At 37.5% G+C, this 288,358-nt stretch overlaps 5 protein-coding genes across 10 annotated transcripts; 4 read left to right on the top strand and 1 right to left on the bottom strand.

The window, feature by feature from the left end:
* Positions 1 to 37,624: 37,624 nt before the first annotated feature.
* On the top strand, positions 37,625 to 69,328 carry pcdh7a (protocadherin 7a). The gene is made up of 4 exons (XM_084097927.1): positions 37,625 to 40,326; positions 41,023 to 41,739; positions 66,995 to 67,193; positions 68,352 to 69,328. Exons 1-4 carry the CDS (start codon positions 37,765 to 37,767, stop codon positions 68,852 to 68,854), a joined length of 3,981 nt encoding a protein of 1,326 aa, XP_083954053.1. The 5' UTR covers positions 37,625 to 37,764; the 3' UTR covers positions 68,855 to 69,328.
* A 20,574-nt stretch (positions 69,329 to 89,902) lies between these two features.
* Positions 89,903 to 93,110, top strand: itln1 (intelectin 1). The gene is made up of 8 exons (XM_084107030.1): positions 89,903 to 89,959; positions 90,195 to 90,276; positions 90,524 to 90,613; positions 90,687 to 90,934; positions 91,031 to 91,189; positions 91,331 to 91,451; positions 92,372 to 92,475; positions 92,633 to 93,110. The coding sequence occupies exons 2-8, from the start codon at positions 90,216 to 90,218 to the stop codon at positions 92,771 to 92,773; spliced, it is 924 nt and encodes a 307-aa protein (XP_083963156.1). The 5' UTR covers positions 89,903 to 89,959; positions 90,195 to 90,215; the 3' UTR covers positions 92,774 to 93,110.
* A 605-nt stretch (positions 93,111 to 93,715) lies between these two features.
* hgsnat (heparan-alpha-glucosaminide N-acetyltransferase) lies at positions 93,716 to 109,995 on the top strand. Of its 2 annotated transcripts, none has more exons than XM_084107028.1 (18): positions 93,716 to 94,026; positions 94,884 to 94,999; positions 96,768 to 96,904; positions 97,054 to 97,172; positions 97,585 to 97,654; positions 97,768 to 97,837; positions 98,110 to 98,207; positions 98,934 to 99,010; positions 99,209 to 99,239; positions 102,357 to 102,517; positions 103,297 to 103,412; positions 104,503 to 104,624; positions 105,096 to 105,222; positions 106,094 to 106,180; positions 106,544 to 106,621; positions 107,485 to 107,555; positions 107,737 to 107,849; positions 108,519 to 109,995. In XM_084107028.1, exons 1-18 carry the CDS (start codon positions 93,861 to 93,863, stop codon positions 108,698 to 108,700), a joined length of 1,941 nt encoding a protein of 646 aa, XP_083963154.1. In that variant the 5' UTR covers positions 93,716 to 93,860; the 3' UTR covers positions 108,701 to 109,995. The 2 variants fall into 2 exon arrangements, with proteins under 2 accessions (XP_083963154.1, XP_083963155.1); XM_084107029.1 differs by having other exon boundaries at positions 93,827 to 94,653.
* A 985-nt stretch (positions 109,996 to 110,980) lies between these two features.
* pi4k2b (phosphatidylinositol 4-kinase type 2 beta) lies at positions 110,981 to 127,095 on the top strand. The gene is made up of 10 exons (XM_084099356.1): positions 110,981 to 111,496; positions 119,155 to 119,306; positions 121,352 to 121,552; positions 121,650 to 121,781; positions 122,166 to 122,319; positions 122,702 to 122,766; positions 124,379 to 124,478; positions 124,905 to 125,038; positions 125,481 to 125,540; positions 126,238 to 127,095. Exons 1-10 carry the CDS (start codon positions 111,163 to 111,165, stop codon positions 126,409 to 126,411), a joined length of 1,506 nt encoding a protein of 501 aa, XP_083955482.1. The 5' UTR covers positions 110,981 to 111,162; the 3' UTR covers positions 126,412 to 127,095.
* Positions 127,096 to 132,502: 5,407 nt separating this feature from the next.
* On the bottom strand, positions 132,503 to 250,069 carry dlc1 (DLC1 Rho GTPase activating protein). Of its 5 annotated transcripts, XM_084104180.1 has the most exons (19): positions 249,419 to 250,069; positions 249,090 to 249,325; positions 245,763 to 247,239; positions 226,060 to 226,209; positions 225,729 to 225,869; positions 213,490 to 213,523; positions 149,459 to 149,530; positions 148,203 to 148,284; positions 147,278 to 147,341; positions 143,965 to 145,538; positions 143,264 to 143,443; positions 142,260 to 142,419; positions 141,223 to 141,430; positions 138,238 to 138,451; positions 137,789 to 137,903; positions 135,855 to 136,067; positions 135,027 to 135,244; positions 134,749 to 134,922; positions 132,503 to 134,100 (listed from the first exon to the last, which is right to left on the bottom strand). In XM_084104180.1, the coding sequence occupies exons 3-19, from the start codon at positions 247,161 to 247,163 to the stop codon at positions 134,004 to 134,006; spliced, it is 5,097 nt and encodes a 1,698-aa protein (XP_083960306.1). In that variant the 5' UTR covers positions 247,164 to 247,239; positions 249,090 to 249,325; positions 249,419 to 250,069; the 3' UTR covers positions 132,503 to 134,003. The 5 variants fall into 5 exon arrangements, with proteins under 5 accessions (XP_083960306.1, XP_083960307.1, XP_083960308.1 ...); XM_084104181.1 differs by having other exon boundaries at positions 249,090 to 249,859; XM_084104182.1 differs by lacking the exons at positions 249,090 to 249,325; positions 249,419 to 250,069 and adding an exon at positions 248,420 to 248,518.
* Between the last annotated feature and the right edge of the window lie 38,289 nt (positions 250,070 to 288,358).

The raw sequence follows: 288,358 nt of genomic DNA, 5'->3' as shown, positions 1-288,358 counted from the left end.
ATTACATACAGAAAGAGGCACACAATAGTTCTTTGAGAAGAGTTTGTGTGTGTGTGTGTGTGTGTGTGTGTGTTGTGACTGTGCTCCATGATAATTGGCCCCAATAGATTTGCTGGTTCCAGCAGCCAGAGGGCGTTAGCCAGGTGGGGCTAAAATCAGCCTGAAACCTCTGATTCAACTACTGTCAAAATAGTAGAAAGAGCATTCAGCTTTGTCATAGTAGACTTACGCATAATGACATGACAGACATGAGCATTTTAAAATATCTCAGTGAGTCCTCTCAGTGTCAGTTCAGGGTTCGTCATGAGTACCACTGTATGGTGTCGTCATGAGAAAAAGCATTGAATGTCAGCCTATATAACTATGGTGTCATATTGCTAACGTTCACACTTAAACACTGGAGGTTGACAAGTTGCTGTCGACTCATCCCAAAAATCAGTATAGTGGCTATATGAATGGTCCTGTCTTTTGAGTAAAAGAGGCAAATGCCAGTTCGATAGAGGTATAAAAAATAAATAAAAAATTCCTGCCTTTTAATTTTGTAGGAAATTGGTATGATCAGCTGCTTCCGTTTAGTGGCTGATCATTTTGAGTATTCCTAGAAGCTACCTATTTTATTTTATTTATTTGTTTATTTATCGCATCTATATTTGACTTCAAAGAACTGTTTGGAACCACTGGCCTAGAGGGTGCTAAGTGTAAGTTGACTAATTTTGTGGAATGGAATGTAAAGTATAAAAACCATCTTGTGATCCAGACAACCCTTTTTGCGAACAAAATACATGTTATTCTAATGCATTTCTTGATAACATGTTTTCTGCTATGACAAACGAAAAATCCATTCATTCATTCAACTTGTCGGAATTTTCATGTCATGTAGTTTATTCATCCTTCAAAATTAGTCAGTTTACACTTGACATCCCACCGGTTGATAGTAGGCGTTTATAATACACTGAATTGAGGCGAATACAAGTGCTTATTGGTTATCTCACATCGTGCTGCTACGCATTTGCATAAAGTCTATCAATGCCTCTGGTCGTTTTGTTGTTCAATGTGAATGTGTTATAAGGTCTCAATGTGTATTTATTTATAGTCTTATGGTCTTCACCACAATGTCATAGAGCACTTGAGATTGTTTTGTATTACAGTAATTTAATCTTCTGCTTTTGTTACACATACAATACTTTTTACAAAAAGTTATTTTCTGTTTATGTAAAAAAAAAAGAGAAAAAAGTCAATGGAAACAGACCGCAAATGAATCACAATGTTGTGCAGCGGTAACAGTCAACATTACAGCTCTGTAATGACAGTAAAAGCCTGGATTTTCCCATAACCTTATAAATAAGTGAAGAGGTATGCATATTACCAGAGCACAGGGGCATTGAGTTGCATTCCATTTCCTGCTGCCGTTGTTGACCCTCTCTTGACTTTCAATGTCATAACTGTAAGTGAAATCATCATCGAGATCTCTGCTGTCTATAGCAGATTAAGAAAATGATGGAGCTTTAGCTTTTTGAAAGGTGTCCGTTTCTGCAAGCATGTGCATCTTCTCTCTCTCGCTTTCTCTCCCCACCTCTCTTTCTTTGAATTCTTTGTCTTCCTCTCTAAGAGATTTAAGAGTAACAAAGATAATACGCTGTTCCCAGAGCACTGAAAGAGGGCGAAATATAGAGAAGAATGTAAAAATAGAAGACGTTAGCTGTCATGATTGATTTTAAAGCGAGATTTGAGATTTCCCTGAGATAATTAAAAAGGAGCTCTCCTGACAGCAGTTTCCAGTACAGTACAGTACAGTACAATGCTACAGATAACAGACCGTACCACTGTAAGAAGCTCACGAGCAATACGAGCGTATTTTAAGTGTGAGATTGTATTTACAGACTTATTAAGCCTTAATGTCTTTTAACATGCAGCAACGGGAGTCTCCCAGGAGACCAATTATCTGACTTTGTGTACAAAAATGAACTACGGCACAAGAAATCTTCATGCTTTTTGCACCACTATGCAGTATGTGTTGGTTTGAATCAAATTATTTCATCTTCGCAGCCACCAAATGAGACATGAGGCAGAGCGATGCCGCACATCCTCTGCAGTTCTCACGTGAATGCAGTCCGAGAGCTGTTGGCATCGCTTCATAATCAATTTTGGAAAGAAGCCCAGTGCTGGCGAGTTCCACGTAGTGTTGAGATATTTATAGTTGTTTTTTCATTATCTTTGTACATGTTTTGAGGTACTAGAAATTGCGAAATTTATAAAAGTCCTATGTCTGTTAGGTATTGTTTTGTTATACCGATTTATTTGGCTGTAACAAAACATGTGATGTGCATCGAAACCACTGGACTCAGCATATGAAGGACATACTGAGCTGAGGTTGAAGATTAGCTCACCTTTAACACTGCGGTTAAATCGTCAATAAACCTAGAGCCCCTCTGTCCCCTGAGATCTGCAGTCATGAAGAATTTCTCTGAATCGCATGTGGGCAATGCAGCTGAGCAGCGTGCACAGTTATGTTGACGATGTTGTTTGCACTCTCTGCAGACTCATGGAGCATTTAAAGAGTTTATTTCCATCTCTCTTTCCTGGGTGAGGGGGTAAATGTGACCCTGGACCACAAAACATGGGTCACATGGGTCAATTTTTTTAAATTTAGATTTATACATTATCTGAAAGCTGAATAAATGAGCTTTCCATTGATGTATGTTTTTTTTTAGGATATAACAATATTTGGCCGAGATACAACTATTTGAATATCTGAAATCTGAGGGTGCAAAAAAATCACAACATTGAGAAAATCGCCTTTAAAGTTGTCCATTTATATTCGCGATTGTGCTGCATTCACTCACAAAAATAAATGTTTTATATATTTACGGTAGAAAATGTACAAAATATCTTCATGGAACATGATCTTTACTTAATATCCGATTTTTGGCATAAAAGAAAAATCGATAATTTTGACCCATACAATTTATTGTTGGCTATTGCCACAAATATAACCGTGCGATCCAGGGTCACAAATGGTTGTAATTCGCTTATTTTTAATCTTTGTTTTTATCTGGGGTGTAAAGTACTTTAGTAATTGTACTGAAGTCTTATTTAGATGAATTTGTACTTTACTCAAGTACTGCTGAAACCGAATACTTAAAAAAATTGTAACTCAAATTTCGGCTTCACTTTATTTTGATGGTCCCTTTAACACATTCTGTTGACTATAAGTAACGTTGCACCTACATGTCTACTCACTCTCATTAGAGTGATAGTAGAGTATTAGTAGACTGGTAGGGTTAGGGTTAGAATAAGTTGACCTGAGGCTGTGCAAAGTTACTTATAGTCAGAATATCTGTTGGGGAGCATCACAATAAAGAATTAGCAGATATAAAGCAGCTACATGAGAGTTAGTTGACATGTAGTTGCAAAGTTACTTATATTCAACAGAATGTTCAAAAGGGACAATCAAAATGAAGTATTTCGGAAAAAAACTTTTTGCAAATGCAGACCTCCAAAAGGTCACAGTGACTTAGATTTTTCCTCTTATAAAAACAACAACATCCAATTAAATTATAAAACATTGTTTAACTTTAATTTAAAATTCCTGAAAACATTTCTGTGTAAAATCTAATTGGCAACAACTAGTCATTCGTCCTTGCGAGGAGACCTCTCTTTAGTCTCCACACTACAGAGGTACACCCAAAACAAATGCTTTAATTAATGCATTAATTAATGTAGTTTTAATATTCAACATTGATGATGGTTGAACTTTACTTGAACTACATTTATAATGCCTTGAGCATTACAAAGTCATTGACCTGAGAACATTGTGGTTAAACAAGTTGCTTTACAAAGTTTGGTCATCAGTTTCTTTAATGGGAAAATCACCTTCGCTGCTTGAGGTCATGTTTTAGTTACTGAAGCTCAGAACATATTTACCTTTAATATCTTATCATTTTTACTTGTTAAAACTTAATCAATTATAGAAACTTTCACCCAAATACTGTGCCGATACAGTACTTTGGCTTTTAATGAGGTAAATTTTAACACGGTAACCATAATTTGAGTTTAAATTTGCTGTACTTTTTACACCTCTTAAATCTTTCTAGTTATCACACGTGTACACTAACAGATATTTCCCAGAATAAGGAATTCACCATTTAACAGCTTATTAGTGTAAGTATGTAAAAAGTACAATTAGCCTGAGATTAAACAGCAAAAAAAGTACAAAAACAAAATAATTGTTTTGGCAAATAGAAATAAAAAATATATATATAAAATTAAACAGTAACACTTTATATTCTGTTAACTATAAATAATAATTGCAACTACATGCCAATTAACTCTTAAATGTTAATTTCAACATTTACTAATACATATTTAAAATCAAAAGTTAACATTAGTAAACAAATTTATTTTTATTAACTAACATTAACCAATGTTAATAAATACAATGAAAATATATTGCTAATGCAATAACTGCATAACAAATTAAACCGGTAACACTTTACAATAAGGTTTCATTAGTTAATGTATTAACTAACATGAATTACCAATGAAAAAAACATTTGTTACAGTATTTATTAATCTTAGTTAATAAAAATACAGTCTTTCATTGTTTGTTCATGTTAGTTCACAGTGCATTAACTAATGTTAACAAAAACAACTTTGGATTTTAATAATGTATTAGTAAATGTTGAAATGAATATTAATTTAGAATAATAAATACTTTAGAAGACTTGTTAATTCTTAATTCATGTTAACAAATATGTTGTTACCAAAATATTTGTGTCCTAAGAGCACAGTTAAATCTTTTCTTATATAGTTGGCACATGCCTGAATGTATCTTAGTGTGGTTTTATTGCAAAAATATGATGATTCATTTAGGGTAGTTTGGACGGAATTCACTTTACTATTCTATTTTAAGAGGTTTTGATCTTTAAAAGGTGCTTGACTCGTGTGACAGCTAGTCCCGGTCTCCCTATTTATTATTTTTGTTGAAAAAGAAATGTGTCAAGAATGTCCATCCCGCCTGTGTGTGAAAGTTTGTGTACTGCGTGTGCCCTCTCGTGCAATTTGTCGTGCCCTTGCTTGTTTTTATATGCGGCTATATTTGTTAAACTCTAAATGTATGCATGAGCTTGTCAATTCTGAGTTGTTGGAGAGCGTGATGGTCTGGTGCACTCCGGGTATGCGCCTGTGCATATGTGAACATGTGCATGTGTGTAAGTGCATCTGGCCTTGAATGAATAGTTCGATTCTCTACCTCTTACTTTTTCAGATGCTATTTTAACACACTTCCATTCAACGGAGGCTCTGTTAGCATGACCAAATCATGTTACCATGGCTCCCCTCTGGGACGATAACCCACCCCAACCCCTCGCAGTCTTCATCAACCCGGTTTCCGAGAAAAGTACTGGAGTTCTTTCGCTACCAACTTCCTTAGAAAGAGCAGGCACATTCCTATTACAGTGCAGCATATGTAAGAGGCTTAAAGGGAATAGCTGTAACCTTGGAGACACTCCGCGGCTCAGAGCTTCACTTTCAACCAGCCAGATGTCGTGTAATAAATAGCGAGGGAGTTAATTCACTCTGAAGTACAGCTGGGCTCAGGAAAAGAACCAGAGGACCCACTGTGTCCCAGATGCAGCTCCGTGCAGCTACAGTTAATTCACAGTAAGGCCTATTGTTCCTAGCTGGGCCAGTGTAGGCCAATGGAAAAATCACATCTAGCCCTTCTGTGGCATGGGAGTGGTAATGCATTATAACATATGTGTAACACTCCATTTCAATGGGAGCAAAGAATCTGCAACCACGACTCAAATGTTGGTTATGTATGTAAAGGCTGTGACACACCAAGCCAACAGTCGGTTTTCAGCCAAAGTCAGGCCATCGTTGAGCGTCTGTCAGCTCAGTTTTTGAAGTGTTCCGCACCATTGGTACTAGTTGGGCCCCGTCTGTGCCTTTTTTGCCGAGTGAGCATGTTGAATCGACGATAGGCGGTCGGTGAGACAGATCACTCTGATTGGCTATTCAGCTTTGCAAAGTAGTGCACGAGAAGAATAGCGAAAGTGATAAAAGCGAGCAAAGAGCACACAGAGAAGGCATTCCGACACTGAATGAAGAAAGTGAAGACCAATGTGATTCATGTTCAAAATGGTAAGCAAGCGTTGATTTGTCTACGGTTTGTATATCTGCAGTCCTAGTTTCGGTTTCTCTTTTTGAATGACGAATATAGACTACTGCCACCTGCTGGTATAGCCAGTTATTTCCTCTCACTTAGGCGCAGAACGTGCTAGTTAGCTGTTAGCTCTAATCTTTGCAGTGTTTAAGTGCAACTTAAACAGGTGATGCGATGCGAAAACAGAAAACTTTGATTTCGGTTTGGTGTGCCTTTACTCAATGGGCAACTTGATTTGTTGAATATTTTTTTCTCTTTCTCAAAGAAACTTTCTCAAAACATTTCTCCTAAAAGTCTTTGAAATAAAATTCAATAAATAAATAAAATATAGTAATAAAGATCATTGTTGATATTCAACAAGAAGTACACTATTCAATTAATAATTTATGAAAAAATTGTTAGAATTTGGATTGCAAACTTTTGTGTCTCGATAAATTTGAGCATAGTTTGTGAATTCGTTGAGATCTCATGAAAGTCTAAAGGAGACACTTGGAAACGCAGCGATTACTTTTTCTAAATACAAAGAAGAAAGGGATTGTTAACCCCAAAATGAAAATTCGGTCATCATTTATCATGTCATTCCAAACCTGTAACCTTCTTTTTTTCTATGGAACATAAAAGAAAATAGTTTGAGTTTTTTTTTTTTTTTTTGTCTATATGGAAGTCAATGGTAACCAAACCAAAACAGTAAACAATCCTTATAAGCAAACGTCTAATTTTGCGCTCTGTTTATTCTCATGACGTCTATGACAAACAATTGATATTTCTCTTGCTATATTTCTTTCAGGCTTCACCAAAAAAAAGGAAATAGTCCTTGGAAATATTTGCTCTGTAGCACAGAAGGACCATGGGTTCCAGTATCACTGGCCTTCCTGTGACCAATGCCCTTGTGTCCCTCAGCAAGCCACTTACTGCTGCGCCGCTCCAGGGGAAGCCCAGCGTGCCACCACTATCACCCTGCAATCTGTCAAACCATGACAACCTTTTAAAAGAGCTTTGGCTCCACAGACGCGCAAGTAAACACACGCAGGCTGTTGAACAATGTCACAACGGGGAACAGTTCAACAGTCACAGTATTAATATGGCTTCACCTTCCTCATCCACATTAAAGTACCATTTAAATTAGCTTAAATTGGGCGATTGGAAGTCGATGCTATTTTAGAGTTCATTTAAGTTCAAGTCATACGAATTTAGGAAGATTTTCAGTGACCAGGCATTTCAGATATAAAATAGTTTCACCTCAAGTAAGTTGTATATATATATATATATATATATATATATATATATATATATATATATATATATATAATTTATTTTGTTGCTTCTTGCACGTTCCACGACACATCCACAGTGATTTTTCCAGTGAGTTGCACTAAAAGCATGTTCATTATTCTTTAAAACAGATGAACATGAATGTGACAACACTTTATTACATTTGTTGTTGTACATAGAGTGGCAGTTCATAAAAAGTAAATACCCGGTGAGTGGCACTAAAGCGAGTTTGAACATACCATCTACACTAAACCCTCCCTACCCTAAACCTAATCAACAGTGTTAACAAAAGCAAGTGTGAGATAAAAAAAAATATTAATAATAATTTTCTGAAGCAACCATGCTTGCTTCTACAAGTAATTGAGCTCTTGTATTGTAACACGTGTTTCTCGGGACTCATAACCAGTGCTTCACATTGAAAGTGCAGTGTTGTACCAGGTGAGCTACCGAGCAAGTTTACTAGCAAAGCCATCCATATGGAGCTTCTAATGTGATGCAAACATGAAAATGTATTAGTTTACAAATCATGCACTATGGTAAAGGTGTTTTTGTAGTCATAACATTATACTGTGCAAGGATCCATGCAAAAATATGTTTTTATTAATCGATAATTATTGGTGTTTTACTGCCACTAGTGTTCATTTCAGATGGAAACTGCAGTGAATTTGATGTATTTATTTTGCAAAAACAAATACAATGATTTTTGCAAAAAAGAGTTTTGCAAAAATTCAGGTAGGGGCACATTTTTCAAATGACCCTTAGGGACGTTTACACGACACAGTTTTCAACTAAAAGCGTTAATAAATGTATGCGCTGTGGCCGTTCATTTACACGGCAACAGTGTTTTGGGTGCCTGAAAATGCAAACTTTTGAAAACGGGTTTCAAAGTGCAAGTTTTTAAAAACGATCTCCGTATAAACAACAAAAACGTGAATCTCTGAAAACGATGACATCATGCACATGCGCATTACGTGTTCTATCTATAGTGTTTCATAATGGCCTGGCAGCAGAATACAGCGTTTTCGCAGATCCATGTGAATCGTTTTGACAATGGTGTCGTCTGTACGTGGAAAACTCAAAGGAAAAAAAACGTCTCCGTTTTAAGCATATCGTTGTCGTGTAAACGTACCCTAAGTTGAATCTTGGTGTCCCCCACAAACTATGATTCAGGAAGCCTTCAATAACTAATGAAATCACACACAACAGACAGTTTTTTTTTTGTCTCCCTCTTAATTTTTGTTTTGTTTTCCACTCATCTTAGATTTCTGTCATTAGGGTTAGAGAAGGGTTTGGGTTAGGGTGGGCTTAGTAATATCCAATGGGCTACAGCAAGTCTACAGCGAGTTAAGGCTGGAGATATCAATTTTAAACCATCCAGTCAACATTTGGCTGTGACATAAATGAGACAGAAGGAAGCGTTTCCAGGATGGCGCTCTGTTCTGAAACTTTCCTTCACATCACAGGAAAGCCATTGGACTGGTAGAGAATCCTACGGCGTATTTACACTGTCGCTCTCTCATGTCAATTAGCATCTACCAGCATGAATTCCTGTGTAAATACATGTAGGCCGTCTCTGTGTGGGATTAAAAGGTCTGCGTAAATACACAATATGTTTGCTGCTTTGGGACTGCGTACAGTTGTTCTAGATGTAAATTGAACCATAATATAATTGGCTCATAATGCTGGAAGGGGGTCTCTTGCTCTGTAGGGGCCAGTGGTTTCAAAAGAAATATGGTGGCTGTGTAAGTTGACAGAGACAAAATGAAATATTGTTTTGACTGACAGGAACAGAACGAACTAGTCCATTCTCAGAACTCGTTTTCTTTCATGCAGACAGTCACCTGCTCCCAGAGCACACTAAAAAGTCTCCATTACAGCCCTTGCATACAGATGTAAGTCCAAAGGAGTGTTTCAGCATAGCTTGTCCTGCATGAGAAATAAGTGTACACAGACCTGTGTGTTTAATATCCTGCAAATCATTGCCCTGATTCCGTATTTTGAAAGGTATATTATTTACCTTCTCTTATTCTCCCTTGCAATCATAAACACACGCTTGCATGCAAACACAGACTAATTTAAAGAGGCAAAGAGTTTGGTTAGCAAAGATGTTGGCTGTCACAGGTTATTATAGGTATCTGTTGCCAGCAGTTACCATGTGGCCAGTGGCCATAGCAACGTTGTTTCCATGGAATTTGGCAACGTTTTTTTTTTTTGTCATCACTGGTAAAAGTATGTATTATCTATATTAAGGTTAAAATGGGTAATGAGTGAAATATGTAAGTGGCTTTTATTTAGTAAGAATATTAATTCAACATTCATACAAAGACATTAACCACATAGGAACTAATAATATAATAATCAACCACTGCAAACCCCACATTGAAACACATCAAAAGCTGTGTACACAGATATAGGCACAAGCCCAAAAATGCATCTGAATTTTAATGTGTTTGTCTATGTACAGTCAGTTGCATGCGTGTGCACATATTTCATCAGCATTGGCAAAGAAGAATGCTGCTTAATGTATGATGGGCAACAAAACAGGCCCCTTTTGAGTATAATTAATGAAGCTGCATAAACGCAATCATGTCCAAGGGGCATAATTAGCCTCTTATTTAATGATTCCAGGCACACACGTCTTTATGATCATTCAAACATGCTATATCAGGCTTCACTATCTCACACACATTTATATGTGCACTTGCACACGAGGCGAATGTTCATTTGCATGTAATCTTTAAAATGTTTTGTCCTCTCACTTCAAAGGGCACATTCACACTTTCTGCTTTACTGTAAAGTGGTTCTGTGCCATCTCCTCCCACATTGTATATGGGATGAAACAGCACTAGGTAGGTCTTTGCAATATATTGACAGAAAACCAAAATATGGATGCTTTACATTTAAATAGTTTTTGGGACTAACTAATGTTAGAGATTACATTGATTTATAAATTGGTTTTGACCCTTTGTCCCTATTGGACAAGCTACATTTGGAATAAATTGAAATAACTTCATATTTTTGTGGAAACTGTGATACATTACAATTCAAAAGTGTGGGCAGAGGAAGATTTAAAATAATACTATTTTGGTTGCACTTTATTTAACACACTGTGTACTTCCATGTGCTTACAGTGTACTTACCTAAAAAATATTGGGTAATATAAGGTAACTACAGGGGTTAATGTTAGGTTTAGATGTAGGTTCAGGGTTAGTACCTAGTTATTACCCAGTTTTTGTAATTACTATAGTACATAGTATGTACATGGGGAACAAGACTGTAAAATAAAGTGCTACCAATACTTTTAATCACAAAGGACGCATTAAATTGATCAAAAGTGACAGTTGTTAGATTTATAATGTTACAAAGGATTTCTATTTCAAATAAAGGCTGTTCTTTTGAACTCTGCTTTTTACTGTATTTCAGATTAAATAAATACAGCCTTGGTGAGCATATAAATATACCACTTTCAAAATCATTAAAAAAGTATTATTGATAATCTTAATGAACCAGAATAGCCTATATAAGTGTGTGTCTGTGTGTCCATCCATCCATCCATCTCTGTGAAGCACCCATATTATATGTATAGATAGTTGGTCTATAATAGACCAACTATTAACCTACATGTTTACATGTCAGGGAAGTAAACCTTCTCGGAAGAAAATACTTTTTTCAATTAGCTTAATAATAGTGTTTTAATAAAAAGAAAATCTGTTATTTTTATGTTTAGTGGCAGTTTTATAAGGCATTCGAGGCCGTGCTGTATTGTGAAAAATAGACACAGCTGAAGGGGTTGCGTGCACAGGTGCTTAAAACTGCCCTTTAGCCATCATTATATTCACAATATAGCAGCGCCTTAAGTGTGTAATTGCTTAATTAATGCAGCAGGTCTGCTATATCACCTACAGTTACACTTATGAACTCTTTGCACACTGGAAGCGCAAACTCGCACTCGCAGGCTCTCTAAAGGGCCGGTAAATATCCACTGACTCGGTTATGATGTCAGTGAAGAAGATGTCACTAAGCTGGCATGACTCCAGCACAGTCCTCCCTCGTGTGTTCTGTGTCTACTGCACCTCCTTTTGTCTCTCTCGCTCACACATGCTGTGAGATGGTGCACACCTCTCCATCACTGCAGAATGACTCATCTCCCTCTAGCTTACTTTTACTCCCTGTCCTCTTCATTCTCACACTTCGTCCTTTTTTGCAGTTATTTGCGTCTAATCAGGGTGACCAGACATTCCTGTTTACACAGGACAGTCCCAGTTTCACAAGGTGTACCCCAGTGTCCTGACAATTCACTTACAAATTGTAAATTTGTCCTGGTTTCAGCTGTTGAACTGACTTACTCTCTATAGAATGCCATCACAGAGAAGGAAAAAACTTGTTCTTTTCCACGCTATAAAAAAATCACACAGTAACAATAATACACTGCAGTCAATTTCTAAAGATATCTAGCTAGTTAAATCAATTTCTTTGAGCAACACGAAAAAAAGTGAGATTTATCATTTTTCATCGTCCACAGTGATAAACCTGAAATAACACCTGACATAATTTAAACAGCTAAGACACACTGCACTTTTCTATATAGTTGAAGCACTTAAGTGTTATATATGGATGTGAAAGTATATTTTATAGTTTGAGGTTCTAATATTGTTGTCGAGTCGCAAGTCGAAAATTATTTAAACAGTTTAAATGTTAAAACCAATCAAGTAATATACATAATTAATTATCTATAAGTTTGGGGTCAGTACAATGTTTTTAAATAAATGAATACTTTTATTCAAAAATGACTTCTCAAATAAATGTTATTCTTTTGAACTTTTTATTAATCAAATAATCTGGGGTGTCGTTTAAGGACAATCAGATGTTCTACAAATCACAATAAATTTACTTTTGTGCCTGAAGCAATTCGTTTATGTAATAAATTTAGTTGATTAACTTTTTCTTTTATTTATTTTATCCCTTTTATATCCTTTTTTATTTTATTTGTATGTACTACTTGCCCCATGGGGATTAATAAAGCTAAATAAATAAATATTCATGGGGAAAAAAACTGTATCACAGTTTCCACAAAAATATTAGGCAGCACAACTGTTTTCAACATTGATAATAAGAAATGTTTCTTGCACCACATCATCATATTAGAATGATTTCTGAAGGATCGTGTGACACTGAAGACTGGAGTAATGATGCTGAAAATTCAGCTTTGCCATCACAGGAATAAATTACATTTTAAAATATATATACATATTTTCTTTAAATAATATTTTGATCAAATAAATATAGCCTTAGTGAGCATAAATATTTTATATTATTTACAATCAACATTTATTTTGCCTCATCCACCATCTTGGATTTATTTTTTTCACTAAGCTAATTGCCGTGCATTATTAGTTTGCCTCATCTGTGACAGATACACAAAGTGCTGGCTTAGAATTTGGCCAAAATGAGGTATCTTAGGAGGCAGCATAATTAAGTTGTTTATGTTTTGGAAGCACACACTAGGTTTTGGAACAGAGCGAATATGTTTTGTTATTTGCATTTTATTCTCTTCGAAATTCAGGCCAACTGAATTAAAGTGAGATACCCATGAAGATGTGCGAAACACACTAAGATTAACCTAAAGGAATAATGCTAACAGGAAATGCACTGAATAAGTAAGGCATTTTCTGTCATTTAAATCAAATACACTACTGTTATTCCCATCATTATTTTAAACAACGATGTACGGGCACCTCCACAACCTGCCAATGTTTCCCAGACTGAGACTTGAAACAAAAAACTGCCCATATCTAATTTGTTATAGAGTCTCTCCGACTATCTCCTCCCCCTTATCTACTTCATATTTTATCCTTCATTAAAAAGAGAGTGTGGTGTCCATATGAAGTTGAGAATAAATGTGATAGTGTGTTAAAGCTGGATTGGAGGGAGGGGGAAAGAGACAGAGTGGTTGGCAGGCTAGTGCAGTGGGGAGTGGGGCTAAACGAAAACAGATCTGAGACGGAAAGGGTGAGAATGAGCTGGCACAGCAAACAACAGAGACTGGCAGGAGTCTGTGTGTGTGTGTGTGTGTGTGTGTGTATGTGACAGAGAGAGGGAGTTGTGTCTCTGTTTCTGAAAGATACTGTGTACATGTGTGTATGTGTGCATGTGCGCTTTGTGTGTGCAGCCATGTGTGTTTTTGTGGACATTAACTCTGTTTCACCCTCAGTAATGCATTGTGATTGGCTGGATAGGGGCTGGCTTTGGCACAGTCTCATTTCCGCAGAAGGCCGTACAACAGGAGGGACTCGACCACATGCCGCATCTGCCTCCTCTTTTGCTGCCAACACACACACGCACACACACAAACACACATAGGTGCTCATATACAGGTGCTCATATCATAGACCTTGTAACATCATTTTAGAGACTTGGGTAACATGTCCCAGAATATATATATGTGTGTGTGTATATGTGTATATATATATATATATATATATATATATATATATATATATATATATATAGAGGCTATATTAGTGCTGTCAACATTAATATATTTAACGCACATTACATTATCCATACATACATTTATTTACGTTTTATACACACAGAAACGTATAATACTGACTTATTTACAGCACTAAAACGTATAAAATGTACGTATTGACAGCACACGTATTCCTATTTAACTTATGCATATTCAAATCGTGGCATTGATGTTTTGACTCTATTGCATTCAATTGTCTTATCAATTAAATGTTCAGTCGCATTTATTAATACAGTTTAACGTTACTCATATAATAACGTTAACGTTACGCTGCTCATAAATAATAACATTTCGCTCTGTTCTTCTGTTCGTGCCTTCTGCTGCAAACTCGTTTCAGAGGATTAGCCTACATGGTGTTAAACAAGAATACACTTTAAAACCTTAAAATACCTTCTTTAATCGTTTAACCATTTTGTAATATTTGGTTTATTTACCGGGAGACACAAAAGGTGTTTTCTCCTATAGACCCATAATATACTAAAACACAACATAAATTCACAAAAGACATCAATTTTATTAGCTTGATGTAATCCAAATCTTTAGAATCCATACGTTGTTTGCAAGAAACAGATCCAAATTCAGCACTTTATCCAGTGATCTTCATCTCCATTCTCAGCAGAGACCGTAAACGTCAAATCCCGCGCTCATATGCTGAGTCCCAATTCGCATACTATCCGTCCTAAATAGTATGCGAAACTAGAATTAGTGCGTCCCAAATCGTAGTATGTTGAAATGAGTATTCCCAAGATACCCGGATGGTCTACTATTTCCGGTTAGAATTCGAAGTGCAGATCAATGCACACTCTAACGGCTAATATTGCCCACAACCCATTGCGTGCGGGAGGGAGGAGCTTTGTGGTGATGGTGGTGATGATGTAAACATGACAGTTGGACGCAGCAGCGGAGATGCGCCCTCAGTTTTTAAGTGTAAGAATTCAAATGTTTAACCCTAATTAAAGCTATATTTAACCACACTGACTTATTTGTTGTAATACTGTGGCTGTACAAATGTTAACTTTATCAGTCCAACTAAAAGACACATGGTTACTACACTTTTACTATAGTAAAAGCATGGTTCGTTTTCATCGGGGTATTTTTGAGTATTATACATAATGATGAAATTAAGTTTAAAATATGTTAAACAATAGTTATACTATAAACTTTAAATATTTTAACTCAGAAAATAAGTACACACATTGCACACGATTGCACATGAACGTCAGAACCAGCCGCCTCACACACGACCTGCGTTTGGTTAATCTACGACGACGCCCTGCTTCACTCCTCAATTTGGTAGAACACATTGTAAATGTATTGTGGAAAAAACGATGAGGAAAAAAAGATAAAAAGATGGGAATAGTAAATAAAATTATATTGGATATGAATGAATGAAATGTAAAATGTTTTGTTAACAGTCGCGGTGTGCGTAACTAGGCAACCACGTTCAAGTTCACGTTGCATGACGTCATCGAAGTATGTCCCAGAACGTGCATACTCTTTTGCTACACACTCAAAAGTATGTACTTTTTCCTCACAAAAAAAGTGCATTCTTTTAGGTCGTAGTATAAGTAGGCGAATTGGGACTCAGCAATAGTGATTTCAAATTCAAAAATTGCGCCCGAAGCGTTACGACATGTTTTACGGCAGTGATATCAAACGCTCATTTGGCTCTCGCATGCTTCGTCACAGATTGCGACATGCTGTGTTTAAGTTGGTGTGCTACATTTGAAATAGAGAAGCGCGCGCGCCTTCACAGAGCGAACCATGGAGTGAACAGCGAACCGAAACCGGATTCACATTTTCATGGATTAATAACTTAAATTCTGCTCTGTAACGTTACCTCATACAAAACTATTATATACTGCCAGAGAGGACTGCGACACGTCATGTGAACGACTTTTGTTACCGGTTTTGACATGTTCTCAATAAATAAATTATACGTGTCTGTCTGTTGTTTTTCTTTATAATTATAAGTTAGCCTACGTAGTTTTAAGAAATGGTTAGGTTTAGGGGTAGGAGTCGGATTAGTGGCTCAAACTATTTTTGAATGCTATATTGTTAATAAAACTGCCATTTCCCTACACATATCTGACCATTACGTTTTATCCTTTTAATATTGTCAATAAAATGGGTATGTTTGGGAGTAGGGTTAAGGGATCTTACATTTATAATCTATAAAATGGTAAAAAGGAAATTATACCGATATCTTTATGATATGAAATATTCGTAAATAGTTTACGTTTTTTTAGCTGTAAAAACGTAATAATGTTACGTTTAAACGTTGCAAATACGTCCATATTATACGTTTCAGCATATATCCAAACGTACAAAAAAGTACGTTTTCTATCTTTGAAAATTACGTATTAATACCTACATATTAACAATGAGACCAGGCTGCATTATCACGCTCTTATTCATGCAAATGCTTTTAAATCATTCAAGCGCGACAAGACAAGAGAATGCAGCATGCCAGAAACACAGCGCACCAGAATCGAGTCCTCTTTCGTGCTTTAACGAACAATAACACACACAATTGTTGAGTACCCTCGTAAGAGCAGTCTTAAATGAGTTAATTAAAGTCTTAAATTAACATAAAGAGTTGTGAGGTCCGCGTCATGTGCAAGTCTTAAAGTGACAGCAGCCACTAAAACCGTCATTCATTTTAATCAAAGAACAAAGGTAACAGAAAATGACTCTGCTATTATTGACTAAATAACTTTTGTAGCTTTAATAAGGATCAATCTATAGGCTATTTAATTTATAATTTATGCAGTGCAGACTGTTTGATAACTTTATTCAATTTCTCAATATGTCCTACCTGTTAGACAGGTACACAGGTAAATATGACATTTATTATGGGTTTATGTGAGGATTGTTTTAAGTTCACTTAAATGAAAAGTTGTTACATTTTTTGAAGCCTAATAAATGTTTAAAAAATTGATAGCTTTCAATACACTGTAATGTTGAATGGCTATGGGGGGATGAAATAATTTTCATTCATAAAAATATGCCATTAAACTAGTATAGTATTTTTTAAAAAAACTAGTAAAGTATTTAAAATATACTGTCTTTATGTTGTTTCTACATTAATATGGTGATTAACTGTGAAATTATTACATTATATAAATATATTAAAAACGTATGTGTTTTTAATCGTGATATATTGACATATTTTATATATATATATATATATATATATATATATATATATATATATATGTATGTATGTATATATAACATTACATTAAATTAAAAACTAAAACAATTAAGTAACTTTTTTACATCTGTGCCTGATCAACATTATCAGATATTAATGTGTATTATTGTAAAAAAAAAAAAAAAAAAAAAAAGATCATGCAATATCTAAGTCAGTCCTCTTCCTGAAGGTCATATTCGTTCCATAGTTCAGCTGATATGAATTTAACAGGGCCAAATAGGATCTGGCAAGTTTCTGATGTAAATGAGATTGTGCTTATATTTTTCAGATAAACCAATTGGTAAAAATATTGGATGGTATTTTTAGATAATCTCCCTCATTTTTAATTGTTCTCATAAGCAGCACTAATTATTCATTTATTTTTGACAATTACATTATTTTTTATCTTTCAGTTTTGACAGTAGATGAAACAAATTTAAGAGTTTTAAATAAATATTCTAGGATTATAGAAAGATTCATTCAAATGAGTTTTATTGATTGCTCCAAGACAGCCTGTGTTTTTGATATTAAGAATAGTGTTTAGTGTTTTTTGTGCCGTTATTGGACTGGACAGTAGGAGAGACAGGAAACAATGGGAGTCAAGAGGGAAACAGGACGAGAAGCTGGAACTCAAAGGGATAGTTTACCCAAATATTATCCCATGATTTACTCTCCCTCAAGCCATCCTAGGTGGCTATCTTCTTTCAGACGAACACAATCGGAGTTATATAAAAAAAAAATAGCAATGCTCCTCCAAGCTTTATAATGGTAATGAATGGCGGCCCTGATTTTGAACTCCAAAAAAGTGCATCGATCATAAAAGTAATCCATACAACTCCAGGGGGTTAATAAAGGCCTTCTGAAGTAAGCTTTGACGCCTCTTGCGTTTCAAACAAATACGGCTGGGCAACAAACTCAAGCTCCTCTTCTCATATCAAAATCCTCAGACATTTCTCTTTAAAAATGATCGTTTTAGACTTCTAATTCGTGACCGGTGTTTTGTTTTGCTCTATCCTCTGCACTTCCGTGTTGTTCAATATGTCATGCGTCAGGTCAAGGGTTACTCTTTCGCCGTAAATCGATGCGTACGGACCTCTTTCGGAAGCTATAGTTATTTTAGTTTATAAAGTTTTAAATATGGATATTTTTCTTTAAAAAAAAATTAGTAGTAAACTACTTTTATGCCACTTTAGTGCTGTTTTTGACACTTGAAAGCTTTCATACTCATTCAATTGCCTAGAAAAAGAATTTAGTGAACCGTCTTTTTACTCAAAAATTAAAATTCTCTCATCATTTACTCACCTTCATTTGAAGTAATTAGATTTTATGGTGCATAAAAGCTGCATGCAATGATAATTAGAGTGATTAAAATGCACAAATTAGATCCAAAGAAAGAGCACTATCAGCCAAAATGGTTTTTATGTATTTTTACTGACTCCGAATTGGTGTTTGTAGGATTAACTATAATCTGTTAACACTAGCATAGATAAATTCAGAGAACATATATAATAGTCCACATTATAGATCTATGATATTAGCTATTTTATGCAAAGTCGAGCACTGGGCTGTTCTGAAAATAGAGCAATTAGCTTGAACAAGTGTGAGGAAGGACTAGGATAAAAGGTGTGAGCTTGAGCTTCAAGTGTTCATTAAGATACAGAAGAGTGTGCTTTTGCCCTGCAGCTACAGGACAGGATCATGCACCTCCTCAGCATACTTTGGGCGGGTGTGTGTGTGTGTAGTAGCGGGGTGTTGGGGGTCCAACAGAGACCATTGATAATTGCATTTGTGCATATTCTTATGTGTGGGTGTTTGGGTGTGTGTATCTTTTATGAGTGTGAGGAAGTAGTTATAGGCTTTTCACAAGAAGTGTCTTTGTGTGAAAGAATAAAACAAGATAACACGAATACAGGGATGAACCGTGATGTCCGCAGGTTTAACATGATCTAATATCAAACAAGAGCTCACATTCCTGCTGAAAACACCCGATTAGACCAGCATGAATGCTGGTCCGGGCTGGTTTTGATGTGTATCCTTGAACATCAAGATTTTATATTTAAATTTCATACAAATAATCAAAGGAATGTGTATCTTTTGGTTTTCTATCTGGGTGCCAAATGTAATAATTTTTTTTCTCTCTTTATTTTAATCAAATTTCTTTACTTCAATTATAGTGAAAGTAGTCCTACTATTTCACAAATTAATTTTTAGTACAAATATTCCACTCATGCAAAATGTTTATTTAAAAAATGAGAAAATTTCAGTTTAAAATACTTTTTGACCATGGCATGCTGAAGGACACGTCCACCTCCGAAAAGTATTTTATGTCAGGAAGTTATTCTGGTTAGTGCTTATTTGGTGCTCGCTCAGGAAAACTTGTCTTTCTGGTGAAATTGATTTAGCTTAATGTCAAAATGATCTGGTCTAAAAAGAAAAAAAATAGTTAACAAGCTTCTCATTTTCACATGGGCCATTTTTGACATATTGTATGCATTTTGTCGGGGTACATATGCATTTAGGGTTAAGCTAGTCAAGAAGCCTGAAAGCATCCAAACACAATAGATTAGCTTGTCTTTTCAACAATTCAATCAGTTCTCCACTGCAAAAGTCCTATTTTTAATCCATGTTTTATTTAATTTTTTTGTGAAAAAAAGAAATCTATGAAACAAGATAAATGTGCATGTGAAGCAAAATCACATATTAATATTTTTTAGTGAAAAAAAGAAATCTATGACACAAGATAAATGTGCATGTGAAGCAAAATCACATATTAATGTTTGTTTTCAGAGAATATATCTTAAGTGTTTCTTGTCTTGTGCCGCTGGCAGATGTTTTTTTTTTTTTTTTTTCTCGCCTATGTTTTTTTTACATTTAGTGAGGTTTATTACACCAATCTGCCATTGGAAGAAGATGAAATACACTTATATTTAAGATGCATTCTCTGAAAATAAATCTTAAAATCTTATGTTTTACTGGTAAATCCCCAAAGCTAATCAGATTGTTTCTGCTCACATAGCGCATATAATGCATTTTGGACCCAATGAAGTGGATATGGCCACATTAGCCAACACGATGACCTTTTAAAAGAGCTGAAGCTGGTGTCCACCACTTTTATTTGCTTCCTTTACATAGTTTATATGGCAGATTTAAAGCACACACACAAATCATCTTTACAATCTGCAATAAGAAATAAGAAAGAAAGAAAGAAAGAAAGAAAGAAAGAAAGAAAGAAAGAAAGAAAGAAAGAAAGAAAGAAAGAAAGAAAGAAAGAAAGAAAGAAAGAAAGAAAGAAAGAAAGAAAAAAACAAAAGTGGGGTGCGTGGGTCTAAAGATCCTGGGAGAGAGATAGCTGCAGGGAAAGAGAGAGAGAGGGCGCAGACTAAAGGAAATGGAGAGGGAGCGAGGGAGACTTTGATGCAGCTGTGAAGGCATAATTTGATCTCCTATGCCACCAAAACTGAGACATGAGGCATGAAATATTTATTTGACCCAACAATCAGCAAAACCGGAGACGAACAAGAAATACAGGCAGACACTCGGGCTCTGAGAGGATGCCGCTGACTGTCAAAGAAATCTCTGCACTTTTTTTGCACCCATTTGTTTTTATTATTATGACTCATGAAATATGTTTTTTCTGAAACAATATGTATTTTTGTATTTTGTATATTTTATTGAGGGCTTGTCCAATCTTGTTAGAGTGATTGGAGTTCGCCTTAATTGGATGCAGTGATATTGAATAATTGAAGAGATATTTACCTTGTGTGGATGTGCTTGTGTGTGCATGTGTGTGTGTTCATGCAGCTACTCTGATGTGCGTGTATGTGTGTGTGTATGCACTTAATCATTAATGATAGAATGTGTGTTTACACCCACTAAAGCCTTCCCGTGCCCTTAAAGATCTGAAGGTAATAACACCATCCATCACCTGTATGTGTGTGTGTGTGTGTGTGTGTGTGTGTGTGTGTGTGTGTGTGTGTGTGTGTGTGTGTGTGTGTGTGTGTGTGTGTGCGTGCGTGTGTGTGTTTGTGAAAGAGAGAAAGAAACGGAAAAGGAAAGTAGACTGGCGATTCAGCATACACCCTCTCCAGGCATTCTGTATGTGTTAAAAAAGGAATATCACCATGTTGGGCATAAAATAAAATATTAAAATCTGTTGAGACTCCTAAAAATAAATGATTTTATCTATGGCACTTTAATAAACCAATAAAATTAGCAGTTTATCAAAATGATACAACCTAAAAATCAACATTATACATCCACTTTGCGCTTAAGAGTGAGATTTTTACTACTTTTGTACTACCCTTCTTTGTTTCTTTTTTCTTTTTGTAACAGAGGATGATGGGACACATTTTATAAAGTTGAAAGCTGTTAATTTAGGGATTGCTCTACTGAGTGAGCATCACTGAATGTGAGAGATGTATCTAAATTATTCATGAGAAGGTGTGGCATAATTCTTTAACTTCTACTTTTTTTCTGTGATTTGCAAGCATTGGTTTTGAATGCATGGAAGTGTGTTTCCGCCACAGAAAAAAAGGGGTAATTGTGAGTTTTAATCTCACAATTCTGAGAAGAAAAAAATGTATGTGATTTGTCAACTCGGAATTGAGAGAAATAAGGTCACAATTTGGAGATATAAACTTGCAATTCTGTCTTTTTTTTTCTCACAATTTTGAAATATAAACTTGTGAGATGAAAAAAAGTTGCAATTTCTTTTCTTTTTTTTTATTCACAAGCTTTCATATGAATGTGTGTTTGCATGGTACAAAGTTTGAAGGAGTCTTCGCTCATATATTGACAGCGCTGTCCATCAAGCATATGTTTAAAATATTTGTGTTCAACATACATTTGTTTTTCAAAAGAGCTTTGAGAATTATGGAGTCGTGGACTGGGATTTATTTGAAACAAGTCTACTGTTACTATAGACTCAGCATCAAAAATGCCCTCCATCCTCACTGTGCGTGTTCACAAGTCCACCCACTTACATTTGTGAATAAAAAAATAACAGCCTAAAAATGTATGCCAAATACAAAAAGTGCATCCATGACTTTTTTGTTTTTGTTGTTGTTGTTGCTTTGCAAAGGACAAATTTAAAGAGCTAGACCCACATTAAATTGAAGAAACAAAATGACCCAGCTGAATTGTAACCTCAAAACAGTATATGGGTCAGTGATGGTGATGGTGACTTACCGACTAAATCCAAATCCAAAAAAATGGGGTCCATTAACAGTTTGATTCTTCAAAATATCTTGTGTTCTTGAAAAAGGAAATTCATACAGGTTTGAAAAAACTTGAGGGTGAGTAAATGATGACAGAATTTTCATTTTTGGGTGAACTATTGCTTTATTCTTAGTTAATGTTAATCTCAATGTTTGCTTATAAATTTTTAAGGTCAAAAGTTGTTGACGTCTGTTAACATTAGTTCTATCATGAGAACTCTCAGAAGAGTTTTAGCACAGAAATGTATACCCAGCTAACAGGGAACGTTCCCATAAATTTCACTAATGATATGTAAAAGTTATGTAAATGTTAGTAAAAAAAACTCTCCTGAAATAATGTTTCTGGAACGTTCTCATAATGTTTATAGAGTTAAAATACATTCTCGTAACGTTGAGAGAAAAACGTTCTTAGAACAAAGTTTTTAGAACGTTCTTGTGATGTTATTTGTTCCTGACTGATGTTCTCATAATGCTGAGTGAAAACGTTCTTAGAACAACGTTCATTGAACGTCCTTGTGATGTTCTCATAATGTTGAGTGAAAACGTTGTTAGAACAAAGTTTTTAGAACATCCTTGTGATGTTATTTGTTCTTGACTGATGTTCTGATAATTTTGAGTAAAAACGTTCTTAGAACACCGTTCATGGAACGTCCTTGTGATGTTATTTGTACTTGACTGATGTTCTCATAATGTTGAGTGAAAACGTTCTTAGAACAATGTTCTTGGAACGTTCTTGTGATGTTCTCATAATGTTGAGTGAAAACATTCTTCCAACAACGTTCATGAAACGTCCTTGTGATGTTCTCATAATGTTGGGTGAAAACGTTCTTAGAACAAAGTTTTTAGAACGTTCTTGTGATGTTATTTGTTCTTGACTGATGTTCTGATAATGTTGAGTAAAAACGTTCTTATAACACCGTTCATGGAACGTCCTTGTGATGTTATTTGTACTTGACTGATGTTCTCATAACATTGAGAGAAAACATTCTTAGAACAACTTTCCCAGATAACAAAAATATGTTCTTAGAATGTTTTTTCTAGCATTCCCATTAAGTTATGAAAACGTTATTTCTGAATGTTTTCTCAAAGTTCAAAACATCTGTTTTTTTAAAGTATTAAGAATGTTAGTTAAACGTTATTTCTGAATGTTTTCTTAACGTTCCAAACATCCGTTTTTTAAAGTATTAAGAAAGTTTTTTTCTTTGTTTATGTGAACGTTAGAAGAACATTCCATTCTATCATTTTGGAAATGTTAGGAAAATGTTATTTCTGAATGTTTTCTTAACGTTCCAAACATCCGTTTTTTTTTAAGTATTAAAGGGGTCATATAATGCCATTTTTGTACAAGCTAATATGATTCTTTAGGGTCTAAATTAAAAGTTTGTAATATACTTTAATTAAAAATTCTCATTAGTATTGTAAGAAAACACTCATTTTACCTGGTCAAAAACAGCTCTGTTTTCAGCACGCCGTTCAAGTGCATGTGTCTTTAAATGATAATGAGCTTTGCTCACCCCGCCCCTCTGTTCTGTGCATACACTCTTTGCAACACAATAACACAATAACCATAACGCTTTGTTCATTATAAACGTGGGATTATGAATTATATTGAGATAGTCGTACATAGAAAACATGCCGTAATGTACCCTGAGTGTAAACAGCCGCATTCATCGTGAAGCGTGCAGCAAGCGATTTGCAAAGATTAATATAAATATTAATATAAAGGTTAATAAAACATTACACTCACTTCTTCTTCTGGAGGTGCAGCAGGAACACGAATAGTTGGTACCGATCCTTTTTTCAGGAGCAGCTTCTTCGCGCAAACATGAAAGCATTGACGTTGATCGTGGGGAATATTCCCTTCGAAAACAAACTCAGCCACTGCGTCTTCAGCAGTTCGGATTTAGGAACATCAAAATGACTGCTGTGTTCGTTATTACACCCAAGAACAGAACACCACAATCGCTTAGATGCCATTCTGTTCATAGACAGTGCTCCAGCGTATCAACTATGACCGCGCTGGTCCGCGCGGACTATGATCGGGTCTTTGTTGAAACGCTGCTGTCAATCAACAATTGTGGGAGGGGCGTCTATTTTGTGGCGTCACAAAATCGAACGGCTTGTTTTGAGATGGGGGAAAACATGGAAACCACTGGATGGAATTTTATCATTTTATGATGGTTGTGTACAGGCACTGCCAACACACATTTCAGTACAATCAACTTGTAAAAGTGCATGTACCATTATATATGACCCCTTTAAGAACGTTTTATCATTTTGGAAATGTTATGAAAACATTAATTTTTTTTATGTTTTCTGAACGTTCAAAACATCCAGTTTTTTTTTTTTTTTTTTTTTTATGTTTTAAGAATGTTTTGTCCTAACATTTATACATAGTGAACGTTATGGGAACGCTCTCTTTAGGTTATAAAAAAATGCAGGGAACGTTATGGAAAGCTCTCTTTAAAATATACTGTAAAATAAAACCTAAAATAACCTGTAGGAAAAGTTCTTGAAAGTTATCTTTAGGTTATAAAAAAAAGAACCTACAGAGAATGTTCCTAGAACATTCTTATTTGGTTCCCAAAACAATAACCAAATGGGAACCATATTGGAACGTTAGGGGGAAAGTTCTGTGTGTGTTGGGTTCTTTGTTAGAACCTAATGCATTACACTAATCAATCAAGCCTTTGAATTTTTGTTTCCCTTGTGGTGGGGTTGTGTTTTTGGTTTAGAAAGTGTAATGTTTGCTCTTTATGATTCCATTGTTTGGACTGTGTACTTCCCAGAGACTCTTACAATATTTTGTGTACTACTACAGTAAATTGTGAATCTTAAAGTAAAGTCTTATCTGTTATTTTTGTAATTCAAATATTTAATGCACTTAGAAACTTATACTCCGGAAAAATATAAACACTCTGGACAAATGTGTCAACAGTTTTTGGTACTTAAAAATCCTGTTACTTTGAAATCCAGACCTGTAGCTGTAAGAAATTAATTGCTTACATTCTATGAATTCAAATAAAAATACAGTGCTATGCATAAGTTTAGACACCCATGCTAAAGTTGACTAAAAAGAGGAATAAAAAATCATCTTTTGGAAATTGAACTTAATGCCTTAATTAAAAAAAATTAGGAAAAATCCAACCTTTAAGGACACAAATTTTCTTTGTGAATGAATAATGTATCGTAAATAAATAAATGTTCTTCCTTAAAATACAGGGTGCATAAGTCTGGACACCCCTATGTTAAATTCCCATAGAGGCAGGCAGATTTTTATTTTTAAAGGCCAGTTACTTCATGGATCCAGGATACTATGCATCCTGATAAAGTTCCCTTGGCCTTTGGAATTAAAATAGCCCCACATCATCACATAGCCTTCACCATACCTAGAGATTGGCATGGTTTTATTTTACTTAGCCTAATAGCTGGTTTGATTTGCATTGAGAGATGATCTTATGGAAAGTACTCCATGCCAATCTCTAGGTATGGTGAAGGCTATGTGATGATGTGGGGCTATTTTAATTCCAAAGGCCAAGGGATCAGTGGGTATAGCACTATCACCTCGCAGCAAGAAGGTCCCAGTTCGAGTCCTGGCTGAGCCAGGAGTTAGCAGGTTCTCTGTGATTTCCTTTAGGTACAACAGTTTCCACCACAGTTCAAACACATGCAGCATAGGTTAATTAGCGATACTCGAGTGTCTGTGTGTAAGCCCGGTGATGGACGGGCCATCTGTGCACGTCCAGAAAACATTCAAAAATAACGTTTTCATAACATTTCCAAAATGATAGAATGGAATGTTCCTGTAACGTTCACATAAACCAAGAAAAAAACTTTCTTAATTAATCTACAGCAGCAGCGTATAGCAGGACTATTCCACCAAGACCAAATGCATTAACATTGTCATACCCAGCTAACAAAAATAAGTTGTCAGAACGTTTTGCTAACATTCCCAATAGGTTAGGAAAACGTTATTTCTGAATGTTTTTTAAACATTGAAAACGTCCAGTTTTTTAGCAGCACAGCCAGCAGCAGCACCTCGCAGTTAAATATTAGCAGCAGTGAAGAAGTGAGCCAGACAGCTATGCAGCAACATGCCACCAGTGATGATGAGGGACAGAAAGATGAGCTGGTTCCACAGGCAGATCCAGGGCAAGTAAGTATGGAACATGAGAGGAGAAAGAGAGTTACTTGCTAGGGATGATGTTAGGAAGTGATATTCAGGTTGCTACGTTTTTAATGATTACAGTAGTTAAAACAGCTAAACTTCAACATTTTAGCTGTAAAATGCCACATGCAGTAGCTAATATTAAGAAATATGTTGTGCTTTTACTTTTAAAAATGTTGGTAAAAATGTTGGTAACGTTACAGTTAATGCTTACAAACTTTGGTTACATTTGTAATGGTGTATTTTCATTTAGATGTGGTATTATTATTTGTGCAATAAGATTAATTACTGCATAAATTAATTAAGATAATTAAGTAATAAATTCATTTTAAGACAGCATGGAATAGATTGTATAGGCTATATAATATAATAAAATAGATATAATATTCCATCCATGCTATCTTTGAATAAAACCTGTTTGTTTTTTTAAAATCCATTCCATCATTTGTTTATTCAGGTTGAGCTTAGACCAAGTCCATTTATATGTGAGTATTCAAGTTAATCTAGAATAATATGCTTTTAACACAACATCTAGTCAACATCAGTGCTATTGCTATAATTTGGATGGTATAGCCTAGTATCATGAGCCACAATTAAAGTCTTGTGACACTCATGCCAGGCGTTATTGTTGTTGTTGTCGAGTTTCCGCGCGCCGATTGCTTTGGGCCGGGCCTAGTCAAAGTCCAGGGCCGTTTTTTAGTCCCAGTCCGTCCCTGGTGAAATGCAATACACCGTGACTGCTCAAACAGGGGGTAACGTTAGTAGAGTCATAGTGGAGTCATAGCTCTGAATGCCCGTCTATTTCGCTTCAAACGCTTGCTTTATACGCGCGTCCTATTCGCCTTGGACGTGCGAATGGATTAAAAATGTTCAAGCGTCGAACTAGACGCGAATTTGACGCTCTATTTGCGTTTGGTGTGAACGCTGCATAATAACAGGCTGCGATGTCAAGATTGCAATGCTGGAATGTGTCTGTGTGTGTGTGTGTGTGTCAGAGATAGAGAGAGGCACGGGCGCGATTGAACAGTGGAAACATAAACATACTCCGTCATTTATACTCCTCCAACAAACACATATTTTCCGCTGGGGTAAACTGCACTGAGCGGTTGAATGCGCTTACTCGATCCGCCATGTTTTTTGTTTTGAAAAGTGTCTTATTTTACCCAGAATGCATTGCAGTGTAGTCCTACTTAAGATAGTCAGATGGTGCGTTCAAGTCATCTCGTATAGATCGTATTTACGAGTTGAACACACTTGAACGCCACCACAATGTCGTAAATACCAGTGGGGAGCTCGGGATTTTCTCTAAGCTCCGATCTTTACGAGTTGGGGGCGTGTCAGTGATTAACATGGCGGAATACACAATACGTAAAGGTATTTAGCTGTGATATTGTCAGGCTTTTCTATTAACAGCTCAGTTAGCTAATCGCCAACACAGAATATGATAGTAGCCTATTATAATATAACAATGCAACATGTAACGATGTGTTGGCATTGGCTTCATAAATTAATTAAAAACATAAAAATACAAAGTACACCTGATGCACATTTCTTTGTTTTTTATTTTCTAGAACAAGAGTTTAAGAACCTTACTGTATTTTTGTGTAATTAATTAAGAGAAAGTACTCCGCCATTTTGCTCCGACGAAAGTGACTTGAACGCACATGCCGTTATAAGCACGACTTCCCACCTCGTACGTACGAACTTCCCAGGAGGACTTGAACGCACCAAGAGTCTTAAGTGCTTTGTGCAACGGTCTGATTTAGATGTCCATCTGAAGTCTGACTATCTACTATATCTAAGCCATAGTCAAAGTCTATCTTTGTGAAACCGGCCCCTTATTGTAAAGTGTTACCATTTTTTTTCTTTTTCTGTTTTTCACATATCATATATTTTGGCCTTTTTATTAAAAAAAATTTTTTTCAACAGGTCAGATGGTGTTAAATTAAACTTCTTAATATTTATGACTCAAACATTCAAAATAATCATCATGCCAAAGTTGGGTATGCTTACATGTATTCAAGGTGCAAGAAAAGCATTTTACTATTTGATGGTTGCACCTGTTGACATTCTCTTTAGAAAATGGTAAAACTTAAACAAAAGAAAGAAGAAGACATGAAACCAAACTATCATGAATATACATAAAAAAAATACACTTGTAAGAACATGAAGCATGTCTTAAACTATTTTTTAAAAAGATTTATTATTTTGTATTATCATAGGCATTCTTATTTGTCACTGATGCATATATACATCATTTGTGATATTCAACTATGAATTGTAGTATGCATTCGTGAGAAGTTTTTATACTGTTTTGATTCAATTATTGATAAAAAAATAATAAAATAAAATAAAATGAATTCATTGAGTACTTGAGAACTTGTGTGCTATGAATATCCCATAGTTTACAACATTTGTGCCACATAAATAAATAACATATTTGGTGAGTGTTATGGAATCGTGTCTTATTTAATGTAACAGTTGAATTTTACTGTGCATCTTGGTAGATCAAAGTATTCCACTGCACTGATTTTAAGTCAGAACACGACTGGCAGGCTCTTTTAACTTCCGTAGAAACGGATTTCCTGAACTGCATCTACAGCTTGTCTTTGCAGATTTACATGCTCCATCTGTACAAGCTTTACAAGCATCCATACTCATGCTCTTCTTTTATACAGATCATCTGAGAACTCCTTGTTTTCTTCATTAAGCTTGTAAAAATAATATATTTTCACTGTTGTAGACCACCGCACCCATGTTGATGCCTTGTTTAGCACCTTGGGTGATAAAATGTTGTTGACACTTTTCTTTAAAGTTGGAATACAGCAGAGAGCCTTAATGCTGAATGCTTTGTATACATTTACAGCTGCCTTTCACTGTATTAATATAGATGTGCTAGTTGTGTTGTTTACATAACAGTCCTTTTGTATTTGCATCTTAAAAATAGCCTTGTACAATGTTGTAGAATTGAAAATAATCTTGACTGTTTTTCTACCCCCTCTTCCTACCACAATGACCATTTGGAGTTCCAAAAGGCACAGAGGTTTCTGATAGTGATCTGGGCCTGTAGGCCAAAATGTTTGTACTTTGGGGGTCAATGATTTGTCACACCTTTAGTACAGTGGGGGAAGTGTAATTATCTGATTGGTCAGTTTGAATGTCTAACATTTGGGTTTTAGTCACATGGTCTAGGAAAGGATAAAAGGATATTGAAACTGTTGCTCCGTTTTTTTTTTTGGTTTTTTTTTGGTTTTCTTTTTATGCTCTGGCTCTCTTCTTCTCTGGGTCCCTTTCTTGGGGCTCTCTTCTTATTCTTGGGGCTCTCTCCTTTTGCCTCCTCTTTTTTCTCTCTCTCTCTCTCTCTCTCTGGTAACATTTTACATGCTGGGTAAGATTAATAATATAAGTTATCATCATCTCATACATCTATTTTGTAACTATTTTAAGTGTAATCATAACCATATTTGGTCATTAAACCTTTTCAATTACCACTAATGTGCTAACTAGTTTTGAATTGGTATTGACTTTGAAGTGCTACATATTGCAGTACAATATCGTCACTCTCTATAGCAACGCTCTCCCACAAATATTAAGCTATTGTAACTGCGCTTATTTCGGTCGTTGGTATAAGTGGCAGTGGGTGGAATAGACAAGAAATGTGCAGTTTTCTACCATCTTGCTAATAACGTTTATTTAGTCATTCGGCATTTCTTGCAGACTGAAGCACTGCAGGAATCCACCCTTACAATGTGTAATTGTAACAAGACAAATTTTAAATGGATAAAGTCTGATGTGGAGCAGTTTTATGCTACCTAGTTTTAAGTTCTCCTGGGAAAAATTTGAAATCACAATTATGATATAATGTGCATTCACGTGTTTTTTTTGTTAAGGGAACATTTTCGACATTTTCTTTTTTTAAGCGCTGATGGAGCAAAATGAAGGGCAAAAGACTTGGATTTGTTGTGTAATGATGTTTATTTAAGGGATAGTTCACCCAAAAATGAAAAATCATTTACTCACCCTCAAGTGGTTCCAAACCTGTATGAATTTCTTTCTTCTGCTGAACACAAAAGAAGATATTTTAACAATGTCGGTAACCAAAAAGTTGATGGACCCCATTGACTTTCATGGACTTTCGAGATGACAGTTAAAATCAAACAGATGTTTTTGTTTTTGGCAGAGTATCCCAGGCAGGAGCTGTAAAGGCTCCGCCCTCTTCTGGAAAGCAGGGTAGGAAGCAGCAGCTCATTTGCATTTAAAGATACATGCACGAAAACAGCATGTTTTTCCTCCTACTCTAAAATGGGCATTTACAACATGGGTATAATAAATGATCTATGGGGTATTTTAAGCTGAAACTTCACAGACACATTCTGGGGACACCTGAGACTTTTATTACATATTGTAAAAAGGGGCATAATAGATCCCCTGTAATGTATTTTTTTCCTTCTTGTGCTGTACTGAGAATAATGTGAAATGTGTTCATATGAAGGTGGTACATGTCTTTAAGGAATTTTCTGGGTTATTTTCATCTTGAAGGGACTGTTCATCCAAAACTGACAATTCTATCATCATTTATTCACCCTCACGTTGTTCCAAATCCGTATGAGTTTCTTTCTTCTGCACAACACAAAAGGAGATGTGAATGTAGAGAATGACAGCCTCAGTCACCATTTATTTTCATTGTATGGAAAACAGACACAATCAAAGTGAATGGTGACTGAGGCTGTCAGTCCTCAACATTATGCCAGACACCTCCTTTTGCGTTCCACGTTAAAAGGAAAGTATGTCATGCAGTTTTGGAACGATATCAGAGTGAGTACAGTAAATGATGACAGTACTTTCATTTTTGGGTGAACTATCTCTTTAATGTCTTTCTTTTCAAGCCTGTTGCCTCATACGCTGGTCGCATTTTCTTGCACGCTTCATCAACAAACTAAATTGTAGCAAATCAATATTCACAATTACACCTTAATAATGACCATTAACAATCAGCTTTCATCTTAAACCTTCAGTTGAACCCCCAATCTGCAAATTCAAGGATCAATACAAATTCTTCCTGTTAATTGTGACATTGCTTGCACCTAGTAAACACTCATACCAATATGAAGGCAAAATTTCTAGCATATTTCAAATAACCCAACCACTGGCTCCTGGAGAGGTCATATTGCAGGGAAGAGTTGCTGAGTGTGGCTCTTATCTGTCTGAAGCCTTCTTAAAGGCGTTCCCACTAAGCACAGATTGGTTTTGAAGTCTTTAAAAAGACATCACCTGTTACAATACGTTCTGTCTACATTTACTTGTTAGCTTAGAAGGCTGTCTAAGTAAAAACCACAGTGCTGAAAAGGCCCGCTTATTATTTGCAAAGGCTTTCCATTATGGCTAAATGAAGCTTTTTCATAGACTGAGGAACCACTAATGCATTTTATCTCTCATAAACACACAAATAGATGCAGACACACACAAAGGTGTAATTACAGTATCTTGCATATATTCTCTTTTTTTTTCTTTTCTTTTTTTTTCTTAACCTTTGTTATGTTGTGGGTCAAGTTGTTGGAAATACTGGTCAACCTATGATTTTTTTCTTTTCTCATTTAGAATCATGAAAATGCATGCAAAGTTTCAACATTCTGATGTGTTGTAGAATGTGCATATACATTTTTTTGGTTCACGGATCAAAAACGGATAAATTACTTCAAAATCCGTTTTGCATCCAGCCAACAAAATAATAGTCCTATGGCTCTGCGTACCGCTTTCTTCTGTGCAACTTAACGTGTTTCACAGAAATATTTATATCAGACATATTAAATATTAATCTGCACCCAGCCGGACTTCTGGCTTCATTGCTTCTTCATTGTTTGCTGTAAGCTAGTCCTGGAGAGTTCCTGAAAACCTCCACCTCCCCAGCTCCACCTGCCTAGATCTGCTGTGGTATCTATGGATGTGTATTTATGCAGCAAAAGCATATATTGCTTGCTTACAACAGTGTGTCTGTGCAATAACATGCTTAAACTATTCTGAGAGTTGTCATGATTTAAATATATTTAGTATAAAATAATTGTTTGTTTTTTTATTTATTTGCTTTACAGTGAACTTAAACTTCTATAACTTTTTTTCCACTTTCATTGTTTGAAGGACTTCACTTCTGCAGTGTCTTCTTTAAAGCTGCGGGGACACCCTTAACGACTAGCTGAGCTGAACACACTTACAGACTGTTTCCAACGACACAGCAGATTTTAAACACCAACTGAACACCGACTGAACGCACCTCGGCACGTTTGGATGATCAGTCATAAGTATCAAATTACATTAATAATCGGCCTTACAGTCGTTAAGTGTGACCATAAAAAGAGACCAATTCTAAAGCATTTATGAATTATATCCATTTAAGTTTAGATATATGCTCGAAAAAGCGGGATGACAGTTAACTGGTTAACTGGAATTCTATTTCTTTTAATACTGACTTTAGTATTCAAATACCCATCCCAAGTTGGCATCCTAGAAACACCATTGTCGTAAAGAGAAATATATTAGTTACTGGAATGAGTTGATTGTGATGGGACTGAAGTCCTGAAGTTGTTCATTACAGTTAAGAGCACTACAGGACTTAAGTACGGATGTATTTCTCCTCTAACTTCATGTAATTGCACTTTTCTGTATTTTCATAAGTCCCCTGCTTCGTTCTGCGCTCTGAGAACCCAGGGTCAATTTTCTCCGGTTTCTTTTTGTTAAAAGTGGTTATAAAGCATTTCAATTTTTTTTATTATTATTATGTATTAGACTTCCACACAAGAGTTAGCCTCCTTCTCCATCAGGGATTTTGATATAATGTCCATAAATTGTTTTGCTTAATATGTTCTGTCTTTCTTCTCCATCAGTTTCTCTATTCAGTCTGCATTAACATTGTATATAATTGAGTAAACTTTCTGTTCTGATACTTTAATTTTGAAATGTAACTATGGAAACCTTGTAACTGAAAGTGAGAGCTAAAACTGTGTTCAGAGTAGAATGACTGCAGGTTTTGATTCTAGATGTTTCTTATTTGACTCTTGTATTATTTTATATTTGACGGTGTATTTTGGGTTTATGTGACTTGCATTAGACAAGAGGCATTACATCCTTGGATACCTTGGTAAAATAAGGACTAAAAGACAGAATCAGCCACAGATAGATATGCTCACTGACAGATTGCATGTTTAAGAGACTGTAAATAAACTAGCAACTGACAGTGCAGAGGAAGAGGTGAAAATGCCTCATAAACCAGCCTGGTCTAATTGTCAAAACCTAGGTATTAATACGTAACATTTACAGGTACAAAACGTAAATTTTTGTACGTTTGGATAGATGATGAAACATACAATATATACTGACAACATTTAAACATAAACATTATTATGTATTGTGTTGGGCAACGATTAATCACATCCAAAATAAATGTTTGTGTTTACATAACCTATATGTGTGTACTGAGTATAATTATTTTGTATATAATACACACATATGCATGTATACTGTATATCTAAGAAATATTTGCATGTATATATATATATATATATATATATATATATATATATATATATATATATATATATATATACACAATTTATATATAAATATTTTATATAAAAAAGGTGTGTGTATTTATATATACAAAATAATTATACACAGTACACTCACATATATTATGTAAATATAAACTTTTATTTTGGATGTGATTAATCGCGATTAATCGTTGCCCAGTAAAAAAATAAAAAATAAATAAAAAAATTACTAATCGTTTAAAGATATTTGTATAATTGCACTTTTACCATTTTATAGATACATTTTAGATAATTCAACCCTATACCCTAAAACCCAAAGATGACCATTATATATAGATGATATAAATAGAATATATAAAGTGTAGAGTCAAAAATGTGTTGGAAAATTTAAATTTTAGCAACAATGATAAAATTCTAAATCATTTCATATAAGGTAGATGAGTAGCCTAAACTGTGTTTAATAAATGTGACTGAAAACATAATGTCATTGATGTGACAATTGAATACAACAGAATCAAGATATTAATGCCAGGATTGTATTATTCATTAATAAGGATAAGGAAAACTCCTGTGAACAGGGGGAGAAAAGCTGAAGAATATAATGCAATTCCATGCAAAATTGCAAACGTTCTTTTTTACAATGCTGAAAACAAACATATCATCATAAAAACAAAGTACAAAAGCACAGTGAACTAATTGGTGCTCCCTAATACATAGGCAATTCCCCCAGCTCATTTTACATGTTTAAAATTCATGTCCTCACTCCATGCATCAGTTAGAAAATGCAAGATTGCAACAGTGGTGGGGCCAACCTTTCATTCCAAAAATCAATCTATCTATCTATCTATCTATCTATCTATCTATCTATCTATCTATCTATCTATCTATCTATCTATCTATCTATCTATCTTTGCCTACCTACTTACTGTACCTTTCTTCCTTTTAGGGTGATGCTTTTGACTGCTTCTTAGATGATGAGGATAAAGAATGTGCTTTTTATTTGTACCCACCGCTTTTTCTTGGAGACTTGTTTTGTGCTTTCTTTTCTCATATGCTTTAAATTGAGGATATAGCTACATATGCAGTCTCATAGCCAGGGGTGTTTGCTATTCGAGTGTGTTCTGCAGATGGTAAAGTTTCACCGGTGGATTATATGCTAACTAGACCTACGCGTTGACGTGATGGGATAAAGATGGAGGGTGCTCGCGGGACAGGAACGCTGAATCCACTCTCCCACCCACTTCGACTGGGCGATTGATTGCAGAAGCGAAATCAAAACGCGCGCGGTGGAACAACAGAGGGCGTGAGACGCAGAGTATACGCTCGTGTGTTGACGCCGGTGGAATGTTAACCAGCCCCGGTGCAGCAGCAGCAGGAGAGTCGCGCCGAGATCTGATGCTGCTCCTCTGCTATGACCAAACGAACATGAGATTGACCAGGGAAACCCTCCTATGTGAATCTCAAATCATCCCAATCCTCGAATTAAACGCATGTTTGAGACTGAGGACACGGGATGGAGAGTATAGATGGAAAAGGGCTGCTCCTTTTGTTGTGTGTGACTGTAGTATAACGTTCATTCAGTGCTGCATTGCGCTCGCGCATCCGCGTGGCTACGGGGCAGTCCGTGCTGGGACCGGATAGAGTGAGTGGCGATACATGCTTATTGTTCACAGGATGAGCGAAAAGCACTGCCGCATTCAGACAACGAGAACACTTCTTCTTGATTAAGAGATATATAAAAAAAAAATATATAAAAAAAAAAAACAATAAGATAATAACAATATGGATTTTAAATAACGGAATGACATTAGCTATTCAACCCAATAGTCCCTTATGATAAAAAGAAAACCGTCTAGATCTATCTATCTATCTGCACTTTGAAGTTTTTATTTCACAGGCCGGATAACTGTATAGTACCAAAGAAATATTTGGTGGCCAAATACCTTTACCACTAACCTTACAACCATTAGCCTATCATCATTGTATTCAACTTAGCAGTAACAAAAGAAGGACCACACTTGCCTTAAACAACCAAATATCCAAGACATTTCTTCGTATGTTTTTGTGTAGGCCATACACCAATATGGCTTAGAAATGCCAGGTCCATTGTAAAAGACCCTATGACCCCAGCCATTATGTCTGTTTCCTTCTAAACAGCTTCTAACCACAGAAAGACTACCAAACATAACATAGCTACTGTCTCTCTGCATGAAACAGCTCCCACTTGTATAAAAACAAGCTTTAAGTGGTTGTTACGGCTGCTTTATTTATTTTTGTTTGTATGTACATGCATAGGCTACACCTCTTTAATATGTTTTAATGCTATGCATTTTTATAGCTTTGAATTTAATACTGTTACTTTTCTCTTTTACTTATTGTTACTACATTTCCTTCATATTAATTCTTTTAAATTTAAAATATATATTTAAAATGTTTTTTTTTGTTTTTTTTGTAGAAAAATACATTCAGTGTCAACAAGTACTGATTTTGCTGTGTTGATGCACATTTAACAAATTAAACGAACACAGATGCTTAATTTTAAATGTCCGTTCACATTTAGGACAGTGCTGTGAAAACTATTTCATTTAATTAGTTGTTATGTTTTGAGGAAATTAAGTGCTTCACTGGACTTGTCTAGTTATATCAGTGTATTTTTCGCTTCTGAGGTATTTTGTTTTGTGGTCGTATGCAAACACACCCCCTGTATTTGCGCGTTTAGACTGGTTAAAAGGAAAGCGCGAGCTCCTTCGAGACACTCTCGGTCTCCCGTTTCATCTGAACGGTCGAGTTACGTAGCGAGGGAAGTGTTGCAGTGAACGGAGGGAAGAGAGAGGGAGAGGTTGAGAGAGAGTGAGGGAGAGACTGCAGCATCATTTGAGGGACGTTCACATGCAGTGCAGTAGAACGTGCAGGTGAGGGGAGGAGGAGAATGCGGGACTTTTTCCTCAAACACTTCACACACATCCACCACGGACTCCGGAGGAATTACTAAAGGCTTTTGTTGCTACTTCTCTATCCTGCTCTCCATCTTTCCATAAGTGGCTAATTTACGTGCTCTGAGAAGTCGAACTGAAAAGCTTTTCTCTTTGTCAAGTTCACCGTAAAGGAATCTATAAGAGCTTGGCACGCGCGCGTAAGACTGCGGGAAAAGATTTCCAATTTTCCTCCCGCTGTATTTTAAGGTAAGAGAATATATAATTTCAGGGAAAGACTTTAAAAGGCACTTTGGCTTCTTCCCAGCCAGTAGCGAAAGCTCTGGGATGCGAATGTGAGGGCTGAATTCACAGACAGATCTCTTTTGTGTTCTACTGCATTGCAGTTTAAAACAGTGAAAGCGCGAGAGGAACCCGCGCTCCGCAGCATCTCAATGAGCCGGACAAAGTCATTTAAACTGCTCAAATTTGACTCTCGCTTACTCCTAAAAGACACAAAGGAACATTCTTGTCCGTAAAAGAGCTGTAAAGACTTATCGCCAATGCCGATGTCTTCACAAAGTGGATGTGTTATTGTATCGTGTTGAAAACGTGACTGGGGAACTAAAAGACTGTCGGAGAAAATAAGATTTTGCCAAAGGAAGCGTTTATAGAATTTATTCGGTGGCGAGTCTGCCTTGGACCGGAGGAAACTGCAGATAGAGAGTGAAAGAGAGAGAGAGAAAGAGAGAGCGAGAGTCATGGGGAGCAGGAGCGTTGGCGCAGTGCACTCCGCGCGCTGCTACCTCGTGCTTATCCTGCAGCTGCTGACTCAGCTCCCAAGCGCCAATTCAGTGCTGCGCTACCGCGTGGCGGAAGAGGGGCCGGCCGATGTGCACATTGGGAACGTGGCTTCAGACCTGGGGCTGTCCACCTCTGGGATTGGGACTGGTGATGTCACTTTTGCTTTGGAATCTGGCTCTGAATACTTTAAAATTGACAACGTCACCGGAGAGCTTACTACAGGCACCAGGAGGATTGACAGAGAGAAGCTGCCGCAGTGTCAGATGATATTTGACGAGAATGAGTGCTTTTTGAACTTTGAGGTGTCAGTCATAGGTCCCCTGCAGAGTTGGGTGGATCTGTTTGATGGCCGTATTGTAGTCACAGACATCAATGACAACACCCCCTCTTTCCCTTCACCAGTACTCACACTATCTGTTGAGGAGAATCGCCCAATCGGCACTCTCTATCTCCTTCCTACAGCCACAGATCGTGATTTTGGTCGCAACGGCATTGATCGCTATGAACTTATCCAGGACAGTAGAGATGGGGGGTCATCTTTGCGCCGACCTGCGAATGGCCCAACAAATGGGAACGGTGGTGACCGTAGGAGAGGGTCAGAAACAGGGTCGGGGCCTGCCAGCAGGAGCAGCGTGTTTGAACTGCAAGTTGCCGACACACCTGAAGGACAGAAACAGCCTCAGCTGATTGTGAAAGGGCCTCTGGACCGTGAAGCGCGGGATTCTTATGAACTTGTGCTACGTGTTCGTGATGGCGGCAACCCGTCCCGCTCCTCTCAAGCTCTGTTACGTGTGTCCATCACAGACGTCAACGACAACAGTCCACGCTTTGAGAGAGCAGTGTATGAAGCGGAAATGGCAGAAAACGCCCCGCCTGGCACACCTGTCCTGCAGGTGCGTGCCACAGATCGTGACGTCGGCGTGAATGGGCAAGTTGAGTATGTGTTTGGAGCAGCGACGGAATCAGTGCGGCGCCTCCTGAGGTTGGATGAGGCATCAGGTTGGCTGAGTGTTCTACATCGAATAGACCGTGAGGAAGTTTCACAGCTACGTTTCACCATCACAGCCCGTGACCGTGGCCAACCACCCCGCACTGACCGCACTACAGTCGTTCTCAATGTAAGGGATGAAAATGACAATGTACCCATAGTCGAAATTAGAAAAATCGGACGAATTCTCGTTCGGGATGGCGCTGCAATGGTTCCAGAGAACGTGTTGGTGGACACACCAGTGGCATTAGTGCAGGTGTCGGACCGTGACCAGGGAGAGAATGGTGCGGTTACCTGCACTGTGGTTGGGGATGTTCCATTCACATTGAAACCGGCTGGTGAGGCAGCTCTAGCACCTCCACCAGCCATGGATGATGCCTTTGAACGAAACAAAAAGAAATATTTTCTCCACACGTCAGCACTTTTGGATTATGAAGCTACTCGTGAGTATAGTGTAACTATCGTGGCGGTGGACTCCGGTAGCCCAAGCCTCTCTAGTAATAGTTCCCTTCTGGTGCGAGTGGTGGACATAAATGACCACGCTCCCACTTTTGCCCAAAGCTTAGTGGAAGTGCATTTTGCAGAGAATAATGCCCCAGGAGAAAGAGTGGTCACTGTTGTGGCGGCTGATGCAGACAGTGGCAAGAATGCAGAAATTGCCTACTCACTGGATCCATCTGTTAATGGAGCTTTTTACATTGATGCTGATAACGGTGATATTCGTGCCACTGGGACACTAGATAGAGAGCAGAGGGAACGCTATGAGTTTCGTGTGATAGCTCGAGATAAGGGCACCCCATCTCTGCAGGGTTCTGCTACCGTCGTAGTCCAAGTCACAGACAGAAACGACAATGCCCCCAAATTTGTCCAGGAAGTCTTCACATTCTATGTCAAAGAGAACCTGCTCACCAATAGCCCCGTCGGCATGGTGACTGTTACCGATGCAGATGAAGGCGAGAATGCAGAGTTGAGTCTTTTTGTTGAGCACGATGAAGAGGAGGGTGGAGAGGAGGGGAAGCAAGAAGTTTTCTCCATTGAAAATAACACTGGAACCATTTTCTCCTCTGCATCCTTTGACCGCGAACGACGTAGCGCATACTCATTCCGCGTGCGTGCTGTTGATGGCGGAGAACCGCCACGGTCTGCCACCGCCACGGTCTCCCTGTTTGTCACTGATGAAAATGACAACGCGCCATCCATCACATCACCCGCTAATGATTCATACACCCTCCTGCCACCCTCTAGCGTGGCCCGGACTGTAGTCCGCACAGTCACAGCCTCTGATGATGATACAGGGTCTAATGCCGATGTCCGCTATGCTCTGGTAGGCGGAAACCCTTTTCGTCTGTTTGAGATTGGCTCTAGTAGTGGGGTCATAACCTTGGCAGAGCCCCTGGAGAGAAGACACAGGGGTCTGCACCGCTTGGTGGTCCGGGTCAATGACAGTGGCATGCCTTCCCTTTGTGCCACAGCACTGGTGCATGTCTTCATCAATGAGAGCTTGGCTAATGCTACGCTGGTGGATGCACAGGTGAGACACATCAGTGCAGCATGCTGTTCAAATAAACTCAAACAAAGTGTAATTCAATATAGAGAAACAATAACTGTTTGTGCTGTTGAACAAAGAGCCAGAGTAGAACAGAACCAAATTAGAAGTTAAAGTTTTAGATTTAAATTTAAGAGATGCGGGGGTTCAGATTTAAATTGAAATGAATAATTTTATTTCACATGAGAGGATGGAGTAGAGAAGTGAACTGCAGTCAGAAACTTACTGATAACTTTGCACAACTAGGAAATCCTAGTACGAAATAGCACATTAAAAAAATATATATATATATTGCTGTTTATAAATATTCATGCATCAAATTGCTGTTGACCCACATTGGATATTGGATAGAAGGAAACACACACAAATACAAAGATGAAAGTTACACAAACACACTCACACACACATACACACACACACACACACACACACACACACACACAGTCACACTTGCCTGCGCAGAATAACTATGATTGAATATCCAAGCCTTGACATGATAATTGAGAAGTCTGGGCCTTGCAGTGGGGATGAATGTGTATGTGTGCGTGTATGGTTCAGCAGACATAGATGTAAAATGAGGATGTTATCAGTTATCAAAGGGCAGACACACCATTTATGACTTTCCATTTTTGCTCTCTCTCTCTCTCCCTCCCTCTGTATGTCTGTCTCTCTTTCACTCAGGTGGCCCGCAGCCTTGCAATCCCCCTCTATATGGATATTGCAGGTGACCCAGACAGCGAGAGAGCTCTGGGTAAACAAGGCCAACACCTTGTTATTGGTGTCCTGACTGGTTTTGCCACCGTTGTTCTGGTGATCCTTCTGGTTGTGACAGCACGACAGTGTGGGGTGCAGGGTAAGAACGGCTATGAGGCTGGCAAGAAAGAGCCAGAAGAGGACTTTTTCAGTCCACAGCCTCCCCCTCTACAAGCCCAGGCCTCCCAAAATGAACGTGGGCGCAAACCACGCAGAGACAAGCGTAATAATGGTACTGCCAAATCTGAGCGTTCTTTATACAGTGGAATTATGACGGTGAATGGCTGCAGACGTGGGGGAGGTGATGAAGAAGAGGATGATGAAGAAGCAAGCAGTGCCAGTGAGAGGATTGCGGCCCGTTATTGTGCAGCTGCTAATGGAGACCCCAGCAGTCCAAGGCTAAGCGCGAGACGTCACCAGTCAAGCCCAGATCTGGCCCGCCACTACAAGTCCAGCTCACCTTTGCCTGCAGTGCATCTTCAACCCAACTCACCACCCGTGGAAGGCAAGAAGCACCAGGCTGTGCAGGAACTGCCCCCCACCAACACCTTCACTGGCAACGGCACCAGTAATGCAGACGCCATGTCACTCAGCTCAGACCAGTGCTCCGATTATGGCTGCCAAACTGTCAAGTACAACAAACAGGTAAGAATATAAAGATATATGACTCAGTTTCACCACTGCACCTTTAACAAGTACAACAAATGTTACAAGGCTTGTCAGGACAAAAGCCTCAAGCTTGAACTAGATTTGGATCCCAAAACTAACCTGAATTCAGCGAGTCCTGTGGGATATTCCCATATTATTTTCTTTGAGTAAATTGATATGAGATTTTCCAAGAAATAAGCTGGTGTATATGACAGCCATTTTCCACCTCAATAAAAGATAAAATAAAATTGTGAGATAATGTTTAAAAAAATTAAGTCAAGCTGTGATATATAGTCACACTGTGAGATAAAAATTGCAACTGTGAGCAATAAAGCCACACTGTTAGATATAAAGTTGCAGTTGTTACATATAACACCACTTTGTGAGATATAAAGTCACATTTGAGATCTAAAGTCACAATTGGGACATTGAAATTATGAGAAATAAAATATCATAATTTTGTGATGTATTGTCACAATTACATTTTACAGGCGGGAACAGGCTTCCCTGGATGGATAACACAAGATTCTATCTGTTTAGCTACAATATTTTGCCCATATCTAGTCAATGGCCCTGGGGTTCATTTGTATTTCTGAGGCAAATTCAATCTGATCTGCTTTTAACGAAATCGTATCCCATCAAATACAAAAGAAAAAGAAAAACTATGACAAGCACAAATGTAACAACTTCTGCAATCATCCTGTACTGTTGTTGCGTTACTGCGCGTGGAGTGGTTAAGGTTATACGGTGCTAACTGCCTGCTCTCCTTTCCAGGAGTAGCTACTGAAAATAGACTGTCGAAGAGAGGATAAATGTAACCCATTTTCTCTCACACCACCATAGATCTCTTTCCACTTGCTCAGTCTCTCTCTTTCTCTCCTTCTGTCTTGCTTTCTATCCTTCTCTCCATCATACTCTCTTTATTTTGTCTTTGACATTCTTTCCACTCCTTTACATGGTCTTTAATTTTTCTGACACTTTTGGAAGTGTTAAATATAGAGTGAAATATACAGTGTGTCTACCTGCTTTGAGCGGAAACTGGCCAGTGTGTTTGACAGGATGAGCGTGAAATGCTTGAGGGAGAAACCATGCAGGCTTTGCAGAGTTGTCTTTTTTTTTTACTTAATCTGTCATCTTTACAGTTTTATCCAGGTCATATATTTAATGCAGCATGTCCAAACTGCTAGCTTAGCACTTAACGGAAAGCATTAAAAAAAGATTACCTGTACACCCTTTGACAGGTGCTTTGGACAAGCCCGAACCAAAGGGTGGCCTCGTACTATAGAGAGACATGGTTAAATTGAACACTGGGATCGCATTACATTTTCTGACAGGTGTTGGGAGCTTAAACCAAATCCGCGGAGGTCTACATGCAAGATATTGAGTCCTAAATGACATGTCATTTTTGGTCTTTTTAGCATGACTGACAGTCGGATTGTAAATCTCTTTACCCAGAGCCTAAAAAACAGCTGATGCAGTCGTTAGGGAAATGTGCGCCTCACAAGACCTAATCAATCTATCCATGCTGGTGTGATCCTGACCGCAGTGGGTGGGTTAATCCAATACCGAGTCAATCCTCTTAATCTGCTGACTTCTATTTCCTCTGAAAATGCTTAATAGAGAATTCGGTTGTGTATTTATGTGCTTCTGCATGTGCATTCATACTCGGCCAAGAGTTTGGTGTGTGTAAGAGAGCATTAATGCTTACTGGTGAGTTTGTTGGACTCTTTCTGACGGTTTAATCAATTATTGATCACACTGTAATTAACTCCTCTACCGTGGAGCTTTGTGACCTAGCCTAACTTGAGTCCGGTGCAGACGGTGAGTGTATGCGTGCACTTGGCTGTTGCTTCCATGATGGGACGGTATAGCGTGATAGGAAGCCAATACCCTAACGCTGTCTGAATTTGCAAATAGGCCTGTGTGCGGACACATGCATAAACGGCACTCTCGGAAATTGAACGCCAATGAAAATGGTAATCTTGTTGACCTATATCTGTCTCACTCTCTCTATTGCACGTCTCTCCCATCTTCTATAAATGCACAACTCAGCATTTTCCTAAGTGAAACTCCGAACTCCCTCTTTGCTGATGGGCACTTTTTCTATAGCCCCTCCCCTTTATGCCCACTCACGCCAACACCTATCGACCGGCTGCATCCTGTCCCTAGGTCGGCCAACATTCCTATCGTTTCAATAGACAGAGTGGCAATCAATATACTAGGCTTGTTAATGTTGCTAGCACCGACGCACACCCGAAGACGTGTCACTCGGGTGTGCAGGGTTAACGGTCAGACAGGTGGGCAGTAGGTGAGTCTGTGTAACTCAACACACACACTTAGGATCAGGCAACAGGTCAGATGGATAGCCGATACACTTGACACTCACACTTGCATGCTCACGAGGGGCCATGCATATGCTAGTGAGGGCCGACTCCAGAGATAGATATTATAAATTAATGGAGGAGACCAGTGATGGAGGGTCCAGGAGACAGTGGGAGACACATGGGGAGAGAGAAAGCGAGAGAGAGAGAGAGAGAAATGAAGGGAGATTGCTAATGCTAACCTCACTTTTGCAGGGCTGTATTGATTTTCATTGGGAAAGCATTATGAAAGCTTTTACATGGACGTGCACTGCAATGGTTATAAAAGATTGAGAATGATGGTGGAAGTATGTGTGTGTGTTCGACCTAGCAATGTTATTGGGAGAAAATTGATGAGAAATGTCAAGAAGTCTTCTAAATCTGAAGAGGGAAAAAAATCTAATTTTTGGGAGATCCTTAAACGGAAAAATGGTTAATTAAGTCACTAAATTATGTTTTGATTCACCTCTAAAAATGGCAGTTTCTTTTAGGGACAGATTTGGGTTTAGAATGGAGTGATTAGAATTAATAATATTAATTGCAGACCAATATAAGGCAATTAGAAGTCCCTATTTAGATTCATGAACATTTTCAATTCTCTCTGTTTCTGCTTTGTTTTCTGATTGTCTCTCTGATCACATTTAATGTCAATTGCTCGATTAAAAGTCATTTAGTGTAAATGCAAGTACACTTGCAGTAAATAACCTCAGTACTGTGTACTTCCCATAAAATTGTGCTGGACATCTGTGAAACTCAAGGCTATAAAAATGACAGAGGATGCTTTTTAGTGGCCAAGTGTAACGTACTGAAAAATGAGAGGTTAATAATTTATAGATGACACATTAGGTTAGTAACACTGATGGCCATGACCAGATGGGAGGTGTTCTCATGTGACCACCACATATCTTTACAACAACAACCATTAGTGCAAGGTTAACTCATTGTGCATCCATATATTCCTTCAGTGAAACTGAATGATAATTGAGAATAGAGAAGATGTGTAAATAGTGTTTACATGTATACCTGACATTTAATCTCATATGTTATATTTCCAAGGGGTCCAAATATGGAGAAGCTTTCTGATTTATTGAAAAGTTATTCATGCAGAGACCTTAATGTCAGCATGAATTGCTGTTTGCTCACAAACCCATTTTATTTCCATAATGTGACATATTTCCAATTGAAACAAGATTTTCAGCTTGTAGAAGAGAATCAATTGGGTGTTAAAAAGGGAGTTTTTTTTAGGGAGTCAGACTGAATTCAAATTTGCTACAACAATGCACAAATAGCTACTTGACTATTGATTAACATTAGCCTAGCCTAAATTAATTTCAGTCATTTTTTTCTTTTGAATAACATGCAATGAAGAATCATTCAATATAAGCAACCACAAATGTGCATTTGGAAAGTACTTGGGGTCAATTGAGACTTAATGTTGATTTTTGGCAATTTTTAATACTAAATAAAGCCTTATGGACACTTACCATCAGCTTACCTCCTGCATTCATGCTGTTTTTCTTTTCAGACTTAAATAATTCTAAAGAGTGAAAGAAAATAGTAAATTTCATTCAAGTAGGTCATATGGATATAAATGCTGGGAAAACACAATTTTATTAAAACATCTTTTTTCATATCTCCGACACAAAGGCTTTGTTTGCCACATCGTAAAAAAATCTGAAATGAGCCAGAGTGTCAAGGCTGTCAGAACTTTGTCATGCACAGTCCTTTTCGCCCGACTGTTTCAACCTCAAAATGAGACACGACAGGAATTCAGGGTATTCCTTACCCATATACTCTCAGACAAGCAGCAACAGAACGAAGAAAACACACACACACACACATTAAGCTGAGATGCAAAGGTATGCATGGAGATGAAAAGTTCCCATCCTCTTGCATCAGTTTCTAGCACAAGATCTAGGCCATGACTCTTTGCTGTTTCTTCTTCTGTGTCCAGACTGGGAACAGAATTTAGTTTGTGTTTTAGTTAGTTTTTTTCTTTGACAAAACTGCAGTCACTTCATTGTCTTTGCAAAAGTAAGTTGTAATATTATGTTTATGTTGTGGATTTAGCTGACTAATCTCATATACTGTACATATAGGATGCATTTGAGTAAACAAAGTGGTTCAGTTAACCGGTATTCCCTTCTTCCAGCTCAAGTAGGTCAATCCCCAATGTACTATGATTGGATTATTAAAATCAATTCTTTCTATATTTGCCTTCTTACAAAAACATTGCTAGTGCATTGTTATTATCCTGCAGTGTTTCTTTTTTCTCCGATCATATTTCATCAACAGTTTTAAATAAAATAATTTAATCACCTCGCCCTTGTTAATGAAAAAAAAAAAAAACTTTGTCAACAAGCATTTTTGTCAGTAATTTTGTTGACTAGATGAATACTGAATGGGAATCCTTTGTAAAAAGATGCTAATGGAATGTTGGAATCAAAATTATTCTTCATCATCTTTCAATGATGCACCATACTTTAGTTCTGCAGCCAAAATATCATCTGGCCAAATGTTTAATGGCTATTATTAGAGATATTCCTGTGCTGGCAGCCCTCTAAAAGCATCAATTCCACACAAAATCACACACACACACACACACACACAGTTAAACAATTAAATACACACACCCTGAGCAGGCTATTAAACAAACAACCCCACACAATAACACACCTCTTTGTTAGCCCTGTGTATTGTGTCTTTAGCACACTGCTGGCATTGAGTGGGAAAGCTCAAGCATTTAGAGTCCCAGTGTCATTTCCTATTCAGCTCTTACTGAATTGCATTCATATTTGAGCCGGCATTAACTCGGCTCTCCGATTCCCTTGTTCCCAGTACTGAAGGTTGTTGTGGGGTGATCCTTTTGTTGTGGTCTGACTGTAGCTCTCTGGTTCTACGGTTACAGTTCAGGGTTACCCCAGTGTCATGAACCAGCCTGAGTATTCATCTTTTATTCAAACACCCCAGGCTGCTTCTGTCACTGCCTGTCAGAGAAAGAGAGATGCATAGTTAAACCCCTGAGTAATTGAAAGAAAAAAAAGAGTTAATAAATATATAATAGGTAATAAATAAATAAAAATAGAAAGATCAGCTATTTTTGACAGATTGAGAGATTATAAGAAGTATTACGGTGTATACAAATACATACAATATAATAAATAGCCTATTAGAGCTGCATGATTCCAGATAAATACTTTTTTTATGCTTATAATAGAGATCAGGATTCTCTCAAGATTCTGAAGAAAAAGTCAGTGATTTACAAAACTTGAACATTAGGCTACTAAATAAAATAACATATATTTCGAGGTTCTGACAAAATGTTCTTTACTCTGTCCATTTAAAAAATGCAATAAATAGTAGAAAGCATGTGAATCAAAATATATCTAAATTAATGGAAGTATGTATCCAATTAACAGTTTACATGGCGTATATAGCTTACACACTTTTAGCTGTCCCTACTTAAAAGGAAACACAGGCAAAGATGAATGAAACATTACAGATGTGTCGGTTTTAAGTTTTTACCCACAAGTATTTATTAATGTATTATTTTGAACAAATTCATTTTTAAACGAATTGGTTGAATGTCGGCTCAAGTCACTAATAAAGGCAGTTACTTTTTCATTGCTTAATCAATTAGTGGCTTTGAATGAATCAGTCGGAAAAAAATCGTTGTCCAAATTTGCCTATATACTATGCCCTAAAAGTATGAGTGTATTTTTTGAGTGTGTAGCAGAAGAGTAGGCAAGCTTTGGGACTTAGGCTACTATTCATCACAGTAATTGCATCTTTAAGGGACCAATCTGTCACTTAGTTTCGTGCATCCTGTCACAGTTTAAAGGCCCACTGAAGTGCCTTGAAACACGCAGCATTATGTGTTGCCGTAATTTCCACTGAATCAGGAAGACAGGGCGGGATATATCGAGCAGCTCCTCCCCTTTTTTTAATAGCCAATAGTGTTTTATTTATATCACAGCAGGGCCAGAGCAGTTGAGCTCGGTAAAGCCGCAGTTTCCTCCTAATCTCCTCCATATCGCTTTAAAAGATTGCATTCTGTGTAGAATTCAAATGGGTCCGATATGTTTTCTGGTATGCGCCGATTCGCGCATATGATCCGCTCTGTGCTATCGTGTCTCTGGACCGGAGCTGCGGCAGTTCGCATGACACTAACATGAAACCAGACTTCCTTTGCCCCAATGGAAAGCATGTATGTACACTGTCTGAATCATTCCCTATCCCCATAGTGCACAATGTGCCATTCACCATGTAGAAAACAGCAAATGTGTGAACACATGACCAATTTTAGCCGCAGCTTCAGCGTCTATATATAATGCAGGGGGTGGGGCACTTCAAATTCTAGAGAGCATTTGATTGGACAGAAAATCTGATAAGAAGCTGAAGTTGGGTTTGCCAGCTGCCATTCAAAGAAAAAGAAGAAGCTTAAATGTGTGTGCAGGAGAACTGTTATAGTGTGACACACATACATGCAAGCTTCTGTGTTTAGCATATTTGATGTGCACTTTTGTAATGAATCACTCAAAATCATTTATTTATTATTTTTATTATCTGCCGTCAGATTATCTAAGATGTCGTTGCCAAAATGCGTTGCTATGGGTTGCTTCTTGTTTCAGACTTAACTGATATTCTGACACCTCGAGTGCTAATGCTTTCTAACTTTATCTGTGCTTTCTAATTCACTATTTATTTTCTTTTTGTTGTCATTTTTAATATATAAAAATATATGTATATAAATACCGCGGTAATTGTTATATTGGAATTACTCCAGAGTGATCGTATCTTTATAAAAGTTCAATGTTGTTGGAGATGAAGTATAATGTAGATAACATTGAATACATTTTTTTTTTTTTCATCAGGTTAGATACTGATTCTTAATCACTCAAACCCCTTACTGTCAGTCTCACATCATGTTTGTAGTTTTTAACACTTTTTATTTGCTCATTCAAAGCGCAATGAGTTGTGGGCAATATTAGCTGTTAGATTGTGCATGGATCTGCACTTCGGTAGACCATCCGGGTATCTTTAGAATACTCTTTTTATATTATATTTTAAATTTGAATACTCAAATTTTTAATACTATTCAGCATGGATATTATGCAAATTGTGACTCAGCAAATCATTAGTTTTTATTCCTGAATGTATCACCGTATTTGAACGAATCAGTTGAATGAATGATTCAATGACTCACTAAATAAAACTAAAGTCATTTGCCGTTTTGGTGGTGCTTAAAAAGTATTTATTCTTTTGAAAAGTCTTCATTTCATACAGCTATTAGCTTTGTCAAATTAAGTTTATACATTACATAACTTTATTAAATAAATATATATGTTAAAACTTACAAATTAATTTCATTTATTATAAGAAGCCTACATATATTTATAATTTTCATAAAGATTTGCAGGCCTTTGTCTCTGAAATTGTCTTTAGTGAAGCTGTCCTTACTTTGACTAAATTATTTGTGTGCTAGAACCGCACATTACATTCAAACACTAATGAGATCACGTTGAAATTCCATATGCACAATGTATCAGTTTGGATAACAAAGAATAAAGGGCACAGTCTTTAATTAGCGTTTTAGTCTGTTTGGACTTGCACACTTAATTATAAGTCTGTAATTAGGGATTTTACCTTGGCTCAACTTTTTCTTGCTGAAAGAAAGCTCAGGAAGGAAAGTAGATAAAAACGGAGAGATGAGGTTTTCTGTCCTCCTTTCATCACATTGTTAGGCCTGCGAACCTGATCATTATATTGGCTCACTAATTCCTGACTTTCCATATATCAATGAACATGACCACCCAAGGGTTTGTTCATGTATGTATAGGTGTATGTCAATCAAATCAAATAAGCTTGTGTTTTTAATTGCTCACTTTTACCGCATTGTACACAATCCATGTGTGAACAGCATGATGATGGGTGAAAGAATAGTGGCTGAATACAGCATTACCGGGAGTCATTGGGTTTGTGAACTACAGTCTTAGAAAGGTTCAGATATACTACTGTGACATTATTCTGCTTCAAACCACAGGCTTTACTCTTTATTTATTTGTTTGTTTTGCGATTTGTATATTTTACTGTTTAAGGCACACTATAGGAGCACTATAGATATAATCTTTTGCTCCTTTTGCTCCTGTTGCAAAAGCGCTTTTCATGTAGAAGAAAAACTACTTGTCGTTCTCCTTGGATACACCACTATACAGTCGTCCGCCCCCCTCCGTCTCACAATGAGTGTGTGGGCAAGTTAGGGCCTGTGGGCCTGTTCCTCTGTGTGTGTGCGTGTGTGTGTGTTAGTGTTTGTGTGTGTGTGATCCCTTACACCTGCCTGTACACGTCGACTGGAAGCCCTCAGAGATAAGGCCTGATGCTTTCCCTACACTGCCCAAGTGTAACAGTGTTCAGAACAACACCCACCACGCTTCAAAGAATGCTAAAAATGTTTGAAAGTAAAGCAACCGAGGCAACACACTTTCTAACCCTGGATCTAAATCCGACACCCTCCCCAATCTGGATCGCACTCACACACAGACACACTCTTTCGGTCTGCTTTTTGATGCGCACACATACAGCAACACCCATAAACACCCATGCACACAACCCGCACACACTCACACGTGGCACCGGCCCCGGGGGAAACAACAGCCGCCTGGGCGAAAATAAAACTCTTCACTCGGTTAGAATTAAATCAAAGCGATGCAAATCAAATGGCCAATTAAAGCCACAAACACGTTTCCTGGGAGATGAAATGCTGACGCCTAATTGGTCGGATAAAAGGGGCAATACATCTAAGAAGACAGACCTGAGAAGGACGTTTTGGAAACGCAGCAATGAGAAGAGAGGGAGACGTGTGTGTGTGTGTGTGTGTGTGTGTGTGTGTGTGTGTGTGTGTGTGTGTGTGTGTGTGTGTGTGTGTGTGTTTGTGTGTGTGTGCGTGTGCGTTTGTGTTGGGAGATTCGCTGAACATAAGTTAGACTGTCAACTCTGTGGGCCGTAAGTGCCTCGTTCTCTTTGTAATTTAGAGCGAGCACTTTGCTAAGCGAAAAGCATAGCGTGAGGTGGAAAGTCTTTTTTTGAAGTTCAACAACACAGTAGTTCTTCAGGCTTCTCACAACAGAGGAGGGATTTTAAAGGCGTCTGTGCTGGAAAAACAGCTAGGAAGAAAGAAAGTGTCTGATGTCTATGCACACACATAAACACGTTCAAGCTGGGGATGGGTCTTCAGTCGCACGACACGGTCAGACAACTCCCGCTGAGATGTCACAGTTGCAGTGTGTGTTTGTGTGGGTGATGACGAGTGAAACAGCTTGTGAGGAGAGGCAAATTCACAGTATTTCACAGAAAGTGGAAATGTCTGATGAATTGATGTGATCAAATAACCAAACAAGGAAATGTCAAAGTAAATTTTGAAATTTACAATTGTTTTGGTTCAGAATTTCAACTGATGGTTGTCAACTTCAACTTCAACTTTCAAACCTCAGCTGTTTTACTTGGTCAACCTTGTGAAACAGAAGTTTACTTTTTATATTGAATATGCACTTGTTGTGTACTTCAAATCTTAAAAGTATATTTTTCAAAAACGACTTGCAGTTTATATTAATGAAGAAAAAAAAACTTAAAGAGAGTACACTTTCATGTATCTTAACACACTTTTAAAGTGCACTTTGCAATAATGTCTTCAAATTAAACGTTTTACTTTAACCCTTTATGTTAAAATACTCAACAGATGTTTACTTCATCCCAATTACAAGCAATATAAACAGCATATATGGTTAATATTTCCTCTTTAGCTTTGTTAGATCACATTTAAAAATTGCAACCTTGTGAGGGAACGGCAGGGGTAGAAACAAAACTCACTTTTTGACTCACACTCTCTCACACTTACACACAATCTCTCTCTCACATACACACACACACACACACACGCACGCACGCACGCACACACACACACACACACACACACACACACACACACTCACTCACTTGTGGTTTATGGGGATTTGTGGTTTACGGGGACTCTCCAAAGGCGTAATGGTTTTACTAATGTACAAACTGTATAATCTATCTCCCTACACTAACCCTACCCCTAAACCTACCAATCAAAGAAAACTTTTGGCCTTTTTTGAATTTCAAAAAACACCATTTAGTATGTTTTTTAAGCCGTTTGGTTTATGAGGACACAGATGTCCTCATAAACCATGTTTACGTTGTAATACCCATGTCATTATACATTTGTGTCCTCATAAACCATAAACAAGAACACACACACACACATACACACACACACACACACAATAACAGCAAGCCCTGACAGGAGGAGGACAGAGTAAAGGTAATCAGGACCTAAAATTTCCACACTTTTATTAGCCCCGGGTCCAGTGGACCCGAACATCCTGTGTGTAATATAAATGTGTAGGGGGGGGTGTACAGTGTGTGGTCATTGAAAATGTGTTCAGATATGTTCTTCACAGAAAATGAGCCAAGGCCAATGAGTCCGAGGTTGAAAAAATAATTAATCGTATCATTTTTCTCTTGATAAAAAATGAAAACGGGTCCTACAGACCCGAAAACCCCAAAATGCAGCGGGTCCACCAGACCCACGAACACTGGCTATGAACACGGGTTTTACAAGGGTTAAAGTATGAACACCTCACAAGGGTTAAAGAACATTTCAAATCATTATGTTTTATAATCTTTTGTCATGCTTTAAAGAAGTACACTTATTCTGAAGTGTTGACTAACGTATTAAAGCACATGTAAAGTACTTAATTGATTATAATTGTGACTGTAGTTTGTTATTCAATACTACTTTTATGTACTAAATTGTAACTTCATCTTTACAAATGAGTAATTAAAAATGTATTTATATATAAATGTATTATTATCTTAGTCCTGTGGGTCAAAAAGCATTCTAACATTCAGTTAATTGCTTTTAATTTGAATTTAAATTATAATGCATTTTCATTTAATGGCAATTAACATGCAATTAAGTATCTAAAAATCACTTTTAGTTTCCTAATCCCTATTTTGTTCTCTCCTTTTTTTTCTTTTTTTTTAAATGTTGGGTTTTCATGTTTTATGGGGACTTTCCATAGACATAATGATTTTTATACTGTACAAACTGTATATTCTATCCCCCTACACTAACCCTACTCCTAAACCTACTCATCACAGAAAAGCATCTGCCTTTTTACATTAAAAAATGCTGTTTCCATCATGGGGACCAAAAAATGGCCCCACAAGTACAAGGATTTCAGATATTGCCATCTTTGTGAGTGCATTTTGTCCCCATTATGTGGGCTACAATTGTTTATTGCTTCTAAATGGATTGATTTTTTTTTTCCCTTTCCTGTGTTGGGTATTTCCAGAGGCAGTACTAAAAACTGTCTTTTCTATTCTAAGCTTCTTAGGTTAGTGATACTAACCTTTTTAGCCTTATGTAGCATCAGATTCAGTCTCCATCAGGCCACTATCGCTGACCTGATCCTTGTTTATATATCACCATTCCTTAAAATACAGTGGTTGTGGCAGCTTTGGTGTTTCATAAGAAAACATGGCAGCTTTCTCCCTTAGGAGCGCTGTGAGCCATCAGTTATATTCGGATCTGATAAAGCGCACAGTATGATATTCCACATAACATTTGTTTGAGCTGCAGACTAGTGGTTTGACACGTTGAGCTGTGGTTTTCGTGTGAGAAATGTGGGTTCGAATCTGATGTGTATTGATTCTATCCTCATCATTTTAAGTTATCTGTCTACTTTCTCTCCCAGTAACATGGTGAAAAATATACAATATACAGACAACTGTATATTTACAATATATAACAGATACTTGAGACATAATAATCAAGTTCCAAACGGATGTTCAGGAGGAGCATGTTCATCTAATTCTGCTAATCATGCCACGAAGGATATATACACAGCTGCTTATCTCACTCCTCTGATAATTCTTCTGGCATCTCTCCACCACCCAGACTCCACCTTCATTTTTATAATTAAATACGTCCGGGACGTGGGGGTGGACTCAAGCCCCTTTATTGTGGACAGCAAATCCTTCATCACACTCAAGGATATGATGAACATTTGAACTCATGAAATTGATGTTTACAACAACCTGGTCTTTAAAGAGAGGTGCCTATATTGTCAGGTGTCTTTATGATGGTTTATGCTGATCGTTATAACTCTGGATTGGGTTTTATTAAAGTGCAGAGTGATTTAATGTTTGCGTTTAAAGGTCTGAATATTTTATTGCCTAAAACGACAGATGGAGAGAGAAAAAAAACAGTAGCAGAGGGAAAGGAGAGCTGAGCACTGCTTTGAAACTGTAGCTTGTCAAGTTATACTTTTGGAAAAGTAGTTAGCTACTCTATAATACCTTTTTTGAAATATGTATTTTTTTTATTTATTTTTTTAAACGATGAACTTCAGCATTTGACAGATTTATTTACACTAAATTACATGAATAAAGCTAGAAAACAACATAATTTATATTAAAAACATAGTGACCAACAGTGACATTTAGCAAAATATTACTACAAATATTAAAAGGTAATTTTATATATGGCTAGAAAATGAAAAATTGTCACTCAGACATCTGCGCATGGACACACACACAAAAAAAAAATATATATCAAAGGCATTTAACAAAATATTGTTTGAGAAATTATTGCTATAAATATTATCATTTAATATTGTGTATGACAAACGAAAATACTGCATTGACACAAATGTGAATCGTTTTATTGAACTGGTGCATATAAATAAATTGTTCAGTTTATAAAATAAATGCACACAAACCCAAATTCTCCGTTTGAGATACAGAGAAAGAAGATATTTATCCAACGCCTCAATTTGTTGAGTGTTTTGTACATTAAACCACTACTTGTTGGAAAAAGTCACTTGTATCTGCAAGCAGTTTTGAAAACAGCAGAAATACTGTCAGTCTGAAAAAAAATGGATCTTAACTTTGCAGTGTTGCTACTTTTAGTTAGCTACTTCCTGACACTAGATGTTAATTATGCCTCGGTCACAGAAAGGGCCTATTCTCACAGTGGACGTCATGAGATGAACCTAGATGATGAAGGCTTCACAGAGATGAGCGATTGCGTCTGAGAGGAACTGAGAATGGGGGGCGGACTGAATGAGTGTAGTGTGTACTGTTAATAACACCCCTCTGTGTCACACGCATACACACACTGATGTTATTGTCACAGCAACCACAGCATGTCGTGAGACATTCGGTGTAAATTTATGTGTGTCACAGGGGTGTGTTCACTGTCTGGGCCACTGAGTAGGTGTGTGCGAATTTATAGTTTCGTGTTCAGAGACTGTCCAAATCGCATGATTTCGGATTTATCATCTCGTCATGTGACAGGTTTCTGACAGGAAATTGTGTGTGCATTTGTTAAATGGCAAAACTGCATGTAGCATAACTGATTAAAAATGTTGTATATAGCATGAGCTCATCTTCTCGTGAAAATAACTCACCCGGCACGGGACATACTTATACAGCTCATTATACACACATTGTAAGACATCCTTATTCACTTCATTGTGTATTTTTCTGTGTCTGTAACAGAACTGCATTGTTTGGTTGCTGGTCAGTATAAAATGGACAATGGGGGACGGTGTGTTTGTGTGCATGTGTGTGTGGGTGTATCTTTTCGTCACAAGTGGGTATTCATTAAAATTCAGTGTCTCACCATATATACCCAGACACACATGTGAAATTCACAACACACACACACATATTTAGCTGAAGCATCCTGTTTACTACGTAAAGCACAATGGAGACTTTTATGTGGAAGTCTGAGACGATGATGAGGGGAAAGCCATAAATATCACCTCCACATTCATACAGTGCTTGCTAACATTGGGACACCCTCATTAAGTAAGCCTTGTTTTCAGAGAAACAAACCAGAGAGACACAGAGACGTCTGTCAGACATGCACCTAATCATTATATTTTATTCAGTCAAAGCCCAATCACGTATGGATTAGTTTGCCCTCCCCTCAGGAGCTTAATCCGTCCCAAACGCTGTGTGGTTGGTTAAACAGCTTTGCTTCAGACGATGCTCTTTGGTTCCTCTAGGAATTATGTGCTTACACTTGTTTGACTTTGACTCAACTGTGGCTCTGACTGGAGTCAGGTGTCTGACTTCATTAAACTAATTATAATAATGAAAACTCACTGCAAGGTCAAGGAATATGATTATTATTATTTATCACTAATTAAAGCACTTGAAAGAAGTCTGCATTTATTTGATTAAATATAGTAAAAACAGTCATATTGTGAAATATTTAAAATAGCTGTTTTGCATCATATTTAAAATGTAATTTATTCATGTGATGTCAAAGCTGAAATTTCAGCATTATAACTCCAGTCTTCAGTGTTTGAAATGATTCCAATATGCAGATTTGGTCCTCAATATGTTTAATATTTTGTAGAAACCATGATTTGTTTTCAGGATTCTTTATTGAATAGAAAGTTCAAAAGAAATAAAAAAAAAAAAAAATCACCTTTGATCAATTTAATGCTTTCTTGCTGAATAAAAGTATTACTTTCTATTAAAAAAAAAATCTTACTGACCCAAACTTTTGTACTAGTGAAAAAAAACCTATACCAAAATTGTAAATACATTTATTTCATTAAGTATACTACAAAGCATTAACATATTTCCTGACATATCGCTTGATACTTACTGATAGAAATATTATAATATAGTATAAACTTTATGTGGATGACTTCTTTATTGCACAATTCATTTTTCTTAATATTAAGACGAAAATGTGTTAGTTCTAATAGTTCTATTTTAGCACAATCAAATATATATATCTTTATTTGGACCTCAGCTCTATTTATGGATAACTAAAGTGCATTAAGAACAAAACTAGTTGTTCCAATTTAGTATACCAAAAGTACAATTGCAGGGTATTTATATTAAGTACAAACATATGTAAAATTTAAGTTTTAGTATATATATTTTTCACTAGGGCTGTTTTATCCTTTATAATAATAATTTAATTTTCAAATAAACAACAACATTAAACATATATTATTATTATTATTATTTAGATATTGGTCAACTTTTAAATGATTACAAATAATTTGTAAATCGCTGTCAGTGTGAATGCCCCTTAAGAAAGACTAAGTGAGTATGCCAATATTATGCTGACATCATGGCAGATTTTGAATTTTGAAACTCTTTAATTAATAGTCAGCCAAAAGGATCCAAGATTTTGAATTGTGCTCATGTAATTTCTCAGTCCCTATCCTCTATTCTCCTCATCATTTCTTGTCCACTCTGTCAGTAAAAATGTCAAAAATAAGATTTTAAAAGGTATAAAACTTATACGAATCAAAATATATAGCAGACCTATGTATATGTATATGTATATGTATATGTATATGTATATGTATATGGGCTATAATTACCCACAATTAAAGAACATATAGGAAAAAACTGATGTCATTCCATTCACAGCATGCTTGAGAAATTGACAGTGCTTAACTTCAGCCACTGAGCGGCACTAGTGCCCGTCTTCCTCTTTGACTTTGTGTTGCAGTCAGTCGATGACCCCTCTGCAACAGTTAATGTGCGCTAATCCACGCTTGTATATCTCTGTGTTTGTGTGAGTGTATACTAGCGCAACCACTTCTTACCTCTGTTTGCTCTCTGCTCTTCTCACGACACTCTCCACCTCTCTCTTTCTCTCTCTCTCTCTCTCTCCCTCCTTGTCTCTCTCTCTCTCTCTCTCTCTCTCTGCAGTGCCTCTTTCACTGCATGGTGATTATTATTCCTCACACAGACTCACACTGCTGATACTCAGATACTGCTGAGCAGCCCTGTAAATCACCTGGAGCCGAAAGAGAGGAAGAAAGAGAAAGAGAGAGAGGATGAGAGATATACAGAGAGAGATGAGAGAATTCAAGGTGGGCTGAATGAACCAAAGAGGTTCAAACAGCAAGGGAATTGCGGGATGAAAAAGGGATGAGAGTTATGGATGAAGAGGAGAAACAAGGGAAAAGGAAGAGAGCAGAAAGAATGAGTGAGTGAGAGGGGGAGCGTGAGTGTAAAATGCTGCAGTTAGAGCGAGCCGTGGTGCAGGATGATCATCGGGAGTATCTGTCACGCTATTGCAGAACACATACGCATCTCTGTGACCTTTATTCCGCCGCAGAAACGGGAGTCCTGCACACACTCGCTTATCCTTCTCATGTCATTGAGCAGGAGACGTACAGGAAATTGTAAATGATGTGTGTGTCTGTCCGTCTATCGCCGTCCTACACAAACTTACTCTTGTCAGTTTGCCACCTGCTTGTATTAATAACTGTCAGTGTTTGCTGCTGTTACACACACACACGGGTGAAATTGTTTTCCACAGGACAAGCATATGAGTGGATACTAAACTAAAGCAAACACACAACGACAAAGTGTCTCTCAGTGTGTGTGCAATTTTACATCCTACTTTAACGCCTTTAAGTCCCACATTTGTAAATGCTTGGTGTATTGCTGGCTTTTGGGCAGACACTGCTATTTCATAAAAATTTAATGCTCAGAGGTTGCTCTTTCATAGATCAGGACAAAATAAAATTCTGTAAAAAACAATTTCTCAATATCTTGTTGTTCTAAAGCCATATGACTTTCTTCATAAAATTAGGAAATGTTTTTGTTGCTTGCACAATACTATGTTATGACCTCCAAACACATTTATCATGGTTCAAGGTTTTGTAAACTAATATATTTCCACATTGCCTCACATAACCATCTCCATATCTATGGCTTTTCTGATGTGGTAAACTTGCTTGATAGCGCACCTGATACAGCACTGCACACTCAGGTCCGAGTTCTTGAAACAAGAGTCACAAAAAAAAGAGCCCAATGACTTGTAGAGGCAAAAATGGCATGGTTGCTTCAGCGGATGCATTTCTTATTATTTCATGTTTGCTTTTGTGCACTGTCAGATAAGTTCAGGGAAGGGTTTAGTGTAGATGGTATGTTATCTTCAAACACAATTAACATTTTAGGGCCAATCGCTGGACATATTTCCAATAATATGCTCCTAACCCACACTTGAATGCCATTGGCTCATTCAGTAGTCAGTCTTTGATGGGAGGTGAAGCGGCCATGTGATTCATAAAGAAGAGTCTTCTTTGAATAAAGTGAGTCAGAATGATTCATTCACTGAATAAAATTCTTTCAAAAACACCACTGAACAAAACACAAAGAGTAAGCATGCATCATATCATTGTTTCTCTTTGAGTATTACAGAGATTTATTTTTTGGTTGAACTATCCCTTGGAGGCCTCAATCTTTTAAGAGTTTGATTAGAAATGTTTGAGTTTGCATTGAAATCCTTGGTTTTTGATTAGAGACTTTGAACTGGGCAACATTCTGAGATATTGTTGAGAACTTTTGCTCTCTAGGATAGAGATTGTAGAGAGAATACATTTGTGACTTTTCTACAAATTGGGAACAGAATAGACTTGAGCAGAATATTAATAATAGAGAAAAATTATAATTCTGACCAAAATGCTAATTAATCATTTACGGAATAAGGGCAGTTTGTACACACTAATCGTGAATAAAACTGATTCCGCGGTTAATGGCGGAGGATTGAGGGGCTCTTATGTGCTGTTTGAGTGATGTCACTAATTGAATGTACTTATAGTTGGAACACACTATAGATCCATATCCAAATCAACTCGCCTGAATTATTCATTGTATGCGGCATGCCCTTTCAATATGCAGAGTCATGGAACGCAGAGGAGAGGCTAAGCACTAATTAATCAGGCCTCATTAATTTCCTTTGAGCCGTCAGGTAAGAGTGTTTCTCTCTAATTATGTTGATGACTGCGGAAAGCAGACACACATACACACACACTCGGGTCTGATATCTCACAAACAAGATTGTTAGATGTGCATGCACACCGGTGTAGATGTGGACACACACACACACATGCACACAAAGGCAGGCAGGCGGTGATGCACACCTGGTTTAACAGACAGTCACATCATTAAACATACACAGACTCAGTTGGATGTCATGCTGGAAAGGGAAAGGAAATGGCCTGTGTCAGATTAAAGGGTTGGTTTTTAATGTTTGCCGTCAAAGTCCATTAATATTCTATCAGCTCTGTTTCTGCTGCTGGTGCACTGACTGGACCCCAGCCAAGACCCAAACACACACACACAAACATCCAAAAGCCCAACCTTTGTGACTTTAGCCAGACTCTGCTTTTCACACACATCCACACAGCCAAACCTCTGTGTCTTTAGCCAAACTTCTCTCACAAACACAAACAACCACAAAGCCAAAAGCTCAACCTCTGTGACTGATGCGCTCTCAGTTTCTGTCTCCCACGCAAATGTTATGCCATCATATTGCGACAATATGGCATAGCATGTGTGATACAAATGTAGAAACTCATATTATTGTTCTGTAAAACCTCCTATTTTTCATGGGTAGCAGTTTGACATGATATACAGGTGCAGCTTCTGAATATGCATTACATATGCATATTAAAGATCCCCAGAGGAACATTTTATTACTTGAATGCTTCTCATTTGTGGCTCAGAAGAGAGTGGATTTCCACATTATTCTTCATTCGTGTATAAGTTTTGTTTCAGATGTACACTACCATTTAAAAGTTTGGGGTCAGTACGATTTTGTAATGCTTTTGAAAGAGGTTTATTATACGCTCACCAAGGCTGCATTTACTTGATAAAAAATACAGAAACATAAAAACAGTAATAAATATTATTACAATTTATTTTAAAATGTAATGTAATGGCAAAGCTGAATTTTCAATGTCCCTTAGAATATGCTGATTTGGTGCTAAAGAAACATTTCTAATTATTGATATAGTATTGTTTTTTTTGTTTTGTTTTTTCAGGATTATTCATTGAATAGATAGATCAGAATTTATGTGAAATAGATCTCTAACCTTATAAATGTCTTTAGTGTCACTTTTGACAATTTAATGCATCCTTGCTAAATATAAAAATATAAAAGCATTCATTTCTTTTTAAATCTCACTCACCTCAAACTTTTGAACAGTAGTTTTTTCATCATAAAGAGACATTAAACATAATTGAGAAAATTGTTGACAGTAATGTAAAATTAATATTGCATAATATTAAATGGCACCGCTCAGATTTGGTCTTTGAAGAATTTAATAATATATGTTCTTATTGAAATATATTGAATGCCCTTTTCTGACACTTGAGATTACAGTAGTCCTTTTCTCAGAAGAAAAATCAGAGAAGCAGGAGATTTAAGTAACAGCTCCATTTATTCACCATTTAAACTCACTTAAAAGAAACAACAATGTTAAAAAGATCTAATTCTTTGTTGTATCCTTCCTATAAGAGACCTTCACCCACAGGTTAGCAAGGTTTTAATTGAAAGCATTTAAAATAGATAATACATAACGACAGTGAGAATCACTCTAAAACTATAAGCGTAAAGATGACAGTTTAGAACAATGGCTCGTCATTTGTCAAGGAAACCGCGTCAAACCTTAAAACAAATGTTTTATCACTTTCTCACACTCATAATAGGGCTGATTACGCTGTTTCTCAGCCAAATAGGCAACTAAAGTTGAATCTGTGGAGCTTTTAGAACAACCTATTGCATTACTCGTGAAACCTCAAAAATGAGAAGGTGATTCTCAATTCAGTGGGTAATTTGTAGCAACCCTTCAGGGCCTGAAGTTCAGGCAATTGTGTGGATATAATGATGCTCTACAATGAAATGTTCTTTATGAGCTATGTTCTTTAGTTACTGGTTTAAGTGCAGATATTGTTCTTAAATATGAACTTATTTAATCTTCATCAAACAAATCAAATGCAGCCATTAGTGTAAATGTGGGCTTGGGTAATCAGTATACAGTGGCACATAAGCCAGCAGTGCTTGGCAATTCAACATAAAATCCGCCGTAATCTGATTGGTTCCACTGTGTCGATAAGACAATGCAGCAAACAGGCTTATATTCCCACCCATGTTATTGAGCCTCTAGACCCACCCTCGTACAGTTAAATGAGTCAACCGTGTACAGTTTTCATAGAAAGCAACTGGTTTCACTGAATTAACATGGATGTGGGCCAACAGTGTACTAGTAGAGTTTGACTGGAAGTGTGGCCTTGACATGCATTCCTGGTCTCAAACAGCACAGCATAGTGCAAGCAATGGTACGGTTGGTTGCTATGATTTCTGTAATGTCAAAAACACAGACGGTGTCACTGAATACAGTCATAAAGATGGAAAGATCGAATGGACTAGTGTGCATGAATATGAAACCACAAAAAAAATGAAGTCTGCATTTTCTGCATGTCTCTGTGTGAATGAATGGCACAGTTTCATCTACAACACATACCGAAGCATGCAGGACATGGACATTATGGAGATAGGGTCTCAGAAACTCAAATATATTTGCTACAACCCTCCGAAATAAAAGTTTGGTTAAACTTAAAAAAGATTATGATAGAAATATTACCATTATACGTTATTATTTTGTCTAGTCCAAAATAAACAAGAATCGGCACACTGCCACTTCTGCTCCCAAGGATTTATTAAAATGAACAACGTTTCGACCCAAAAGTTCTTCGTCAGGCAAGAAACAATCATAGAAAGGTACAATTTATTTCAGTGTGAGCCATCTCACCTGACCTCATTAGTGAACTAATTACCCAATCATACAATGCAATAACGACCTAATCAAACACAAATGTAACCACTAAAGCATAAAAAACCCAGAAAAACAAACCACAGAAAAATACAGAAAAATATCCAACATGATATATAAAAAAAAAATAATAATAATAATTTTAAAATAAAAAGTTATACACAAAGAATGTTCACAAGAAAAGTTTCAAATCAAACGCCATATTCAAACCTTTTGGAGAAAGAGTATTAAGTGAATGTATATAAAAGGCTTCCCTCTGTAGTAAGATCTTAGTAATGTCACCACCCCTTCTCTTACTAGTTCTATACCGAAGTAGCGAAGAGTTGACAAACTGTGTTTAAAAACATTGAAATGAACAGCAATGGGGTTCTTTTGGTCATTCAAACGTATATTACTTCTATGTTCTGCAATGCGCGTTTTCAAACAACGCTGCGTTTTACCTATATATGTATGCTAAACCACATGGGCATTTGATCATATACATTACGTTTTTGGTGTTACGCGAAATTATTCCCTTAAATTTTAACTGTCTTTTTTTTTTTAACATCCCCCGAATGAGGATGGCTAAAAGTGTGACATTTATTTGTGAAATTACATTGTCTAGTGCAATGTACTTCTCAAAAGAATAATAACAATAAAACAAAACACTTTATTAAAAAGTTTTTTATTGAATATCACACATCAATTTTTTGTATGTTGTAATTTAACTTGTAAACATCTTTTTTTCTTTCTTTTTTTTGCCAGTAAATGAAAGGAGTTGTTCAAACAACAACAAAAAAGCAAAAATCATAAGGCACTATTATTGTTAAAAAAATAACAAATTATTAGCTGAATCAATGTAATTTGAATGCAATGAAAGTCACATTGGATAAAAGCGTCTGCCATATGCATAGAAAATGTTGACGTCATCAGTGAAAGTTCACAATGCTGTTTATTATGCTGTATATGACTGTATATGATTCAGTGGTCAGTTACATTTTATGATTTCCATGCAGCATTGTTTTCCCCTGCTGTTTATTTTCAGAAAAGACCTACAACCCATTTCTGGGTCGCTATGCACCAATTGAGAAACCACTTATATAATGCATCTGTAACTGCACAATGTTTCTCTCTCTAGCGTACAGGAGAGCTGTGCTCAATGTCTGAGTTAGACCCTAGGAGATCCCTTTCTTAATTGAAAGGCAGACATTCCGAGAAAAGTGAGGAGTGGAGTTAGTAAACGAGGGTGGAGATTATGGGTCAATAAAACAGCGTTCCACTGAGACTTCCAGCAAGGGTCAAGGGCACTGCATTGATTGGCTCAGCATAAAGCTGAGTAAAGTGTGTGTGTGCACTCTCTTTATGTGCCTCCAGAGATACACACAGAGAAAAGAGTACAACGAAGAAAAGTACAAAGACAATATTAAAGATTCAAGGATCTTCTAGGAATGACTGTATGCGTAACCATCAAATTATTATTATGCTCCCGACCCGATACAACACAGAATCATTTTATAATGCAACATGCAGAATACTTTACATAATAAAAAGCAGACAGTATGTGTGGTCCCTCAAAACCTCTCAAGTGTCAGGACCATGTCAGACATCAGCTCGCAGACAAAACAGATGATTTGTTCTATTAATGTTCATTTGTCGCTTGCTACATTTGACACCTGACACCCATAAAGACTGATTCATCACCCTCTCCCTTCTCCGTTACGATTCCACTTCCCCCCAGTGAAAAATGAAACCATCAGTTAATTACGGTGTTCATTTAGCGCACTCTCTCGCTCCCGTTCTCTCTCTCTCTCTCTTTTCATATAGCCTTGATTAAGGCAGACACCGGTGCATATAAAAATGCTTCTTATAAGGCAGGTCTCCTAACAGCTGTCAGTCATCGCTCCAGTAGACACCGAAGGGACAATGTGGGACTCGTTTGCTTGGCTAGACTTTCTTCCTTCGGTTTCAAACAGCCTGAACTGGACTTTATGATTTTGTTGGAGACTTTGAATGTGCTGATTTGCTGGTGTGAGATTAGGTTGGGGAGATGGAGTCATACCCATATAGATGAGGCCATAAAACACATGCTATAAAGTATTCCACAGGGTGTAATAAAATGTGTTTTTTTCTTATTATATGTGCAACAAAAGTTTTACATTTTCTTCAGAACATGTGAGTGGTGCTTGCTCATGTCAAACTTGCCGCCATTATGCTAGGATTGTTGCAGGGTTATCATTATCTAAAGCTAAAACTAAAACTATTACAAACAGTTTGTTAACTGCAATAAAGCTGAAATAAAATCAAGTCAAGTCACGTCATGTTTATTTTTATAGCACTTAATAAAGCAGGGTGAGAGTGATTTCACCAAGTACCACATGTTCCTGGATCAAGTCAAGTCAAGTCAAGTATATTTGTATAGCGCTTTTCACAATACAGATTGTATCAAAGCAGCTTCACAGTATTAAATAAAAATAATACAACAAGGTTTGTTTCTAGTGGAATTTATTGATTGATAAAATTAAATTAAATATCCCCAAAATATCCCCAACTGAGCAAGCCAAAGGCAACAGTGGCAAGGAACCGAAAAACTCCATCAAGTGACCTAATGGTGACCTGAAACTCCATCAGGTGACCTAATGGAGAAAAAAAAAAAACCTTGGGAGAACCCATGGCTCAGTCGGGGGCCAGTTCTCCTCTGGCATTTATGACCTAGAGGCCGGATTGTAGTTTGAACTGTAAGATTAAAAGTATTATATGAATGCCTGGCTGAAGAGATGCGTCTTTAATCTAGTTTTAAACTGGGAGAGCGAGTCTGAGCAACGAACAGTATCAGGAAGGCTATTCCAGAGTTTTGGAGCTAAATGTGAAAATGCTCTCCCTCCTTTGGTGGATCTGGATATCCTAGGTACTGTATGACCAAAAGCCTCGAATTTAGTGATCTTAAAGAGCGCGATGGATTATAGGGTGATAGAAGATCCGTTAAATAGACTGGAGCTAAGCCGTTTAGGGCTTTATAAGTCAGTAGCAATACCTTGTAATTAATACGGAACTTTATAGGTAGCCAATGTAGTGATGATAAAATCGGTGTTATATGATCAAATTTTCTTGATCTAGTAAGAACTCTAGCGGCTGCATTTTGGACTAACTGTAGCTTGTTTATTGAGGATGCAGGACAACCAGCTAATAAAGCATTACAGTAATCTAGTCTCAAGGTCATGAATGCATGAACTAACTTTTCTGCATCAGAAACTGATAGCATATTACGTCTTTGTTGATCCTGGGACATCTTTCCAATCAACCAATCAGATTTGAGGGACAAGTTTACAGTTTATGTCAAGTGTAGGCTTAGAACCAGGGTGAGGTGCTTCAACATCAGTGTTATTCACCTATCATTTCCCTCTGATTTTAGGGAAAAGTTATGGGTAGGGTTTGGTTTAGGGGTAGGGATAGGGTGAGGACTAAATTTTGGGACAGGAATGTTATTCCAAGATCAACAAAATATGTTGATCCAGGAACATGTCTTACTTGGCAAAATCACGGTGACCCATAAAGCAGCTCTCCGGTATGTTCTGACCTCATAGACTGAACGGAAGAAATGAACCAAAGATTTCCATGTCAAAAAAGATGGAGCCTCAGAACAAACCTACCTATTATGTATTCACTATGGACCAATGATAGTTCAAAGGTGTTATCCAGCCTGAGCAAACTCCCGAAGCGAACTCCAAAGGAACTACACTTTGGCCTGATTTTGTTCTGAATGACGTCACACCAGTTTATCCTTCAGTTTCGCTTGAAGTATATCAGGACCTTAACTGAAATAACTGAAGTTGAAGCAATACAATTACTAACTGGAAATAAATAAAAACTAAAACTGAAATAAATGAAACCAAAATAGTAATAATTAAAAACTAATAAAAAGGATAACTACAAGTTTGACTAAAATGAAAACTGAAAATAAAAATAAATAAAAGCAAATTAAAAATATTGATAACAACTATAATAGTCAATAAATAACAAAAAAGAGCCCTCCAGTCTTTGTGATAATCAGGTGCCATTGCTTAGTATAATGATACTGTATACATGTTTATTTATTGAGTCTCAATGAGAGATCATTGTGAAATCAGATCAATCAAATGTCTTATACAGATAATCCTTATTGACGTAATACCTACCATCACCTATCATGTTTTAATCTCATGTCTCTCTGTGTCTCTCCAGCCTCTCAGAAGAGTGACATTTTCTGTGGTGAGTCAAGCTCCGGATCAAGGCTGCTATGATAGTGGGGTGGAGGACTCTGAGACCCCGAGCAGCAAGAGCTCCTCTGGACCCAGACTGGGATCTTTACCACTGCCTGAGGACGGATATGAAAGGACGACACCAGAAGGGAGCGTAGGCGAGGAGGAGCATGTGGAAAATGGTAAAAAGTCATCTGTGGGAAAGGTCTGAGACCACAAAGTGAAAAATGACGTGCTTTTCAGAATTTCAAAGTAGGCTATGTCGGGTTTTTCGTTTTTTTTTTTTTTTTTCGTTTATGTCTTTCGCTTTAAAGGGATTGTTAGCCCAAAAATGAAAATTCAAAAGAATATATTTTGACTGTTGGTAACCAAACAGTCACCATTGACCTTTAATTGCATGGACAAAACACACTGAGACATTTCTCAAAATATCTTCTTTTATGCTTCACAGAAGAATCTAAGTCGTACAGGTTTGGAATGACATGAAGCTGTTATTAATGAAAGAAATTCCATTTTTGGGTGAAATATATTATATTATTAATAATTATGAAAAATAAGTATTATGTTTTTTTCACTGTTTCGTTGCACATACATATACAAAAATCCATCATGATAACACGCGTGACAAAAAAAAAATGCTATAAATATGAAACAACCTAAGATGTAACAGAAAACCCAAATGTACTAATCTGATAACAAAAACTAACAAGAAACATTACTATTTAAATAAAATGCCATCAAATGTAAAGTCTCAAAGCAGGGGATTGTGGGAATATAATTTTCACTGTAAATTATAAGATCATTCTTACTTCCAAAGTTTAACAGTATTTTACTGTAAAATTACTTCAAATGTCCTATAGATCTATTTCCACCATATACAGTAAAAGGGAACTTGCCATTAACCAATTAACAGGTTTTAACATCCAATTTTTGCAGTATTTTACCATTGAAATTACATTTTTTACAGTGAGGTTCAAAATACCATTTTTTCTTCTAATTCAATACCACATTGTTACCATTACAAATTATGTTCTTAGCAACTGAAGAATTAACATTTTTAACATTTTCTTAGTATTTGGTTTGTTCTCATTTTGGTTCGGTTTGTCCTCCTTTGCATTTTTTAAAGCAGTAAATTACAGCAGTACTCAACCTGACACGAACATGGTCCCAGACCTTAGGACGCCACTGTAGATAGACATTCATTCATTCTCCAGGGACATCACGAGTGTCTAAAACTTGACAGTCTGAACAAAAAATGTTGAACTATGACCTGCGCATATTTCAGTTGAGACAGTTCCCTGACAGGATATCCTAAAACAGCCTCTGTCTCTGTTCCTCAGACCCCAGGCAGCTCCCTGACGTGGCTCTGACAGGAAAGTGCACGCGAGAGTGTGATGAGTTTGGTCACTCTGACACCTGCTGGATGCCCGTGCAACCGTCACCACGAAGACGCATGGAAACACCCCAACTCTCCACCTTCGCCTCGCCCGGCGATAACAACAACAACACGGAGGACGACAGCGACCGAGAGGAAGACGGAGACGGGGGTACGGATAAAAGCAGCGGAGGAAGCGAGGAGGTCCGGGATTCGCTTGCAAACGGAGATCCACTCGGAACTCTCAGCCGCCGGGACCGGAACAGGAACATGGGCGACCACAACCGTAATCTCCTGAATCGTAAAATGACCTCGGCGTCCTATGACACGTTCAGCAGCGCCGGCTTTGGCCGTCGTCTAGAAGAAGAAGACTCACACACCCCAGAGGTCATACCCCTTACGAGGACGGGGGGCGACTATAAGACCAGCTCGTGCCTCACTCTGTCTCGCAGGGAAGTGTACCTGTGAGCTCCAGCCAACCCCTCACGCCACGGAACCGGCCTGAGCAACTTCACGACATCGGAGCAGGAGGATCATTAAGAGACTAGTGCATACCTGTTCAAAACAGGCATCTTCTCCTTGCCAAAAAAATCATCATTAATTCATATCTCTAGATGCAAAATATCAAAGTTGAGGAGAAAAAAAAGTGAATCGTTTATTCTTTCATAAACTTGGTCGGACTTTGTGAATGGCAAACACTTGCATGTTAGGGCTCCCGTAGATAGGGGGCGATGTGGGGATTGATGGACAAAATCCGGTTACCGACCACAGAAATGGATGCGATTGCGGCACATTATGGAAATAAAACCATGTAGCATCAGGAAAAAGGAAATCCTAACCAATCATATTTTAATCTAAGTAGTTTCCTGTTGCTGAGCCGGTACAGTTATTTAATTACAGTCAGACTAGTCATGTAAATGCTTTCATCTCAGACTTTTAGAGAAAAATAAGAACAAAAAAAATCTGGTCATCCATTTTTATAATTTGTAAAGCTACTTGTTTTCCTGATTTTTTTTTTTTTTTACAGATATGGGAATATACTACAGCTCTCATTAGTGCTTCAGAATTTTCGGATATTTTCACAATGACTGTTACATTACCATCCCATCAGACCTCAGAGTTTAAATCAGCCAATTAAATCATGCGACACATGTGCACAGCACAAAAACATGCACACACGGAGATACATGTCTATATCCATTTAGTGCAGATGTGTGTACAAGTGTGTATGTACTGTATAAACAGACATGTTTGGCATACCTGAGGCTTTTTTAAGAAACGGTTTTTTGAAAGTAGATGTAGCATTTTTGCCTGCTTGATCTTCAACTAGTATATAAGACACTGAAGTGTATTTGAATAACTTAATCATTTGTGTAAAGTGCATACACAGGGGCATTAAACAATGTTTAGATACATCTATACTATACTATAAACAACAAATATACTGTATCTCATCCCTTTTAAGTAGAGCTCATATGTAAACCAAATTTCTTTAAAGGCAACACTGCATGACGATAAGCTAATGCTTATTTTGTTAAATAAGAAAGAATCCGATTTTGTTGTTTTTCTGAGGACATGACCTCGTTAGGAGGAGCGTGTTTGAGTGTGTGTGAATGCAAAGCGAGGTCGGTGCGCAAAAGTCGCAGAGGAGAGCTAGATCTTTAATTTAGCCTGAAATGACACACACAGTGTAGTTGTTCAAATACCTGTATTACAGTTCAAACGAATCAAATGAGTCTTTGTTAATCAGCCTCGTCCAGGTCTTCGCCACATTTGGCATCTCATCAAGCCTCTGGAATTTTCAAAATTGAGTTTAGGAATGACATTTTTAGCTCTTGTTATGCGTTGTAAGTACAATCTGATTGATAAGAACAAATTGACATGTATTTCACCAACTCTCAGGAAACTTGAGATTCAGTGTGTGTCCTCGGCTTTAGTCTGCGCTCCGATTTGTCCTCACAAGGCCATACATTTGGGGAGCCTGTTTTCTCGCCCTTTCCCTTTTTCAGACACAACGCACCTGGCGACGGTTCCCGAAGTGTGTGCGTGTTTCCTGGCTTCCCATGGCGAGAATCGCAGACTCATCCCTTTCACTTCACGGAACAGCCTTGGGTCTGGAGCGGGACTGGTGGACTCCAGTCCATCTATGCCAAAATCTGTCCAGTTTTTCTGGCTTTACTGGAAGCACTGGTGCACAAACTTACCTAAAAAAAAAAAAAAAGACTAGCCCAGAACCTGTGGTTCAGTGCCTGGATGAGAGGAAAGTGTTGAACTGGCCTACACAGGGTTTGTGAAACCGGAGGACTTGAGACGAGGGAATCTGTCTCTAAAGATGGCATGTTTCCTTTGCCAGGTTTATAGGCTAAATATGCTGTTATACAGCAGTCTGTAAGTAGTGTACAGTATGGGGTGCATAACGGACTATGTATATGAAACCATGTCTTTACTTCTTTTTTTACTGCACGTTTACCTAACAGTTCAGCTCACTTACTGCAAAACGGGGAGGGATGGGAAGGGCAAAATAACATTGTGTCTAAAGCGTAACATTCACTTGAACTTTTTTATGAGATAAACACTGAACTCATGTACTTGCAGAACATCCGCCATTTTACTGTTACCCTCTAGAGAAATGACCACTGAACTTTAACCTGAAAGGCATGTTGACGGTCTTTAATCCTGCACCTGTGAGGAATTTTTTTAAATATTATTTCTGTTTTTATGCTATGTGAAAGATGAGTTTTTGAAGCTCTCTCTCTCTCTCTCTTTCCTGGAATTAATGCATTCATTGCGTTTGTTATTACAAATAACAAATCAAATGGGGTTGGAATGTTGGAATGAAAGTTTGGTATGTGACATGTAAAAGTTTGATTTTGACATTAAAACACCTTTAAACTGTGTTATGCTTCCTTTTTCACTCTTGAACTTGCTGTTTGATATATGTTTTTTTGCACATATTGATACTGAACACACAGTGATAATGTATCTTTTGCAATCCTGCACCCTGCTGGTAAAAGATAAAATTACATTCCTTATACACTTAAGTCATATACGCAGTGTCCTCTCACGCATCTTTTGATCTCTCTTTTTACATTTCCACAGCTTGGTTTTACATAACTTTTTATCACCAGTAAATTATCCTGCGTATTGATTTTTTTGTAAACCCATGGTTAAATGTGTTGCAAGTAACAGCACTAATTAGCTAAATAAAAAGGGTTCTGAGAAAAGTTTATGATTTCTCATCTGCCAACAACGGCTTACAAAGCCAAATGTCCTAAAAAATAAGAGACAGAAAAAGGAGCAAGATAAGAGTGAACATATTGGCTTCTCACCACAGGAGGGAGCTGAGAATCGCGATTGATGGTTGCTGAGCTTGCTTTTTCTTGTTCTTGACAGGTAAACTCATTGTTACGATCAATCGGCGCAGTTGTAGAAAACGTTGTATAATTTTAATGAATTAATTCTGATGATGATGTATTTTTGTAGCATCAGCACCGGAAGTTAGCATCACCATGTTTCCCTCGACCCATTAGGATTTTTCCATTGGCTTGAGTGAACAACAAACGTTTGATTCTTACACACTTTGTTCATCATGATAATCTTGACAAGTGAACATATATTTTATAAATTTTGGAGCCTACAATCGCCAGAAAAAGCTAAACAGTATGCAATAAACAGGATACGCGGCCACATGGCCATTAAGCTTTCCACAACTCCTTCTGTCTTTATTTAAAAAAACATTTTCCCTGAAAGTTTGAATTAGAATAGGATGCACGCGTGTGATTATAAACACAACGAGACTATGAAAGTGAACTTGTGTGTAGATGAGTTTACCGGTTCTTCTGATAACATTTAATAACTCTGACAACCCCATTTAGCCACGTTTAAGCAACCGCCTTTTTCAGGTAAAAGCTCACAAAAAGGGGTATTACTGATGTATTTTATATCATAGAATAAATCAAGTAAATATGTTGAATGTGCATTATTCACAGACCTTAGGCATTTAACCAAAAACCCATTTTAAAAACCCATTGAGGACGATGGAACCGTAAGTGCTACTAATTTCCGGGTTTTGGCCTACAAAAATGCGCCATTCCCTGCAGCACTGTATTCTATCTGATTTTGTGAATTTTTCACTGCAAAATCTATATCAATAGGAATCCAGGCATTTGGAAATTTTGTATAAGGGCGAACAATTTCCCAACACAGATTTCACAGGTTCAGTTTGGTTACATGCATTTGCTGACCAACAGAAAGCTGTTTGATTTGAAACTGCATGTGAAAGTTCCGACTGTATGAAGCGCAACAATACTATTTAATGTGGGCAACCGAAAACAACATTTTCAGCTTAGTTTATGATTAGTTATCTTATGCAAGACAACTAGGCCTAGTTGTTACGTCTGGGCACTACATTGTTTCACATTGTATCCTTTGGCATTGCGTTTTGTATTTTGCACTGTAAAAGCAAATTTCTCTGTTTTTCTCTTAAAACTATGATTTGGTTATTATTTTATTACTGTTAATATACATTTTGTAGAGTCTTTATTTTAAAATTTTCCACAGACCCATTAGCATCCCCCAGGACACAATATTGGAATCCCGTGGTCTTTACTAAAGTTGTACCAGAGTACTGGCTGATGTAATAGAATATCTAAAATTTTGTGGAACTCGCCTGAATTAAAATCGAGGAACTCGCCCCTGAAGGCATTTTCAATGAGCCAGAGTTCTTTGAAGAACGGAGCTGCTTAGGGAGGATGATGTTTTCACGGATTCCTCTGTCCCAGTGGAATATAGAAATGCTGCTCTAGTTATGGAAACAGCTCACTTTCAAAAATTTTGTATTTCTCTGCCATTTTCAGGGTCTCCTTTATTGCCAGTAGCTTTAGAACATCAGGGATGTCCAATCATTTCTCTAGTCCAGCATGTTAACATTTTGTTTGCTCTGTGAATAGTCTAGCAATCTGGAAACATACCTAATGCTCAATGTAGAATGAATATCAGACCAATCATTCAAGTTTCCCAAATGAAGTCAAATGAATACATATACTTGGTATTTCTTTCCTGGCTCCAAAAGAGTGCACTTATTTACTGCTTGCATGTACATTTCTGCATGCTTAATTTGGATTCACATTGGGGCCCATCGTGGGCTCATGATGTGCAGCCACTTTGAAGTGCTGGACTCATATATTAAATCTAGCGCATTTTACAAGACAAATGCTTGTCACCCTGTAAACATAAAGACTTTTTTTTTTTTTTTTTTTTGTTATTGATTTTGGTGCACATAATCATGCATCAATTACTAGATCTGCTGTCAACTGTAGTTATCTGTATAGATATTTTGCATTCCGTTGCTGTCGCTTTTAAGGCGGTTGTTCTCAAAACACAGGTGGACTCAATTGACCTCAGTAAACAAAATAATTATATTTCACAAAAAGATGTCATGTTAAATATATTTTTTAATCGTTATTTATTGACCTATACTCCTTTGTCAGTTAACATGAAAATCAATGCCTAGTTGCCCACTGTGTTGATAGATTTGGCTGACCATTGTACATTGCATAGGCCAAATTATTTTCTAGAGAGTTTTTTTTGTGCAAGGACTAAATACATTGGTCATACAGGTCATACAGGTGTGTCATAACAATGAATTGGGCGGCTAACCATGACGGTTACCACATCAGGAAATTGGCCAATATTTTATCAGTATACCCAGCTGTCCAACTACATGATGTGAAATGCTGTCTTGCTGACCTTTTTAAAAGTTCATGAATCGGTCATTCCTGTTACGCAGTATATTTCTCTAAAAATGCTAGATAAAATACTAAACACAATTTTTAAAGATGAAGATCATTAGTTACCTTTTCATTATAACAATATCCAAATTAAGTAAGTGAACATGGCAGTGGATTTTAAATAATTTCTTTGATTTGAGTGGATGTCCCCAAGTGGTGAACACTTTTAACATGAAAACCTGGTAATTTGATAAGAAATGTTTATTATTTTTTTCCCTCTCTAATCAAAACATGTTGGGAATATTGTTTGAATTGTCTTCCCAGTGTCCTCAATAACACAATATCACTGTATAAACTTTATGGGCACTAAAATGTGACAGCAATGCAAAATGCTTGACACAGATAATAAATACTAGAAGTACTTTGATGAACCAGGGGAATACTCAGGAGAAACACACAACACAATATAGACATTAACTAATACAATAACCGACAGAGAACTGAACAACATGGTATACGTGTATATACACAGTGAAGTAAACTAGAGACAGGTGGGACTAATCAGTAAGCAAGACAACTAACAGAGAGGAATCAGTAACTAAGGAGACGGGAAATAAACAGAAAGGAAACACAGGCAAACAAAACAAAACGAGACGAAACACTTTCATTTTTACAACACTATAAGGGTACGTTTACATTACAATGCTTAAAACTGAGATGTTTTCTTTGAGTTTTCCGCGTACAGATGACACCATTGTCAAAATAATCCCCATTCACACTGTTACAGCCCTACCCCCTTTTTTTAAAGGGATACTTCACCTCTGGAAAGATGAATGTGTATTTAAAATGGGTCATTTATGTAGAAGAAATGTGAAATCATTTTTGAATTTGGAGCCTTCTAGACTGAGAAAAGCCAGAAAATGTATTTTTGGCTTATGTGGATGAAAGACAACAACTCCCAGAATGCACTTGCTTCGCTGCCCTAGGAGGCCACTCCCAAGCCACGCCTACCGGTAAGAGAGCGCAGTTAGGCTAGGCTACTAGTGAGGCCCTGTCCCAAATGGCGCACTTCATGTGGACTTTCGGTCTCGTGGACTTAAATTGCGCGTGCTCGCCGAGTCTATGAGTCTGTAGGCCGTCCCATTCAGCATTTTAACGCTCTGAAGTGTGCTCAGCAGTGTACCCTTGAAGCGGTCTTCCGCGAAGCACGCATAGATGCAGGCTCCACACACTTTAACTACCCAGGAGTCCTTGCGAAAGGCCAATCAGACAACAGATGGGAGGAGATTTTGCTCACGGACAATTGTTGACATGGCTGAGAAGAAAATATTACGTTTTTTATGACCTAGATGTACATTTTACCAGTTGTTGCCTACAGTAAATACAAACATCATGGTCATCGACCAGTGGTTGATGTCTCAAATAATAATAGTGCGTTGAATAATACGATCACATTATGATTCATTAAATAAATAGAACCGAATGTCAGGGCTTTACTGAGTCATATGTAAACATAGTATGAATATTGAAACCTGTAAATTCATCTGAAACTTATGCACATTTTCATTATGTGTTAAAATTGTAATCTTAGTTCAAATGGAACATTATGTATTATTATGTACAACTGTATACATCATTTAAATAAGCATGATGTATCTATTGTCTAATGCCCAGGTGGCATGCATAATATCAAAATAGAGAACTGTAAAATTAGGCTGTGTAGTTGACATGGAGATAAGACGTCGGAGCGCAAAAATGTGATTTCTCCTGTCCAACAACAACCAGACCATTATTTCCGGCTTGACGATCGAGTCTGTCCCAAAAATACCTCTCAATGCGCCCTCGTGGACTCGCGCCAAGGGCCCTTTGGGTCTGCACTACATGACGTCACCAAAGTGTGGACTCTGAGGAAGTCCACAAGTCCGGAGTGTGCCGTTTGGGACAGGGCCTGAGTCTCCGTGACCGTGACGAGTCTGCCCGGGATTTCGAGATCGCCCAAAATGTCCGGGATTCGGCTTTTGCGTTCTACAGTCGCCATTCATTATGTTTACTGTGGCGAGCAGGACGAGACTGAGGGCCGTGGGAGAACGGCGCGAGGGTGGTGGCGTGATTACTGATGAGCGCACCGGTCTTGTATCTCTCGCAGAGGAGTGGGAATTTTCTTAGAATGTTAAAACGCACATCAACTGATCGCTTGTTTAGCGTTCATGTAAACACTACATTCAGATTCACCAATCGGAATGAATTCAGTTAGATTGAAACAAAAGGTGTGCATGTAAACAATGAATGGCGACTGCAGAAAGCAAAAGCCGAATCCCGGACATTTTGGACGATCTCGACGGCCGGACATGTCCGAGAAAAAGAGGATGGTAACCCCTACTACTCAGCTTTCTCCTACTACTCAGCTTTCTCCACAGAACAAGAGCCTGCTAGCTTAGCTTCCAAAGAAAGACGGCTGACACTATGTGTACATTCTTTGAGTGAGATCCCACCCTCTGTGGGCGGGTTGAAAACATGCGGGACAGCCCCTACTACTGGCTGTAGTCTTTAGCCTCTGGCCAAAAAATCCTCTGATGACGCAAAATGACGATTTTTGCGTCATCTGAGGATTTTTTCCAGACAAAAAATACATAAATCTCTCACCTCAGGGGGATATGAGGGTGGAAAGCATGGTACTTCGAAAATACTACAGGTTTTATACTAATACAAAGCTTAATGCTAAATCCTGAAGTATCCCTTTAACTTCAATTTCTTTTGTGAGAATTCTAGGACAGAGACTCCTCCTTGGTGTATGAAGGACTAAAAATGACAGAACTAAAAATAAAAAATTTATTTCTACATTTATTTATTCCTACATTTATTTATTTCTGTATTTCCACATTTCTACATTTATTTATTTCTGTATTTCCACATTTCTACATTTATTTATTTCTGTATTTCCACATTTCTACATTTATTTATTTCTGTATTTCCACATTTCTACATTTATTTTTCCCTGCACATGTATGCTAATTGACCTATGGCTAAGCCACGCCCCCTCCACTCACTCGGACTCAAACAGTCAACATTCGGTAACAGGCGCTATGGCAGCTGTCACAGAAGGAGAAATTTCACAGGAGGCAATTGATGATTTTTTGGAGACAGAAAGATTATATATCATCTCGATGTCACCAAAAGGGCCTTAAATATGCATTGGAGGGTTATATTAATAATTTTATTGTTGATAAGGTCGATAAGCTGCAGCTCCAGACAAAGATTTACAGTTCACAGTGTAAACGTAGTTCCCTTTCAAGGCGGTCACTTCAACATTACGTCAAAGACGTATATGGGAACTCCCTTCCTCCTCATTTTCACTGAAATCTTATAGGCTAACGCCAACTGGAGACAGCTGGACAATTGACGCGAAACATGCAAATGCTGACCGGTCCGCGGGCAGTATAAATAGCATGGGCGCGACAATTACGTCAGAATCTCTTTCTTCACGCTAGAAGTCTTATCTGAAGTCATCGTGGAAGTTGCAATAGAGGTTACTCACCATGTTTCCTCCCCGCATCCGATGGCTGCTAACTTACATGCCAGATATGTGCGGGTCCTATCGACTCGCTCTACCCTAACAAGTTCAACCGAGGCCGCACTCACGGGCATGTGCCGGACAGTGCGCGCCCTCAGGGGAATAAACCCGGGCATCCGCGGGGATGAGGCCCACTGCCGCCAGCAGGCCGCTGGTGGGCCCTCTCCCGCCCTAGGACGAGTACGCTGCCCGTCGCCACTCCGGTCCTCTTCGCGGGCTCGCTAGAAGGACTCGACGCGATAGCCCCTGTTGATAGGAATACTTCAGCCCGGTATCTCAGCCAGGCTACTTCAAGAAGACTCCGTCTTCCACGGCGTCCTTTGGTAGTCGTGCGCAAGACGCGCGTCTAGAGAGACGAGGCAAAGGCCATGGCTCCGTGTCTAAAAGGGAAAAAAAGTACGGATGCTATAGATCTCTAGCAGAGAGGTCTCTAGCCGCCTCGCTCTGACAATGGAAGTGCACAGCCGCAATCCGGTGAGTGTTGTTGCGCAGTCGTTACCGCTTATGCTGTTGACGCTGGGCCTACGTAACATTACATTTTGATGTGCTTACAGCTGATGTTGCCCTGTATCCTTCAGTGCAACTGGCCATGCTGATTTAACTACATATTCACAGTCGTTGTCGCTACGCCACTGACGCTGTGTTTATGTTCACACTGCTCACTGTTATGTGCTATGATTTGTGCCGTTATATTGCCCTGTATCCTTCAGTGCAACTGGCCATTCAACTACGTATTCACAGTTGTTGTCGCTACGCCACTGACGCTGTGTTTATGTACTCACTGCACACTATATGTGCTATGATTTGTGCCGTTATATTTTGCCCTGTATCCTTCAGTGCAAATGGCTATTCTGATTACAACATTCACAGTTGTTGTGCTGCCACTGACTATGTGTGTGTTATGCTTATGCCGCGATATTGCCCTGTATCCTTCAGTGCAATTGGCTATTCTGATTACTACGAAGACACAGTTGTTGTGTGATGCAACTGACTCTGTGTTACGTACACGCGTCACACTGTTGTGTTAGGATTTATGCCACTATATATTGCCCTGTATTTTTCAGCGCAAATGGCTATTCTGATTGCTACACAGCACGTAATACCACGTATTCAGTTGTTGCGCGATGCATCTGACGCTGTGTTTAAGTACACACTACACACTGATATGTGTTATGAATTTGCCGTATATTGCCCTGTATCCATCAGTGCAATGGCGATTCTGACCACTACGTATTCACAGTTGTTGCGCGATGCAACTGACGCTGTGTTTATGTGTACACTACACACTATATGTGCTATGAATTTTGCCGTTGTATATTGCCCTGTATCCTTCAGTGCAATGGCTATTCTGATTACTACACAGTACTTATTCACAGTTGTGGCGCGATACAACTGACGCTGTATTTACGTACACATTACACACTGATATGTGTTATGAATTTGCCGTATATTGCCCTGTATCCTTCAGTGCAATGGCTATTCTGATTACTACACAGTACGTATTCACAGTTGTTGCGTGATGCAACTGACGCTGTGTTATGTACACACCGCACTCTGTTACGTGTAATGATTTATGCCATTATATATTGCCCTGTATCATTCAGTGCAATGGCTATTCTGATTACTACTCGTATTCACAGTTGTTGCGCGATGCAACTACGCTGTGTTTACGTACACACTACACACTGATATGTGTTATGAATTTTGCCGTTGTATATTGCCCTGTATCCTTCAGTGCAAATGGCTATTCTGACTACTACGTATTCACAGTTGTTGCGCGATGCAACTGACGCTGTGTTGTACACACCGCACTCTGTGTAATGATTTATGCCATTAGCCTATATATTGCCCTGTATCATTCAGTGCAATGGCTATTCTGATTATTACACAGTGCGTATTCAGTTGTTGCGCGATGCGACTGACGCGGTGTTTACGTACACACTACACACTCATATGTGTTATGATTTTTGCCGTGATATATTGCCCTGTATCCTAAAGTGCATATGGCTATTCTGATTACTACGTATTCACAGTTGCTGTGCGACGCAACTGACGCTGTGTACACACTACGCACTGATACGTGTTACAATTACGCCGTTATATATTGCCCTGTTCCTTCAGTGCAACTGGCTACTCTGATTACTGTGTATTCACAGTTGTTGTGGGCTGCCACTGACGCTGTGTTATGTACATTGATATGTGTCTATGATTTATGCCGTTATATATTGCCCTGTATCCTCAGTGCAATCGGCTATTCTGATTAACGACGTCGATGTCGCTATGCCTCTGACGCTGTGCTTGTACAGCATCAATGTAACTATGCTATCACGTTGCCCTGTATCCTTCAGTGCAACTAGCTATCCTATCTAACTGTGCATAGTCACAGTCGTCGCCACGGCGACTTGCGCTGCATCTGTGTACACACTGAAGCGTTATGCTGTTATGTTGCCCTCAACGTAACTGACCATTGTGTTTGAACTGCGCTTGTTCATGCAGTTCGGTCGCTTCGATGACTAGCGCTGCATTATACACACAGATGTTTTAAATGTGCACACTGATGTGTTATGCTGTTATGTTGCCCTCTATCCTTCAGTGCAACAACCAGCTGTCCTATCTAACTATGCATATTCACAGTTCTGTCGCTACGGCGACTACACTGCACTCATGTACGTACAAGGACGTGTTTTTGCTATTTTGTTGCCCTGTTCCTTCAGTGCAAAACTAGCTATCTTAATCTAACCGTGCATATTCACAGTTTCTGGATATATGTACGTGCACGGATGTGTTAGGCTGTAATGCTGCCCTGTTTCCTTCAGTGCAGCTAGCCATCCTGATCTAACTGTGCATCTCAGCTATGGTGACTTACGCTGCGTTATGTACATACATGGATGCACTATTCTTACGCACTTGTGTTATGCTGTCATGTTGCCCTGTATCTAGTGCAACTAGCTATCCCAGTCGAACTGTGCATATTCACAGTCTCTGTCGATACGGCGACCTGCGCTGCATTATTGCACATGGATGTGTTCATGCTGCGGTGTTGCCCCGTATCCTTCAGTGCCTATACTGAGCTACTGCGTATAGTTGACGCTACAGCGACCGATGCTGTTACGTACATGTGCTACGCTGTTATGTTGCCCCGTTTCCTTCACTGCAACTGGCTATTCTGTACTAACTCGTATACTCACAGTTCTAGCTACGGCTACGACTGTGTTTGTGTACTTCTGAGATGCTATGCTATTATGGGGCTATTATCTAACTGCGTATATTCACAGTTGTTGTCGCTACGGCCACTGGCACTGTGTTTATGTACATTCAGTTATGTGTTAAATTGCAATTCTGTACATCGGCTATAGAACATCGGACTATGTTCTACAAGGGAGTGTCAGTTTCCTCGTGACCCCCTTGCTGGCCTATCATCCCCGGTTCACGGACTTGAGAGAGTTATGGGGCCCCCCCCATGACAATCCCCCTCAGTAAGGTCCTGCTTCTACAGGCGATCGGCACGATTGGCACCCCAGCCCCAAGCTGTGGAACCTTCTTGTGTGTCCGCTGTTGGGTCCTTCGTTTGAGCAAGACACTTCACACTAATAGGTGCTGAGAGATCTCATTCTATTGAATGATGTTACATTGTCTCGGACCTAGTGACTGCAGCGTCACTCCGTCCGATACCAAACTGCGTTCCGAAGACGCTTACACCGTTCAGAGCACAGATTTATCCTTGCCCGCCTTCTGCTGAAGCTGTCAGCCTCACATGATGCTGATGCTCAGAGTGCTGTTAGCCTTGTAAGGGCTTTGCGGATGTACGTGGACCACCAGGCAGCAGTCTGACTAGCTGTTTGTGTGCTTGGTGGATGGTACTAGGGACTGAGACTTTCTCACTGAATTTGACGCTTTTCATGTGATTTAATGCCTACGGGATATAGGTATGCTGGCTGTCTTCTCAGAACACGTTCGCCAGGGGTTCAAGTTTTATGCACTGCCTATAGCGTCGTGGGTTCGGTGAGTTTTATTAATGTACTCATGAACTGTTTCCACCAGCTGTGCAGTAGTCTGCATTATGCAGAGTTACCATTGCTGCTAACTCTGTGTTATGACTATAATGTTACATAGCTGTGTAGGATTGAGTGCGAAACAAACACAAATGAATCTTCCAGGTGAATTGTTCAAACATAATTTCTCACAGAACTGAACATTCCAGACACCAAATCACCAACCCCAGAGCCATAAAAGAAGGCTCCAGCCAGCCAGTCTCCGTTGACCAACGAAAACCCCCAGCTAAGAACTTTATGGCCATGCAAGCTTCAAAGAAGATGAGCCCAACTAAAGAAAGAACTGGTCAATGTAAGATAGCTTGGAAAAGAATGATTGGCTCAGAGATGGCACAATTCAGCCCGATCAAGATAACAGCAGAAGCTGCTCGAGCCCACAACATTCCAGACTCCCCCCTCCGTAAGGACCTCTGATAGACCTCAGGGTGTAAAATCGTTTCAAACCACAGAGCTGAGATTTTACCTATAACATAAATAAAATCATTCAAGAACAATTTTCAATGGACTTATAGATCAAGCATCATGCAACGACATGATTCTATATTGTTCCTACAATAGATGGGTGTATCTGATATGCTTAGATGCCATACAATTCATGTAATTGTTATAATTGTTAGATTTTTGAATGAAAATGTGTTGTGTTTCATATCGATATGATCGTATGTTCTTAATTCAAAGGATGGCTTGATTGAAATCTGTGGAAAATGTTTCGGATTCTTATAATAGTAATAATGTCTTAGCTGTGGCCTCTGTACTCTTTGCTAGAGCTTAGAGAGTAAGGAGAGCACAGATAAGCTTGATTTATGATAAGAAGTGAAGAAAACGCCACCTCCTAAACAAAGACAGTGTCTAATTGGTTAGAACTGATCCAGGAGGCTGGGCGGACATTTGAGTTTAAAATCTTAACACCAGAACAAAGTTTAGAGTTTCAGTGCAGAACCAAAAATGCAGCGGGAGATGAAGATCTAAGACAGACAAGTAACCATGTAAAACGCGCAGACGAAATAACCCAAATCAAGATCTGAAGAACATGGGTTAAACAGCTTCATTCAAGCCATCATCTACTCTTCTCTATTTCCTTTCTTTTCTTAGTTTCCTTTCTTTTCCGTTGTGAGTCTCGGTTCTAAGTTAAGTTTTGCGACAAGATTTCGAGCCACGTTTCTTCTGCAAAGCCAGCTTCAAACAAAGACTATAGGTGTGTTCGACATCGGCTGCGGCTGGATGCAACCGATCGGCGAGAGTAGCCGCGTGCAGGCGGGGAGGAGCTGCAAACGGAGACGTGAAGTCGGACACTTTCTGGTTCCCGTAGTGACCGCTCACGTGGTGTTTGCATACTTTACCACAGCTGCAGTGAAATAAATGCAATATTTGCCAAATAATACACAGATGTTTCAGAGACATTTTCATTCAATACTTTATGCACAGCTTTATACAGCGTCTGTTTGAACAAGAATAAAGTTCAACATAAGCTACTATCAATGAAGTGGAGTCTACGTTTTTTAAGCAGTTTTAATTTGATAAACATGACACAATATAACATGACAACGACATGAAAAGAGTGTTCACTGTTATAATAAACTGATTTGAGAGCTTTAGAGGAACTAAATGTGTTCGAAATAAACACGAAACACACGTGATCGTTGTCATGCGGTGAATCCGGCCAATCGTGGAACAGCTGTGTCGTCATCAGCCCAGTGCAGCCGCTCTTGAGAAGCTGCGCTGGCTGAGTTCTCCGGCTACTCTCGAATTGCTCGCGCGGTACTTTGATGGCATACGTCACAGTCACGTGGCGTCGGCGCTGTATCAAGTCGGACAAAATTTCTAACCGGCATGCACTGCTTCAAGTCAGCCGCCGATCGGTCTGCGCAGAGCTGCATGAAGTCGAACAAGCCTTTTCATTCCGCCAGCACGCCACGTGACTGACCACGTGACCCAGACATCAGGCACGGAGACCAGCCAACGAACGGACCGGGAAAACCCTTTACACGCAACAAAAAGGGAATCCCCAAAAGCAAAGACAAGCAAGTACTGCCTCCAGACTCTTAAACTGAACTGGTGTATTTGATACTGATTTAATAACCTAGGAAACGATAAAAGGGTTAAACTAATGATTGATGGTTCATTCAGGTTGTGTTTTATAAGTGCATAGAAACTTGGGATTACATCATCTCACTCTTAAACTCACTCTTAAAACTTAATCTTTCCTTACTCTCTTTCTTTCTGCAACGCGTATGAATGTGTGTGTCTGTGTTAGATATTTGTATGTGTTAGAATAATCAATAAAGTCTTGTTTGTATTTTAAAGAGAAATATTACTTGTGTTATTGTGCTTACAAATTTAATGTCTTAAACTTCTGATCTAAGTTACCTTGCTAACTATATAGTGTTTCACTATAGTTCGGATATTTATATCCGTTGCAGAGTTGATAATTGCAGCCAGTTCAAATGAACCGCGAACGAGTCATTTGCTCGGTTGTAATAAGTGACTCTTTTGAATTCCCTATAAATTAATTAATAATTCCTTTGAGCTAAATTGTAATCACTACAAATTACAAATATCTTACAGCTGTTTCCGCATTACACAGTAGTTTTCAATTTCTGTTAACTCTGTGTATGGCTATAAGGTTATCCAGCTGTCACCGCTATTGCCGTCGACACTGTGTTAACTCTTGTGCTTGAGTGCTTATGGTGTTGTGCTGCCCTCCAGTGCAGCCTTCGCTTCATTGCATTGGATATGCAACTTGGTAGGTCGGAACAGACGTTTCTTGGTCTAGTTTCGCCATCGGTTCGAGTGCTCCTAGCGGCGCTGCTGGCTTAGAACTGTTGTCTCTCGTGGGAGTGTAGCTTGACCCCGTTTAGGGCTTATCTTCACTGCTCTCACGGCGGGATTCTATACAGTTCCCATATACGTTTTTGACGTAATGTTGAAGTGACCGCCTTGAAAGGGAACGTCTCCGGTTACTATCGTAACCTCGGTTCCCTGAGAGGCGGGAACGAGACATTACGTCAGCCGCCGTGCTCGCCGTTTGATCAGGGGCACGTTCAAGTTCAAAACGGTGCGCAACGTTTTGCTACGGTTTCCGGGTTGAACGTCATGTTTCCTGGAAACGGCGTGCACCGGTGTGCAACAGGGTTTGAGATACGTTTTCTCTTGTTTGGTGGGTGTGTCAGAACTGCAGTCCAATCAGCAGCAACATGTATATAAAGCACGCGGTATTAAAGTGAACTGAACTCGCACAATGGGTTCAAGGAAAGTAATTTACAAATGTGTTCGATGCAGCTCGGTATACGCAACAACTGAGGATATTAGAAGACATGTTTGTCGTAAGTTTTATTGTAAAAATATAGAATATCAACATAATGATGTAGTTGTTTATATTTTTAGCTTCATTGCAGGTGTATGACATTTGGTATAGAAATAAACAATGGTAATTAAGTGCTTTTCCTAAAAATGAGAAAGTATTAAAACAGTATGAACTACAAATAAAGTCAGTATGTGAGGCTAAATAGATGTGTTTTAGTCTGAATTAGGTAAGATGTGTGCTTCCATTTCAGTTTCAGAAATCCCTTCACTCGATTGGGATGTTCTCTTTTGTTCTGGGCGGCAAGTGCAGTAACTGTAACATCGGGCGTATTTTGCATTATTAAACACATATTTATACCGACTTCATCAGGCTCCGAAAATTCTTCACAAAGAACACAAAGAATGGCCTTCTCAGCTGCCATAGTTGCAACTCTTGCGTCATCAGAACAGTGTGTTCAACGCATCACCGTTTCTGTTTAAAAAACGTTGTGCAACGTTTTGTCGGGGCTGAACGCAGCCCAGCTGTGCTAGCGTTCAGTCTTGATTCTGACGTAATTGTCGCGCCCATGCTATTTATACTGCCCGCGGACCGGTCAGCATTTGCATGTTTCGCGTCAATTGGCCAGCTGTCTCCAGTTGGCGTTAGCCTATAAGATTTCAGTGAAAATGAGGAGGAAGGGAGTTCCCATATACGTCTTTGACGTAATGTCTCGTTCCCGCCTCTCAGGGAACCGAGGTTACGATAGTAACCGGAGACGTTTGGTGCTATTTCGCTTCAAACGCTCGCTTTATACGCGCGTCCTATTCGCTTTGGATTCAAAATGTTCAAGCGTCGAACTAGACGCGATACGCGCGAATTTGACCCTCTATTCGCATTTGGTGTGAGCGCAGAAGAACAGGCTGCGATGTCAGATTGCTCTGCTGGAATGTGTGTGTGTGTCAAGAGAGCGGGAGCGATAATTTTGTTCATACAGGACATAATAACTGCAAAGTGTTTAGCCTACTTATATTTGTGTAAAACACAACATTGTGCTTTTGTCAAACTGTAAACTCTTGTCCAACTGTAACTACAACTGTCACCCAACCAAAATCACACACACACACAGTTTAAAAGCCAAAATGATCAAGAAAAAACATAAAAACGAATATAAACTGACTAACTGCAATGCATTGCAATGGACGTGGAAGCAGAGAAGGGTTAGCTATGCGTACTGTGATTGATTGGCTCATCGCGTTTGGGGGCGTGGCTTAGCCATAGGTCAATTAGCATACATGCGCAGGGAAAAATAAATGTAGAAATGTGCAGAGCCATAGAGAGAAAGAGTTGCGACACTCTTTGATGTCGCCGCTATGGCTGTCACGTGGTTCATGTAAGCCCCAATAGTTCCAAAACATACGCTGGCTGTCATGTTCTTCTATGGGACAGACAGCAGCGATTGCATTATTGAACGGTAAATATAAAATAAAACACACACCCAAGTAATTTTTCAGCTGTTATTGCATTTTGTTAATGTCAGTTTTGCATTTGGAGATAAGTTTTAGGCTATATTTTTGGAGGGAAAAGCTTAGTGTTCATGTTCGCATGGGTAGTAGCACTGGCTTTAGCGGCTCTAACTTAACTTTTCCATATCATTCATCTGATGATAGATGTCTCATGATATTTATTTTAGCACAACTGGGCTGTATTAGGCTATTGATTCCCGTGATTTTGTTTATAAATTTGGATTCAGCCATTAGACCTTGTACCTTCGTGATCACGCAAAGAGGTCTGCCGTGGCGGTCCGTTCAGAAATCGCTTAGAAGCTAGCTCACTTCTTCTGATGAAAGTGGCCACCCCCAGGACCACAACGTGAAACATTATCATGTTAAGAGAATATTATTTTAAGATTAAGCCATACACATTATCAAAACTATAACAGATTAAAAACGAATGTAAGCATGGCTGATACAAATTAAGGTTTTCAAATAAAATATTTTTTATTAAACAATGACAGACAACAAAAATGTGTGCTTGTGTGAGTGTGTGTGAACAAGAAAAAGAAAAACCAGCGGCAGGTGATCCATGAAACAGACAGGACTGGTGATGGCCATAACAATCCTAGAGGTCCAGCATTGTTCTCACAAGCCGCTTCACTCAAGACAATAAAACATAATGAAAAGTTAGTATATACCAAAAAAAATTAATTAAATAAAAGTTGCTATAAAGGTGGCAGCGATTCATTACCGAACTCTTAGCTGACGAAGTCGCGCTAGCTAACTAGCTAGCAGGCAGTGCTTGAAAATTGGTTGAAACAACCGACATAAAATATAAATAATTACGCTGTGCATGTACAAATGAAGACCAGTATAAGCATCGCAAAGGGCCTCTGAAACAATATAGACAGTTGACAATTCAAAAGAGGTCGATATTTCAGCAACTTAACTCTGGAACAACTCGACGCGCAGCAATGTAAGTGAATGGTGTCCAAAGCCCAAATGACAATGTTTGGAACTATTCCGATCTTCAAATCCCGGAAGTAGGCGGTTAAAAGCGCCGCCATTTTTTACAACGGAGGTCTATGGGAGTGTCGCAACTCTTTCTCTCTATGGCTCTGGAAATGTGGAAATACAGAAATAAATAAATGTAGAAATGTGGAAATACAGAAATAAATAAATGTAGGAATAAATAAATGTAGAAATAAATACATATATAAATATATAAATACATAAATATATAAATAAATGTATAAATACATAAATAAATACATATAGAAATGCATAAATAAATAAATAAATACATGTAAAAATACAGAAATAGCCATTTATATTACCAAAATGTATTTATTTTCACTATTATTTTGGCATTTATTTATTTATTTCTACTTTTATTTATTTATTTATTTATTTTTCGTTCTGTCATTTTTAGTCCTTCATATTGGTGGGCGGGACTGCTCTAATGAAAATCACTTAAAACGCTGTATTCTGCTTCCATGCCATTAGATGGCATTAGATGATTGTAGTGCATTAGATGATTCACGTTTTTGTTGTTTACATGGAGACCGTTTTCAAAAACTTCTTTTTAGTTGAAAACGGTGTCGTGTAAACTGCCCCTAAAGGGGGTCGCACACCGGACGTGCAGCTCAGCGCCGCGTCTGTCGGCGTCTGTACGCGGCGCCCTCTACGGCTCAGCACCGTGTTCAAAATCCTGCCGCGCCATAGTTTTAGATTAAATTTACATTTATGTGTCTCAAATCGTAGTTAATGTATATACGGACTTCACCCTGTGCTGCAATATACATTTAGTTTTATATTTATTTACAGAAATCAGAAAATTGCTGATGTTATCGGATTTTCAGGTGAGAGTTGTCCTAGACGTGGCGCGGCGCGGCGCTGAGCTGCGTGTCCGGTGTGCGACCCCCTTAAAGCCTCTGTTATACTCCAGTTTGGACGCGTACACGACAGCTGCGCACAGCTCGGACGCGGACTACTTGTATTTATACTTTCTGCTGAGGTCCGCTCGGTAAACGCGTTCAACGCATGCGCAGTAGATCGGTCTGGCCAGTATAATCGATAATATTTTAAATATTTATAGTTTATATTTGCATTTATGTCAAAACCTAGACACTTTCAAACATCAAAATGACATTTATTAATATGTATTCGTGTCAAAATGACATATAAACATCTTTTCCTATTCTATTTTGCCTGGAAACGCTTCCAACAGGCTTGCGTGAAAAATAGGCATTGGTTCTATTTCTAGCATGCACGCGTTTTCCGTTTTTTCAAATTCGGCGTCCATGTTATTTCCATCTCTTTCGCGGTTTTAACCTAATGAACGCGCGGTCACAAAAAATGGGAGGCACGCGCCAGTCCGCAACGAGCCTCCGCGCGCACCCCCGATGACGTTTTTTACGTCACGCGGACCCTTACGGACCCTCGCGCCATCGCGGTCGCGTAAAGTATAACAGAGGCTTAAGTGTGTCCCATCGGGTAATCAAAAGTTCTGCACGCTCTTGCGGTCTTCGCGCGCACTTGAACATTTGGGCCAAATACAGGAAATACGTCTTGTAAGTAGACAAGTAGTCAAGTGCAAAGACCTCAAGTGTGGATATTTGAACAGGCCTTATATGATTGTGGTATGTGTGGTATGAATGGTAAAAACCTCTCAACTAATATTTTGATTAAAAACACATCTGTGTCAAAGAAACAATGTCCATAAACTTTTGTATTAAGTTTCTTACTAAATAAAATTGGATCACCTTTAAAATTAGACTAAGTTTTTGTCGTTGACATTAGTAATTTAGAAAAAAAGAAATGCAAAGAATACTTTTATTCAGCAAGAATGCATGACAGTAAAGTCTTAAATTATTACATCAGCATATTATAATGTGACACTGGAGACTGGAGTAAAGGCTGCTGAAAATTCAGCTCTGCCATCACAGGAATAAAATACATATGATTAAATAATAAAACATAATTCAGTTATTTTATATTGTGATAATATTTCACAATATTAATGGTTTGCTGTAAATTTAACAAAATAAATGGGGTGTGCATAAGAGTCTTATTAAAAATAAACAAGAAAATCTTACCGAATCCAAACCTTTGAACGGTAGTGTATATTTTAATGCATTTATGAGTTTGACTGTGCATGTTGGAATTTGGAAAAAGTTATTTTAGTAAGAACAAATTTGTTTAATTTGTTACTCATTTGGCTATCTCAAAGTCTTATGAGGAAGGAAGGCCACAGTGAAAATGCTGGTCATCATATGTCAGCTAGTTAAGTTCTGCAAACTTTATGGAATGTGTGGGTTTATTAATCTTTCATCTTATCAGTTTTGTGCAGTCTACCACAAATGGTGAAGATGAGTCAGCTTTCCACATATAAGGATTTGCTCCAATGTAATAAACTTAGACCTCATCTGACGACATCACCTAGGTAAGAAATCCAACATGTTGGGCTCTGTGAAATTTGATATTATTATTATTATTATTATTATAAAAATGAAAGAGGTTTTAATGATTTAACTTGTGCTGTTGTTTATAAAGCATGTTGTTTAACAGGTTAATTTTACCACAACATTTTCAGAGACTGATAATGAAGTGGGCTGGGAGCTTGGAATTTTATTTTTCGCAGTGTTTTATTTGTGTTACCTTAATTTTTCATTGTGCAGGGATTTATTCACCATTACAACATGCAGTCAGCTGGATTCCTCCTGTTGTGCTTTTCACTCAGCGTTCTACTCTATGAATCGAGTAAGTATAGTGAGCCAACAATTCAGATGAAACATTCATCTCTCAAAGCAAAAGAGTTGAAAAAGAAACAATATTTCTTATTCTTTATTTTTATGGTGACTTGGAAGGAACTGAGGGTAAATTAACTTATCTAAAGATGAGAAATCATGTTTAAATGGGATAATTAACAACATTTAAACATTATTAACTAATTGAAAATGTTTTATCACTCATTCATCTGTAAATTCCAGAATGTTGTTTCCTACAGGTAATGCCCCTACAGCGGATATCCCGGAGAGGCTAAAAGTCACTGCAAAAAGTTGCAGAGAACTTCTGAAGAAACATGGGAAGAAAAAGGGTACGTATGATCACTTTCAGCACAACACACTCATTTCAGCACAATATTATAATACTCTGACTATGTTCCCCAGATGGTTTGTACTACTTGCTCTCTAAAAACAAAGAGATTTACCAAACGTACTGTGACATGACCACCGATGGGGGAGGCTGGACACTGGTGGCCAGTGTGCATGAGAACAACATACACGGGGCATGCACTGTAGGTGATCGCTGGACAAGCCAACAAGGTAATGCTGCAAGTAATCCTCTGGGAGATGAGACATGGTCTAATAAAGTCATATTTGGGACTCCAGAAGCTGCAACCAATGACGACTACAAGGTACAGCTAGTCTAAGTAAAATTGCAGGAAATATATTGTGCATTTATGTAACAACAAATCGGCATTACATACACTCATTGCTTATTGTTATTACAGAATCCTGGCTATTTTGACATCCGTGCAACAGATATCGCCGTGTGGCATGTTACCAATGATCATGAGCTGGAGTTCTGGAAAGTTGCTTCCATTTTACGCTACCACACTAATAGCCAATTTCTGACACTGTTTGGAGGGAATCTTTACAACTTCTTTAAGGTACTTGTTCAAATTTACTTTTCATCTTCTGGCAATACGAGCTCTAGCTCAGTATTTCTGAGATTTGAAAAACTAATGGCAGTCTAAGTGTAATTAAAAGCTAAATTAGAACTTACATTCATCATCTTTTTTTCCCCCTAGAAACACATTTTAAAATATGGCGCAGGGGCATGCAATACTGATAGAGGAATTTCTGTTCCTATTGTTTATGATGTTGGCGACAAGACGAGCACTACAGAATTGTATGGACAATCTGTTAGAGGTAAATCTTACATTTTCTCATGAGCAGTATAAATATTGATAATTATCTTGCAGATGAGACTTTCAGAACAGAAAGCTTGAGATTAGTGCATGGTTCTCAATTTTTTCATTCATAATACCTTTGGTAAAACTATAGAAGTATAGAATTGTTAATGGCCAGTGCAGCCAGAACAGATTTAAATTTGAACGTTTTATTTTTAAGTCTTTAGTCTCCTTATCAACATGAATGCAACAATAATACAAGCAATTCACAAATCCATGTGTTGGGGAAGGTTACTTTTAAAAGTAATGCATTACAATATAGCATTACTCCCTAAACAAAAGTAACTAATTGTGTTATTTACCCAGTCAACAATTTGATCTCACCATGAGCTTCCAGGATACTCAAAAATTCAGTTTCCTTGTCTATTTTGTATTCTTTTCAGCCTGTTGCTGGCATTTGACACAAATATTTCTATTTGACGAATGCTGAAATTCAGATTCTGGTGTTGTTTTGGTGACTCCTTTTCACTTCTTAACCTCTATTACTGCTTTGAAATGCGCAACCGTATCACCACACAAAAAGCATTGTATTCTCAGCGTTACCGCAAGATCATGCTATATTGAGAAGTATTGTAAATTCAGTCAGTTTTCTCTTTCGGGGAGCAACAGTTTTAGAGCTTTTTATCTAAAAATTGTAAATCACATCATACTACACAAAATCGCGTAAAACAGTTACGTTTTCTCATGAGATTGTTGAACTAAGGCAAGCACTCGCATCTGCATTCACATACTTGCATAAAGTAGGCTATATGTTTGTAACCTCTTTAATAAAATTGTATTAGAATGAATTAGAAGTAGAGAATAAAAAAATGACAGCTTGAATTGAAAATGTGAGTTGTGTGTTTTAGACTCCAGAATGATTCAGTGATTTTCTTTCAGGGGATTTCGACCCTGGATATGTAACATTCAGAGTTTTCAACAGTTACAGTGAGGCATATGCAATGTGTTCTGGGGTCAGGCCGAAAGGATGCTATGCACAATATGTGAGTATTCCAAATGACAGAAATGTTGAACTTAATCTTTAAACAGCAAATTGAGGCTGGATTTTCTTTTGACTTTTATCAGTTTTGTCCCATTTGTGACATATGTCTATTCCTTAGTATATTGGCATTTATATCTGTACATTTATTTGTTTTGCAGTATTGCATTGGTGGTGGTGGCTACTTTCCAAGCACTTATTGCAGCGATTTCGCCTATCAGGGTGCAAATGACGGTGCAACAAATTCATATGGTGCATCTAAAGAGGTCATACAAGCATCTGTGCTTATTTTCTACCGCTGAAATACAAGACATTACAATGTAACTTCCAGCAACTGTTTCTTCTTGCACTTAAGCAAAGTTCCTTAGTAGACACACACGCACGCACGCACACACACACACACACACACACACACACACACACACACACACACACACACACACACACACACACACACATGCTTTTGTATTATTAAGATCAAACACAAAATGAAAAAGTGTGATTTGCTACAATATTTCGTCATCTTAACTTGACACCGATACCCCGAAGTTACTGCACCACTTTGTCATTGCATTACTATTGTATTAGCCTACTTCATTGCTAATAAAAATAATAACAATAAAGCTTTTCAAGAAAATACATACGATTGTTGGGATGTTTTCAAATAATAATAATATTAATAATTTAATGTTCAGGTACTGACAAATCATTAGATTAATAAGGGATTGTTATATTTATATTATAGGCCTATTGTTTAAATTGTTTATATTTATATTTATATTGCTTAAATGACAGCAGCCCTAAAGCTGCATGAACACATGATCAATTTCACAAATGTGCATTGGCCAATTTGATTAGTGACCTAGAAACAGTGCATATTCTGATTATTTCTTATTTCTTATTAAAATGTACATTTATCAAAATCCTAAATCCTTCCTGAAATCCTTTCTGTTTATTTCAAGTTTAAATTAATTTTTTTAAGTGATCTCAGAATTTGAGTGTAGCCTAAGTAGCCTATACGGTTGCCCATTGCCCAATCTTTCCAATCTATTTTTAGACACATTCAGGTGAATAATGTAAAAATGTATCCAGTGCCACTATTATGTAAGGAATGACTGCTTGGCCGTGTCTCTAAACGTAATGAGCTGCCTACTTAGACAGCATTTTTGGTCGTCGTATGTGCGTTTAAAGTTTCACATTTAATTATGAGCATAATTAACGCGTTCAAATATTTGTTCAACAGTTCGTTCAGAATTAATAGTCATCGACATACACCCCCCTTGTGTTAGCTTTTGAAACACATCATACGAGTAACGTTAGTCGATGTACTTTGACCCTCCTCTCTTCCACTACTTGCGCTGCTAGGAAGGAGGGATCGGAAGTATTGTAATGAAACAGGGGGAAATCTTTAACGTTACATCAAGAAAGGATCGAAGAGAGGAGGCAGTGGGGTGTGATGTTATGGCATCTGAAAGGGGATACAGATGGACTGTTTGTGCTGTGATTGTTCTTTTGATAGCTGTATGTGCGGCTCATATGACAGATCGATCTGCCCGTGAGTGTCATACTTTAAAACCAACGTTATTCTCTATTTGATCGATGATGTTAAATATAAAACACATTTCCTGATGTTTTGGTTCCCTTTTTTTTTATTTTTTTATTCTAGTTATCTTAGCCTGCTAACCAGCTAGCACCACTATTAAGTTAGCTGTTTTTAGCCTATGCTAATTGTCATTTATATATATAAAAAAAAAAAAAAAAAAAAAAATAGTTGAACTTCTTATTGTGATTCACGTCAATGTATTTTTTGAACTAAGTTATATGTAAGGCATCCAAATTATTCACATATGTTCTCTCTGTTAGACTTATTCTTTATCTTAGCCATTTAGATTCTTGCTTTTGCATATGTATAATGTGATGCTCCTATGTATATAACCACAACAAAAACATTTAGAGATGTAATGGATTCAAATTTCCCTCGTTTGGCAGATCTGGGCAGTTTTATGATGTTTCTTGTGAGTGAGATTAGTGCAGGCATGTGACTGCAGGAGGGACAGAGTAACTATTGTAATACTGCAGTTGTAGCTTAGATTGCACCAAAGCAGCTGACCATTTAGTTTCATTAGGAGACCTACAGTTAGGTTGAATTGAATAAGAGGCGGCTACTGAAGTCTACAGAGTGGTGAGTATATTTAGAAATTGTTGCTAAATGTTGCTTGAAGAGAATTTGTCTCTTTGTCAGAAAACCTAGTCAAATGCCTATCTACACAGCATTTTTGGGCGTCAAAGGTGTGATTCCTACAGAAGCTACCTATTTAGAGAGCGTTTAACTGCAATCTCTGATCATATAACTTATATATTTGTGTTGCAAATGTGTAACAGTCGGTGATGATCAAGTGGCTTTGCTTTCAGTTTCTCACCCTCACCGCAAGACTTCTGTGCTGAAGATGGATGAGGCCGCCCTTTCGGTGGTCAATGAGATCGAGAATGAAATGATGTTATATGTGCTTTCTGATCACTGCTATCAGGTATCAAATATTCATGTTCTAGGTATATAATACATGCAGAATTTGCCATTGCAAAGGCATGCAGTAATCGCTGATCTTGAGCAGCATGGTGTTAAAGTCACCATGAAATCAATTTCACTTGCATATACAGTAGTGGCCAAAAGTGATGTCTGGAGGGGATTGGTTTGGGGATTTGTTTTTAATGACCGTACAAGTTTGATTAAACCATCAAAATATGAGAAAAAATATTTATGTTTTTAAAGGGGTCATGACATAGTTTGTTAAAAATTATTTTAATATGTAATCTTATATATCTTGTATATCTTATAATGTTAATAAAGTTTTTTGCACAAAAACAAATATTTGTTTAATATATAGGCTAACTCATATATAACTCGTTTTTAATGGGCGGTTCCTTTAAGGCTTGTCAGTATACGGCCACGGCCATACGGTTATAACGTAATTACATGGGAAACATCATCAACGGCCACTCGCTATTGCACGTGAAAAAGTGTTTTGAAAACATTATCCAAAAAAAGCAGACATTCACAGACAAATCATTATGAAATTGTTTACTTGCAATTTGCGATGTAGCTGCTGTTAGATCCAATACAGCTGACTCCTTCATCTATCAACAAAAGTTTCTTTGGGAACTCTCTGTGCCTCGCTTACAAAATAGCTCGATGGTGTTTTAAGCCCCCAATGGCTCCTTAGAGGCAGCTAACCCTACCCTCAACCTTAAACCTACCCATCCCCTCGCTGCCTGGAAGTCGCCGTTGGGGGCTTAAAACACCAAACACCTACAAAATAATCTGCAGTCAAATTCTCTGAACAAACATATAATCCTTCAACACAATCTAGGACGCCATTAAAATAAAGCATCCACTTGTTCCTGATACTGGTATCCTTCGGAAGTCAGTACAGAGACGTTATTTACTCTTCCATTTGTCCTCTTCTCGGTAGACTCAAGCGTGGAGTAAAGTGATTGGGTGTCTGTATACTGTTATTATACAGTGTATACAGCGTCAGTGATTTTAATGGGTTCTATTTGCCTTTGACGCGACGCTCGCATGTGGTGTAGGCAAGTGTCAGCCATTAAGCGAGGCAGGCATATGCAAATTAATTTGCCCATGTGACGTCACAAATCCCACAATATCCAAACGAGCTGTTTTTGGAGCTTGATTAAATAAATGCTTTGTTTATAATGTGAAGGACATTTTAAGCTCTGAAACTTGCAGGATTTTAAAGACCTCTTATCAAAAGATCAAGGTAAGTTACATTTTTAAATCTCGTCTCGTCTTTAAATATTTTAAATATGAAGGAAGAACAAAACGCTAAACTTGGTAAACTGGTTAAACTACAGCTACAGGTTTTATTTTGCTATGCAAAGAAATGCATAGAAAAACTAAATGCTCACAGGGAAAGGCACACACTGACTACAACATATTAATATTTCGTGGTTCGCTCTTGTTTTTGCATGTTTTTATTTTTAATTTTTTGTATAACAGCCTGGCCAAAAATTATGTCCACACAACTATGCAATATGCTTACATATCATTTGAATAAAGGGTGAAGATGTCGATTTTCCTAGGCCAGACATCCCTTTTGGCCAATAGGGAATAAAAGACTTTGCAACTGCCTTTTCATGCTGCCTTTAATACTGAATTCTGCAGTTAATTACATGGTAATAACATGATTGAATGTACCAGTATAATGCTGCTTAATGCTGTAGTATTGTTCCAATTGGACCTCTTTATCCCTGTGTTGTCTGTGCATGCATGTGCATCAGTGTTTGCCCCAGCCGTTGGGAATATTACCTGCAAGGCCAGTTTCTGGGACCCCCACTACAGTAGGGTTTGTTGTAAGCACACAACACGCTTTGACACTGCTGCTCAACAGCACCTCTACAAACCTGGAGCAATGCAAGTGAGTTATACATAGATGCATTTAACACAGAGCAATGGCCGTTTCTGAACGACTTTATAATACCGAATACATCTTCACCATGTTTATTTCTTTTGGCCGTTATTTTCAAGGCCAGGTATAATTGTCAGACAATTGATTTGTTCTTCCAGTGTTCACTTCCAATTTGGGGAGCAGGGGAACTATTCTCTTTGGGTGAAGAACCTGAATGAGCCGTCGCAGGTCAGCTGCACTATGATTACTGAATCAGCGCCCATCAACAGCTACTTGCGTGAGTCAACCTTACATCTGCGCACTGCATTTTTGGTCTTTAAATTGAGTTTTCTTCTTGATCGTCTTGTATGCATGGCCATGAAATAAGGGTTGTCTATAATATTAATTGTGGCCAACTAATATAATTTTTCAGCAGCTAATACTGATGCCAATATCTGACTGATTTAATGTCAGTCAGTATACACTTAATACCATTAAATGCTTGCAAATGAGACTTGAGTCTTATTTTACACATTATTTACAAAACATATACAGATATCAGAAGATGAACTGGCCTGGGCCTATACATGATCATGAAAAGAGAATTTGTTTTTAATTCTGGAAAAAATATAGCAATAAAACAGGTAAATAATGTATTAAAATCAACTGGGCTGGATGAATGAGTAGTTTTATTGTTTGTTTTTTTCCAGCCATTTTGTTCGCTTTTCTGGCATTTGCTTTTCTGGCTGTATTATCTGCTATCTGGAACACAGTTAAAAGGTAAAGACATCTTTAAATACTTTTTAACCATGTAATGATGACATTTAAACGAGCCAGAACAGCTTGTCGCAGCTTTTATATTTGCTTGTAAATATAGTTCTTCCATTTTTAAGGCTGGATGTGGTGACAAATCTACTTATTCGCTTGGGAAGCACGGTGGAGACAGAGAGGCTGATAAACTCGGTAAGAGTGCTTTTCACTCCTTTTACACCTTTTTTTACACTTTTAATATTTTCTCAGTGTGATTTTAACATCTTTGAAATAGAATCTCAAACCACCAAATATAGTGTTTTTGTCATAGTTCAGATATGTTGTGCTAGATTTACTGTTGTGTTTTTGCAGGTTCCAGCTAAGTGGGAAAAAATACAGCCAAGAAAAGGAATTTTAAAGATCCTTTTCTTTTTTTCCTCATTAATTTACACTCTCACTGTCTTTCTTTCTCTCTTCATCTCCAGGAGCTTGGCACTCCAAACAGATTGGCAAATGCCTCCACGGAATCGATAATTCCTGCCACTACAGGACGGAGGCTTCGTTCTTTGGATACTTTCCGTGGGTATGGTGCTCTTTCACTAATTGTTTTGGGTCCAATGCGCTTGAGATGGGAATTGAAACATTCAGGTGAAAATGATCTTGCACAGAAGCTGCTGCTTTGCATACTGTTAAGCTGGTTGTTGTCAACATGTAATTTGCATTTAATTTCTTATTATCCTGAAATAGAATGATTAAAGGTATAGCGGAGGATTTTTTACTTCCGGGTGGATCACCTATACTATTGGTCCTCCTAATTGTCAATCATTCTGGTGAATCAATCAAACTTATTCAAAAAGTGGAGAGGGCGGGTCTTATCTAAAATTCGGAAAGATCCTCCACTATACCTTTAAATTCGAATTTGTTAAAACAAGGTTACGTTTGCTGGTAACCTTACCTGACAATTGGAACAGTTATTTTCATTTTCAGTGTTTTATTGTCTGGCTAATTTATAAAAATATCGGTTACACTTTATTTTATGGTGTCATTGTTACAGTGTAATTATATTTTTAAGTACTGACTGAGTAATATTAATTAAGTGCATGTACTTACTATAGAGTTAGGGTAGGATTAGGGTTTGGTTTAGGGTTAGTTGCATGCAATTATGCATAATTAACTGTTAATACTATTGTAAGTATGTAAAAAGGACACTCTAAAATAAAGTGTTACCAAAACATCTCCTGATTTATTGTGGTCTGGTTTAATTCCAGATCTCTGTTAAGACAAAAATGAACCTCTGTTTTCTCCACAGCTTTGCTCTGGTCATTATGGTGTTTGTCAACTACGGAGGTGGACGTTACTGGTTCTTTAGGCATGAAAGTTGGAATGGTAAACTCATTTTTTCTTTACAACTGCTGATAGCATGTCTTTTAAGCATCAGATCATTTTATTATTGGTAACAATGGTGAGGAAAACATTTAGTATATGAACATATTTAGAATATGTCTGAAAAGCACTCATGAATTTAATAGACCTTGGTATGACAACAGGAAGTACAAGTATCTGATTGTGTTCTTCCTCTTGCAGGGCTCACAGTGGCTGATCTCGTGTTTCCTTGGTAAGCCAATCCAACGTCACAAATGACTGGTTCTTCTGCATCTCCACATGCATCTTTTGCAGCTTCCTTAAACTCTGTTTCAGTTATTCTTTTATAGCGCAGTATTGCAGTAAAGCTTTTTATTTCTGTACCATGCATTGATTCATCTGCAAGCCACATCGGCTCTGGCATAAGCTGTAGTGTATTGGAGCCAAGCATGGGCGCTTATCACTGTGGCACACATGAAGTGGCACATCAAAGTCAGCATAAATTGGTTTCACAGCTGAACTAAACCCAATAACCTTGTTTTCTGCTGTGCAGTTGAAAAGAAGCTAGTTAAAGTCATGACACCTCTGTGTTGTTGCAGGAAGCCTATATGATATGACCATGGAAGGTGTAGTAAAACATAAAAATGAACAGTCTGTCATCATTTCCTCACCGTCATGTCGTTCCAAACCATAACTTTCCTTTCTTTGGTGAAAAAAAATGGAGATGCCTGTCAGAATGTTCTCACTGCTTTTTGCCATACGATGGAAGTGTAGGGACCGGTGGCTGTCAAGCTCCAAAGGAGGAAAAAATAAATAAATAATTAATTCTAGTTGAATATATTTTAAAATGTAATTTATTCCTGTGATGGCAAAGCAAAATTTTGTGCATCATTATTATTCCAGTCTTCAGAGTCACATGATCCTTCAAAAATCATTCTAATATGCTGATTTGGTGCTCAAAAAACATTTAACTATTACTAATACTGAAAACCGTTTTGCTGCTTAATATTTTTGTGGAAACTGTGATACTTTCAGGATTATTGGATGAATAGAAAGTTCAAAAGAACAGCATTTATTTGAAATTAGAAATCTTCTGAAACAATGTGTAGCGACTATGGCTCGATGGGTAAAAATGGACTTTTAATTTATATACTAATTAAAAGTGAAGACACTTTCTAATTCCCACAGACTTGGCAAAGTCTGTATCTGAAACCCTTTATGACTCACTTCCCCCTCTCCACAGTGAGCTTCAAAGACATTATTGACATTCCGATCTCAACAGAGAACCGGCTCTGAATCACACACACACCAAACCACTCTGAAACTCCTAAAACACAAGTTACACACACGCATGAATCATTATCAAAATGTTTTTATGTAGTTTTCTTGTCTATGGGATGTGATGGGATAAATTGAGATATTTATGCCCTTTGGAAGATGTAATGTACACGTATGTTGATACATTTGAGATGTATCTGTTTCATTAACTGATATTAATGTCGGGTATGATATCCTACGGATCGTACTGAGCTTCTTTATACAGAAATATAAACTATATTCCGCACGGATGTTTATCCTAGACATAATGTGGTATTAAAGTTTTAATGCATTTTTCTGTGTACGATCAGAAGAGGCGTTCCTTCACAAACAATGAAACGCTCCCGCCTCAGAACCGAAAGATTTCATTGGGTCCCGTCATCAAACGGGGCGTTACCCCGCGCTGCTTTAAAACCACAACACAAGCAGACGCCTCGCTCTCTCTTAACTCTCTCTTAGCTCTCTCTCGGCTCTCATGCACTCTCACCCTCGTGACTCCAAACTCTGACCCCTCCCTGCACCAGCAGCGGAGCGGGAGAAGGCACAGGGCCTTCATCCAAACGAAACGCGGATGTAAAAATCCAGCTTCGTCCTGTAACTAAGTTTTCTCGCCTTTCCCGTACAGGGAAAAGAAGTCTTCACTCGGTAATGTTACTTTCAAGTAAGCTTTTAAGAACTTCACGCGAAACGCAAGCCTACAAATCGATGAGACACGGTCCAGCCAAGGTACACACGTGGTCCCGAAGCCCAGCTTCACACAGACAAAGGAACAGAATCGCAAGTAACGTATAAAATGATCTCTCTCGAAGCTGCTTTCACAGTTGTCTCTTAAAAGGTTCTGTTTGTAAATTACCATACTTTCTCCCTCACTTTCTTCCTAGTTTCATTTTGATCAAGTCATGTTTTATGTTTGTTTGTCTAAACGTTCGTGGGTCTTGTGTAATTTTACGTACGTAGATTAGCCTATATTACTTCCTATATGCATAATCCTTTGTGTGTCATTTTTGATTAAATAAATCTTTTATACTTTGACTGACTCTGTGTTACAATCCCACCAATGTGATTGTCAATGAAATTGCGATAAGATCTGGCTACTAGCTCTTTATTTTAATTCATAAACCCAGCAATTTGTATCCACGGCCAGGAGAGAATTTGTCTGAGGTTTGATAATATAAATATTCCTTCTTAACTGGTATAATCAAAGCATTCGCTGGTCGAATGACTGATGAGAGACCAGTTATAGAACGAAGTATTTTTGATAGTTAGCAGGTAATGTAATAGCATATGTGAAATTTATGAATTATGACTATGAGTTATGATTTTTAATATTTCCCCAAATTTCTTTACTGCTCGAGCTAATATTTCATATATGACCTAATTACGATTGTTACCATAAACGCTACAAATGTATGACAATGCATATGTAGTCCAAGGCTTCTCAAACCATATGATTCCCTTTTTTGATAAACAGACTGAAATTTATGTATTTATTCGTTAAAAATCTCCTGTAGCTCTTGAATCTCTTTCATGCCTTCACATAATCAAAATTTCCATCACGGAATAAGAATGACGTGTCTTTATGGTCTAAAATTTTTCATTTGGTGTTCCACAAAAGAAAGAACGACATGAAGGCAAGTACATAATGACAGCATTTTCATGTTTGAATGAACTATCTCTTTAATTCTATCTCTTTAATTCTGTGGTTATGGTGCTTTGAGACAATATATTGCATTTCTAACACAGAATATTAAGCCAAGATATAGCTTTGGATGACTTTACTGATGAAGACAGTGTATTTGATTAGAAATAGATAGTATAGAGAGACAGGAAACCTGGGGGGACCAATGGGATCAAAACATGAGAGAGACTCCAGAGACAAATGTGTTCTACAGATGTTGAAGAGAAATTGGCTTTCACACAGTTCCATTTGTGGATGATGCTTATTCTGTGTGTTTGAAATCACGCCAGAAAGAACAGTAGCACTTCCTAAAATGAGTATCTGTTTTTTTTTTCTCCCCTTCTGTCTTACTTCATCTAACTTTCTTCTTCACAGGTTTGTGTTCATTATGGGTACTTCTATTTGTTTGTCCCTGAGCGGTTCAATTCGCAGAGGTGTCAAACGCACTCATCTGCTGTGGAGGATCGTCTGGAGGAGCTTACAACTCTTTCTTATTGGAGTCATCATCATCAATCCTAACTACTGCCAAGGACCCTGTGAGTAGGAACACATTTTCCTTATTTTTCTTCATAAAACTTTCAAAACAGTGCAGCTCTATCCCTGCAGATATTAATAAATTCTACATTCTGTACTGTTTTATAAACTAAATGCAGTATGAACCACATCAGTATTAAAAATGATACAAATGATGATTCTCATTGTTAAAATACATGCATTGATTTTTTGTTGTTGTTGCATTGGATAGTTAAAGACCCTATGAAATCAAACTCTAAGGACTTGCTGGTTTTTAGTCCATGTCTGTAACTTTGAGGTCATCTGAATGCTAGTGCACATCTTTTTCAGTGGATTAGAAAAAATCGGATCATTAATCAAATATTGAACATTGACTCGACTTGCTTATAGGATATAGAATTCTTGTCCAATAAAATGTTCTCTCACTGAGAATACCATCTTTCTCCAGCTAGCAATAGCAAGTAGCAAATAATGGTTTTGTTGGATAATAACGTAAAAAAGGCATCCAGCTATTTCCTACCCCAACTTCCTTTTTCAATAGGAAATACGTAAACACAAGAAAAAAAAAAAAAAACATTTCATGGGGTCTTTAGTATTGACATTTCATAATATATTCAAGCCCAACATTTTCATTTAATCGCCATGTCGCCAATCGCCATTATTTTTAGTAAGTTTTCCAAAATCAGTCAATTTTATATGGCTTCTGATTGTGAAGTTGAAGACTATAAACACAATGTAAAAGAAAATATTGTTAAAAATATAAATGGTGATGTTTCATGCATGTGTCTATGTATCTGTACAGTATCTTGGGACTCTTTGCGTATTCCTGGTGTATTACAGCGTCTGGGCTTCACGTATCTTGTTGTCGCTGTCTTGGATCTTGTGGTGGCCAAGGATGGACTAACCAATCTGTCAAGTGTGAGTCATGTTATCCTTCTCCACACGCAATATGCACACACGTAATAATAAACACTGTATAGAAACATATACTAGGGTTATAATCGTTAACTAAAACTGAAAACATTTCTGATAATTGAAATAAAGCTGAAATAAAATAAGACCGAATTAAATTAAGGTGAAGCAATAAAAATAATAATAACTAAGGGTATATTTACACAACAATGTACTAAAGACGGAAACGTTTTTCCTTTGTGTTTTTGAAAAAGTTTTGCGTACAGACGCAACGTTGTCAAAGCGATCTTCGCTCTCACGGATTCGCGAAAATGACTAAAAAACGCTGTATTATGCATGCCAGGCCAGTAGTTGGCGATGCCACTTTGTCGAAGAAATACGCACATACGCATTCTTCTGCATATGCAAATAATGTGTCTGCTGGTCATAGTAGTGGTGCAGTAAATCTACACTTTGCTGGATAAACGTTAATAAACTCAGTTTCTTGAGCAGCACAAACATTGTCCTGTAGACCACAAATTTGGGTTTTTGTAGTTTATGTATTATTATGGTTTCGTAAAAAAAAAAATTGCACTATGAAATGACAAAAGCACATAAAATAACAGAGCGTGCTCGCAGTGTTGCCATGTCCACTTATTTTAAGCGTTTTGGGGCTTGTTTAAGCTTGGATCATACAGCGATCGAGTTTATGGAGTTATTAAAGTGCACTGGTGCGGGTCACAATATTTCAGTCTTATTTTCAGCATAAAGCATTTCCATTTATTTTGTTTTTTTATGGGCTTGTTCTTGTTCGCTGATTTGTATGCAAGATCTGGCAACACGAATGCGTCAGGCTGGCACCGCTTTGCCTGTGATTTCTTGCACCGCACATACAGACGAGAGAAATCTAAATTAAATGCAATATTTTTGATAATTAATATATTATAACAATTTTGAATTGAATATTGAAAATTTTCCCTTGAATTTTAGATTTTAATTTTTACTGTATACACCCCTTTTGTTTGAATGACGCTCTAACTGGCATTAACTCTTACTGTAATTATTTTTTAATTATAATAATAATAATTAACATATTCTATCATCTTGTTGTTCACAGGAAACATGCTGGTACTCGGTGCATGATGTCTGCCTCTACTGGCCCGCATGGCTGTGTGTGATTGTCTTAGAGACGATATGGTTATGTTTGACCTTCCTCCTCCCAGTGCCAAACTGCCCAACGTTAGTAAACTCATACTCATGATACGAGTATATAATTTCTTTAACAGCTGTCTAAATGTCCTTCCTAATATCCTCTGCCTCATTTGCAATCACAAAGGGAACCCGCTGCAGAAACTACTCTTTTTCTGATTTGTTAAAATTACATTACATTTGCATAAATATCAGTAAGATATCATATATATAAAAATAGATTTGAATAGGTCTGCTAATTAGAATTGCAAAACAGATTGTTAGCATATTTAAAAAGTACTTTTTCCCCTGGTAAATTATAAAGGGTGAAAAAATAGTTATTACATAATGTTATTAGCCAGTTGTAATTGGTTATATTGAATGGATGGATTGGTGCTACGTAAAATGAATATGCAAATGAAAGTGATTTGAATAGCATGACTCATGTCCATCTATTTGCTATTCATGACATGCATTTTGCAATTGCTAGATTTTTCTTCTTGATGTCTCTCTCTCTTGCAGTGGTTATTTGGGTCCAGGGGGCATTGGTGACTTTGGCCTGTACCAAAACTGCACTGGTGGAGCTGCGGGTTACATTGATCGCTGGTTACTCAGAGATAACCATATTTACCAGACACCTTCATCACGGGTAAACAGACACCAAAACAACTATTGCTGTGCTCTACACAGAGACCCCTGTCAGTTGGCACATTATGATAATTTTAAAAGTTAAAATGAACAATATACAAACATTAAAACTGTACATGAGGCAGTTTTTTATAATAATATATTTTTAATTGTAAAATTATGTTTCTACTCCAATTCGATTTTTTTTAAACATAAACATTTAAACTGGCTGTCATAAATTGTTTTCATACATACATTTATTGAAACATACATTATTGAAGAACAGGTTAAGTAAAAATATAATGAATATGTAATAAAGTGCATATATTTAGCAACATGTTCTTCTCTAGAGTTGATTTTTCTAGCTAACTATCAAGCTATAGACATTGAATGGGTTTCATCATCATGAGATAAATGTAACTTTACGTGACATTGTTTTCTAGCTCTTTTATTAATGTCTTTCCGCGGTTGAAATTGATTGAGTGATTACAAAGACATTTGGGTAAATTGTAATGTATCTTTCAATATACCTTCTGATGTTCATTCGTGTTTATTTAATTGCTATAACTAACAGTAAAGAGGAAGAGATGATTTTGTTTGAATTTTGTAATAAAATTTACTGATTTGAAAGCTAAGACTTTTTTCATATCAATAGTAACAAAGCTTATTGCAATTTAGGCACACTACAAATAATGTTTAGTAAAGTTTTGTTCATGCATCAACTGAAAACAGCATTTGTGGGGATTTAAGAATCAATATCAATTCATCAAAATGTGAATCGATTAAAATTCAGAAATCAATTTGCTAGAGCAACAGATAAGTTTCCACTCTTACTTTCTGTACTAGCACTCGCTGATGCAATTCATTGTGTTTTTGTCTGTGCATATGTCTAGGTTGTATATCTATCTATGATGCCCTTTGACCCTGAGGGTGTTTTGGGAAGCATCAACTCCATATTGATGGCTTTTTTGGGTCTTCAGGTGAGTCAAGTAGAAGGAATCTGGTTTTCACAGTAGCTCTATTCATGGACCCATATTGGAACAAATGGGTATACAAACATTATATTTGTTGTTGTCTGCCATTTACCATTATATAAGTTTACTTCCACTTCTAAGAACCCCGGAAATTGCAAGTTTTCTTTTTTTTTTTTCATTTCTCTCTCTTTATTTAAATCTCATAGCAGCATCAGTGATTCTCCTTTCCCTCCCTCTCTCTTACTGTATCAGTTTCAGCAGTGCAGTCACATGCTTCATGTTAACTATTTTTGTTCTGCAGTGCTTCCGGGAATCACATCTAATAATTGTCTTATCCTATTGCATGTTTTGTGTTTATTTGTGTTTCAGGCAGGGAAAATTCTGCTGCATTACAGGGACCAACACAAGCAAATAATCACACGATTTCTCATTTGGGGATTCATACTGGTATGTTTACCATATGATTATTGTTTGTTTTTGCTAGCACTTTATATAATAACTATATAATAACTCAGTAAGATTTGTATACATTTTATTCAGCAAGACATTTATATTGTTACAAAATATTTCTATCTCAAATAAAAAAAATGTTTTTTTTACTTTCTATTCATCAAAGAATCTTAATAAAATGCATTACAGTTTCCACAAAAATATTAAGCATCACATCTGTTTTTAACATAAAAATAATTTCTTGAGCACCAAATTAGCATATTAGAATGATGTTTGAGGAATCTTGTGACACTGAAAACTGGAGGAAAGCTTAGTAGAAAACAGGCTTTTAAAATTGTAATAATATTTCACAATATTACTGTTTTGACTGTATTTTATATACCTACTGTATAATGTAAAAAAAAGCCAGTCATTGGTACAACATGGTGATCAGGACCCCAGTACGAAGGGGTATATTTTGTGATAAAGAGTTGATTATGCTATTAATTACATGGCTACTCAACAGATAAATTCATAAATCGACATTAAATACTGATTTACAGTAAGTGGAAATGATTTTGTTATGAGAAGAAAGAGACCTGATATTGGCGCAGTTATGTAAGAAATAAGGGTAAATTATACAGTTAAGCAGTTATTATACAAAAATATTTCAACACAGAATGCCATGAATGACCAAATAACAATCAAGTGCTTTTAATGTGATTTTATTTATTTATTTATTTATGTTTATGCTACAGTTGTCTTATTTTGAACCCCTACACATCAGAAGATTCAAACACAATTTGAAATTTACACAGTCAGTCAATACTTATATAAAGCTGTGTTTGTGGAAACCTCATGCTGTCTATCTTTGCATTAAGGGGATCATCTCAGCTGTATTGACCAAGTGCTCCAGAAATGAAGGCTTCATCCCCGTCAACAAAAACTTGTGGTAAACTCAGTCTGCCTGTAGTTTTACTTATTTTAATGTTTTTATTAGATACTATTTAATTTTTTGGGGGTATTGTTATGGTTATTGTCATCATTTGTAGTCGTATGCACAGCACTTTCATTAGCAGAGGAATGTATTGTTTGATGTGTGATTCACAGCTTCTGTCTTGTGTGACTTTCAGGTCTTTTTCGTATGTGACGACTCTCAGCTGTTTTGCTTTTGTGATTCTGGGTTTTTTTTACTACACGGTGGATGTAAAGAAGTGGTGGTCTGGAGCTCCTTTCTTCTACCCTGGTAAGCACTTTAAACAGCCAGAATGAATGTACCTAGACTGATGAATGCACCCAAATTTACTTTATATGCCTCTTGCATTTAAGATTCGACCCCTATGACCCCTCTGTATTATTTGTATTATTGTGGCATTAACAAACCTCAAGGGGACGATATAGTTACCTTCAAATGCCTGTGCCAGGGTCAGCATGAAACAGAAATGGAGATAGTTTTTTCTTCCCTATTATAAAATATATACGAGTAAACCGGCTTCTCGAACAAAAAAAAGATGGAGGGCTGGACTTGAATTTGTCCATTGGGAATTGATTGTATCATTGTGGTTTGCTTTTGCTGTGATGTCATGTGAGTGACATGTTGTCCAGTAAACACGCCATCAGAGAAAAGATGTCGCTACAAAACGGAGAGGAAGTTATTTTGATTAAAGATTATGTGGGCACATGCATTTTTAAAAAATAATGATGTGCACAGATTATTCATTTATAGTAAATACTGCAATGTTCTATACAAAATGAGAATTGTCAATTGTCACTTTAAACTTGATTTGTTGTTATTCAGGCAGCTAGCTATAATCATGTTGACAGTTTAATGAAAGTAATAAAACTGACTATAAAAAAGGCAGTTTATGCTAATTATCGCTATTGCACCTTATAACTATGGTGTTTTATTTGGCAGGTATGAATTCCATCTTGGTGTATGTGGGACATGAAGTGTTTGAGGAATACTTCCCTTTTCGTTGGAAGATGGCCAATAGCCAATCACACGCAGAGCACCTGACACAGAACCTCCTGGCCACCTCTATATGGGTGTTCATAGCCTACCTGCTCTACAGAAAGAAGATGTTCTGGAAGATTTAAAAGCATATCTGTATCCTGCAGATTTTAGGACCTGCTCTTCATTGTGAAAGAGATTTTTTGGGGGGGGATATTTTTAGATGTAGAAAATCAGCAGATCTCTGAACATCTGTGGGGAGACAAAAACTCACATGTGATCCAGGAATAGAACTTGGCTATTATTTGAGAAGAGCAGAAGGAAGAGAAAAGATGATCACATGGCAGTGCAAAGATACCTCTCTGGACTCAACCATGCCTTCAAAATGAATGACAAGATGCCAATGGCAGATTCTGCTAAAATTCTAATTCAGTCCACTGGTTTTAGGTTAATTAATGATTTCAGCAATTGTGAAACTATAAGCAAATGAGAAGGAAAGAAAACCCCAAACTGCCAAAAAAACAGTCTTCCATCAAGGTGCTGAAAGATCCACTATTAAAGCAAAATAATGTTACACAATTTTAGGTTTAATTTTTAATGTTATGAACACTCTGGGACTTTGTGTCTTTTTTATTTTCAGTGGACTCTTTATCTCTCTTTTTTTTTATACTGTGGTTTTATTCTTTATATCTTAAGATCAAAGTATCATGGTAAGAATAGGATGTATGCGTGTTCTGCCTTCTCAAAAACTCAGGAGATTTGCACAACTTGGAGGCCAAATATAGTGTACGTTATGCTTTCTCAGATAAAACAAAGTCCTTGTTTATTATAGTTTACCAATAACTTGTAACCTCTCCCAAAAATATACATCAAATTAGAGGAAAAAAACACACAAAAAAAAACACTAATCACTGACATATTTCCCATACACATTGCTGCTTAAGAAAATAATTGTTCCAAGAGAAGGGAAAATATTGATCCACTGTATTTGTTGCCGACTCGAAAAATCAATTCCATTTTTGTTACGGATAATGGCTATTTTACAGATTTATGAACTACATTTCCTCATGTTTATCTTTGTTTTTATCAACATGAATCTTTTTTTGCCATTAAATCTCATTTTTTCTTTTGAGTTCATTATATGGATGAGGTGATCATGGGACCAGTAGTGCCATCTTGGCCTGGCAGCTTTCAATGGGCTCATCTTCAGGAGGGTTTCCCCTCATATCACCAGTCAGTCTCAGACAGTCAGTCTGAGTTTACATGCTTGCCAAATCAGACATCCATTGTAGTCCTTTAGATACTTAAAAAACAACAATTTCAAAATTCATGTTTGAGGTATGCGTGCAATTTTGTGGAACAAAACGTGAAAGCTAAATGTATTATTTCATTGATAGTTCACTCAAAAATAAAAATGTCTGTCATTACCTGCATGTCACTCTTTCTTCTGTGGAACATTACAATGATTCAACCCCATTGCAAATCAGGTTTATTGCCAAAACTTTGACAAACTTTCAGGTGTTTGCAATGAACAAATCAATCAAAAGTAATTGAAATATCTCAACACAACAAATGTTTCAAGGTTTCCCCAAACTGAAAATGCAACTTTTGCATTTTGCAATGACTTACGCAGTCTCAAAATTATTCAACCCCCCTGAATAGAATCCCTCACAACAGCACAAATCTGCAAAACAGCTCTCAAGCAGAGGTGTAAAGTCCAGGTTTAGAAAGTAAAAGTCCTCCTCAGTATTTTGTTCCAATCACATGGATTTGCTAATTAGCACAGTTTTTCAGCCAGGAGATAGAACTAAATAGTGAAATCAGCTGGCTGAGTTCATGGCTGGAATAAACATATGGCAGGACTTTACTTTCTGACCCCTGGAGCACCTAATGCAACTAATCAAGGGCTTTGTTAGTTGCACCGGGTGTGCATATATATATATATATATATATATATTTATTTATAGCAAAATATGTAAAATATGTGTATATAATGAAATATTTTGAGAGTGTATGGAGTGCAGTGCTTCACGGGAGTGGGTGAGGCTAAAGAGATCTTTTGGAGCGTTTTGCTTGCGTCAACACTGACTAACAACCTGATCATTTTCCCTAAATGAATGGAGTTTTTTTTTACTTTTGGACACTAAAATGAATGGAGTTTTTACTTTTGGACTCACTCGCTGTGATCACATTAGTGAAAGTTTGTCCTGCCCTGGCGCCAGTAAACACGTCATCAGAGAATATTAAAGATTACAGGGCACATGAATTAAAAAAAAAAAAAAATGTGTATGGATAAATGATTTATAATATATATACTGCAATATTCCATAATAAAATAGAAAATGTCAATTTTGTTTTCATTGGGACTTTAAGCGTCACTGCGCCTTTAAAAACCTGTCCGACGGTGCGGGCACGCAGTGCGCATGCTTGAGAATATAGGAAGTCGGTAATGGTGACGGGTGATGTGGACTTAAATCGGTCGAGAGCATCAGCGCGTCTTTAAGAAGAAAGAACAAACTCTTAAAGACGGACTCACGGATATGACGCGGGGTTTTTGAGAGGTGTCTGAGTTTCTCTGGACAGAGACAGAAAACACACACGGTCCACAATGATGGCAGAATGCGATCCCACCGACGGCGAGCCGGAGAAAGGCGGTGGAGATTTAACACCGGAGGCGAACTTTCTCAATTCGGAGGTGCCCGCGGTCTTATTTGAAAAGACCCGGCCGGTGCCGTCACTGGGACTTTCGCTTAACCCCGGGGCAGCGGTTCGGATCTCGGACTCGACGGAAAGCGTGCTGACGGAGCTGGAAGCGGACGGGTCGGGGGAAGAGGCGCTTCTGTTACCAGGACCTGCCGGGAATCTCTCACCTCGGGCTGGGAGAGAGAAAAGGACGCGAAGGAACAGACACAGTTCATCATCTGATAATCTGGCATCTCCAGGTGAGCTATATGAGCTGGATATCACTCATAATCTGATTAAACTGGCTCAAACTATAGGTTACTGTCTTCACACACTTCGACACCTTTTGTTTAGCTTCTCTAACAAAATACAGTGCGATACATCAGGTTTGCAAAAAGCAATTTTCTGTTACTACTTTTAAACAAAACAAAATCTACCCTATTTATGAAAGATAACACTACTGACCACGCCTTTGTATATAGCCACTCCCACTTTTTTGAACGACAGCCACTTTTCGTCATTTTATTGTATAATCTGAATTAAATTGGAGAAAGAACGCACACGGGACCAGTCTTCTCTGCATTAGTTTCCATAGCAACCGCTCGTGTTCTGTTTCTGTTAAGCGCAGTGTGTTCCAAAAAAAAAAAAAACAGCTAATGTACTTTGGGGAACTTTGTAAGATATTAAATCAAACAGAGTTTTTTTTTTTTGTGTGTGTGTCTCCTCCTAACACGCACTGAACAAGTTTTAATGTAAAAGAAATGTATGAAATATTCAAAATTCACTCCCACGCGTCTTGCGCTATGTGCTGCCTGTTGTTACCCCATCTGCTTTATCTCAGAACATGGTCCGTTATGCAACCTTTCCAGAGTTCAGCTTACATGCTCTTTGAACTTGGATCGCACGTGTACAGGTGACACCACAGCAGCTGCTGGAATATCTACACAACTCTTGATACACATACTTAACTATTTCTGTGTGTTGCAACTTGCTGCATATATTTTCGTCTTTGCAGGTGCGTCTGTACTCACAAGAGTGTTAGAGTAGAGTGCATTGACGCAATAAAGTTTCCTTGCAAATTAATAACGGGTTAATGCGGATAAGCTAGAGAGCAGAAACACACTTTCTGCTTTCTCTTTGAGATCCACATCCGAGCCTTCAGTGAAAGGGAAAAAAATCATTAGGGTCTCTCAAAAGGGGTTGCATTGCCTACTTTAAATGAAGGTATTATTAGAACTGCATCTCTGTGATGCTATTTTTTTTCTTTTTTTTTTCTTTTTTTATAGGCATAACGAAGTGTGCAAGTGTTTAACATATACAGACCCTTTCCAAAAAATTTGAATATCATGGAAAAGTTTATTTATTTCCATAATTCCATTCAAAACGTTAAACTTCCATAGATTATAGATTCAGGGCCCACAACTTAAACGATTTCAAGTATTTAGTTGTTTTGTACATAATTTGGGCTTCCAGCTCATAAAACCCACGAAAACAGGATTTCAAAAAATTAGAATATTACATGAAATCACACAGTAATTACACAGTGATACCATGGTCATTGAACCAGGTTTTGGTTCTTTTGGCAGTGTGGGCAGGTGCAAATCCTGCTGGAAAATGAAGGAAGCATGAAGTGCTCTGAAAATGTCCTGGTAGACAGCTGTGTTGAGTGGACAGCACAGTGGACCAACACCAGCCGATGACATGGCTCCCCAAACCAACACAGACTGTGGAAACTTCACACTGGACTTCAAGCATCTTGGATTGTGTGCCTCTCCATTCTTCCTCCAGACTCTGGGACCTTGGTTTCCAAATGAGATGCAAAATTTGCTCTCATCAGAAAAGAGGACTTTGGTCCACTGTGCTTTATTAAATCCAGAGTCAACGCAGCCGTCTACCAGGACATTTTCAGAGCACTTCATGCTTCCTTCATTTTCCAGCAGGATTTGCACCTGCCCACACTGCCAAAAGAACCAAAACCTGGTTCAATGACCATGGTATCACTGTGTAATTACTGTGTGATTTCATGTAATATTCTAATTTTTTGAAATCCTGTTTCCGTGGGTTTTATGAGCTGGAAGCCCAAATTATGTACAAATAAACAACTAAATACTTGAAATCGTTTAAGTTGTGGGCCCTGAATCTATAATCTATGGAAGTTTAACGTTTTGAATGGAATTATGGAAATAAAGAAACTTTTCCATGATATTCTAATTTTTTGGAAAGGGTCTGTAGTTGTTAAATAAAAATGCTGCCAGAAATGAGACATTCTTTATTTACACGACAAAGTAATATGATTGATAACATCCAAAGATCATCACATAACACTTAAATAAAGCTTAAAATTGCAATGAAACAGAATCACAATGACAGATTTGTTTCTTCCATATTGTGACATACACTTAGCCTAGAAATCTAGCGGCAGCAAATTTTATTTTGCAGCCAGTGTCGTCTAGCAACTCTCCGATGGCTTGCGAGCTGGAAAAACCAAACTCTAGTCAGGCCAATCACATCGTGTATAGAGTTGGTGGGCGGGCTTAACATAATGGCGGCAGAGTTGCGACGGTTCCGTGTGAATTCCCTGCTACTTGAAAACAAAGATGGCTGCTGCTGTTGGCGAACAGCGGCCTTTTGAATCTGCTTTGGCCGCGAATCTGGAGGACTTGGAATTAAGCTTTTCTTTGAGAAAAGAACAAAAAACAGCACTGAAGTCATTCTTAAAAAAGGAGGATGTGTTCAGAGTTTTGCCGACTGGATACGGCAAAAGTTTAATCTATAAACTAGCTCCGCTGGTGGGAAAATGCTCCGGTTGGTTGTAGCGCTATCCTATTGCGTGCAGAGGGAATTTGAAAGACAACCGTTTATCCTGCCCCTCAGATTGAGCCCTGCCAATGGTGTGTTCCCAGACCCAACATCTTGATGTGGGTCTGGTTTGTCAGGCTAACATACACTGATAAGCCAAAACAATATGACTAGGCACAGATGAAGCAAATATTGCTGATCATCTCCTAATGACTCCTAATCTCCATCTCCTAATAATAAGGTGACATGTTAAGGTCTGGGTAGATTAGATGGTAATGCTCGGAAAGCGTCCAGACTCGACTTGAGCAAACAATCAGTTCTTGTAATCAACATGTTTGATGCAGGAGAACTGGCCAGGAATAAAGATCTGAGTGAATTTGACAAGGGCCAATGTGGCAAGCAGGGTAGGGCTGAGAGGCGTGGGAACGCAGCGAGTCCGGTGGCGCGAGTGCTAATGAGCGGAGAGCTCACTGCCGTGCTCCTGGATCTGTGAGGGGACAGAGGAGTTCGTCGTTCGTAGGAGGCCAGACCTGCTGCTGTCTGCCATGATGGGGAGGAGCAGACAGAGTGAGGAGCCCAGAATGGGGAGCTTGCTGCCCAGCGCCTGTAGCCGGAGGAGCCATTGTTGTCCGCCAGGAAGCAGAGGAGTATGGAGCTGTCCACTGAGGAGTGTCCACTACCATCGCATGGCACTGCATGTGAGGGCCTCTCAGCTGGTTGAGGACCAATTGGCAGATTATTTTTTTTTGTCTCTCCTCATCCTTCTGTCTCCTATTCTCTCGCCTCGTCTGTCCTTACCCCAGGTGCTGCGGCCATGAAGGCCCCCCTGGAGGGGGGAGAGTAGAGCACATTTTCAAGGGTATGTGACAAGCAGAGCGAGGTTGAGCGCCTTGAGGACAGAGCGGGGCCGGTGGTGCGAGTGCTAATGAGCGTCACCTGTGCGCCACACCGGTCTCGAGTCTCACAGACAGTGCAAGACGAGAAACGACCCAGGCCTGGACTATTTATGTTGTGTTTTATGTTTATATGAGACAGTCATCCGTTACTTCACTTTGGTTTTGTTTGTTTATTTGTGTCATTAAACTTTACGTTGATAGTTCGCCGATTCCCGCCTCCTTTCCTGAGCCTTTAAACTTCGCCAAATTGTGTATAGGCGATTGTTTAAGGTATCTCTGAAACGGCAAGGCTTGTGGTTTGCTCTCGGTCAGCAGTGGTGAGAATTTACCAACAGTAGTCTGAGGAGCTACAAACTGATGACCAGGTGTTGGGCGCTCAAAGCTCATCGATGCACAAGCAATGAAGGCTGTCCTGTCTGGTCCGAGCCAACAGAAAGTCTACTGTAGCACAAGCCACACAATATAGTAATTGGGAGTATTGTCACAACACACAATTCATTGCACTCTGCTGTGAATGGGGCTGCGTAGCCGTAGAACAATCAGAGTGCTCATGGTGACCCCTGTCAACCGTCGAAAGCACCAACATTGGGCACGCGATCGCAGGAACTGGACCTTAGAGCAGTGGAAGAAGGTCGCCTGGTCCAATGAGTCCTGTGTTTTTTTTTTGCTTTTTATGTCATGTGGATGACTGTGTGCCGTTTACCTGGAGAAGTGATGGCACCAGGATGCACTGTGGGCCGACGACAAGCCGGTGGAAGGGGTGTGAATTTTCATTTCATGTCGACTTTAAATTTGTTCTTATTAGATCTAAAACCTAATTATGCCTTGTATCACCCTGGAGGTGGTTATTTTGTGTTGATTCTGCTGTAATGTGGAAGTGGATTGGATGTGAGTATATTTGAAAGTAGGGAAATTAGTCTAGTCTTTTTGAAATCATGCAATTTTGGCAGCATGACCAAGACATCTGCACTTGCAGTTATTTATTTCAATGGATTTTTTACTAGACTCTTTCTGACTGTCCTTTTTTGTGTAAATGAGATCTCTCAGTATGCTCAGCATGCTTACAACATCAGTTTGATTTAAACATTGGAATGTTGAATGAATTTGGAAATGGCACAAGTACGTCTTAATTACACATTGTAGCTAAGATGAAGTCTTTAAAAATCAAGCTATTCTCATTATTGATATTTATGACATGCAGATGTTTCTGAGGTGTGTTTGTATGGGTGTGTCTGGTCTGTGTACGTACAAGAGAGGGAGAGTGTTCTTGTCTTCTAAATGTTTAATGGCCATCAGAGAGGTTCTCTCTGTGTCTAATGGACTCTCTTATTCACCCAGAGACCGTCAGCTGAGTGTGTGTATGTGTTTTACCTTTTAGAGCATATGTAGACCACTTTGTGTTAGTTTTACTCAGGGATGGAAATTAGCACCAGCCAAATGCGGGTGGTAAACTCGCTTCACCTACCAGCCACCGTGGCAGGTAAATAAAAGTAGCATGCTGTTTCACCCGGACACTTTTAGAGGAGGCACACCTTCAAAAAAATGTGGCGTTACATCGTAGGTGTTAAGAGGTCTGCAGAGAAAACATCTCAGGAGACAGTGGACAAAGAGGCGAAGGTCAAAAAAACGTTTTTTTTAAAGAACAATGGGGAGTCCCGCGATTGGTTAGTTTACGACGAGACAAGTCTGACAATGTTCTGTTCGGTATGTCGTCAACACACTTCAGAAGATGCCAATAAGAGAACTAATAGTTTCATTGTTGGAACTAAAAACCTAAAACTGGAAGCCTTAAAAGGCCACGAAAAGCACCTCTGAAACTTCAGAATCTGATTCTGATGAGCAGGAGTAAATTGGACTGGGAGTGGGGAGGATGGGTGGAGGAATGTTTGTTTTTTGTTTAATCTGCCCTACTCATTTAATGAAATGTGTATCAGTTCATGGTTTGTGTGTGTATAAGAGAGAAAGAGAAAATGTCAGTATTTCCTTGAGACTTGAGACCCTATGAAATAAACAACTTAAGTATTGTAGATCTTGTAGTATTAATTTTCACATGCAGTTACACATTGTCAGTTAAAGACAAGAAAGTGGCTGGTTAAAACATTGGGTCTCATTCATGAAACATTCGTAAATATACGAGTAAATATGTGAGTGATTTGCACGTAAAGAGACCTTCCCGAAAACTCTTCTCCTGATTCACAAGTACTTCGTAAACGTCAGATTTGATAGTGAAGTGTGTGTGTGTGTGTGTGTGTTAATGAATTCCAATATTACAGATGCAGTTAATGGAGTTTCATCTGTTAATGGAACAGTCCCAGAAGTGAAAAGAAAATGGTTCGACATGAAGCTTGACTGCAACACTTGTGACTTGCGGACTTGTGTTCCATTTGCAGATGCTATTACTGGCTCTCATAATAAAAGTAAAACGAAAAACCGTATGTAATTACTATATATAATATTTTTTCAAAATGCTGTGTAAATATGTACCCGATTAAGGTGAATTAAAATGCAGCCTTATTAATGAGCAAAAAGTTCGGATGTTAAACGCACTATTTACGCGTGGCTGGGAGCAGGTGTAGATTTCTTTCGTACCAACTAACATTTGAAAAATACGAACATTTTAATGAATCCGAAAATTTACGCCAGAACCACTTTACACATGATTTACACAAATTCGTTCTGCTCGTGTTTCATGAATGAGACCCACCAGCCACAGTTTTTACTGCAGTGTATGCATTCATTGTAGTGGATTCTGAAAAAAAGTGCAAGTTTTGGTAAAATCCATTGTGAAATAAATAAATATCCTTCATGGGTACATGTATCGTGACGCGTATGTGTGCTAGGCTTTGTTCACACTGCATTTTAAAAATAGATTTTTAGGACTTGCTGTCTATGCTGTCATTTTGCAAGTGACTTAATCGATAATCTGTTTGTAGAGTGTAGCTGCATTGGTTGCTATAGTAATAATGCATGCATCTTGCAGATACAGCAAGGCTTTTTTCAACAGCTGAGAGCATCAAACCACTTTCCGGTTTGGCTTTGATCAGGTTTGTAAACTTTGGGTTTCGTGTGGTTTGTCAAAAAACGAAATCAGCTTGAATCATATTCACCAATTTTTGCTGCCTTTCTAAACAAAGCCTTAGTGAGCATGTTGTGTATGTAGTTCAGTGTTAGTAAGAGACATGCAGGCCCTCTCTCTACTTTAGTTTGGAATGGATGGTGACTGGAACTGGATCATCAGTTGCCTCTACGTAGATCACATAGGACATGAGTGTGTGTGTTTGCATTAGGAATCCACAATGGTGTCACTACAAAAAATTAAAAAAAAAAAAATCTTCTGTATTATAAGATCCAAGTAAACATCTGATTAAAATGGATTTTCAATATAAAAAAATGTAGGCCAGTGATTTGGTTAATTAAATGGAAGCAGATCTAAATGTGAGTTTGCAGCTGATTGTAAGAAACGGGGTTTATAAGCGGATGAAATGATTGGAGAAGTCCAGCATACATCACCAGAGAGAAGTCTGTCATTTCTTGGGAAGATCAAGTTTTTGATTAAGAATTACAAGGGCATGCATTTAAAAAATGGAATTAAAATAGAAAGGTGATCAAGCCAACTTGAAGGAATATGTAGAAGTCTTCTTTGTGGTGCATGCATTAAGAAATACTATAATTCTTAGCTTGTACAGGAATTATACTAGCTTGATTCTGTTTAGTCTACTTTTCTTCTTTTTTTTTTTTTTTTTGCCAAATTTTACAGAATGGGTAGGAGAACCTACATTTAAAGCTGTCAAGACCTAGTACAGCACATGAAAACGTTGCATTTGCTGGTCTTTAGATGAATCGCTTTTAATATTGTACCTTTCATCTAACACCTATATATTGTTCAGCCTTTTTTGCACTCCAGAAATGCACAGTGCTCTTTTAATTTTTCTTTTTGAAGGCTGGTTTGCAGACATAGCAAAAGTGTTTGACTAAATTGCATGCTCACTAGTGATTCAGCTTTGAAGCTTTGATTTCTAGGAGTAGGGTAAATTGTTCCAGATAAAAATGGCCTTGAGCATGAATTTCACTCTGATGGAAATTATAAAAAAAAAAATCATTCCCCAAAATGTTCTGCTGTATGGCCTTTTGAGATGAGGGGACATATTTCCATATAAATGCAGACACAAGTGAATATATTTGCTGCACTGTACGTTTGACTCGCTTTGTATTTGCGCATATAGGTAATGGCAGTGGAGATTTCAACCATTTCCCAGAAGACCCAGAGTTTGGAGAGATTATCCAAAGGGCGGAGCAGGCGATAGAAAATGGCGTATTTCCTGAACGCATCTCGCAAGGATCCAGTGGAAGCTACTTTGTCAAGGATCCTAAAGGGGTATGTGTATTTAAATGGGTGTTGAGATTGCCCCTAAGAAAATCAAGTTTAAACGCCGTAACAGAAGAACATTACATTTAATCATTTAGCAGATACCTTTGTCCAAAGCGATTTACAAATAAGGTGAACAATAGAAGCAGTTGAATCAACAAAAGAACAATTGACTCAGGTCATTCCACCAGCAGGGAACACTCAAAGTAAAGGTCTGTGAAAGGGATTTTGTGCCTCTTTGGGATTGGCTCCACATGGCGCTGTTAACTTGCAGAACACACGCTTCTGGAGGGCATATAAGTTTGAAGTAGTAAGTTTAGGATATAGGGGTGCAGAGCCAGTGAAATTTGATGTGCCTTGAATTTGATGCGAGCGGCTATTGGCAGCCAGTGCAAATTGATGAAGAGAGCCGTGACGTACTCTTTTTGGTTCGTAAAAGACCGCTCTTGCTGCTGCATTCTGGAGCAGTTGCAGAGGTTTGACAGTGCATGCTGGAAGGCCTGCCAAGAGAGCATTACAATATATTCCAGCCTGGCTTGGACAACGAGTTGTGTAGCATTCTCCGATAGGAAGGTATACTTCCTAATGTGGTATAAGGCAAGTCTAAAGGGACAGGGTAGTTCTAGCAATGTGGTCTGTGAAGTTTAGCTAATCAAACACAGCTCCAAGGTTCCTGGTTGTCCTGGAAGGATTTATGGATGATGAGCCTAGCTGAATTGAGAAGTTGTGATTAAGTGTTCAGTTGGCTGAAACCACAAGCAATTCTGTCTTGGCAAGGTTAAGTTGAAGGTGATGGTCCTCCATCCAGCAAAAATATCTGTTAGGCAGGCTGAGATGCGAGCAGCAACCGTCGGATCATCCGGCTGAAATGAGAGGTAGAGTTGTGTGTCATCAGCATAACAGTGAGGTGAATAGCCATGTCTCTAGGTGACAGATCCTAGTGATGTCAAGTAAATGAAGAAAAGTAGTCCAAGCACTGAGCCCTGAGGCACCCCAGAAGCTAGATGTTGCGACTTTGACACCCTCACCCCTCCAAGATACCCTGAAGGACCTATCTGAGAGTTAAGACTTGAACCACTGGAGTGCTGTTCTGAGATGCCAATTGTCATGAGGGTTTATAGGAAGATCTGGTGGTTAACTGTGTCAAAAGCAGCAGAAAGATGATTTAGAAGCTGCTCTTGCCAGTCTCAGAGCTTCACTAACTGAGAAGGGCAGTCTCAGTTGAGTGGCTGCTTTTGAAACCAGACTGGTTGCTGTCTAGAAGGTTTTGTGTGAGAAGAACAATAACATTGACAAAGTTCCCATCAGCAGTGGAAAAACATAATGTAGATGATAAATTGGCCTACAAGAAGTGTTTCTTAGGTTGCTTTTACACTAGTTCTTTTAGTGTGCACCTGGGTTCTATTGATGTCAGATTTCGGTTCATTTGTATGTGAACGCTGATTTCCGAACTCGTGTGCGCACCTGTGAACCATACCAGAGTTCGCATAAAAAGGTTGGTCTGTGGTATGGTTCATGTGAACTCTATGGCGGTTCGCTGCTGATATAAAGGCAAAAAAAAAAACACCACAAAAATGTGTGTTCTCACTACTTTCCTGTCAAGCATGACTGACGCAATGCAAGCAGAGATAATGTATATCTCATTTCTGCTCGCCTTTAGCACAAATGGACTACTGCTTTCTTTAGAAAATTTGCAGTAACCTACATTTGAGGCAGATAGACTCAAGTGCCGTTATGTGCTGATGCTTTGAAAGCAAAACCAAAGGTTCAAAAACCAAAATATAATAGTGAGTTGAGCAATGCTATGCATTTTGTCACCACCTCCTGCATCATCTCACCATGCAATGAGTAAACCGCTGCTGCTTTTGATGCAAACGCACTGCGGTTCAAATCCAAATAATATATTGCGAACGCAATCCAGCAGGGGGAGGGGGAGCAATCAAACCAAACGTGAAAGCACCCTAACAGCACTAAGCCTTTTACAGTATGATTTATAGTAGTTGCATTCAAATCTAGTTAAATGTGTTTTTTTTCTTCTATCTTATCTTCTTTAGAAAATCATTGGTGTATTTAAACCAAAATCAGAGGAGCCTTATGGTCACTTAAACCCTAAATGGACCAAATATTTCCATAAAGTCTGCTGCCCGTGCTGTTTTGGCCGTGGCTGCCTCATTCCTAACCAGGGCTACCTCTCTGAGGCAGCTGCCTCACTCGTGGACCAAAAACTGGGTTTGGGGATTGTACCCAAAACTAAGGTAAGGAGGATGGGCATTATAGAGGCATTTTAATTTACCTTAATATAAAGCTTTGATTTTGGAATTAAGAGCCAAAAATTTTTTCTTTTCTTTTAAGGTTGTAAATTTGTCAAGCGAGACTTTTCACTATAGCGCAATTGACCGTGCCAAATCCCGTGGTAAGAAATATGCCCTGGAGAAAGTCCCCAAAGTTGGACGGCGGTTTCACAGAGTCGGCCTTCCTCCAAAGGTAACGCCTCATAGTAATTCCATCCCCATTTTCTAAAAGGGATAGTTCTTAAAATTAAACTTGTCCAAACTTATTTTCTTGTGGGGAACACAAAAGGAAATATTTTATTAATTTGTACACTGATCTTTTCTGTATAACAAAAGCATAACTTTACACTTTAATCTAGGTTTTTTGAAGCCATACGATTGCTTAGTGTCAATATTTGCTGAAAATGTTGTTTCGCTGTAGCTCTAAAATCTCATTCGCACTTTGTGCCCAAGTTTGTGACCAAACTTTTTAGTTATTAAACCTGCCTGGATACATGATGTTTGAATGCATGGAAGAAAATTGAGAGCAGCAGAGGGCAAGATTTTCAGCAGTATTGATTTGTTCTCTTTCGTGTAGGTGGGCTCATTTCAGCTGTTTGTGGAGGGCTATCATGAAGCAGACTACTGGCTGAGGAAGTTTGAGGCAGAGCCTCTTCCAGAGAACATGAGGAAGCAGCTTCAGTCTCAGTTCGAGAGGCTGGTGGTGTTGGATTATGTGATTAGAAACACAGGTACCCAATACTGATGTATGAGTTATGAAGTATAATGCCTTTGGGCATTAGCCTATGTTCTTGAACCTATTCCCTTTCAAATCTTTACCATGGTGACCATAGTGACTACTGTCAAAAAAAGAGAAAGTATATTTTTATACTTTTTGGAGGGTAATTTATGATTTTATTACTATGGTATTTTGGTTGCCGGTAAACTGTGGTTGCCATGGTTTTTTGTTTTTTTACAGCTAGGCTTTACATTATCTTTCTTCATTTCCTGTTTTTCTACCCTCCCACACAATACAAATGTGCCTTTTTTTAGCACATGTTATTCCCATATAAAAGAAATTGTTTACTGTGCCTTTGACAAGGAAATCTGACATCTCTTATGTGGCTTCTTCAGACAGAGGGAACGATAACTGGTTGATCAAGTATGAGAAGCCAGGCGATGGAGAGCTGACAGAGAAGGTGAGCTGGGGGATATTTATAGAGCTCTTCTGCTGGGCAGCTCAAAGAAAATGCCATGACTGATAACCATGTGCACTATGTGCTATAATGGAAGCAGGCAAATGCAGGGGTGTCCTATTTTTTTTTATATGCCAAATGAGCATATGTATAGTATACTAAAATATATTTAATAATTAAACCTATTGGGGTGTAATATGTTGTTATATCAAAATATTGCGATGTAAAATGTGACATGTATCGGTAATGTGAACAATATGCATTGTGATATAGACTCAGCTTACTGTATTTATAAGGTATAGTTCACCCAAAAAGTCTGTCATGTACTCACCCTCATGTCGCTTTAAACCTATAAGGTTTTCGTTAATCTTCCAAACACAAATGAAGATATTTTTTATGATACCTGAGAGATTTCTGTCCCTCTATTTAAAGTCCATTCCTCTAAAACTTAAAACTTCCAAAAAAATGTCACAAAGGCATCATAAATATAATCAGTCAAACGGCTAATCCTAGTCTTCCGAAGAGACATTATCTCTTTATATGATGAATAGATTTAAATCACACATACTGTAGGAAACACGGACTGTCAAATGTTCTTGCGAGAACGACATGTGAATGAGTAAATGAAAACAGAATTGAAATTTTTGGATTAACTAACCCATTAAAGTTTGGGAATAGTCATTTTAACATGATTTGTGATTAGAACTGTGATTTGATTGATCTGAAGCACATACGCACTGTAGCTTCATTCCTCAAAGGGAAAGCACAAACATTTAAATCACGAGCACAAACATTTAAATCACGATCACATTTTTAGTTTTAGTAGCATGATGATTCAGAGCATTTTAGGTGGTTTATTCTTATGTAAGTGCATTAATAGAGGCAGAGACAGGAGATAGAGAGCGCCGTTGTGCAGCTTGTGTAAGAGGTCCAACAAATGTTGAAAGTGCGGGTGTACTGTGTGAGAGAAAAAAAAGAGCAGAGATATTAAATGTTGAATATAATTTATAATACTGCAATGGGGGAATATTTGTGTCTTGATAATGCCAAATGTCTGATTTTACTTGTAAAAAAGGGCCTGCATTATTTTAAATATGTAGTCAGTGACAGAGTGAAAGCATTTGTGTCTAACATATTCATGATTCTGAAAATATAGAATTATGTTTATTCTGGTGTCACCATTGCCCTGTGCACTGCCTATTTTAGTCCACCCCGTAATACCAAATTTAGCATTGTAATCAGCAGTACTTTAACTTTTTCCATATATCTTAGAAGAAATAATAATAATAATAAAAAAACGTTTCTTTATTTTTGCTTAAAGTATCACGATAGTATCATATACGATTTCAGTACAGCAATAGTATTGTATTGTGACGAGTGTATTGTTACACCCCTAATATATACATGGTATCTCTTGGTAAACAGTTCCTTTCATATTCACAGTAAAGCTCTGTAAACATAGCACCACGTCAAACAAGACTTATTCAGTATTGCAAAAGCAACTGTGTTGGAGTCCTTTATTTGTATTTGGTTAAGTTGCAAAGGTTAAATTAACGTAATGATTGTTTCTCAGTCCAACACTAATGCTGAGTTTCTCTTCCATGTCTCTTTTCAGGAATCTGAATGGACTGACCCAAAAGACTCGGCCATAAAGATTGCAGCTATAGATAATGGTTTGGCCTTCCCTTTTAAACACCCTGACGAGTGGAGAGCATGTAAGGATTTTTTTTTTACATTTCATTCTAATATGCTGACTTGATGCTCGGGAAACGCTTCGAAAACAGTCGTGCTGCTTATCTTTTTCTTTTTTCTTTTTTTTGTAAACTGATGCATTTTTTTTTTTTTAAGGATTCTTTGATTAATAGAAAGTTAAAAATAGCAGCATTTATTTGAAATGGAAATCATTTGTAACATAATACATGTCTTTACTGTCACTTTCAATCAATTTAATGCGTCCTTGCTCTATAAAAGTATTAATTTCTTAAAGGTTTTTAAACAACACTAAAGAAGTTCCCATATATGCTCAGTTTATTTTTGTCTACCAAGCTCATTTCTAATATTTAAGCATAATACAACATACATAGTCTAGTATGTCCAGATTTTACTGAATGAATCATTGGTCTTTGTTTTGGTGTTTGTAGATCCGTTCCACTGGGCTTGGTTGCCTCAGGCCAAAGTGCCCTTCACCCAGGAGACCAGAGACCTTGTGCTCTCACGCATTTCTGACATGAACTTTGTACAGGACCTCTGTGAGGACCTTTATGAGATGTTCAAAGTAGGTAATCTAATGTACCTTTATTCTTACCATTCAAGGCAGTGAATTTGTTATAAAAGTGTTGCTTTGGCTGTAGTTTATTCAGAGACTCAACTTCTAGGACAGGGCTTTAGCAGGCTGTCAGTCCGGTTTCTGTTAGTAAGTTGAAGCTTAGCATGCTGTCAGCACACTAAAACCCTTAAAGAAGTTGCGTCATTAAATTCATCCCATTTTAAGTGGCTCTGCTAAAAATATTCCTGCTAAAATTCACAAAACCAAGAAAAAGTCTAGATAAATCATTAACTGATCCCTCTAAGCGACCTGACCTCATAAATCTGTTTTCTATGATGTCGGTGTAATCTTACTCAGTCTTACTCTATGCATTAATTAGCAAGAATCTTAGTATGGATTAATGTTCTTTTAAGTTAAATGAGTTTTCACATGAACCACTCTGTGTTTTCAGACGGATAAAGGGTTTGACAAAACCATGTTTGAGAAACAGATGTCCGTTATGAGAGGACAGGTAAGTTTTTTGCTTTGGAATTATTGTTTTACAATGCTTTCTCTGCTATTCCAGAAACAGAGTTCTGTTCTCGCATGTTTCATTCTCACTAAATACTGGAGCTCTTCACAGTGAAAAATTCACAGCTAACGTATAATTCGGGAAGCTATTCTCACCCTATCACTGCTGAGATGTAGACCTGAATTTAGACCTCATATTTTGCAATGCCAAGTAAAAGATTGTCTCTAACATTATTAGTTTTTTTCTGCATATGTTCAGACTTAATTTGTCTAGTGTTCTCTATGCTATTATACATTTAAAAGATTGGGGTCGGTAAGATCATTTTTTTTGAAGAAGTCTTTTATGCTCACCAAGGTTGCATTTATTTGATAAAAAAAAAAAAAAAAGTCGTATTGTGAAATATTATTACAATCTAAAATTAACATTTCTATGTGTATATATTATTTTAAAATGTAATTAATTTCTGTAATGGCAAAGCTGAATTTTCTGCAGACATTACTCCAGTCTTCAGTGTCACATGATCCATTAGAAATCACTCTGTTGATTTGATGCTCAGGAAATATTTACTGTACTGTACATTACTGTACTGTAATGTACTGATTAATTGGAGTTGATTAGGAAGTGTTATTGTGTTGTGAGAGCTGCATAAAACCCCCTGCTGTATGTAAAATTGTACTTGCCTGTTCTTCTCAAATAGATCTTAAACCTGACCCAGGCTTTGAAAGATGTGAAGAGCCCCATCCAGTTGGTGCAGATGCCTCGTGTGGTGGTGGAGAGGAGCCGTGGAGGAGGCCAGGGTCGTGTGGTCCAATTGGGCAATGCTTTTACCCAGACGTTTCACTGCAAGAGACCCTTTTTCACCTCCTGGTAAAGGGACCTCACAGAGGATGAAGACTGGGTCCTATCTTTGATGGTTAGGGCGTATTCAGACACTGGATGGAGAACTTTCTGATAAGGACTTGATGGATGAATGTAGCAAAGGGAGAGACTTAAAAGACTGCACGGAGGATCTGAGGCCTTTTGTTTTCCTGAGCCTTTTCCCAGAATTCTCCTCTTCAGCTCACTATGGCTGTCAAGTTGGAATGTCAAAAGGGAATCGTTCTTTGAAAATGTTGAAGTTATGTCGTGACAGCTTTTCTCAACTGCCAATTATTTTATAAGTATAAATATAGATATTATAAATGAAGAATGATGCTTAAAAATAATTTAAACTTGAAAAAAAAAAAAAAATGCTTGAATGTAACCTGCAAGTTTACATTTTACACGTCTCCTGAGCACATTTCAACACCAAGGAACTCTGGTGACCATGGTATTTAATATGATGAATGTATTTGCTGATTATGTAACAGGATGCTGGTGACGGCATATACATTGTTAAAGGTGGGTGCTTTGAATCCCCTGGTAAAAGTATAATTCCAAAAGGTTGTTTTCTCTCTTTCACACAATCCTGTGTATGCATCTTGGACTTTGTATTCCAGCTGAACAGTTGCTAGAGCAGAGCTGTATATTAAAAATGAAGTGAATAAAAAATAAAGCTTTGGGATTGGTTAAAAAATGACCTAGTGTTTATTTATTTTTTACGTTTTTGATTTGTTTGATGTAGTCGATCATCCCTTTAAGCCAGGGGAGGGGCTTTTTTTCATGTAAAAAAAAAAATTCCTCGTTCCAAATCGGCAAGTTTTTAATTACCTGTGGTGAAAACTGTTTGAGGGGAAAAAAAGTGAAAGTTTTTTTTTTTTTTTGTATTAAATGTTTTTTCCCTCAATTCTCTTACCTTGGAAATCCAGAGTTCTCGCGAGAGCACAAGTTGAATATGCTCAGCGAGTTTACTCTGGCGTCGACTCGAGTAATGATGCTCATTAAATATGCCCTTGTATCCGAGCTGCACCAATCACATCGGGTTATCTGATATAGGCGGGCCAGAGGCGAGCTAAACAGATGACGACAGCGCTGTGACGTCGAAGTCATTAGTGAACATTGCAAGATGGCTATGGATGAACACCAGTTGTTTGAAATGGCTTTGGCCGCTACAATGAACGAGTTAAGGCGTGCGTACACGGTGCGATTTTTGCTGTTTTTACGAGCTCGCAGATGATTTTTTTCACTTGGGAGAAATCGAGTGGAATAGGTGATGCTCGCATGGTCGCGGCTCGCAGCGTGTGAGAGGAATTACGAGCCGAGCACGTTATGAGCACCTCCACGACCTCCCGATCATTTTTAAACATGTTTAAAAAATTCGGGGAGTCGGCCCGATTTTCACCAGCTGTCCTCTATTGCTAATCATACACATTTTTTCTATCTGAAGCTTTGCCTGCATGCAACATTGACGGTCTCTGTGTTTAGCGCGAAAGCTCACGTGATTGCTGCCGGCTCGGGATAAAATTCGTGCAGGACAGTCGTGCCGTGTACCAGCTGCTTTGACGCAATTATCAGTTAAACTGACTCGCAACGTGTCCAATATCTCACGACCTCCCGAGTGTCCGATCCTGGTCCGAACTCGCACCGTGTACGCCCGCCTTTAGACTTGGCTTTTTATCTAAAAGAGGAACAGATGACGGCGTTCTAATCGTTCCTTTGCAAGAAGGGCGTTTTTGCTGTTTTGCCGGCCGGATACGGCAAGAGTCTAATCTACCAGTTAGCTCTGCTGGTAGCTAAGCGTATGGGGCTTGTTGTGATTGGTCGTAGTGTTATCCAATTGCGTGCAGTGAGATTTTCAAATGCATGCTTGGTGCCGCCCCTCGAGCTGGCCGAGTTTCATTAGTCGATGCCAGACCATCAAGATCTCAACCTTTTTGACTTCATGCCCTCCCCCACCTCAACCCCCGTCACATTTTATATCCAATAAATTAATTTTAGATCTTGGCATAAATAGAAAGAGAGTGGCATTTTTAACATTAAGTGATATGGCATCTGATGCACAGAAGCCCATGGCACGTCGCTGTGATTATTGGCACATCTGGTGGTGTAACGGACATAGGACAGAAAGAGCTGTGCATGTAAACCTCACTCCCCTGGCCTCAAGAGGCGCGCTAGCGAAAGCGGGCTTTAGCGTCCTTGTTAGCATGCCCGTCTACCATGCTGGTTCGAATCCCACTGGGAGCGGGTTGAGTTGGACCGGTTTCATTTGATGCCGTGACCAGGATGAGAGTGAGGTTTAGGAGGGTGAGTATAGCGGACGTAGGCCAGTAAGAGCCGTGCCTGACACCTACCAGTGTGTATGCAGCATCATCCAAAAATAAACGGACAGTGATTTTATATTCGTAGTGACTTACTGTATGGTAGATTTATTCGTTGTATTTCCTAAAATGGGCAGTTTGCATGATCAACAACATTGGAATTACATATAACATTTAACCAGGATCTGAGTGGCACTTGCCACAAATTGAACATGTTTGAAATTTGAAAACTTTTATACATTGTAAAAAAAAAGAAAAGAAAAAAAGATATGACCACACCACATATATTTTTACATTACTGTAACTCATCAAAATAAGTTGAGCAGCTTTTTTTTATTTTTTTTTATTCAAGATTCAACTCATTCTTTAAAAAGTTAATGTAATTTAAGTTGAAATGACTTAAACAGCCAAGTTGATTGTACTTAAATATAAGGCAGCAACTTTTTTATGTTTTAATTTAAAAATCACTAAAATAGGCTATTTGTTTAGGATTTTGTGTCACAATTATGTCAGTATAGCTGCTCAGCTCATCTGTCAGTCACTACTGGAGGTGTCACAACATACGCCGAGATGTTCCTCGACAGTGTCAGTGGCACATGCCACTATCCACTCGCATATGCCAATGAAGACCAGATGTGCCAATAAGCATAGCGACATGTGCCATCGGCCTCTGTGCGTCCGATGCCATGTCCCTTCATGTTAATATTGCCTCTTTAGAAAGATATATATCTGCTAGTAAAAAAACAAACAAGCCAACAAATACAAAGAAAAATCTTAATTTTCTTTTTAGTATGTTTAGATTATTTTAATGCTTGTCTTATTTTATTTTAAATAATCTTAAGTCATCTTGAGGGCCTTAGTAGGGCCCCGGCCCCCTGGTTGACAACATTGATGTTCTGTCGTTGTGCTGCCACGCTGTGGGCACTTTTAGTAACTGAGCTCGTCCACCTTGCTTATAGGCCTACTGTATTTGCAGTGCAAAAAGTGTTCATGTTGTCAGTGTTTTTGTTCTAAACTTGGTTGTACCTACCTGTATAAACCTAGGGCATGAATAATGTCATCGTAACATAAGTCCTGTTCCAGAGCAAAGGACAAAGTGACCGATAAAACCAACGTCTGCTACTTCTACTGTGTATGGAGTGCTGCATGTTCTTATAATGACCAATAGGTGGCAGTGTTCACTCACAAACGAACACCACTTCCTTACGCCCTAGCTGAGAGAATGCCAGCACGTCCTGGATAGTTTTCTCACTGCTGTATCTCGCATGTCAAAACAAACCAAACAAGTTGATTAATAACCCTTTGTAGCTGGACTGCGAGAAACATGTCCTCAATTTTCTGTTTAACCATGCTCCCTTCAATACCTAAACAATGCTTGTTAAAGTCTATCAAATATCTAGAAATATTTGTATGTGAAATAATCAGTGTTGGGAAGAGTACTTTAGAAATGTAATAGCTTACAAGTTACCCTATTTAAATTGTAATAAGTAGTGTAACTATTTAAATTACTTTATTAAAATAATGTAACTGATTATATTTCCTACTTTTCTACATTTCTAACGAAGGTTTTCAACGGTGAATCATTTTCAAACATTTAAACCAGGCAGGGTTAACCAGTAGTAGCATACTCACTGATTTACTGTCAGACTTTTAAAATCCTTCATCACTTGAATTAAGATTATACTAATTTCATTTTAAAGCACAGCCACCACAAAATCGGTTTAACTTTGAGATAGGTCTTCTGAGCTTAAATACAGATTTCTGGATGAAATGATTTTTAAATTTCCAGCACTGGAACATATTATTTTTTTTTTATCACTCGCCATGGTGGCACTAGCAACTCTCAGACAGATTGTAGCATAAAGCTTTCATTGTGATTGGCAGACATGGTGCGCTGCAAATTCAAACGAGAGCCAATCAACAGCATCAGAATAGCATCGCTTTACGAAACGGCCATAGCAGGAGGCATCGTGCGCATCAAAAAACAGGCGAAGCAACATTAATATTATTCAAAACATCATAGATTTTTTTAAGAAAATATTCAGATGTAACCCCCATTGTTATCATTTAGATTTTCATAAGTAGGCTACTGTAATTTAATTAGACTTTTTTCTCTCAGTAACTGTAACAGATAGTTACATCTATTTTGTAATTAAATTACGTAACGCCGTTACATTGTTACTAGTTACTCCCTAACACTGGAAATAATGCTATGGAATCGAGTTTGTTGAATTGTCCAAATCGTTAAATGGACAGTGTTTAGTTTCATTTGACTGCCAGTTTATAGTTCCCTGAAAGTATGAGCACCTAGACTCAAACTGAAAAAAAAAGACATCAGTCTGAATTAAACTAAGACTGAACTAAAAAATAAAATAAAAAAAGGGAAAAAAAGTATGCATTTGTGAAACATTATAAAGTCAGGCTGTTCTATTAAAGTTAGGCTAGGCTATTTATTCTCATATTGCATTCATAATGCCTAATGATACATCATATTATAAATAGCCTAATCGTAACTGCTGATATTTAAGAAATATCAGTATCCTAGCTCAAGTGCTGCTTCATTAAGCGCAGAAAAAAAATACTGACAAGAATAAATGACAAATTCAATAAATTATTAATGTTTCATCATCCATATTATTGCCTTTGTTCTACATTGTTTTCCTGTCAGACAGCTCACATGTGGCGAACTAAATTGAAGCGGTCATAAACTGCATACACAATCTGGAGGACTGTGTTGTCCTGCTTTCCCTCTTTCACATTAACACGCTATCATTTATCAATGTGGGAACTCTCCTCTAGCTCATTCTCAGAAGAAAGATGGAAAACTCTGAATCTCTCTCTCTCTCTCTACATCCACCCCCAACTTTCTTCACACACATCTTATCTGTCCTTTCCTGGCTTGTTTTTTAGTTCCCAGAAAAGCACAACTTGTTTGTGTTGGATTGGTTTATAAATGTGACTCCATAAGAGGTGTTAGCCTATTTACCTTTCTTGGAAATCAGATTGCTGGAAATGTTAAGGGTGTAAAGGTGACACATTTCTCTGTCTGGTATGACTTTGAGTCTGGCCTCAGCTTGCAGGCTTCGCAATGACAGTTCCCTCTTTGTTTGAACGGTATAGATGCATTATGTAAGCAGATGCTGAGATCACCAGCCACACAGCTGGTTCACTCCCTTGAGACTAGACACTGACATTTTCTTCTCAAACATTGGTGTTGGCTTTAGTAAAAAAGATATTAGTAATGTGGTCACACTTTAGATTAAGGTCCAGCCTCACTAAACTCCTAATTACTGCTTAATTAACAGTTAACAGCCTAATTAACAGTTAGTTAAGTTTAGGTATTGGATTGGATTAAGGGATGTAGAATATGGTCATGCAGAACAATGCATTATTATGTGCTTTATAAGTACAAATCATCAGCCAATATCCTAGTTATATGCAACTAGTTAGTGATAGTTGGACCCTAAAACTAAAGTGTTACCATAGTGGTCACTAGGAATGTCAATTATGAGAATATTCATCATTTTCAAATAGTTTAAATGGACACTTAATCATAAAATACTTAAAACACCTGTATGAATTCAACAACTCTGTACCATTTAAAAAATAAATTAAATAAATGTCATTATTGATTCTATTTTCAATTAATTTGCAATTCACTGTTTTAATGCAAGTTTAGTATCAGATTAATACGATTAATAATGTGAGTGCTGAACACAACTGTACAGAAATTTGTCAAACATTTAAATATTAATGAAACATCAATCATTGAACACAAACACATCATAGATGGAAGCCATTCATGCTGTTTTAATACATTTAATAGTGCATTTTGACCATGATTAATCTGTACAGAAATAACATTAATAATAAAAAAGATAAACAACTTTCTCATTTCTGTAACTTAGAGTGTAACATTTACAATAAAATAAGATACATACAAAAACACGATATGAGTGATATAAATACAGAGGCGTTTAAATTAACTGTCATTGTCATGCGTTATTCTCTGTTTGGCAGCATACGCTTAATTTACACACGTTTATGATACACTGCCAAGGACAGGCACGTAAGTAGTAATAAATCGAGACATCAAACCCAGGACCGTCAGTCATAAAGCGCCTCAATAGGAATACTGGACTCATCACGTCAGAAAGGACTCTGTTGGATGATTTCAGCACTCCTACTCTGATCTGCTGTGTGACCGCAGGCCTGGCTATATTTAAGTGTAAATGCAAGCTTTGTTACAATTTTAGACTTTTACTTCATTTCTGGTTAACACTGACAAAAACAAACAGACATCACTTCTCCTCATACATTCTCTACCATCCTCTGACATTGGCTTGGTAGCCCCTATAATCAAACCTGAACATCCAACCCAAACAAAAAGCTTTTCCTATCCTTTCAGGTCTTTTCACGCTCTTGGCCCAAACTGTTGAGCTCACTTGAATTTCATTGGTTTGCAGCACTGATCTCGACCAATCACAGGCCTCAGGGTGAGTAAACTGTATTAGTGTTATTCTTTGGAGTTCTGTGTGGAATCCTGAAGAATGGGTCCATCGGTATATTGGTCTCAGCTTTGGTTTTGGTGCTGTTGGAACCTTCTGCTGTTTAAGTGTCTACATGCACTAGTCTTTTTCTCCATCACACATTTCCTGTCTTCCTTTCAAAGGTGTGCCAGCCACCACCTTCTGTCTTGTCTATAGACAAACATGTCATGTCCATCCATTCATTCATCCATCTGTCCATTCTCTGTAAGCACTGTACACAGCTTTGCAGATACTATGTAACAGTGACGCACACAGGAATAGATATAAACACTGTATCGCAGCGGGTGCCAGTGCATAGAATATGTCTCATTTGTCAATAATACACACACATAAACATCAGACACACTATTCATATGCTCACTTCCGCAGTCATTCAAAAATACACACACACATACTTGCTTCTCAGAAGCAAAAGCACCTCCCATCTCATGTAGTCACCCTATGACATTCAGTAACAAGGTCAAGCGTTGTGACGTCAAGGATGATGATGTCATAGCAGCAGGAACGCCTATTTCCAGTCTTTCAGGCTTGTCATTTGATGGCAATCAAAATGGCAAGAACTTTGACCAATGTAGCTTGTTGATTTCGGCACAGTTGACAGTCCATATCATCTAAGGGCTCAGATCGTGTGTTAAGGGAGTTTAAAATCATCTTCCTCTCTAATGCAAGAGTTTGTTGAGAGGTGAAATGAAACGTCAAAGTGCACACCAGATGTGTGTGTGTGTGTGTGTGTGTGTTTATTTGTCCAGGCAGGTGAAGGAGTCTCGTATCCTCACCACCTCTGCAGCACACAGGTGACCATACAGCTTATTGTACCATTCAGGGCAACGACCCCTAAAATCACACACAAAAAAAAAAGTATGTGAGTGATGAAGTCCTTTACACGTCATTGTATTTAATTAAAATATTTGAAATAAATATTGAATTAAAAAAAATTACATAATTATAAATAAAAATAATATATTACATATTATTTATTCATTTTAAATGTATTTTAATTAAATAATTACAATTATTATAAATACATATCTCATTTGAAAATAAGATATATTTTAATTTCATTATATATATATATATATATATATATATATATATATATATATATATATAGTATTTGTGTTTATGTTTAAAATTTAAATACAAATAAAAAATTTATTAAAAAATAAAAGCCGGCGCAGGCACATTTTAATTGAAAATATAATAATTAGTATAAATAAATATTTCATTAATAATAATAATTATTAGTATTATTAAATATAATATATAAATTATATAATATAATACTATAAATAAATATAACTAATTAAGTAAATACATATATTATCATTATTACTTCTTTAAATATTACATTTTATAAATTGTTAGGATTTACACAAAATTCTACCTCATTCTAATAATTCATTAAAAATGGAGTAAAAAAAAAATATATATATATATATATTTTTTTTTGTTCCAAGGAGATAATGGAGTTCCTTTCCTCACCTGTAGTCTATTCTGGAAATGTGTGTGAGACGGCTCTTGTTGGATCCGCAGGGTTCGATGTAATAGCGAGAGGTCAGAACGTTAGCACGAACACCCAGCGCCGCTGCACTCTCATGATCCACCGACACACAAACCAAAGCACACACTCCCTTGGGCAAGTCTGTCACCCACGACCTGGAAAAAAAAAAATACTTAGGATTTTTATGAACACAAAAGAAATCTTCGGATTCTAATTTCAATTATAATTGTAGCATGAAAAACGTTGTGTTTCTAATCACCTGAGCACCACATGATCTCTTGGCGGATGGGGCGCCATGGAGTTCCTGACGTACTGATAGACTTCTGTGTTATGCTCTAGTGCCTCCACAGTCCTGCACTCTAACAGGTCCTCATCCCAGTGTTCCTGTTCCCGCAGAATCCGCTGCAACAAGTCCTCAGCCGGCGCAGGCACGTCCACGCACACTTTCCACTGCCGTAAAGACGACCCGTCCTGAACCTGTCGTGAAAGATGATGCTATGCGGTCACTAACAGTTCCAGCACAATAGTACTTAACTCGTATGATATTAATCCTAATTGTGATTTCATCCAAAAACGTGCAATTCTATAGGTAGCTCAGACGATTCTACACTGATTCATTGCGGGGGTGTCCAATCTCACTCCTGGAGAGTCAATGTCCTGCAGAACTTGCCTGGAAGTTTCTACTTATCCTGAAGAACTTGTTTAACTGGTTCAACATGTATTTAATTAGGATTTGAGCTAAACTCTGTAGGTTAGTGGTCCTTCAGGAGCAGGTTTGGATATCCCTGCTTTATGGGTACATCAAATAATGCCCAAAGACAAGGGAACTAGGCTGAGTGAAAACTGTGATGAACACAAGTGTATTTTGGTTGGTGTGAAGTGCTAGAACAACCGACAAACTGATGTCATGGTGGGCTCTAGGCCAAAACAGAGCTGGGAAAAGACACTTTCACATGAAAAAGGTGATGTAAGGGAAAACAAGACAGCTTTTCCATTAGGCACAAGCAAGAAAATGAGCAAAGGAAGGAAGGGAGCTTGAACATGAAATGTGACTCGAAAAGGGTGTGCATTTATAAAGTTCCCTTACCTTTTTATATGCAAGCTCGGCGTTCTCTGGAGTCGAGCAGCTGTCATAACCTTTGAATTTGTCCTTGGCTTCTTTAAGCAGGGCATCAATACTGTCTTTGAGCAGACTTTGGTAGCTACAGGACCCACAGTCTTCCACCAACACCTCCATCCGCATGGGACTCAAGCCCTGCTCCACGTACGAGTTCCTACAGCGTGACATCTCTTCTGGGATCTGAAAGAAAAAGAAGGTATTAATAAACTAATAAATCCCTGAAAGCAATCCAGGCTTTTTCATGCTGGTCCAGGCTGGTTTGGTGCTGTTAGGCCAGCATAACCATAATGTTCACCAGCAAATCTGAGATCAGCATGATCTTTGTGATGAAACACATCATGGTAGTTAAGATAGTCAACGGCCCGATGTTGAAACCAGCACACCAGCGACCCATTTTAGGGTCCAGCTAACAAAAGACAACATATACAAGCTAGTCTTTTCAGCAGGGATGTATTATAGAGAAAAAAAATAATTAAAAGAGAAACTCATGACTAGTTCACAACATGCAAATCAACATTAACATTAACTTCACCTATGTGAGCAACCAGCGGAGAGTGAACATTGTAAGCTCAATTTTACATTACTAATGACAAACCATGATAATGGTTGTACAGTGAAAAAAACAATTTTAACTCAGAAATAAGTAAATTTAACAAACAATCACAAAGAAACGGAAATTTTAAATATTTTCTTGTAAAACGTACTATATTAATCTATGTTTAATAAAAATCTTTTTTCACAGTGGAGTATACTAGTTTTGTCAGTCTAAAATATGTGAATGTGAAGGGAAGAGAAGTGACAAGAGTGATTCATTTGTAACTGGAAGTGGCTCATCCTGTTTGTGTGTGTGTTGTCCAGCGTTCTGCCCTTTGTGTGTGTTTTTGTGCGTGTCCTATCCTGCTCTCTGTCCTTTTCCTGCCTGACTGGTGATGTTTATCATTTCATGGTTCTTGTCCTTTTCCAGCGTTTTGTTGAGATAAACTCGTTATCTGCGTACAGCAAAAAGCATTACGAGCACGGCCAGACCTTCCTCATCAGATTTAGGGGCGGAAGACCTTTAATACAAGATGCTATCTTTCTGTTACTCATTCTGAATTATTCGCTCTCTATAAATAGCCCATTAAGAAGAAAATAACTTTTGCTAATAGCCCGAAATTGAGTTATTTTCTAATGTAAAAGGCTCCACATAATCAGCTTAACTTAATAATGGAGTTTGTTATGATCTGCTCAGGAAAAACACTGGCACATGGTTTAACAATTGAGCAAGTGTGTAGGTGAACATTACAAGACAATGCTGCTTTGTGGACTTCATTTCATTCGGATGCAAAATTTAATTTCTTATGTTTTTCAACTTATCCAGTTAAGAACTTCCTTCCTGACCTCTAAATAGGTACTAAAATGGAAAGTGTCTGTCTATGTATGTGTACGTTGCAATATTTGCTAAAAACCTGCTGTCTGTGGCCAGGGGTTAGCTATATATTTACTTAAAGTTTTCTACAATTCCCACTGATAGAAAAACAACACTAGCTGTAACCATGGGTGCTTATTCTGTATGCATTTATAAGTGTTTGTATGGGCAATTAGGAAGGATTGGTCATTGCATAACATCTGCATTAATCTTAACTTAAATAAACTCAGGGGTTTTTGGATGCTGTTTTGGTAGCAGATGTGTTGAAATGCTGTAGCGTGAACGTCTGCACGTTAAACGACATCACAGCATATGACAGAGAGACACATCTGGTGCGGAGTGATAAGACCACCAGTTTTAAACTGTTACTGACACGGCTTTGATAACATTGATATGCGTGAGAGATGAAAGTTTTGTCTGCTTTTTTTTTTAAACATATGTGTTTGTGTGTTTCTTTTGGACAAAATGCACTCAGAGATAAAGTCATGCTCACCAGGAAGAGTTTTCTGCACTCCTGTATCATATGTGCTAAGCCATGTGTGGCCGCCAGGTTCTCGTTCAAGTCCCTTTGGTCTGGTTTTCCCAAGGTGTTCTTTCTGTTCATGACCCTGTGATAAGGAAAACACATTAAAAGGAATATCCGGGTAAAGTAAAGATGATGTTTGATGAAAGCACTTATCTAATCTGGGTGTGACAGCTAAAATTTAATGCTACATTTTTAAGTGCAGCAGGCATTCAAAGCCTTACGTAAGTCATCTCTCTTTTTTTAACCTATTCTTCCCTAGTTTCCTGTTTTTGTAGGGCGTTTTTTCAAGCGAGATGGAGTATAATTGTATGGTTTAAGGGTTTGAAGTAGTTGCATGCCAAATATGCAGTTTGCAATTAAAAAGATGAGCAGATCTATGTGAAGTCTGTTAACAGGCTACACACACACACACACACCTGGGTGAGGAGCTCTCTCTCCGCAGTGTGTTGAGGTGGAAAAGAGAGGGTGCCAAACACACAGCCAGGTTAGTGCAGGTCATCTGGTTTTCACCCACGCTGGCTGTTACATCACTCAGGAAGCACAACAAAGTCTGCAGAGCCTCGCGGTTCTCGTCCGGTAAAAGCAACACGGCGGCCCTCACTGCCTGCAGACGCTGCTCTTTGGGAACGTCTGAAAATGACAGAGTTGTTTCATTAGTTTACTCCGAACACAGTGTATATTTGGTCGATCGGATCACAAGTGGAAGATGCTAAATACAGGCGTAAATGGAATGTTTTGAGATTGTCCACTTTCGACCACTTCCAGAGGTGGTCGAAAACGCATTCGAATGGATTACTTTTGTAGTATAAACGCTCATGTGGTCGAATGTGTTCAAGTAGCGGCAAAACACCGCCTACTGACCTAATATGTAAAAAATATGGAAAGCGTGCTAGCCAGACGAGATTTGTTGTCCGGACACCCAAGTTTGGTTTGAAGACGAAAAAACATACCAAGCACAATGTTCTCTGACCATTCCTGATTTCAAACACAAAGATCTGAAAAAAAGCCCATATATAGAGCCTCCCCTTGAAGAAATCAGGACAGAAGTGGTTAAAAGTGGACAAAAGAGACAAATTAAAACACCAAGTTTTAATCTACTTGTGATCCGTTTGACCAAATTGCATCTTAATCATCAAAATGTCTCAGGTTACGACTGTAACCTTTATTCCCTGAGAACAGGGCCTAGGACCACAGCTTCAAATTTCGAAGGGGTCCCTTCTAGGGAATGTGGCTAGGGAACGCGAAGGAGCCCCAGCCAATCACTATTCAGGAGTACATACTCACCCGAAATGCCACTAGGAAGGCCTGACCTGGCGTCACTTACATTGGATACTTCAGCCTGACCAACTTCCTGTCTGTCCAAAGACAGAGCCTCTGGACACTTGCCTTTAGATAAGGCATCCAACCCAAGGGACTGCAAAGCTGACAGTTAACCACTCGGCTTAGATCTCAGAGACGGGGTATCCCGGAGAGCAAGACTCAGCATAGCACTTACAACCCTTGCCAGCGAGGGGAGTTTCTCTGCTCGATCCACAGATCTACCCAGCGTCTGAGTTTCAAATCACTGAGGAGGTCTGAGAAGCCCTAAGGGCTGATCTAACTAGGAGGCCTCACGAGAGGCCTACGACCGTCTGACCAGACCCAGGAGTACTCATAGTGACCCTCAGTGAGGGGAGGGTAGGCAAACCAGGCTGTAAGCAGGATAAAAAGAGGTTCCGGTAGAGAACCAGTAGCAGAGAATGAATACTTTAGTCGAGCCAGGGCGCAAGCTTGCCTTCAGAAGCTGCCTGCTAAGGCCAGTTGAACTGATAGCAAGGGGCCACTAGCTGCCCGAACCCAGCAACCCACTCACTGCCGGACTACGTTCTCTTTTTTATAGAAAAACTTTCATCATCCACCTGCAGCTCACCCTCGTCAGCCGCCAAATCGTCTGAGAGGATTACACACCTCTCAAGGCGATTTTTTTTTTTTCAGCATGAGCGGGACCTGAGTAGGACCTCTTCTCTCGAGAGTCAGCGGCTGTCGCCGGTCAATGATATTGCCGTGATATGATAGGGATTTCAGACAGCTGTCATGCCTGAGGCGTTCCCCAAAGTGTCATTCAACGCAGTGCGAGTTCCCTTTATTCACATTTTAATCTAAAAATAGCTACATAGTTAATACAATCAATACACCCACAACACTATCCTTTTTCATTATGTCATTCAGAGAAGGAAGGAAGGAAGGGAGTTAGTCTTGATCAGGGAGGGGTGTTCAAACTTCAGAAATCAACAATATAAATCAACTGGACTGACAGAAGAATCTAGCCCATTCAAACCGCACAATCTCTATATTCAGCATATCTGCAATGTGTTGTAATATGCCACTGAAAAAAAAAAAACGGCTTTTGAACAGCAAAGGACGGATTGATTGAACTGAAATGTCATGTATGGAATTGTGTGTGAGTGTCCGTCAGATGATGTCTGTTATTTCCACCCTTGGGAATGAAAGACCCTGTGTGAACACAAAACAGGCACACACAAACCCTTGCTTTTCTGTGTGGGATTGAGACCTCTCCTGTGGTTGGGGTCAGTTATAGTGTTTGAGAGGACATATTTGTGCTGGTTGTTTTCTTCGTAATTTTGGTTGGGGTAAAAGACCACTATAAGTGGTTATAATGCTATAATGCTACTTATTGTGAGCCTTTCCAAGCAAGAAAAAAGTACTATAATATCACAGTATCAATTTAATATCATGTTCTGTTCACTACAAATGGAATAATTACTGTGATTTTTTGACACATGGCCGACAGACCTTACATTAGAGTAGTCTATAAAATTCTATTATATTCTTGTTACATGTTCTGAATGGAACATTGATAAATATAAAATTAAATTAATTAATGGAAAAAAATGTTTTGGCTCAAAACCACAATTTCGTATGCTTGTACCGTGACATCATCAACAGACTAATTTATGGATGGCTTGCTCTACGTGTTTGGAGTTGTTCAAGATTCTCATATTTTTCTGGTGAGCACACACACATATTAGAGAGTTTGTGTGCTGTGAAATAGCTGTGGTAAGTACACACTAGACCGCTTGTGAGTTACAACTTGGTGCTGGCACTGATTCACATTCTGATTTATAGGTGCCAAAACGTCATTTGACAGCTATTTCCTGAACTTGTTTAGATTTCTTCACCCATCCAAGAACAAGCATCTACAGTATAGTACAGTCTTTGTGTAGTTGTGAGTTGCCCTCTGGACATGAAATGCCTTGTTCTTTTAATGTTTGAGTTCTTGCTTCAAAAAAGAAGATATCAATGTTTGCGAGTACATTTTGTTCAGGCATATGTCAGTGCAAGTGTGTGGTCTTCTACAAAACAATGTAGAAAGTGAAAGTGAATTCTATGCATGTTCTTACATTGATATATTTGCAGAAAGGTATCAGACAGTTTGCTGGTAAGCAGAGGCTCCGGAAGGTCGCGGAAATACTGCTTTAGCATGTCGGCCACGTCATAAGCTGATTGGCCCTCGTAGTTGACTCCGCCCCCACCAGCACCACATGATTCGTTCATTTGGCGAAGGGCTTGGATACGTGACTTCACCCCTGATTTCCTAAACAACCCCACCTGTAAAGAAAAATGGTTAGACATTTGGTGTAAATTGTAAAAAACACTTTGCAATTGCAATTACGGCCAATTATGTTTTGAAGTTGCTACTGAAATGCAAAATGTCTTTAAGTGCAGGCGCTTCAAATTATCTTCCCTTATTTATTTGAATGCTCTCTTTCTTTTTCAAACTGACAGCTAAATAGATGGATTACCACTGTGACTGTGAGTTTCCCACATACAGGAAAGACATCTTTAGGAAAACTCCCTACCACTTCTTATATAACATAAGTTATGAAGCCTGGAAATATCTAAAATTGTAACTATTATGTAACTTGCCAAGTAGTCTTCCTATCTGACACCAGAGAGAGAGTCTATAGATCACTTGCTTTCTCATAAACACCTTTGGAAAGGAATTTCAACCATGTGACTAACTGTGGTAATATGTAACTAGTGGATATATGGAACCAGGACATTCAGGCATATTTTGCTACATGCAAACCTAGACTGAGAGTGTTGAACTCAAGTATGTGGTGAGAAAACAACAGATGTCTTGTGCTTAAATATGGCCTTGTTGCATGTAGCAACACAACAGGGGATATACAACTAAACAGCTGTTCAAATAGGGATCATTTAACTAGGTTATGACCTTGACCAGACATTACTTTTCTCTTTGCAGCTTTTTAATAACAAATATTTAGACTGTTGTTTTTCTACAGAGGACTGAATATACCACTGAATAAACCAAAGTTGGGTATGCTATGACGTGTTTGTGAAACTTTCTGTAAGCTTTGAAGCATATGTTTGGACATGTGCGTACTTGCATATGTGCACGTCTGTCATCTCTCACCTGGTCGAGGCATTGGCTCCGTAGGTAACGCATGGCTTGCTGAATACTCTGAGGCAGGGGTTGTCCGCTCCTTTGAACTATCACCTGCAGTGGAACACCAAACACACTCCTGTCTTTATAGTCTCGAACCTTGATCCGCTTCATAAACTTGGGAACAGCCCTGTAAAGCACACAAAAAAAATATAAATTCAAACTGACATTACAAACAGTGAAGTGCTGTTTTATCGTGCTACACAGATACTTGATAAAAGAAGCTTATAACCAAGTACTAAAAGTAGTAATTTAAATGTCAATAAATGTCAAGTCATATCTCTATAATAGTACATTCATACCAAACAAAGGCAGATTTAAAAAAAAAAAAAAATCATCAATATTACACAAGTCTTCAGAGGCACACATGAGCAGCATGTGTCAACATGATGCTGGTTTGCAAGTGTATAAGTGTGTAGATAATTGTGTATTTAATGGGAAAACATCTAGAAGCTGGGGGGGGGGGGGGGGGGGGTTGGCACTAAAAGCTGTTTCCACTTTTACAGACAAAAGGATAAACACTGTGACAGCAGACAATGGCTCTGAGCAGTAGAAGGGATATAATGGAACAAACATATGTGTGGACATCCAAGTGGCAGGTTGTTTTTATCTGTGCATTTGTAAGTGTGTATGTCTCTTAGGTGCTGAATAGCAGGTTTGTCACTATCATGATGTATGGTGGTTTCACACACTGAAATATCTTATTTTATATGTGGTGATGTGCAAGTGTGTGTAAGTGAACACTAATAACAGGAACATATGTTTTACCGAACTGCAAAGCCACAGCAATGCCAAAGCCCAATGATCAAGGAAAACAGGGAAAAGGGAAAAGCGGAAAAGAGATGGGAAAAGCGGAAAAAAGATAGATAGATAGATAGATAGATAGATAGATAGATAGATAGATAGATAGATAGATAGATAGATAGATAGATATTGTGTATGTATGATGTGTATTCATATTTATCTGTCCTCACCAGCTGAAGCCAAGCTTGTTGGTGGGTGTGTATCTCTCCAGTAGAGCAGTAAGTTTGAGCAGGCTGTATTTCTGGAGGAGGTTCATCTGCAAAACTGACTGACATCCAACTTGTAGCACTCTTGACGACAGACTTGGCCTGTGGGAGATCTGGAAACTTGGCCAGCGCAGTTTCTGAGGTCTGTAACATAAACATTCACACAAAAGTTACACCTAACCAAGCTCAAGCAATCACAAAATGTTCAAAACATAGACATTATAGACAAATATAAATTAGTGTTTATAAACTGCAAGTCATAAACCACACAGAATTTATTATGGTAACACAACATTAACTCAAGTACACCGAAAAAGTACCTTGACTTACACATATTGTGTATACACACATAAACACAAGCTAAAGGATCAGCTGTAGATAACAGAGATTAATCAAGGCCTCTATCACCAGGTGGGGGTTAGAATTCCTGTGGTACATTCCACTAGGATTCTGTATCCTTCAAGTCCCTTGTTATGTAAGGAGAGCCGTTCTGACATGCTCTCTCCCTCCCTTTCCCTTAATTCAGCGTGCTTTATTGCCATGATAGTTTTCCATAGAGTTTTGCCAAATCTCTAAATTACTACATGATTGGTTTTGGTAGAACTGCCAAGAAAACATAAGAAATCTCTGTCTCATAGATTACTCAGTGTGTGTAAGAGTTTCACCTGTTGGCTCGTGTAAGTGATGCTCCCACACCAGAGTCACATCTTTCACGTGAGCTGAGTGTCTCATCCCTTTCTGCTAGCGGGTTTCCAGTGCTGTCCTGGTCACTGCCATTCTCTGTCTCTTCTAAGTGGTTCTGCAGTGGGGATGATGGACAAGGAGATGCAGAATCAAGGGCTGAATCTGAATCCCCTTCCTCTTCCTCTTCATCCTCCTCTTCTTCCCCAGTTCCTGTTTCTGACCAGGCATTGACCAGTTGCTGCAGGCCACTGACTCGCTCCAACACGTCCTCAAGTTTTGGCTCATCCTCTCCTTCTGCTTCGTCTTCATCATCTCCCACTTCTGAGAAAGGAACATTATCATAGACACTCAATCGACTGTCTAGTGAGGTGGCAGAGCCCCTCCGGGGTGGGCGCCGACTTAAGTTGTTGTCGCCACTACGATAGGATCCTCCATCCGCAAGTGCTTTAGGAAAAGTGCCAGGCTTGTGGCCTTCAGGCAAATAAAAGAAGATTACACCTCCTTCCTCTTCTCGACTCTCTTCTTCCTCCATCTGTCTATTACCTGAACTCTGACGGTTGCGTCGATTGTTCTCGGCAGTTGAGCTGGGCTCCATCCTCTTACTTTGGGTCTGGTGGTTCTGCTTTCCTTCTTGGTCTACCGAAGGTTGCAGCACAACGAAATTAAATGGGTCGAAGCCTTCCAGGTACATACCACCTCTCTTGGTGGACCCAGCTGCTGTGCTGTGACTACGTGCTCTTGAGACCGGACTGGGAGTACTTACAGCACTCCCACTGCTGGCCTCTGACTGGCTACTCCCTGCACTCCCACTGCTTGTCTGCGTTGAATAGATGTTTCGGTTTGCATTGCGATCCAGAGTTGCAATGTCCACACAGTTGAGGCGTCGCAGTTTGTCTTCGTCAAGACCCTCTTTCAGCACTGGCCCACTGATCTCAAGCCTGCCTTGCCCAGCTACACCCTTCTTCTTGCGCTTGGAGGCTGCATTGCTGCTGGTGCGTAGCCGCAAGCTTTCCATGCGCTTCAAGAAGCTCTTTGCTCTTGAACGTGTGCTTTTTTCAGCGCCACTACTTATCAAACTTGGTTTTAGATCAAATGCAAAGCTACCGCGTTCCAGCGGCGATGGAAGCCCATCAGACAGGGAGTCTTCATTGGCGCCCGACGTTCCAGAGGAGCAAACGCTAGCTACTGAGCTCGCCCTGGTTGTGGTGGCTGTGTTAACATTGGAGATGGTTGTTGCAGGACTGGATGGTACGGTGGTACTCAGGGACCCACCTCGACCTCCACTACCAGCGCTGTGCAGAGAACCCACCTCTGGCTGCTCACTAAGATCCGTTAAAATGCTCTCAGCACTAGCATTAACTCCTTCCTTTAGAAGGGGTCCTCTGGCAAAACGCTCATCTTGGGAAAGGAAGGGAGTGAAGGGGCCAGTATCTCCAGCTGGAGGGGAGAATACATCCAGGTCCAGCTGGTCCAGACGAGACCAACGCTTGCTGTCACGCTGGAAAGTCCAACGGCCACTTATGGCACATGGCTCATCCTCATCAGAGTCCTCACTCTGAAATAATATGGAAGAGAGTTAAAGCGACAGATTCAAATCTTTAACATTAATGACATTAGTGTTATTGTCACATTTGTAAAAGTAAAGACAAGTACTATGAACCTAAATCAGAGAGCCTTTCTTACTGCAGGAAGTGATTTAGTGTCACAATTGTCTCATTTATTCCCTTAATTCTTTTGAGGTATCATTTTGCTCACTCTAACAAGCCTCTTGGGCTTGATAAGGTGTCATATGCATGAAACCAGTGTCCACTAAAGGAAAAAGATTGTCTTGTGGTGGGCTTAGTCATGTCAGAGCACAGTCACATGTCCACCATTCCCCCTCTCTGCTTTACTCGGGTTAATCTATCTCCTCCCTAAGGGTGGTAGGGATGGAAGAAAGGGGGTGGTGGACACAAAATTCCAGGCCAGCTCTCAGGGTTCACACCCCAGCCTGAGAGGGCATGTCTGGTCCCATCCCCCATCAATGCAATCACTTCAAGCAAGCCTGAAGAACCATGTATCCTGTGATGTGAATCCTGGACAAAGGGGTTGGATGGGAGGTGAACATATTTTAGAGCTACATGTATGTGTCCTGCAAATCATGATCTCTATCATCAATAAACCTGTTAAAATAGTCTTAAATAATTATGACATTTCCAAGAGAGATTAAGGAGTTCATTTAGTGGATTCTGGAATATAGAACTAGTTGATAAGTTAACACCCCTGGTTGAGTTAGTGGATCTCAGTTTAGCTGTAGAACAGACTTGCTGTAGATCAGACTACAACAGTCCTGGAGCCCTAACTAATCAGCAAAAGCAAAACTAGTTGGCCGGTTAACAGGGGGTCGCGGGATCCAGAGGTGTCTCCTTCACGGTTCATAATAATGGAGGCAACGAAAGTTCGTAAAACTTGGGTTGTTATTTTATAGTCCCTGAGGGCAAGCCTTTGATCAGAAGGAACGAAGACCTGGTGTGCAACGTTCCTTCACTGGCCACCAGAAAATCCGCTATTAATTCAAAAAGACTGTTTTCACTTTAAAATAAGCTGCATGGACAGGAAGATGAGGAACAGAGGAGGACCCTACAGAGGCCACCTGAACAGATCAATGCATTCCAGGGATGGTTTCTGCTTGTATGTTTGAAAAGGGCAGATCACTTCCTCAAGTCATATCCTGACCTCTACCTCTGACTCCATCAACACAAGATGACACTAAAGGGTCATCAGCTTTCTTAACAGGACGCACACTTGACAAGGCTGCCATTGTTCAGACTTACAAATGTTAAGAGCAGAAAAAGAAGCTGCAGTCAGACATGACGGTTATCTTCCTAAGCTCCCTGTTGTGATTGCATAGTTGGATTGTTTGTTGTTGCATTCTCGACCTGCATGTAGTTTGAGTCATTGCTATGGGGCAGTTTTAGACTATACACACTCACTCTTAAACCACACTGACAGAGTGACCAACAACCGAAGGCAGATTGTGCATTTTCTTCCTTTTACGGTATGGAGGGGTTTTTTAGGATGTATGGTGAGAAAACATGACAAACAGGAGCAAAGGAAATCATAAGGAGAGCCCTTCATTTGGACATAAAAGCCATTCAGACTGCCCTTGAGACATTCTTTATAATTAACTGACACAAAAAGCAAACATGAGTTACATACATTTAGGATCTTTGACTGGACAAAAGAAAGTAAGAGGGTGGCAAGTGAAATGATTTAACAAAATAAAGAGAAAGGGATTTCTGACAAGACACTTACTCTCTTTCTTTGAGGGGTGATCTCTAATCTCATAAGAGCGCACTTGTTTAGGGTGTTCAGTCTCCTGCAATACACACACACATACAGATTAATGAGTGAAACTGTGACAGTCTTTTAAGCAGATACCTTGAAAAGAACCATGGGGTTGCAAACAAAGGCTAAATCCAGTCATTAGCCTACAAACAGATTTCGCCAGAGTCAAAACCGTGGACAGAGACAGAAAGAGAGGAGGGGGCAGAGAGGGGTAAGCAAGAGATAGAGATACAGACTGAGATAGAAAAACATGAGAAGAGGATGAGAGAGGTGGGAGCCAAGCCCGATAATGAGCTGCTGAGGGATAAACTTCAGATTAAGGAGGAAGACAGACGGACAGAGAATTAAAAAGGAAGAAAGAAAAAAGGAGGTAGAAATCTGGAGTGGCGACAACAATACAACAAAAGAGATGGAAAGCTTATCCCAGAAGCCACCTGGTTGGTGTCATGTGACCCTGAGTTAGGGGGGAATGTGTGTTTGTCTGCATTGGGGGGCTGGCACCAGAAAATGGCCTCCAGATGTCTGTGAGCTCCAGCTGGTCTCTGATGGACCATTCTTGGAGTGAAGACACTAAGTCCTGCACTTTCTCTTTCTTTCTTTAAATTATTCTAAGATGACTCAGTTTATATATAGAACTGAACTCTGCAAATGATAAAAATCAGCTCATTATTAAAGCCTGACAAAGTAAGAAAACCATGTTTAAAATTGATTTTTGTCTAGATTAAAATTAAAATGTTTAGATTTTTTCTAGTCTTAACATTGTATCATAAACAGTTTTAGAGCCATGGGAATGGATAAATTGGGAAAAAACTGTGTCTACAAATGAGCTAAATATGACAAAATAATCCTTTGGGAAAAATGATTATTTTGTGTATGTGTATGAGTGTCTCACCTGCACAAGGCTTCTATAGCATCTTGATCCAAGAAGTCATGATCTCTGGTAACTGATGAAATCTCAATTGGAAACCGACCATCTGAAAGAGAAAGAGAAATTAATTAAAAACACATTTAATATAAAAAGGATGGAGACCCAATCAACAGACTGAAGTGTATGTGTGTAAGGGGGGTGTTGGCAGCAAGTGGAATGTGTGCCTGCTCTCTACCCCCCCTACACACGCACACACACACACACACACACACACACACACACACACACACACACACACACACACACACACACACACACACACACACACACACACACACACAGAGAGACACACACACACACACACACAAACACAAACCTCCCCTCCTCCAGTGTTGAAAAGGTAGAGGAAGTACATCTTAGCCAGCCAAACAAACACAGCTGCAATACTGCAGCGCTCAACAGTGGGAGGTGTGTGTGTGTGTAGGAAGGGGGTGTTGGAATCACAATAGGTGCTCAGCAACCCTCAGAGAGCCCAGACTGTCGTTATTACATAAGTTTTTAATTATCATTAATTCAAATTTTTTGGGAAACTCTACAACTTTTCAAGACCAAACAACTTGAATGTACGTGAGTCTGTACAAGTGAGAAAGTGATAACATATAATTATTTTATTGTCTTCCTGAAGACCTTTTCCTTACTGTACTGGCTCTCTTATCTATAGTGGGGCAATCATGACAGTTGGTCACACACTTCAGATTTCTAAAACCGATAACATGCCTCTCTCATGGCACAATGGCAGGAGTCAGAAGGTCAAAAGTGTGCGATGTTGGACACCTGAGCTGTGGCGTTATCTGACATACTGTATGTATGTTCCTGTATGAGTTGTATATGACAGTGGTTTTCATTAATAAAATAATAAAAACGTTTTTTTTTTTGTTTTTTATATGAGCAAGAACATTTTGGAGTGCTGAAGTCAACGGTAAATTGTGATGCAATTTTCAATTTTACAGAGTAAAAATTCCCACTCAAAGAAGAATATTATGATGATTAAGACATCACTGGACCTATTTAGCCTTTTGCAACTTTATTGGGAGGATAGGAAATGATAGGGAGAAGATGGGGGAACTGGAATGGGAAATGGCATGATGAGCATGTGCACTAAACACTAGTCAATGTCTCTAACCAAAACCACAATTTTAGACAAATGCATGCTAACTGGCCACTGTAACGCAATGTCTTTTAGTCAGGAATGGGTGATGTTGGAAAGTCAAGGGTCCCACCTTCATAAAGCTGAGCATACTGTGGAAAACCTGCAGCCCTCAGCCATGTACATGCCTCCTTCGCCTCTATTTCTGTAAGAGAGAGAAAGAGATTGACATTTAAAATTCATGAAAACATTAAGCAGAAACATAATGAAGAAGCATTCATAACCAAATCTTTTGAAAGGAAAGACTCTCGCTGAGTGCTGGTTATCTTGACTTTTCAACTTGGCGCTATTGTGTAATGTTTGAGACAGCACTGCTAATTGGCCGTCCAAAGCAGTCAGAACTGTTGTTGAGGCGGCGGAGAAGTGCCACATCCCTGTCCATTAACTGTGAACGGCCCTTTAGATACCACATGCCAAATGGCAAACACCACTGAAAGCACCTTGACTCCTTCTGGAGGCCTGTTTCACACAGTGAGGTGCCAGAATTAGGAGCTTAACTGCGATTCTGTCACTAGAGACGATATTTTTCCTAGCAACACTCGCACCATGTAAATACTTGCTTAAAAATGCATATATTAAATCAAGATGGGGTATAAAATTACAAAACCAGTGTTTGAAAGCTCTTCAATAGTCCCAGAAAGTTAATGTCAAGTTTTTGTGCGTGTGTGTGTGTGTGTGTGTGTGTTTATCGGACTATGTGATGGTGAATGGGCAGATAAGGATCTCAAAGATTGCTGAACTAAACTCAAGCAGGCATGACGCAGGAACTGGCGAGTTACTGAGATCGCAATCATTCCTGATAACCATTGTGCCCTTGAGCAAGGCACTTAACCTCAGGCTGCTCCAGGGGGATTATCACTGTGGTTAATGGACTTTTTTTGGGGGGGATAAAAAGCATCTAAACTCTTTTGTATTTGTGTAAAAGTTCTACAAAGACCTCTACACAGACATAGTTCTACTTTAGCACCCTCTAAAGGTTTAACACAGCTAATGCGTCTCTGTGCTGGCCATGCTGTGGTCTATCACAAGCACAATCTACACAATCACAGCTCACAATAGGTTGTAATCAGCAGAGAGGGACCTCTTGCTTTTCTCGACGGCTAATTGCGCACATTCCAGACTCTAAAATTCCAATTATTGTAATTGCAATGACTGCAAAGATGCCGTGCAAAATTGAAAGACCACCTGAGATAGGTTCCCCATCATTTCAACCGAAAGAAAAAAAGGCCAGGGATTAGGAGGGGCAAAGGAAAAGAGACGTGAGAGAAAGACGTGTGTAAAAAGACACTGCCGACTTTGCCCAGAGGAAAGGACACAGACTCTGTCTCTACTAGCGGGGATACGTGACTCCCCACTCGAACGAGCGTGAGAGTGACGGCACGCATGACAACAACAAAGGCACGCGATAAGGGAGGTCCTCTGCCGGCGGGGAGAGAAGAATAAAGCAGGAGAGAGGAGTATTTCAAAACGTGCTTTGACATCAAGAATGGCAATGCGAAAATAACTGCACACATGCAACTGAATCTCGAATCTCAAGAATCCACATGCATATGGCGGGACTCCTTTCAAGCAACTGACAGAATTTTGCCCGAAAGCGCTTTTTAGGAGTTCGTGAACTTTGAAGAATTTCCTACACTTAAAATAATGACATACTTTTCTGGTATGGTCTGTAATGAGCGCCGTGGCTTCCTGTGTAAGTGTGTGTATAGATATGTGTGTGTTTGCACTGGCTAGGCACCACTTAAGAACATCCAGCTGCAAGAATGTTAGAGGACTGTATGCATTTAAATGTAAATGATGAAGAGACACACAAACACACACAGGCTCCACAGCAGTGTCTCACAGACTGACTTTTCCTTTCATCAGCAAGGTGCCCACCCCCCGACCCCCGCCTGGTCACAATGGGCCGCTATCACACAGGTGCCTGTCTGACACCAACGGTAAATAAGGCTTTCTTAACTGAGATGGCATCACAAAAAATCATGCAGAGACATATGAGATTACTGGGGTCTTTTCTCAGGAGAACTGTCTAAGACAGTGTTTCCCATCCATGTCCCTGAAGGCATCCCAACACTACACATTTTCAAACTCTTTCTACTCAAATACATCTGAATCAACTTATCAGCTCATTAGTAGAGACTCCAAGACCTGAAATGGATAGGCCAGATAGGGGAAACATCCAAAATGTGTTCTGTTGCAGTCCCTCCAGGTACAGGGTTGGAAACACTGGTCTAAAGTTACAGTAACATTTATCATTGCTCAGCGAAATTGTGTGGGCAAAGTCAAGTCAATCCCATTGGATTCCATATGATCAGGAGCTTCGCGTGAGGGTGAAAACAGTTCACCACACAGAAATTGCTTGTGCATAAGATGATCACTTGAGTTCACTGCGTTCACCAACAGAAAGCTGCTTGGTTTGAAAGTGACTTCTGTGTGAGAAGTGCTTTATACATCTTTACTCTATACTGACAGTGGACAATACATGTTTTTGCCAGCAAAATTCTGCTGACATTTGCTAATGTGACTGCACCTTATGAAACACTCTTCGTTTAATCTATATAAGAAACAATTGAGATATTAAAGAGATCTGATTTGAGACTTTTCTTTCCTATGGGTAAACTCACTAAGCGCAGTACAGGAGACATTCATCACAGCTGTACACCCAAAACACACTCAAACATGCTGTCTTTATGAAGATAGATAAGTATAAACACACTTGAGAAGTTGTTTCACACTCTCTCACACTAATGGATGTCACGTAGATGAGCACAGGCTGTTGACACACTGTTTTTTCGCCACCTCAGCACTCAAAGCATTACACACATCCACTCTTAATTTTCGATTATGGGATGCAAGCTTAGAGTTTTTTTGTTTGTGTACGCACGTCGCATCCTGTGCTCTCCCCGCAAGTCTGTGCGGATCCCCACGCCAGGCGGCGACCACACTTCCCTTGCCTTTCCGAGGCCGACGGGAAGCCAATAAGAGTGGCTCATTCCACAGTTGCCATGGTCACTTTGGAGGACACACCTCCTTTTGTTCAAGGCCAGATAATGGAGGCCTTCAGCGCCAACACAAACACAGAGAATGCCTTACATCCTGTAACACACACATGGAATGTCGAACGTTCGACCTCAGAAAATGAGAAATAGGTTGAACCTCCCCAGTAAAGTAAACAGCCTTTGATTCTTTCTTGATTGTAAAGAAGATGCATTTATATTTAAAGGAAACTATATTTCAGATACAAACACATCAGATTGAGCAACTGAACTAACATTGTGTTGAGAGCCAGACTGACGTCAGTATTACTTCACAGAGTTGGATGTTCTAACATTTTTTCCTCTTAATATGACGCACAGAATTCCGAGCCAAGAAAAATAAAAAAAATAAAAAAGTAAGGTCTACATGCCATTATTTCATAGATGTGAAGTGTTATGCAGGTTATGGGTCATTTGAATTGGTTTAGCAACAGTTTAATAACATATAAATAGTGATGAAAAAAAAAAATGACATAATCAAGAATCCAAGTTAAAGTAGCCTAGTGGTTGACCGTTCAGGGCCGAGTTGCTGATGGTTAAATCTAGAACTCGTGAAGGGCGATGGTCAATATAATGCCGATATATATATATATACAAATACAAAGAAATTTCATGAATTGACATGAACACTTATCTTACACAATATTTACTGGAGTAAAATAATATAATCCATTAAAAACGCTGTTGGAAGATTATGGTATAACAAAAATCTTGCTGAATTGGATGCTTTTTCCTTCCCATAATTTTCTCTGAAAATCATGTTCTTTCATCAAATAGTTTTGATTTAGTGTTTTAAAACAGTGCAGATAAAAGGGAGCCAACAGTCATCACCGCCCCCTCCTATCTCTTTTCCTCTCTCTTCATCAGCCTTAATCTACAATCCATCTGTTTCATATCTTGGTGCCAGCCACCTAGTGGATGCATGACCTGCGACCTCTTCAACGCCACGGTGTCCCAATTCAAGCACACAGGATGTCTAGGCGGTATCTGTCACAGAAACATGTGCCTTTGTGCATTCTCCTTTCATCAAAGCATACAATATTCCCTCCACCTAATGCTTCCGTTTTTATCTAGTGAATGAAAGTTTTGATATATGTTGATGAGAGAGGAGGAAAAAAGAGACAGACAAGACAGAAGACAAAGAGGCAAACTACAGCCTCCAGACCCGGAGAAAGACAGACAGACGTAATCTCTTGGGATAATGTCCTATGAACCCGGCTAAAGTTGAATTCCTGCTAGCTGGACCTTTTTTGGCCGCTTCTAAAATTACCCTTCCTCCTCCCTTTCTTCTTCCTCCTCTCTTCTCTCTCCTCCTCGTCCTCTTTTTCCTGTCACAGGAAGTTCTCACAATCGCTGGCCGATGGTTCCTCAGCATGGGAGGGAGGAGGTGGAACCTGTGTGTATGAATGCATGTGTGTGCTTAAGAAAGTTTGTGCTGACAGACTTCTCTACTATGGAACCAGAAACCAACACTCTTAAAGATAAAGTTTCCAAAAGGGGGTTTACGCAGCAATGCCATAGCAGAAACATTTTGGGTTCCCCAATAACCTTTAAGTGGTCAGTTCTTAAAATAACCATTTTTCCTTAATGTGAAGAGCATTTTAACACAAAGAGCTCTTTTCCACTGTAAAGAACCTTTTGTGTAATGGACAGGTGCCGTGGATGTTAAATGTTCTTCACTATCAATGGCAATACATTTTTAGAGTGAACCCAAATGAAATGTCATAGCCTGGTTTCAAGTGTATGTGGGTTCCTTTTTAAGGCTTTTTGAAGCTGTGCTATTCTAGTTAAAGAGTCCCTGTTTCAAATGAACAGCACACAAACATCAATATCTGTCTTTGAGCAGAGCTAGAAGGAATTTTATCAACGATTCATGTGACCTGATGTCCTACTCGCTAAACTCCCTCCAAGACACTAAGCTCTTTATCTTTCATCTTTCCACACATACACTTTAAATCTGCAGATCAAGAGCAGTCATACATCATTTGTTGAGGATCACGCATATCATATTTTGGCATGGCCTTATACAGACATATGGGGGTAGAGAGTGAGAGTCAGGTAGCTCTGAAAATGAGAAGACCCCCTCCATCTGGTCACAAACACGGGGGATCATGATCATCGTAGGGTTACACCATTCTCACAGTCACTCAACACCACTATCCCAGCCACCTACGCACACTTTGCCAGATGGGTCCATTTATGCCTGTCTTGGACTTTCTGACAGATTTAAGCATTAGCTATCACTGACCTAGAGCCAGCTTGGCCAGGTCTGGTGACTGGACACTTTGTGCAACGCAAGGCTGATCTCAGGTCAGATGATTAGATACGCTTAATGATATGTCACCCTATCCATTTCATCTATGATCAAAAGATTACTTAAAGTCGTGAAGAAAGAAAGACCCTCTTCTAATACCACAGAGGGCTTCTTACATACCAACTTATTTACCTTTAAAGACTAAAACTAAGCAACCAGACAGTTCTCAGGAGGCAATAAATTAGATTTGTGACTGAAAACCTGCCTACACTTCAAGAATGCTTTTATATAAAAGTTTCAATGGATTTGGAGCCATGTAGAGTGTTTTAGAATGTGTGTATGAGTTTCAAGGCTCTTTACTTATGTGAGTCCATTATGCTGACCAGAACCATGACCTTAGATTATGAGGTGGTGCATGTATATCTTCAAAGTGACATGTTTTAAGCATGACATTCTTTCCTTCGGCTCCTCACTGACCTGCTTACTGCCTTATCATCTGGAGTTAACATGACCCCAAGTTTATCAACCTCTGCTTAGATAGAGAAAAAAAAACAAAAAAAAAAACATGGAACCTCCTACAACAACATAATATTAAGTGTAAACTAGTAAACTAGCTAATCATGTTTTTTATTTTTTAAATAATGTAGATTGATTTAGTTTAGTTAGATTTAGATAGATTTGTGGTGTGTACATTTATAAATAAAGAGATAATGCCGGTTCTAATGTTTTTATTTTATTTTATTGTCAGTCCCATACTGTTCATAACAGAAAACGCTCAAGCAGCGCACTGTTGCTGTGGTTACCTCCTCATGTGATCTCGACTTCTGTCAGTGTCTATTCAGCTCATTCTATCTAGCTTTTAATCGAACCTTTTTATTTATTTTTTCTTGGCTACTAAAGCACTTTTTCAAAACACCATTATGATTTCAAAGTAAAAATACATATTTCTAGGACAGCCACCCATCAAGACAAAGAATGCACTAGTGCGCCTTCAGAATCAGAGGACCACAGCGCACTCTTTGGCAATGGCAGATTTGAGCAAAACCTCCCCCAAGTCTCTGCATGAATGAGAGCGAGACCAACACTGACGAAACACTCTTATCTCCGAACTATCTGAAATCTACGTAAAACCAATGGTTTCGGGGAGCGCGAGGGGAGATTACTTATCGGACAGCCTGGAGCGCGGTGGCGCGTGAAACCCATCAAACGCACCACCCAAATAATTGCAACTCAAAACTTTAGGACGAAAAGAAAATCTGCAGCGGAATATACTGAGAATGAATGAAAGAGCACTACAATCATTCCATATTTATTAACATAGGCTATATACGTTATCCACTTCTACATCTTAAGATCGAATCTGACACAAAATGTGTTATTTCTATTCTAAATGGCCCCTCAAATGACAACCATTACAAATACGTTTTGCGCATTTATTTATGATGTCCATTACAATAATTATATTGTTGGACGTTAATGCTTAAATATTATAACTGTCCCAATGGTTCAGTAGTGACTGCTTGCAATCTTTCGGTGACCAGCCACAGGTCCCAAACAAGTTTCCAAAGAGACATATAGGCTAGTTGAACGTAAATAGGCTATAAGTAATTCAATGCAATAGCTGTTATAAAGCTGTAATAAAAGTAGCTCTTAAAAATGATAATTACAGTTTATATATATATATATATATATATATATATATATATGATGTCCAAAATGGACAGTGGTTTTAAAAGAGGTGGCAGGCCTATACTAATGCAAAACTGCTTGATTTACATTTAAAAAAAACAAGCAGTTTTGCATTAGTATAGGCCTACCACTTATATTAAAACCACTGTCCAATGGCCATCATATTTTTTTTTAAAAAGAACTGTAATAAATATAGCTATTGCAAATTATATGACTTGTCTTATCAATGTCATCTAGGTTCACTTCAAGTCAGCTAAAAGGCTTCCGTTTGAGTATCATACGGCATTCATAGCAGCATCTAATCTAATAATCGATTTTGATTTAGGCTAAGTGCCACCAAATGACAAAAAATAAAAAAATAAAAATAAAAAGTGATTCATTGGAATGAACACTGCGTCTAAAGACTCAACTCTTTAGACTCAACAGAGAGACAAGTTAGAAAGAGTTACAGTCAATTAAAGTATAAAGTTATTAGTAAACATAAGTATGCCTACTTACGAGTAAGGATCATGTTGTGTTTTCTATAAATCGCGAGAGTCCCGTTGCGATATGCTTCAGGAGTCCTCTTCGTCTTCGTTTTATTCCAACATTACAGCGAAGCTTGCATGTATTCCAATAGCCTGAAGTGAATTCGCAAATTCTATAATAATAAATAATACTAATGAAAAAAGTTCCTCTGAACTAAATAACGTTTATAGAAGGCCCAGAGACCAAAGAGCAAAAAGTAAATCCATGACTTATTTCCTTTCCTGTCTGCCCAGGGCAGAAAAAAAATTTCCTCAGAGAGCTGTGTTTGAAACGCCTGTGAACGGACTTGTCCGCGTGTGAATGTGAATGAACAGACTGATTCACTGTTTAGGAATGGGAGGACGGAGAACGCTCCACCTCCCCGCCCAGGACAGCCTCAGGTGGGCTTTCGCTGCTCTAGACGGGGAGGTGGAGCTATCATTCAATTGCCAAAGCCTACTTTATTGGCATGTTTATAGCCTATGCACACAATAAAATAGTGACAGGAAAATAATAAAACATGTAGAAATGTTAATAATAATGCTAAGTAAATTAAACGCACAACAAGACATTATACACATTACAAGACATAGCCTAGTGGACATTATAATAAATATATTTTTAAATACAGCAACTGAATGATTTTCATGACGTTTGCTGAATGAGCCTAACCGTTCCCACTGATGTAAAGTGGTTATGCTACAAAAAGTGAAATTGTATTTTATTTATGATTTAGGATTACATTAAGTCCAGATACTTTTAAATGGATTAATCTTACCTGCACCCAGCCGGGCTTACGTCTGATTAATAAATTGCAGTTATTAAATTGTTAATTCATACCAAATTAATTAGGATACATAAAAATAAAGATAAACACCACTGCGCGCAAAAGCATTGGCGATTTAATTAATCGCACTCTTCTTAAAGTCTGCTAAAAAATATTTTTTAATTGACTGGTCTAATCCTTTTGCCCGTCTTTAATCTAAAATGCCCTCTCTCCATCTCTTTCTCTTTTTTAAAAAAAGCGAAATTCAAATCATCCAAAAGTGAGAGTGTGGGTTCGAATAGCCTGTTCATTTGGCTGAACGACATTGTTTTGTGCTTAACTACTTTAAACTGCAATTAAAACGGCGCGCCGTTAGCATATCATTAGAGATCTTCATTAAGTAGTGGGGCCGTTTGAAAGCCGCTATTGTGGGACGTGATGTTGTGAAAGGGGAAGACAATGAGTCCGTTCTGCTATGGTAATTTCAACAAGCCCCATCAACAGGCGTCCCTGATTCTGGTCTCTTCCCGCGCGCACGTAAGCACGCACGCACGCACGCTCATAGGTGCTGCGGTGCAACAGTAGCTTTGGACAGTAAAGCAAGACCTTCTATTGTGTGAGGAGCTCTTATTGAGATCAAACAAGCTCAAGGTCCTCTCTGATGCTTCCTGCTTTAGAAGTGAAAAGAAAGTCACGTTCACTTCCTTTTGCGGTTCAATTAAAATTAAGACAAAGAATGGAGACCTATTCATGTAAGCCAGAAGTAAGTAGCCTATATGGTTTATATAATTAAGCTATGTTCAGAATGGAATAGGTTTGTTTAATGGTTACAGAATACAATCTGACAATAATTATTTAAAAAAAGTAGGCTAATGCATGCTATGAGAAAAGAAATGCAAAATGCAACATAGTTGTTATATAATCATTTTGCATATTTAATTCAGCAAGTGCTGTTCAGTTACCACTTTGGAAATAATATTTTATTTTTAATTATTTATTTTATTTGATTGGAGTCAGAAAGGAGAATAATTTTTGAAAATTTTACTGATATCCAGTTTATCATGCAAATTGACATTTAGAATATGCAGAGATTTAGAATGGTATAATCAGAGCACATTATGCTATCCCATAAGGCCATGAAAGTGGCCTTCACAGTGTACATTATACATATATACTGATAAAAAAGTATGTAAGTCTATGCTGAGCATAGCCTCTTTAATTTCTCTTGTCCGGGTCTGTAAAATAGTGCAGCATGTCTGACTCACAAGGAAAAACTTATGCAGAGGAAAATTGCCTTACTTGTGGAATCTCTACATCAGTCTTTATTCCTCACTCTCCAGAAATTCAGCAACTGCATTCAGACATGCCAGAGAGATTGAGTGAGAGATGTGTGTGGTTTTGAAACTGACTCACCAGATTCTCTTCCTGTCTCTGTCTGTCATGTGTATGCCTGCATCTATTATTTCACTCCACCCTGGCAATTCTATTATAAAACATAAAACCATTTAATTCTTAAAGGTACACTATTTAACTTTTTTGTTCAAAATTAACAAAATGTTATATATCAATATCAATCCTTCTTTCAAAACATGTTTTTGTCTTACCCTGATTCACTATGGAAAGATTATTCCAAGTGTTTATGGGGGATGGTTTTCGTGGGAAATTGCGTACATACTTGACTACTTTGGTGTGGGAGTGGCATAGTTTTCAACTCCAGAAAGGTTAATGGAGCAACCTCCAGGGGAATCACCCGTTAGAAAAAAAATTCTGAACAGAAGAGAGTCTGCTTGCAAAAAGAGAATGTGCCAGAGCTCGTAATAAAACGAGAATCAACATATGATCTAATGTTAACAAATGGAATCTTATTGTAAAGTGTTACAAATAAAATAAATAAATACAACATTCACATTAATTAAAACTCTGTCTTCAGTTATTCTGTAAGTCTTTCTTTCTTATACAGAACACCAAAAAATGGCATTTTAAAGAATGTTGTTGTCCATATAATGAACGTCAATGGGGTCCAAAACCGCATTGGACCCTACTAACTTTCAATGAATAAAAAAAAAAAAAAAAAAACCTTTTTCAAAATATGTTCCTTTATGATCCACAGAAGAAATTAAGTCATGCACTCTTAGAAGAAAAAGTTCTTAAAATAACCATGAAAGGTAATGTCAGGCACTTCATGTATTGAACCTTTTAGGGGTTCCCAACATGTGACCATTTTATGGATTTAGTTTGAATTTGTTTAGTTTTAATTTGCTTTTAATTTTAATTAAATTTTATGAATTAGCTCATAAACAATTTATCACTAGAAAAATTTAAATAACCTGTTAAACATGAAAGAGTTATGCAATAATTTAAAACATTTCTCCTAGAACAGATTTGACATAAAGGGATCTTTAATATTGAGTCAAGAACCCTAGGGTTTACCCCATTTAACCTTTTCTTTTCACTTATTATTTATAGGGATGGAACAAACATTATTGTTAGTAAATTATAACAGTATTTTCATTGTTGGGTATACTATTCCACATGTTGTGTGTGCCGGCAATAACAAAGACAATGTCCAAGTGCACTAAAAATGTCACCAATGGTTTGAGCAAAAATGCCAACTGCTAAAAATGTGGTGCACAAAAAATGGACAGTGGAAATGGCCTGAACTGAAATTATATTTTGTGGACATTATATTTAGCAGAGTGCTATTGCAAATTAAAGGAGCATATAAGAGACGCCACCCTAGCACTGTCTGACGTTCACCGGATCCTGTACCTTTACTCCCACAATGCTTTGCCTCGCACAGAAACAGAAAATATGATGACTGCTGAGAATATAGAAGTTTGTATTTATATGTGAGTGAATGTGACACCTTTATTTGCTTTATTAGTTCAGTCAGGCTATCTAGTTCTCATACTAAAGACTGTAACAAATGAACATAGTACTTTTAAATGTATTTGTGTGCATATTTCACAACAGGCCACTTGAGTAAATCCCAAAGTAAGACAAGGGGAAGCTACAGAATAATATAATTGTTATTATCAGCTATTTATAAACCAGCACAGGCTTTAAAACAATCAGAAATAGAACTGAGCAGGTGTGAGTATGTGCATGTCTACACACCACATATTTAAGCTGCGGAAGTAAGCTGATATATTTTTGTTTGCGATTGTGTATGCTAAACAAATGGGGACCTTGTGCATTAGTACATACTGTATATCATTAGAGCACATAAGCTGGATATGTATGTACAGAATGTGCCAGCTTTAATATCCAGAGAATAAAAACAGGAAAAAGCCACAGACCTCTTACCCTGTTCTTAATGATACATCTCAGCCTCTCCCACTTCCACACAAACATGTGTACACTGACAATAACAAAGACACACATACAGTACACATTTCCTAAGTCTAAAATTAGGGCTCATTTTTATTTTAAACTTATACATTGTAAAACGAACAAATATCGCAAAAATAAATGTTATCTAAAGCTATGTTTTTTTCTCATTATTTTTTTTAAAATCAAATTAGTTTTACACTATAAACCCTAAAATGCTCATTTATAAATGGTTACTTGAAATAATTTTTTTAAAGTCCCCCTGTAGTCAATCATTTTATCCCTTAAAACTCATCTTTGATAACCAAAATGACATATTTAAAGGTTTTCCTTGAAAAAAAATATATTAATGTCTTTAAATTTAGACAAATTTACACCCTTGCTTCATTTAGTGTATGCAGTTCTATGAATATGCAAATTAGCCCTGCCTCCACTCACTCACACCAGCTCAGAGATCCTGGTTGGTTACATTGTAGTTTGTGACGTCAGAAACACCAGCGATTTCAAACCGCATTTTGGTTCACTGCAGTTTTAAGGAGAAAATAACTCAGCAATTGTTCTGACTTATGAATTTGCACACGGTTTGTCTTAAAGCATATTAAAAACACCACACAGACATATAAACAATATTAAAAGCTTGATATTCACCACAGGGGGACTGTTTTTTTATATTTTTTAAAAGTAAAATCATCTGGTAAACACTTTAATAAGTTCTTAATTGATAACATTAGTTAATGCATCAACTAACAAAGCAATTTGCAATATATTTTCATAGCATTTTTAACCTTCGTTAATGTAAATGTTAATGTTAAAATACAACAGTTCATTGTTTGCTCAAGTTAGTTCTGAGCGCATAACTTATGTTAACAGAAACAACTTTTGCACTTGAAAATATACTAGCAAATGTTGAAATGAACTAAGATTAATAAATGTTTGAAGAATTATTCATTCTTAGTTCATGTTAACTAAAGGCAGGTTAGGTGATTTGTTCCAGAAACATTTTTTGTTATGCTGGCCTAAAGTCTCTTGTGACACTTTAATTTGCTCCATGCTGTGGGTGTTCATGTGTTTTGAAGGAGTGGCTTGGGAGACGCTCTGAAGGGAGGGTGGGATCCTCTGCTTTCAAAGCTTGCTAGCCTCTCGGTAAATTGCCTACCCTACCTTTAATGTTAACTTACAACTATTTTTGCTCAAAAGCCTATTATTTTGATTTTATTATAGTTCATGTGTCCTTTGTTCCTGTTTCCTCAGTCCCCTAGTTTGCCAAGTATTCCCTTGTTTGTTACTATAGTTTCTGATTATGTTCTCCACCCATTTCTAGTATGAATCATTATTCTGTCTGCTTATACTCCTCGGTTTCTTCAGTTCATGGTTGGTTATTGTCTTTGTTTGAAAAGCTGTTACGTTTGTGCTTGCCTTTACCTTCATGTTTTGAATGATCTTCTTGTTTAATTTATAAAAACTGTTGCAAAGTGCTACAGCATTTATTTGAAATCGAAATCAACCTTGCTGAATATTTTTTTTCTTTCTTTCTTTCTTTCTTTCTTTCTTTCTTTCTTTCTTTCTTTCTTTCTTTCTTTCTTTCTTTCCTTCTTTCCTTCTTTCTTTCTTTCTTTCTTTAAAAAAAACTTACTGACTCCAAACATTTGAGCACCAGTGTAACATGCATTCATTTCCATTTTCTACAATTGACAACTGACATGTGGATATGCAATCAAATTTTCAATTTGTATCAATGTAATTGGCAATAAACTATTTAATAATTTTGAACATACGCTTGATATTAGATTTGCTGACTTGCAAAATTTCCCTACATTTTCTGAAGGTAACGCATTTTATAACTGGCTGCTTTGGCAGTTCCCCAATCCATTCCTGATTTTTCCATGAGCTAAGCGGTCTTACGTGTATCAGAGGCATTAGTGTACACAGCTGTTATGGAGATATATACAGAGTGCAGAGATGGAAGACTTCTGGCTCTCCTCAGAAGCAGTCTGGAATTCAAGAGGCCCTGAGGGAGATGACTGAGATAGATTCTCCAACATGGACTCAATGGATTTTTGACAAGTCTGAGATTCTGAATATTTGCCCATAATAGGGGTTAAAAGGTGAATGTACGTCCTAGTGTGCGAATGAACGATGATTATGTCTAAGCATGTGTTGCAGAGCCACATGTGTGTCTAGAAAATAGCCAACAAATGTTTAGCGGTAACAGTGGTGGTATTCACAGTGCCATCGGCCACGAAGAGATGAGCAAGGCATGGCATTCACTCAAGAAGCAAACATACATTACTGTGTATGAGTGAGAAAGTCACTTAAGGTTACTTAGTATTTTAATGAAGTTAGCAACCATGGGAAAGAAAATGATAATGTTTATGCATTTTTACTTCATAGACTTGAGAAACATGATTCACTATTAACAATAGTAATATTGTTGAAATCACATTTGAGCTGTATGTCTTGGCAAACTCGACCATGTACATCAAAAATACTTAACCTTCTACGGTATTCAGGTGTGAATCAAATAAACCACTGTCCTCCATAGGTCTCCCTTCCAACTTTATGTGCAATGCTTTTAAGCATTCCCAAAGTATACCATTAGCTTAGTTTAGATGATCTGATTACAGATCAGTTTTTCCTCACATTTTTGTGGGTACAGACTCTGTAGGGAGGGGAGACAGTAATGGATTCAGGCTATTCATCCAATAATATGTTGACAATGACATACTGTGACGGTTTCAGTGATTAACCTGTTATCTCTTGAGTTGCAGATGATTGGCTCAAGTGTATGGTTGAACACCTGAACGTAATTATGACGCTCTATTAAAGACTGGGACAGAGATGAGAGCGGGCGGGCTGAGCTTAGGCTGATCTTGTGCAGGTTTCGTTTGTGCTGTATTGGAACTCTTGTCGGCTCAAAGAACTCAAGAGATGTGAGGGATATGGGAGATCACCGCCGCCGCGTTTGTTCCATCTCCCTTGGGATGGTTGGACTGTTACTTTTCATGAGTGATATACATTTGCACACAACAACTGACACACTGATTGTCATTTATACTGATCCTTAATGTCGTCCTGTCTTACATGAGTTTAATAAATTCATTGATTAATTAGCTATGGTGTGTGGTGACTCCCTTATTTTTGTTGCGACTCAGAAGAGATCGTAACACATACAAAAAGTGTACAACTTATAGTCCCTGTTCGGTATTAATACCATCCGGTATTAAGATGAGTTTTGGTCGATCGGACCACAAGTAAACAAGGGAGACTGCAGTTTACACCTGGTGTTTTAATCCTTCTCTTCGACCACTTCTGTCCTGATTTCTTCCATGGGAGGGTCAGTGACGTGCTGCACTGATTTGCACTTCCAGGAGCAATAAATATTATATATTTATATAAAATAGGTTTAAAATTATATATATGCTTTAATCTCACATCATTTGTCCTCCTCACTGTTCATAATTCTGTGAAAAATTCAAAAATAGGTAACTTTTAGACTATTAATGTGGTCAAATGTCATACAGTCAAACGGAATTCACTTAAAGTTATTGGTAACACTTTATAATAACGTTCAGTTGTAAGTCATTTTTAAGTGGTTAGTTAATGATGAACTAGTCATTTACAGAACATTCATAAATGAGTAGCAAGTGATATACTAACATTTTATGTATGTTTTGTAAATTCCGTTACAAGTCATTTACATGTGATTAGTTAATGATTAACTAATTATTTACGAAACATGACTATGCGTTCATAAATTATTAATAAGTGATATGTTAATTATTGTATGTATGTTTTGTAGATTCAGTTATAAGTAATTTACAATTGATTAGTTAATGATTAACTAGTCATATACAAAACATGAATATGCGTTTCATAAATGTTTAATAAATGTTTGTTTCTTTGTATATATGTAGCAATTAGAGGGTGCAAAAAGTGTTGTAAATGCCTTGAATACACATACAGATCATTTGTAGGTATATGTAACACATTTACAAGTGATGAATATTTTACACTTTAGATTAGGGGATGCAGAAAGTGTTGTAAATGATTTACAACACTTTCTGCATCCCCTAATCTAAAGTGTAAACTATTCATCACTTGTAAATGTGTTACATATACATTCATAGATAACATTCGCAGACCTTATGCCTTTTTTATTCTTGAAGTGGTAATCTACAAATGAAGTGTAAGACATTTACAAGTGATGAATAGTTTACACTTTAGATTAGGGTATGCAGAAAGTGTTGTAAATGATTTATTCATGCGTTTACACATCTATAACAGGTGTTGAACACTGTAGTGTGTACTGCAGTGTAAGTGCTGACTGGTGAGGGTATAGACAGCTTCTCTGAAACACATGGAGTCTTTAACCACTGTGCACCTGATGTGAGCAAAACATACAAAAAAAAATTAACATCATTTATTAAACATTTATAAAACGCATAGTCATGTTTAGTAAATGATTAGTTAATCATTAACTAATCAATTGTAAATGACTTATAACTGAATCTACAAAACAGATGAACAATGGGGGTGATAATGATAATGAACATATCACTAATTAATCATTTATGAATGATTAGTCATGTTTTTTAAATGATTAGTTAATCATTAACTAATCAATTGTAAATGACTTGTAACACAATTTACAAAACATACATAAAATGTTAGTATGTCACTTGCTACTCATTTATGAATGTTTTGTAAATGATTAGTTCATCATTAACTAATCACTTATAAATGACTTACAACTGAACGTTATTATAAAGTGTTACCGCCATTTTGGAACTGAATATTAATGACTTAAGTCATGTGACATGTGATGACATCACTCAGAGGACCCCTGAAGACCAGCCAAGTTGAAGGGAAGTTTAAGATTTTGCTCCTAAATTTCAGGTAATTTCACCTTTTCCAAGTGTGTTACCATGTGTCACAGATTTGGGTGTCATATGGTCAAACGTCAAAAAAGGGTTTAATACATTTAAAATTTGAAAAAATATTGATTTACAGGTGAAATATAAAGTTTAAAAGTCAAGGTCAAGGGTAAAGGTGTAATGAGGTGGCCAAGTAACTTCCTGTTATAAATGACAAAGCATGAAACTGTCATAAGGGCAAACAAAAAATGTCATACGGACAAACGATTTTACCGTATGACATGTTGTTATACCATATGACACAGAGCATTTAACTGAATTATTTAGTTATTTCTTAATTGTTTTATCACATATATAGTTTGTACAACTACTATGAATTAATATTAACATATATCATATATTTCTGCCTATTTCAAGCATTTTTTCACATTATTACAGATGCCTCTTTCTAGTAAGGAGAGGGGTGCACGTTTCCGTGTAAAGCTAAGGGCAGATCCTGCAGCTAGAGAGGAGAACCTAGCCAAGAGGAGGGAAAGGTATAACTGTGAGAGTATATGATACGTCTCAGATATACTCGTCTCAGATATACTCGTCTCAGAAATAATTGTCTGGCGTACTCGTCTCAGACATACTCATCTGAGATATACTCGTATCAGAAATACTTGTCTCGGAAATACTCATCTCAGAAATAATTGTCTGGCATACTCGTCTCAGAAATACTCGTCTCAGATATACTCGTCTCAGACATACTCGTCTCAGACATACTCTGAGATGTACTCGTCTCAGATATACTCGTCTCAGATATACTCGTCTCAGACATACTCTGAGATATACTCGTCTGAGATATACTCGTATCAGAAATACTCATCTCAGATGTACTCGTCTCAGATATACTCGTCTCAGATATATTCGTCTCAGATATACTCGTCTCAGACATACTCTGAGATATACTCGTCTGAGATATACTCGTATCAGAAATACTCATCTCAGATGTACTCGTCTCAGATATACTCATCTGAGATATACTCGTCTCAGAAATACTCGTCTCAGAAACACTCGTCTCAGAAATACTCGTCTCAGATGTACTCGTCTCAGAAATACTCGTCTGAGATATACTCGTCTCGGAAATACTCGTCTCAGATATACTCGTCTCAGAAATAATTGTCTGGCATACTCGTCTCAGATATACTCGTCTCAGAAATAATCACCTTAGATGTACTCGTCTCAGAAATAATTGTCTGGCATACTCGTCTCAGATATACTCGTCTCAGATATACTCGTCTCAGAAATACTCGTCTCAGATATACTCGACTCAGAAATACTTGTCTCAGATAAACTCGTCTGAGATATACTCGTCTCAGAAATACTCGTCTCAGAAATAATTGTCTGGCAAACTCGTCTCAGATATACTCGTCTCAGATATACTCGTCTCAGATATACTCGACTCAGAAATACTCGACTCAGAAATACTTGTCTCAGATAAACTCGTCTGAGATATACTCGTCTCAGAAATACTCGTCTCAGATATACTCGTCTCAGAAATAATTGTCTGGCATACTCGTCTCAGATATACTCGTCTCAGAAATAATCACCTCAGATGTACTCGTCTCAGAAATAATTGTCTGGCGTACTCGTCTCAGACATACTCGTCTGAGATATACTCGTCTCGGAAATACTCGTCTCAGAAATAATTGTCTGGCATACTCGTCTCAGACATACTCGTCTGAGATATACTCGTCTCAGAAATATTCGTCTCAGATATACTCGTCTCAGATATACTCGTCTGTTTGTCTCCACAATGTTACTGTTATTTGTTATATGTTTTTCGTGAAAAAGTGATGAATCTTTTGATATGAGCTATTACTGTAAATTATATGAGATTAGGTTGTTCATAACCTTTTGATAGCAGACATGAATGTTACTGTTCTTTTTTAACTGAATGTTAAAAACTGAATTTTTCACAAGTTATCTCACTGTTGTAAATCTGACTGATATTGTCATGTATTACATATAGCACGTCCTATGTGTTCCTTGTACTGAAAGAGAGTTGAGTTGACTAAAAGAAATGTTCAAGTGTTGGGAAATATATTCTACTGTTAATAAAATGTTCACTTGAGATGCCTTGTGTTTCTTTGAAATCATTCTGAATTGGCCTACATCAATTTATTACATTAAAAATGCAATGAAACATTGAAATTGTACTATGCCATACGGTAAAACAAAATATGTCATATGGTAAAACATTGAATTTTAAAATAAATAAAAATAAATACTTTGTTTGTTTACATGGTTCATGAAAATAATGGAGGAGAGCTAGTATGATATATATATATATATATATATATATATATAACTTCAAGGCATTTTTGACTAATTTCTAGCAAAAAATTAGAACAAATGTCCATAGATGACATGCTGTAGTCGTTAAAAAACAAAATATCTAGTATTTGTGGTGTAGGTGTTTATATTTTGCAACTTGTTATAGAATACTTACAGATCAACTATTACATTCTTGGTTGTATTTAACCGTGTCATGAATATCAAATTTAATTTATTTCTAAAAATCACTTCGTTTTACCGTATGACATTTTCAAGGACTGTATACAAAGAAACACATTAAAATGTCATATATTGTTATTTTTTATAAAGGGCACTAATAAAAACAAAAAATATACACATAGATTTACACAAAAAATGCTATCTTTAATTTGTCTTTTCATTTTTATTTTTTTACTGTTTTGAAATTCTAAAACGTCACTGACCCGGGAGTGTCTAAAGGTGGGTAAATGTATGAGCTTTTTCAGATCTTTCTATGAAATAAGCTCATGCAGTTTACATAAACGCGCCCTGATAGGACTGAAAACACACGGAGAGCAGAAGCTTTCATTTCTGCTCTGACAGCCGCAAGACCATGGCGAACGCGGTGAGTGAGTGTTAGAAATCAGGAATGGTGAGAGAACATTGTGCTTGGTACGTTTTTCGTCTTCAAACGGCAAAGTTTAACTCCCATCTGGCCAGCGTGCTTCCCAGTAGGCGGTCTTTTGTGGCTGTTCAAAGTTCGAACACATTCAACCATATGAGCGTCTACGAAAGCAATCCAGTAGAACGCATTTCGACTACTTCTGGAAGTGGAACAAAACGAGGGTATGTAAGTAATGACAAAACTATCCCTTTTAAGAAAGCCCTCAGTTAGCAACAAAACAGTCGGACACATTCTTCCCTAATTGAAATTCATCTATTCCTCACTTGACAGAACTGCAGGTCCCTTGTGTTCCGTTTTTTTTTATTTTATTTTTTTTTATCAGTGGCACAGAATTAATGACAAATGCAACTCCAACATCCCTGAACATGCACACTCCATCTCTACCACTCTTCTTTTCAGTTCTCTTTTTCATCTCTTGTTCTGCCACATTCCTGGCTATATGAGGCTATATTAGAAGACGGCTGCAACTTGAGTGTTGTCAGCTGGCCGAATAGCATAGTTTTCCCACAATGAAAGTGACAGGCCTCTTTGAAACTATAATAACTATGAAGCTTTATGGATGGAATGGATGTTAGCTACTGAAGTTCACAAATGTCCCATAATCCACTGAAGACCAAGCCAAATAAACTTTGGGAAAAGAAACTTCAAGTTTGGGAAAAAAGTGAATTTTGTTGCTCGTAAGAGTCTAAAATAAAAGAAGTATTTAAAAAAATCTGCTGTAGAATTGTGTGCTGAGTTTCAAAAATTAAATGGTACATCATTGTACAGTATGTTGTGACTGGAGCAGAATTCTAGCACTTAGTGTTGGATAAATACTTTCAAGCAAAGTGCTATTCTTATATATAAACAAATATTTCTGATGATGGATTTCAAGGCTCATATTCAAATCATGCATTAGTAAAGGAATTTAAAACATAATTATGCAACAGTTCCCTTCTCTAATACGATTGGCCAAGCAGTGTTCTAAGGCCGTGTGTCCACCAAAGCGTTTTTAGCCAGCTGAAAACGCTAGGCGCTCTGCTGAAAACGCCTAGATGTGGGCGCTTGAGAGCGTTTTGGCAGCACAGTATTTTTTTCAGTTGAGACACTTTGCTTGTTATGATACAGAATATCCGAGAAAGTGTTACTAGTATCTCGTTTCACACATATTTTGTTTCTGTGTTGATTCTATATTAAAATGTCGATACAATGTAATGTATTTTCTCTTGCTCTTGTTTTAAATGATTTTGTTCCGTTATTATGCTTGTTGTTGTCATCTGTTGACGTTGTACAAGCAGGCGGTTGGTCGGTGTGGTATTAGTCCCGCCCCTCCTCCACTGTGATTGGACGGTTGGGTAAAAAGTGACAGTGATGAGCGCTGCGTTTTACCCAAAGTTGAACATTCTTCAACTCTCGGCGACCTGTAAAAAACGCCGAACGCTCAGCGCTTCAGCGTGAAAAAGACGCTCAGCGCCTCGTTACACTCATGGCGTTTTAAAAACGCGGCGTTCCCATTGAAAACAATTGAAAAAATACGCCAGTCGCGTGAAAAAACGCTTTGGTGGACACACGGCCTAAGTAAGGGATAATGTATAGCGAGGCGGTTGTTATAGCGAATAACAACCCCGACAGGTTGAACGGGATTGTTTTTTCAGGCTGTATTGCTTCCGCTAAAGAAAATAGTCCATTTCTCATGGCAACGGTGTGTTATACTTCGCAGCGGTCTGTTATCAAGAAATAACAGACCGCATTCTACATTGGAATTCAACCAAGCCATGTAATAAGAGCTTATATTTAATATAATGGGGAATTTCATTCCACCCATTTGTATTTGTGTTGTTCTAAACAGAATACTACAAAAGGTTATATTTGTTAATATTAAATAATGCATTAGGTATGATGAAATGACAATAATCAATACCTTTATAGAATTTACGAATATTTATTCATTTCTAGATATACTAGGATATTTGTAATATTTCAAGTTATGTAAAGTAACGCAAGTTACGTAATCAGATTACTTTTTTCCCAAAAACTTTTTTTTGCTGCTGATGATCGATGATCAAATTCAGCCTGTAATCCAGAATAGCAGCACAACTGAAAGGTTTGTTTGAGCTGCACCCTCTACTGTACAGGCGAGAATTTGTATTTCTTTCAGCATGAGGATTTTTCATTTCACTTTTGGTGTGAAAGGGCCTTTACATTTGCCAGAAATATAACTTTTTATTAAAAAACAAACAAGAAAGCCCAGCCCAGGTAAGAAAAAGTAATGCAAAAGTGACGTAATGCATTATTTCGATAACAAGTAACTAAGTGACACAAGTACTTACTGTTTTAGGGAGTAAGCCTGGTTTCTCCCAAGGTTTCTTGCAAGGTTTTTTTCTCCATTTTGTCACCTGATGGAGTTTTGGTTCCTTGCCACCGTCGCTTTTGTAGCCTTTGGCTTTTGGCTTGCTTAGTTGGGAACATTTAATATTCAAGAAATTATTGATCTGCCTGCATTGACACCATTATATGAGAACTGAACTGAGCTGGATGATGACATCACTGTTTTCTCCAGAGCGGCTATATATATATATATATATATATATATATATATATATATATATATACATGTATATATATATATATATACATATATATATATATATATAAATGAAGTAAATTAATACTTTTTTTTACAACAAAAATGAACCATCACTGAACTTACTTAAGCTGGACTATGACTCTATTTTCTTCTAGATCTGCTGTACAGCATGAAACATACTTTGAAACATACTTTATTGCATTATTTTTTCTGTTATCACTGTAAAGCTGCTTTGAAACAATCTGTATTGTAAAAAGCGCTATATAAATAAAGGTGACTTGACTTGACTTGAGTAACACAATATTGTAACACATTACTTAAAGTAACTTTCCACAACACTGATTATGAATGAATAAATATAGGCTAATATTACTAAATGCTTTACAAATTGTTGTTTGTAAGTTCATGAATATCTAATGCCTTGAACAGTTGTATATAAGCAATATCACATTTGTAGTTGTGCTATTGGTTTTGAATAGTAATGTGCCAAACCACAAACATGTTGGTATTCTGTTCACTTTTGTGATATTGAGTATAGGAATGAAACAAATGTTGCTGACATACATGTGTGCAGAAAAACAAAGCAACACATGCGCACACTTGCATTACCACTCATTCATAGAAATGTGTATAATGGGCAATGAACCCACCACCTCCAAATAAAGGCTCATATTTTTTCAATTAGTCATGCATGAAGAGAAGAGATTACAGATGGTTTCCTTTAGTCGGCAGACACATGCAGAGACAGTCGGGTATGAGTGTGTGCATGTGTGAATGTGAGCGCGTGGAAGCCAGTGAAAAAAGAGATCAAGAGTTCAACATAAGAGCAAACGATGAAGTAGCCACAGTGATGTTTACCTTTCCACAGCTCAATTGACTTAAGTCTTTTATGTAACTCATATTACCATGAGTCGTTTTTGGATCCCCTCTCCCTTTTTCTCCTACTGGGCCTCTGGTAATAATTCAAAAGGTTGTCATCAATCTCCCTCACTTGAAATGTCTGATTCTGCCCTCATATAGATTCTCATCAACACTTTCAGCTGCTTCAGTAGTCTTTGAGTCTTTAGCAGGCATGGTCCATTTCAGATAACTGATGTTTAATAAAGAGATTTGGTAGTGGAGAGATGTAACTAACCAGAGAGACTGGTAAACCTTTCCAGCCTCACCTCCTCGAACCAAATGATGATAAATATGATTTTGCATGAACAGATTCTCTAACCCCTAGATCGTAAACTACGGTCAATTTAAAGTCAGAGTTGAAAAAACAAACTCCAGTAAAAGCTGAAATGGTTTTTACAAGAGGACTCCTTTAGCATACAGAGAACTGCACTGTTTCGTGCCATGTTCAAAAATACTTCATAGAAGTCTAGTCAGGAAACCACTGGCATACTTCTGCATGACTAATAAAAAACAAACAAATGACTGCGGAGTTAACAAAAAGGAATATTTTGGGCTCTAGTGTAATCCTTGGAAAATTCTGAAGACGCTTGCTTGTTTTATATCAGGGGTTAAATTCAGCAAGAACAATCCTGAACAGTGTTCTGGTAACTCTTTGATGTAATATATATATATATTTTTTTTTTTGTCAATCTATCCCATTTTCTGTATGCTCTACTTTTTGTCTCCATGTAGTAAGTGTACTTTTTCAAAGACACTTTCTTCTTAAAGGGATGGTTCGGAGTAATTTCAACCTATTGTCCTTTGCGCCATGACCTCGAGCCAAATACCCCCCCCAGAAGCTTTCTTTCCCTTGGTCGAACATTATTAAAGTTAGAGCTTATTTAGAGATATCAGCCGAATGGCTTAGTGCAGGCGCTAATGGATCCAAGGTTGTATCTCGTAAATTACCCCACTAATAATGCCCGGAATGGTACCAAACTTCTACAGTAGTACAGATAGGTTATGTACTCATAAAACGAGGCATTGGAAAGTTTGTAAGTACATCAGGAGTTTATTTAAATAACACTTGCCTGACGACTCATGCTACTGCTAACCCGGATGTCGAGGTTACTTCAGTGATTTGGGAAAAGCCCGTAAAAAAAGTCCTTTGCAAAACTCACAAGTGTAAGGGAAAAGCTAGTGAATTTAACACTCCATAGAAAATAGAAATGTATTGATAAATTCACTACTTTACCGGTAGTCTCTTCCGGCAATAGATGTCATGCTCTGTGCGGGATCTCGCGGGATTTCCCGGTGTTGCTGAAGAAGTTTTTTGGTATATCCACATTTTTTTATTATTTTTTCCGAAGTGTTGACAACTTAGTGTTAACTAATAATTGTTGCAAACTGGTACTACCAACAAAAAATTAGTGCATTTTGGGCGTCGTTACACTACATCCTTATGCATCGCTTTCTGCCAGGGCTTTTACGGGCTTTTCCCAAATCACGGAAGTGACCTTGACATCCGGGTTAGCGGTAGCATAAGTAGCATAATGACTATGCTCGCCTGTCTGCCATGTACAGAACCCAGTTTTCATTAAATGTTCTGATCATTGCTTTTTATGTTTTATTTATTATACTTAAAAGTTTTTTTTCTTTATTCACAAATGTATGACTTTTGGAAGTGCAATTTGATTACCATTAAATAAAGTTGAATTAACTTAACCGTATGTCATTTTTACTTTTCAAAGTGTACAGTTGCAGGTGTTGATTATAAATAGGCTAATTTACAGATAGCCCTATAAAATAATAAGGATAAACAATATTTAAAAAGTATATAATTATCTAACATATGACTAATTAAAAATTAACCTCAAAACAATTAAATGCTAAATGGGGGATATCTATAGGCCTATCTAGCATTAAAAAAAAAAATGTCAGAATGTCGTCTCAGTTGCTGAATGTCGCACAACAATGTTGCTACAGCCCTATCGCGTCTTACAATTCTACGTTGTTACAATGTTGCGAGCACGTAGACAGCGCCGTTGCCATAGCAGAAAAGCTAAAGAGCCACATTAGAAAGAATGTCAACTGTTAGCATGCTAAGCTATAAGACAACAAACACAGGCAAGGTCAACTTCGGAGAGGTATTTTTTTGGGAACAGTAGTGAATATCAAAAATCTGTTCAGTCATTTCTGCGCGTCTCGGTTCAATGATCATCTGATCAGATTTTGGACAAAGTTGGACAATTTGCAGGAGGAGTAGCACATTTTTATTTATTTTACTTCAAAATGGCAGACAAACAAAATAATGGAAAATGAAAAATTAAATGAAATGAAAAAAAAATGGACAATGTTTTCAAAAGTTCTTAGCGTTTTTGCAAACAAAACCTTAAATCTCTGGAACAGTAGGTGGCGTTGTGTTCAAACACCTCAGGTACCTTCATGACATGCTAACGATGATCTCTACCTAATTTTGTGCTGATATCATGAATCGTTCAAAATATATTGCCATTTATGATAAAATTCAAAATGGTGGGCCGATGGTTTGTCCGATCCAGGCAAAATCAGTATCCACAGATCAGAATGACACAAGAAATCCATGGGCAGAGTTTTAATGTACATTTCAATAACAAAGGGTTCAAAAGTTAGCTATAAACTTTTGAAAAGTGATTTTTTTAACTGCTGGAGGCACTATAGATTTGTTCATAGAGACCCCAAATTTGGTCAGATTACAATTTATTACCATCACTACAAGTGTGTTAAAGGGCTTATATAGTATAATAATAAAGTAGTATATAATAATAATAAAGTAAACTGACAATTACAATAGGGACAATAGCCCCCTTGGGGCTTGGCCTCCAATAAAATATACTACTACTATGATCATTAATTTTATTCCTTATTTTGTTGTAAACATATGTATTATCATCACAAAAGGTGAACAAAGGTGTCAGCATTACAAATGTGATATTGCCTTATCATTATCTAACACTTCTTTTTGTTGAGCACCATAGCGATTAGGGGATTCATGAGCAGCATTCTCATCCTAATGATGCGGCTAACAAGCAAAGATCAGGACATCCTGTTGTTTACAGAGTCGTTTACATGACCGCAGTGATCTTTCTGATTATATCGGCCTCACTAAATTTGGTTAATGTCAGAAACTCAACAGATTGCTGATTCACAACGTGAACTTCAGCTTGTTTTTCTGGTGTGCATGGCAATAATTAGATAACAGACAAACCAAAATGCAGTCATGTATGAGCTTTTAAGAGAGCACATCATCTGGTTTATCTTTGTCTTGTGTGACTAATGCGCTTTCATGAGCTAGCATTTCAAAGCAGATGTCATGCTTCAGAAGTGTTATATGGCAGACTAACACTCAGACAGACGGTCTAAAATATTATTTGGCAGTGATTTCATGGATCATGATTCATGTGGATTCCTATCACTGGCACAATAATGTGCAGCTTCAGTACTGTGTAAACTTGGCAAAGGTGTGATCGAGTGTGTTGGCTGCCAAGCATGTGCCAGTCGACAAACTACGACTGTGAATTAGTCATGGCCTTGGGCGAAGATATCTTATAATACTGCTAAAATAAACATCCTAAAAGTAGGCTTCACATACAGGTAAAAATTTGTAACAGCACACAATGAAAATTAGATGTAGACCAATATAAAAGTATAGGCAAAGTATATCTGTAAATGCCAAACATTTCTATAGTCTCAGGAATATGTCTTTACAGTCCAATACCTCTTTACCCTGCTGAAAATACAAGCATTGTTCACACCAGGCGCAAGTCAGTCAGCTTTACTGGGAAGATCATGCTAGTTGACCAGCATTTTGGCAGGTGAATAGCATGTTTATACTGGTCTACAAGCCAAACCAGCAACATACCAGCATAAACCAATCTTAACCAGCATGGAAATTCAGCTGGATAAATATAAGAAAAAATATAAATACCATCAGTCAAGTAGACAGAGAACTGTGAAATACAAGCTGAGATCCATTTACTGGGAATTTTGCTAACTTTTGGTGCAGCAGATGGGTTCAGGACTTATGGCTGAGGCAGCATATGGTCCGAGCCTCTGCACGGACAGTCAATGGATTACACAGCACAAGCACCTAACATTACTTTTCCTGACCTCCGACCCTGAACTGAACTCTCACCTCAGATGATGCATATTGAACTAGGAGCCATGTCCAAACCAAACCAAACCAGGTGGACACAAGGAAAAATGTGGCTTAAAAAGAGATTGCAGAAGTGTCATGGCCATTCAGACTGAGGGGTCGCATGCAGTGGTTTTAAATAGCCTACAACCAAAAAAAGAAAAGAAAAAATTATTATTGAAAATTAAGTTGCATGGTTCTTTAAGGTATTTGTGAAAAAATTAGGTCCCCTTAAGGGCATGTGTGTGAATTCTCCAGAAGTGAGACTTGGGTGGGGTGATTTCTTGAATTTTCTTAAGAGGTGGGGTCTGCTAGTCGGCACATAGAGGACCATTGAAGCCAAACATTTAGCAAACCTTTTTTTAACATAGCTCTTCTTAAAAATCTAACAAGTCTCCATTGGTAAGTCTTAAAGACCACTGTCCCTATCGCTCTGCAAAAGGCGTATATGGATCTTAATCTTGCGGCCCACGCCAAGCTGAGTGCTCTTGAGAAGGAATCTATGGAATCCTATTGACCAAGATGAATAAACAAACACATTATGTGCAAGGGGATTTGATTAAAGAAGAATGACGCAAGTCAGCCCAGGTGTTTCAGCCTACTCTTTGCATTCCTCAAAAACCTTTCCTAAAACCACTAATTTTAAAATAGTTTCTCACTCTGTTTCACACTGTGCAGGTCAGAGAGCCTCTATATATGCCTGAAATGGTACTCAAAGTGTTCTTTGTAATGAGTTTGGGCTGAATATATTCATGTCTAATATTTGCTCAGTCACATTCTTGAGCAGTTCATATAAATAGAACTAAACATATAGCTAAACTGGTACACACTCAGTTATTTAAAGGTTTTACAAACTTTTTATTACCAAGAACCCCCAAATATAAAAGAGACCCCTTTCTGAAAATATTAAGGAAGCCACATTTGTACTGTATGTGAACAAAAGTGTGATATTATAAAGATAGCATGTTGTTTCCTAAGTGACAAATTATTAAACAATTATATTCAAAAATATTTATTTAGGCTAAGTGTAAGATAAGTTATTTTTTCTATCAAATATTAATGTTAGATGTATTCAATAAAAATGTATTTGTATGGCACATTTCACACTACGTTTTATTTCTCAGTATTTTTGACTTTAGAAAGCAGAATATAAAAACAGTAATATATAAATTACACAATGATACAGTCATTTTAGTATAATGTATATACTTTTATGGTATTTATTAATATTTTGAATTAGTTTTTACTTTATTTTCAGTTTTCATTTTAGTTTAAGGTTTAGTAATTTAGATATTTATAATAGTTTTTTTTTTCAGTCTCATTTTTAGTAATTTTACTTCAACTTGACCTTATTTAAATTCAGTTAGTTGCCAAGGCAAAAAAAAAAAAAAAGAAGTTTTTAAAAAGTTTTTTATAAATTTCATATTTCAGTTTATCTCAATTAACAAAAACATATTTAACAGTTTTAGTTAACAAATCAATCAATCAATCAATCAATCAATCAATCAATCAATCAATCAATCAATCAATCAATCAATCAATCAATCAATCAATCAATCAATCAATCACTCACTCACTCACTCACTCAATCAATCAATCAATCAATCAGACTTCCTAGCACCCCTTTGTTGACCACCTGTTTGAATCAAGTGGTTTGATCAGTGGATGAGAACAAATACTATACAGCTATACAATATTTTTTTTTATACATCTTTTTTTTTTCACTTTGACTTTCTAATCAAGTATTTTCTCAATCATGAGCTTTCTCAACCCCAAAGTACTACATAAACAGAACAGAACAATCCCTGGTTAAAAATGAGCCAAGCTGATAATCCAAAACCCACAGAAGTGTAAATCATTCTGTTGCTGTAAAACACCCAACTTGCTGGCAAAATGCCACTGGTGACTTAAAAGTGAAAATATGAGCTCAATTCCCACGAGATAAACTGCTATCACCATCCCCTGCTCAGATCCCAGAATGAAAGGAATCTCCTCTTTGCAGCCAAAACAACACTGAGATTCTTTAAATGGTTGGATTATGACTATTAATTCTTACACTAACACACCAACATGGAAGGCTGGTCCACAGATACACGTTTATCACAGTATTTTCCAACTTCATCACTCTAGCTTAAATATAGATTCCAAGAACCATTGACACTCTTTACATCACAGGCTGAGAGAGGTCAAGATAGTTTAAAACAATTAGGCATCTTTGACAGAAGTGACCGTCTTCATCAGGGGTGCCCAATCCTGTTCCTGGATATCTACTCTACCTACCTGCAGAGTGCAGATCCAACCCTGATCCAACACACATAATAATTTATCAAGTACTCCTGAAGATCTTAATTAGCTGGTTCAGTTGTGTTTGAGGAACGTAGATTTCCAGGAACAGGATTGGGCACCCCTGGTCTACAACATTCGTCTCCAGAGCAAAACAACTCAATTTCAGTCAAATAAATGTCCTTTACACCATTCCAAAATTCATCACAGCAGATTCATGAAGCAGCCAGAACAATATCACCCCCATGGGCCATCCCAAAGACAAGGTCTGGATAAACATTTGAGGGTCCTGGCCCTTATGACCTCCTGTATTATTGTGGGAGTTTGTGACCAGTGGTTGCTGTGATGTGAAACAGGAAGTGAGAAAACTAATCAAGAACTGTGGGCTTAATCTTAAACAACTCCAGTTTAATTAAGCCATACAAGTCCAGATAAATGGATAGAGATCTAGAAATTCTTCAAATTAGTTAGTTAGAATTCTAGACCCGAGTTAGGCTTAGTGCTAATACCATCCAGCTGCAGTCTTGAAGCTATGACAACAGCTTCTAGAGATCTAGACCCTCACTTAACTTCCCAGCCCCCAATAGATTGAATTCCAGGAACATCTGGAGTGACTGACCCCAAGCTAAAACATTATAGCTGTGCGGTAAGCACCACACATCATGAATAGTTATTCTCATAGAGAGAGATAGAGAAAATGATTGTCCATATTTTGATGACAATCAATGCATCTACTTAGACTTACAATGTATTTGGAAATTACAGCCTTGATCATCTTAGTGAAAAAGTAATACTTTTTGTTCGCTGAATGATAACAGTGGTCTTGGACTCATTTTTACATCCATTTGGATTTGTCACCGATAATACATTTATTCCACAAGTGAAAGTGTCTGATTATAGGTGGGTTATACCAGGAATGCGTTCAGCTGGTCATGTGATCTCAAAATGGCGGCGACCATGGGGGGACCAGCCTCATGTGGAATAACATCTCATGTTTTTGCATCTCATGTGAGAGTACATCTAATTTCAATAGCCTATAACTACACTTGACTCACTGAAATGAGACATCATAGGAATTTCAAAATGCAGTCACAATGCATTGAATTACGTTTATGCAGCATACAACACAACAGAGGCCTTATTGAAGTTGGGTTGGGACAAGTATGATGCTGGAAGAATCATCTTCAAGCATCATTAAAGCAAGCTTTGTATGAGGAGTCAGAATTGACCTATAAAAATGGCTATTAATGCCTTTGTAGATTAACTTCAAGATTAATGTGCTGACGATTACACCATAGGAATGCAGATAACCATGGTGACCATAAACAAACAAATAACAACATACAAAAACTTTATTAATTCACGCAACTGTATCTGCTGGCTATCACATCTTCTCATGATAGATCCTAGAGACATGAAGAAAAATCGAGAGAAATGTTTAGAGAAAAATACACAAAGAGACTCAGAAATAATGATTGTTTATCATAAAACTGATTGTTTATCATAAAACTTGCCATAAAATTCATGTTTTTTTATTTGAAAGCTTATGGTGGTAATATCTTTTCTAAAGTAGGTCAGTGAAATGGCCCCTCAAATAAGACTTGGCTGCATCCGAAATCGCATACTCCCCTACTATAGTAGGCGAAAAACAGTATGTGACTAAAGAAGTATGTCTGAATTCACACTACTCATAAAAGAGTAGGCAAAAAGTACCCGGATGACCTAATTCTTTCGGCGAGATTCTGAAGTGTGCATATGATGGACGATGGACAATTTACTATCCCATGAGGCCACGGGAGAGGATTTGTGAATGGCAGTGAAACGATACCACTATCGCAGGTAGGTCACATGATAATGACAACATGGTGAATGTAGTACGTCCGGGTTACATTCATACTACACACATTCATACTATATCGAATGTACTTTTTTAGCGGTTGTGGAGCAATTACTTATTCAAAATAAGTACCTACTCAAGAGAGTATGCAATTTCGGACACAGCCATAAAAAGAGCTGTGTGTGAGTGTGTCTGTTGAGAGTGACAAAGTGTTTGGTTTATGAGCCAGATGCACCCCAGCAAGGACCGAGATAAGATTCCACCTTACTGGCTGTGCATGTTTGTCAGTAATTCTTTCCCACCTCACACAAGGCCAACGGTTGACGACACTCATACACATCTACACATGCACACACACACACACACACACACACACACACACACACACACACACACACGTTAAATAGTGTCAGCACTACATTCGGGCGCTCCATCGCCCCTATTATTACCCCATCATTACAGCACTGTTGAGGTCACGTGTCAAAGTTCACCCAACAGGATTCACGTCTTGGGGGTGACACTGCTCTGCAGTGGCTCTCTGAGCCGCTTGTCAGGACGACACTTAGTCTGTGACCTCAAGGTCAGAGGTTAAAGGTGACAGTGACACCGCCCTTATCAGAAAGCTTCAGATGCTGAGAGTCTGCCCTGAGGAGGAGAAGAACAGGGCTTGGACAGTAAGTGTGTGTTTTTAGACAATGAAAGATAGAGAGAGAGTGAGTGAGCTGTACAAGTCAGATCAGGGAAATGGAGGCCCTGGGCTACAAGAAAGGCCACACCAATCTCAATTCATTCATCTCTTCAACTATTCAAATCCCAACTATCTCTTGCTTTGGCTACCGTGTATAGACCTCCAGGGCCCTATGTTGATTTTCTAAAAGATTTTACGAATTTCCTCTCAGACCAATTGGTCACTGTCGATAAAGCATTGATTGTCGGAGATTTCATTCACATAGATACTACAAATGATGCGTTAGGGGTTGCGTAAACAGATTTACTAAACTCCTTTGGGGTCAAGCAAAACGTCACTTGACCCACTCATCGTTTTAATCATAAACTACATTTAATTGTATCGCATGAAATCCTACTGATATACAGTGAGGAAAATAAGTATTTGAACACCCTGCTATTTTGCAAGTTCTCCCACTTAGAAATCATGGAGGGGTCTGAAATTGTCATCGTAGGTGCATGTCCACTGTGAGAGACATAATCTAAATAAAAAAAATCCAGAAATCACAATGTATGATTTTTTAACTATTTATTTGTATGATACAGCTGCAAATAAGTATTTGAACACCTGAGAAAATCAATGTTAATATTTGGTACAGTAGCCTTTGTTTGCAATTACAGAGGTCAAATGTTTCCTGTAGTTTTTCACCAGGTTTGCACACACTGCAGGAGGGATTTTGGCCCACTCCTCCACACAGATCTTCTCTAGATCAGTCAGGTTTCTGGGCTGTCGCTGAGAAACACGGAGTTTGAGCTCCCTCCAATGCTCTAACTGAGGGAAGGAGGTTGTTCCCCAAAATCTCGCAATACATGGCCCCGGTCATCCTCTCCTTAATACAGTGCAGTCGCCCTGTCCCATGTGCAGAAAAACACCCCCAAAGCATGATGCTACCACCCCCATGCTTCACAGTAGGGATGGTGTTCTTGGGATGGTACTCATCATTCTTCTTCCTCCAAACACGTTTAGTGGAATTATGACCAAAAAGTTCTATTTTGGTCTCATCTGACCACATGACTTTCTCCCATGACTCCTCTGGATCATCCAAATGGTCATTGGCAAACTTAAGACGGGCCTTGACATGCGCTGGTTTAAGCAGGGGAACCTTCCGTGCCATGCATGATTTCAAACCATGACGTCTTAGTGTATTACCGACAGTAACCTTGGAAACGGTGGTCCCAGTTCTTTTCAGGTCATTGACCAGCTCCTCCCGTGCAGTTCTGGGCTGATTTCTCACCTTTCTTAGGATCATTGAGACCCCACGAGGTGAGATCTTGCATGGAGCCCCAGTCCGAGGGAGATTGACAGTCATGTTTAGCTTCTTCCATTTTCTAATGATTGCTCCAACAGTGGACCTTTTTTCACCAAGCTGCTTGGCAATTTCCCCGTAGCCCTTCCCAGCCTTGTGGAGGTGTACAATTTTGTCTCTAGTGTCTTTGGACAGCTCTTTGGTCTTGGCCATGTTAGTAGTTGGATTCTTACTGATTGTATGGGGTGGACAGGTGTCTTTATGCAGCTAACGACCTCAAACAGGTGCATCTAATTTAGGATAATAAATGGAGTGGAGGTGGACATTTTAAAGGCAGACTAACAGGTCTTTGAGGGTCAGAATTCTAGCTGATAGACAGGTGTTCAAATACTTATTTGCAGCTGTATCATACAAATAAATAGTTAAAAAATCATATATTGTGATTTCTGGATTTTTTTTTTTAGATTATGTCTCTGTGGACAGTGGACATGCACCTACGATGACAATTTCAGACCCCTCCATGATTTCCAAGTGGGAGAACTTGCAAAATAGCAGGGTGTTCAAATACTTATTTTCCTCACTGTAGATATTGTACCGCAAAGTGATGATGTCACTGATTGTCACGTGCATACTGCTGATATTTGCCATATTGCGCCAAGTTATTGACTAGGTAGAACAATTATCCCAACCACTATAGATAGATTCACAAATAACCTGCCTGATCTGTCTTAGCTGCTTAGTGTACCCAAACACACAAATAAAGGAAATGATTAGCAGCATTTTCTCTAGTACATTAAAAACTGTTGCAACCACAAATTAAAAAAAGGATAGAGAGGAAAGTACTGCAATATTACCCACGCTATCAAGAGAGAAACTTGCAATCTAGAGAGCAAATGGATGCAAACTCATTTAGAGGTCTTTAGAATCGTGCGGAAAGACAGTACTTCCTGTTATAAAAAGGCTCTAAAGGCAGCCAGGGCCAAGCAGACTGAATTAAATATTCCATTACAGTTTAGTAGTAATCACTTTATGACTTTCTTCACTGAGAAAATCAAATTCATCAGAAATACAATTCTAAATGTACAACACAATTATAATATAGGCCTATAGGTAACCCCACAAGGAAAATATTGCAGTAGCAATGTATTGTCACTCATTTTAAAGACTCTGAAACTATTTCTATTCCACAAAAGGTTTTGTACAGTGAAAAAAGGTTCTTTAGATTATTTAAATATTCTTCATATAAGAACACAAATGGTTCTTTTAATGGAACTGTTCACTGAAAGGTTCTTTGGGAAACAACAACAACAAAAAAAAAATTCTATGGCATCGCTGCAAAAGCACCCTTTTTAACTTTTATTTTAAAGAGTGTATTATCTATATATTATTTTTAATATCTATATAAAATTCAAATATTATCTAAGATAAAAATATAAAATTTCTATATACGTAGATATTTTTGAGCCCTATACCCTTAACCTAACCATTCCAACAAAGAGGTAACCAAATATTAATTGTGGCTTAACCTGGCTTCAGTAAATTATTATTTAAATTCCGATCTAGAAGACATTTAATATAACACATTAATAGAACAGACCACTTTTATAATACTTTTAGATCATCTTCCATCAATTTCCTAATCATTTGTGTTAAGTCTCCTTGTAGAAACAGATGGTCCGTCTCTATTTGCTCAGTTCTACTCATGATGAAGTAGGTTAGATCCCACCAGAGTCAATTAATGAAAACACTGCATGTGAAAGACCATCTCGTATGTAATGTGTAATGTGTTTCATTACTGCGGATTAAGGATATTTCATTCATTTTTCATTGACATACACATATTAACATACACTTTAAAAAAAGGGAACTGTCTTAAAATGGCAAATACAAATCGTCTGTCTGCTTACCATAACCCCCGGTTTCACAGACAAGGCTTAAGTCTAGTCCCAGACTAAAATGCATTTTTGTGCTGTTTTAATTAAAGCAACATTTGTTGTTGTTTTGTCTCAAGATGCACATTAGTAATGTTTTTATTTTATTTTTATTTTAGGCATGATTAAAAAGCTACTTAAATGTCATAATTCAACTTAGGCCCAATCCTGGCTTAATCTAAGATTTTCATTAAAATGTTCAAAACGACTGAAGAAACTTCTGACCCAGAAAGCATTCCTGCGGGATACCAAATCACAAGATAATCACATCACTTTTTTACTGCCTGGTTTTTGGCACATATTTACATATTTTGAGGAAATTAATGATAGGGGGTTAAAAAGTTTGGGTTGGGTGTGGTATAAGAGTTTGAGCAACAGATCTCCCACTGACATAAATTGATGATTTACACACAAAATCTACAGTATATTGGACAGAGAAGATTTTGGCAAAGAGAATCTAGGGTGGATGGGTGTTTGTTTAGCCTGAGTAGAAAACATATCTTTATCTACTTTACCAACAACATTGACTATTGACATTTCTGAAATATTTGCAATATTAGAAAGTCTTAGAATTGTATTTATCCACAAAGGCTATGTGACAATGTGTTTAAATAATTTAAAATAACTGTTTTCTATTTGTATTCCTGTGATGCAAAGCTGACTTTTCAGCAGCCATTATTCCAGTGTTCAGTGTCACATCATCTTTCAGAAATCATTCTAATATGTTGATTTTGGTGCTCAAGAATTTTTTTATTTTTATTTTATATATTTTGTATAAACCATGATTTTATTTATTTTTTAGATTCTTTGATGAGAAAGTTCAAAAGAACAGCACTTATTTGAAATAGAAATATTTTGTAACATCATAAATGTCTTCTATCATATTTGATCAATTTAATATCCTTGCTGAATAAAAGTATTCATTTATTTTGAACTGTAGTGTATATATAATTAATTGCATAAAGCTCCAAAACGTTGTCAAACCTCTAATTTTCTATATTAAACTCTTTCATGAAAAAATATGGAAGATTTTATCTTTCTATTTTAGTAGCTTTGAGCCCAAAGGTGGGTTGTATAGTGTAACACAATGTCTGTTTGTTTGTTTGTTCATTCATTCATTCATTCATTCATTCATTCATTCATTCATTCATTCATTCATGCATTCCTTCGTTCGTTCGTTCATTCATTTGTTCGTTCATTCGCAGTCTTATACATTTTAAATAAACTGACGTGAACTTGCACACACACACTATCTGGTTGGCAATTGAGAGTGCCAAATAATCATTAACATCTAGGTCAAATTCAAATGTTAGAAAACACAATTCTCTTGCCAAGAGTTTTTTTTTTTTTTTTTTTTGGCCAGATGTCAGGAATACAGGTTATCCCTGCGATGCTACTGGCACTGGCGTAATTTTGACAGGTGTCACTGATAAGGTTTAACCTGTGACAGCCGTAACATTACACATAGACGCTAATAGCCTTGTGTCTGGCGCATAGACCAACACAGAAAGTAGGTTAAAGATTGTAAAGAATTGCTTTTTCCCAGAAACATGCTGGAAATTGCCTTCTACTGACTATCACTAAGTGAGAAACCCTTAATGTAATGAAGACGTAGGCCAGGTGATGTGCAATTGGGTTCACAGCCCATAAGCAGATACAGGATCAGGCATGCCGACAGGTAAGCACACATACTCAAATCTGTAAATGTTTAAAAAGACATATATCTTGTACAAAACTCTGCTTCCTCTATTAGTCTATCTAAAGTTATTCTACTAGGCTATCTGATGTAAGCATGAATGGCAAGATAGATCCGTCTGAAGATTGGCTCACAGCTCTCTCAAAACCTTAGAAAAGTAAAAAAGGGGCTCCACTTACTTTGATATATGCAATGCTACTGAAATTCAAGTACAATGGTATTTGTATGGTCCTCCGAAGTACTTTTAAGAATACTATTGTGGTACATGTTTCAAATACCATAGTACATAACAAAAATACAAAGGTATTTGCATGGTATTTTTTCATAAGTGATGGTAATATCATGGTTCGAAATATATCAGAGTATTGGTATTTGGAAATGTCACTACCAGTCATTTTTGGAAGTATTATGGAGTGTCATGTAAATTATACCATGGTACATAAACCACAGTACCACAATATGTTTCAAAATACCATAGTATCACCACATTATAACATCACTGTACCACAGAAACGTGGCAAAATAAGCAAAATTTAGGCCAGATTTATTTTTTGCAAATCCTGGATTCCTGATTGCGTGAATTTCTATAAAAATGACTGTCTATTTAAAAAAAATATATATATATATTTTTTTATCATGGTACACATTCAAAAACATGGCATTACCACGGTACCATGTAAAAAAAAGAAAAAAAAAGTGCAATTGCACTTTTTAGTATATGTTTATTCTAAGGACATCCAAATGCCCGCACAACACTACACTACTGGAGACAGAGCATATCTCCCAGATAACTTTCACTTATCATTAACACAGATATGTGAGTGAGAGAGACAGAAAGATCAAGAGAGAGAGAAAGAATGCTGACGATAAGGACCAAACACAGGTTTAAGGCCATGTCTTATAAATGCAGAACCCAATGCAGCCACAACAACCACCCGAAGAGGAAATGAAGCATAGGTCTGTAAAACCAAAACAACGAAGTGGGAGATTATGATGCCTTTGAGACCGAACAATAGCAATGCTTTTATTAAAATCCTCCCATCATTTATACTGTACCGTGCTGTTGAAATCCTCAAAAAAACTCAAATCTTCCTCCCTGGAACATGAGATGAATATTCAACCCATCTAAATCAAAATTGCGCAACGCATTGTCACGTCACAGCCATTCCAGCGACTGAAAATGCATGAGCAGATTCTTAAAGTCCCAGCGTAGTCAATAATTGTATCCCTTAAAACCCATCTTTGATCACCAAAATAACATTTAAAAATGTTTGAAAAATGAAAAAAAAAAAAATCTTCATGCCTTAAGATAGCTTGAATGTAACCTCATTAAGTATAATCGGTTCTATGAATATGCAAATTAGCCCCGTCTCCACTCACTCACACCAGCTCAGAGATCCACTCGTTGATGATCACACGTTGACATGATTGGTTACAAGGTAGTTTGTGATGTCAGAAACACCAGCGATTTCAAACCACGTTTTTGAGACTGTCTTTAGATCACTGCAGTTTTAAATAGAAAATACTCAGCAATGGTGTTGACTTATGAATTTGCACATGGTTTGTCTTAAAGCATATTAAAAACACAACATTAAAAGCTTAATTTTTTTTACTTTAAGAGAATGAATCTTAGAGCATAGACTTCAACAATGCACGCTCAATTAAATAAAGAGTATTTTGTTTCAGCTCTGAGTGATTATAATAGAGACGAAGGGGATGTGGTTCACTTACACAGTCAGGGACCTCTAACCCGGCAGGGGCCGCTGAGTCAGCAAGACAGGGCCCCTGATATCTGGCTGTGGAGCTCCCACAGTCTCAGCTATCACCACAGGTAAACAAACACAGCAGAACAGATGAAGGACTGAAGATAAGAGTGGGGTATGTAGCGTGGGCTCAAATCTACACAAACAAGCTCAGCATTGCACAGACATAAAGAAACCCAAGGACTCAGCATATGATCCACATGTGTGTGCCAACAGTGGAAGGTTTATTACCAATTGTTTGTTCTACCCATACATGTTTACAGCATTAAAATAAATAGCATTATATCACCATAGTTGCAGTAACAACGCACCACAAACTTTAAACTACAATACCACTACAGTTTAGAAAACATGTCCATATTTATATTAAAAGATGCTTTATACCCCTGAAAATTTCCCCTTGGATTTTGTAGGGCCAGTCCAGCTCTAAAAATAGTGCTGAATTTGTCTTTTTAGACAGGATGTAAAATCAGACATTCTTCACGGTAAGCACCCAGCACAATTTCCAAATATTTGTGCATACCACTTTTCAGGATGCCTTTTCTGCGTGAAAACACATTGGTTCCTTTCAGACTGGGCTGGTTCTGTTTGATGGGCTCTTGCTGCCTACATTGTCTGACAATGTCTGGATTTGTCTGTTGACAGAGCTCATATGACCAATAACATCACCTTAAGACCTGTTTTATTGGGGCTATTAATAGATCTCAGTTCATTGGTTTTTACAGATTGCAGTTCCGTCACTTTCACACATTCAGGGTCAAATCTGAGGAAGTCGTCTGTCTTGAGGTTCTACTGTGTTTGCACATTAAATGGCAGAATGACTACCATATTTGTTCACATTTAACATATAATTTTAAGGCAAGTCTGTTCACTCGGCAAACGTCTTGGTAACACAACCATTTCCAGTCATGCACAGTTCTTATCTGCTTAAATGATAAAGACCAAAATATCTGATACTGTTTGTCTGTCGATGTGTTTACATGCACTCGATCTGAATGTATCCAATCCAATCTAAAATCGCATACTGTCTGAGTAGTGTCTTAGGACCTGTTTACACCTGGTATTAAGTTGCGTTTTGGTCGATAGGATCACAAGTAGACGAGGCAGATACATACCCGTTTACACTTGGTATTTTAACCAGTCTATTTAGTCCACTTTCGACCACTTCTGTCCTGATTTCTTTGAGGGGAGGGTCTATGGGTGGGTAAATGTATGGTTTTTTTTTTTTTTTTCAGATCTTTCAGACAAAATAAGCTCTGTAATTTACAAATGAACGTGCCTGGGGACGATGGAAAACATACGGAGAGCAGCAGGAATGGTTAGAGAACATTGTGCTTTTTCGTCTTCAAACCAAACTTGGGTCTCCAGCTGACAAAGTTTAAATCCCGTCTGGCTAGGGCGCTTCCCGTAATGTTTAGGCATTAGGTCAGTAGGCGGAGAGTTGGAGGACTTGTGTGGCGGTTCGAACACATTCGACCACATGAGCGTCTACACTACGAAAGCAATCCGGTCGAATGTGTTTTCGACTACGTCTGGAAGTGGTCGAAAGTGGACAAGCTCAAAACGTTTCAGACCTCGTTTACACCTGCATGGCGTCGTCCACTTGTGATCCGATCGACCAAAATCTTAATACCAAGTGTAAACAGGGCCATAGTTATGCTTAGTTGCATTGTGTTTTGGTTTGGTACTGTTCTGTTCCCTATCATTCTGTTAGTTTCCTTGTGCGTGCCAGTAATCACCAATTAAATTCACCAGTTGTTCATTTAGTTCCCTTGTTTAACTCTGTGTATTTCAGTCTTCAGTTTCCATTGTTCAGTTGTCCGTTCTTCTTCGTTTGTACTGCGCTTGTTTTGTTTCATAGTGTTTTCAGTTCCATTTAATAAATACATAAATAAATACATATTACTGAGATTACATTGATCTTTTTTTAATCTTTATTATAACCAAGAGTGACAAGTAGGTACTACATTTAAATAAAAACTTACTTTGTAACCATTAACAAAGTATGTTCTATATTTTTTTTTTGTATGAATGTGTGTTGCATGAATATAATCTGGGTATACTACATCCATTGTCATAGTCATGTGACTAATAACGTCAGTTGTGCCACTTTACTGCCATTCACAACTCCTTAAAAGGGTTGATTGAGGTGTTTACATTAATGTTTTCAGTCTGACAGTCATAAATCCGATTCTAAACAGATTATTTGGTTGCATAGAAACATCACTAGTAATCTGACAATGGTATCATGCACTTTAGCTCAAATCATCATTTAGTATGATTTATTAGCTGTCCCTCATTGGGTCGGAGATGCAAAAATTTCATGTTTTACCCTCCTTGTGGGGACATTTGGTCATGTTTTTTTTTTTTTTTACATAATGCACAATTTAAAGTAAATAAACACGAATGAAAAAGGTAACTGGCTCTTGAAACTGGCCACGTTGATTGTTGCGATTTCTCCTATTCACATGAATCTAAAGATCTACGTTTACCATAAGAGAGTATTCGTTAGTGATTTTGTTTAGTTAACATGATAATCATGAACAAATGTCAAAAGATCCCCAAACAAAAAGAAAGTGAAAAAGAGAGTGAGATGCAAAAGTGAAAAAAGAAGGAATGAAAGGAAAGCAAATACCCTTTGGTGTAAGTTTCACAGTGTCACTGGGTTTAGGAAAACATTCCTCTTACTCCCCTTGAATTGAAAGAGTAAATGAGAGTGTGAGAGAGAGAGAGTTAGATGGATTAAAAGCATTAGTGTAGAATTAGAGTAACACACTCACAGTACTCCCACACATACCACACTCATGTTTGCTTACACATAAACACTGCAATGTTGTTTAAAAATGTGCTACCTAACTTACCAACATCTTTAAAAGGGCAAATTTGAAGGCCGTTAAACTTTACAGCTTAAAAAAACAATTATAACTAGGACAGAATACTGTATAAGTGTCTAGAGATAAGATGTGTATTTGGAAACTGATAAGTTGTAAAAATGTCACAATGGATGTTTATCTACAAAAATTTGTTTGTTTTGTTTTGGTGTGACAAGACAAAAAAGGGAAGGAAAACAATCATAATAAGAATAATTTATCTTTCAGGCATGATCAAAATTGCAAGGGTATATTGCAGAGTTTGTGTTTTGCAAAGTAGCAGCTGCGAGGCTCTCAGAACCGTTGACAGAAAACAGGAAGGAATGTTTCAAACTATGAAGAAGATAAGAGAACTGTGAACATCAGCGCTGGTGAGGAGGTATAAAGATAGACAAACACATAAAACACACACAAACACACACACAGGCGCACATCACATTCCTGGACCCCCCCCTCCAAACACACACTAAAACTCCCTTCAGATTGTGGTCTAATTAAACTTTATCTCTCTCTCTCTCTCTCTCTCTCCACAACTTTATGAGATGGGCGTGGAGAATGTGTTTGAAGATGCTGCACGGCTCAAGGCTGAGGACACAGTGTTACACAAACATATACACATATACAAAGCTATGACTCACATCAGAAAATATGAAATAATTACTACAGCATCTAACAAACCATGTACACCCAAGTCTCTATTATAGATATGGCTCAGGACCCTCCTTGAAAGTAAATCTATATTCATAACCTTCAGTGGATGAAAATAAACTTAAATTAACAAATCAGTTGATTCTGTTGAAATAAAGGTCTTATGATACAGTGCATAGCTTAGGCACTCTTCGTTTGGTGGTTTGCACTGTAATGTGAGGGTCTTCACATTCTGTTCTTTCTTTATGATACAAGCCATCATTAAAGGAGTAGTTCACTTCAGAATTAATATGTCCTGATAATTTACTCACCCCCATGTCATCCAAGATGTTCATGTCTTTCTTTCTTCAGTTGGAAATAAATTAAGGTTTTTGAGGAAAACATTCCAGGATTTTTCTCCATTTTTCTTCAAGAGCCCTATGAAGCTGCATTGAAACTGCAATTTGGACCTTCAACCCGTTGGTTATTGAAGTCCACTATATGGAGAAAAATCCTGGAATGTTTTCCACAAAAACCTTTATTTATTTTCAACTGAAGAAAGAAAGACATGAACATCTTGGATGACATGGGGGTGAGTAAATTATCAGGAAATTTTCATTCTGAATTGAACTACACCCCTTTAACACTAATGGGACTGATGTGTCAAGAATACTGAAAAAATATTTTTTTATTATTATTATTGCAACATTTTCTCATATTTTTTTTTTTCAGGTATAGCATGGGTTACAGCCCTTTTAAATAAGCATTTACCAGTGGGGAAAATTACTGGACTGTAAACAATAAAAAATGAATGAATGAATGAATGAATGAATGAATGACAATTACAAATAAAATAAAATAAAACATGAAAAGGTGAAAAAAGTAATTCAAATAAAATAATCTTTTTTTAGGTCAACTTGAAAAAGAGGTGGAAATAAAAAAACGTAAAAATATACTATAAAATAAAACCATGCAAAAAACATTAAACAACTTGAAAAAGATGAAAATACAAATAAATAAAACAAAACATGAAAAAGGTTGGAAAATTAAAGTATATTAAAATAATATCAAACAATAAAATAGTGGGTATGTCAATTCTGGATTCGGTAATTGTATAATGATGTGTGAAACATTCCTCAGGCCATAACTAGGGCAATACATTTAAAAACAAGTTCAAGTGAAGTTGATTATGGCACAAACTCGTTTCAGATGAAGATGCCTCTACAGAAGTGGTTGTTATTGACTGAGAACAAGAAAACCACAGTGCATTAAATGGTACACCCATCTGGTTCTGTTATGTTGCTTTACCCAGCATTAATCAGAGGGTTTGTAGCCTCTTCCACTTGGACCCCAAACAATTCGATGGTGGTCATTTCCTAAAGCAGCACGACTCAGACTCATGGACTGGCCTGTGACCGGCTGGAACAGGTTAGCTGCTGTAAATCATTGAAAACTCAGGGTCAATATGGGAGCTGCGAGCCAGATGGAGAGCAGGTGGAAAGGAAAAGAGGATGACCTTGAGAAAAAGGCCTTCAAACTAGACTCGGCCATCTGTGGGAATCAACAACATGCCATGGAATTTTGCAGAGAGTGAGCGTGTGTGTGTGTTTGAATGAGTGTGAGAGAAAAAGAGAGGCGGAAAAGTTAGAGATCAAGCCAAAAATGGCTAATTTGACACTTCCGTGTGGCTTTGTTATTCTTAGCACTTAACAACTTGAAGGTACAATACCACACCCCTAGTTTTCATTCTCCACTGACTAGCAGGCATGAACACACACATTCTGGGCCTCAGTGGGCATGTACCAAGTTGAGGAGGCTTTGGTCTGAGGGCTAAAGCGCGACGAGGACCCTTTAAAATCGAGCCAGCCAACAAGACTCCCCACTGGTGATCTTTTCACTCAGGACACAAAAGACTGACACCCACTAGCAAAAGCAGTGAAGTCACACAGCATGACAGCGGATGTACAAATAAAGCTGTTGGACCTGATGGACACCACTTGAAACTTGGTGAAGCTCACAGTCCTTTACTCTTGTTTCAAATTCAAGAATCAATTTGGCTTGCTCAGTTTGGGTTTAAAAGACATTTAATATTCAGTAATATTAACTGCACTGACACTATCAGATGAGAACAAAATGTGAACTGAATTGAGCTGGCACTAATGACACTAACTTTACAACATCAACGTTATTGAACTGACTTGAGCTGAATAATGACACTATCGCTTTCTGTAGAGCTGAATTGAACTTGTAATTTGTGGACTTTGTAACATCGACACAGTTATTGATCTGAATTGAAACAACGCTGAATTGAACTGAGCTGCATAATAACACTATTGTCTTCTGAAGAGCTGCTTTACAGCTGAAATTTAATTTGTTTCATGAGTGATTCATTTTACATCAACAATGTTGTTTTCCTGTTTATTAATGTGAAGCTGCATCCGTGTTGAATAAAGAGCTATAGAAATATATGTGACTTAACAAGATACTTATTTGTATATCATTTTTAAAACTGTTGTCAAATCACAGGCCAAATTATTTTTTTATTCACTTAGTGATGTTCAAAATGTACTTCTATTCAGCTGATTTTCAGTGTCTCAAAGTGATATGATCTAATGAACACTGAAAATATGATCCAAATTTATGAATAAAGAATCTCTTTTAGTATTATTTTTGCTTTTATTTATCTGTCCCCATGGGTTTGTTCAGTCTTGTAATGGAAAATGTGTCCTAGCTCCTATTCACAAGATTCCGTTAATGATTAATGTCAGACAAAGCCGTTTAGAAATTATGTAATTCCATTAGCAGCTACACGCTAAGACCCTCGATTACACAGTTTGTCCTCTGGTCGCCTGGAAGGCTGACATTACGTAAACTGAACTCTGCAGCTGCGCGGGTGACCTCTGACCTGAAGGCAATCTGAACTTTCATCAGCCGTTAGCCTGCTGGGTTATGACGCTAAACGCTTCAGCTAATCCAGTTAAAATCTGTCAGTGGAGAAAGCAAGTTGAGAAAATCATACTAATATCTCGTAGAGTCCTGAGCAAATGAGGATGAATTTTCATAGTCCAAAACTGCTTTGTGCTGCTTACTACTAGTAGGCTTTGGTCTAGTCAGGTTGTTCACTAGCAAAAAGTGATGCTGGTCATTCACTATGGACTTAATATTTAAGCTAGTTATGATGTCTGGTAGGGACACCAGCACACCAACATCCATCCAATGCTGGCAAGTAGCACCAAAATTCAACATATAATGGGGTAAGGCATCAGTGTTGTTATTGCTAACTAAAAAATAAACTGATTAGAACTACTTTTGTCAACTGAAATAAAGCTGAAATAAATATAAGATGAAAAACTTTAGAAATGAGAAATATTGCCTTGGCAACTAACTAGTTAAGAAACTAACTAAATAAGAAATGAATAGTGCTAAAATTATGAAAAATTAACCTGAAATAAAACTAAAACTAAATAGAGATATAATTAAAACTGATAAAAATAACAAAATTACAAAAAACTTAAACTAAAATGAAAAGGAAACCTGAAAATATTAAATGAAAAGCTACTTCAAAATATGAATAAATACTAGAATACTAAAGAAATAATACAAACATACCACTGCAAGGCATTTTGTTGTATGTAATGTATAAAGTTCTAATTAAGAACCCATTCATAGTTTTTAAAGTGTTTTCCAATTTTTTGTTGTAGCATTTTCTTGTTGAAAATGCAGTTTTCAAAAAAAAACTTGTTGCAGTTTGTTGTTGCTCAACAACAACAAAAAAATTAAAAACAAATGCAAATTCCATTTGGTGCCACTAGTGGTCCAGAAATTAGACACGGCACCTTTAAAAAAAAAAAACATCTTATTTTCGCAGTCTGCATGTGAGGAATGTAAATCTCTTCAGACTTTATGACTATATGCTCTGCTTGTTTACACACACTCATACGCTCATATACGCAGTTCATTTACCATGTCAACACCCACACTCTGTTAAACAGTCATTTCCGATATTATTATTTAATTACAAACATCCTGCTTACTGAAGCCACAACATTTTCGCCCTTGCTTGGAAAGAGGGAAGATGGCAATGGTTTGATGTCAAGAGGAAGAAAAGGAGAAAAGAATAGATGACAAGGAGAAAAGAACGAGAAAAGCTTTATGGGCTGCTGTGACCCACCTCTCTTTCATCTCCGGGTACTGAGGCTAGGGAAAGATACCTTCACACTCTGTGAAAAAAGGGCAGGGGAAGGCTAACATCCATCACCCCGGACCTGTCCACTGCTTCTGGAGAAGAGAGGGGAGAAGGTAGGCCTCTGACCTGGAATCCACACCCTTAGGTCCTCCAAAGCTGGAGAAAGAGGACTTCAAGAGAGGCCCTGGCTGGTTTATGACTAATATGGGGAGATTTGCTGAAAGAGGAAGGTCAGCGAGGGTGATCTATGAAAGACAGTGAGGTGATGGAAAAACAAACACTTAGTAGTAGAGGAGTAAGAACAGTCTGACGAGGGGAGGACACATAATAAAAGATGTGCCAGCTTTACTCATGAATAATTTCATGACGTGATGTTTCATGACGTGAATTAATTTGCTAAATGAATTATACATGCACCATTTATCGATCATCTGCCATAAAACATAATAATAAAACACACACACACACACACATATATACACACACATATATATATATATATATATATAATATCGGAATAATATCGGAAATGACTGTTTAACAGAGTGTGGGTGTTGACATGGTAAATGAACTGCGTATATGAGCGTATGAGTGTGTGTAAACAAGCAGAGCATATAGTCATAAAGTCTGAAGAGATTTACATTCCTCACATGCAGACTGCGAAAATAAGATGTTTACAATTTTTTTAAAAAATTTTTTTAAAATAAAACACACAAAAAAAAAATGGTGGAAAATCGAATAAAAGAAATGTTTTAAAACAATAACAACAACACATCCCTTTCATACATTATGTTTAAATGAACTTTTAGCATTTAAAATGATTTATTTTACTTTTTAGTGATTCTGATAGTCCACTTTAGATATTCTACTAATACGAGTAACTTTGCTACTACATGCAAACTAACTGCAAACTAGATTGTTAATTTAGAATTAGGAGTTAAGGTTCGGGTTAAATAGAGTAAGTTGACATGTCTCAATGATCTTGCTAGGTCTTCAATTCTAGGCCTCCAATTGACCGTTTGTAAAGACCCGCCCCCTTTAGTTACTGTTGCTATGTCCGACAAGCCACTCCGCTCTCACGCCACACCATGCTCATAAAATACATCGCGGAGCAGAGAGGACACTGACAACGCACTGAAAATGCGCTGACAGACAGGACAGACCAGGTTATTTTTGATATGAAACAAAGTCTCACCTTTCAAATTTGGTAATCTGTTAAAGAAATGTAAACAATAAATACTGTTTTGTGGCTCTTTAATGTGTCTGACAGATCGCTGTAGAGCCTCAGTTAAAGGTCCCGTTCTTCGTGATCCCATGTTTCAAACTTTAGCTAGTGTGTAATGTTGCTGTTAGAGCATAAATAATATTTGTAAAATTATAAAGCTCAAAGTTCAATGCCAAGCGAGATATTTTATTTAACAGAAGTCGCCTACATCGAACGGCCCGTTTGGACTACATCCCTCTACTTCCTTCTTTAATGACGTCAGTAGAACCGTTTTTTGACTAACCTCCGCCCACAGAAATGCTCCCTCAACTCTACCGAAATTCGTTTATGTACTTGCGCACTTCTTATAACTTACTGTGTTTACTCAGCTCTTACGGTGATTTTCTGAAGTAAAACTGACGCTTCATCTTTTGTGTGATGTACAATAAACTTTATTAAACTCATCAGTATATGTTTGATCATCATTCAGACAGCAGACTTGTAGGCTATTAATAAATAATGGATAAATACAAGCAGATGACAAATACGTTATAATAACCGTAATTAAACTACTAAACTATATCTGTTTCATCTCTATACAACACTCTGACTCTGTAGGCATTATTGTCCGACTCGAAATGAACACCGTTACTGAGAGTTTCTGATATTATCATCATTCCGTGAGATGAGATTGTCCTGAGAGACTGAGCGCGAGCTCATGAAGCTCCGCCCCCTGGGCCGTGCAGCAGCAGCTTATTTGCATTTAAAGGGCACACACTAAAACAGCACGTTTTTCTGAGCCCCAAAAAATGACAATTTAAACATGCTGTAAAAAATGATCTGTTGGGTATTTTGAGCTGAAACTTCACATACACACTCTGGGGACATCAGATACTTATTTTACATCTTGTGAAAAAGGGCATAATACGGGACCTTTAAAGCTGCTCGTGAACCGATCATCACTTCCTTCAAGTTAATTTATAGCATCAAATAAACATGACTGAACATAAGAAGGAATGCAGTTTCAACCGTGGAAAGATGTCAATACACACTGTTTTTCAAGTTCAAATCCTCCAACTACTAACTCTCCTGACTGCTTTGTCGGACAAAAATGGAGGATTCGGCGGATTATGATTGGTCAGATCGCCTGTCAATCAAACTCCCTGCGAAGGGTCAATTGACAACTTACTATCAAAATTCTGCTAACCTAAAAAGATATGAACCACACCTCAGCTATAAAGTTATTTATCACCCAAACAGCTTATTAAAGCTAACACTTTTTCTGAGATGCTGGCTACCTTGTTTGAGTGCGTTTGTGTTTGCTCAGCACTATTAGCTCAGCTAGGCAGCTCTGAACGTTCTGTACAGATTCTCCAGCACATGAACACATCCTCCAGGTTTTATCACTCGCAAATAAAATGGAAAACAGGGAACATATGTTGACTTGACATGCAGGTAGTACATCAAAATTCAATAATTGACCACAATAATTGCTATCAGGATGTGAAGAGAGTTTCAACCAGTATAACAAAAATTGTTTATAAAAAAAAATGCCTTTAATTGTCATTGAATTGGATGTGGCATGGGCTAATCTCAGTGACCATTTGTCGAATAATTTTTAAAAGGAAAATTAATTTTAAAAAATCCAATATTAGGTTATTTTTGGGAAAGAAAACCTGTGAAGTTACATTTTTAAACTACACTAGAAATTTAACAACAACAGCAACAAAATAATTATAATTTGTCGACCTCTTAAAAAAAAAAAAACAGATTTTGAAGTTGACATGATCGGTTGCACAGACATTTCCACACACAAAAATAAACCCATATCCATGGATGGGTTGTAAGCCCACACTATTAAATAAACCATTAGACCACACTGCTACTGGTCATGAAAATTTTAGTGTTTTCTGCATCCAGGGTGGGTTTCAAGATTGAAGTCTTGAAGTTTCTTTTTTTTTTTTTGCTGAAATAGCCATGAATAGCCTGCCTTACTCAATGATGGCTCACTGTCTGACATATTTAATTCATGAGAAAGTGAAGTGCATGCATTCTAGCAGACTAAGTCTTGGAGAAGCACTATAGACCAAACCTTAGATGCACATAAAAAAGTTAATCCATCTCTCTCCATCCCTATCATGCTCTCACACACAATAAATCACTTATGATTTCCTGGCACTAATAGTCAGCCATCTTTAAAACGCTTCAATAATGACACAGCATGTCCTGTCTTCTCCAGAGTTACTGACTATCAGGTGTCAAAATATCAGTACTTTATGGATAAGAGATAACTAAAAAATGAACTACGACCCAAGAAAGGATTCAAGTAGTCTACCTAGCAAACCCCTTTTAAGTAATGACATCACATTTCAATGATGCTAAAGTGGAACTTTATATTAGATGTCTTCAACTACTGTGCTTACATAAAAAAAAGGTGTAAGATACAATAAACGTATTGTATTCACGTTGTATTGCGGTGGGATACAGGTAAGGTTAGGGACAGGTCAGTGGTATGACTTAGGATTAAGGGTGGGTTAACATGTAAGGAAATAGTAATTTAGATGTAATGACACGTATGTACACAGTAAGAGCATTGCATCTAACAATTAACTTAAATGTTAGTACATAGCAGTTAAAGATGCTTTATATATAGTGGGACCACACATTTTCAATGCAAAACCATGTTTTTTGGGGTTTTTTTGGAAACATAGTAATACCATAGGTATCATGCTATATGAATACAGTAAACATTCAGTACAATGGTACATAAATTAGAGTCCCTTATCTGATACTGTCACTATACAATGGTACCATCACTATGTTTTTGTAAGGTCAAATACACGTCAACCACTTCTAGCATCACAACGAGGCCATGTTCGTCCTCAGAATATGTCCGGAGAATACTCCCTCCACATTCGCACATCCACATCCACTCACACTCACCTGTCAGCCTCTGGTCTCGTGTGTTTCCTTTAAACAGATCCAGAGCCCTAAAGGTGGAGTATCTGATGTGTTCACTCAAAGATCTCTGCATAAGCAGCAGTCGCATGGACCTCGACATCTTCTCCTGTGCTCTTTCGGTTCTGAATCCTCGTCCTCGTCCTCCTTCACCCCTCTCCCGGGTCTGTTGTTCTCTACTCAGTCCATTTTCTATGTCCGGTTCTGCGTGCGGTGCTGCAGTGTGCATTAGGGAGTTCCCACTGCAATGCTCTCACATTCAGTCCTGCGCTACTGTCTGTGTGTGTGTGTGTGTGTGTAGGACAGAGTGCTTTCAGACTCAGGCCTCAGTGCCTCCGCAATGTGAATTTTCAAAAAGCCACATTTGTGTAATTTAAGTGCACTCGCTCACTCTCTTTGTGTGTCCTTCAAGCTGCTACTTGTCTTCATGTTGTCAGTTTGCATTCGGAAACATCTAAGTGGCTGTACTGATGGAGGCAAAATGTGCGTCATCTGAATTCATCTTAGCGCATTCATTCAATCTGCTTGAGCGAGCATGTACTCTTACATGAGAGGAAGCCACAAACAATCGTCCTACGCTAAGATTACACATGCAACCAAAAAGCAGCAGGTGTTGCACATTGACAAGAACCAACCCACATTTGTTTCCTAGCTTTGAGGTACATTAAAGATAGGAAACAATTTCCCGCTCTAAAGCACAATACATTTATATATTCAATGCATCACATCTTTTCCATCTAAATGAGGACACAACATAGACCCGTATAAAGCTAATCAAGCTAGTTTTGTTTTTCATATAAAACCGATAGTTACAATATAATTGCAGTAGAATACAATCATTTAGAAATATCACTGCATTATATTAGGAATAAAAAAAACATTTATGAAACAAAATGTTATGGTTTTGTCTGGTTTAGCTAACATCTGATTACATTTTTGTTCATTTAGGTAAATCTACACACTTCTCTAAGCTAGAGTGCACTACCAGGCTCCAACTGGAAGTTCTTAGTTATGTAACAGTAATATGTAAATGAACCGGATTAAGCCCGCCAAACAATAGATGTTGTTTTGCATGGCTGAACTGTTAGTAGATGCATGCGCCCTTTGGACACAGGAAAATAACGTATGCTGTTGTAGCAGTAAACACAATAAAACAAATATAATATAATATACAGAGAAATAATTTGCAGGTTTAATTATTTGAGTTCACATTCACACTCAACATGCACTCATTCACTCTGCCTCTCTGTTCACACACTCAGAAGCACAACTGTCCTTGAACTGATTTGTTTAAATGGAATACGTATGATTTATGGTAAATTATCTTTTATAGTTTAATAATTAAGTTTACAATGTCAAAATAATATAAATATAACAGTGCTCAGCAGAATGCTGTTAAAAAACACAAACTCTGCTTCACTCCACAGAGGCTACATTCAATATTGATTAATCTTTTAATATTTCAAATTTAAAATATTGAACATAAATATACAAAAGCAATATTCACCTATATTTTACTAAAAAATATTTGTGAAGATTTTTGAGTGAATCACTTCAAACCTCTGTTTTGGCAACAATGAAATGGACAGTTTGAATTGATTCACACAAATGAATCATACTTAACAACAACAGTATTTTTTTTAACACTAGCAGAAGGCATGTGACCTGTGTGTGTTTGTGTGTGTGTGTGTTGGGGTGTGAAATGACTGGGTTTATGAGCATTCAAAGAGAGTTGGTAATTGAAGATAATAGTAGCAACTGTGTGTTTAGAATACTTTGGCAAAAGGATGTAAATTTGGGATTAGTGCTTTTGCATTCCCAGTAATGCACCACTGAAGCGAGCAATGAGGGCTAATTGGCCAGCTAAGAGTCGCACTACAATGGATGCTTAATAATAGCACAAAACACACACACACACACACACACACACACACACACACACACACACACACACACACACACACACACACACACAGCTGCTAATTTACTTTATGACCTCCAAGGAAAAGCTAGAGGAGATAAGCTTCATTTCTTCCTCTCTTTTTCACTCAAAAATCTAGAAGATTCAATCATTAAAGCTTGCACACAGCACCATGGTGTAAAATAAATAAAAACATTTCTAAAATAGTTTAATTGCCAGAATTGAGGTTTAAAGGGATAGTTCACCCAAAAATGAAAATTCTGTCAGTAATCACTCACCCTTCATGTTGTTCCAACCCCGTAAGGCTTTCGTTCATCTTCGGAACACAAATTAAGATATTTTTGATTAAATCTGAGAGCTGTCTCACTCCTCCATAGGCTTCTAAGACATTATAACTTGCTGGCCCAGAAAATGTATTAAAGACATCGTTAATATAGTCCAAGTGACTACAGTGGTTCAACCATAAGTTTATCAAGCGACGAGAATACTTTTTGCGCGCAAAAAAAACAAAAATAACGACTTTATTTAACTATTCATTTTCGTCTAAGCGCAGCAGAGGGTTGTACGTCACGACGTAGGCTCACTATTGGCCGACGCTGGTCATGTGTGTGATGCGTGTGACGTACAACACAGAAGCGCTGCGCTAAAACACTACGTGAATAAGATTCAGATTTCATCAGATGAACGAAAGTCTCACAGGGCTGGAACAACATGAGGGTGAGTGATTACTGACAGAATTTTCATTTTTGGGTGAACTATCCCTTTAATAGCTGGAAATGACCAGTAAATTAAGTCAAACAAATGTATAATGAAAAGTTTGTTGCAAACATACAATAGGTTTACCACAAAGTATGCACATTTAATGGGCAAAAAGCTCAACGAGGGTGCTCAACAAAAAGAAAATTGTCTGATGAAGCATCACCTGTGGTGAGAACATGAAATAAATATATTTCTATTTTTTAAGCTGTGGTATGTGGTAAGCAATTTTTCCTTTCTACAAACATACAAGAGGTAAAAACAACTCAATTTTAAATGTCTAAACTAGGCACAAAATTTTTTATTTTGTTTACAAATATATACAGTGAGGAAAATAAGTATTTGAACACCCTGCTATTTTGCAAGTTCTCCCACTTAGAAATCATGGAGGGGTCTGAAATTGTCATCGTAGGTGCATGTCCACTGTGAGAGACATAATCAAAAAAAAAAAATCCAGAAATCACAATGTATGATTTTTTAACTATTTATTTATTTGTTCTTGGGATGGTACTCATCATTCTTCTTCCTCCAAACACGTTTAGTGGAATTATGACCAAAACGTTCTATTTTGGTCTCATCTGACCACATGACTTTCTCCCATGACTCCTCTGGATCATCCAAATGGTCATTGGCAAACTTAAGACGGGCCTTGACATGCGCTGGTTTAAGCAGGGGAACCTTCCGTGCCATGCATGATTTCAAACCATGACGTCTTAGTGTATTACCAACAGTAACCTTGGAAACGGTGGTCCCAGCTCTTTTCAGGTCATTGACCAGCTCCTCCCGTGTAGTTCTGGGCTGATTTCTCACCTTTCTTAGGATCATTGAGACCCCACGAGGTGAGATCTTGCATGGAGCCCCAGTCCAAGGGAGATTGACAGTCATGTTTAGCTTCTTCCATTTTCTAATGATTGCTCCAACAGTGGACCTTTTTTCACCAAGCTGCTTGGCAATTTCCCCGTAGCCCTTTCCAGCCTTGTGGAGGTGTACAATTTTGTCTCTAGTGTCTTTGGACAGCTCTTTGGTCTTGGCCATGTTAGTAGTTGGATTCTTACTGATTGTATGGGGTGGACAGGTGTCTTTATGCAGCTAACGACCTCAAACAGGTGCATCTAATTTAGGATAATAAATGGAGTGGAGGTGGACATTTTAAAGGCAGACTAACAGGTCTTTGAGGGTCAGAATTCTAGCTGATAGACAGGTGTTCAAATACTTATTTGCAGCTGTATCATACAAATAAATAGTTAAAAAATCATATATTGTGATTTCTGGATTATTTTTTTTTTGATTATGTCTCTCACAGTGGACATGCACCTACGATGACAATTTCAGACCCCTCCATGATTTCCTAGTGGGAGAACTTGCAAAATAGCAGGGTGTTCAAATACTTATTTTCCTCACTATATATATATATATATATATATATATATATATATATATATATATATATATATATATTAGTTCAACTGAATTTAAGCATTTCAAAAAGTTACTTTTGGACTCCAATTGTGAGATTTTAAAAGTATATAAATATTATTATTATTTTTTAATTAAAAACAAAACTTTATTTTCGTTATCAGCATAATTCATGAAGAGCAAGATCTAAATTTGTCAAGTTTTTCAAATAAGAGAACACAAATGCACACATTTAAACTTCACCCTCACAATCTAATTTACAACAGAAAAACACAATCTTCTTGGAAATACCAAGATGTCAGCCCATGTGTAATGTTAGAAGTCTGGAAACACTTCGTCCTACTTTCAGCGCCCTAGTAGAGTTTTGTACTCAATCACTTACACAAATAACACACACACACGTTTTTGGGATGCATCCAATCTCTTTCATTCATCTCTTCTGAGCATTCCATTCCTGGAGTGATTGCATCAATAAGATGAAAAGTTCATCTCATTGTTAGTGAATGAGGAGCCTGTGTTGTCATCTGAGAAGAACAAATGTCTCGCTCTGGCTAGCACTATAGAAGGGTAATCAATGTGTCTCTCTTTCTTTCACTCTCTGTCACACCTAAGACACTGTTACAGAAACGATATTAGGGTGATGCTATTAAGATGAAGAGAGACAGATGCATAATAAGCAAAAGAAAGCTAGTGGATCATCATGACATTGTGTAGCAGCCAAAATACTCAGACTGATGCTGATACTCTTAAAAGAGGATTACCTGTACACACAATGACCTATAAACACAAAACAATGGGGAACAAGTTCAAGAGGTAACATCTATGGAGTCAACAGAGTATTAAAGTCCCCACCCAAACACAGAGACGAGCAAACAAGCTGACATAAAAAAAAAAAAAAAAACTGTGGTCACATCATAAGACCCCTGCTGAGTATTGTGCTGTTGAGTCATGGGACAGAGATTGCTCAAGGCCCACATATGAGGCTAAAAGTGATCTTTACAGAAATCTGAAAAGCTAATATCCTGTTCTACAAAAACTGAACAAGCTGCTTATCCCATCAACTTACAATGCACAACTGACAGTTTCCTGTCCAGCAGGCCAATATCTTACCACAGCAGGGAATGACCCTGGAAATGGACAAATGGGAATTACCAGTGACATCCACTAAAAGATAATTCTCAGTTATTCAATACTACACGGAAATACCCAGAAACAGAAACATTTCGACCTATGGCACTGTCGTATTATCAAAAATAACAACTAAAAATAAAACCTTTTTGTTATATGAAGGTCACATTCAAACTGGCTTAGAAACTTTTTATCAGGCCTTTATCATTTATTCACTAATATCAAGTGGCCTTTATATATATATTTATTTTTACAACTGTCCTAGACCCATACATAAAAACATAAAATACATACATAAATACATATAAAAAAAAAAATTACAATTTAAAACTATCATCATGTAGATAAAGAGTGAAAAAATATTAGCTATGAATTTAGTCGTAGCAAGAGAAAGAAGTGATTTCATTTTTTTTTTTTTAAGTATTCATAATGTAATTTCCCTTAGTGCCAATGTGAGATGACACTGGTGGAAAAAAATACATAATTTTCCTGTGTTGGATAAAAAGCACTTAGATGTAAAAACTCAGCACAGGGATTGTAAGTGTACATTCCCCAAATTTGAACAGCTCAGTCTACTGGTTCTCTAATAGGGGAACAAAGCAGTACAACTGAGAAGTCTGGGAGTCAAAGGATGCAGCAGGAAGTGGAGAAGTAGAATAAAAGCAGGGGGTGTTAGCAGTGGAAAGAGGTTTGGGACATATTTAAAGTGATGAAGTGGCCAAGAATGTACCCTTGCTCAAACACTAAGTCTCTTTACCAATAATTCAAAGCCAATAAAACTGTGTGGGAAATAAAAGGCTAGGATTGTAAGGGCATTAAGTTCTTAGAATCAAATAAGCATGACAGACAAGCCTAAGAACACATTAGCTCCACAATTCAGACTCTCATTAATGCTATGCTGATATTGCCTCTGGACATGAAGATGACAAACATGAGATCAGGATAGGATCTGTTCAGAGAAGAGGGTTGATTTGTTTCAGCTGGGTTCTTTCATGTGAAACCGTCTCAGAAAATTGGCATTGAAATGTATGTGAATCGCTGGCTAGATAAGGACTCAGTATAGTTTGTTTTTTTATAGATATAGTATAGATTCAGTATAGATCCTCTCATGTTTGACAGAATTTATTGGGTTGTTTACTGCTGGGGTGCACATTTCTGTCATGCCACTGCAAACAATCGGCCTCAGACAACAATATGCAAATATGTGAATACCAGTGTTATCAAAAATGAAAGTATTTAATGCAATTAATTAACATATAAGTTCAGCAATATGGTTATTATGGAAACCCTGCAGACAACCCCAGACAAATAACATGCTTGATATCTTCATGGAATATGCCATTGTTTACACAATGCAAAACAACAACCAGAAATATGGGTTCAGAACAACCTGAGGGTGAGTAAATAATAATGAAATATCTCTTTAAGTAAACCCGATATTAAGAATGAAAACCAGGAGAGAGAGAGAGAATAGAGTTACAAGCTAGAGATAACAAAACACCAGTTCTGTGTGACAGGAAATTCAGGTAGATAATCAAGACCTCTATGCAGACGAGGAAACCCATCCGAGAGATTTAACAATAAAAAAAAAAGGAAATTACTTTTCTCAGAAACTGACTCAACAACTTCCTCTTTCCAGGCATACTTATAGCCTCTCGAAATGATGCTACCATAGCAATATATCTTAATCATCCAGATGGGAAAACTTGATGACTTAAGTGGAATTTCCCAGGGTTATACAGACAAAGATAATATCCCAAGATCACAGGTCCGGTAAGTGGACTATTGATTAAACATGCATGCTTACGGAATATGACGTACATTAAAGGCACAATATGTAAGATTTTTGGATAAATATATCCAAAAACCACTAGAACAATGTTATATATGTTATAACCAACACATGCTACTCTGAGTAAATGCTAATTAATAATCTGTTTGTAGGGAAGGTCATAATCTTTGTGCTTATTGAATATAGTGGATTTAATGCAGATATATATATATATATATATATATATATATATATATATATATATATATATATATATATATATATATATATATATATATATATATATGGTTCTGTATATGGGTTGAAGTTCCAGCAATATATGATTCTAACTGTCTTTAAGGAGTCAAATGATGTGGAGGTTTGATGGTAAATGAAACCCAATGAAGTAGATGATCGTCATCAAGCATATAGATTTCTCATCAAAAGAAGTCTGTAGCAGTAATCAAACTGTCCAATGTAGCTACATCCAACCATGTACCTCATAGTAGTACTCAATGTGTCAAAATCCCAACCAGGACCACAAAGTTGCCACAAATATTCATTCAGCAGATACAGAAAAGTCCTTCTACAAAACACAAAATGCCTCCTGTTATTTATCTGCATTAAATCCACTATATTCAATAAGCACAAAGATAATCTTTCACCAGTAAAAAAAACATCAACATGATCATATACATTTTAATTACAGTTGAGCATGAAACAGAATGTTTCCCAACCAGGGCTGCGTTCCAGTCCAAAATTGTCATGCCCTTCACTCGCAAACTTCCCTCCAAATCGTTCGCTCGGATGTACGTCATTGCTTGCGTTGCATGAGTGCCCACTACTGACGGAACCTTTGCAATAGGCTGAAATGGAATGTGCTAAGCCCTTGATCACTTAGAATCCACTATGGGGTTGATTTATTATTTATTTTCTTCCCTTACGAAATTGTTTGAAGGTGAAAATGTATAAAGGTGTGTTTGAGTTGTTTAAATAAAAAAAATAAAAAAAAAAATAATAATATATCATAGAGTTATTTGTGGTGGGGTAAATAAAAAGGAAGATGCGTTGACGTCACAATCATGTTGCATTGTGGTATATGGAGCTGCCTGAAGTGTACATATGAAGTAGACATACGAATTTGACCGAGGGAGTGAGGGTCTGTCCATATAAACTTCCCTCGTCCACTTCACGAAGTGGAACGCACTTCAAAATGGCGGCAGGTATTCAAGTCAAGTCACCTTCATTTATATAGCGCTTTTAACAATATAGATTGTTTCAAAGCAGCTTTACAGATATAATAGGAAATTACCGTAACAGATTGTTTAGGCTTTACAACAGCTCTAGGATAAAGTTGTTGTCCAGCTAAAGTTAGTTTTGATTGACTGATTCACTTCCGTTGCGAAGATCATTAGTTATAAACTTAGGGGCTGCTAACACAACACCATTCTAACAGGAAAACCCTTAACGCGCTCCGGCTGCCCATCCGTACAAAACAGAGAGACTAATATTAGCGTAGATGCCATCCTTCTTATGATGTAATAAGTACATCAGGATTTATGGGGAGTGTTCCCGGTTCCGGCTGACCTAAACTATGCAGCCTAACATTGAATTATAGAAGTTTATAATGTGTTATGTGTATGCTAGGCCAAAGAGATGTGTTTTTAGTCTAGATTTGAACTGACAGAGTGTGTCTGCTTCCCAGACAATGTTAGGAAGATTGTTCCAAAGTTTTGGTGCTAAGTAGGAAAAGGATCTACCGTCAGCAGTCGATTTTGATATTCTAGGTATTATCAACTGGCCGGAATTTTGAGATCACAATAGACGTGAAGGGTTATAATGTGTTAAGAGCTCGCCCAAGTACTGGGGAGCTAAACCATTTAGTGCTTTGTAAGTAATCAGCAATATTTTAAAAGCACCCTTAAAAGCAATCCACCCTTAAAAGCAATTTATGAAAATTAAATTCCTTCTTCCTGAATGCCTAGACATTAAATTATGATTATGATGTTGAGTTTCAAAAGGGTCCATCAAAATTATATAACCAGCCATTGTTTAAATATATAAAATAAATACAAATGAAATAATAATAGAATACCAGTCGAGAATTAAACTTATTTTTGTAGCTCTTTTCCATCTTCTTATAGAATGTTAATACCAATACAAATCCTTAACGACAATGTGAAGCTGTATTGGGCATATTCTTGAAACACATACAGATTAGGGATGGGTCACACAAGATGTGTTTTTTATTATGTGTTTTATTATTGAAGAAAATCAAAAATCAGCTCATTATGAGACAGATTTTAAGTAGAGGAATTTCAAGACACTTTTCCAATAAGGTTACAACAAACAGATATCTAATATTTATATCACATTTTGTTTTATTAATATATACTTTTAAATATGATACTGTTCAATTCAATTTTTATTTGTTATTTCTTTAGCTTTAAATAAGTCCTATGCTCACCAAGGTTGCATTTATTTGATCAAAAATACAATAAAAACGGTAATATTGTGAAATAATATTACAATTTTAATGAACAGTTTTCTATTTTAATATATTTTTAAAATATAATTTATTCTTTTGATGGCAAAGCTGCATTTTCAGCATCATTACTCCAGTCTTCAGTGTCAAATGAACCTTCAGAAATCATTCTAATATGCTGATTTGGTGCTCAAGAAACATTTGTTATTATAATCAATTTAATAATCCAAAAATCTTTTTGGAAAGATATAAGATTTTGAGAATTAATATAATACATACAGTATATAATATAATATAATATAATATAATATAATATAATATAATATAATATAATATAATATAATATAATATAATATAATATAATATGTATTATATAAGAATAATTAGGTACCTGCATTTTGTTGTTCTCCAGACAGTTTTTGAACACAGGAGAACGAGTCTTGTGGGAACGACCCACTAAAAAAGCCAGTCAATTGAAACCAGCCTATGGGCTTCCTTAGTTCAGTTGTTCAGGCATACCATCATTATTTCTGAAAATATCTAGTGGTGCACATTCCTACATACAATACCTTTATACTTCCATTACTACCTCAAGCCATTTTTCATTCACACTCTGCAATTTTCAAGCCAGGAGATAATCATGGGAGGAAAATGCTCACTAGCTAGGCCTGCATGTGTATGTAGTTGCTGCTTGTGTGTGTGCAGTCATGGATTTGAGGAAACTGGTTGGAATAAGTGTCAAGCTTGTGTGGCTAATCCCAGAACTGACAGTTTCTCAAGCACTCCGTAAAAATTTCACCCCTTTCCTCCCCTTTCTTCCCAGAGACTTTCTTCCCAACCTGTACCTGGTGTGACCTGGCTCCACCCAGCTGGGGCTCGACCCCAGATGCAGGTGAGGGAGAGAGATCAGAAGTGAGCAATAGACCCATTGTTCTGGACCCAGAGCCTGAGCCGTGACAGGGGGGAATGGGTGCGATAGGGGTAGGAATGCTCTAGGATGAACGCACATCAAAGAACTACAGGCAAAAGGCCGGAGAGGGAGGCGTTCTGCGGACATGATTATAGGTACCGAACTCATTGGAGATAAGAAAGAATGAGAGGTTATTGTTGCGCTTGATAGGCACAGACATGAGATCAGTTTTGTAGTTTCACTTATTAATGGCAGATGTTAGAGAGAATGCAGAGGCCTGATCCCAGATCAGCATTACAGGGATTACAATCAAGATAATGTGAGGGAGCAAAGACTTTCAAAACCGCCATCTGTGTTTTTCATTTCCTCTGCTGCCCTTCTATGGGAAAGAAAAGCCAAACTGTAATGTTTTACATTATCCTCAACTCACAGACCATCACCTGCAAAGAAACATGTATGTGTGCCAACAGCAGTGGTACCATTAAAACATTTTTGGTATAAAATACTACATCAAAATACTGAATATAATGCAAACAGCCGAGCACAATTTTAATAGTACAGTATATTTTTTGTGTTAGTAATTTCTTCTACAAAGATTTCTATTTGAAATAAAATACTCTTTACAGTGGATTCTTCTACATGGTTACCTTTCAATGTGAGGACCCCTATAGTCTTCTAAAGATAAGATGCCATCACAAGGTTAAAAACCTAAATCCTCCAGCCACATCCATTTGTCTACACTAAAGCAATGGTGCCCCAAATACCCCTTAAAACGACCCTGAATGCAAACTACAGTAACAATGTCAGACTTTCATGGCCATGGAGCTTGTGTTAGATAACAGGAACTTCTTCACTCATACAAACACACAAAACATATGCAAAACACACATTCAAAATCACTGCTGCTGGAGTTTTAGTGTTTTAGCCCAGTCTGGAAAGGGATAGTACAGTAAGATGTGACGCCTAGATGGGCATCACTTTCCTTGCACAACATAAACACTGTTTGCTCCAGTGTTGTGACCCATAAGTCATCGCCATAACAACCCAGAAATTAACCATGAATGCTCTTCATCTTGGGGCAAGGTTTGCGTGATGTAACCAGGCTGTGCACCCCACATTCCTGGCCTGATACAGAGAAGCTTTGATGTGCTTTGAAACAGGGGGCCATTGTGCTAAAATCTGGCCTGCATTTTATCATCCATCACACACCAGAATACCAAGCCGTAGAGCCACAGGGGGTAGTTACATAATGCAAAATAGCCTACACACAAATCCTGGACCTCTCAAAATTCAGAGCTTGCTAGTGATATCAATAATATCTACACCACCAAAATCTGCCAGACCCTGGAAAATGCATGATGCGATGTCTTTTCATCCCTGTCTCCATTGCACACACACACCACTATAAGTAAGTAGATGATGGAGACAGACAGTCTCCAGCTCCTGTTGCTTTCTGCTATTGATTCCAGGGAGACACAGGGGTCAAACCAGAATGATGTCTTATGGCTCGTCTGGTGTCTGGTCAACTTGATTGACCAGAAGTTTCCCACCCACACTTCACCTACCTTTGGATATACATGCATCACTGGAGATGTCTGAAAGTCATTTTCACCACAGTGTCTTTTGAACCACATCTCAATTGTGTATGTATGTGTATTCATGTATTTGTTCATTTATTTATGTATGTATGTACGTATGTATTTATTTATTTTTAAATGTATTAATTGCACAAAGTGGTCTGCTTTCGGCTAGCATTTTAGTTATCCTAATTACAAACAGTTAAATAATATTTTCATACTTGGAAAATTTCATAACATTAAAGCTTTATCTTTTTTATCATAGTGAATGTCGAAAGTAATTTCTGACTCTGGTGCTATTACATTTAACATGACAATTGAAAGACTCAACGTTAGATTATGGTGTGTTTGGTGAAGAGCATAGCAGCATTGATGTAACTGAACCAACTTTTAAGCTCTATTCGCTTGAAAGTTGTAAGCCCTATTCGCACGGGATAAGTATAAGTATTACCTGGTGACCTCTAGTCATTTGTAAAAATTGCGGAGGTTGTCTGTGATCTTAATCCCGTGCGAATCTGCCATGTCCGTAATTTGTAAAGTAAAAATTCCCCCGCAAATTACCATATTTTGCCGAACACCGAGGTCCTGTGATAATATTACTCCCGTGTGAATCGGAATCTCTGTCATTTGGCGGGGTCGTATATAATTTTTTTCAAGGTTTTTGTTTCCTGTGCGCTTTTTATCCATCTTTCGCGAAGAATGGAGGCTGCGTTGGAGTGTTTTGATAGTATTTTGGGTGCTGGGTCATATCGCTATACCTACACCATACAACTATACAATTTGCAGAAAGAGAAAGCTGAAAACCATCAGAAGAGCACAAACAAAAAGAATGATTAGATGGAGATGAATTACTAGCTGCATGCGGTAAGGAACATTCTTCTGTTTATGATATTTCATACAGCTAGACCTATAACGACAAGATATGTCCAAGCAATAGCCTATTGACATCATATCCAGGAGATAAGTCAGTAAATTTGGAGTAAAATCACAGGCTTCGCTTATCCTGTGCGAATTCAGATGTGGGTGGGTAATTTCTAAATCACACGTGGTCCCCAGATAATACTAATCCAGTGTGAATAGGGCTTTAGTTAACAAAAAGTACACAACAAATGACAACTGCACAAGTATAACAGTTGATATATAGTAGTCAGCGAACATCAAATGACCACATAAGCAGCAGAAAATGGCTAACAGCAATCTGTTAATAGCTAGTATGCCACATTTGTCCTTAGCCTGAGGGTGAGACAATTGAATGCTTTGCCCCAACAAAGCATCTCTTTTAGCCAGCAAATGGTCATGCATCCATAAAGGAACAAAAAGGTTTGTTCTAGATATATATCACTCTTGTAATAATCTTGAATCATTTCCAGACACATCTACAGGTCTCTGTTCTGATAGTCTGACTGAATAACATCTGCTAGTGCTTTAGACAGATCCAGTGCTACCAGTTGACATCCTTTGGCGGGAAAGCAAGGTTGTATGTCTTAACTTGACTCGGATTTACAAAATCTGATAAACGTTTTTCAGAACCTTTAATAAGATTTTTCAGTTTGATCAATTGGTTTAGAAACAAATATTGAAAACATTAACTGAATATAGTAATATTGGAAACAGCCATATATAACATTATCATATCATATCATATTCTTTCTTTTTTTAACATATAGTTTTGCTTTCCATTCTGTATAAATTTTTCATCGCTTCTACCGGTTAATGTAGGCTATGATAATAATACTTGAGATGATGTGGACTTACCTGCTCTGTCTTTCTCAGAAAGTACAGCAGAGGTCTGAAAGAAAGTAAATAAAGAAAAAATTATATTTTGCAAATGACAAGGAAATACAATAAGATTAAAAATAGTTCACCCAAAAATAATTTACTCACCTTCAAGTTATTCCAAACCTATATGAATTTCTTTCTTCTTTTTTTTCCCGGCTGAACACAAAAGAAGAGATTTTGAAGAAGGGTAACCACTTCCATAGTGTAATACTTCCATAGTATGGGAAAAAAAAATACCATAAAAAGTCAATGGCAAATGATCTGTTTGGTTACCGAAATTCTTCAAAATATCTTCTTTTGATTTTCATTTTTGGGTGAACTATCCCATTAAATCCCATTAAATCCCTAAAATACATTTTATCATGTCTGAAGGTCAGCTTAGATTTGAAATTCCTGAAATTGAATTCAGATGTTTTATAAATTCATGTTTCACTTTTCATCAGGATCCAGGAAGGACCAATACAACACTTCAGTTTCACAATATAACTCTATAAACATAGTTTGCATTTCAAACCAAGCCAGTATAAACTAGCCTACCACCTGTCGCCCTGTGAGTAAAACACTGTGTGTGTTTGTGTTCATGCCCACCAAGTGCAGCTGGCCAAGAAATAAGGCCATTTGTGTAGCCTCTTCAACCTTGAAAACACCCTCCTCCTTATGAACCAGATACAAGATACCCCCAACACACACACACACACACACACACACACACACACACACACACACACACACACACACACACACACACACACACACACACACACACACACACACACACACACAGTTTTCGTGTTTAATTGGGACTTTCCATGGACATAATTTTTATATTTTACAAATTGTATATTCTATCCCTTAACACTAACCCTACCCCTAAACTTACCCATCACAGAAAACTTTCTGCATTTTTTACATTTAAAAAAACATATCACTTAGTATGATTTATAATAATGTAGGGTTTACCAGGCCAAACACAATTTTTATACTGTACAAACTGTATATTCTATCCCCCAACCCTAAACCTACCCATCACACAAAATGTTCTGCATTTTTACATTTTCAAAAAACATAATTTAGTTGGATATATAAGCTGTTTTCCTCAGGGGGACCAAAAAATGTGCCCACAAGGACAAGGATTTTTGATATTACCATCTTTGTGGGGACATTTTTTCCTCATAACGTAGGGTTTACCAGGACCACACATATGCGCACACACACACACACAGAAGAGAGAGAGATACATTTATGCTTACATGTACTCTAAAATGACTGATAGTCTGTTTTATCTTCATATGACTGAATGTGATTATCCATAATTTGTTAGATCATGTGTGTACTTACTGATAACGCTGATAAAAGTTTGTTTTTCAACAAGGAGGGTATGAGACAAAAAGAAACCGCTGCATAGTTTTACCATGTCGACACGTCTCAGTGGAGAACACAAATGAAAAGTACCAAAAAAGTGTGTCTAAGTGATTATTTTAGCCACAGCATTTTGCCTGGAAAAAATTATTAATCTGCTTTGCAAAGGCAATAATATACCTTCCAAATGTAGCACATTTGTGGATTTGGTTAATGACCTTTGCAAAGGCTCTACCTGTGTTTAAACAAAAAGTTTTGGTGGGACATAATGAAGGGCTTTAGTTATGTCACAACAATAAGCCATGGTTTAGGGGCATGTATTGTATTTACAAAAATTGTATTGACAATACAGCATTGTAATTGATAGCTAAAACTTATTTTTTATTATTTCTAAAATGAAATATAAATATTAGATGAAAAACTTAAACGTAAAAAAATGAATTATAAATTACAAATGTTGCCTTGGCAACTGACTGAAATAAGTTTAAGCTGAAGTGCTAAAATAACAAAAATAAATTAAAGCTACTTAGAAATATTAAAATACAAAAACTAAAGAAAATGACAAGCACAAACAAAATTACTAAAATGTAAACTAAAATGAAAACTGAAATTATAAAAATCTAATTCAAGTTATAAATAAATACTAAAATAATAATGAATAATACTACACTGTAATAAGAAATAATGCTAAAATAACACTGACACTAGCATATATATGACCTCAAAGCTAAAAGACATGAACAAAAAGCCATAAAACTCTAATTTTGATTTAATGGGGCCTCTAAATGACTCTTTCCTGAAAGAGCAATGGCTATTAATAACTGTTCCTTTGTTAGTTATTGTTCATTATTCATTTGTGTTGACTTTTTAGTCAGACAGAACAGGAATCTCTGTAGTTCCAAAGGAATGTCGGGGTCTCAGTCTCCGGGTGACCTTCATCCACAGAACTCCTGCTCTGTCCACTGATCTTTGACCTTGTGTAATCCCAAAGTCCCTGGAACAGATCATACTGACAGAAACACCTCCATCATCTGCCTCGAAAGAGCGATGCATCCTGTTATATGAAGAATGTGGCTTTCTCCTCAAAACATCAGACCATATTCTTCTTCTTTATCTATCTCTTTCTTCTGTCTTCTTTCATGTTCTATCTCTCTCCTCAATTCCTTTATTGCCCTCTGTTATCACATTGTCTTATTTTATCTACCTTTGTTTTTTTTTGTTTCCACATTCTTTCTCTTTTGTTAACATACCCTCATCATTGCGTCCACCCATCCTCCCCTCATGAAGCCAGATGCATGCTACGTGATATATACATGTATGTGAGGGGTGCGAGTGGCTTATCTAAGGAGTGTTATCTAAGGAGTGATTGTGATCTTTATGGACACAGTGTGCCTAAGACATTCTAAAATCACATATCTGCCATCGTTTTCATGTTAGTATCGCACATGTCCCTGTTATTCTCATTGCAAAGCATGTACATGACTATAAAGAGATATGGAAACATTCTTAAAGGATTTTTGGTGTGAATGACGAGCAAATGTTCAAAGGTGAAGTGTGTAATATATGTACCTCTAGTGGCACCCAATGGAATTGCCAAAAAATAATTATAATTCCTTTGCAGAAATGCAGTAATTTCCTTAAACACAAAGTTGGTTGGACAAACTGATAGTCCCGCCTTAAAGTCTCACCATTGGTCGAGTCATTAGCCCATTTCACACATATAATCTTTATTGTTTGATCATCCCTTATGCCTGTCATCACAGAATTTACCATTATTTTGGTGCTGATGTGTGAATGGTCTCTTACCGGTAAAAAGCCAGAATGCTGTTGCTTGTGTGAAGAACAGCATATTTGTGTATTTACCGGTAAAGTCATTCTGGTAATTTTACAGTAATTTACCGGGATTGCTGTGTGAAAAGGGCTATTGTTGCAATTGGACTGGTCAGGATTTGGCTAACTTATAGCTATGGCTGCGTTCACACCATGTTGTAATTACCATAAATAAAGCTCTGTATGCTTTCGAATCGCTCTTGTGGTACTTTGATGTTCCTCTCCTTAAAAGATATTCTACCCGACAACACTATTTCTCCATAGCTGAGAACAAATCCACCCATTGCATTCCATTCCTTGTTGATGGTGCTGATACTGATGGTCTGGATAAAGAATTGTCTTGCACCCAATCTGTCTAGGGAACACACACACACAAAAACACTGACACCAATACACACATACCTGAAAATGGTTTATCTGAATCACACAGATAAACATAAATTGACATAATCCGTATTAAAAAAAACGATGATGGCTCTCAGATTTACGGCTAAATAATGACGTTAGCAAGCTAACAGCAAAAAAGTCCCCCATGCTGGCACACTGAGAGCTATCAACAGTAAATCACCCATAAACACGCATAGCCTACATACACATGCATGCCAACACCAACACGACTGTAAAATATGGCACAAAATATACCTCAACGTGCATTGAAAAGTCCACAACCCGTCAACTCAGGTTTCGCAACCATAATGTGAAATTATGAGTCTGCAAATACTATGAAACATGATGCAGTATAGAGAGTTAGCCATATTATCATAGTGTGACTGTGACCACCACAGTAACACACTCTACATTCCTCTATGTGTGGGCCTGTTGTTTTCTCAAATTCACAGAATCAACTCAAGGCCACCGACAGTGAAATACTATTAATACTTCGGAGAACTTCTGGCATACTCAGAATAACTATATTTGAGTCAGAGCACTGTTATCATGTGCTATCCCAAACACACCACCCACCACCCTGGTAGATGGTTAAAATGAGCTCAGAACAAAAGAAGAAAAGATGGAGAGGAAGCAGGGAATGAGGTGGCAGAAAATTAGGACAATGTGATAAATGAAATGAATAAATAATAGAAAGAACAGCAAAACAGACAAGCATCACTATTACTATCTCTCATACTTGTGGTCTTACTGAAATTACTATCATGCGGGCTGTTGAAAGTGTAGGCTACTATTACTTTTACAAGTGATCGAACAAAAGATTCCCATAGATTTACATTGAAGAAGAAACTCGAACAATTTCAGCCAATTACTGTAGCAGTAAGTGACCAGCGAACAAACATCTGCTTTAGCAAGTAACACACTAAACACAATAAGAACGCCTTTAAAACCACATAGCAACACCATGACAATGATAACACTATAATCATTGCAATGACAAAACTTGAAATGAAAATATAGAACTTAAAACATTTTACCGTCTTAAAATTGAGTGTGGAAGAAATTGTTTACAATGTAGTAACTCTTCAGGGTCCATCACATTTGCCCGGCAGCATTGGACCACCCAAGTATACAAATGTCATATGTTACATTTCAGTCATGAGAGTGAGAGTTTTTTTGGTATGTGTGTGTTTAAGTATGCAATCGTGTGTGCAAGTATGTGTCCCCAGTCATTATGGGGCAGGATTGGGTCACATTTTTTGGCCTGAAAGGTCCCTGGGCACAGGTTGTCACGGCATTAGGGATCAGAGGTCGTATCAGGTGTCCAACAGAAAAAACAACAACGGGGCAGAGCACTCAAGTACTTATTTACTGGGTGTGTGTGTGTAAGTGAGTGAGTGAGTGAGTGAGTGAGAGAGAGATGGGATAAACATTGATCAGAAACGCATTAAAACAGTTGGTAGGGTAGAATTATGTGGATTGAAAGTCAGCATTCGCTCAGTTATACAAGAAATATCTGAAGTCAAACATGCGATGATTATCATAAATGTCATAAACTCCAAAAGCCAAATATGTTGTACTCATCAACAACTAACATTAAATTCAGCAGACTTGCACTGCTTTTGAAACCAAAGAAACACAAAACATTTCTTTGAATAACAATCAGAATGTCATTTTAGAAAGACATTCCTTGTATAGTTGCAATTTAGTACATTTAAAACATCAAATTGAAATGCAATATAACACTTCAGTTAGTACTTTACATGTGCTTTAGTATGTTATTCAACACATCAAAATAATTGTAGCTACTTCTTTAAAGTATATGGCAAATGGTTATTAAAACAATGATTTAAAATATACTTTAAAATAAAACAAAGTGTCCTTTTAAAAAGTGTGTGTCAAGAAATATAGTCATGCAAGTGTGCTCTCTTTAAGTACATACGTTGCATTTATTTAATTAATAGTACATTACCTGCAAGTACGTTTTTTTAAAAAAAACAATAATTTTAAGATTTTAAGTACAGTACAAGTGCACATTCAACAATTAAGCACATTTTTTTCACAAGGTATTATATGTTAAACAGTGAAAAATTAAGACTGTTTTTACTGGTATATATTATTATGATATGTACTGGAAAATGTATTGCTTTTTGAATTGTAATTTTAAGAATTTTTTGGTGATGGATAGGTTTAGGGTTAGGAGATATAATCTATAATTTGTACAGTAAAAAATCATTATGTCTATGGAAAATCCCCATAAAACATAGAAGTGTGTGCATGTGTGTGTGTGTGTGTGTGTGTTTGTGTGTGTGTGTGTGTGTGTGTGTGTGTGTGTGTGTGTGTAGTACAAAATATACCAGCCCCCTAGTCTGGTTAAGAATGTGCAGCTGGTAGGGGTCAGACTGGCCCACCCAAAGCCTGAGTGGGTACGTGTGTGTTCGTGTGTCTTGATGACCATTCTTACTGCACCTTCTTTGACAGATACAAATGTGTTTATTAAAGATAAACATACCTATACACATATGCTCTGCATGTATACACAAACCAGTTACTTTTTGCTTCCGTTTCAGGTCTCAGAAGGGACCTTATTTAGTGTTTATACTTAATATATATAATACATACTGTTTGTAGAGTATGCAGACACACAGATGCTATCTATACCCCCCAAACCTCAAACTTTTTCCATAACTAATGAAGGCATTCCTGCACGTGCACTGAGAAACGTGGGAAAAAAAACGACCCCTCTTTTTTTTCTCTCCCTCTCCGCAGTGAGAACACCCTCTTCTTTACCCCATAATAACTTCCATATGTTTTATGCAAACCGTTTTGGCAGGAAGTGATGTAAATTGTCCCTCAGGGCATGTTACATGACGTAAACTGTATCCTTGACTCAGAGATCACGGTTGACATTACAAGCTACAATCCAAGCTAAAAACAGCCAGCTGCATACAGAAACGGTCCAATCGTTTCAATGAGAACTTGAGGATACAAACTTAAAAGTGTAATACTCTGATTAAATAAGTATACTTGTATTTCCATCATTACCATATTGCAATATCAAAAATGGTCTGACCATGCTACTGTAAAAATATATAACAATCATGTGGTATGGTCTAAACAATATGACGGTTAGATACCCACAGGAAGTAAAAGTACAGCAGTGGACAATGAGGATACAAAGAATAAACAATTTGTACCTATTCTAATTACGAAGGACATAAAGCGGACAATGACTGATCCCAAGCTAATAGTATTTTAGGTTTTATCTTGCCACAGTTGCTTTTTGCTTGCTCACTGGGGGTTTTCAAGGCACTATCATCCGTTGGTTTGGAACAGTTTGTACTGTAAAACACTACACATCAAAATTAGAATTGAATGGAACTGGTCAATAGGGGACAGCTTTCTCTCTCTATAGCCGCTTTCCGACCAAGTAGTTACAGGAACTTAGTTATAGGAACTGTCCACTTCTAAACAGTTCTATGAACTACTCTCCCCCAAACTCGGTTTTGCTGTTTGCGTTCGCACTGGCCAAGTGGTCATAGGAACTGGTAGGAGGGGTAAGGGAGTGACGCAAGCACAGTGACTTTTATTTTGACGGCGCGACAGACCTTTATTTTGGCGGCGCTGAGAACGCCAGAGCAAACAATGCTCGTATTCTCTGTGTTTATTAGTTAGCGATCTGTCTAACAGTACTGTTTAATATGTTATTAGATAGAACTGTTATAGAAAGTAGACAGTATATGAAAAAAAGGTTATTAGCCTATGCCGTGTGGTTGATGTCCAGTGTTGCTAGCTGGGCAGATAAACATAATCATGTTTGACTTGGTCCCCTCAAAGTTGCGTTGGATTTTCTCTTTAGCATAAAGGTTTAGAGACCCATCTATCACTGTTTTCCATGTTTGTATAGTTAGTTTCTGGAGTAAATATATAGGCTATAATCTGTGTGTTTACATTATAGCTGTTTTAAAAATGGCGGGTGCTGGTGTTCCGCGTGCGTTCGGTCAATCAGCGTACACTAACGTCACGGGTAGTTCCTATAGTGCTGGTTTAGACCCTACTCTGAAGTAGGACCTAAATTAGTTCCTCCAAATGGAGTTCCTAGAACTAAAATCGTTCCTAGTTCCTGCGGTGCGAACACGCCGACATCCGGGTACTTTAGCCAATAGTTCTAGGAACTGTGAAAAGGTTCCTCCGGTCGGAAAGCGGCTTATGCCTTGAAAGTTCATTCTCATTCCCTATAGGCTAGAAGTTGATGGTTCAATGCAAAAGATTTCAAAAAGGCAAGATCAGGAACGACGTCTCATTTCTGGAGAGAATCATACTCTTAGAGTGAAGAACATTCCCTCCAAATGTCACTAACCTCACAATAGCTGGTATTTCCCCCTTTTTTCCGGTCCTAATTGACTCCTTGGATTAGAGAAAGAGAGTCGGGATGCTAATCCCTGTAATCCAGTATAATCCAGGCTCCAATAACAATGGAAGATGCTGAATTAAGCAGACGGCACTTTGGGAAAACAAGAAATGAGGCTAACCTATGGTGCAGGATTAGGGTGCCATGCAGAGGCACATGAGGAGGCTCATTACCCTGCTGGGCACAGTGGTCCGAGAAAGAGACACAAGAGCAAGACCAATGCTGCCTGGATGCTACAAATCAAAGATGATTGAGAATTTATACTTAGCCTTGTACATCCAACCTAAAACCTCTGAAATGTTCACTTTGGTTTGTTGTTTTTCAGATAGACAATGTCTTTTTATACTTTGAAAAAAAAAAGTGTTCATAATTTGTATACTATATTTATACATTTTACTCTACCTGAAATCCATACACACTGTATGCAACACAAAATCACATGACTAGTCCTAGACAGCAATGAGGTTAAAGCGAGATCAAATGGATACTTTGTCTTACGTCTTGTGCTCCTCAGTAAACGATTCTCACGTGAGTTTCAGAAGGGATCTCAATCTCACAAACTGCTCAGATTTGCCAAGATACTAAAGTCTACAAGCAAAAGTCAGAGATTTTAATATGAACTCAAACATTTATCATCAAATTCTTCCAAGATCACATCTGAGTTATCCTATTCATATTTATTTACATATTAACATTACAGTATGTAACAATTTTCTAATTTGTATTTATTTTTATTGTTCCCATAAACTTATGTTACAAGAAATAAAGTTTCAGTTACGAGACATATTGCAATTGTGAGATAAACTATAAGATGTCAAATCATGAGATACAAAGCAATACTTCTGATGAATAAAAATGTCATTCATTCACTTTTATTTTTCTGTACTATGAATATCACATAATGCAAAGTATAATCATTCACTTATCCATCCAATCATTTTTTACTATGAATATCACATAATGCAAAGTACTTCATTATGTGATATTTATATTCACATTTTTTTAAATGACATTTATTATATTTAATATCACTGTGAGCATGTTTGTGTGTGTTTACTGTACACAACTGCACCTGTTTCCAGCTCCCCTCTGCCTGTGCGTGTTTGCATATTTACATCATGATTTATAGTTATCAATGCTTTCAAACACAAGGAAACTTGTCACGCACATCTCTCAATCTCCTGCCATTTCAAGCCTATAAATGTATAGTCAACAAATTACTGTACTTCACTTTGGCTGCCATCCTTTGTTTGATATACAAATATGACGCCAGTTCCGACAGATGAAAACCCCTTAAGACAGATAGATTTCTTATGCTGAGACCTCAGGGGCCTCAGACAAATATATTGAGTTCTGCCCATGCCGGGCCAATGAGCTATCAACACCACGCCGCAAGCCAAATATACTAAACGTCTTGTGCTCTTGACAAGCTTGAGTTACGAGATGAAAGTGGGCCGAAACATTCAGGGTTCTGGCTCATGTGAGGAGAGAAACAAAGACTTACAGACAAACACAACCACACATGTTAGATGTACTGTACCACATATTCAGACCACTGATAGAGAGCATTTTTACGATGAATTAATGTTATTAGTCAACGACTACTGGAAATACTCATGGCAGATAGTATAGAAATTAATCTACAGGGGGAGATAAAGCATAAAGCAGCTTAGATGTTTTCCATGACTGCCTAAACAGTGTCCCCTAAACAAGAACTATCTCTTTCTTTTTAATCATCTTACATAAACCAAAATCTCAAAGTGGGTCTTTGTGATGGGTAATATCAATGATATCATTCCATTTATGTGTCATGTCTGCTTTTCCTCCATTTTCTCTGACACACAGAGCAAGACAAAGCCCTTGTTTTGCACTCTAAGAATGCCTGATACAGCACGCCTGACCTTGAACATTTCGGAAAACACAGATTTCCTGCTTAAGGTCAAAAATGAGGTACAAATTTCCACATCCTTCTCTAAAAACATGATTTTTTTTTTTGCTCTTTTGCCATCCAGTATCCCTCTCATTCTCACCAAGGCCAACTTCCATCTAAAACAAAAAACAAAAGAAATAACCTTTTATTTCAGTTCCAATAAGAGCAACAAGGTAAATTATTCATAAACTCTTAGGAAAGGTGGTAACATAACTTTGATATGAAGGAGTTTTGAATTATTAAATATTCAACTTAGAGGTACCAATTAATGAAGTTTGCAGTAAAACGGGTTACAAAACCAGACACAAATATTGGAATATTTTAGATTGGGAAAATTTGTAATATTGTTGAAGAGAACTACTCTCCAAGCTGGAATGGAACAAAGAAACATTTTACTTCTACTTATTGGAATAAAGAACTTGCTGCTAAAACTACAATACATTACTTAGAAAACTGAACGTTCATTTTAAGGGTAATAAATAAGCATACTTTTCAAAAGTTCAGGGTCAGAATTGATTTAATGCTTTTAGAAACAATTCTCTCCAAAGCTGCTCCAAATATTTGATTAAAAAAGAAAAACAGTAAAAAAAAAATTACAATTTAAAATAACTGTTTTATAATTAAATTGAATTACAAAAAATGTCAACACAAGGACAAGGACTTTGGATATTGTCATCTTTGTGGGGAAATTTTGCCCCCATAACGTAGGGTTTACCTGTACCCCCCACCCACACACACACCCACACACACACACACACACACCTAGTATGTGACGCCGCAATAAACTTAATTCTGGGAATTCACGGTCACTGCTAGCTCAAATGACATACAAGGGTAGCCAAGGCCTTTTAGCTTGAAGTGCTCCGTCAGTATTTAACATAACTTAGCAAGAGTAAAGATGTAAGCGCAAGAGAAAGAATGTTCTAGTTAGCTTGTGTGTGTATCAAAAGGCAGAATCTTTCACGTATTTACCAGGTACACTTATGTAATCCGTTTAGGAATGGCAGGAACGAACAAACACAAAGTGGACACACACTTGCAAACAAACAAACACACTTGATGGTCAAAGACATTGAATAGTGTCAGTGTAAACAGTAGTTTCTCTTGTAAACAGGAATGACTTCATCTGTATTTCGCGACATGCGCTATGGAGTCTGTGGGTACTTGCTGAAACGTGTAAACTTGCATTCCTTGTGTCATGCATTATAGTGTATCAATGATCTGCTCTCTGGCTCCATTTCTTAAGTCTCGTCTCATTGACCTCTGTCTGAGCAGTCTGCTATGTTGACCCATTGATCAAGATTAAATGGACACAGTCATTCAATGAGAAACTTGCTTAATTTTTTCTATTAACTCAGTCAAGATGACTACAGACTGAAAGATGAAACATAAAGGATCCCATTGAGATTAGGGAGTATTTTAAGCACAGACTGGATTCAAATACAGTAATCTTGTGAAAAATCATGGCAATTTAACACAATTTAAATTAATATCACCAATTTCAATTTTGTTCATAAATGCTAATATACCTGTAACTCAAGGTTTTTGATGACATTGGCTTATCTACTGAATGCATTATGACTTCTGACATCGATAAATAACATCAACAACCTATTTGTCCTTAACCACATTACCTTGTTTTTGCTCTTAAACAGACCTTTTTAAACTTAACATTCCATCCATCTTCCCCTGCCTCTTACTGACATTTTAAGTGTTGTTTGCCATGTGCTTCTGAAATGTGGAGTCAAGCATGCACTGGGTAATCAGATGGAAGACTCTTTCGCTCACCTCGGAACACAAACTCACACAAAAAACTCACTCGCTCACATCTGTAGACATCCAGACATGTGCATGCACAAGATGGGACGATCATAAGAATGTTCTCAGTGTGTTTAGCTGGTGGAAGCTGGCAGGCGGTAAAGGCTGTTATTATCATGTTCCAGCAGCTTTAGCCGCTCAGAAAGAAGAAAATGAGAGGGAGGATGAGAGACAGCGACAGAGAGAGAGTCTCTCCTCAGTAAACTTTAAAGTGGCTGCTGGTACCATAGCACACTCTAATTTGCTGTTTACGTTGTAATTGAGCATAAAGATAAGCAAGTCTAAATGTTGGACACTTCAGTTGCCTCTTTAAAAAGTGCATAAGAGATGATTGACACCAGGTTTAACCAATTCCAGAGCCCAAAGAAAGTATGAATGGTGTGTAAAGGTTCTCACCTCACACCAATGAAAACCTTGTATTTAGTTATTAGTATTTGATTTGATAAATTGTTCAATGACAATTAGTTTTAGTTAACTAACCTCAGTTTTTGGTCTAGCCCCAGAAGTTCCAGAGGGTCCTGAAGAGGACAGTGATGATGAAGAACGATAAAGTGAGGTGTTTAGAGACTGGGAGGAGGCTGAAAGACTTCCTGCTGAATCCAGCGGTTCTAAATCAACTTCCTGTTTAAGAAAAGAGTAACATCGTCATATAAAAACAATCACTACTGTATCAAACCTGTGTCAAGTACTTTACATAGATGTTGTACTGAAGATCTGATGCAGTTGCTGACCATTATTTCATACATCACAAGTCTTTCAGATGAAATTAGTGTATCATTTGCATGAAAGCTTCTGATTGGTGGCCACTCACAGAGATGATCCGCCTCTTTAAATTGGGAGTTCCACTGAGGGAGGAGCTTAGAGCATTTTCAATCTCTTTATCCAACTGATCCAACTTCATTATTAACAGAACCATGGAGTCCAAACGCGACCTTTCCTTCTCCCTCTCCTCCCGTGAGCTCTGAAAGGAGAAAAACAGTTTAGCAAAATCAGATTTTATTCGAGAAATGTAATCTTAAAACCAACACTGACATTAATCGGATGGCTTCCAATGACAATTCTTAAAACATATGTCACAGCAGACCAGCCGCCGACTCGGATGAAGACGGGACTTTTCCATGCAAGCTGAGGCAACACATCATTATATTTAATCTAATCGTTTTTCTTTCTTTTCTTTACCCTTAATAGTGGCCAGTGCTATTATGAACAGTTAACCTAAAAATAATTGTTATAAACTACTCCCTCATCTATCATTTCTAAACCTGTGAGACTTTCTTTTGTCAATAGAAAACAATATACATTTAGGTTTAGGTATATTTAGGTATTCTTGACAATATTACAAAGCCTGGTTTTAATGCCAACAGATTATTATTTAAAATATTTGAAATTATTATTTATATTATTACATTTTTTGACCAAAAAGGGATGAAAATGAGCTGAAGAAAATAAAAGGGCATACAAATACAGAAAGTGGGTGTATTTAATTAATAATACTATAATAAAAAAAAAGTAAATATTTATTAAAAGTTATTTATTTAGTATATGAAAAAATAAATATATATTTTTTAGACAATATTACAAAGCCTGGTTTTAATGCCAATAAATTATTATTTAAATTATTATAAATGATTAATAGCCTACTTTTGGGTAACTTAATAAAAATATATAAATTACTAGCTAGTAATTGCATCTTTAACAGTGTTATTATATTACTGTACTAATTATGCTCTCGTTTTTAATAATGTAAAAACATATCACATTATTAATTAGGCTACTTTCTAAATCCCATAGCTGAAGACAATAAAAAATGCAGAAAGATGGTATTTGTTAACTGTTTTTGGTTAGCAAAATCTCCTTCTCTGCATCTTCACAGTCCACAGTGGCGGAATGATTAAATTACTAGCAGAAAGCTAACACAGAGAGGAAAGAGAGAGATAGAGAGAGTGGAAAACACAAGTTGTAATGCTACTCAAGCAGAGAGGAATGATGCTGGCACTTGCCCTGCGTCTGAACCAGGCCTGTGCAAACAGCCCCACACAAAGCAGAGCAGTGTGTAAAGGGCTTGCGTAGCTTGTTCTGGTATTTACCCTTAATACACGCTTGTCTATCACAGAGCACACAGTTAGAGAAAGAGAGACACTCTGCTAATAATGAGCTAACAAAAATACAATTCATTGTCCCAAACAAATTTTATCACCAGACACATTGAAGGTTTTTAAAAGTTTGTTTTTGTTCTAGTGTTTCAATATAGAGCACAGGTCATGAGGATTAGCTGATTGACTTATATGATGAGCACGTCTATGTGGAAAACGTTTGCTCAAGTCATTGTAAAAGTGTACTTGCAGGGTTAAAAATCAGTTCACCAAAAAAAAATTCAATTTCTCAATTATCAATTATCTTTCTTCAGTGGAACACAAGGAAGAATGTTGCTCTGTTCTAATGAAAGTGAAAGGGGAGTGGTACTGTCTAGCCCCATAAAAGAGTTAATTTGTGCAATTTTTATTTTATATTATTTGATATGCTGTACAGTATATACTTCTTAAACCATATGATAGCTTAACATTGAGGAATGGCCTGAAATTTGAATCAATAATTATTGAAAATCTCATTCGGATTTTGATATATGCTTCACGCCAGGTTTGATCAGTCATGTAAAATGACATTGGTAGAAAAAGCATAAACATTCGATTAAAAACATCATTTTGTGTTCCTTTGAAGGTCATTTGGGTAGGGAATAACAGTTTTAAGGTGAAGTACTTTAACTCCAACACCGTCATGCTGTAAAGAGATTTTGGCTGCGATTTACACACACACACACACATTCATTACAGTCACAAGGCCATTTAGCGCTACTGATTAGGTGTGACTGGTGCAGCTGTTGACAAATTTAGCACATCATCACAAAGGATGTGCATGAATGTGTGTTGTGTTCCACAAAAAAACTAAAAACTAAAAGAGACTGTGCTTTATGTATTGTTTTTCTCTATACTTAAATTCCATAAAATTAGGTCAAACAAACACAATCATGCCACTCATGACACATCAGCTGACAACAGGGCCAGAGAACAGGAAAAGTTCCTCATTCTGCTTTGAATCAGTGTGTGTGTGTGTGTGTGTGTGTGTGTGTGTGTGTGTGTGTGTGTGTGTGCTGAGCTAATTTAGAGCACTTTGTCACAGAAAATATATTGTTTGTTTAGGACTGTTCTCTGTGAGCAGAGTCAGGCAGAATATAAACTGTCTGTTAAAGTGCAGTCAGAGACACGCTATTTGTAATCTATTATCTATTCCTGGAAATACACTATGATAAAATGTAAATAAAAATTTCTTGAAATCCTTTGCAACGCTTAATGTACAACCGCATTTACTTACAGATCTCGTAATGTCCCGTTCATACAGCAATTTACAGTAGTGTCTCAAATACTATCTGTATGAATGTTCAACGGAAGTCAAGCCCATATTCTCTTACTAGTAACCATAGCGACAGTGACCAAAGTGATATAAAAGATGGCGACATCCATAAAACTGAAAAGTCTTATCACTTTTGACACGACACAGTCCAAATGAACCGCAAGTTCATCCATCCACTGATCTATATAGAATGATAAAGATCAGTGCATCGGTGCATCCATCAAATTTTAATTAATGGACAGCAGCTTCAATGTAAACATGCGCTAGCCGGACGCCTTTAACCGTTGCACTCCCGTCTCGCGCACGTTTATACCAGAGCCCCTTATTAGACATTCTCTGTTTACTGTCTATGCTCGCGCATGATCCGTGCGTAACATTATAGAACACAACTGATGGGAGCCGCTCCGGTGGAGAACCAAAAACTTTCAGATGATGCAGAGATAATATCTCCCGCTGTAAGTCACCTTAAGCAAAACCACACACAAAAACCCTTTGCAGAAGAGCTGTCTCTAGCACTGTATGAAGTGACAGACAACTAGTCCAGTACGGTCCTGTTCACACAGCGCAGTTTCTTTTTCGAGAATGCGGTTACGAGTGTGAGTTCGGTTATAAAATGTGGTTGTCACTCACGTAAATAATCGTACTGTGTGTAAATGTAACCGTATTAAGGACTCAATATGGTTTACTATATTCTGCTGTTGTGTGAACGTGGCCTTTATATCACAGAATAGCTTACTAACTTAAATACAAGGTTTTTATATATATATATATATATATATATATATATATATATATATATATTTATAAAATGTATATACTTTATATAAAAATGTATATTATAATCAGCGTTATTTTACGGTAATTTATATGCTATTATAGTTTTTGTTAATATTTTGAATTAGATTTATTTTTTATATTTTCTGTTTTCACTTTTTAATCTTATATATATATATATATATATATATATATATATATATATATATATATATATATATATATATATATTAAGTTTCTGTATTTCATTATAGTTATTTTAGAACTGTATTTCAACGTCAAACAAAAAGAGAATGAGAAATTTTGCATTAATTGGCAACTAGCTGAAAAATAAATAAAAATGAACGGTAATAATCCTGACACTAAATAAAATGAACTAATCAATAAGCCACTTTAAAAAAAAATCAAACATAAATAAAGAGTTTTCTTGTTAATTTAAATTGTACAATTCTGAAGTTTTAATTTAAGGAAAATGTAAAAAGATGTAAAAAAAGAAAAAAAGAAAAGAAAAGATGAATAAACGGAAAGAAACACAGAGCTTAAATAGACAAACTAAACCAATCATCGAAATGAATACAAGGTGTAAACCATAATCAAACAATGAGGGACTATAGTAACTTTTTGAAACAAAAGAAACTAACTGAAAACTATAGGGCACAGAACTAAAACATGATAGAAAACCTACTCAAACAGAAAACAACCTCAGAATACCGTCACACCTAAAGTTTGAAATTTTGAAGTTAAAATTTAAGGCATTTAAAATGTACAGTGAATGCGCTTATCACAGTCACAAATGAGATCTCTTTAAAATCCAAAAGGTTTCTCTTTGACACAAATGAGATTAAATGGAGAACAAATGGAGACTTTTGCTTAAGTCTCCTGATTCTCAGATTTCCTCATGAGAAAACCTCCCCAGCTGGTGTACACATCTCCTCTGGAGTTTCCGAACAGATCTCAACAATGTCACAAACTGTGCTCATGTTTACCAGGATACCAAAGTCTGCAATCAGAAGTCAGAGATCTCAATCTAAACTCAAACATAATTTATCTAGTACTTCCAAGACCACATTTTCTGAGCTATACTGTATGCTATCCACAGCATATTCATAGCTCTACTTTGACTAATGACAATATCTTACATTTTATTTGCTTGTATTTTTATTTTTCCTAAGCAATTTAAATAGAATAGAATTGATAGATTGATAGAAATAGATTTGATAATAAAAAAAGTAAAATGGCACAGTCATTTTTAAAAGGTTACTGTGTAAACACACAGGTCAGGGTAACCGGAAAGTACTCATTAACATCACATGCCTGCAAGTTTTTAATGATTGAACTACAGAAAGATTCCTCTCATCTGTCTTGCTTTCTTCATGTCTTATATGTGATATCAGGTGTTACACTGACCTCAGGTGGTGTGTTTTTAGTAAGACACTACAGCTGTGGACATCCTAAAAGAAACACACATACACTGATGCACCAACCCAAGCTTGTGTATATATACTGTAGGGTCAGAAATTAAGGGCGGCTTGGGGCAAAAATTCCATAGAAAGTGACAAGCACCTAAAAATGAGGAGGTAAATGTGTTCTGATATAGCTATTAATATTAAATTCTAAGCCTAGCTACAGTACATTAACATTATAAAAAACAAAACAAAAACAAAAAAACATCTAAATAACTAATTTTTAGATTCAATATAATTTATATATTTAAAAAAAATGCCTCTGAAAGTCTAATGCAGGAGGCTAATAGTACCTCTTAATGTAGAAAGCAGACTTGGGGACATTTTATGCCATTGTAAACTGTTTTCGGTCCTCAAGGTCTTTTTTTGTCAGGTTTTTCAAATGTTCTAGGACATTCTGAGACCTTTCATTGCTACAAGGACAGCAAAGCTTACACACACATGCTCTCACACATACACACAACACATTCTACATTCATACAGCACACCTCTCACTACAGTGACCTTTCCTTGACATTTCGACTGTGCATCTGCTTGTGTTATAATAAGCTTCAATATAAAGTGTGAGACTGAAAATGCATTTTTATTTGAATGTTATGCTGAAACACTCTCCTCAAATAATTAAAGTCACTTAATTCATTTGACCTCAATGATAGATCCGAGAATCATAATTTGAAGTCAAGTAAAATTAAGTAAAAATGTTTTAATTAAAGGTGCTCCTTTGTTCTCTGGTCCTAAAGAAGGTGCAGAAATGTGCTATTTACTTCATTCATGATTGATTTATTAATACACATCAGATAATAGAGAACATTATTGAAGTTGGTGAATGGTACAGGTCATTGAGTTTATTCTCAGTATTTGGATTTCAGCCAGTTCAGTCCTTGGACAGCTGTTGTCTGTTATATGTATCTTATTATCTCTCTCTCTCTCTCTCTCTCTCTCTCTCTCTCTCTCTCTCTCTCTCTCTCTCTCTCTCTCTCTCTCTCTTCACGCTTTATAATCATTTGGCCTCAACCACCTTACATAGCATTCTGCCGATAAAGATGCTTTGCATGGTCAATTTGTTTGTATAGTCCTAGAGTCTCTTTATGAGATTGCGATAGAAAGCAAATGTTCCCCTCATTTGTAAATCGCTTTGAATAAAAGCGTCTGCTAAATGATTAAATCATTGAGCATTTGTCTTTGAACACTTGAGTCTGTGGACAGTACATTGAAACTAAATGCTGAATTGGTGCTCAAGAAACATTTCTCATTATCAATGTTGAAAACATTTGTGCTGCTCATTTTGTAAAAACTGACTTTTAAAGATCTTCCTATTTTTTGACGAATAGTGTTTCAAATAATAAATATATATCTTGTGTAGCTTTATAAATATTTTTACTATTTTTGGTCACTTTAATGCATCCTTGCTGAATAAAAGTAAAAAACAATCTTACTAAACTTTTGAGTAGTAGGTGTAATTGCCTGTGATAAAGAATATTTGTACAAGTAGAGGTATTATTTGCCTCCATGTCATTCATTACAATCTTTTAATGCACAGCTAGCCATGAATTACATATACTATGGTCTGTCTGAATACTTGATTCTGATTGGCTGAAATGTGAATCCCGCTTATACCATGACCATTTGCCAGCAGTGACAACTTAAAGCTGTCATTAATGTTTGCAGCGCTAAACTTAACCAGAAGGGTTGAATTTACGGTTATTTTTGTCAGCTATGACTATAGATCTAGCATTATCTGCTTTTAATAAGACACAGAGATTAAGTAGTGTGGTAAAGTTACATTTATATGAATGAATTAGCCTATAGAGAGAGAGAGAGAGTGTGTGTGTGTGTGTGTGTGTGTGTGTGTGTGTGTGTGTGTGTGTGCGTGCGTGTGTGTGTGTGTGTGTGTGTGCGTGTGTGTGTGTGTGTGTGTGTGAATTACCTGCGCCTGTGCAGCGTCTCTCTAGCAATGAAGCTGCGAGTTGAATTACTTAAAAACAGCAACATTAGAACCTCCTTGCTGCGTAATATAATGTAGTGATTCAGTAGCGAAGCTAATTTATTACTAAAAGCAAAGGGCAGTGATGACAACAAGTCTCTTTGCTCCTGAATGTGTGTGCGGCACGCAGTGTAAATCTATGTGCATGTGACGTATGTGTATGTGTGCTTCATTGAAAGCAGCATATTAATATATAACGGTGATTACTGACATGGCTGTTTGATTGCATCTTCCAGCCAATCAGAATCAAGTATTCAGGCATCATTTATAATTTATACCGGCAGTGTGAAAACTAAATATTTGCTGCTTTCTGCATACGCTGTGAAACCGAGCTAAGATGGCCTTAGAGGGCTAGAAAGAAATCAAAAGATTTATGCATGAGTTTGCGTGTGTTCTCTCTCTATTATTATAATGTCTTGTGACTGCCTCCCCATTTATTTTCCATTTAGCACAGAATTATCCTGTCAGAGTCAGTGCTTTGCTGTTGGATTTGCAGAGGTGAGCCAGAATTATGCGAGTGTGAGTGTGTGGTGAAAGGCTAGTTGCGTATGCCTAAGCTTTTCCATGACACACACTTGTTCTGAAACTCTCATAAACACAGCACATCAAACATAGCCCTCTGTTCTCACTCTCATGTGATGTATTGTTCTGTCTCTGATATAAATGGCATCTGTCTTACAGAGTCTTAAATGGAGGAATATACCAGAAAACCATTATTTTTAGAATTAAGATCTGCATTTTTAACGGATATGACAACTTTTACAGTTTCACTCTCTTTTAGTGTCTTCTACGGGTCACATTCCTACAGGGTTCTTCCTGTTTTGATTTGACAGAATCCCCACACTGTGAGATCTCCCAGAATCCTCCTGCTCTCTTCCTCTTTCCCAGAGATCTCTGGGGAATGTGCTTATGACTAACTAAAGTCTGTCCTTAGTGACCCCACAGATCTTCCCTTAAGACCTCAGCGTCTGAAATGAGTGTGTCCTGGAGAGTGACACATTGCTGGTTAGTAGGGATGCTCCGATCGATCGGCCGGAGATCGGTATCGGCCAATAATCACATTTTATGACTCGATCGGTACTCACTAACTTGGCCGATCTCACAAACCAATCACAATTTGATGACGTCAACGCATGAGGACATACATGATGCATGGGGACTTAAATGGTTTGGCGCCGCAGTCATGTCATCACCAGTGTGGAATTACTATGATGTTTCGAAAAACAATGAACAATTTGCTATTTGCCTTGTATGTTCCAAAGAAATCTCACGTGGAGGAGCATTGTCCAAAACATTTAATACGGTGAACCTGATTCAACACTTATATATATACGAAATACTGGCGAATACGAAAAACTGGCAACTGCAAAAAAGGCAACGGTAACTAGTAATGCCACTCACTCAGCCATCCATTACAGACATTCTGAAAAAACACGAACTTTACACACCAGACAGCAAGAAAGCTAAGGCTATAACCGCAAAGATAATGGAATTTGTATGCATTGACAACCAGCCGTTGTCAGTCACCGAAGACATTGGATTTAAACGCCTTATTGCACATCTTGAACCACGATATCAACTGCCACACGCAAATATTTTACCGATGTAGCTCTTCCAGAGTTATATCAAATCGTCTACAGCCACATAAACAGTTTACTTCACGAGAATGTGACCGCGGTGAGTTTAACAACTGACATTTGGAGCTCTAGCGTATCCCCTATGTCCATGCTAAGTTTGACAGCGCAGTGGATAACTGAAGACTTTGAAAAGAGGCAAGTGATTCTCCACTCCCAAGAATTTCCTGGCTCACACACTGCTGAGGCTTTAGTCGCTAAATGCAAAGACATGTTGCAGGCTTGGGACATACCTGAAGAGAAAGTGCATGTCGTACTACGCGATAATACAATATAGAAAAGGCAATGTGAGACTGCAACTTACGCAGCGTGCCATGCATGGCACATACTCTCCATTTAGTGGTTCACGAGGGAGTCCTATCACATGCTGTGGCGATTAGCTGCCGCATTGTTGGGCATTTTAAGCATTCGCCCCAAGCATACTCATGATATTCAAAAACAACTTGGCCAGTCTCCTAAAAGGTTGCAGCAGGACGTCGACACACGATGGAATAGTACTTACTATATGCTCAACTCTCTGCTGGAACAAAAACATGCTTTAATGGCATACACAGCTGACTATGACATTCTGAATCTCAATGCAACAAAGTGGAAATTTATTGAAAATATGGTTTCCATTCTTGCACCTTTTGAAGAGTTGACCAAAGAGATAAGCTCATTAAAATCATCCGTGGCAAACGTCATCCCCTATATCAGTGACCTGAAGCGTCTCCTTGAGAGAGAGTCCGACTCGGACCATGGAGTAAAAACATAGAAACAAACACTTCTCGAAGCTGTTGTAAGAAGTTTCTCCAACATTAACAGGGAACCTGTATATGTTGTGGCTACAGTCCTTGATCCTAGGTAAGTCTTAATTAAAGGAGCTGTATGTAAGAAATGTATTTCAATTAATCATAAAATGGCCCTGATATGTCACTAGACATTAAGAAATCATGTTCATTTCAAATACTTATATCACTGACAACAGTAGTCCGGCCAGGATATTGTCATTTAAAAGTGAAGTTGCAGCCCTCAACTGATGTTGATGTTGTCATGTTGTGTTTTGGCCTGATGCCCCACCCTCCACCTATCTACAAATCACAAAGTCAGTTGTGTTTCAGCATCCGGGTTGCCAGCTCTGCTCTAGTTACCACAGCTGCAGCTACAAACGTGTCAGCCTACGTTCCTGCTGGATCCTGCAGCCTATCTGGCAACCTCGAGTCAGTGGGGAGGGGGAGGGGATACACTGCTCTACAGTAATTTGAAAGTGATTGCAGTACCAGTTTTGGCCACAATCTTACATACAGTTCCTTTAATTGTGTAGATATAATGTATATGATAAATTTCACCGTCAGTGAAATCCAGGCTAAAATCTCAATCTAATGAGATCGCATGAGATGATAATTTTTTAAATAAATTTCCCTATTTTAATCTTTGAAATGGTCTTACTCAGTCAATATTAAAGGTATCAAGGTTAAATTTTCACAGAATGTTTTGAATATATTATATAGGATGATTTTATGTAGAAAACAGGCTTTACACAGGCAGGGTTACATATACATGTTATGGTATTGTAAATGTCAAGTAAAAAAAAAAAAAAAAAAACTGAGTGTGACAAAAGTGCTGTAGTGTGTGAAAGTATTAAATAGTATAGTATAAATTTAGGCTAATATAATTGATATTTAGCAATGATGGTTATTTTTTTCTTTCTCAATATCAAATCAAACCAGAGGCACACAGACTGCTCGGTGAAGCACTGGATGTACGAGTGAGGCGGGGAAATAGCTCTGATGAGAAGATGGGAGAATCTGTGGCCACACCAAAAGCTCCTCCATCTATTTCTTTGCAGCAGTGATGCTTACAGCAAAAGTGATTCAGCAGCACCTGAGATAAATCTCTCTGAGCCTGTTATCCCAAGATCTGCAGAACCCCTGGTGTTTTGGGAGAGGAATAAAGGCCGGTTCCCAGCTTTGGCAGAGGCAGCACGAGTCTATCTTAATGCTCCATCGACGAGTGTTGATAGTGAGCGGCTATTCAGTACAGCCGCACACGTTTTGGATGAAAAGAGGAATAGACTGTCTTCCCAAAATTTAGAAAAACAAATATTTATTTAAAAAAAAAAAAAAAAAACTTGCCGTACCTACTTAAGTAGGAAGGGGCCAAAGGACTACTCTGCAACTTGACAATCACTTTTTTTTTGTATCAGACTACTCCATTTTGTTCTTTTTGGAGTTTAAATGATTCTATTTATTTTTCCCCCTATGGTCTTATATTGGACATTTAAACCATATGAGTTATATCTCTATTTTTAATATAGTTATATCTCTAGTTTTAATGTTTCTATTTTGCTTTGTTCTCTCTCTAACATTGGACAATGTTTAATTAAACCTAAGGAGTTGCATCAAACTACTTCAATTTGTTCTTTTAGGAGTTTAAATGTTGTTGATTTTTTTATTAATTTTGTCCTGCTCAGACTTGTTTAAGTTACATCAGACTTCTCCATTTTAGGAGATTAAATGTTTATTTTGTCCTCCACAGTTTACTATTGGACAATGTTTAAATTAACCTTGTGGGCTGCATCAGACTGCTCCATTTTGTTTGTATTTATCTTTGTCTTATATTAAGTATATTAAGCATCGGAATCGGTATTGGACGATCACCATGACAAGAAATTGGTACTTGGTATCGGCTGCAAAAATCCTGATCGGAGCATCCCTACTGGTTAGCCACTAATATAAAATGGAAGCTGTCAGCGGCCTACTATCCTGCACAATCCTTCACTAGGAAGACAGGCTTAGAGAGAAGAGAGAAGGGAATAAAACTGGACACATGATAAAACTCCTGAAAGATGCTATGGTACAATTTCAGGCCTCAACTCTTATTGTAATGAAATGGTTTTGCACTATGCATCGGGGAACTGCATTTTGCTGGTTTGTTTAATCCTACAATTAAATCCTTCAGGCAAGATATGAAAAGTTTACATGTTCCACCTTTTAAAGTTTTTGAAAGTCTGCACTTGCACTATTGTGAATATTAAATGACTGTTTTCTATTTTAAGAATTCTCTGATGGCAAAGCTGAATTTTCTGCAGCTATTACTCCAGTCTTCAGTGTCACATGATCCTTTATAATGCTGATTTGGTGCTCAAGAAATATTTATTATCATAATATGCTGAAAACGGATGTGCTGCTTAATATTCATCTAGGCAAAGTGATAGATTTTTTAGAGTTAAATAACATCAACCTTTTAAATGGTACTTTAAATCACTAGTGATACAGTGGCAGTGGGTCTCCAGAGGCAGAGCTGAAGAACTCTAAGCTAAATTAATTGAATTATCATAATGTAAATACACAGAACATCGGTCGTGAGAATACTTGGCAAGTACCTTGTTTCAGAACGACAAATTATAGAAAACGTCAGCATACAATATTTACTTTCACTCAGTACTGCCTCATACAGCAGTACATGATGGCTCATTTAGTATGACTCATGTACTTTCAAAAGTACATGATTACTTGCCTAAAGTTAGCTCACAGTATTACAAATTCACCTATGATCAACCACCACAAAAATGTCACTGCAGAAACACACTGATACACAGACATGTATTTCAAAACATAAAAAAAAAAAAAATGTTTGTTAAAAAAAACCCTGTTCATAAACAAAAGGCCTAACATACTGAAGAAACCCCAAATGTATATTGTGTTTGCAATAACCTCATCACAGATTTTCAGGAAATGGCATAAGCTACAACATTCCTTTGGTAAACTCATTTACTTCAGTATCTGAAGTATTTTGCTAGATATTTGGCCTTAGTCTTGAACATGACATTACTGCATCATGTGACTGGAGCAGATGTCCATGTTTAAGTGGGACAGAGACTGGGTGTATTATGGAAAGGCACAGAGCGACAGCTTCAGAATTTCCTTCCCAATTATTGTGCTGCATATTATTGAATAAGGTCAATCAAGGACATACAGTGGAATCATTTACCTTACTTCAGCGCTCCGGACACAGTAGCTACCAAAGAAAAATAAAAGTTGCATTTTGTGGTTGGAAGGATCGCTCTTCTTTAGCATGTTGTCATGTGAGGTTATCCATTCTAAGTTTTAAAGGGATACTCCACTTTTTTTTGGAAATAGGCTCATTTTACAACTCACCCAGAGTTACCAACAGTTGAGTTTTACTGTTTTCGAATCCATTCAGACAAGACCATTAGCATCTCTCTCAAAAAAATGACCAAAGAGTTTCAATATTTTTCCTATTTAAAACTTGACTCTTCTGTAGTTAAAAATATCGAAACTCTTTGGTAATTTTTTTTTTGAGAGATGCTAATGGTCCTGTCCGATTCAATGATCTATGCTAAGCTATGCTAAAAGTGGTACCGCCAGACCCTGAGTTCGGCTGAATGGATTCAAAAACGTTAAAACTCAACTGTTTAACTCTGGGGGAGTTGTAAAATGAGCCTATTTACAAAAAAAAAGTGGCAAAACCTATGGTAATACCATGGTGCTTTTTTGTTAGCTTCTTAATGACAATTCCATTCAACTCATTCTCTCCCCAACTCACACAGTCACCCACAAACACACTCAATCCACTAAGACTAAACCCAAAACGCGGTGAGATGAGTTCATCCATCAACACACTTAAAGCAGCAGGTGAAGAGCATCACAAGATACTGCAGATCAAATAGGGAGCACTGCATTCTGAAAATTAAATTGCACTCTACAGTAAGTTTGGACATATTGCTCCTAAGCCACATGTCCTCTTTTGAAACTTGCAGGCACACATTTCTAATCTTGTTTTGGTGGTTGGCCCTGACATAAAGCTTTTCTTAACAGAGGAGAGTTCTGAACCCCTGGCCTGGGTTAGAGTTCCCTGAATCATTTATTGGGAGTTGCAGCAATTGAAAATAAAAGGCACATGAACTAGAGTGGGGGCCAAGGGGCATCAGATGCTCTATGTACATAGAGGCCTTTAGCGGGTAGTTTCATCTCTTTCACAGAGTTTAAAATGCAGGTCAAAGAAACCAAACATGCTGCAATTCAGCTGGTTGTACATGCAGAACACTGCTTTTTTGTGAATGATAAAAAAGTGTGAAACTGACACGTACAAATCAAAGAAATTGTATTATAATTATCCATTTTAAGACTGATTGGGCTGATCAAAATGGTATGTGAACTACAGGGGGCTACTATTTATAGCTTGTTTAATAAGCTATAAATAATCTGTTTTCTCATTTAAAGAATACTGCATAGTCAGCTCTTGAAAAAAAAATCTGTTGGGGACCAGAAAAACTCAGCATGAGTGTTATTGTGAGAAAAGATGCCCATTTCATTATCTACATTTTGAGTTCATTTGACATGGTACAACTACATTTTGAGTTCATTTGACATGGTTATTTATTGTTCCTCACTTTCCTCGGGTCCCTGGTGCATCTACCAACCCAGAAAACATGAAAAGTGAAAACCCAGTAACTTTGTTTTGCTAAGCCTTTCTCTGCAAGCATGTCGAAAAATAAGCCGATCAGATTTCCCTCCCCTTCTGACGTAGGAAGGGGGTCTTATTATTAATGCCCCTTAATCTGCATGTTTCCACCCATGGCGCAGCCATTTGGTTTTTGCAAGCGATAACAGTGTAGCCAGTTCTAACGCAATGACAAAAGTTCAAGCAAATCATGCAAACTGTTCTGTTGTTGGATGCACAGATGAGCACAGAAAACTGTTTGACCAAAAAATGTCAACTCTGTCTTATAAAGAACTCAGGGAACTGTGTACACTTGAGTAAAAGTTAAACATGATGGTACATGCAAGTCGATGAAATTAATCAATGTAACTCCACAACAACTACATCAATGTATCCACTAACCATAAACGTCCAGTTGCGACCTCTTCCAGAGTCTCTCCATAAGGCTGCACTCCGCTACTGGTTATTTCTGAGATTTTGGATGAATGAAATCCATGTGTTTTGTTATTGCCGGAGTATCCGAAGCTCCTGTGAAGGATCGGCTGTCTTCTGAATGGGGGCTGGGAGCAGCAGCTCATTTGCATTTAAAGGGACACACACAAAAACAGCGTATTTTGCTCATACCCAAAAAGGGGCAAATTTGACAAGCTATAATAAATCATCTGGGGGGTATTTTGAGCTGAAATTTTCACATTCTGGGGACACCAAAGATTTATATTTCATCTTGTGAAAAGGGGCATAATATGTCACCTTTAACATAGCTACTATTCAGCAAAGATTCATTAAATTGATCCAATGTGACAAAGGCTTTTACATTGTTACAAAAGAAATTAAACTTTTGAACGGTAGAGGATGTTGGGTTTTGGATGCTGGTGCATTGGTTTCTGGGGTCCCAAACAACATTGGAACCCACTGACGGCCTCAAATACAGAGACACTTGTATATCTTCTTTTGTGGTCCACAGAAGAAATGCATACATGAGGGTGAGTAAATGATGAAATTGTGAACTCTCCTTCCAGCTTAACTAGCACTTTCTTGATCAATAAACATCATTAAATGATGACCATGCTGGTCAACTGCTTCATCGATTTTGCTGGTTAAAAGCTTGACTGCTCATTAAATATAGCGAGACCAAAGTGAAATACTGTATGATCAACACGGCTGCTCTAGAGACTTTGTGCATCTCAAGGCCAAATCAGCAATATTCATCAGGGAGCTAATTATGAGATTGATCTTAATCATTAATATATATATCATCATAATTACTGTACCTTTGCACAATTTAATTATCCCTTTGTCTCTAAGGGTGAGTGAAAAGTGATCTATAAACACAGTATGATGGGGCGAGGTACTGCCTTTTTATTAGAAACTTTATTAGAAATGTACACATGCATGCACATACACATATCCATTTCTGGTTTCTAAGAACTCTAACAGAACATGTTTTGGAAAAGACATGGAAAATCGCTCCTGGCACTGCGTATCTATAGCTATTTGGCATCCTCTTTATATGCAAAAGTAATCTTTTACGTGCATAGCATCTGGTACGCAAAATTTACCCGTTGGGTAGAATTGGCTGGGTATGTACAGTATATTTCGTATCATATGCACGCAAAAAGTGCAAATTTTATGTATGTTAAAAAATGCTTATTGGATGCACATAAAAGGTAATTTATGCGTATAAAGAGCATTCAAAGCTCGATCGGTCACATTCTCTGCTCCCTTTCTGTATACAGTTCATTCCAGTTAATAATTTATTCATCATGCTGATAAGATTATGTGTAGTCTTAATTTTCTAATGGCTAAAGAGCATTAATATAATTCATAATTTTATCTGTAGGCCTATAGCCAGAATATGATGTGTAGTTTCCCAAAAAACTAAAAAATATATAGATGTTGCCTATTCCTATTGTAGAAGTTTGAGTGGAATTTTATTTACTGAATGAGATTGATAGGTATTGGAAGCACAGTTGTTTTATTTATAGAACTACAGAATAGCACGTATTGACCTTACATTTTCCCCAAAGATGTTAAGACGTCCTGTTTTGTATAAATTGTAGCTGTTAAATATATTTCCATGTGTCACTCTTCACAGTTCCTGGTAGTTCATGCTGTAAATGGCTGATTCAGGTGTTTAAAAAACAAAAAGTGCTTCACTCTGGGTCTTAAAAAAATGTCCTGCTTTTATTCACTCGCACAATCACATCCCTGTATATATTTCAGATATGCTGTGTTCTAGACTGTGAACATACACCACAAGTGGTAGAATGACTTAGAGCATTTAAGTAGATTTTATAAACATGCCTTAGAAAAAACATTACTGGTGTGCATCTTGAGACAAAACAATGGCACTGACATCTTTAAAGATATGCCAGTGCAAGTTGCTTTTAGTTAAGACAGCTTAAACATACATTTTAATCGGGGACTAGGCTAAAGCCTAGTCTGAAATCAGGCATTTGTCTTCAAGATAAAACACTGTTATTTTACTCATTGTTTATATGGGTGATACACATTTAAGGGGTCTTAGTATATAGCAATTGTGTTTGTTCTTTATTTTCATTAGAACTTGAAAAAAACGTGTATCAGATAATATTCTGTATTAAAAAACAGAATTGAATCATTAATTGAAATCAAATCGAATCTCACTGTGAATCAAATCAAATCGTTCTATATTTGCAAAAATAGTTCCTGAATCGAAACGAAAACCTATGAATCGTGACTCAAATCGATTATCCATCTACCCAAAGATTCACACCCCATACCTTATGCACAAATTCATGCACACAGTCACAAGCGTACAAACACAAAGGGAGAGAGAATGTGATCTCAGACAGTTGCTCAATCTGGGGAGTGATTTTTGAAACAGTCACTGTGTTAGTGCCACTTAAACGGTTCCAAGAATCTCAAATCCACCATGAAGCCCAGATTCATACTTCAACTCCCTGATAAATCCCCCGACTGACACAATCCAGCACATTCAGAGTGTCTGCGTGTGAGCAGCATCATGCGTAAAAGGGAAATACTTCAGTTATCATTGGTCTCATCTCCCAAAATCAACATTGCTGTGTTGTTGAGAGAATAACCAAGTGATCATCCATCTTTCCGTCTACATTACTAATACAATTTGCTAATTTTATTGCTCATTCATTGAAAGAGATAATTGGAAATAAGCAGGATAAGCAGGATTCCTTCAGTACTCATATGTCAAACACAAACTCCCACACTCCCGTTGCTCACTCTGTCCTTCAACTTCGTGTCTCCATTAGCAGTAGAAAAGAGTCGTTCAAGCCCTTAAATGGCTTGCATTCATTCCAGCGTTCCGTAACAAACACAAATCCCCACAAGAACTCCAGCCACCAGCCCTGGATTTCAACCTCACAAATAAATGACAATTACACAGCATGGCGTGTTTTGCTTGGGCTGGTTCCTGTCTAATGGATCCTGCTGTATAAATAATGACTGTGTTTTGGACGACGCCTCCAGGGTCTTGTGGAATAGGGCAAGGATGAATAAACACAGAAAGCTATGAGAGACTTTACCTAAGGGACCGAGGTTGGCAAGGCGGGCTGCTGTCAATCACCTACGTAAACACATAAAGGTAAAAATATATGCATGCAAGCACACCCAAAATAGATTACACAAACTACCTGTCACACATCAGCAGACACACAAAGCCTACACATTCTCACACGTACTCTATTCGTGCCATTTTAGGTCTCGTGTGACGCCAGTTTCTTGGACTGTGGAACATTCCACAGATGCCCATGGCCAAGGATGTAAGCCGGAGTGATGTCATTGCTTTCAATAGGGCGTGGCAGTGAGCTGGCATAGTGATTTAGGATGTGGTGTTTGAAAAGCATGGTGCTATATGAATGCTTTTAATCAGAACTGTGTATACAAGCAAGAACAAACATGGAGAAGGAAGAAAGCATCTGCAGAAGAAACATGCTGGAACCGGTTTGTAAGCAGCTAAAAATAAAAGAAGCATGCACACTGGCCACTCATGAAGAGATGTGTGCAGTGCACAGAACAATAATAAAAAAATGTACTCTACAGTTCAATAGGTTCTTATTAAAAGATGTACCTTTATTCAGCAAGGATGCATTCAATTGATCAAAATTGACAAAAACAATTCTAATTCAAATAAATACTGTTCTTATGAATTTTCATCAAAGAATTAAACAAATGAATCAGGGTTTTCACAGGAATATTAAGCAGCAAAACCGTTCTCAACATGGACGGTTGCACTTTATTTTACGTCCACCTACGGTGTACTTACCTAAGAAAGTACTGGGTAATATAAGGTAACTACAGGTTATGGTTAAGTTTAGTGTAAGTTCAGGGTTAGTAGCCTACCTAGTTATTACCCAGTTAATGTAATTACTATACATAGAATGTAATGCATGGGGAACAGTACTGTAAAATAACGTGCTACCACATGGACAAAAAAAAAAAAAAAAGGCTCTTGAGCACCAAATTAGCATATTAGAAAGATGTCTGAAGGATCAAGTGACATTGATGAGTAATGGCTGCTAAAAAAAAACAGCTTTGCCATCTCAGGAATAATTTACATTTATATATATATATATATATATATATATATATATATATATATATATTCAAATAGAAAATGGTTATTTAACATTTTAATTATATTTAACAATATTACTGTTTTTGCTGTTTTTGATCTAACAAATGCAGCCTTGATTAAAAAAAAATAAAACATTAAAACATCTTAACAACCTCAATCTTTTGAATGGAAGTGCAACTGAACATTGTCATACTCTGCAAACGTATCTAACACTATGGTAATATGTTCTGAGTGGTTGACACGGCGTTGCTATGTGGTTGATAAGGTGTTCTGAGTGGTTGATAGTTGCTGGCTAGGTTGCTAGGCCATTCTGAATGGATACAGGTGGTTGCTTACTGACTGAAGTCAAACATGACCATTCCCATTTGTGTGAAATTGATATGACTTTGAGTTCCTACTTTTTCACTGTAAGTCTACACAATTTTTTTTCCCCCTCTTAATTTTATGCCAGGTGAGATTCAGGTGAAAATCGTAAGTCTGATATACAGTAGCTTAGAAAAGTAATGGCACACATCTCTTCAACAAGCTACAGTACATCATTTTTGTTACCAATCATGTTTGTAACACAAATTGGTTGGATGAATTGCCCTCCAAAGTTTAATACTTTTTTGAGTTTGGGTTTAAAAAACAAAACAAAAACCTACAGTACAGTATGAGCTGCGGTGTTCGCATGAGAGATGCAGGTTTGAAACAAGCCTGATCCCATTCCCGCTGTCTTCCACCCCATAACTTCTGGTCTGCCCTCTATGGTCTCTATAATAAGAACTTGCAAAAATACCCAAAAAGAAATAAATAAGAAACAGTCAATACAGTGTTTAATGCGAAACTAATTGAAATCTTGTGATGCATAAAATAGAATGACTTTTCGCCGATTTCATTTGTTTATTTGCATGCTTAATTGCTTTGTTACAGACAATTTATGTGGAAATTCCCACAGAATTTCCCATACTGACTGCCTGACCTTAATAAGCATGGCACATAATGGGAACAATCCCATAGGCACATTTTTTTTTTTTTTTTTTTTTTTATCTCTGCTCTTCTTTTTATTTTCCTTAAGTAAAAATAAAACTGAATGGAAAGTTATTGAAACCTGTCATAAAAGTTACATGATTTAAGAGGTTGACTATTTCAGTCCAAACAAAATCATACCTGTGTATATTATTGTTAACTCAAAAACACCATCAACAACAACAAAATATATGTAAAACATCTTACCTTCCTTGTACGAAGCTTGACAAGGGAACTTTCAGCTTTTGGGACTATCTCAGGTTCTTTGGCTGTATCTGTATTTTGATTTCTCTGAAGTTCCTCATAGAGTCCCTCAGGTTGAGGATCTCCTCTAGTTGTCTCCTTTAGCCTTGAGTTTTGATCCTCTGAGTTTGTCAAATTCTCACAGTTATTGGTGTTTGAGTCTGTACATGTTAACTGTTCTGGCTTCTCTGCCGATATCTGAGCAGAAGCATCATCTCCAGATTCAGGAAAGGACCCCTCATGGATGGTCTGGAGTTTTGAGGAGCAATCATGCCATGTCTCCATTGTGTCAGTTTTTCCAGATGGTTCCAGTTGAAAAGTTTCACAAGCAGGTGTTTTAAAACTTCCAACCTTTAACACCACATGATCAGAACATTTTAAAATGCCATCACCCTGATTTTCATTGTCTTGTAGACTTTGTGTCACTATGTGATGTTTGCACACTAGACTTGCTTTATTAGCATCTATGCTAGCTTCTGGAATGTGATGAGTTTCTTGAGAAGTTGATGATGATAAAAAGTTTGGGATCGTAGTTTCATCTGTGCATGAGCATTCAACTTTGCCATATGTTAAAATAGTCTGTTCAGACATTTCACAACATTGTCCTTCCACAATAATGTGTGGGTCAGCAGATTTCTGTTGTGAGTCAGAGATGGGAGGTTTATTAGTTATGTCTGTAATTCCGCTTGTGATACTCATGTGTTCAAGTAACATCTGACTACTCACAGTGACCTTCACTAATGATTCTGTATTTTCTACAGAAGTTCCACTTTTGGTAGAAGTCAGCTCAGAACAGTCAACTTTGACAGAATTGTTTAAGGAGATACGGTCCACCAACTCAGATGATAAATCATTCGTTCCCTCTGTTTGAGCCAATACTGTGGTAGTAGGCACAGAATGTGTCAGGCTATGGGGAGAAGATACTTTATCCTTGTTTAGTTCCTTATTATCTGGATCTCCATTGTGAGCTTGCGAATTTCCCGAAGCAGAACACTGCAATTCATCTTGATCTGCCACGTTGTCTGAAGGTAGCCTGCTATCTTGGTCACTCTTGTGCAGTGCTGTCTCATTGACAGTATCTCCAGGCATCAATGTTCGGCCCTTTGAACCATCGCAGTTAGGTTGAGATCCACCCTGAAACTTATGTACTATCTTCTCCATCCTTTTCATTCCATCTCCACTACCATTTTCAGGGCAGGATAAAGTCCAAGGCTGGTGATGACCACACTCGGGCATCGAGGCACACCTGCCACGCTGGTACCGCACATGGCAGCAGACCAAGTCTAGGTCATCATAGCTGTACTGTAATCCTGTGCGTGGGGTCACATGATCCTCCCAGCTTCTCTTATGAACGGCAACAGGCATGGCCAGATCCCTCTGCTAGCCCATAGAGCCTTATTATTACAACCCACGGAAAGCACAAAACCAGATACAGGTCCTTCTGCAGAGAAAGAGAGAATTTCTTACTTCATTGTCAAACACTTACAAGCAATCACACAATCTTTATATGCGAGAGAAATTAAAATGCCACGTGTAATGAATGCTATTGACATTGAATCTCAAGTGCTCTTAAACTTGTTTAGTCTGAAAAGTCTGTTCTATGTTACACTGAACTTATTTTGGATACAGAGATTATATATATATCAGGTCAAAAGTTTGGAAACATTACTATTTTTAATGTTTTTGAAAGAAGTTTCTTCTGCTCATCAAGCCTGCATTTATTTGATCAAAAATACAGAAAAAAATGTAATATTGTGAAATATTATTACAACTTATAATAATAGTTTTCTATTTGAATATACTTTAAAAAATCATTTATTCCTGTGATGCAAAGCTGAATTTTCAGCATCATTACTCCAGTCTTCAGTGTCACATGTGACATCCAGTCTATCACATGATCCTTTAGAAATCATTCTAATATTCTGATTTATTATGAGTGTTGGAAACAGTTCTGCTGCCTAATATATTTGATGAATAAAAGGTTAAAAAGAACTGCATTTATTCAAAATAAAAAATATTTTCTAATAATATAAATCTTCTTTACTATCACTTTTTATCAATTTAACACATCCTTGCTGAATAAAAGTATTGATTTATTTCAAAAAAGAAAGAAAAAAAAAATTACTGACCCCAAAGTACTGACCAGTAGTGTATATTGTTGTTACAAAAGATTTCTATATTTAAAATATTTGCTGCTTTTTTTTTTTTTTTTACTTTTTATTCATCAAAGTATCCTAAAAAATTATCACAGGTTATGAAAAAATATTAAGCAGCAGAACTGTTTCCAACTTTGATAATGAATCATCATATTAGAATGATTTCTAAAGGATCATGTGATAGACTGGAGTAATGATCCTGAAAATTCAGCTTTGCATCACAGAAATAAATGATAATTTAAAGTAATAAATTGAAAACCAATTATTTTAAATTGTAATAATATATCACAATATTACATTTTTTTCTGTATTTTTGATCAAATAAATGCAGGCTTGATGAGAAGAAGAAACTTCTTTCAAAAACATTAAAAATAGTAATGTTTCCAAACTTTTGACCTGTAATATTCAAAAGATTTCAAAAACTTCTGCATGAATCGTGAAAAAAAAAAGACAAATCACATTTACCCTTGCGCCAAGCATTGAGTCAGCCAAGCATTTCAGCAGACCCTCCACCCACTCAAAAGTACAGTAATGCTTCTCTACATTTTGCACAAGTCATTCTTCAGTGATTAGCCATCAATGACTGACTTCTTTTTTAAATTAGACCAGAAGGAAAGTCTCAAGATGGAAAGAAGTGCAGTAATAAAAGACCGTTGGGGGAAAACCACACAGCATGGTGAAATGGCAGAAGCTCTTGTAGTCCCTTAGGTCTGATAGATCTGCATGACGTCTATGTGAAGTCAGCGGTTAGCGGCGAGCGTTCAGAGAAGGTCCTAACCAGGACATTCCTCTCACATCTGGCTAGAAGTTACTCCCTCTGTGGAACATCTGGTCATGAAGTCCAGCCTGACAGAGCTCGGTTTCCTTTGCCAAGCGCTTTCGTGAATTATAAAATTTCGATAAAGACAGTTATCTTCATAAAGAAAGATAATCCTTAGTTGCTCACGTCACTGACATCCTGAACTTACTTTGTGCATGTTTGGTAATGTCTAAGTTTCAGTATTAGTCGGTAGTCCCTGCTAGAATAACTGAATATCCTAATTCGTATATAAACATCAAAAACATGACAGTAAGCCAGTGCAGTGGATATTTTTAAAGAGACTGATAAGCAGACGGACAGTCTAAATATTAGTACCTGAACGATTCTCCTCTTGTCCTCCTTTTCCTCTGGCCTTGTGAGGGTGTCACCCCGTGTTGGTACCGTTCGTCTGTGGCGATGGAGCGGTCAGTTACCCACTCTCCCCGTCGTGTGGTGAGCTCACCCTCTGACACAGCTAGCTCTGTTCTCAAGCCAGCCAGGACGTCAAGGTCATGTGTCTCCAGGGGTCAACAACTTCTCTGTGGTCCAAACAATTCCTGCTTTGAAGAGGTCTAAAGAGAAATACAGGAACATACACTGTATTAAATATTTCTCCAAGGTGATATATAGATATGAATCCAAGTTTGAAGCCTCTAGACTAGTACTTCAGTTCTGTTGATATATCAAATGTTCAGCTGTCAGAACGGCAACGCTCCTCTGCAATAAGCATCCCTAATTGGTTCTGCAACCAATTTGCGTTATTCCTTCAATAAAGCGGTTGGAAAGATGATGCAAGAACTCCACAAGAGGGAGGAGGACCAATCTCTCCCCAGACGTCTGGGGCGATCACTGATCTTGGTCAGTTCCTGTTGAAGCCTTTTCTCCCTGGTAGACACAAGGAGGAGGAGAAGAAAACAGAGACACGTGGAGCTTTGAAACGTGGAGAGCATGTTGTCATCTTGACGGTATTAGAAGTTTTTGCTTAAGATGACTGTTCTTTTTGTTTTTGACAGTCTCAAGTCACTGTTTCTCTTTCCCTCTCTCCTCCTCCATCTCTTGCTTTCTCAAATTCTCTTTTTAGAAACCAGCCTCTTCATATCCTCTATAATGTGCAGTTCTTCTGGAAACTGACAGTTGTATACTTTTCTTTCTCTCTCTCTCTCTCTCTCTCTCTCTCTCTCTCTCTCTCTCTCTCTCTCTCTCTCTCTCTCTCTCTCCTTTTCTTTCCCCCCTCTCTATTTCCGTGCTGTTCATAACATTTAATTCTTCCTATAAAATCGGCATGCCACATTCCCTTTTCTCTCACAGACATTCTCACACAGACACACACACACACACACACACACACACACTCTCTCTTTCCACGCCTCTCTCTGTGTGTGTATCAGTGTCTTAGCTGGGAAAAGCACTCTCCAGTTTTGATTAGAAGCAGACAGGGTACTGTGTAAAGGTTTGAGTCAGAGGGCCAAGTCAGATTGCAGTAATGCTTTGGCACTCAATTCTGATAACTAACACAACAACTCAAGCATTCTTCTTATGACTGTTGCAAGCATTTATCTAAGCTCAACTAACCACCCTTTACACAAGCATTGTTACAGTATAGCTAAAAGTCCAATGAACATAAAGGTAGTAAATGATTAGTAAACATTTATAAACATTTACAAATAATGAATAGTTTCAACTTTAGATCGAATACTGCAAAATAAAAAAAATAAAAAAATAAAAATAAATGATTTGTAATTATGTGTAAATATAGGGTGAATCCAGGTCAATTGAGACACTCTTTTGCAAATGAGATGACTGTCCATAAAGGTACTAAATGAAATAATGAATAGGTTCAAGATTGGGTTCTGCAAAAACATGAACAAATTAATGGTTTGTAAAAACAACAAATAAAGAATGTATTACCTTTACAGACTGGTTATGAGTTAATGAATGATATGTTAACATGAATAGTGTAAAATGTCTGTTAAGCATTATATAATGTTTGTTAACAATTTATTAATTTAAGCTTTAATCATTGTAAACCATCTGTCAAAATCATTTGTAGATTTTTAAAAAGTGCATGATTGTATGAATTGAAAGTTGACTGACATTTGTAAGCATTTCAATTTAAATAATGATCTGATAATCATTGTGTAATGTTTAATAAGTTCATTAGTAAACATTTGTATGTTTACTATCATACTCATATTTCTCATATGTGAATATATATTAACTAATGATCTGTTAAGCATAATTTAATGTTTGTTAGTGATTTATTAATGAAACTTATAATAAAGTGTTACCCATAATGGTAATTCTGTTGACTACAAGTAATGTTGCACCTACATGTCTACTCACTCTCATTAGAGTGATAGTATAATTGGTAGACTGGTAGGGTTAGAGTTAAGTTGGCATGTAGTTGCAAAGGATAGTCAGTAGAGTGTCTGTTGGGGAGCATCACAATAAAGAGTTAACAGATATTAAGCAGACAGTCTACTAATACTCTAAGTTAGTTGACATGTAGTTGCAAAGTTACTTTGAGTCAACAGAATGTTCAAAAGGGACCTTCAAAATAAACTGTTACCCTCAACACTTAGTATATACACTCAAAAAAATAACTCTTTGAATGAACATAAAAAAATCATGGAAATTATTTCCACATGATTAACTTGCTTTATTTCAGCATTATGCAATTCTGTTATTCCAATTTAATGTACTTACGCTGGGTCAACTTAATTTATTAAGGTTGATTCAACTTATTTACTATGGTTGGACACAGCTTAATTTAATAGTGTCAGCCCAACTAGTTTACTTAATTTGCATTCAACTTATGTGTTTGTTATTTTCATTCACCCATTCATATTTTATTTATTTTAGTGACACATAATTAAATGAATAGAGTATAGCTAGCTATTTGCTAGCAGTAGCACATATTAGCATCTTAAATGCTAAGATTTACATGCTCCTTCAACCAAAGCAGTTAAAAGTAACCAAATCAGTCCACAGCCAAACAAAATGCTCCACACTTCTCCACAATGGTAACCCACTGTATTTTAAATGGTTCTAATAATTCCAACGTAATTGAACATTAAACACAATTACACACTATCAAGTCTTCAACCATATGCAAAGCATGCTGGGAACTAACAAGCACTGCCCAGTTTCAGTTAATGCAACACAAATCATTCATGTAAACCAACACAAACGGATTAAGTAAACTTAAATTTTACATATTAAGCAGATTGAACACAATCAAATTAAGTTAGGGCAAAATGGCAGTTGGCGTCGCACTATACTGCCACCCTCTGGATGTAAAAATTTTTTTACTTAACATAAATGGTTTGTGTTTAGACAACACTTTAGGATTTTGTACTGTTAAGTTGAGACATAATTACGTGGACCTTAATAGAAAAAAACATTTCAATTCAACAAACACAATTATTATAAGTAAACTAAATATAATTATGTAAAGTGTACAACCTTCCTAGTTCATTTTTTTGAGTATATACTAAATATAGGATATTCCTTGAATCATACATCAACAGGAGAATAAAATTAATACTTGTATTTAAAAAATAAAATACTAGTTCATTTATCAAAACAATGTAATACAAACAGTTCGAACCATGTTCTCTTAGACCTCTGTATGTTGACCCCTTTACCAACCCTTAAACCTACTTGTACCACCAAACCTGTCCCTAACCTTACCCATACCCGTATCAAACCTCAATAGCAGCAAAAGTGTTTTGCAGTATAACATGAACACAATAAATACACTGCACCTAACAATTATTATTATTATTATTATTATTTTGTTGTAAGTACACAGTAAAGACACCTAATATAAAGTAAGACCAGCCACTCTAATATTGTTCAGTTTTCTCTTGAACATCCAGTTCACTTGTAGCTAAACACCTTTTTGCATTTGTAAATGTAAAAATGCATTAGTACACAAGTATTTTAATTTACATTAAATAATTATCCGTTAAACATTATATAATGTTTGTTAATTATTTATTAATAAAAGTTATTATAAAGTGTTATAAACACTTTTAACTCTATAATAATAATAATAATAATTGGCTCAAACCTCCTTACACAAATACTTAAAATATTGATAAAATAATTATTACCGTTATTATAGTTTATTATTGTTGTTTTTGTTGATATTATATAATTATTATAGACTTTATATAAAATTACTGTTTTTCTTATTATATTAGCATAAACATCCTTTACACAAGTACTTTCTAAAATTAAACAAATAACAACAATAATTATTATTATTAGTTATTTTTTAAGAGGTCTTAAAAAAAATCACTAGAACTGTTATAGCCAGGATTGCTTGAGGGACATTTTTCTCCATATCTTGGAAAAGGGCCATGTCAAATCTCTTTGACAGTGGCTTGCTTGTTCTTGGGCAGCTTCAAAATAGGTATAGTGCATTTCACTATGTGAGTCGGGTATTTATTACCTAATATAGACATGTTTCTTGATGGTCACCCTCTCTCTCTCTCTCTCTCTCTCACTCTCGATTTGTTGTTTAAAGGGAAAGGACTTGGAACCCATACAGAGGAAATGGAGGTTCACACTGACAGCCTTTTGCAGTGGCAAACCGACCGGAAGTCATTCTCTTTCAATGGGGGTTTGCAATTTCCTGCAACAGTGATTGTTGGTGACATGAGTGTGTCCAGCAACACAACACAGTTTAGAAAAGCGTAACCATATGCAAATTAATCTAGACAAGACAGAGTATTAATGTTAATATTATGATTTAAACAAAAAAAGAAGAAGAAATATTCTGTCATAATGTACCACCCTCATGTTGGTAACCAACCCATTTTGGTTTCCATTTAAAAAAAAAAAAAAAAAAATGAGACATTTCTCAAACTATCTTCATTTATGTTCCACACACGAATGACATGAGGGTGAGTAAATGATGACAGAATTAAATTTGTTTGGGTAAACTTTGCCTTGAACTGTATGATTTGTTTCTAGCCACATGCAACAATATAGTCCACCCATTCATTCGTCTATTCATCCATCTTCCTAGTGTTATTCCTGCTTATTTGCCGATCCGCTTCACACACACACATTTGATTTGGCACAGGTTTTGTGCCGCATCACATGCAACATATATATATATATATATATATATATATACACACACACTTGAAAACCATGCCACATGGTTGGCATTCTGAATGAGTGATCCATATATTGATACTCGTTCATCTTATTCATGATGTATTACACACAGCAGGAGTTTATATCTAAAAACTTTCCTCTGTAAAATATTCATATTTCGCAGCAAGAAAATGGATTTCTTGTCAAAATAAAATGACAATGTATTTTGACTAGAAATCCCATTTATTATCATACATTCAATAAAGCCAATAACTCAGCTCACCATAAACCATTTTTTTCAGTGGCTTTCAAAATGTTGTGAGGAAAAAAAAATGACTTTGGCAAATGTTGGGGACATTGCACCCTTCCCAACTGCAAATTACGCCTATGGAAATACAAAAATCTTCTAAGCAGTCAAATAATATGAGTTACATATTAATGCTATTAATAATAATATTAATAGTACTTTAGATATGTAATGTCAAATGCTCTTTTGAAATTTCTACCCATCAAAGAACCCCTAAAACAGCAGATTAGAATGATTTCTGAAGGATCATGTGACACTGAAGATTGGAGTAAAAAGGCTGAAAATTCAGCTTTGACATCACAGAAATTAATTACATTTTAAAATATATTCAAATAGAAAACAGTTATTTCAACTATTTTTAATTTTACCACGCAACACAGGCTCATTGAAAAACGTACCTGTGGCAACATTTTAGCAAAATGTTCATATCTCTGCAGTTTCTAACAGAAATGAACAATAGAGGCAGTAAAACAGCAAGCACTTTTAATCGTTTTTTACACACCATTATGATTACAGGGCAGATTATGGATTAACGCAACACCAAAGATTCTTTTGTACCTTAAAATAATGTTTCCAAAATCGTTTCAGTGGTTCATCAAGTCGTAACAGGGTGAACGGCACTTCTGCATTCGCTTTGCGACCCTCTATCGGCTATAACCGCACTATGCAAGTTTGCCAGATCGGGTTAGCAGATCTGTAGTTCGAATGAGACATAAGAAACTACAAATTTGACTTGCTTTACGGCAAGCGTTACAATAGCAAAAAAAAATAGCAAGCAATGCCATTATTTCGTTTTTCTTCGTTTCTGATGTCTCAATACATCATACTTTCATAAAATCATGCAACATACTCTACCTTGTCTGTGGACATCGTTATTTCCAAAGCCGGTGTTGGATAAACAAATAGCCTGCGTGCGACGGTAGGCTGCGGTAGGCTAAATTATTTACGACAGCAGTAATGGACAATTCCGCTTCCAACCTATAGGGGGACCGAAGAGGAAAAGTGCTTTGGTGTTGCTTTAATAAAGACTTTTCACGCGGCTCTTAGCAAAATCTTGTGACCTCAAAACACTTTTTACCATAGTGCATGATTTGTAAACTAATACATTTTAGAGTTTGCATCACTTAACCAGCTCCATATTTTCGGTTTTACCGAAATACTAAGCTTGCTCGGTAGGTCAGCTTGTAGTTGTAGTCTACTTATGATGCGGATAACTCGGTTATGAATCCTGTGGAAAACGAGTCACGCTCAAATGTCATGTTAACAATTGTGTTTTTATGTTACATTTGCATTTGTTTACACTATTCAATTTAGAACTGCGGTGATACAAACTCCATCTAAAACGTTGCCATATTCACGTTCCTCTGTTCCGGAAAAAAATAAACACGCTTTTAGCGCCACTCACTGGACATTTCACTTTGAAACGTGCAACAAAAATCTTGCCACAGGTACGTTTTTCTAAAATAAAGAGATCTTTGGATCTCTGTATCTGTCACATTCTTTTTGCCCATCACATTCAAACTGACTTTCTGTGGACCTAAGATATGCTTCACCACATATGGAATGATTGTGCGGGAAACTGACAAAACTGAAATGCAGACAATAAAACCCCCAAACGGACAAACCCCCTGTCACACGGCCTTCTGTTTGTATAGCCAAAACCATCCTTTCACTCACTCCATGATAGTTAAGCAAATTGATTTTGAGTACACTCACAAGCTCCCAGATAGAAGCCTTGTGTGTGGTGTGTGTGTGGGAGGTTGTTTGAATGAGTTGTTCATGGGAAAACTGTACTGTCCTATTTCTAACTGCTATTCCTGCTCCTCTGACCAGAGGCCAAACATCACATGAACTCATGACAAAGTAGGTCTAGATCAGACTGTGACCAAGATAGTGTGTGTGTGTGTGTGTGTGGCTTGGTAAACCCTATGGGGACATTTTTTGGTCCCCATGAAGTGATGTTTTTGAAAATGTGGAAATGCAGAAAGTTTTCTCTGATGGGTACTGTAGGTTTAGGGGATATAATATACAGTTTGTACAGTATTAAAATCCTAATTCCCCCCCCAAAAAACATGGAAACCCAATATGTATGTGTGACTCAGTTTCTCCACTAAGAACATTTACAATATTCAGCTTCATTATCCAATTTTCCGTTCTGACCAACTGTTATTTCCTAAAACATTGAAAATCATAATACCTTGATACATGAACAGCTCATGCATACTATAAAAAAAGTCTGAGTCTGAGCTGTATTCATCATTTGAGATTAAGCTATACTGTTATTTAACTATGAGTAATAGAAAATGTGCATTTATATGAAAGACCTGTCATCTTTGCTACAAAATGCCAAAACACACCCACACTCGCTCCTCCAGAGCGGAAGCATGCCCATTTAGGACCATGAGAGTTCCGCTCTCACATTACAGCATCATTAATCACATGACTCTGGATAAAGAATGAGCCATTCATGAAGTACTCAGAAGTCCCATCTGGTCTGCCCTGTGCTCCATAAGCATTGCTCAGAGTGTCCAGAGGAAATGCTCCCACATTCCTGTGTCCTATAGTTTATTATTGGTGGACGGTCAGTTTAACTTGAGGTGGACACGTGGGGCTGCTGGAAAGTTTTGCTCGCTTGAAGGGTAAAGTGAAAAAGTTGTCAACTTCATATCTGATGCAAATGTCAGACAACTGCTTACTAAGATAGAAGACAAACGGTTCCATCATTTACATGCAAAGTGGGAGGAGGTAGATCAGGTACAACTGTGCATATCCATCAAAAGTTTTTGTGAACTTCAGTTTTCTAAATACAAATCCAGACCAAGAATAGGAAAACTAATAATAAGTAGAAAAAGAAGAAGCAGGATCCAACTTTTTATTTTGTTAAAGCTAAAACAGAAATTGACATTTTATTTTTTAAATAAATATTAGGGCAGCAAAAAAAAATAAAAAAAAATAATTAGCAACTAATTAATGTCTTCCATTTATTTAAAAAAATCAATATGTAATGTATGACAAAATGGGATATGTAAAACTCCATACCATTATATCAATCTAAATGCAGTTATAAATAACATTTTATTTTCTCAAAATTTTAAAGTTTAGTTTACAAGGGAATCGTGATAATTAATTAACAACATTACTACTACTACTACTACTACTACTACTACTACTAATAATAATATATAATAGGTCCAGTTTTTAAATCTATAAAACAGAAATGTACTATTTTAATTTAAAATAAAAATGTTAGGTATCAATTTAAGGGCAGTGAAAACATTAATTAGTAGGTAATTAATGGCATCAGTTTCATAAAAAAATATTAATAAAAAAACAAAAACAATACGTAATTATAAAATGGGATATGTAAAGACCCCATCCATTCACATCAAACTCAATGCAGTTATAAGTAAAATATTTTGTATTTCTAACATTTTTGTAATTAACGGCTTTGGCTTTTAAAAAAACAAAACAATAATACTGATTTTAATTCAATTAAAAATAAGATCAAATTAATGATAACACATAAGTCAAGTACAATAGGAGCAGCACAACAAATTTATGGTTTAGTGTTGAAGCTGCTTTATATGCATATAGTAATATCTAAATGTGTGTTTTGTATGCTAAGTACGTTTTATATTGTCGCCTTCCTAAAATAATTGCCTAAGTCATTTTTTGACAAAAAATATGTTTTTGCATAAGTCATCTCCTCATGATGCTGGCCACCTCTCGGAAAATCGCCCACATCCTCAGTTGCACAGATCATGCAGTCCTACCCGTGTAGTATATTGGCCTATGTCAAGAGTGTGACTTAGGCCGTTTTATTTTGCCTAAGTCAAAAGACAATGAGACTTAGGCAATTTTACAAGCTTTTCAAGATGGCAGCTGCATCAAGAAGAACGAAAATCTACTCAACCTCAATTATTGGTTCAGTTTTTTGTGTTTTCTGAGAAACCTGAAAAAATTACTTGGGCAATTATTTTAGGAAGGTGAAGATATGTTAAGCTTACAACTCAGTTTTTAATTAAGATGTAAATCTTCCAGTAGATATACAACAGTTAAACTGACATAAAAGCAAAGTTTGACCAGGGATAAGAGTCGATCCCAGAGCTTACCAGTGTGTTCTTTGGCAACATGGACCCCCTACATTGAGCTTTAAATTGATTGTTTGAGCCTGGAGATCAGGACCACAACTATATGCAATAACCACCATATCCTGTTCTCACGATCTCTGCTCAAGGCTGACCCCCAAACACACACACTTGGGCCTTTGACAAAGCACTCGATTGAGCACTGAGCTTTTCTCTGCCTTTACAGTTCTGGATGACGATCCATTTTCAAGTTCAATGGTGACAGTGCTTGACTTCTCGGATGCTTGGATTTATTCCAGAGTTGTATGCTCTTGTATTCTCTCTGCACGATGGCCTTCACTGCCCCCGCACTGATCTCTTTTTTTTTTCTAAACCGTTACCAACTTTGATTAAATCGCTCTGTCCTCTTTGGGTAATTATGTTTTTAATGGGAATTTAAATTGAGTTAAAATTGTTCATCCCCTTGAATGTTTCTCATTATTCATCTTAAATTAATAATTGTTTTTCAATGTTTTCACTTTCATTCTTTTCAGACTCAATTTACCAATTTCATGTGATTACACTTGCATTTGCTTTCAGAACACAATGTAGCATTATGACTGCTTTTCCAAATGTGTGCATATTGAAATGTATTTTTTGGTTGAATTATTAATATGCACTAGTGCACTATACTATTTGTTTCAATATGACATACAAATCGATTCAGTCATGTGACTAAAGCCTGAATGTAATTAAACTAAATTAAATTAAATAATGAAAGATTAAATATTTGTTTTGTTTCAGAATTTGGCAAAGTTATTGAGAAGGTAATAGACTGAATATGCCAAATCACTAGTCATTAAACACTGATCATGTTTCTGTTTCTCTATAATGTTCTTTAGGAAAACACAGTTATTTGAGATTTAGAGGAATGTTATGGTGGCTCTTTCTGCATAGTAAAAAACAAACAAACAAAAAACATCCAAACAATCGTAATTTTTTTTTTTGCCTTTTGCCTTGGTCCGGTCAACGTTATCTCACGACCAATTCGTATGAGTGAGTACGAGGTGGCAAATTCGTACAACCTCACCCCAGTGATGGGTAGGTTTAGGGGCGGAGTCAGGGGTAGGTTATTCGTACGAATTCATACGAACTGGGCAACTCGTAAAATATGTAAGATTTAGCAAAAAAACGTACGAGTGAGGTCGTACGAATTAGCCACCTCGTAAAATACGTACGAAATGCCGTGAGATCGGGTTAGTCCTGTAAATATCCACTTAGCAACAACCTAACAACCATTCAAAACACTCTAGCAACCACATTTGATGCTCTAGCAACCAGCCACAACACCCAAGCATCACGGCAGTGAGTTTTGTACACATAAGCACCACTCACATTTTCTTCAGATAATGCAAAAACCTAGTCATCTCTCTAAACTTGCTGAGCTTTGGATCTTTAGTTGGTGGATGTCAGGTAAATGTGCTCTACCATTCATCATCATTACTGTGAGAGTGTTTGCAAGAAAGGGGGCGAGGGATTCTGTTTGACTGATGTTCTAGTGAGTGATGAAGTGTGAGAAGGGGAAGGCAAATGTCAGTGTTTTCCTGCGTTGTGTAGAAAGGGGCATCATTGGTCATTAGATGTGGGCAGCTCTCCTCCTGCTCATTAACCGCAATAACACCTCTCAAAGATTCGTTTTTTTAGACAAGTCTGTTTTAATTAGGACCGATCTCTCTCTCTCTTGCTCCATTTATTTCCGTCCCCACCACTCGCTCACCTATATTTTCCTGTGCGGTGGAGTCTGGAGCGTTGGGTGGCCCATGTGGTTTGATGCACTGACCCAAAGCAGAAACAGTGTCATAGCGCTTTTAAAGAAATGTCTTTGAGATGCCCACAGACCACATAATCACACCTCATGGCACAAACAGGAACAAATGTGTATCTCTGCGATGTCTTGTCTTGATAACACTGTGAAAAGGGAACAGTCACAGCAGATCAGCTGTATCTAAAGAGTTCACCGTTAAATTAAAGTTCTGTCATCATTTACTCACCATCATGATGTTCCAAACCTGCATGACTTACCTTTTTTTTTTCTGTGGAAACAAGATACTATGCAAAATAGTGCTGCTCTTTTCATTCAATAACTAGTGGCTGTCAAGCTTTAAAAAATGTCAAAGAACACTGTTAAAGGATCATAAAAAGTAGTCCATATGATATTTGAAGTCTTCTAAAGTCACATGGAAGCTTTGCATGAGGAACATACTGAAATTTAAGAGGTCATTTGCCATATATCTACATTCTGATTTGCAATTCTACACATTCAAATTTGTAACATCATGATTGGTTATGATAAAAGAGCCAATTGCGTTTGGCATCATTGTCCTCAAATTTGTATTCTGGTGAAATATTTTTTTATGAAGTATGCGTTTTATTGCAACCTGAGAGGGTGAGGCTGTGTGTGTGTGAGAAAAAAGAATAAAGTGAGGATCTTGGTCATCCTCACTCTTAGGCCAGTTTGAGAGTCAAGACTTGGTTTTAGGTATAAGGTTATAATTATAGATTAAGGGTAGGGTTAGAGTAAGGGTTTGGGTTAAGCCGGGGACACACTTAACAACTTGCTGAAACATTCTAAGCCTGAACTGTACACACTGTTTCCAACGACTGGATCAGATTTTGAACACCGACTGAACGCAACTGTCACTGACTCTGCGCGTTTGGGCATGATCAGTTGAAAGTATCAAATTACATTCCTAATCGGTCTTGCAGTCGTTAAGTGTGTCCCCGGCTTTAGGCTCTTATGGCTTGGCTCCAAAGAACGGTACGGTACGCAATTTTTTTCCGTTTCGATTGTCAGAAGTTGTGAATGGTACCAAAATACCGAGCACTATTTTGGGACCCTTCTGTTGGGGTACCTAGCACAGTAGTCTGGTAAAGGGTGGAGCTAGAGTCACTGCAGAACGTTGTTGACAGAGAATTGTCACTTGCGTGTGCTTTTTCGGCTGTGTTTTTCCATGCAGCCTGCAGCCTTTGCTCAAACAAAGCTTGTCTTCTTCTTGTGACAAACAGCCACATGCCGAGAAGCAAGAACAAGATCTGCTGTGTGTCCTTCATTGTTGTCAACTGTGTCGCTTTCTTCTTCGCGCGAGAATGACGTCAATCTCTACTTTCCGCCATACACCACACCTATCAAGTAAGGGTACTGTTGGAGGTGGAAACGCAAGCCAGATCAGTGATTACTGTCCCGAATCGTACTGTATTGTACTGTACTGTACTGCTTGGTGGAAACAAGCCATAAGTTATGATGGGTAGGGTTGGGTAGGGAGCTAGAGATTGCATTTTGTCACTGAATGTCCTTACAAAGATAGATGTACAAGTGTTTGTGTGTACTTGTTTAACCTACTGTACATTGTGATGATCAAATATCCCCACAAGGACAGTAAAACCTGAGATCACCTACATTGTGGGGACCCCCCAATGAGACACATGGATAAATAAACATAGGCTACTAAATGATATTTATTTGAAAATGTAAAAATGCAAAAAGGTTTTTGTGATAAAACAGTTTGTACAGTATAAAAATCATTATGTATGGAGAGTCCCCACAAAGATACCGAAACCTAACGTGTGTGTGTTTAATTCATGTTTTTAATTTTTATTCTTTTTTTTAATTCACAAGTAGAAATTCCAGTAACACTTAATAATGTTCCATTTGTTAACATTAGTTAACAGTTAACATGAACTAACACTAAAATATTTCTAAAGCATTTATTAATATTAATCAATGTTCATTTCAACATTTACTAATATTAAAATCAAACGTTTTACCTGTTTGCTAGCATTAACTAACAATGAACAGTTGAATGGTAACAAAAATGAATAAATACTGTTACAAGTGAATTGTTAATAAATCAACTGTTGTTAACAAATGGAACCTTATTGTAAAGTTTTACTGAAAATTCTACCTGATAAAATATTTTAGAGTTTGGCATAATAGAAATTAATATTCATCATAAAATTTTCAGTGGCTTGTTAAGATTGTATTAATTTACATGAGTTTTTCAGATCTAGAAAAACAACACCTTTAAAATGAGTTGTTGGGCGGTGAATTAAGATAAGAAATAAGTTGATTTTTAGCTGTTTTAATGGTTTCAGCTAGTCTTTCTGATGGCCTGTTTGTGTTCATCCCCCTCCAGAAACACCACACCTGTCTGTCCAAAGAGCTATTCATCTCTCTTTCTCCCCCTCTATTCATTCATTCTGTGTTCATCTCATTCACTCTCTCCCATCAATAACATTACAAGAAACACAATTACCAGACACTCAAGCCTTCTAATGTTCTTCTAAAAAGAGCTAAGGTGATTTGGGCTGCTTATATTCCTCCCTTGATGAAGGCAGTAAGCTCCCATCTGCAACTGATGAGCACAATCAGCCAATCAGAACCGTGAAAATCATGACTGGCAGGAGTGGGCGGGTATTGCTGGACTGAGACCATATGTTGGTAATGAGTTTTTCTTTCCAGCATTTCTCCCTAAAAAATAAAAAAAGATTAAAAAAGAAAGGAATAATACAAAAGAAGCTGTAAATAAATAACACCACCAAAAAGTTGTTGATGAGTTTGTCCGCCTGGATACACAAAGTAGGTCAGTTGGAGGTGGGTTTGCCCACAGCGTACCTCATTAACATGCTGTGTGTTTGTCTTTTAGACTGGTTGAACTTGTTACAATTAATAGTAACAGGGCTTCATAAGGAGGGGGTGTCACAACAGATGGTTTGATCTATTTTGTGCTTGCACTGCTGATGAACAAGTGTTCTAAACCCTTTTATTAATGTATTAAATGTCTTGAATGGCAAATTACTATCAGCTCATACAGCAGGTTGTTTCCTTCAACGTGTAATCTGGGATTTGAATATGTTATGCATCACATTTTGTAGTGAACAATAGCTAATGGCCATTTACAGTACAAAATGCACAATGACTACTTCTTGCATATTACATGAATTCTTTTCTCACTTAAACACAATTAGTGCCAAAACTCCATGTACCTACAGGCCAATTTGCAAGTGTACATGCTTCTTTCAAAACAGTTTAACATTATTTTAAAACCTAACATAATACAAAACCGAATAAGACAGACAGCAACTTAATTGTAAAACGTAATTGTTGGTTCAGTGTGTTTGAGTGCTCATTGTTACAATTACACAGCAAAAGTTCAGTGACATTTTTATTTGTGCATGGTAGAAAGCAAATACTGATACTGACATGATGACATACAATAAATATGGAAAATTGAACTACACGATTGAGGGAGCAGGCTACACAGTGAACTCCGAGAAAACGCTACGCTTGAGCAAACAGTTTGTGAATAGGCCACTACAAATGATGGCCGTGAAAGAGACTGTGAAAGCATTGAATGGGATATGTTTAGTTGGGCAATAGCATAGGCTACTATTACACAGGAGAGATAACGTTAAGCGCACCAGAATAAAATATAATATTCAGAAATAAACAGTGTAGCTGATTTACAGATTCAGTGAACATCCACAAATGAATAAGCGCGACGATTCAGGGAGTAGGCTACAAAGTGAACTCCGAGAAAACGCTACTTAAGCTCCACTGCTTTCTTCGACCCTCTCTGTCTCTGGTCAGTGCAGTGTGAGAGGGGGAGTGGTCAGTGGCTAGAGCGGCAAAAGCCAATGTGTGCTTATTTTAACGATATATTTAACTATATCTTTTGCATTTCTAATCCAAACAACGTCAAACTTGGCACTGCACTTACCCGTGCCTGTAGCAAGACACCTGTCAAGTTTGAAATCCCTTGGACTAACGGTTTGAGAGATATGCAAATAACAGACACACACACACACAGACAAAAAGACGTTCCTGTAATTTATAGATAGATAATATTCAGAAGTAAACAGTGTAGTTGACTTACAGATTCAGTTAACATCAACAGATGAATAAGCGTGACGATTCAGGGAGCAGGCAACACAGTGAACTCCGAAAAAACGCTACGCTTGAGCAAACAGTTTGTGAATAGGCTACTACAAATGATGGCCGTGAATAAAATATAATATTCAGAAGTAAACAGTGTAGCTGACTTAAAGGGGACATATCATGCTAAATCCACTTTTTTAGCCCTTAAATGCATTTTGTTGTATATTTGGAGTGTTTAGAAGTACAGAAAAGTTGAAATTATTCTCTTCAGGTGCTTCGTTGATATCTTTATATTCTGTTTTGGTCATATTTTTCAACCTGTTCCGATTTTTCTGTTATCTATGACGTTTTTTGAACTATTACGTCACAGTATTTGCAGCGGAACTGCCAAATAAGGACATTGACTTCCGGCCCAACACTTCGAGTAATCCGCCATTTTTATTTCTCGCTGCAATTTTGTAGTCCAAGCTAAAGGATGCAGAAGTTACGAGAGGGTAAGTTAAAATGTTCGGTTGTTGGATGTAGTAACCCACACGATTCATTACACCGTCTAATGTAGATGAACTGCCGCGCTTATGACAGTGCGCATGTTAAACTGAAAGAACGAGCAGAGAGAGAGACCCGGTCGCGCGCGCTCACTCTCTCTCTTCAGAGCCAGGCGAAAGTGTAAACAAGACTTCACCGTCTCCAAACTAGACTAGTCTTGCTCTCTCTCCCTCGCACATATTAATCAAAATAAATCGACACGGTGGTAAAAGGTCGGAAGACCAAAGTTTAATGTATAAATACAGTACACACCATTGCGATACATCCATATGAAGACGTTGTTCTGCAGGTTCGTCGTCTTCATTTTCATCTCGCTCCAGCTCCGACTCTGGCTCGAACATGTAAGGCTGGCTGGACAAGTCTTCCGTTGTTGACATTTTGTTAATATCGTGTAAATAAAACGTTTCTGTGCCGCTAGATAATCGTATCTCTGCTATCAAACTACAAAAATGGCCGAACGGGGTGGAGTTGAACCGCTGCAACATGGAGAGGGGGCGGGGTATGAAGTGTCTCAACTGTATTTAAAGAGACCGCACCAAAACGAGTTGCTCTCAGACGCACATCAGAAAAGGGGTAGAAAAGGGGCCTGTGGAGCTATAATAATGAGGCATTCAGACCCAAGCATTGCAGTTCCGCTTTATATTGACTACAAATGTATGATTTATATGTAAAAAGGAACAATTTAAAAGCATGATATGTCTCCTTTAATGTTTAGCTGACAGTGTTTATGTCAGAATGTTTATTTTTAAACCACACCCTTCTAAGTGCTTCTTTTACCGATATATTTAACAATATCTTTTGCATTTCTAATCCAAACAACGTCAAACTTGGCACTGCACTTACTCGTGCCCGTAGCGAGACACCTGTCAAGTTTGAAATCCATCGATGATCGGACTAACGGTTCGAGAGATATGCGAATAACAGACAGACACACAGACAAACAGACAGACGTTCCTGTAATTTATAGTGTCATTCTTGTTTTGTGAAGAACTTTTACGAAAGAAAACACTGTAATGCTACCTGTGGTTCATGTTTTTTTTTTAGATTGTTGTTTTATGAATGACAAAGTGTTTTTGTTGGTTGACAAACTTTGCCAGTGTTATAGAGGAATGAGTTGATTTGAGACATGTATGAAGTGTTTTGGTAGTTTTAGTAAGTTTTGAAGATGAAATTAACTGCTCTGCCAAGCTGAAAGTTAGTTAAGATAACTGTGTGAGAAGAGTTTTGAAAAAGTGACCTAAGTATCAAGGAATGTGTCCTAGTGATTGTAAAAAACTGTAAAGTTTCCAACTGACAGTTCACTGGCTTCCCCCGAGTCCACCAGCAGGTGGCAGTCTGGTTTCTTTGGTTTCAGCTGAGGGTTAACTCAGGACAGTTTTGTTACAGTGCTGTTGCCTCACCATGTGTGTGTTTTGTGTCTGGGTACATGAATGTATGGATAAAGAAATCAAAATAGGGAACAGGTAGGGCCTTTCTAACAGCATATGGCATTAATATAACACACATGGGTTACAAATTGCATAACAGACATTTAAAATAACCATAAAATGCTGAAATGCTGTCACATGAACACTCATTTGGTATAATCGGCATTCCTTTATGTTATATATATATATTTTTTTTTAAATACCTTAAAAATTATATTCTGATTTGAATACTGGAAATAAATATGAATATTTAATTCCATATTTAAATGCTTTGTGAGGCTGTCCAAAAGATTGTAATTATAAATAATTAAATACATTTTAAGTATGGTTACACTTTATTTTAAGGTGCTGTTGTTGCAGTATAATTACACAAATAAGTATTGATTAATATTAATTAACTGTATGTAGGCTACTTACTATTGGTTTAGTTACTTGTAATTATGAACAATTTACTGTTGTTGTTATTATTATAGTAAGTACATGTACCATATGTAACTACGTCAACTTAAAATAAAGTGTTATCTAAAGTATTATTTATATATTTTTGTCCAATTCATCTAATTAAGAGTGATATAACCAATAAGTAGGAAGTAATTTTGTTGATCTTTCTCTTTTCTTTATATTGTATTTTTGATGATTTGTTTATGAGTTTTTATGAGAAAACAAGGCTAAGCTCAAGTAGAGCAACCTCAATATATTTTGGTGTATGATTTTTATTTTATTTTATTATTGTCAATTCCTGATGGTTACACTGCTTGACATTATTAGAGCAATTAAATCAAAATACTTGTTGAAACAATTTAGGGGGTATTGTATAATACCAAGATAAAATATTTCTCAATTTAATATATACATATATAAGTTATTATATTCAATTTGATCATTTCTCGTATAGGATTTATTTTAAATGTACTACACGCCATAAAATTCTAAATATAATACATTAACAATCTGTTACACATAAGACAAAACTGTTTGTTAGTTTAGATAATGAAAGTTATCTTGTTACTGAGAAAGTCTAGATTTTTTTAAGGCTTAGCGGAGAGTCCAAATGGGGGGAGCAGCAAGAATGGTCAAAGAACAAATCTATGGAGACGCACTGTGGATGCAAACCCACAAAAACAAATCAAACCTAGAATAATGGGATGCCAAAACAGAGCCTGTCCAGCACAGCTCCCCACAGCATGCACAGCTTTCTATTGTTGCCACATTATTGCATCAGTGTTCTGGCCAGCCGGGGTGCAGTCAGCGAAATTAAAGCCATCTGACCCACAGTGCAAATGAAATGAGATGAATATGGAAGCATGATACCAGAGACAAGCCTCTGCTATACGATGTGAGAGAGAGCGAGACGGAACCAACTAAAAGCTTCAGCAGATTGTGGTCTTCCTGGCATTGACTCCCATTGAAGAATCTCTCAAGAACTTTGAATCATGTTTATTTTTACAAAGGTCATGCTCGTGTTTGACTGTGAAGAAAAAGCTTTGTGTGCCTGTTAGGGAAAGGTTATGGCTTCTGAATGTTCCATCCTTTTCATATAAAAAGAAAGAAACTGAACGATTCTTCATCAAAATGGAGATTTCCAATGCCTATTTCATGGTTGAAAATATTTGAATATTTTCCCAGACTAAGTGTGAGTCACACAGCAAGCTGTAGTCATCCTAGTGTATTGTCATAGATCAGGCCAGATGGGCTCTTGCATAGCCAGAGCATATGTAAGTGTGTGTACATGTGTGTGTGTTCCTGGAAACTGTCAGCTTTGGCATGACTACTTCAGAAGAGGTCCAGGCAACACTGCTGTCCCTAGATACGGTTGCCACAGCAGCATCAGCAGGAAGTGGCTCTCAGGGCCGTGTGCATGAGCTTGAGGTGATCGAGGAGAGAGCAGCGTATGCAAGTTCATCAGCCTACACACTCTCATTAACATCTACAACATAGGAGATTAGCCACCATGGTGGCAGGTTTATGGGAATCTCGAAGAGATCTCGGCTCGCTGCTTTGTGCAGTAAATAACGCAGAAATTCACACAAGTGGAGGAGAAAATAAGCTATTGCAAGTTGACCATTTCAAATATAACTGTATAAAAGGGGATTTCATGACCTGGGCTAAAGATTAATCTCATTTAGAGTTCTCCAACTCAAGCTCAATGTGTGTTTGAGAAAATGTAGAAAAACAACTGCCTTCTAACCCACACAAAAAGTGCAGGTCTGAGGGATATAGAGACAATTTGTTCCAAAATCTAGTGAGCCTCCCACCTAGACAACATTTTTTAGGCACATAATCACATTCCTGATGTGCTTTAAAACTATCATTTGGGCACTAGAGCTCAACATAGTGAACACACATTTCTAACTAAGAACACACCACTCCGGCCAAGAATTAAAAGAGAAAAGTTGATTATATACAATATTATTAAAAAGTTTATGGTCTGTGATTTTTAAAAAAAAAATTGTATGTTTATTATTATTAAAAACAAACAAATAATCAAAAACAACTGAAATTTTGTGAAATATTAAAGACATTTAATATTGTCTTTAACAATATTATATTGGCACGTTTGGTTCGATTAAGGCTGGGTTCAGACTACACAATATTTTTGTCTGTTACGAATCGATAGTCACCGTGTCAGATTATGTGATTTTGACTCCTAAATCCTTGTGTCGTGGACAAGAAACATGTCAGACTACACGCGATGCATTTCAAACAATTGTCGCTGGCCTTCTTTAATATGTGCATTATGTCACTGAGAAGGCGAAACTAGCGACTCACTTCTGGAAACAAGAGCGTAAACAAACAATTTGGTTTACTAGCCTAATGCTAATTCCAGTACTCACGGGTTGCTGAAGTGCCTATGCTAACGATATGCTATCATTCGCCAACATGCATCTTTTTTTTTACTGTTGGGGTAGTCCCTCGAGGATACATCATATAGTTAGCATCATAAGCTATATTAGCATCATGAACATCGTATAACTCCACAAACCTTTCCTCCATTGCCTAATTCCACCAGCACCAATACTGTCGTGATCACCAGATAGAGTGTCCTCTGGTGTCTGTCAAGGCCACTCTAGCTGGTGATCGTTACAAATACAATTGTCTCTTTTTCATTTTACCATGTTTGAAATCTGTGTACGGTAGAGCTTCTGTCCTCTGAACCAGTTATGGAGGACTGAAAAAAAATTAAACATGCTAGTCCTTCTGTCGTGATGTCCTGAAGCGCTGCAGATGCGGCATCGGTTGTAGTCCACTATGACACACTATATGAGAGAAAACAATCGATTATTGTGTCTCTATGCGGCCACTGTCGTTTACAAATCACCATGACACCCAAGCGGATCGTGCCAGATCTTTTGTGCAGCAAACAAGGGAACCGAGACCCACATTTTCAAGGGGGTCTTAGTCCACTTACAAACTCTGGTGCGGTTTGACTAAACAAACCAAAAGCAGGACACAATGTCACAGGTACTATATGACCCTCAAAAGTACAGAATGCTCAAGGACATAGGAGTGATGTTGCCCATGACAGTTCAGTACAGGTGCCAGGAATGCATCTCCTTGCAGCAGATCTTTGCTTGTGTGCGATGGAGGAATTTCCAGAGCCGTTTTGCCTCCTTTACACATTTTAGAAGCTCTTTGTGAGTTCTCAGATAGTAAAAATACCATCATACAGTATGTACGCCCATAAAACAAGCGCATTTAGCCCAATGCTTGCTTTGGATGCATGATAAAGTCACAAATTACACATCATTAAAGCTTTTTTTTTTGGTTTAAAAAAGAAAAGAAAAAAAAATTAGTGTGAAAACCACTGAGCTTACCAGGACTAAATGTATCATTGTATCATTTAAATGTATCATATCAAATGTATCACTTTCTTTTGGTCCAGACCAAAAGAACTGTGTTATGGAATAGAGACTCAAGATAAAAGGATACGAGTGAGAAACAGGTTTATTGAAACAAGTAGTGGTGAGTACCAGTGGGTGACGATAATGGTGAATGCCGTTGAATAATGAGGATGAGGTATACTGACAGCACATGGTTCTTTTGCAGATGATGGAGGTTGTGGATGCTGTGGTGAGAAATCGCTGGAGTACACAATGGTAAGTAGCTGGATGATGACCGGAACCAGGAAGACAAAGGAGACTTTGGATACACAGGACAGTAGACGATCACACTTAAACATCAATCATTGAAAGGTAAGAGAGACAGGGAAGTGAACCCTTACTCAGACAAGACCAGACAAAGTGACTGTGTAAGGTGAGTGTTTTTATGCTGACTGTGATGAGGAGATAATGTGCAGGTGACAGTGATCTCTGTGATTGGGAAGTGCATGCAGGTGAGGGCCAGGGAGGATTATGGGAAATGTAGTGAGGAGGTGGTGACTTAGCTGGTGACCGTGACAAACTGAACTACAAGTGCAAGCCTTTCTGACCCCAAACTTTTTAACTGCAGTGCATATATCTATTTATTGAGTCTCTCGTGCACTTCATTTGGGGATTTATGCGATGTATCAGGTGCTCTGTATGAGGCTTCATTTTGTGTATATTGCTGCCTTAAATAACAGTAAACAGCTCACTGGGGGTTGGAACAGGGTTAAAGGCGTATCGAGACGCTCTAATAACTTCTTAGTCAGGCACTTATTATAACTCAGACAATTATGAACAGACCTAAACAGTATTGCTAGTCAACATTTTCTGCACTGACTGTAAAAGGTTTTAAATGAAGCTATACGTACTACACACTTATTACAGAAAGCATTAATCAAATATGTCCAAATATAAAATAAACAAATTTGCAGGTTTGGGGGAAGTGTAAAACTGTGAATATTAACAGGTGTTTCAATTCTGCTCATCTTTCTGTGAAATTCTGTGTGCAGATTCCATGTGGGCCTGGTTGCGACACGAATAAACACTCAAACATTCACACATAATAATGGAGCTCAGGCTGGAACAACGCTAGCAGGCTAATGCCAACAGAAGTGTGTAATGACTGTGTGGTTGTGTGTGCAAAGAAGAGCGGTTCACCAAAATGTTCATGAAACTAGAGCAACGCAGGCCTGACAAAACAGCTCAGCATCCCAAATACCATATAATGCAATCCTCAACAGTCCTGCTCTGCCATTCCACTCCAGGCTAACTCCAGTTCAAAGAGTTAGAAAAATTAACATTTCTCAATAGTGAATTAATGAACCAACTAAAACATAGTTGTTGTTGTTTTTTTTTTTATTCTAATAAAGATGCTTTGGATTAAAGTGTCAGCTACATAGTTTTTTATGCTTACCAAGGGTGCATTAATTTGATACAAATATATGCTAAAAACAGCAATATTTTGAAATGTGATTGCAATTGAAAACAGCTGTTTTCTTTTAATAAATAATACATTTCCAAATGTAATTTATTCCTGAGAAGGCAAAACTTAATTTTCAGCAGCCATTGCTCCAGTTTACAGTGTCACATGATCCTTCAGAAATCATGCTGATATGATATATTAGAATGAAAAAATAAAAAAGTAAACACAAACCTTGTCATCTGAGTAGAAGTACTGATTTAAAAATAAAAATAAAATAATAATAATTACTGACCCCAAACTTTTAAATGGCATTGTAAAAATGTCAACTTTATCATTCTTTTGGATTTATTGTATTAAGGACTATAAATAAATCAATTATTAATAATAATTAATCATTTAACTTATTTTTTATTTTAATGTGTTCATTATTTGTAACATGATTATTGCAGTTTATAAATAAATAAATTACATCCTCTAATAATTAACAGACATTTAAACATTTAAATGACTTAATTTCTGAATCAATAACAGTATTTGTAAGGGGGAAAAAAACACCTTTTTACATCGAGGTGTAGTGTCCCTATACATAGGCTTATAATGGAGAGTTCTACAAAGTTCTACCCAGTAAGAAAGAGAATGATCTTACCTTTACTATTGCACAGACTTGCAAAGTTTCCAGAAAACTTATGTCTACCCAATACACAGTGAAAAAGTATCTCCCAGGCACAGTTTCCTGAGTCTTCCCCTGAGGTCTTGCCGGTTTCTCTGAATCCTTTAGTTTGTGAGAGGCTGATGAGAACAGGCTCCAGCACATGAGGACACCTGCTTGAGAGATGAAGCCCAGAGCGGCCAGCTGAGCCTGGGATCAGACTGAGCCCTGTCCCTGGAGAGACTACAGATTCACTCTGATGAGAGTGGAAAGGGATTTACACACACACACACACACACACACACACGCAATATTTGTCACTCATGCATCCAACATACACACATCCCATATATGTACAAGGAGAGAAAGGCAATCAGTTAAAATCTTGAAGGGTTAGTTTTGCATACTAGTTTACTTCTAGTTCTCGTTTCTAGTTTATTTCCATAGTTTCTAGTTGAGTTACACACCTGTTTCTTGTTCTGTGTTTTATCCTTGTGTATGTATATAAGTCCTCTGTTTTCATTGTTCTTTGTTTTGGTGTCGTTAACGATAATGGTAAATGTGCAGTGTTTCTCATTCTATGTGTTCATCAAAGTCTCATTTGATTATTCATTCTGCATCACACTTCGTTCTTCGGATTACACAGCAACTGTGACGTACACTGTAAATAAAATAAAGATTATTGGAGTTTTGTTTTACAAGAAAATACCATTTTGATTTTTCTCCTTCAAAATATCATGTTTAATTAAATGTGTTACTTGCTGTTTGTAATTGTTTGTGAAATTTACTAGCAATTTATGTGAAAATTAAAAATTGCTTCTACACCTTTTTTTCAGCATTGGCACTGAATATCATCATTGCACTCCATGTTGGAAATACACTAGCAAAATGCAGAACAACATATTTACACGTAAATGATGCCAAACATCCAAGGATATGATAACATACAACAGAGACACAAACTTAGATTATATACACACAAATAAAAAAAATCACATCACACGCATGCAAGTACGCTCTCTCTCTCTCTCTCTCTCTCTCTCTCTCTCTCTCTCTCTCTCTCTCTCTCTCTCTCTCTCTCTCACACACACACAAACACGCATTGGCACTTAGATACAACCTCAAGATTGCAAAGGACAAATCCACATCAGGACACAGAGGTGTCGATCGAGCTGTTTCTCACTTTACCAAACCACTAAGTTTGAAGCTGTCACACCTGCTTGTCCTGTCTGTATAATTCTGAAGATGCACACACACGCACACTGGCCCACAGCACTTACCCAGATGAGAGGACTTGTCGTCTGGGCCACTACACTCTTGGATCATGACCAGCAGAGAGCAGCCTGACTCTGACTGACACACACACAATTACTTTTCTTCACGTTAGACTTTTGCAATTGGAGAGTCTTAAGATCGCTTTCATTCATTGACTCATTAACTTAGAGAGGACCTCTTATATACATAATGGTTCACTGTATTGATATATAGGGGTAGGTTGGGGTAGGATGCCCCCGGGCAAGATCACTTTTGTGATATTTAATCAATCAAAACAGTTTTGAGTTTATCTGATCTAATTTTGTGTTTCTGGAAAATAGTGGTATTTTACATTGTATTATGTTGAAAAATACAATGTCATACAATGTCATTTTTTAGTCTGTTTGTTAATGAGGGATTTGTGGACACATTAATGTTTTTATTATGGAGTAAAAAATAAAACTGTGTGTATGGATCCATTGCTCCTGTCTGCCTTGCTGCTGGTTTGCGTATGTAAAAGCTCTGTGTAGCTTTCTGTTTTGAATCTCTATTTACTATCATTCCTTTTTGTTTATATTGCTAAATATAACTTACTCATCAACATAAGATATAGTCTAATATTGCCTATCACATTAATCTGACATCACTAGCTTTTATCTAAATCGCTATCTCTAGCACAACACACTAGTATCTCGCTAGCCTGTTAACCTGCCATCTGTGCTTGTTGTCTTTTTTTTTCGCACGCTCGCAGTGAAACAAACAACAAACATGGTGAGTAATGTCTTCTCCTGTTATTGTCACTTGCACTTCGTATCACATGTATAGCATAGCCTTCTCTGTCAGCACAGAGGGCTTTTCATGTGATAAATGCAGGGAGATAGTCAGACTTTCAGAACTAGAGACACGCATCCAAACTTTAATCGAGGATACAGTAGTAAGAATGCAAGGGCTTTAGATACTGCTTTGGATGCGACTAGCTTAGTGAACTCTGTACATTGTTCGGTTCCGGCTGTAGAACCCGTGCAGCAGGGCAACTGGGTGACCGTGAGACGCTGTAGTCGGAACGCTCTTCTGTTCCGATTACCATAACAAATAGATTCTCCCCACTCAGTGAAACACCCACTGAGAATCCTGTTGAAAGTGCCCTAGTGATTGGCGATTCTATTAATAATAATAATAATTTGTTACATTTATATAGCGCTTTTCTAGGTACTCAAAGTGCTTTACATGAAAGGGGGAATCTCCTCAATCACCACCAATGTGCAGCATCCACCTGGATGATGCGATGGCAGCCATATTGCGCCAGAACGCCCACCACACACCAGCTTACTGGTGGAGAGGAGACAGTGATGAAGCCAATCAGTATATGGGGATGATTAGGAGGCCATGATGGACAGAGGCCAAGGGGCAAATTTGGCCAGGATGCCGGGGTTACACCCCTACTTTATTACACTGAATGTGAAAATAGAGACACCAGCCACCATAGTCACATGTTTGCCGGGAGCCAGAGTGCCTGACATCAAAGCAAATTTAAAAGTGCTGGCTAATGCTAATCGTAAATTCTCTAAGATTATTATTCACGTCGGCACTAATGATGTTCGACTTCGCCAGTCGGAGATCACTAAAATTAACATTAAAGAGGTGTGTGAACTCGCAAGTACGATGTCAGACACTGTAATTTGCTCTGGCTCCCTTCCTGTTCGCAGGAGTGATGAGATACTTAGTAGATTGTCCTCACTCAATGGCTGGCTGTCTAAGTGGTGTCCGCAAAATAATATAGAATTCATAGACAATTGGAAAAGGTTTTGGGGCAGACCTGACCTGTTGAAAAGAGATGGTATTCATCCTTCCTGGGATGGTGCTGCTCTTCTCTCTAGTAATATGGCACATAGTCTTAGAGCTCAAACAAGAATTGGGGCTCAGGTTAGGAAGCAGATAGACTGGCTAAACTGACTGTCTGCTACTGTAGCTGTCTCACGTCACTGAGGTCAGATAAATCCCATCACACAGAGACTCTTTCACCTAGATATCATCATATAGACACTGTGTCTGTTCCCCGAGTTAGGAAATACAAAACCTCCCAAACCCATTTAAGGGTAAAATTTAATTAATGTAAAAAAAAAAAAAAAAAAGATATAATACAAATGAACAAATGATAAAGCTTGGGTTGCTGAATATTTGATCCCTTACTTCAAAAGCACTTATTGTTAATGATATGATCACAAATTATAACAGAATATCTTCAGAATTACTAAGAGGTCTTGTTTAAAATATAATTATTTTGAAGTGTTGGTGCTTAATGTAACACTATCTAATGTAAATTATAAATCACGTTTGAGATATTGTGCTGGCTACTGTATACAGGCCACCAGGGCACCATACAGACTTTATCAAAGAATTTGCTCATTTTCTATCAGAGTTAGTACTGGCTGCAGATAAAGTCCTAATTGTTGGTGATTTTAATATATATGTAGATAACGAAAAAGATGCATTGGGATTGGCATTTAAAGACATTCTGAACTCTATTGGAGTTAGACAACACAAGTCAGGACCTACTCATTGTCGTAATCATACTCTAGATCTAATATTATCACATGGAATCAATGCTGATGCCGTTGAAATTCTGCAGCAGAGTGATGACATCTCAGATCATCATCTAGTCTCGTGTATATACTTAATTTAGCCAAGGCTTTAAAGCTGACTCCGAGTTACAAATACGTTAGACCTATCACTTCTGCTACTAAAGATTGCTTTATTAATAACATTCCTGATCAGTTTCATCTCCTCAGCAACCCAGATACTGTAACTTAGAAGAACTCGATATTGCGACAGAAACTTTTAACTCTCTCTTTTCCAGCACTTAAGACAAAGTTGCTCCTTTGCGCTTAAAGAAGATTAAAGAAAATAGTCCAATGGTGTGGTAAAACGAGCACACTCAGGCCCTTAAGAGAGCAGCCAGATAAATGGAGCGCAACTGGAAGAAAACAAAACTAGAGTTTTTTCGCATTTCATGGAAAGAGAGCACGATTGCGTACAGAGAGGTATTTATTTTTCAACCCTATTAGAAGAAAATAAACAAAACCCTAGGTATTTATTTGAAACAGTGGCTAAATTAACGAAAAATAAAGCTTTAACCCCAGATGTTTCCAAGCAGCACAGCAGTAATGACTTTATGAACTTCTTTACTTACAAGATTGATAATATCAGGGAGAAAATTATAACTATGCAACCGTCTACTACAGTATCACATCAGACAGTGCATTGTAGTCTCCCTGAGGAAAAATTAGATTAATTCATTGCTATAGGAGAGGAAGAATTTTCTAAACTCGTTAAATCATCTAAATCGACAACATATATGTTAGACCCTATACCGACTAAGCTATTGAAAGAGATGCTTCCAGAGATCATAGATCCTCTTCTTAATATCATTAATTAATCTTTGTCATTAGGATACGTACCAAAAACTTTTAAACTGGCAATGATTAAACCGCTTGTTAAAAAAAACGCAACCTGATCCTACAGAATTAGTCAATTACAGGACGAGCTCCTCATCCTCACAACTATGTTCATTTTTAGAAAGAAATGGTATCTGCAAGGATTTTCAGTCAGGATTAGACCGTACCTTAGTACTGAGACTGCTCTCAGAGTTACAAATGATTTGACTAAACACGTAATATGCATGTGCACGCTGTCAGTGTTTTCACAGTTTTGCGTTTTTAAAGCTTGTGCAGAGATAAAAAAAAAATAAAAAAAAATTATATATATATATATATATATATATATATATATATATATATATATATATATATATATATATATATATATAGCTGGACAATAACTTTATTCTAGAACTGTTGTAAAGCCAAAACAATCTCTGCTACTTTAATTTCCTATCACTGGAAAGCTGCTTTGAAACAGTCCATATTGTTAAAAGCGCTATATAAATGAAGGTGACTTGACTTGACTTAAAAATGTAAACTTAGACCCTTGGGGTAAGATGACAGTATTTAATTTTCATATTCAGAAAAAAAAAATCAAATCATGTCACTTAAAGAGCCTTAATCACCTGGTTTCCACCCTCGGTTTCCACCCTTTTGCGGTGTTTTCTCAAAATTATTTTTTTCTCATGCAATAAGCCAGAAAACTCTACTTCAGTAACATACATTTACATACACCAAATAGTTTTATTCCTATCTGTCCTGAAGGTTTTTTTTTTTTTTTTTTTTTTTAACGGAGGGGTTTGTTCGTATATTATTTGTATGATTCATTTTATTTCTAAATACATTGTGAAAATGTTTTTTTTTTTTTTTTTTTTTCTGGCTGTTGAAAGTATTCATAATTAATAAAAACAGATATCCCCCCCCCCCCCCCAAAAAAAAAAACTCTGTAAAAACCTTTAATCGACTCTAAGACGATTTATGTAATAATACAATTTATGAACCAGACTTTATCCAATGTTCAGATTTATGTTCTGAAAATGTATGCATTTTGTATAACTGCATATTTGACTAAACTTCACTTTGCATATTTCATTAAACTTAACATTTTAGAAAACATACAAACAAAACATTTAAGGGAAGTATGCTGATATCGAATTTTTTTTTTTTTTTTTTTTACCCTGTTCACCTGGGGTGTGTGTGTGTGTGTGTGTGTTTTCAAAAGGTTTGTGAGTTTAGTTTAATGGGTTGGCTGTAGTAGACCTGTGGTTTTAAATCTGTGGTAAGTGTGTGTGTGCTTATCATTATTTACAGTATGAACTTTTCAAACTTAACTTCAAATTTATTCCAAACTTTATTTACTAAAGGATGGTCAATAACTGTTTTGAAATTTATGTACTCTACTTTGTACAGAAAAGCTCACACATTCTTTCACATGCTGTATCGTGTCTGTGTTTGCATGAGAGAGGAAGGAAATCCTTCTCAGCATCTGTTCCATTTGACTATAAGCTCAGCTAAATAGGAATCATGTGTCGTCATATTCTCTCTTTCTCTACCTCCTTTTGATTGTGAGGCAAATTTAATTAGCAAAACATTCTCTTTACTAATTGCATCAGTTATTCCTCTTACTGAGCCCTGTTGTGTTTGCTTATTTTCTTAAATGAAATATGTCATTGTCTTCTCTGTAGAATTAGATTAGTGGTTAGATTTTTTCCACGCTTCTTTATCCTCCCTTATCTTGTTCAGATAATATCTAAATGTATTCTTTGCGACATGTGGCGCATAAAGTCTTATTGGTCTTTGATGATTTATGATGTTGGATTGTAAAGTATGCAACCCACGATCACTATATTAATTACAGAACTGTGTAGTTATTAAAATGGTTGTGCTGATTAAGAAGCTCACAAAGAAATATTTGTGCATATTTAGTGACTGTTAATGTCATATCTGTGAGGTTTCAAGGTTTCAATTATAAATGCCCAATCAAGTGTGCTTGCGAGACAAAAACAAATGAACGCCATGTTAAAGGTGATGCGTGTAAAGTAATTCTTCATTGCTTCATCAAATATGAGAAAATTACCTAATCACTCTCAAAGTCAAAAACACACATATCGTATCTCAATGTGTAAATAGGCTGTGAGCATATAATATTTTCCTCGGGTCTTTACACTCACTTCCAGTTACATTTAAAATCAATTTCAATTGTAATTTTTTTTTTTACTACTTTTTAAATCACTCAGTAACCTTGTACCAATACATTGTGAATACATTGAAATCCTTTTTATTCTTTGATCCATTTTTTAATTTAAACTTTAATTTCTTATTCTTTTGCACATTGGCTTTTACACTTTCTCTCTCACTCTCTCTTTCATTGTAAAACACTTTGATTTCCATTGTGTCTGAAATGTGCTATATATATATATATATATACACTCGCCTTGCGTTACCTTGGCTTGACTAGCTATTTCTACTAGATCTGACCCTTACAAATTAATTTCATTGATATATCTTAATGTACTTAGGCTGATTCACTTATAAGAGTGAAGAATGAGAAAATATAGTATATGGAGAAATGTAGCTCATATTACAACTGCTTCCTGTTAAAGAATTCTGATGCCTCTGCTTTACATATTGGCGTGTGTCTGTAACTGTATTGTATTATAGGCCTATATGTATGTTTTGCATGAATAGATTTATTTGACCTTCAGATGTTTGTCTCTCTCCATCCCTCCCTCACTCTCTCATGTTTAATGATTTGGCCATGGTGATGGAGATTAGCCCAGAGGGAGCAAAAGTCATCTGTTTCCATCTGAGCATTTAATAAAAGGATTACCACTATTCTGTCTTCAGGCTGCCAAGCACACACATCAACCAAATGCTTACACACGCCCACACACACTCACACAGTTTACTATCACTTGAATCTAGAAAGGGAGGAGCTGACAGAAGAAAGAACCTCCAAATAATCAATCAATGTCATAGACATTGACCCTGGCCCTTAACTAAAACAAATCAATTATAGTATAAACAATACTGCGATACATACACATCTGTGGAATAGATGGGTTAACATTCTGGTCAACAAAACCAAAACCAAAAAACAAACAAAAAAGTCCTTTCTCTACTTGATCTGTATACAAAGTGTCAAAAGCCAATAAATAAAATAAAATAAATTGGTTTTAGATAAGCAATAACTGACAGCAAACATTTATTATTGAAAATGTACTGTACCTTTGGTGGTAGTGCAGGCACAACATCAAGCGGTTAACTCCTTTACTTGTGTACATCATCTTTCGAAACAGTCCAGTCTGTTCTGTAACCATTTGGAAAGAATGTGGTGAATTGATTTGCTATTGTAATGTAGTACAACAAACCTGAAATTACTAATTTTGCCATGCAATTACAGAAAAATTAATTTAAAAAAATGTATGTGACACTCAATATTTATTGGTGAAACTAAAGGTAAAAAGCAGTAGACAAATTCAAAAAATGAATTTATCCATAATACGCAATTTGCCTGTTTATCTATTTTTTATTAACTGATTTTTATTTACAACTTTTCCAGTTTGTTTATCCAATTCTTGGTTGATTTATTGATTTCTTAATTGATTTACTGTATCTGTACTCAATTATTACTGAGTTACATTGGGGTCTCTAGCAAACAAATCAGAAACAAGTATTCTTAAATGCCATTGTATAATTATGTATACATGAGAAGAATCAAACTACGCCAGTTCTACTCAGTCATTTGATCTAAATTGCTCCATCTATCAATTACATACATAGCAAAAGTTATCAGTTCAAAAAGGGCTTTTCACACTGCGCTTAACCCCGGGTTATCGTTGCTCTAAACACCGCTTTTAACCCCGGGTAAAGGAGCGTTTCACACTTGTATTTTAGATGCGGGGTTAGCACAGCTTTTTACCCGGGGTTATGAAACCCTGCTCTGGAGGAACTTTTGCGGTGTTAACTCTGCATTGCGGTGCCAAACTTGTACAGTGTGAAATGATGTGGTGTTAGGATGTTTAGTAACCAACAAGCAGTCGCGTGCCTTATATATTAACGTGCTTTGGGCAATCACGGAAACAACGCACAGTGTATACAGCCATTTCATATTATAGGAAAAACATAAAATGGTGATGAAAAACGCGAAGAGACCATCATTCTTACCTTTATAGTTCAAAAAGTTCACTCAGAAAAAAACTTGATATTACAGTCAGCAATGTGTAATACAAGGACACACAATTCTAGAGCCTTTATATAAACAGGTCACATGCTGTGTTTGTCCAGACAGTAACACTGACACCTCAAATATGCAAATAAGACTTTAACCCAGGGTTTGGGAAGGTGCAGTGTGAAACGGCAGCTTATGAATACCCAGAATTAACTGTTAACCCGGGTATAGTATGAGCAGTGTGAAACATGAATAAAGATAACACAGGATTCCGTTTACTCCGAGTTAAGGATGACCTAGGGCAGAGGTCTTCAATCCTGCTCCTGGAGGGCCACTGTCCTGCAGAGTTTAGTTCCAACCTGCTTCAGCACACCTGCCTTTGAATATTCAAGCAATTCTGAAGAGCTTGATGAGCTGATTCAGGTGTGTTTGATTAGGGTTGGAACTAAACTTTGCAGGACAGTAGCCCTCCAGGAGCAGGATTGAAGACCTCTGACCTAGGGTTAACTATTAAGCGTGAAAAGCCCTATTGTAAATGTCTCTTTCGACCTGTGTGGTACACGTAAACCTCTCAGCTAATCTAACATCTGTTACTAGTTAGATCTTTTCTTTACTCAATTAGTCTAAAAGGCTTTGGTAAATCAAATCCAAAACAAAAAAAAGTCAGTGTTGAGGCCATAAGCAACAAGTACCATACTTTATCCTTTCAACAACACATTTTTGAATTAGCAGCCTCCGATCTAGTGTTGAACCATAGTTAAAGTGGACTAGAACCAGTTAATTTTACTTGAGAGGCTTTGCTGTGAGGTGAAAGTTTCTACAATCTGTCCTGCATGTCCTCATAGTGTTACTGCCCATGACCTCAATGCCATGCAGCCAACTGGGACTGCTGGATCAGCACCAACACAGTATTGCTAATTGGACTGTTGTGGGTCGGACGGGCAGCTTCGGGATTGTTACAGGCTCTCCTGGGGAGAACAACAGCCCTGATTTATTTAGCTGCCCATGGAAATTGCGGAGAAACTTATAATGGGGTGCACTGTATGTCATAAGGGCGACTGAAGCATAATTTTGATACCAAAGAGTGTGAGAGAAATTAAATTAAATCAATTTTTCTATAGGGTTATAGAAACCAAGTTCTCTGTGGATTTATGAATATTAACATATTGAAGATGAACTCCTTATCGCTGAGGGGACAAATGTGACATCCCACAACACAAGACAAATATTTTATTCTTCCAGAGGGGGTCCAGACAAACCAGGGTGAATAAGAGGGTGCCAATGGGTGGCATGGGTATTACTGTAGGAGGCCAGGGGTAATTAGACAGAATGTGGCAGGAGGGTGGTCCACCCACCCAGGACGATCGGAGGACGTGGACGGAGGCAGGCGCAGCTCGCTCTCATTTCACCATGTGGTAAATGCGTGGTGTCTGCAGGGCCAGCGGGAGAGAAGCCGGCAGGTTTTAAATCATTCTCTTTCCCATCCCTCCCCTGCCAGTTAATTGTGGAATGGGAGCTAATCTGTGGTTTGTGGAGACGGGGGATCTGTTAGGGAGGTCTGCAGGGGGGAAAGAGAGATGGCCAGCTGGACGCTGCACACGTGCTTTCTCTTCCGCGTTGACCAGAATAGACCAACATGAATTTCCATGCTTGTCAGGTTTAGGAACAGGGCCAGGTTCTGATGAGAACATGGTGGTTCAAAGGTTGATATAATAAGGTCATCTTTAAAGTACTGTAGCTCAGACTTCCAAGTTTACAAAAATACAAAGCATTAGGGAGTATTTGCATCATGTGTTTGTAATTTTACCATGAATCCAACCTATGTCCAAAGCAGCGTTTCCACCGAAATTACCTGGAACAATTTGTCCCAGGAACTTTTCTCCCAGGAACTTTTTCCCCCCCAGACCTGTTGCTTTCTGCGTTTCCACCACAGTCTACAGTACCGTGAAGATTAGGCAAATTAGTCTGGTGATGTAGGACTGCACTCACCACAACAATTTTAAAAAAAAATGGTGGTTGAGATGAAATGCTGCGTGGAGTCAACCAATCAAAATGTGGCATGAACTCAACCAATCAGCATGTTCAGCGCCCAAGTCTCACCCCCGAAAGTTCCTGAAATTTGAAAAAGTATTACCTCGCAAGCAGGGACTTTCTGAAGGGAAAATATTTACCAGGAACTTCATTTAGACAAACCCTGGTCCCTGCGGTTGAAACACACAGAGTACCACCCCAAAGTCCCTAGTTCCTGGGGAAAGTTCCTGCGGTTGATTTCGACACAGATTTGAGTTTGAGTTTTTTGGTGAAAATGCATTATTTTATTCTTATTTGTTAAAAATGATCCTGACTAAAATGGCATGAAAATTATATTTTAGTTGACAAGAACAATCAAACAATGCCAAAACTGGTGAAAAACTGATCTCGCAAAATAACAAGTATGCTAGAATATTGCGAATTCCCTTTCCTTTAGAAATCAATTGTCTGTATTTGAATGTGCGGTTACCAAAAAAGCATATTCACAACATGACTTAAATTCTGACAAGCACGCAACTTAGTCCAAGTTCACTTGTGCATTAATGTCAATTTGTACAGCTGCAAATTATATGTATGTTACAAACAACATAAACATTTTCATCAGTGAATTTGTTGACACTGAACCAAACACAGCACCAATATATATATATATATATATATATATATATATATATATATATATATTTAGCATACAACATTTTTATGGTTTCATGCTCTCAGACAACAATATTGCACACAAAACACATCATGGTCAACACAAACCATCCCTGCATCCAAATATTGTATGCATAGCCAGCCTACTTCTCTATACTTTATAATAGGCGAAAAACAGTATGTGAAATGTGTGGGTGTTTTTTTTACTTGGTTGCCTTTGTGCTGTCATCTTGTAGGTAGCAGGAGAGATGGGGAACACCTGGTCCAAATTAGGATGTGGAGCTATAAGTGTTCCTTGTACACACTTACGGGAGGTGTGGGGGGGGGGGGGCAAGGAGAAGTGAAAGGGCCGCGAAGTGTGTTCCTCATCAAATGTTGTACATACTCAGACAGTATGCGATTTCAGACAAACCTTATGTTTATCATCTCTGCAAGTGAACCTGTATTTAATGTAGTCTGTCCGCAACCCTTTTTGAAGCGACTTGCGACCCATTTTTGGGTGGTGACCCACCGCTAATTTACATAAATACTGCAATTAAATGCGGGCATTCATAACAATAACTGATGCATGAGAAAGGATGATTCAGTGAAGAACAGCAGATGGCATTTTAATTGTTTTCCTCTGATCCCTACGCTACATTCACTCATTCTTACATAAGAGATCAGGTAGCTAAAGGCAAACCTGAGTCATCAAATTGTTGCAGCTCTCTTTAAAGAGATAAATGGCCTCAACCAGCTACAAGAGACATGACTGCCGTGTAAATGCTGCTAGATAGAAACGTTGTTGCACAAATATGTGCCTAAGAGACTTAACAGCCTAAATAAAGCGATCCTAATCTTAGGCAACATCGACTTAGGAGACTTGTCGGCGCTAGTGGTGCTACAAAAGAAACAAATGGACGTGTTCCTGCTTCTGTGCTAATTTCCTCTATGGTTGTTCCTCTCTGCATCATAAGCTATAAATTGCCTCTTGCCCTTGATCTAAGACCAGCTTTCACAATCTTGCCCATGTGCAAGGACCTGCAAATCCTGAGGCCTATTTACGCTGAGTTAGCACATGCATCTTGGTCTGATCGTTTTTGTTATCAGATAAGGGTAACACCACGTAATGAAGCAATCCAGACTGGAATCCGATTGCTCAAACTGCAGGAGGCAGTTTGAGATGCATTACAGGAGAGGATAATGGTAAATAAATAAGTGTGAAGGAGAAAATGGCATCGGGCACCCGTTGTAGTGCTGGTCACAACCATAAGAGGGCAATGGAGATGCAGCACGGCTCTTTTAAGCGATCCAGTGAAGCCTCACCTTGCGGTGGAACTGTTGACACTGGCGTTGGAACTGATGGTGCTCGGAGTGAAAGCCCCGGTTTTTCTCCGCTGTTCTTCACACTCTGCAGACTCCTGTGTTAATCAGACATGTAAACAGATTCTTATTATCTCACCTCAGGGCCTCATCTCTTTCCTTCAGAGGTATTAGAAGAGAAACAAGAAATAAATACACCCACGCCTGCTTGAGTAAAGACGAGATGAGAGGTGACGAGAAGGAAAAAAAACAAAAAAACAGCAGCTTAAATTCTTTTAATTCTTAAAATACTTAATTAAATACATGAGGCATATAGCAAACTCATGTTATTTAGCTTTAAATATAATCTTCTCTCTATATGCAATCCTCATCCCTCTTTATGTGTGTGTGTGTGTGTGTGTGTGTGTGTGTGTGTGTGTGTGTGTGTGTTTGTATGTGTGGGCTGGGGTTCGTTGTTCTAGGTGATTTAAAGAGATGAGACAGACACTCTCAGACTGTGGAGATTGAAGGATGTGTGTGTTTGTGTGTAGTGTGTGTATGTGCCACACAATGGCCTCCAGAGGAACAGATCCAAAACACACTAAACTATAGAGATCCATAAATCAGAACAGGCTTCAGAAAAAAGCTGTCAGGGCTGGTACATAACAAAAATAGATTCCTCTGCTAGTAGGGCAGCTGACAATGAATGAGGCGTTCACTATGTGATGGGAGTCTAGATAGACACTGGCCACGTGCTTAACCTGAGATGTTCGATACATCTGGACATATAGTTGCGATTAATGTGTACGTGTCCTATAATACACTGACCATATGACCGTATAAAAAAAAAAAAAAAAAAAAAAAAAGGTTTCTGGTTACTATCTAGGCACACATACAGGCATAACATCTTCCTGAAAGTGTTTCCTGTCACTATAATGTATGCAGGGCCGTAACCACCACAGACATTCACCTTCAATAATTAGAAATAGCCAAACTGTCCCCCTCAATATTTGATATTCTTGATGCTGCTCTGCTGCACTCCATTAGGCACCGCTCTGTTTGTTGTTAGGATGACAACATTTTTTAGTCATTATCATTTTTTGTTATATTGTAATTTTTTGTTACATGTTTAGGCTACTCTGCCTCGGTAGTCTAACAGCGCTCGTCAATGTCAAAAAAAAGAGAAAAGGTGTGCTTTACTGTCCACAGAAGACGAGTGTGAATTCCACACGTTGCTTTAGTTTTAACAGTAAAAGAGTGCGTAGTAAGTGAAAGTACGTAGTAAACATAATATTTGACAACATGTTTTACGATTTAAATGTTAAACTATACCGACAGTAATATCTAGCGATGCATACAACTTAACTTTTTATATACATATAATTTCTCTGTTTTGTATTGAAAATATGCAATAATTTACATGATTCATGAAGGCTAATTCACAACTGAATGTGATGACACAAATGTTGCATTTTCAACTTATTAAACACGTGAATTAGAGTGAATGTGTGCATAAAATCAGAATCAAATAATATTTGCAAATAGTTTGAATAGATTATTTTATAACCACAATTAGATTAGAATATCATTCTCCTTCCTTCCTTCCTTCCTTCCTTCCTTCCTTCCTTCCTTCCTTCCTTCCTTCCTTCCTTCCTTCCTTCCTTCCTTCCTTCCTTCCTTCCTTCCTTCCTTCCCTCCCTCCCAACATTTGAAGCTGCAATGACAACAAGTGGCTTTTGATTTAACCATTATTTTGATTGGGAAGTGCTTTAAAAGTGAATAAAAAAAGCCAATTTTAGATGTAACTATTTAATTTGAAGATTCTATATAGTAAACAACGTGGGAATACCCCCCCCCCCCACACACACACACACAGACACACACAAAAGTACACAATAAGGGTGTGTTCGAAGCTATAATAATGTAATAAATAATAATATGATATGATATATTATAATAATATAACAATCCCTCAAACACAAAATTTAATACAAATGGTTTACTTAGTAGTCAGTATACTTCCCCAACACAATGCTAAGCATAAAATCTTTTTTTTTTTCCAGCCTGAGAACAAATTAAGTGGAGATGAGACCTCTGATACTAAGCACTTCCATAGAAAAGAAAAAGAAACCAGGGGGGCAAAGCTCAACTTACAATTAGCCGCACTCATAAGTTTGACCTCTATCCATATGCAATCAGCTCTGCAAATATAAGAACATCTTTCACATTAAGGACACAGTAGGTAGGGAGAGGTGAAGGAGAAAAAGACAGACATGCACTCATACATACACTAAGTTATAATGCCAAGGAGGTCTCTAATACCTGGAGAAAGTCATCCGTTAGCATTGCCATTCATCGCAATTGCAATTGCTTTGCCAAATTTGAAAAATGCCATCTTAACTCACATGATCACTCCTTTCTGCAGCTACGTGAAACATCTACTGTACTATATATAGTGTAAATAAATAAATGAAGAAATGCAATTATTATTATTATTTTATTTTTTTTTGCTAGCAAAAAACAAGGTCAGAAAGAAAACACAAATGTACAATTTGAAGAAAAAATGGCCTTGAATATACAATGATTTTTACAGGCAGATGGTGTACTTATGGCACCTACCAGCGGGGAATAACTAGGCCATGCAAAACCAGCCAAACCTTGACCCCTTGGGTAATACCCACACCTCTAGATAGAAAAAAAGAGACAGCAGTACGTAAGTGCACCATTATCACACCGTTTGTGGAAAAGAGCCAAGGCCTCATTCCCCATCGCTGGCTTACACTGAAATAAGCTTGCTGATTTATGAGATTGCTCAAGGAAACCATAAATTAAAAACTACTTAGGATTAGAAGAGACATATTGTCCAAATGTGATTATGTATTGTTGTGCATACTAAGATATTGAGCCAGCAGAAGTGAAAATGTCAATTCAGTGCTTAATTGCTTTTTGCCCAGTTCCGGCCGCTAATAAATGTCCCCAGTATGCAACTCCACTTTCTGTAACAAGGCTACATTTTAAAAGCAAACATCTTGAAGTTTACATCTTCATGTTCGCTAAAGTTACTCGACCACTAGCTAAGTGCACTAGTGCATTCGATGGAGCATTTTTACTCAGATGTACAGCAAAGCAGCAGGCTGAAGAATATGTATAAGTGCTAAGGGGAGATACCCGAAAGAATTTCAAACATTCTTCAATTTAGCATCCGTACTTTTGAATTCACAAGCACATTTATATTTCTGACAAGCACCAAAGAAGCAGCCAAGATGCACAATTACCATGAGCTTTTAACTGAATGGGTTCCAAGTAATTCTTCTGGCTGGAAGGATTGTGAATGGCAAATTTGTAGGAACTAATTTTTTACATGCCTTACTGTGGCTGTGTTTTAAGGGCTCTGGGGTGTGAATGCTCTCTAGCTCCATGGTGATACAAGGGAAGACTCCAACTG

This window comes from Abramis brama (assembly GCF_963993115.1).
Source record: "Abramis brama genome assembly, chromosome: 2".
NCBI lineage: Eukaryota > Metazoa > Chordata > Actinopteri > Cypriniformes > Leuciscidae > Abramis > Abramis brama.
The sequence above is the reverse complement of the archived record's forward strand: the minus strand, read 5'-3'. Positions and strand labels throughout refer to the sequence as shown.

What these genes read in the sequence shown, in the direction of transcription:
- pcdh7a (XM_084097927.1), top strand. Translation starts at nt 37,765, where the DNA reads ATGGGGAGCAGGAGCGTTGGCGCAGTGCACTCCGCGCGCTGCTACCTC. An exon ending in CTGTCAAGTACAACAAACAG is followed by an intron (nt 41,740 to 66,994) that starts GTAAGAATATAA and finishes GTGTCTCTCCAG; the next exon opens with CCTCTCAGAAGAGTGACATT. An exon ending in GGAGGAGCATGTGGAAAATG is followed by an intron (nt 67,194 to 68,351) that starts GTAAAAAGTCAT and finishes TCTGTTCCTCAG; the next exon opens with ACCCCAGGCAGCTCCCTGAC.
- itln1 (XM_084107030.1), top strand. Translation starts at nt 90,216, where the DNA reads ATGCAGTCAGCTGGATTCCTCCTGTTGTGCTTTTCACTCAGCGTTCTA. An exon ending in ATCTTTACAACTTCTTTAAG is followed by an intron (nt 91,190 to 91,330) that starts GTACTTGTTCAA and finishes TTTTCCCCCTAG; the next exon opens with AAACACATTTTAAAATATGG. An exon ending in AAGGATGCTATGCACAATAT is followed by an intron (nt 92,476 to 92,632) that starts GTGAGTATTCCA and finishes TTTGTTTTGCAG; the next exon opens with TATTGCATTGGTGGTGGTGG.
- hgsnat (XM_084107028.1), top strand. Translation starts at nt 93,861, where the DNA reads ATGAAACAGGGGGAAATCTTTAACGTTACATCAAGAAAGGATCGAAGA. An exon ending in TCTTTGGATACTTTCCGTGG is followed by an intron (nt 98,208 to 98,933) that starts GTATGGTGCTCT and finishes TTTTCTCCACAG; the next exon opens with CTTTGCTCTGGTCATTATGG. An exon ending in GCTGATCTCGTGTTTCCTTG is followed by an intron (nt 99,240 to 102,356) that starts GTAAGCCAATCC and finishes TCTTCTTCACAG; the next exon opens with GTTTGTGTTCATTATGGGTA.
- pi4k2b (XM_084099356.1), top strand. Translation starts at nt 111,163, where the DNA reads ATGATGGCAGAATGCGATCCCACCGACGGCGAGCCGGAGAAAGGCGGT. An exon ending in TGATAATCTGGCATCTCCAG is followed by an intron (nt 111,497 to 119,154) that starts GTGAGCTATATG and finishes TTGCGCATATAG; the next exon opens with GTAATGGCAGTGGAGATTTC. An exon ending in ACCTTTATGAGATGTTCAAA is followed by an intron (nt 125,039 to 125,480) that starts GTAGGTAATCTA and finishes CTGTGTTTTCAG; the next exon opens with ACGGATAAAGGGTTTGACAA.
- dlc1 (XM_084104180.1), bottom strand. Translation starts at nt 247,163, where the DNA reads ATGCCTGTTGCCGTTCATAAGAGAAGCTGGGAGGATCATGTGACCCCA. An exon ending in TAAAGAGGCGGATCATCTCT is followed by an intron (nt 225,870 to 226,059) that starts GTGAGTGGCCAC and finishes TTTCTTAAACAG; the next exon opens with GAAGTTGATTTAGAACCGCT. An exon ending in GTATGCTCAGCTTTATGAAG is followed by an intron (nt 148,285 to 149,458) that starts GTGGGACCCTTG and finishes TTTCTCTTTCAG; the next exon opens with ATGGTCGGTTTCCAATTGAG.